Below are 276,277 nucleotides of genomic sequence, written 5' to 3'. Positions count from 1 at the left end.
AACGGTTCGAATATACCAACCAATCAGAGCAAAGAACGCACTACAGTTTCGATCTCGTTGAACGTATACCAAACTTGTACTAAGGGCCAGGTTAATGAGAGCGCCATTTAAGAACGTGCTACAATTAACAACTCGTATTTAGGGTGCAGCCAGGTTAATGAGAATGCTATTTAAGAACGTGCTACAATTAACATATCAAATAACCCTGTTGATGTTTAGACAAAGCATTAAATAATGTGTATTATTCGAATTGAATAAATTTAAAGAAAAGCAACAAATGTGATGTATTGTTATATACCAACTATACAATTATAAATAAGGTACCTAACTAATATTAACAAAACTAAATCATCATATACGACGCTTAGCAAAAATGATATGATATTTGCAGGGAGAGAGGAGAGACATTTAATGATTATTTAAACTATTCCTTAGTAATGATTTTGTTCCGAAAACAATTGCCTAGTGGAGTTAGTTGTAACCTAAGAAAAGTAAAGAAAAAAGTTCTTTCAAAAACACTTTGAGCACTGTATAACCTAATATTTAAAATGTATGACAGTATCACAAACAGTAGGTAGGTTATTGTTGGTTATTACTCATGAAGTCTTACTCATAAAACCAAAATGGTCTTAAAATACAATAACACCAAATTCCATTAATTATACTTAAGTTATAAATAGGTATTGACTAATTATACCTTTGTAATTAGAATTACTGAACAGTGAAATCATCGTCGTGTTAATCAACTCATTAACGAAAACTTTTCCTTTTTTATGGTATAAGCAGATAAACGAGCAGACTGATCACTGATGATCACATCATTGACAGAACTAAAATAAATACTACTGCTAACTACAACAAACATTACAAAGTAAATTCGTAATGTTCAAGAGAATGAAACATTTTGTCAAATAAATGTAAACTCTCGGATCTCTCATTCTAATTTTACATATTTCATTCACAAAAATATTTCTAGGTATAAAAATTAAATAGGCAAATATGATACAAACAATATAAGTATAAGTCGGTAAACGAGCAGACGGTTCGCCTGATGGTAAGCAATCGTCGCAGCCCATGGACACCCAAAATACCAGAGGCGTTACAAAGTGCTTTGTCGGCCTTTTGGGTGTTTGGAATTTAAAGGGTGGTTTGAGAATCGCGGTTTGGGAAGATTGGGGAGGGGAGTAATTGGGCCTCCGGTAACTTCATTCACACGACGAAACACAACGCAAGCGTTGGTATCTCTCCGATGAAGCTACCCCATGCGTGCCGAAGCATGTTTCCCCCACATTAAAATCATCTTATGATTTTTCTCCCCACGTTTAATTGATAGCAGGTTTGTGAATTGCACATTGGCCTTGAAGATGCTGCTACTAACTAATTATTACTTATTAACTTACACCATGCAAATTACTGTTTATAGATACTTTATGGCATTAAAATTAATATGTAAGTACTGGTTCTATACTGGTGCATAATCAAGTGTGTCTACAAAGTCAATAATTGCATTGATTAGTTTCTCCGTATCTGATCTATAATGTCCACAGCTAGCCCACGTTTGTAGCAACTATATACTTAAGTGTAATTGGTAGTTTTAGCACATAAATGCTTCTAATAATTATTGTATATGCGGAAATATTATTGGTGAAGTTGGATTTATTTTCAGTGCAATATAATAAGGAAAATATATGATTTTATAATTGAAATGTTTATGTTGAATTCATGTTGTAATTTTAATGAAATAGAGGATAAATGGGAACTGATAGGTTGAAAGCTGAAAAGGAAAATGTCTAACAAATACTTTTTTGGTCAAGAAAATGAGGATATTTCGTCTAATTCACGAACAGACAGGTGACATAACAAACCCTTTGAAACAGAAACATCTTAAAAACTCTACAAAAGTTACCCTAACTCGGTAACTCCAAAAACCAGGATGAAATAATCGCCCGCAGCGCCACCTACAAAGTAACGTCACGTCTTAAATATTTGAGCAAAACTGACAGCTCTTTGATATAACATTACAAAGCGTGCTTTTATGACATTTGACGCATCTTTGTTGTTCAAAGCAAGGGCTAGGAGCGAATTCAGTTATTTGCCGAGACGTCTGCTCGTCAGGACGGCTGACAACGTTGTGGCGGTTTTGTTCTCTATTTGAAATCCGTCGGCCGCCCGCGGCCAATCGGCTTTGAGAACGGTTGTACTGTTTCTGTGGCTTTCTTTTGAAATTCAATGTTACTTTTGACAACGGACATGTAGTTTAGTTCATGTGTCTCTTGTTCTTTTGTTTTGTTCATTTATTTGGATCTGAAAAGGATGTAATGTTTTAGTACGTCATTGTAAATTTTGAGTTCACAAAAGAAACTTAAGATACTCAATAACAATACTACACATACATACAGCTTTTTTTCTGCAAAAAAAAAATTTGCCTCTGTACTCAGAATTATTTAATTATTACTTAACATATTCCTTAGCAATTGTTTTCCCTTAAACCCGCTATGTAGTCCGCAGCTCCGAATCAGGGATCAGCTCTACTAAGTCCCCTCTGTGGTGGTCTGTATACTAAAAGCTACCTACACCATTTCTCTAAAAACCGATAGAATAATAAACCATAAGATAATAAACCGAAGAGAAAAAAAGAAGTATGTAAGAATCGTAGCAATTAGCGTTCCATAGTCACTGTCTACCGCTACGGGAGACAGGCGTGAAGTTATGTATGTATGTACGACATGCCTATCAAAATGTAAGAAGAAGTGCTTCAAAAAGCCTCGTAGATGTCGCTAGTAGTTATTGCATGCTGTGATATGTTCGAGTGTGTGTGTAATTACGCGTTGTCATGGCAACGCGTCCGTCTGTCACACAAGCACCATCCGCCAAGCTATGGAACTCCATTTTGTGAGAGAGTGACCATGGATTCTCATTGGGATTGGAATCTGCGTGGATGAAAATCTTATAATATTGCAACGAACGAACTAACGAAAAAACCTTTTTTTTTTAATAATAATAAAATGCTTTATTTGTTTTTTAACAAGATTAAACATCAAATAAACCCACCAAACTGTTAAGACAGTTTGACGGCGGGTTCGCAGATTGCATACTACAATTCTATTTATTGTGAACTTTCGTGAACATAAATGAACGAATGGAATGAAAATAGGTTTTGATATGAAATTAAAAATGAAGGTCTCGGGTTCGATTCCCGGGTCGGGCGAAGTATTACTGGGCATGTTTCGGTTTTTCAAAATTTTCTCAGTAGTAGCACGGAGTCTAGAAACGTGCCCGGTATATGGCAATAGGCTCACCACCTACTACATGGGACTTACAACATAAATTGTGAAAAGTGGGTGTTCACATGGGGTTTACATGCACATAATGTGCACCTCTGCCTACCTCTTCGGGGATTAAAGGCGTGACGATATGTATGTATGTATGTATTAAAAATGAAATGTTATTTCAAGTAATTCTATTAGTAAATCAATAAAACTTACAGCCGAAAATTAAACGAAACTTTGGATTCGAGAACCGGAATAGACCCCCAGCTTCGTATGGGTGCAATGGATATATTATGCATGTATTGTACATATTATAAACCTTCCTCTTGAATCACTCTATCTTTTTTAAAAAACCACATCGAAACCCGTTGCGTAGTTTTAAAGATTTATATACAAAATAAAAAACATACAAAGGGCCATAGGAACAGAAAAAGCGACTTTGTTTTATACTATTTAGTGACGCCAAACTGCATCGAAACGGGCGTATGGATCGGCAAAAAATTTGGAACAGGAGTAGATTTAGGGGTTTCTTTCGAATTAGGAGAGTTAAAAAGGAAGGAAAACAGCATTATTTTTATTTATATATGTGAGTAATGTATTATTTATTATGATGCCAATTTTCTAAACTCAGTAACATTACAAGTATTTGTGATTAATTAAGCATTATAAACAATTTATTCCTAACTTTCCTTGTTTTTGTTATTTTTTCCTAAACAAGAAAACGTCGTGGGTGCGTTTAAACACATACAAGTTTACAAACACATCACACCTGAGTGTGTTTCGGGTCTGAACCCGAAACAACATTTTGACACACACGAAAAGTTGTTCCATGCGGGAATCGAACCCGCTACACGTTGTACAGCCACGCCACTAATTTATAATTATAAAATAAAATAATACTAGTTACATTTAACGTAAAATACATTTGTCCTATGGCTATCCCCATACTACATGGCCACCACATCACCCCGTCGTGTCCACGCACGGTCCGACAAAAGTACTCGAGTCTCGACGTAAAGCCGGCCACTCACCGCTGGATTTAATCATTGGCCGTCACTCCACGCCGCGACGCGACGACTTGTCGCACCGTCCATAGGACTCGTCAACTGATGTCAACTACAGGTTTATTAGCTTTTAAAACTTGATTGCGATGTTACATGTCACTGTTTTTGTTGAAGAAGGGTAGGTAGTGGTGTGTAGAGGTAATAGTATGATATTTGTTGCTTCATAATATTTTTGCTTAACGTCACGCCTTTAATCCCCAAAGGGGTAGGCAGAGATGCACATTATGGCACGTAATGCCAATGTACACCCACATTTCATAATTTATGTTGTAAGTCCTATGTAATAGATGGTGAGCCTATAATATCATATTAAAACGTGGGCAATTATTGGCAACGTGTTTGTAGTACGGGACTGCATGTTGAAAAATAGAGAAAATCGTGGTTAGTAAAGTGTCACGCATTATGTTAAAGGGAAATCCAGTTATTACATCTCCTTTTTGTATTAGCTTCATGGTGCTTACAATATGTAATGTGCTTACCATGAGGAGGACTAGTGTAATCTTTCTGCCAATAGAAGTAGGATAATATAAAAAAATGTTGGTACCTGAAATTTACCTTACAAAAATAATATGTTTCATACGAATTTCTCGCTAATTACTTATGTACCTACTGAATTACAATTTTCCTGTAAATAGCTACAAACTATGCGCTAGCAAATTACCCCAATAACACGTTATACGTAGACGGCACAGAAAGGGAATTATCCCACGACTATTGTGGAGAGTAACATTACTTGGGTTTTTCTATCTTGTTCTCCTAGTTACTTTTCACTGGCTATTTTATGATATAGGAGGTGAGCTTACACACAGATATAATGATGTAAAGTAGTCATTTTGAGACCGTTTTTCTTAGGAATTTTCGATAAATCCCAAAAATTCCAAATCGTAAGTAAATAAGGAACTATTCGTCAGACCCGGAAATCGAACCCAAGATTTTTCTGAGTCAGCGCGTCGCGTTCCGCGTGCTACTCAAAGAGCCATCAGACCACCACTACCTAGCGGTTTACTGGGGCTCCGGCTCGAAAAGCAAGAGTAGGAACGGGGTGGTTTTTGGTCAGTAAAAGTCTGACACTCCCTCTCGCCTTGCCTAAGGCGGGAGAAGTCATTGGATGATTTTTTCCCCCTCAAAAAAAGACTTTACTGGGCAGTGGCTTGCATGCATAGTATTTAGGTAGGTACCTACTATTACTTAGTAATCCTTTGTTTACAAATAAATTAGTATTACCTAACCATTTTATTAGTAACAATGAATAATTATAATTAATGATCGAAACCCCACAATTACTAATTATGTAAATTAGTTTTATTGAAACCGTCGACTAATTGAAGCATAATAATATGCTATTATATTTAATTCAAGTGACGTTATCACAACACGACTCTCAGTACATTATTGACAAAGAAATCGTGTTGCATTGAGCTGGGGCCTTAGTCTGCTATTACAATTGTGTTCGAATGGTCGATCACTGAGCAGTGCAAGAGCAACGGAGCTATGTAGGTTGTATAGCTCCATCCCTCTTGCACTGTTGGTTGGTCCTGGTCACCGATCCCTACAGACCTTGCACTGGGTGAATCAAAGGCCTACCAGAATATATGTACTGCATTACACACAATATTCGATAAATTTCCTCTTACGTATAATAAAATTGTTGAGGACTGTTGTTTGTGGTTTTTCGCACTGACATGACCTTAAATCCTTGAAGAAAAACGCTTACCTACTCCTTTTTTAAAGGTCGGCGACGTATTTATGTTTTCTTGGATATTGTGAGACACTCACATCATCAGATAAAAAAAAACTCGTCAGTCTTTAAATATCCCATTTCTGGGAAAAGGCCTCTTCTAACATGGAGAATGAATTAGCAATTAATCACCCCGCATGCTCAAGACGGATTAGCGATTTCAAACTTATAATTTGATATTAATTTAAGAAGTCCAGTTTCCCCAGTTGTTTCCAGTGTTTTCCTTCACAGTCAGTGCGTTGTCTAAATACTCTTCGAACGTAAATATTAACTCGGAAGGTTATATCAGTATTTGCCTGGTTTCGGAGTCACACCCTCGTGGGTGAAGAGCGGACTCCTAAACCTTAACTTTTTCAGCAGTAGGACATTTACAGGCTAATAAAATTATGATAGTCATACAAGGACACATTGTTTGCCAGAGTCTGCGTTTTCTGAAAATTATAGCCAGTATCCTTAGTATGAGTTTACTTTACGTTTCGCGCGTTCGGCGCTCTGATTGGCCGGCTCCAATAAACCAACCAATCAGAGCTCCAGACGCGCTCTCGTTTCGGTTACTTTAAACGTAAAGCAAACTCATAATAAGGCTCCCGTTTCGATTAATTTACTGTACTGATGGGTGTCTTCAAAGCTGGAGAGAATTGGTTGCTTATGGACACACGTACTAAAGTACTAGGTCGCATTGTCGCTTACCATCAGGTGGGAAAAAAACACCGGTTATGAGTACTCTACACCTGATGTCTGCAAATACCTATCTCTTCAATAAGGTGTGGAGCGGAAGTCTCATGCGTCACGTCTGCTAGAGAACAAGGCAGACAGCATGTCCGATGCGCGTGCGCTCTGACTCACGCACAAATTACATGAGTCATTGAACGCGCCAAGCAAAGAGAAGCAAAGAGTAGCAAAATAAGGAGAACGGAATTTTGTTTTGTCATTTTTCTTTTCTTTTAACACATTGAACGCCGTGGTGGTCACCGGTGACAGACGTTAGCGGAGGATTTGCCTTCAACAGTTTTCTATTGGCAGTCAAAGACTTAATGATGTCTTTTGCATCATTTTGTTGCAGGATAAGATAAATAACATCATCCACATCATCAGCCGGAAGGCGTTCACTGTTGAACAAAGGCCTCTCCTTTGGTCTTCCACGTAGAACGACAAGTTGCCACCTGCATCCACTGGCTCCCCGCCACTCTGACGATGTCGTCGGTCCACCTAGTAGGAAGTTCTGCTAACGATACGCCTTCCGATCCATGGTTGCCTCTCGATCACCTTCCTAGCCCAGCAGCCATCAGTCCTTCGAGTGACGTGGCCTACCTATTGCCACTTCAGCCTGCATAATTACAGATTCTGTAACTCTTGTTCTTTGGCGAATTCCAATATTTCGGAATAACACCCCGAGCATGGCTCTCTCTGTCGTTCGCTGGGTGATTCTGAGTCTCTTTACAAGATCAGAAGTTAGGAACCATGTCTCGGTACCGTATGTCAACACTGGCAACACACTAACAAATGAATGAGCTTAGTTAAATCGTGCCGATATTCATTATTTCTGTGTTTTCTTGGTGGGTCTCATCTGTATATCCTGGTCCTGCCTGGATAAATGTGGAGGGTTTAATGACAGTCCAGTCTAAGTCTAAGTAATATTAAACAAAGGCTTAGATTTTCGATTAATTTAATATACCTGAATTAATCGCTACTTTAACTTTAACTGTGGTTAAACAGCAAATCCTGTTATTCCCCAAAGTAAGGAAAACCCGATATAAACGTGTAAGTACCCACGGTATCATACTATACAAGTACATATTTCTTGCCAATCATGTGCCTATTATTATAAAGTACTAGTAATACAAATTTCCTAGTAAAATTGAATATTGAAATACCTACTATATACATAGGTGAATGAACCAGAAGACTAAAAGGAATCAAAACTCGAGAGAAACGAGACAATCCTTCGTTTCTCTCGAGTTTCGATTATTTGAATTTTCTATGGCAACCTCATTTTAGGGTGGTAAAAGAACATAGACATATCACCCATGGACACCACACACCAAAACAAGTACCTAACAAATGCGTTACCTGGGGATGAGCCCAGTAGGGCTGATGTCCGGCTGACCTGGACCTGCGGGCTACCTAGCGGGTTTATACCGGGGCTCCGACTCGAAAAGCAGTAGGAACGAGATGATTAAAGATCATATCGTAAGTAGTAAGTAGTAGTAAGTAAGAGTATGGCACTCCCTCTCGCAAGGCGGGAGAAGCAATGGGATGATTTTCCCCCTTAAAAATGTTTAAATAGACTCGAAATTTATAATAAAGTATAAATAGATACATATGTCTGTATGTATGTGTATTTTATCTGGAAAAATAATTCCCAGCCCAAATCTGTTTCTAGATTGATACCACTTGAGTGTCTTCAAAGCTAGCCTGAAATTGAATAGGTTGGCATACACGATCGCTTACCACCAGGGAATCAATGGCCAATGACTGGCCTATTAAGTACCTATAAAAAGGCTAATGACCATTATGGTCATTCTTTCCGACAAACATTCAAAGTGGGGTGGGACCGCAATTAAAATATGAGTAATTGGTTTTAAACCACAATATTATATACCTATTGGCAGAATGTGTTTGTCAATTAGTCTACTGCCTCGAGTATTATGATATCTAGTCTGTGGCCACAGACCTTAGTAAACATTTAAATTAAATAACAGAACACAGTTCAGAGCTACAGTGCGCGGGCGACGGACGTGCTTTATTTTTAAATTGTTTGTGTAAAATTGTACTCGCGTAAATATGAAAATTACGGTAAGAACTTGTAATTATTTAACTTATTGTGGCTATCCTTTTGTACCTACCTACCTAATAATTGTAGCTAAATATTTAGCAACAACAGTACGTTTTGTTTATTCATTACATTTGAATTTAATTAACTCTTGTAGATATAAATTGTGAATAAAATAGTAAATTTTTATGAATAGAAATGTTTTTAAACCGCGACTATTTTATATTTGTTTTCAACTACTCATCCTTATAGATACGAATCAATTAGATAGGTAGGTACCGGTTATACTATTTGTTTTATACAAATAACTATTTATGTTATGGCACACAGGTTACACTTCTGATATCGAAGCTTTCTTTAATGTGTTTCTATCTACCTATACCTTTATCTAGCCATAAATATACCGACTTACCTAACTGTTCTATGAAATAATATTACAAACAACTTGACAGATTACTTGGAATGTAAATATTTATTCTTTACTTCATGTTATCGTAAAAATTGCAAGTATTTTATTAATATTGTGCGCATTATGTGGTAGTATGGGTCATTGCTCGTGGTCTCATGATGTTCTGATGTAGTGGTTTGATAACAAACAGGTTTGTCTGTACGTCCGACAAATTCAAGGAAGTCTGCTTTATTTAAATGTCGGCTATTTGAGTACATCTGTTTTGTTAAAGATCTATATTAATACTAGAAGCTGAAGTTATTTTTGATTGAACGTGCTTGCTCATCTTCGTAAATATTGCATCGATTTAGAAAAACCTTTTCGTTGTTTTATAGGTAGTCAACTAGCAAACCCCGCGAACTCCGTTTCGCCACCAATGATTTTCCCTGCTTTTCTCTTGATATATGTATTTCCCGAAATTCTTTTGCTTACAAAACCGTGGAAATCGGTTCGTGCTTTCTGGAGTTATGACGTCAGAAAGGAAAACCCGACTTATTTTTATCAAATCTCTAACTCCCCTTTGCCCTGGGTGAGGCGAGATAGTGCCTGACTCCTACTGGCTAAAAACTCTTTCTTCGATTCGATGTTACGGTTGTCAGCAGTCCCAGTCAAATCTGCAGTTGGCGCGGTGGCTGGGTAACTGGCTGCCGCGCAACGTGTAGCGGGTTCGATTTCCGCACGGAGCAACTCTTTGTGTGATCCAAAAATTGTTGTTTCGGATCTGGGTGTCATGTGTATGTGAAATTGTATGTTTGTAAACGCACCTACGACACAGGAGAAAATCATAGTGTGGGGCAACGTTTTATAAAAAAAAATCTAGTAGAGTGGGGTGATAACGGAATAAATTCGAAATTTCAATATTTGGGTACATATGCTTAGGTACTTTTACCAACCTGAAAATAGCTCTCTGGTCCTACGACCTAGTACCTACGTACTTAATACTCCTATTTCCAATTCCAGTTACTTCTGGTGGCAGTGTGTCTGGCGGTCAGTCTAGTGTCAGCTGTCAGCATAAAGTCTGACAGACGACACGTGCTCATCAACAAGCCCAAGATAGATGAGTTTGGGTCTCGAGCTAAGAGGTCTCCGTGGCCTTGGGCGAGGCCTGGGGGCGGCGTCAAAGGTGGAGTCAAAGGTTACAATCCTGCTGATGGTAAGATTTCTATTACTGTTCGTTTTTTCTATGGAACACACCTGATGGTAAGCAATCGCCGCCGCCCATGGAAACTTGAAACACCAGAGGCGTTACAAGTGCGTTGCCAGCCTTTTGGGGATTAGGAATTTAAGGGTTGTTGGGGAATCGGGGATTGGGAAGATTGGGAAGGGGGGAATTGGGTCTTCGGTAACCTTACTCACACAACGAAACACAATAGATATAGATTATAGAATATCCTATAGACCAAAGCTCTTCGTGTGAGAATAGGCCTTTAATCGGCAGTGAGCCTTTACAGGCTATTTATTGATGATGATGATACCAATAGGTAGATGACCTAATAAAGGCCGCAAAGAGCTGCTGGATGCAGGCTGCTTCTTAACCGGCCGATCTGAAAGTCATTGGAGTGTGCTAGAGGGCAGCATGTGAACAAATGTGTAAAGTCTCAATACAGTTACAAAGCGGTTTTAGGCGAGTGAATCATCTGCTCGTCCTACTATTTTCATTTGTAGCTGAATCACCAGTATAAATTGCAAATGTTATCCACATTACAAAATAATGTATTCGTCATTTCGTTAGAAAACATATCTGGTCAGTTTCAGTAAACTTATGATTAACTAGCTACTTCCGCGCGGTTTCACCCGCTCTGCTCAACTCCTATTGGTCATAGCGTGATGTTTTATAGCCTATAGCCTTCCTCGATAAATGCACTATCCAATACACAAGAAGAATTATTCCATTCGGACCAGAAGTTCCGGAGATTAGCGCGTTCAAACAAACAAACGATCAAACAAACTCTTCAGTTTTATAATATTAGTATAGATTCATTCCGATTTTTTATTACAGCGCCACCTAGCGAGCTGGAAATGAAAGTGCGTAAGGGTGAATACGTCTGCGGCAATAGGATATGCAAATTGGAGCCGGGAGTCGAACCAGTTGGGTGTAACGGCATCTGTCAATATGCTATCGCTAAATAAAGTCATTTAAGATAACCATTTGTTTGTATTTTAGTATAAGTTATCCTTAAAATAGTTGTAGCGCATCGAGATGGTAATAATGGATTTATATTGTTATTTCCAGTAGAAAGGCGATTAATAATCACAGCTTTTCAGGAATCATTCTATATTTTTACACAGCACCAAATAATCCGCCTCATCGATGCGAATAATCGTTTCCCGCCCTCATTTCAAACCCTCCCCCGAAAAATACATTACAGACCGTTATTTTTCTAGTTAGCATAGTACATCCCCTGTTTGGCAAAGGTCTCTATTACTACCTATGAATCTGTTTAATACATATTATATAATTGTTTTTTTTTTTGGTCACACATTATATGGCTCGACTTTCTTGAACCCCTCCCGAAACTAAAACCTGGCTACGCCTATGCTGCCCGCGACAGACGATAGCGCCAGAGTTGGGGGGAGCCAGTGGATGCAGGTGGCGGCTTGTCGTTCTACGTGGAGGACTAAGGGGAGGCCTTTGTTCAACAATGAACGTCTCTCGGCTGATGATGATGGATAAATACCAAATGAAATAAAAGCCCAAAATGTTAACAAATTCATTTATTCTGAATCTCTTTCTTCTTCCACGTCTCCTCCCATTTCTTCTGCGACAGTTTGAACGTTTCCACGTCCAGTTTGTTAGCGACCAGGCGACCGTACTGCGTACTGTTCAGAAGGTTGCTCTTATCCGACAATTCTGTCATTATTTTCACCTTCTGCTCTAGAGAAGCTACTTGGAATACTTGCTCGAATGCTCGCGACCCGTACTGGGATAGTACTAGCTTTTGGTAGTAACCCTGTAAGGAAGAAATATAAGATTTACAATCAGAAAAAAATTATAATAGGCTAGCCGTTTTAATTCAGATAACGGACGAAGTAAAATGAGAATAAAATGAATACTTGAATGGTATGAAACTCTGACAGTCCGATCCTACCGGATTAAACCGATTAACCGTTTTTTTACTCTATTACAATAAGACCTACAGTCCTATAACATACTTTAAGCCTCCAAGAGAGTTACTTTCATACCACATCCAAACGAAAAACAACCTTACTTCATTACCAATAAGAGCTAGAATCCTTTAACATACCTTCAGCCTCCATACAAGCTTGTCCCGTGCTTTCACTCCCACAAACTGACCCTTACACGACGTCAAACAAAAACCAACCTTATACCAAACACTATACAACTTATAATCGCTTGCCTCGTACTTTCACTCTTACAAACTATCCTTTGCAGAATACGTATATCACGTAGCACCGTTTGGCATCTTCTTTAAACACCACTTTCAAACAACAAACACTCTTACTCCATAACAATAAGACCTATAATCCTGTAACATACCTTCAGCCTTCATATAAGCTTGTCCCATCACTCCCAAAGACTGTCCCTTAAACGATGTCAAACAAAAACCATCCTTACACCAATTACAATAATACCTATAATCCTATAAAATACCTTCAACCTCCTTGGCGTCTCATTTTAACACCACTTTCAAACGACAAACACCCTTACTGCACAACAATAAGACCTACAATCCTGTAACATACCTTCAGTCTCCATATAAGTTTGTCCCGTGCCTTGACTCCTACAAACTGACCCTTACATAATGTCAAACCAAAACCATCCTTACACTAATTACAATAAAACCTATAATCCTGTAACATACCTTCAGCCTCCATATAAGTTTGTCCCGTGCCTTGGCTCCCACGAACTGTCCCTTACACAATGTATAACAAAAACCATCCTTACAATAATCACAATAAGACCTATAATCCTACAACATACCTCAGGCATCCAGATGAGTTTATCGAGTGCCTTGATACCTACAAACTGTCTTTTGCATTAGCGTATGTCACGTAGCACTTGTTAGCGTCACATTTTAACACCACTTTCAAACGACAGACACCCTAACTCCATAATAATAAAACCTATAATCCTGTAACATACCTTCAGCCTCCATATAAGTTTGTCCCTTGCCTTGACTCCAACGAACTGTCCCTTACAGAATGCGTCCGCGACGTGGCAGCCCTTGGCGTCACACAGTATCACCAGTAGTTGGTCGCCCGTCAGCTCTAGCAGACCTGATACTGCCTTTGCTGGACGCTGGAAGAAGGAGAAATGTATTAAGGAAATATGTATTTTAAAGTAGCCTGATAGCAGATCGTTTTAAATCATTATATTACATTAATCATGACGTTCAGTGTTCTTTGGATCAAAAACATGCAAGACCCATACCCCACCCCTTTATTAAGTGAAATTTCAATATTATAAACAAAATACACAGTTTTGTTTATTTTCTAAACGATAAACTTTCATCATTATTATGACCACCTATTTTGACCACCAAGGGATGGGATTTTCAAAATCCTTTTTGAATGAGTGTCTACTCAACAAAGTGAATATACAATCCGAATTTCATGTTTGAAGTCCGTCAATCAGTCAGCCAGTAACTCTGTCACTTAGTCAGCTAGTTAGACAGTCAGTCAGATAGTTTGTCAGTCAACAGAAACAATTACCATCGACTTTTTTGGCGACAAAAAAGCGTGAAATACTGACACATTAACCAAATATTTACCTAAAACTGTATGGTACCTAAATAGTACTTATAGAGTGCTACACACCTGGAAGTCCAGCACAGCCTGCAGTATGACGGAGCCGTGTACGTGGATGAAGTAGTCCTGGTGCAGCGCGGCCAGGTCCACGCGGGCCCGCGGCAGCAGGCGGAGACAGAGGACTGGGAAGTACTTCTGGTGCTCCGCGGAGGAACAGTTCAGGGCTGCTTCTAGACTCTGGAAATAAGTTGATGGCGTCAATAAATTACCAACACTAATAAATAAAATTAGAGTGTGTTTGTAATATTGAAACAACCGCTTTTTACTACATGCATATGAATAATACACACACGAGACAACTAAAATAATATTTTTTTACAATTTTGTCTGTCTGTCTGTTTGTTCCGGCTAATCTCTGAAATGGCTGGACCGATTTTGACAGGTCTTTGACTGGCAGGTAGCTAATGTTCTAAGGAGTAACTAAGGCTACATCTATTTAAAAAAAAAAATGTTTCGTAGGTTAGACACAAAGCCCGTAATCTACACGAGCCGTGCGCATTAGCTAGTAAAATGAAGTATCCGGATGAAAATTGCGACCAGCCACAAACGAATGGGCTTACAGAAAAAGAAGAGAATAATTAATGTATGTCTATGTATGTTCTGTTTGATATTACACGCAGAGCACGAGCCAGAGTATTGAATATCACATAGCATAGGCTAATTTAAATATGTGTCACACGGGAGTGAAGCTGCTGGTAGAAGTAAATAAACAAAGAATTATATTTACATTGATATACTGAGAATTATATGTACATTGATATACTGCGCCTGCTTGGCCTTGAGTCGGAGGCACGCCTTGGCCAGTGCGACCAGTACGCCCGTGTTCCCGCACGCCAGGAGCGCGCCCATACGGTCCGACAGCTCGTCGAACATCGGCTCGAACTGCAAGTAATAACAAATGTAACATTAATAAAATTATTACAATAAATATTCAACCCTACTTTTGCCGTGGGTATAGTGCCGTCTATTTGTGGCGGCCTTTCTTTAAGGGGGGAACATCATCCAATGACTTCGCTGATGGATTTGTAGTGTACTGTAATGCAGATATTTCAATTTTTGACATCCATTTATTAGTGTTGCTAGTTGATAGCAATATTTCTTTTTTCTTTCTTTTAAGAAACATTGTCTCACACTAGGAAAATCTCCTGTGTCATGGGTGCGTTTACAAACATACAATTTCACATGCACATAACACCTAGATTCGAAACAACAATTTGTGGATCACACAGAGTTGCTCCGTGCGGGAATCGAACCCGCTAGACATAGCGCAGCAGCCAGTTGCCCACCCACTGTGCTAACCGTGCAGTCAAAAATGTCATCAGGATAATTTGATAATAGTTAAGTACAGTTGATATTATTGTGTCAGTGTCGTACCTCCTCCTTGACCTGGCAGTTGTCGACGAGCCGCTGCACGGTGTAGTTGAGCATGGGCATGGCGGCGAGCTGCCCGAGCCGGTTGATGAAGCAGCGCGCGTAGATCTGCGTGTACGTCTTCTTCTTCGACACGAACAGGGCCGCTTCTAGCATTCTGCAATACAAGAATTGAAGTAGGTAGTAGCTAGTTTTAAATAAATTAAGTAAAACTGAAGATTGCACTGTTGGATGCAGTGGCAAGGTAACTAGGTGCAGCACAATGTGTTGCGGATTGCAGCATGAAGCAGTTTGTGTGATCCACAAATTGTTGTTCTGGGTCTGAGTGTGACGTGTATGTGTGCATCCACAGAAATGACACAGCTAGTTTGACAAGAACCATTTTATATAAATGAAAGCTAAAATTGTAACAAAGGTATCTAAGAGTTTACTATACATATGATTAACAAAAGGACTAAGAAACAATTTGTTGAGCAAAATATTTATTAGATTTTTTTAAGTGGTTGTGTTACGTCTGAGTGTGATGTGGTTCTCAGTGTTTTCTGACTTACCTCACAGCAGGTTCAGATTCGAACACAGGCGGTAGGTTCGAAGTATCCACTGCTACTCCTTCACCATCCTTGACCTCCTTCTTGTCATCCGCACTATTATTCACCCAGTCCTCCGGAGCAAAGCTCTCATCTAACAGTTTACGTAGCAAGTCCTTCGTTACATTCTTATCAACATTCTTAATTGCGTACAACAGTACTTGAACTAACCCAGAAGTAATATTCTGGTACGGTAAGTCTTTAAACTGTGGCCACGAAGTCAGTCGGTGCACAAATTCTTTGACTATTTCCTTAAATTCATCTGTAACCGTCTTGTACATCATTTTCCCTGTATGCGGTGGTATGCCTTTACCGTCATCTATACTGTCTTTGAATATGTTAACTTTAGGCTTCTCTCCAGGCAGTAATGTGATGCCACTGAGACATTTAAGAACACTACGGAGTATATGATTTGCGTATTGGTCCCATACAAAATCTTCTAAGTTATTCAGAGCATATTTAGATATTTTAATAGTGAATTCGTAGCATTTTTTAATATGGTCCTCAGTGTATTTCTTTTCAACTTTCGGTTCTAGTTTTGCCTTTTTCTTCTTCGATGCTTCTTCGTCATCGGAGTCAGATGAATTGCCTTCACCGGTTTGCAAATGTTCTGTAGCTCGTTCACAGGCTACTCGTAGTAATGTCTCTACAACGTGGCTGGTGAAGTTATCAGAGCAGAGTCTACGTAGATCTGGTGACAGGACTTCCATGTACCGTTCTAGATCCTCTGGGGATGCGAAGGGTAGTAACAGCTCTACGACCCTGCAGCCGAGCTGGTTGCCAATCACATTCTGTTCTTCCCCTTTGGTGCGTTCCAGGACATTGTTTACTAGGGCAGCTGGAAAAAGAAATTATATTTTTTAAAATATGAAATATGAAGGCCTAATGAAGGTTTTTGTTATTTCTATAAGAATTGAGACTCTGTAAATAGTGCATTTAACTGGTATTGATTGACAAACCTAATACATATAAGCTCAGCAATTAAATGTAAAGTTAAACTCTCAAGTCTGCATTGCACCACATTTGTGTAAATGCAGAAAGTATTGTTAGATATGTATTACACAGTAAAATTTGTTAAATAATATTGTATTTTAACCAATAATTGTTCTCTTTTCATTGATTGGCAATAAAACATGGTAACTAGTACATGAAACAATGACAATTATTATTTAAAATATGTGTAGGTATAACTATGCCTCTAAAGATACTCACGGACTAAGACATTGATCAAAATAACAGTTTTAGCAGATCAGGAACAGTGTCTATTATTTATTAAGACTAGAGGATGTGAGTAAATATCTTAAACTAATACTTATATTAGGGTGTTGATTGATAATGACTTCTTTATGCCCAAATAACTTTTACATTTACAAATAACATGAACTAGTGAATGAACTTACTTCTCTCATCCTTGTCTTCAATCCCCTGTTTCATAGCATCTAAGATACCAACGAAATATTGATATAATTCTTCAGGAATCTTCGTTCCTCGCCCCATTTGGCCTTTTTTGGCATATTTTTTAGCGTTCGCGAGGAAGTTCTTACGCTTTTTACGCGGCCTCCGCTTATGGTCGTCGCGTTCATGATGATCATTAGTATTACTGACGTTTTCTTCACTCATTTTCAACAATTTTTGAGTACTACACGCTCATATTCCACAAACAAAACACAGCCACCACCACAGGTGGAATTTAATTTTGAGGTTATGTGTCATTGTCATGTGGACGTCAAAATAACATGCTCCTTTGACATCAACGTTCGGTTTCACGCAAAATCTTTCACTATAAATTGTATCGTTTCACCCTTCAATATTAATTTTATGCTGTACCAGAATAATCACACTACAACATAAAATATATTTTTTAAAATATGTCTACATATAATACTTTACAACATTGTTTAGTATGAGAGTTGAAGAGATTAATTTATCGGTTGAATGGTTGGAAATGCGACTGCTGAGCAAGGAGTCTCAGTGTATTGTCTCTGTCGTATGTGTCTTTTTTATTTAAACAATAAGGTATTTAGCTTGAATCTAAAATAGAAAGAACAATCTCGTTCACAATAATAGTCGCATTTACATTACGCTGACCGCTTAGCGCCTGACAAAAATTTGCCCCTAAATGTGTCCTGCAGCTAAGTAAAATATTTTTACTAGGCGCCTAAACAAAATTAGCAAAATCTAAAACTAAAACAATAAAATTAATCAGTATTTTGAATTGAACTGGAGATATCTTGCTCGGTAATTGCGACTGTCAATGTTCCTGATTACCAACTTACTACGTTACGAAGTTCAAGAGCATCATTGTGAAAATAACCACAATCTATTTATATTCCATTCCTTACAACGCCGACATTGTTTCTCATAATCATAAACAATTTACATTGAAATCGACTAGATTCGATTGTTCTTTACACTCTACCAGCATATAAAACAGGTCCATTCTTTACTACCAGTGAATCAGTATCAATCCCATGTTGATAAGCTTCACTATGACGTAAAAAAAGCTCAAGAAAGAGAGGGCAATATTGTTTCTGTCTGGCCGCGGAGAAATGCGGTGCAACGGTGGGAATCCAAATGAACATGGACATGGAACTAGTTTGCCGCCGGCTAGCGGGCAAGCAACGCTCGATACTGAACGCCTGCGCGATAACAACTTAAATAATCGTCGGCAATATTGTGTTTATAAATAAAAGGTTTATTGAAAAAATAAATTTAAAAATATGACGAAAAAAGTGAACGGAACGTTGAAAAAAATGTTTTAATTTTCTACTTTTTTTTTTAAATTAATTTCGAACATTTCTGAAAAAAGTTTTTAGTTAATCAATCGAACTTTTTAGTTGCGAACTTTTTGGATGTTGACATTTTACGACACAGAAGCAGCGGTTGGGATTTTAAATAAGCTGTGGATTTAAGGTATAAATAATAATAATGTATAGTTATTTATGTTTAAAAAGTTGTGTGACTAGTTGTGGAGGCGTTGACCGAAGCACAACGCACTGTGACACGCGTTCCCTGTTATTTACTTGCTTACATTCTGGCGTAGCTCTAATTACACTTGCACGAAGATGCACGCCAGTGCACTGTTGAAATAATTTATGTTCTTTATTAAGCGAGCGGCTAAAATATGAAGGAGAAATTGTGTAACTTCATTATAAATTCTTATTAGAATTTAACACTTTATGGAATAATATTTTTAGTTGTGAATGTTAGTCATTACATTACTTAAACTCTGATTTGAGTTAAGCAACAAAAAATGTTTAAACAAAGAAGCGAAACGAAGATTGATATAGGTAGACATGTAGGTATAATTATTAAGCCCGAATCGAAAAAGACCAAACCTGATTTTAAAACCTCATCTCGCAAAGGCTGTATGAGGTCGGACCGTGCCTACAACAAAAAAAAAAAATCTGCATGTTTGAAATTCATTCCCCGCCAATTCTTGGAATGTCGCGCGATAATTTACAGGCGAGGTGTCAGGTTGATCGATTTTAAACTTTAGTTTATAGGCAGTTAAGTTTAATATCCTGTAAGGCTTTTATTTCATTATTCTTTGGACTTTGTGGAATAGCAATGAACTTGAAACTTAGTATTCTGTTAATGGTAAAAAGCCAGACAATACTAAAAATAAATACACCTAGACAATGCCAATGAATGTAATTAATAAAAATTACGTGAGTAATTAAGTGGATCATCCAACCAAATAATGCGTATGCGCATATCCTTCAACATTAATGTAAAACAATGTAACACAGTAGTAGTAGTAAACTTTAAAGATACTTACAAATAAATATATTATTTTCCCCACCCGAAAATCGAATCTTGTACCTTACAATCGATAATCGTATCTATTATCTCATCCGCCACTGACCTTCAAAGGTCAATGAACTACATAACTAAATATTCTAAATACTAGAAGTGGATTAGCATTATAGAATATTAATTTACTTATTGAAATCGTTACATTCCATGTATGGGAATAACTGTATCTGGGTAAAAGAGAAATTGAGTGTTTTAATATAAATATTCTATACGCTACAAAAAGAGGTAAGGTTCTTTCTTCCATAAAAATATTATCCACTAGTTTCTGCCAGCGGCTTCGCCCACATTCCTGTGGGATAAAAAGTTTAGTTCTAGCATCCAAATTAACTCATACCCTGTCTGTATACCAAATTTGATCAAAATCCTTTCTGTACTTTCAGCGTGATTGGCGTACAAACATACAAACAAACAAACTTTTACATTTATAATATTAGAGTAAAGTGTTGTTAGAAATTACCTATAAGTCCAGGATCCCTCACGAAGTAAATATATAATCATAGAAACTACGTATAACTCGGAAAAAGTCATTTGCCGTTGGTAAATTTCGAACCCGCAGCCACATGCTTGAGAAGCGGACGTCTTAAACAACTGGGCCACCACGACATATTTTAGGTCACACCTTAGACTATAAATAGGTCATATAATCTAATACTTAAAACACTTAACAGCTACCAATGACATCACCATAGACAAAAATTAAATTAACTAGTGTTAGCTATCCTACTTCATCTGCCTACGTTCAATTAGGTATGTGATAAAAAACGACATTAGCAAAAACTTACCTTGCTCGTCTAGTGTTAATAAGAGAATGTCCACTGACCACGAGATCCTGGTTTCAATCTAGTCTTAACTATTAGGATTTTTTGTAGTGATTGCAATTAATAGGTTCAATCATATGAAACTCATGAAACTTATAGCTGTAACTATAGCGTCAGTTTGTAGGTCTAAATATTTTTTTTATTTTCATACCCTGTTTATCCTTCTAAGTTTAAATACATACTTAGGTCAAGACCGATGTGAAATGTTTGTAAAAGATCACAAAGATATGGGGCTACGATACCGGCTGTGCGGAAATACGCAAGGAGCTACCGGGACTTGGCTCAAAGCAAAGCTAGGAACGGGGTGGTTTTTAGTTAGTAAGAGTAGTATTATGTAGTAAGAGTCTGAAACTCCCTCTCGCCTCACTTAAAGCGGGGGGAGTTATTGGATGATTTTGTGCTCTCAAAAAAGGACTGAACGAAACGGACTGAGTATATTCAGTTTTTTTTTTTACAAACATACAAGTTCACATGCACATGACACCCAGACCCGAAACAACAATTTGATGGATTTTCCCCATCTCTCCCGTAAATTCAAAACTGAAGGGACTCTTCAAATATTTCGAATTTGAATTTGCCTCAAAATGTCGGTACTGACTTCAGCAAGTTTTGAGATCTTCCTCCCCCTTTTGTCAGCAACTTAGAATTGTCGAGAGTTTTATGCCGATAAGTTCGAATTAACGAATCATATGGTTGCGTACAATTGATGTTTTCGTTCGAATTATCAAGTGTATAACAATGTATTGCTTTATTTCGAAATAATATACAGAGATTTTCTAGGGACCTCGTGATAACTTCGAATCATAGAGAGATTCGAATTATCGAAAGTTTGAATTACTTAACTAGGTGAAAATATTTCATCTAATAGCACTTTCCTGTCTCAGAACTGTCAATAAATAGAGAAAGAAAGAGAGTCGGAGTTTGGACTGCATAAAGAAACTTTAATAAAAACTACTGCCACTTCTCACTCACTTGGTAGGTTTCATCGTAAGTGAGACTGTAACTTTATATGGGACCGCGTGGTAACAGAGGAACTCGATACTTGAATCGAATCCTAACAATATTGTGGAACTAATCGATTTCCCGTGGCGGAGTATAGTGCGTTACTTTGATACAGTCTGTGGTACTTTGGTCTAATGGACGGTTGTGCAAATTGTTTTTAATACCTAACACCTACCTATTTATAAAAAAATATTGACTGCTTTAATTACGCACAACTCTGCGTCCTTCTTTTGAGAATACATTCATATGTTATAAGCTGGTAAACGAGCAGACGTATCACCTGATGGTAAGCAATCGCCGCCGCCCGTGGACAATCGGAACACCAGAGGTGTTATAACTAAGTGTGTTGCCGACCTTTTAGGGATTAGGAATTTAAGGGTTGTTGGGGTATCGGGGGTTGGAAAGATTGGGAAAGAGAGGTAATTGGGCTTCCGGTATCCTCACTCACACAACGAAACAACACAAGCTTTGTTTCACGTCGGTTTTCTGTGAGGCCGTGGTATCACTCCGGTCGAACCGGCCCAGTCGTACACAAGCATGGCTCTCCCACACTTGATGTTATTAGTGAAAAAGTAGTAAATTCTCCCCATGTAAAATAATTCACTCAACAATCAAAATTGTTACCTACTGACCTATGAGTATAAAACTGAACCTAACTCAATACCTAAATATCGCAAAACCGAATCACCGATACAATGAAACCTATCAGCCACACTACACTTACCTCGACTACATTGACCTATTTTCCACCTGATAATGGAACAGGTACCGTGGAGCTTTCCTCGTGTTATCAGAGGAAGGAGCCGTAAATCTGGGGCTGGGCTGGACCGCGGCCGTAATAGATAGCGCTGAGTAAGTGATACGCCCTGAACTAGTCGCCAGGGGTGTCACGCGGTATGGAAGGCTAGAGATGTAAATGATTATTATGTATTATTTTGGTGAATTCTTTTATTGAATGTAAAGTAAAGAATAAAACAAATCCGTGCCGATTTTTTGTATTCGGACCTTACTAGTACGATTAAATACGATCGCATAATTCCATATCCCAACTATGTACTTTTTTTTAAACTTTGCCTGACACTAGGATTTTCTCCTGTGTCGTGGGTGCGTTTTCAAATATAGAAGTTCATATATACATGACACCCAGACTCGTAACAACATTTTGTGATTCATACTAAACACGAAAGTGTTGCTCCGTGCGGTAATCGATCCCGCTACACATTGCACAGCAGCAAATTGTTCAGCCACCGCGTCAACCAGTCAACTACTAAAATACTGCTGTATATCCCTTTGTAAACCCTGTTATTATTGCTATATTTGAAATAGCCATCTGCAACCGTCTTCTTCTCAAGACGTAGACCCAAAATAAAAATGAAAAATAACGAATGCAGTGAATCATAAAAAAGAAACGTGAGGTTTTTTATTCACGACGAACGAAACTAAGCTGTGTCAGAACTAAGCTGTGTTATTCATAAGGCCCTAGAAATAATCCAGAGCTACCTGATATTATTATTTTGACAGCACGCTCAGTTCGATGATTGAACGACCTAAATTAGGTAATTAATCAACTCAAGATCAACCTCCTAATCCCAAATGAATTTCATGGAAAAGGAAAATCATTTGTAGGTCAACCGTAGACCAGAGAATGCTACCACAAAGATTGCTAATAAAAAAAAAAAAAACTAGCGCAGAAAATGTAAGAACACGGAACGTTTAGAATTGCTTTATAAAAAGTACAGAAATCGTGATGTTTCGAGAGAAAGTGTTGCTTTAGTATGCTGCTGACAACACAGTAAACTGTTCAGTCCAGTATTTAATGTCTTTTTGGGACCCTAAATGAGTAGGTAAAGATTCATGTCTTTTATCACTGACAAAGAAATCAGTAAATCTAAATTACATTCAATACTTTCTACTGATTATAAGGGCTGTGTCACGAAATTGCTCATGTCAAACTATTCAATCCCAGTGCTGAAATCAGTACGGTAGATGAGAGTTCAATCTTCTATAACTTTAGAAGATGATTAAGTATTTATACGGATCCTATTATGTAGCTTTTATATTAAACCGTTTCATACTCTTTCTATGCAAGGTGATGACAGTAGGACATACAAAATAATAATTAATATGTTTAACCTGATAACTCTACAATGTCAATAGTAAGGTTTATTGAAGCTGCTCGTAAGAAACCAATCACACTTGTATAAACATTTTACATGTTTTACCACAAGTTTACAAGTGTGACATCAAATAACAGTGAATTTCCATATTTCCCGTTACACCAGCGCAGCCCTGCGCCGGCGCACGTGTGACGAAACTGACCCACGCGACCGCAGCTCTACCGTGTCGCGTGTAATTAGGCGCTCCCCTAATTATACGGATTAAGGACGATGTGGGAAGTGGGATCTTAGTCTACTGTTTGGGGAATTATGCTTGTCAACTTTCAAATGAGATCATCCTGTATTTGTAAAAGTACCTACCTACCTAAGAGTGGGGGAGCGATACTTCGGTACGAATGGGGCGGCTCGACAGAAGTGATACTACGGCATCGCAGAAAATCGACGTGAAACAACGCTTGCTTTGTGTTTGGTTACCTGATGCTCAATTACCCGCCTTCCCAATCTTCCCCATCCCCGGAGTCCCAACAATCATTAAATTCTAAACCCCCAAAGAGCCGGCAACACACGTGTAACGCCCCTAGTGTTTCGGATGTCTATAGGCGGTGGCAATTGCTCCGTGTGCTCGTTTACAGACTTATATCATAATTAAGATGTTAGTAATACTTACTGCGGGAATTTATGTAGAAATAATTTATTGAAATACGGTTCAGCGGTATAAATGTAAATGGTACAGGTTTACATTGTCATGTAGGGCAAGTGACCCGGTTGTGGCCATCGACCCCTTTGTGGCCACTTGGGCCTTCAAATATTTATAACTAAGGCATGGACAAATAAATTACCCTGTGATGTACAGTATTTAAAATACTGAATATTGGAGACACTGATACCGTTGGCAGCTTTGATGTGTCAAACTTCACTTCGATGCAACAAGTCATTCTTTTTAGTTGAGGGTGAAATTGTTAAGTTCTTAACAAAAAGGCTAAGGCGAGCGGGTGAGGATTTGGTTTTTATTTTTTTAATCTTAGCTTATTGTTTGGATGTTTATGTTAATACTACATGAAGAATATATTGTCTAAGTGCAACTAAAGTTATTTTGTCGCCATATGTTTCTGAAGTGGGATTATTAGAAGGTGGCCACTAATGGAGACAAAATTATGAATTTCTCCATCTTTGGCCACACGGCTGGCCAAAACTTTTGTACATAAACGCCCCACTTCTAGTCATTTATCGTAATTTATTTATTATTTTTCCTTGGCTTTACATATCAACAAATACATATTTTTCATTTTCAGAGATGCAATAAATTGCCTTCACACAAGGGGACGTCAGTTTACTTTGCAGCTTTTACCAACGTCATATAAATGTTTATCTCTTTATTTGTAAGTTAAATTCAAGTGAAGTAATAATATTTCATATTTTCCAGACAAAATGAAAACCATTGTTTCTAAAATGTCAAATTTAATTAATAAATTTTGATTACTTTTATTGTATTTTTTGATGGCCAGAACTGGCACACGACCGTGGCCAGAAATGGCACGAATCTGGCCAGAAATGGCACAAACTCCCTTTTTTTTTTCTTTTTTATACAGTTATTTTTCTATTGGACGTTCTTTAAAAAAAGGATTTTCTTAGGCAAGATTAATACATGTTAAGTGACTTTTTACAAGAAATATGTTCGTGATAACAAAAACTATAAGTTAAGAAAGCCTCAAAGTCGACAAAATTCTTAAAGTGGCCACAACCGGGTCACTTACGATACCTATAGATACTAAATACAATACTAATTCAAACAGTTTCCTTTGTTTTGTTATAAAAAGGGATTCGATACAGCTAAACTAAGATCTTACGATATTTTACAGATCAAAGCATTTGCTCCATTCTGCTATACTCATAAACCGATCCAATGTTTCATTTTACATCCTTTGAAGAATATGTTTCAAGTATTTTTATCTTGTTGCGCTACTAGTACTTACTAGGTTGAGGCACTGGCCTCTGGAATAAGTGGCTATTAAGTACATTTCTAAAATGAGTACCGTGCACCACACTTTTAATGTCGGTTTAGTTTTTCGGTTTGGACAAAATAATAAAATGTTTAACTTGACTTGAATTAAGGGCCCTTGTCCTCTACATGGGGCAGAGGGCGACCACAGAAGTTCTCCATCGCGACGTGTCTTGAGCTTCACCTCGCTCCATGTCATTCAGCGGACCTGACCAGATGCCAGATCTAGCTTGGGCGGCCACCTTTTCTTTTCCCTTGAGGATTTCATTCGAGAACTTGTTTGGGTATATGGCCAGAATTCCGAAATACCTATTGACTACTGTAATAAAATTGTCCTTCATAGCCTGACCATTATTGATTGTAAAACTTTTGCATCGTTAAGGCTCAGTAATAATTAAAACTGTTGAAGACCTCCCTGTGTATATGACAATGTAGAACCTAAATAGAATATCAATGAGTCTAGGCTCTCCATATTTTCTAGACAAGCACTAACATAGACAAATTAGGCACCAAGCTACCAAAAGTAGATGGAACTTGCATACCTATTGTTGAATGCATATTATTATAAAATTGCATATGAAACACATTTAATTTGACACAACAATACTTTTAGTATAAGTTTTACGTTGAACGAAAACGAAACGAGGTTGTCTCTCATTGGTTGAATCATTCGCGTCGGCCAATCAGAGCGCCGACCGCACTATTAAAATTAAAAATTTCTCTGTACTTAGTTAATTGTGCCCGGCATACGGCAAATAGGCTTCATATGTGAGATGCAGGATATTTATGACGTCATCCGTTGATTTGCTCGTCGATAGTCTATGTGTGACTTCTGTCATCTGTCACTTGTCAGGTGTCGCCACAGGCCTATCATTCCTTACTAGATATACCTTTAGGACTTATAATAAACTTCTTTACCTATTGTATTTGGGACTAAAAGGCGTGATTTAATAATATTCATTAACACACTTTCGTATACCTCTTCGCAAACAAACAGATGTAACGTTTAACATTCAACTTTTGATTTCAAAGTCAAAACACAGATTAGTGAACGGCGAGAGTGTTAATATAAATCAGTGTGGCACAGCAGACCATCAGCGCGGCAGTTAGCGCCGCCATTTTTGTTTAATTGCCACTAATGCTAACACTCTGTTCGTCTGTTCACTCGTTTACTAGCGCACTGATTTATGTCTTTATTTTCGTTGGTACGCACTGGGAATGTTTAACGCGGCGGGTAATTTCGTTAATAACATTTTAGGTTAGAGAATAGTGATAATCACAGTCTCACAGAAAACTGACTTCAAATAATACTTGCGTAGCGTTTTGTGTCAATTTCTAAATCATCAAATTACCCCCAAATATCTGGTATTTCGGATGTCCATGGGCGACGCCAATAGGGATGATGTACGAGCATTAAAAATCCTATATTCAGTCCGTCAGTTAGGTAATCAAAAAATATCTATATATAAAAATATTTGATATTTCAAATCAATAATAATTATATATTCAAAAGTATTTGTTCCCGTACCATATAAAAAAACACTTGACTAATGTTTTACAATCATCCACAAGACAGACATTAAAATAAAAATTAGTCATCTACCCAATTGCTTACCATCGTCAGGTGATCCGTCTACTCGTTCACCGGCTCCTTTAATATTCATAAGTGGAATAAGAATTCAGCATAACGGAAAAGTGGCGCCAGTCTTTTAACTATAGCCAAACAACCCAATCTTGCATTGAGAAGCGAAATAATCAATTAAAAGACGGCATAATCAATTGATTGTTCCGAAACGAACCACAATTTAAAACAGTTTAATGAAACCGCGACGATTTGACTTCCTAGTGCGTTCACAAAGCATTCCTTACGGACAAACATTTAGATAATATTTTCTTTTGTGTTGTTATTTTTGGTACACTTATATTGATGGGGAGCTGTTATAGAGCTGAAACAGGTTGGCTTTACTTTACAGTAGTCGGTGGACTTCAGTGGTTCGTGGTAGTGTCGATAGGTGTAATACAGAGTGCAGTGATGAATAAAATCGTGAAAAGTGATCGTTTGGGGAATTTGATGGTAATTGGTAATATATGGATTGTTTTTCATTTTATTTCTACTCGATTAGGTATATTAAATGTGTTCTTTTCTGTGTTTGTTATTTTACTTGGGTCTTTGGTTCTCCAAAGACCCAAGTACTTGCTTCTGCAAGAGGGTGTTACTCTCAACATTACATCTATTATCTACACTGGGGAGCATAGAAACGGAGTCACTAGCATTGTTTTTCATTTTATAGAACCCTCTAAAATAACTAAAAATCACGGTTTACTCACGTACATTGAAGTAGAAAAGGTCTACTAGTTTCGAGTCACAGATGGACTCTTCATCATGATAAAGCGTGTACAGATGCGGCGACGTCGCGCAGCCTTAATGTATGCATGTCTCACGATAGTTAATATTAAAAAAAAACCTATAAAAATCTTAAAAAAATATTCGATTTACAAAAAAATACTCTCATTTCGAAGGTTATTAAATTACCATTCATAAGACATACGTTACCAATTAATGAAATTCTTATATCAGAAAATAGTTCATTATCAAGAAATGAAAAAGGTTAAGTGGTGTCACGCTAGTGGCTTCGTTTCTTTGCTTCCAAATGCATTTTTTTACGTATCTAACTTGATTTAAATACTTAAAACTCATTAATTCATTCATTCACTAACAAATAAGCAAGAATCCCCCTTTTCAAAGAACTCCCTCAAAAACACTATTTTTAAAGGCTTTCAAAGCCAAATCTTGCTATGTAATAAAAATCAATTCTTCAAACGCGATAAAAGCATTATGATCTAAAGAAAACAAACAGCCGCTTACTTCAAAATCTTCCTTATATCCAGTGTAAATACAATTTATAACTAACGTAAGCGATATTGGTACTTATCTACATGCAAATAATATTGAAGATCGCATGCCGATGTGTTTATGAAATATTCTGATAATAGTTTTATGGCCATCAGGTTGAGAGGATCGATATAGATTGACTGATCCGGAGCTAATATTTTGGGAGGTGTATGTATGGAGGTTAAGTGAAACAAGTATGTACCATTCGTATGCATTGGCGTTCCATTGGAGACAAGCCTATAAGAGACAGGCGTATGTATGTCTGTAGAGTACGACTGCAGAGTTGACGAGGTGGGCAAACGGCTGCCGCGCAACGTGTAGCCGACTCGCTTACCGCACGGAGCAACTTTTTGTGTGATCCAAAAATTGTTGTTTCGGGTCTGGGTGTCATGTGTAAGTAAACTTGTATGTTTGTAAACGCACCCACGACACAGGAGAAAATCTACTAATGTGGGACAACGTATTCTTTAAAAAAATGGAGTATTTGTTTATGGATATTATTTAGTAGATATTTTATTTATTGCTCACTTATATTGAGTTCCCTTTTTTTTGAGGGGGGAAACCTTTAGGTTCTACATTTTGTGTCATGATAACATCAAAGTCAAATCAGTATTCAGAGCCATAATGATTTTTTTTAAGGGGGAAAATCATCCAATGACTTCTCCCGCCTTGGGCGAGGCGAGAGGGAGTGTCAGACTCTTACTGACTAAAAACCACCCCGTTCCTTCTCCTGCTTTCCGAGCCGGAGCCCCGGTAAACCCGCTAAGTAGTCCGCAACTCCGGATCAGATAATGAGTTACCTAATACCCAAAAATAATTTAGATTAACATGATCCTAATTCTAGCAACCCTGTGTATTTAAGTCCCGCTTTCCCTTCAGCTAAGTACATTGTCAAACTGTGTTTGACAAACCAGCTAGGCCATGATCACGTTTATAAAATAAACTACATACATACACTCCTAGGTACATTTAGTTCTATTTATTTTAGAACTACGAGTGAATCGATCTTCAACATTTACTTTATAAGCCACACCTCCAGTAAATGTGGAGATACCGTCCACTCCTTACTATTATTGACGCGCGAACTCCTCGGCTCATTGCCAGCAAAGATATTGCAATCACGTAAACTGTGCATCTCGTTGGAACCTACTCTGCACCTGCAGCTGATTGTGTAACTACAAACAATTTAGTTAGACTACGCAAATGATGTGTTTACTGCCTTGCTCCATATCGATGGTTAAAAGGAAATAGGGTATAAGCGACATTTTGGTCAAAAATGAGTTTATTATGCCATCCTACGTAAAATTTTCCGCACTTTCGAATGCGCTTACTCTCATGGCTCTGGATACAATGTCATTTTGGCGTTTATACCCTAGCAAACAAAAACATTTTCCTAGTATTCTTTTGTCGATATTTAACCTTCATCAACACCAACAGCCTATAAGTGGCCACTGATGACCAAAAAATACCATGCTGAAAACCGTATTTGTTGTGGATTTCGGCTCAGTCAAACATGAGATTATCGCGCATAAACATTGGATTCATACATACAGATCAAATTAGAACCTCTTTTTTTGAAGTCGATTAAAAATATTTGAGTAACTAGAAATAACTCACAGCAATTAAATAGGTACTTTAGAGAAATGCTTCATATAAAAACTGGCTTCTACAGATTTATTACACAGTATGTTAACTAACAGAGGGCGTTCCTTTAAACTTGTTAAACTATTTCATTAATAGATTAAAATAAAAATATTAGCATAGAAAAATAAGCAATAAATTGCAACGATGCCTTCCTTTAACTACGCGAGCACAGATTGTTTCTTTTACGTATCGCTTTAAAAATTTTGGTGAATATTTTAATATTTAAAAAAAATAAATTATTTTGTTTTTGAATGGTAATATTTTTTTTTACCATGTATGGATGCTATACTATTGCGGGTTTACAGGAACGAACGCCCTTTGTTAGTTAACATACTGTATGTATAGATAATACAAAAATACAAATAGGTAGGTGTACAGTATGTACTAACCAAGTGTTACCTCTTATAATAATATACAGTCAATACCTTACAAAAATATCTAAGAAGAACTGAAGAATCCTATCAGAGTTGCAGGTCGGTTCCGTTTCATCAGTAGGGGGCGCCACGCTCGAACAGTCCCCAGATGAGCTTTCACCACAACCAGTGAATCGTGACGTAATAACTAATAGAGAATCCGATTACAAAAGGGAATCGTGCGCAACTCGGGACTCGAAGAAAGGTCTTTGATCTCTTATTATGAAAAGAATGTAAAAATTTACACCAACCAGATTTTTTTGCTGTGATATCTACTTTGTGTAGATTTTCAGCTTTATTATTCTATTATTGGGGCATAGGGCGGCCAACGAACTGATGTATCACCTGACAATCAGCAATCGGCGTCGCGCGTGGACACCCAGTTTACCAATGGAGTTATAAATGTGTTGCCGACCTTTTAGAGATTCAAGGATTTGTAGACGACACAATTTCAACTTTCTCAACAATCATCCCTCACTACACTTTACACCCTATTTAGAAAGTGTCAAGGTAGATTATCCATTGTCTTGTAACACTCACTTAGTGCTCATTTCACATGGTTGTTCACTATCTAGACAGGGTTCACACACTACACGTATCATGTCAAGTTTCCAAGAACTTTCTCAGCGTGTGATTGTGTTACTGCAGTTATTGTGTATGTAACTTGTGTCTGTCTGTCTGTTTGTTTGTTTTCAAACACTATCACTATCATCATCTTCAGCTCGTAATTGATCCACTGCAGCTCAGTTGCTATGTAAAGATCTTAACAGCCTGTGACTCTTGTGAGAGTCAAATGTTAGACCACCGGTATTCACTACATAAGAGGAGTTTGCCAAAGACATTAAGTCTCGAGTAAATGGATTGCTTGTGGGTAGGCGTGCCCCATCGTAGGACGCATGTTGATGCGATGGAACACGATTGCCCACAAGCTTATAATTAGGCGAGATAGTAGCCAAACGCCAATTTAGCCCTAAATACTTAATACTTGGCCGGCGTCAGAGGGCGCTGATGCCTGATCTCTGTTTTACAATTGTATATTTGTTAAAAGGGGGTAAATTGAATTCAAAGGGTGAATAGACACAGGAATGGGGTGAATAGATGTTAGAATATTTTCCCAACATTTATTCACCCCTCTTCTGTATCTATTCACTCCTCGAATTCTATTCACCCCGTTTTACGGTAGGTAATACTTGGTCATCGCCACACGGGGCAGATTATTATTACTTTCCTATAAAAACAAAAAAAAACAACATCGACTAAAAACGCATCTTAAGTCCAAGATAAAAACGAAAGGTCAGTCACCAAGCAGCCCTGAACACACACAACTATTTAAACAATCTTATCTCCAGTGACGTCACAGGTGTGATACTTCTGTTCCAGTGCTGCAGTATGCGCGAGAGTCTCCGTCGACTGGCGTCAGATGACGGCATGGAGCGACGCGGGCGCATCGCCGGCAGCCGGCGCGTGCGCGTCGAGCTCATGTTAGCAGAGCACATCACTGTTGATGTTGATGTAAGTAAACTTATTTGTTAAGGGAAATTGTATTTTAGTTTTTTAATGATAGGGTACTAAATACTTTAATCATGTTTTGCGTTGAAGAGCTTTCCAGAATATTTTTGGAAGGAAGATTCTGTTTATCATCTGAACACATTGAAGAGGTTTTAAAACTTAATCTTTTTCTTCGGAATTCTATTAGCTCATGCTGTATAGTTTGTGCAAATGCGACTGATTTCTGCTTGAAACCTTGCTTGATTGCTTAAGCCCCCTTTTTTGTGGGGAAAATCATCCAATGACTTCTCCCGCCTTGGGCGAGGTGAGACGGAGTGTGAGATTCTTACTGACTAAAAACCACTCCGTTCCTACTCCTGCCCTTAGACACGGAACCCCGGTAAACCCGCTAGGTAGTCCGCAGCTTCGGATCTGCTTAAACCTCTGCTTGCAAGTTTTTGTTAAATTTTCATGCTGTCATTTGCTATTATTATAGTTACTTAGGTATACATATAATATTTTTCTATCTTTCTCAATTCTCTTAGAAAACTAAATCAAATCCATAAGGTATTATCTCAGGCAATCTCAATCCTCGCTCGCGTCTTGAATCCTCATCATTCAATTAAGGTCGGGCTCACCAATTACCCATCACTCAGTCACACAGGTGACCTTGCGTATACATCTATTACCACCCGACTCTGCTCGTGTCAAACTGAATTAGAGATTAGGGATTTAAAAGAGACAAGATTTAGGGGGCTTTTCCACCAGACATGTGCTATACTACGTGTGTGGATGCGTTTGGCTGCCACCAATGATATTCATTGGTACACTGTATAGCTTAACACTGGCAGCAACGAACTCAGCTAAGTTATTATATAGAAAGATGCGTGCAATGGCTGGCTTCCCTACTATCGATACATCGCATAACTACTCGAGCTGCGCATCTTCCTCGCACAGCTACATAGCTTAGTATCAGTGGTAACGGCTACATAGTTTCACAGCTTAGCTATTACATCTTTGTAGCATTGCTACATAGTACATCTCCGGGAGAAAAGAACCTTTAGGATTTGTCTCTTCTTTTGTTTGTTTTTGTGCCGGTAGAGGCGCCGGCACAAACGGAGGCGTCGTTTAACGTCTTTTCTTTTAATGTTAAGTCAATATGTATGTATGTATATTATGTAATTAAAAGTAAAACATGTGGTAGGTTGAATAAGAAAGGTGAGTGTGAATTCTTGATTAAGTATGTTTTCCAAGTCGAAAAATTTGAAGCAGATTAGTAGAAAATCAAATTAAACCCTAAGCCGTTGCTTCATAGCAACCTTTCCAACGGCCTAATTAGGCTCGTAATTTTAAGGAGGCATATTAATGCACGTTATGTCGTCACTTGCTTTTCATCATTTGCTCTGTTAACACCAAAATTATATATCTCCGTTGTTTGAGTATTTGTACAGTTCTTTTATTCCTGCAAGACCTCATATTCCTCTACATGGTCCATTCGAACCGGATATATGAAGATCAGCGGTTAAAATTGAAGAAAGGAATAATTAAGGATCGTCAATTAGCCGGCGTGACTTGCAGGTTTTTTGCAGGACAATTAGTTGGACTGAACTCAAGCAATTTAATTGCGGTGTATTGCATTTATTCTATTAATATCATCACCCAACACTCAGGTAATATAAATAAAACTAAATCGTTAAGAAATATCACAGGTTAGTGTATTTATTAGTATTATATTACATTAGTGCATTGTGTTAGATTGAAAATCATTTGGTACTTTGTTACATTGTGATTAGTATTTATGTAACAGTAAAAGTTTTAATTTATATTTATTATAGTATAGTTAGCTTATTTGCTACATCATTTAAACTTTATTTATACAAAACTGTAACTAATTCACATAGTTATTTTTAATGTTAGCAGGTACCTAGACATAATTATTCGTATTGTTTTTGAGTGTTAGATATTAATGCAAGTCATTGTTTGTTCAATTAACTTAATGTTATATCGAGTTAGTTTCAATAGTGTTTATTAATTTATTTGCTTCGTTAATTGGTTTGTAGAAAAGGTTTATAACATAACATTGTAGGTAACTGAACATATTGCATCATTAACTATAACTTAAAGTTATCGAACGTTAAATCATAGTTAGTTTAATTGATGCTACATTGTGTTTGTTGTTGGCTTAGTATTGTTAACTGTACAAATTATAAAGCCTTTAGACGCGTCTTAGGTACATATTGTTCATATTTAAATAGTATTCCTGTATCAATTCCAGGTTGAATACACTTGTCTCCCAGTATGTCCGAGGAAAGGGAATTAGTCAAGAAGCGAGGAAGCTTTAAAGGTCGATTGACTGCTTTCGTTACCTTTCTGGATTCACTCAAGGACAGAACCCTAACCAATTGTGACATGGCTGAGCTGCAGTTGCGCATAGGCAAGATGGAGTCGTTGTATGAGCAGTATGATGAGGTACAGTTACGTCTGGAATGCCTTGTCGAGGACATTAAATTACAATTTTCCGAACGTTCTGATTTTGAGTCTCTTTATTATAAATCCTTGTCCAGGGCACAGAATATTATCAGTGACTATAATAAAGATAATGAGTCGATGGAAAGTTGTAAGGGTAGTCACACTAATGTGCATAAGCCAGTTAAGTTGCCAACAATCCAGTTACCTAAGTTCAGCGGTTTATATACGAATTGGCTAGAATTCCGTGACACCTTTAGTAGTCTCGTTCATTGCAATGATAGCATTGACGAAATTAATAAATTTCACTACTTGAGAGCATCTCTTGAAGGGTCAGCTGCGGTAGTTATCAATTCTATTGAGTTTTCTTCGAGTAATTATTCTGTGGCATGGCAGTTGTTATGTGATCGGTTTGATAACAAAAGATTACTCATACAAAATCATGTGTCTGCGTTATTTAATATTGAAAGCATCATAAAGGAGTCTTCTGTTGCATTAAAATCTCTAATTGATTTAATAAATAAAGACTTGCGAGCATTAGAGTCGTTAGGTGAGCCTGTTAAGCAGTGGGACACGTTATTGATTTATATTATGACTCGCAAGCTTGATCAAAAGACCTATCGCGAGTGGGAAGAGTGCAAAGGTAGGATAGATAAGGACAGCCCTATAACGTTTGAAGATTTCATGAAATTCCTGCGTAATCGAGCTGACCTTATTGAGACCTTAGAATTATCACGCAATAATTGTTCCCAAACATCTAATAAATCATGTCCTAAGATAAAATCTATGGTAGCTACACAGTCTCTTAATCACAGTATAAATCACGACGAAATGTCTCGCAAAGTGTGTCCTAATTGTAACAGAGATCATTCGCTAAATAATTGTCCACAGTTTCTCGCACTCAGCAATGACGCTCGATTCAAACTACTGCCCACCTTTAAGATTTGTTTTAACTGCTTTCGGTCCGGTCATTATGCCAATAAATGTAAAAAACCAGGTTGTAAACTATGCAAGCGCAGGCATAATACACTAGTTCACACCGATAATAAATGCACTGAGGTGAATACAATTAACGGTAATTCAAATAACTCGTCACCATCTTCGTCTGTACCGTCTGCTTCCACGGACACGAGTAACGTAGCGTTGTCAGCAAACATTGCATCATCCCGTGATCATAAGCAGCGTGATGTGTTGTTGTCCACCGCACAGGTCAAACTGCGGGACAACAATGGCGTAGTGCACGTCGCTCGCGCAGTTCTCGATAGCGGCAGCACATCGTCATTCATCACAGACCGGTTATGCAGACAATTGAAGTTAGTAACAACGCAAGTAAACAAATGTATACTTGGTATAAATAATGTTACGTCGCGCGCAGGTAAATTGTGTCGTGTAAGGATAACACCGATGGACGATAGTATTACTTTCGATCTTAATTGTTTTGTTTTGCCATACATTACAAGTAATGTTCCGTGCCGCGAAGTTAATTACTCGACATTAAATATTCCGCTAAATATAACTTTAGCAGATCCTACATTTTGCAAGCCCGCTGAGGTAGATATTCTCATCGGTGCTGATCTCTTTTGGGATTTGTTAGGATCACAAAGAATAAAACTAGGTACCGGAAAACCAGTTTTGTATGAAACTAGTTTAGGGTGGATAGTTTCCGGTCCAATTAGTCAGAATTCTATTTCATTGTTGTGTAGTGATTTAAAATGTAATTTTTCTAAAACTGTTTCTGACAATAATACTGACTTGGAAAATCTTAGATCAGATTTGACAAGGTTTTGGCAATTGGAGGAGGTGAATGCGAAATATACTGCGACTTATATGCCGGAAGAGAAATTATGTGAGGATCATTTTGTCAAAAATACGACGCGGATGCCTGATGGTCGTTTTTGTGTTCGTATCCCTCTCAAGAAAGATTCTTCAGTGTTAGGTGATTCTTACAAGAAAGCTACACATTGTTTACAGTCATTAGAGCGTAGGTTAAAGGTTAAGCCTGATTTTAGTAAAATGTATCACGAGTTTATGTTAGAATATGAGACCCTCGGTCATATGAGTCTTATTAATGATTCAACTTTGGGCCTTGGTTATTTCATTCCGCATCACGGTATCCTGCGCGAGTCAAGTAGCACGACCAAACTTCGCGTTGTATTTAACGCGAGTTGTCCTACGTCGACGGGAGTGTCCTTCAACGATTTACAGATGGTCGGGCCCACTGTACAGGACGACCTATTGTCTATACTTCTTCGGTTTAGATGCCACAAGTATGTTTTATCGGCAGACGTGGAGAAGATGTATAGGCAAGTTAGTGTACATCCGTCGGATAGACACTTGCAGCGGATAGTTTGGCGTGACAATGTTGCTGACCCTATTAAAGTATTCGAACTTAACACCGTCACGTATGGTACGGCTAGTGCTCCGTTTCTTGCCACGCGTTGTCTTAGGCAAATAGGACTCGAATGCAGTGATTCTAAAATATGTGAAGTCATCTCACACGACTTCTATGTCGATGATTTGCTAACCGGCTGTGATGATTTAGATACAGCTAAATTTATTCGTTCCCAAGTGACCAAAGAGTTGGCATCGGCATGTATGCCACTGCGAAAGTGGAAGTCGAATGAACCGCAACTAGTTTCAGACACTGTTTCTCATTCATTTGACTTAAATATTGGATCGAATGAGCCTGACAAACTACTCGGTCTTAGTTGGTATGTCAGATCAGATGAATTAGGGTTCCCCATAAAATTGAGTCAGCCATCAGCTGGGTCTACTAAACGCGATTTGTTGTCCGTGATTGCGCGAATCTTTGACCCTTTAGGTCTATTGGGCCCTATTGTTGTCTCCATGAAAATGCTTTTACAAAAAATGTGGTTAGATAAATTGTCATGGGATCAACCCTTGCCTAGTGAAATTAGCAAACGTTGGAATGATATACTGAAGTCATTACCTCTTTTAAATCATTTGCGTATTCCTCGTATTGTAGTTTGCAATTTACATACGGAGGTAGAACTCCACATTTTCACAGATGCATCTGAGTCTGCATACGGTGCTTGCGCTTACATTCGCAGTGTTAATGATAAGGGTGAGTATCTTGTTCGTTTGTTGATAGCTAAAAGTCGTGTAGCTCCCATAAAGCCCACAACAATTCCTCGGCTTGAGTTGTGTGGTGCAGTAGTCGGTTCTCGTCTTTGTGAAAAGGTGGTAAGGTCACTCCGGTTGACTATCAGTCGAGTCTACTGTTGGACTGACTCGACCATCGTGTTGGGCTGGTTACAGATGTTGCCTGCCAAACTTCAGCCGTTTGTGCGAAATCGCGTCGCTGAAGTTTTGGATAAGACCGGTACCTGTACTTGGAGGCACGTCCCAACCGATCAAAACCCCGCAGACCTAATATCTCGTGGTGTGGATATTAGTGTTCTGCGGCATTTGGATCTATGGTGGTCAGGACCAGATTTTTTACGACTAGATCGGTCTGAGTGGCCGACTCAAGTCAAATGTTCAGAGACGTTACCGGAGACTCGACCTAATCTATCGTTAAATGCAGTAATATTAGAATCTAAAGGTGAGGCATTAATTGAATTTAACCGGTTTTCCAATTATTCACGGCTTATACGCTCTGTAGCTTATGTGTTAAGATTTATCAAATCATGTCAGAAGCAGTATCCTAAAACTAATTATTTGACACAGGATGAGTTGGAAGATGCACTCACTGTTGTCATTCGTAGGTGTCAGTACGAATCATTTCCCGAGTATGAACTACTTTTAAATAAAAGAGCTTACCTCAGAAGAGCGTCCTTTTAAAATTTAATGTTTATTTAGATGACAAAAATATAATGCGAGTAGGAGGACGTCTCGATAATTCTGAATTTTTATATAATAAAAAACATCCTTGTTTATTACAGTCCACTCATCAATTTACTAAATTATTATTTTATTTTGAGCATAAAAGGCTTATGCACGCTGGCCCACAATTATTATTAGCTTCGATAAGGGAATCTTATTGGCCGATAGGGGGCCGCAACTTGGCGAAGGCTTGTTATCATAAGTGCGTTCTGTGTCGGCGCATGAAGGGTAAGGTGGTCGCACCTATTATGGGTAACTTACCGCAAGAACGGCTTCGTCCAGGTTATCCCTTCGAGAGTACGGGCGTTGATTACGCCGGCCCTATCTTGTGTGCCAGTCGTCAAGGCCGTGGATGCAGGCTGGTAAAGGTGTACATTGCCATTTTTATATGTTTTACTACTAAAGCCATTCATTTGGAACTTGTTGGCGACTTAACTAGTAAAAGTTACTTACTGGCTTTGCATCGATTTATTGCTCGTAGAGGAAAACCCGTTGATATCTTTTCCGACAACGGTACCTCATTTGTCGGTGCATACAACGAACTATCCAAGTTTTTAAAATCGACTAGTTCGTCATTGAGTGAGGATGCAGCGAAAGATGGAATCAGATTCCATTTTATACCCGCGTATACCCCACATTTCGGAGGACTCTGGGAGGCAGGTGTAAAGTCAACAAAGTACCACCTTAATCGAGTGTTGGGAAATTGTAATTTGACATTTGAAGAGCTTTACACCGCATTAACTAAAATTGAAGCCGTCCTGAATTCTCGTCCACTGACGCCGTTATCTTCCGATCCTGCCGATTACAGTCCGCTCACGCCAGGACATTTTCTTGTTGGGCGACCTCTCACTTCCTTAAGGCAACCTGACTTCAGCGATTGCTCTGCCAACCGCCTATCTCGCTTTCAACGCATTGAGCAGCTGCGTCAGCATTTCTGGCATAGATGGAGCAAAGAGTACATTGCAGAATTACAGCTGCGGACCAAGTGGCGTTCCTCGAAGGATGCATTACGGGTGAACACATTGGTCGTGATAAAGGAAGATAACCTTCCTCCTTTGAAGTGGAGCTTGGGACGGATTGTGGCTGTCTACCCAGGGAAAGATGGCATCGCTCGAGTAGCTGACATAAAGACATCCACCGGAGTTGTTCGACGCGCATTTAACAGGATCTGCCCGCTGCCGGTGTCTTCGGATTAATTTGGTTGAAACCGTTGCTTTCAACGCCCGGGGGCATGTTGAAGCGCCTAGCCGTTGCTTCATAGCAACCTTTCCAACGGCCTAATTAGGCTCGTAATTTTAAGGAAGCATATTAATGCACGTTATGTCGTCACTTGCTTTTCATCATTTGCTCTGTTAACACCAAAATTATATATCTCCGTTGTTTGAGTATTTGTACAGTTCTTTTATTCCTGCAAGACCTCATATTCCTCAGGCGTGCAACGGACAAGCTAGGAGGCGGACGTGCGGCTGGTTGGCTTAGATCCAGGTATTACTAGGGTAAATATCTGAATCTGATTCATCTGTGTTTGGTTTACATGGCATCCTGATTACAATGCCTATTTTATAAAATTTACTTTACAGTTTTAAAACTTCAATCTATGTTTCGTGTGAAGCTTTTTGGTTATACATTCGTGTAGAAAAATGACAAGAATGAAGTCGGTATATACAATGAGTTATGCATGATTGTAAGCAAAATCCTGATACATCTGTGCCTGATTCGTATGGTCAAAACCGCATATGAATTTTAAAATAAATTATTGATTCTGCTATACATTATTTTACTATTCTTATTTTTAAATTAACTTAGCTATAAAGGTTATAGCTATAATTAAATATTTTTTTTTTGGGAATGTAATTAATATGAGTCTGAAATTGCTAATCCGCCCTGAGCAAGCGTGGTGATGAATGCTCGTGACTTCTCTGTGCGAAAGTACTCGAAATTAGCATTCCATCTAAAAAGAAATTAAAAGAACCTGAAATTAAAATAATTACAGAGCTCATTTACATACAATTTTCAATTGTTCAACAGATTCATCTGTAACAATTTCTGATTCATCTGGGCAGAAAATATTCGAACTTCGATATCTCGAAAACTATTTTTTAAAAACAAGTCCCTTATTCGAATATACGTTATTTGGTATACCTATTTTCATATGAACACGTGTTACAGATCTTAAAGTGGAATTAAATTTTGGCCATATGAATCAGTCGAAGAATCGAATTTCGAAGAACTACCCGAAAGCTAGGCTTGCTAGCCTAGCAACAATGAGTAATTTGAAATTAAGATTAAGTAGGTAAATTAAAGCTGCGGGCTACCTAGCCAGTTTACCGGGGCTCCAGCTATAAAAGCAGGAGTAGGAACAGGGTGGTTTTTAGTCAGTAAGAGTCTGAAACTCCCTCTCGTCTCGCCCTGGCGAGAGAAGTCATTCGATGATGTTCCCCTTAAAAAAGTGTAACAAAACATTGCAAAATGTCCTACTCTGCACGTACTTTTTGGGACTGCTATTAGGATAGCCTCTTGCCGGTGCCAATAGTGAGCCATGTAATTGATATGACTATCTTCTTCTTCTTCCAGCGCAAAGCCCGTGGCTCCGACCTGCTGGACAAGATCTGCGACTCCCTGGACCTGGTGGAGAGAGACTACTTCGGACTGCTGTACACGCAGCGAGGGGACCCCAGGGTCTGGGTAGACCTCAACAGGAGACTGTCTAAGACTTTCAGAAGTCAGTAGTTTTCATGTTTTTGGGAAGATTCTTAATTAGCTGTAATGTCAATATTGAAATAGCAGAATTGGAGAGAGATAGAGAGAAAGAGAGAGAGAGAGAGAGAGAGAGAGGGGGGGAGAGGAGAGAGAGAGAGATAAGAGACAGAGAGAGAGAGAGAGAGATAAAGAGAGAGAGAGAGATAGATAGAGAGATAGAGCGAGAGATAGAGCGAGAGATAGAGAGAGAGAAAGAGAGAGAAAGAAAGAAAGAGAGAAAGAGATAGAGAGAAAGATAGAGAGATCGAACTTCTTCTAATACCACTGGTCATGATTTTTTGATAAGACGATTCTCTAAGGCAGTTCATCCATATTTTCCAGACGAACCTTGGGACGTACGGCTTGCAGTGAAGTTCTACCCGCCGGAGCCCAGCGAGCTGAAGGATGACGCCACCAGGTACCAGATAGCGCTGGCCGTCAGACGAGACCTCATGGAAGGTAGGCCACTCATTCTATAACTAGGGATTTTACACCTGCCCATTACAGCTACCCAACATTTATACACGACTAGCTACTTCCGCGTGGTTTCACCTGCTCTGCTTGGCTGCTATTGGTCATAGCGTGATGTTTTATAGCCTATAGCCTTCCCCGACAAATGCACTATCCAACACAAAAAGAATTATTCAAATCGGACCAGTAGTTTTGGAGATTAGCGCGTTCAAACAAACAAACAAACAAACAAACAAACTCTTCAGCTTTATAATATTAGTATAGATGTAACAAAAAGGGGTTAAACATATCAAGTGCACAGTTTCTAGACAACATAACAAACGATACGGGGAGGTTTTTTTAAACTCACGTTTTCATGGAACGAACGAAATTATGATTTTTTTCAATACATAAAATTCCAGAAACCGAACATCAAAATTAGGTAGATACAGGTACTAAGCGATCAGATTTACAGAAGAAATGTTTCGTAATTAGCAAGTGACCCCTGTAGTTTTGTGATACGTTTGTATGATGACTTAAAATCAAGAACCATGCGACACCAAGTATAGTCTTCAGTGCTTCTTGATATATATTTCTTCTTACTTCTTTTTCTTCTTAAAAAACGTTGCCCCTCATTAGGATTTTCTTCTGTATAGTGGGTGCGTTTACAAGTTCACATACACAGTTGCTCCGTGCGGGAATCGAACCCGCTACCCGTTGCGTGGCAGCCAGTTGCCCAGCCACCGCACCAACCGTGCTGTCAATATATGGGTATTTTGTTACACACTGTATATAAATGTTTCCCCTAAAACTTGCAGGTCGCCTAACATGCTCGCAGATCACCTACGCGCTGCTGTCCTCGTACGTGCTGCAGGCGGAGCTGGGCGACTACGAGGAGTGCCACGACATCACCACCGCGCTGCACCAGCACAGCGCCGTGCCCGTCAGCGCCATCACGCCTGAACTGGAGGCTAACATCGACGAGCTGTATCGGAAACATAGGTGAATATATAATATTAAAGTCAATCATCATCATCATTATCAGCCCGTGAGAGGCCAGTGCTGAACTATGGGTCTTCTGTAACAAGATAGGGATTTGCCAAATTCTCTAAGCTTGGTAAGCGGATTGGAGATCGCAGTTTAAAAGGATCAGGTTTGGTATCAGCGCACCTATAAGTTTTTAAACTGACATGGTCACTAACACTATTATTAGAACTTATGACGGGATATTTACCATGTTTATTTATTTTGGTGAGTTTCCGATATTTCGGCACTGTTGCAACCGCCATGATCACGGATTAACTGGAGTAAATGCGGGTGGGTGTTTACGAGCAGACAAATCGGTCTACCCGCTTTCTTGTTCGTTTTTTGCTGACACCGGTAATACCACTACCATTGTCACTTGTAACTCGGCTTAACTCTCGACACACAAAACTCACTGTGTCCGCTCGCGAACTTTCTTCTTTCTTGGCAGTTTTGCGGGTTTTACATAGTTGGACCACTGGATTCCAAGCCCTCGACAGTTGAAACCCATCCTCCCGGTTGAAGTTTTTGTACTTGGTTATCTCAATCGCTTCTCTTACCAGTCTAGGTATATAGTGGCGTTCTGTCGAGATAACTTGTGGGTTATGCAACTCAATCCAGTGGTTTGATCCAGCCTCCAAGATGTGTTGAGCTATAGCGGATTTTTGTGCGTCGTTGTTTTTCACCGCTCTAATATGCTCATCAACACCCAACTGCATTTTACTCCAGTTAATCCGTGATCATGGCGCTTGCAACAGTGTTGAAATATCGGAAACTCACCAAAATTAATAAACATGGTAAATATCCCGTCATAAGTTCTAATAATAGTATCAGCGCACCTGTTCAATACAAGCCCCTTAGTTGGCTCTTACGACACTTACAGCAAGTAATGGCGTGCTGACAAATGTACCATATTCTCCTTTGCCTATAACACATTGCAGTTAGTTAATTTTAGTCTTTTCTTTTTCTTCTCTTCTAATAATATCTTCTGATAAATTTCGTTGCTGGATCCAAGACAGTCATTCATGTCCCTGGGCCGCGCTGAACTTGCAAATACCGGTTTGTGGCGAGAGGATGTGGCGATTTTTAAGGAATCAGAACTGATTATGAGTACCACACCATTAAATTAAATTTCTTTCATATCTTTCCCAGAGGACAGACCCCAGCAGAGGCGGAGCTGAACTACCTGGAGACTGCGAAGCGGCTGACGCTGTACGGCGCGGAGCTGCACACCGCGCTCGACTGCCAGGACGTCGCCATCGCACTCGCCGTGTGCCATAACGGAGTCGCTGTCTATAGGGACGGGTGAGATAGCTATATATCATGTTTTAACACCACTGAATAACCTGTGAGAGAGCACTGCGCTACTATGGTCTTTCCAAACAAAAGAGGGGTCTGGACCAGAATCTCCAACCTTGGCAAGCGAAATTTGAGATCGTAATTTAGAAGGATTAAGCTTAGTCGTAGCCTTCGTCGACCCTTACAACACCCGCGGGAAGAGTAAGGGTAATAAAAACATGTTTGAATCTACCGTCAGGCCATCACCACACAGCCTAAGTAATCTGACTTAATATGAGTGCTATCCGATATCTCTTGGCCCCTACCAAATAATAAAAGACTTAAAACTCTGGCTTCTGTTTACCATCATTGAACTTAAATACTACTTGATTAAAGACCTCCCGAATAAGTTTAAAAAGTCTCCGGCATTTTAAAATTTGTTGATGTCAAACCTTACGTTTCATCTCCAGCCTCCCAATGAACAAGTTTCCCTGGGCGAAGATCACGAAGATCTGCTACAACAAGCGGCTGTTCACGCTGCGGCTGCGGGCTGGTGAGTTCGAGGAGTTCGAGACCATCCTCAGCTTCAAGCTGGCGTCCACCTCCGCCTGCAAGAAGCTGTGGCGCTGCAGCGTCGAGCATCATATGTTCTTCAGGTAATTACGGGAACCTAATGCTTTTGTTAATAGAAATCAGAATATTTTTTTGGTGTCAACAAAATTGTAAGGGTTATGAACAGGTTACTTCTTTTTAAACTAAAATGGTCACTAACACTATAATTAAAACTTGAGAATATGCCGATATTTTCCATGTTTATTTATGTCTATGAGTTTCCGATATTTCGGCACTGTTGCAAGCGCCATGATCACGGATGAACTGTGAAAAATTTAAAGAATTTTGTTTTTTGGAACTTGAAATATCGAGACATGGTATTCAATTTAGTCACATTTCAATAACTTATCATGAACTAAGTAGTATTTCTGACTCACAGAGAGATAGAACGTTGTTTTTCTGTGAAATAAGGGGCAGGGATGTACATTAAAATGAGTTCATTTAATCAGCGACATGTAACTCACGTAAATTCATTATCAGTACTTAAATTAATTACTCCAAATACTACATTAATAATAATATTCCTAGCTTGAAGTCTATCTGAGAATATGGCAAGTCGATCATAGTTAAACTAGGCACTAAAACAGTGGCGTAGCGTGAGTGTCGGCCGCCCGGGGCGGAAGACAATTTTGCCGCCCCCTTATTTAGGTATTTTAATTTAATGTATACTACACATTACATACATTCATAATAGAAAACACGCAGACCTGTGTCTTAGTAGGGTTAAACTGGAACAAATTAAGTTCACCCCAATCTGAGATTCTCCGCAAAGAAGTCTCGATTTCAGACACAAGTCTGTTTCAGTTCTCGTTGACGTTTTCCCGAGAAATGTTAGCGCGGCCGGTATAATAGGCATCACCTGTACTGTCATCCGCATAACAATGAATGCTGCTGATTTGCAACATATCATTGATATGGAGGAGGAACAAGGTAGGTGATAGCACGCAGCCTTGAGCTGAGCTTGACCTGCGTTTACAGACAGAGAGTCGGAGCATTCCCCGTCGACAACGACCTTAATGCTTCTGTCTGCAAGGAAGCAGTAGACCCATTCGCACAATTTCTCGGGAAGACAGCTTCGAAAGAAGCGCTTTATGCCAAACCCGGTCGAAGGCTTTTGCCATGTCCAAGCTAACTACCAACGCTTCCCCCTTAGATTCGATCGCCTGTGCCCAACGGTGTGTCAGGTAAACCAGAAGATCCCCAGCCCATCGACCTTTACGAAAACCGTATTGCTGGTCACTGAGTAGCTGGTGATCCTCTAGGTACCGCAAGAGCTGGCAGTTAATAATGGATTCCATTATTTTCGAGAAGAGGAAGTTATGGCTATCGGTCTGTAGTTGGACGGATTTGTTCTATCGCCTTTTTAGGGTTCCGTAGCCAAATGGCAAAAAACGGAACCCTTATAGATTCGTCATGTCTGTCTGTCTGTCTGTCCGTCCGTCCGTCCGTCCGTCCGTATGTCACAGCCATTTATTTCCGAAACTGTTGGGCCTACATAGTTGAAACTTTGAAGGTTGATGTATTTCGGTAACCGCTATTTGAATTTTGAATAAAAATTAATAAATTTAAAAATTAAAAGGGGGCACTCCATACATGGAACTGATTAAAAAAAAAAATTTCAGCTAACATATCCATAACGGGTGTCTATGGATAGGTCTTTAAAAAAAGACATTAAGGTTCTTAAAACTATTTTTCGTCAAAATTAACCGTTTGAAAGTTAGACGCTTCTAAAGAGGAAAAATTAGTGTCTCCCCCCCTCTAACTTTTAAAATAAAAGAAGGAGAAAACAAAAATAAATATATGCTGTAGATTTCAATAGAAACTAACAACGAAAATTGGTTGGAACCAGATATCATTATTAGTTTTTAAGAAATAAAACATTTTCAAAAACCGCAAATATAACTTTGTCGTTCATACAAACACTATGTAAAACCAAGTTATTTTACAACTTTTATATTATGTCATCTACTTGCTGTTACGGAATCCTTCATGGGCGAGTCCGACTCGCACTTGGCCGGTTTTTGTTTAGGGATCGGATGGACCAAGACCGTTTTCCATGATTTCGGGACTACGCCTAACGAGTAAGCTTATTTTATTCGGTCCAAATGTGTACAGTCGACTCTATTTAAAGGTTCCCTCTCGGGGCAGGACCACTCGTTAAAGGTTCCATCCCCACTATCACTACTTTCTCCGATCTCTAGTTGCGAAAAAAATATAAAATGGTTGAAATATTTACAAAATATTTTTATTATTTATTGTTTAAAATTTGCCGCCCCCTAAAAAGTGCCGCCCGGGGCGGGCCGCCCCTGCCGCCCCCACTACGCTACGCCACTGCACTAAAATAAGTAAACAATTAATAATTACTTTCTGATTCTTTTAACAACCAATTTATAAATTTCCAGACGAGAATACCCGGTAGTAGTGGAGCGTATACCCGGGTTTGCCCGGCTGGGCTCGCGACGTCTCTCCTGCAGACGTACACTGCGGCAGATGAGAGCCGAATCCGACAACACGCCCACCGCTGCCTGACATCACACGCACCGTGCCATTGGAGCTACACCGAGCACTGTTTTATGAACTCACACTTTAAACCCTGAGAGGGTAGGAAGGGCACTCATGGCTGTTGTCACCAACGATCTTTTAACTAAAAGTTACTTTATTAATTATTATGTTATCGACTTACTCACGTAACTGTTTGACGAGGAACTCGACTAGTTTCAAGCCATGCTAGAGGCTCATATTCATGAACAGCATTCCGCGACACACGACGTGGCGATTGTCGCGCTGCTACTAGCGACTTAACTCTAGCATGGCTTGAAACTAGTCGAGTTCCTCGTCAAACAATTACATGAGTAAGCCGTTAACATAATAATTAATTTAGTGTGTCTGACGAAAGTTACAATAAAAGTTACTTATCGTGACGTAGCACCTAACGTAACTTGTACGTAGGTGATGTACGGAGGTCCCATTTAGTGTTTTTGTTCCGTTCTGTCATCGAATCCATGGCCTTGTTATGTGGAAGCAACATTTTGTGAAGACTTATGAATAGGTATTATGATTAATATACTGTTTAGTGTACGAAATAAATGTAATGTTATGTATTAATGGATTAAATGGTTAAGTGTGGGAGAGTTATGCTTCAACACGAATAAGCCGACTCGAACGGAGTGATACCACAGCCTCACAGAAACCGACGTGAAACAACGCTTGCGTTGTGTTTAGTTGTGTGAGTGAGGTTACTGGAGGCCCAATTACTCCCCTTCCCAATCTTTCAAATCCCCGATTCCCCAACAACCCTTAAATTCCTAACCCCCAAAAGGCCGGCAACCCACGCCTCTGGTGTTACTAGTGCAAGAGGGAAGGAGCTATACAACCTACATAGCTCCGTCCCTCTTGCACTGCTCAATGATCGACCATTCTGACAGTATTGTAATAGCAGACTAAGGCCCCAGGTGATCCGGCTGCTCGTTCACGGGCTTATACGACAATAATACTGTACTACTGTATCATATTTACCTTTTTAATTTTTATACCTAGACATATTTTTGTGAAATAAATAAAACTTGAAAGAGAGATCCGAGAGTTTAAAATTATTTTATAAAATGTTTCATTTCCCTGAGCGAATTTTGTTACGAAGTTTGCAGTAGTTTTTATTTTACTTCTGTCAACACAAACCTATGATTTCTACGAAATAACAAATCTATATTAGAATACCTAAGTACATACTGCCTGTAATATCAACAGCATTGTGGTATCGCCCGCTAATTAGACTCGCCCACTTGCTTTACATTTCTGCACACATGATTCAGTCGCAACCACAAATGGTATGCGAAAATTCACATAGGTAACGTTAACTTTAAATGATACCTAGTACCTAATAAATCAATAACACAATTATAATCTTCATAGGTATCACTTAAACTTCTTAAATTCATTAAATCAAAACCTATTCAGTAGTTTTTGAGATTTGTTCGATACGACAGACAGAGACGTGGCAATTGGGAGTTCTTTAACTGATCAACCATATATTAAACTAGCGACCCGCCCCAGCTTCTACTGGGTGCAATGGTGATACATTATGCATGTATTATACATATAAACGTTCCTCTTGAATCACTTTATCTATTAAAAAATCCGCAAAATCCGTTGCGTAGTTTTAAAGATTTATGCATCCAAAGGACAGAGGGACCGAAAAAGCGAGTTTGTTTTATACTACCTTTATATAGTGATAATTCAACCAAGAAGTTAAATATCCTTATTTACTTATAACAAAACAAATATATGCCTAACTTAATAATACAATAAATAAGTAGGCATGTACATATATATGTAATGGCTCAGTGGATGAGCAAACAACTCTAACGTTCCGAGCCCTAAGTTGTATCCCGGCATAGAACCAATATTTGTAAAGTCAATGGTTCGCAGTAAAAAATATTTTTTAAAGATTCCGTTTCTAATGGCTATTATTATTGGTTAAAAACATCACATCATGTCATGTCATGTGTACTCGTATGTAAACTTGTATGTCTGTAAACGCACCCACGACGCAGGAGAAAATCCTAATGTGGGGCAACGTTTTTTTAAAAAATTAAAAAGCAGGAGTAGGAATGGGTTGGTTTTTAGTCAGAAAAAGTCTGACACTCCGTCTCGCCTTACTTAAGGCAGAACAAGTCATTTGATGATTTTCTCCCCTCCAAATATAATAATAGGTAATTAGGCACGCAAAAACATAAAAAAAATTAAATGTACATAGTATGTATATTAATATTTTTCTTATGTCTATATAAACAATGATGTAAGACTCTGCTCTAAATTATAAAAACAACTATCTAAATTATTCAATTAACATTCAATTTTATTCTTAAGCACTATAAGGTTTAAAATTGACTAAATAGTCTCTACTCATGACTATAAATACTCTAAACTTTAATTACTCAGTTGGTTTATACGTCAGTTTTCGAAAATAATATTTTTATATTATTTTTTTAAATTTTCCATTAATTTTATTTGCGACAGTGTTTGTACATCTTAGGTCTTACGCAGGTAGCTGTAGTCTAGATCATAACACTTGTCATAATAATGTGACATGCACACATTCTGTGGTCTTAAATTATATGTTTTTTTTTTAATCGTACTTGTTTAGTACATAAATAGTACATAGTACAAAAAGCAGTAGCCCACCAGTAACGGGAGAAATCCAAGCTACGCCGGTCAGGGCTCAAGAGAGAGGTATTTCCGGACAATACGCGCTGTGTCCAGAAGTACTGCCTTCTGCATCAGGCTCTTGATCCAACCGTCTAACTTTAGCCTACTCAGATGTTAAATATAATAAATTATAATGATTATTGAAGTCATACATTAGTTCAGTCAGAAGATTATTAAATTATATAAAATTAATGAATAGAATGTCAAAAATGTTCCTGCTTTTTAAATATATCATTTACTGAGTAAAAACCATTAATGTTTTAATTACTACGTAATGTATTGTATAAATAAATAGTTCTTTTATTTTAAATGTTTTTTTTTTCAGTACATCATGCCGTTTAATGAATTTCAATGTTATCCTTTTAGCAATACAGATAAAATTTTATTAAACAATTTCTTGTAAGGAAATTAATAAATATTATTTTACAGATGGTTCATTTAAATCTCTAGGTCAACCAGATTACATAATATTTTTTTCGACGCCTTAACTTAGTTTTATTTCTTTTTAATTTCTTCTCAATTTTAATTTGTGCCCAATCCCTGATTCCCCAACAACTCTTAAATTCACAACCCTCAAAAGTAACGTCTGTTGTAATGCGGTAACCCCTCTGGTGTTTCGGGTGATCCGTCTGATTGCTTACCAGCTTATACCACAAAAAAAAAACAAATATATCGAACCGAATATCGATAGTATTTTACACTAATATCCATACTTAAACTCTTAAAAGAAAGCCAATTTTGATGTGTTTTAGTACAGATTTACCTCCCTTCCCAATCCCCGAATCCTCAACAACCCTTTAATTCCTAACCCCCAAAAGACCGGCAACGCATTTGTAACGCCGCTGGTGTTTCATGCATCAATGGGCGGCGTTGATTGCTTACCATCAAGTGATCTGTCTGCTCGTTTGCCGGCTTATACCATAAAAAACAGATATATCGTAACTTCTAGATGCCAGCTACAAAGATTAGTCTCTCAGGTATACCTATTTGTAAGTATTCATAAGTCATTGTTTTTACTTCTGTCATAACTTCACCTGAAAAAATATTCGTAACACTATGTGTAACCACATGACAATACTTACATAAGAAATTAATTAAATATTTTGCATAAGAATACACGCAGTATTACATTGTATTGGATGGTCAAAATATTTGATGAGGCTCGTTAAATAGCAGAAATGATAATTTATGTAATATGAGGAACATTGACAATTGGCAATGCGTAGAGATGTAGCTTCGTTGTGCATTTTCTATCGTCTCTACACTATCACAGGGAGTGGCCAATGACCAATGGTATCAGGTCTCCTGGCAGATCCATATAATAGCCTTAGTACAAGTTGGCTTTACGTTTATCGAAATCGAAACGACAGCGTTGTTTTACCATTTGTGTTATAAGTCCCATGTAATAGGGGATGAGCCTATTGCCATGTACTGGGCACAATTCTAGACTCCGTGTTACTACTGAGAAATTTGCGAAAAACCGGAAATCGCCCAGTAATTCTTTGACCGACCCGGGAATCGTACCCGAGACCTCTTGTCCGGCAGTCGCACTTGTGACAACTCGACAAACGAGGCAGTAATCATTTTCCTCAATATTCCAAAAAAATCTACATGACTCGGTTGACAAAATTTTCGAAACCGCAAGGACATAGAGACCAGGTTGCGAAGAATCAATACATTTTATGTCATGGTCTATAATTAGTACTTTATATCATCTCGTCAGTACATATGTTGAGTAATAAGCAATACATATTAAATACTAAGTCCTTAGGTATTTATATTGTCTATAATAAACAGATTCCAGCATATTAAGTACTGAACAATATTTTTGAAAGGGGGAAAATCATCGGCCGATTTTTCTTTTGGTGGGTGAGGTGGGAAGGAGTGTCAGACTATCGGCAACCCGCTAGGCCGTCCGCAGCTCTAGAACATTAAGTAGATAACACTAAATTGTATTTAGTAAATTACTTAACTTTGTTATAAAACTTTTACTCGCTGCTTTACCTTCGTATGTGAGTCACAAAACATGGTACCCTAATTACATGGGAATCATAACTACTCAAAAGGCATATAACAGACTGATGATAAAATGTTTAAAATTAATTTAGGATAAATAGAATGTTTTGTTTTTAATGAACGTTGCCCCACGCTAGGTTTTCGTCCTGTGTTGTGGATGCGTTTACAGCAAACATACAAGTTCACATGCACATGACACCCAGACCCGAAACAATTTATGTATCATTTTTTTTATTTATTTATTCATATAGAGAGGTATTTATCATATAGAGAGGTGCTCCGTGCGGAATACGAACCCGCTACTCTCTGCACGGCAGCCAGTTGCCCAGCCAACACACCAACCGTGCAGTCATAGGCAGTTGTCCCACCAACGGCGAGTGAACGACTAACTATCGGCTATTTTCTCGCTCAAGAAACGTACAATAAATATACTTTCCGTGTAAACAAAAGAGATGCATATACAAATAGTTGATCGCTGACTGTTCACACTGCCGGCGAGTGCTCGCTTCACTTGTTTGTTTTTGTTTTCACTCGTTTTCACTCGTTTCTAGTTCTAGCTCTACTCGTTACTCGTTCATCGTTGCCGGTGGGACAACTGCCTTAAAGTGTAGTTTAATTTGCCTCATAGTAGGTAGGTACCCATTATGGCAGGTACTTAATACATATAAGATATGTACTTAATACGTATGCATCTCTCGTTGGGAGTCTGTCATCAGCGCCAGCGCCACTGATCTACCTATACCATGCAATTATATCGGATTCACGTGAAATACCACACGATTATCATGTGCTATGAATTCTAATTATGTTATTAATCACACTGCCTGTTATAGCTATTACAATTCTTAGACACGGGCAGCGGAGAACCGGTAAGAGATATCGAAGCTCCGGCTCGAAGCAGGAGTAGGAACGGTGTGTTTTTTAGTCAGTAAGTTTGACGCTGTCTTTCGCCTCACCCAGGGCGGGAGAAGCCATTTGATGATTTTTCCCTCATCAAAAACAGCACTGTATTAAAGGACGCAAGGTGCAAACGAGCAATCGTCACCTGATGATAAGCAAATAGAGCAGCTCATGGACACCCAAGGTAATAAAAAATTGAGGAGTAACAAGTGGCTTTTAGCTATTGGGAATTTGGGGATTGCACGTCCATATTAGAAAATGAAAAGTCAAGCTTTACTTAGTTAACTTAGAAGTGGAAATCCTTAGCTATACATTAAGAACATTACCCCTTCCCAAAATTTTCAATCCCCGATTCCTTACCCCCAAAAGGCGTGTTTCGGGTGTCCATTGGCGGCGGCTTACCATCAGGTGATCCATCTGCTCGTTTACCGGCTTATACCACTATTAAGAACATTATAATGTTTACAAGCAAGTAGTCCAGTAGTCATACACCGGAATTTTCTCACAGTCCTGGCACGTCATAAAAATACCGAAAATTGTCACAAATATATAAACCAGTTCAGTCCAGTAATCACCTGAGTCACAGCCGTGCTTAGCATGTCAAATACCTGGTTTTTACTATAATACAAAACTTGATTCTTTAAAGGAATAAGCTGTACCTAGCTTACTCTTGTTTTTTCCTCGAAATTCTGCATTAAGGATTAGTTACCTATTTCCAGATATCCTTGTTACATTGTCTCTAAATTGACAAATAATGTTTAATGTAATATAAGGTTCGGGTTGTGGAACGACCTGCTGAGGTTTTCCCAGTAGTATGAGTAAGATTTTCATAACGGTTGCTATTGTTCATACGAGTACCTGCCAGGTGGTTTCGGACTAGCGGTTAGTTAATTACCTACTATGTATGCTTGATATTCACAGTCTTGAGGACAAGAGATGGAAAAAGTTGATTCAAGTTTCAAAACACATTTAAAAATTTGATCTCAAATGATGTCGAACCGAAAGTTGACACGTGTAGCAGCCAGCCGCCCAACTGCGCAAACCATGCAGTCAAACATCAGTATTCATGAAAACTGAACAAATTATCAACCATTATTACGTTAGTACATATTTATTTACAACCCAATATATTATCGGATATAATTGCACATCTCAAACTGGATATTCAAGCGAATACATAAATAATACCTAGACTAGACATAATATATCCTAGAGGTATTCTCTCAGATATTTATTACATACCTAACCTAAGTGTATATGTAGATGTTTAAGGTAATTGCGATAATTGAATGAAGTCATGACTAATATGTTGGGATGGGATAATCTATATATTAATACGTGATGCAAAAACTTTGGACCACTTTTTACGATAATTGCGCGGACGTAGGAGCATAAAATTTGGTACACTTATAGTTTATGTGTAGGAGAAGTGCATAGCGCTAATATTTTTCAAAAATAATGCTTATAAAGTACATTAAATCAATAAATAAAACATTACACACACATGCATAGTATCTGATCGTATTTGACAAAACGTCACAATCGATAGACATTGCGATGATATTCTCACGTCTCATATGAAAAGAGTTTTATAAAAGAGTTTGAATTAAATAAAAATTATCCTTCAACGTACGTTAAGTGGTATTGTAAATTAAATCATATATGGTCGAATTTCGGCCACTAGGCGACCACTAGTTTCATATAATTATTTATTTATTTATAGTTTAATAGATGTGAGATGAATACATATAAACTATTTATAAATCGTCCAAGTTATGGTTTGCTCAACGTGCAAGTCGGCTGACTTGAAAGAACTTGGTGAAATGGAAATCCGAAGTTAATATTTTGAACTATGACATGCACGACCCGAAAGTATTAAGCCGAAGGTCGACAGCCGGAATTTGGAAAACTAATCCCGAAAGCTGAATACCGAAAATGCAAAATCGACTCGAGTGATACCACGGCCTCACAGAAAACCGACGTGAAACAGCGCTTGCGTTGTGTTTCGTTGTGTGAGTGAGGTTACCGGAGGCCCAATTTCCTCCTTCCCAATCTTCCCAATACTCGATTCCCCAACAACCCTTAAATTCCTAACCCCAAAAGGCCGGCAACGCACTTGTAACGCCTCTGGTGTTTCAAGTGTCCATGGGCGGCGGCGAGTACTTACCATACGTCAGTCGGATTACCGGTGTGTTCTATAAAAAAATGTCGGTTATTTTCCAAGTTTCTTCACAAACAAAATGTTTCTTAGAACACAACTTCCGACTTCTCCACAATGTCGCCTAGTTATGTTAATTATTTCACAATTGCTCGCTATCAAGGGCTTCTAGTGGTCGTCGCTATAAATACAAGCTGCCATAATTAAACACATGATATTGACCTTGTGAATAAATGAACTAAACATGACACAGTTTTTCAAAAGAAGTTGTTTCGATTACTTATTTTTCAAAGAATTAATTATATTGGCGAACCGAAAAGGGAAAGTACCTTTGAATAAAATGTAAAGTACTTTTAACTACCGTATTCGAAGGCATTTAATGATTACTCAAGCTGTTTCTTAGTAGCTAAAGTTTCATTAACAATTATAGTCCTTGATCCTTTAGTACAAGTTTGTAAGTACATTTAACGAGATCAAAACGAGAGCGCGTTCAGTACTCTCATTGGTAGGTTAATTAACACTAGCCAATCAGAGTAAATAAAATTTGTACTAAAGGTAATGTTCCGATAACAATAACTGAATCAAGTACCTAACCATTATGGCTTTCCGGCGCGATGGCCCTTTGAGCCATCAGACTACCACAGACGGGGCCCAATTGGGTTGATGCCTAATCCGGAGCTGCGGACTACCTAGCGGGTTTACCGGGGTTTCGCCTCGAAAAGCAGGAGTAGGAAAGGGGTGGTTTTTAGTCAGTATGAGTCTGACAGTACCTCTCACCTCGCCCTGGCGAGAGAAGTAATTGTATGATTTTCCTCCTTAAAAAAATCATTATGACTTTGAGTACTGATTTGACTTTGATGTTACCATGACACAAAATGTAGAACCTAAAGGTTACAGGGACAAATTATGTGAAACAGTTACAAAATATCGCAAAGAGAAGATGATGGATAGATTGTTTGACGAGTGATAAAGGGCTCCGTGATCTGATAGTAACATTAACGTTATCGGACGATGCATGCAGCCGACACCCAATGTTTACGTGTAGATTGCAAATGTAATTATTGAGTCCCACTTTATTTACCTTAACACATTCTACTGGGAAAATGTATGACGGAGAGAAATCTATATCTACAGTAGATCTTTTTTTAGGGGTGAAAATCATCCAGTGACTTCTCTCGCCTTGGGCGAGCCGGGAGGGAGTGTCAGACTCTTACTGACTAAAAACCGCCCCGTTCCTGCTCCTGATTTTCAAGCCGGAGCCCCGGTAAGCCCGCTAGGTAGTCCGCAGCTCCGGATTAGGTATCAGCCCTACTGAGCCCCATCTGTGGTGGTCTGTTGACTTTTAGAGGCGCATGCGGAACGCGACGCGCCGTACGCACAGACCTGACGTCCGGAATGTCTCTCGCGACGGATAGGGAATGAGAAGTTTCGTTCACTTACACGCCCTGCGTCCTCCTTAGCTAGCATGAAGAAGGAGATGGCATTCCAGTACCACTCGCTCCACACCATGGCTTGAACCAAAGATTTACCCCGCATTACGGTAGTGAAAAAAATTACATCTCTTAGTACCAATTTTTGCGTATGATGATGAAAACTGAATTAATCCGGTTTCTTTCATTTACATACGAATAATAAAAGAATATAAATTCGATCACTCGTTAAATAAATGTTCAGAATACATTATCCGGCTAATATAATAAAGAAATTTCTGACAATACATCGAGAATATTTACGATGTGTCAACAAAAAAGATGGTATATGTATAATGATAATACACAAAAGGAGCTATTTTTCTTCAAGGACGAAGTAAAACAATGAAACTGTACTTAGAACATTTAATGATTATAGTTCAGTTACAAATATTTTTTTACATTGTAATTATAGCAAACTAAGTAAATTTTTAGTTGATCGAAAAATAAATAACGTATTTCGTCAAATCGATGAAAAGTATTTGAATGATTTATTTTACTGTAAAAATTAATTAATTTATGTTTAACCTAAAAAACTACTACATGTATAGTGCCACCGGTTGATTCCTTTTATTGTGAGGTTCGTTGATGAAAATTATACATTTGCATCAATTTTTTTAATCACATTAGTTAATCGCAAGACTTTATTTTGAAAGAGCCTCTTTAATAAGCAGTATCATATACTTATGAGTAAATACGTTGTTATATTATATACGGAACCCTTCCAACACGACTATGGTGTACAGTTAGCATATTGTTTCATAATTCCTACATTACATTGCGTACTATAACTAATCAAGTACCAAACACTAAGTCAATAAGGATAACGTGTTTAAAAAAATATCTAAAACGCCGACATTTAATTCCCTGCTGTATAAACATAGCGGTGACTATTGTCACTCGAAATTAATACTTACATAATATATACTAATATATATAGTCTGTATGTTCGTCTTCTTGTTAAAAGTACAACATTCATACGTACCTTTTTTTTAAGGTAGAAAATCATCCAATGACTTCTCTCATCTTGGGCGAGGCGGGAGGGAGTGTCCGACTCTTACTGACTAAAAACCACCCCGTTCCAATTCCTGCTTTTCGAACCGGAGCCCCGGTAAACCCGCTAGGTACTCAGCAGCTCCGGATACATAGGTATCTAAGTACATAAATATTAATGGAAATTCTTTAGAAATGAAGCAAACAAAACAAAATTCGTTAGTTTGTTCAAAAATAGCAATTATGCCAATATCTTTCGAGTAAGTATCTGCCACGAGTTTAAGGTAAGCGTCCACAGGCCCGCATCGCACGCATCGTACGCATTCGTTTGACGTCATCAGTACGCATCGCATGTAGGCATTGCTGATGATGCGGTCTGTACGATGCGGATCAGTAGACGCAGTTGTATGAGTTTCTATACAAGACAAACTAAAATCCGTTGCGTGCGATACGTACGATGCGGACCTGTAGACGCGTACCTTTAATAAGAGGTAGTGTTATGTTTAAAGATTACAATAGTAAATATAAATCATGGATTATGAGTATTTGTTTTTACATAAAACAATCTAACCTACTATGACTTTGTTATGAATGAAAGAGCTATATCTTTGTTCTCAACTGCCTCACTGTCTCTGATCCTTCGTGCATATTTGTGCGGAGTAGAGTCAATGTTTATTTAACTTCTCAAACTAAATTAAATGGTCCGGGGTACGAAATTTCTTCACTATTGTATACTTCAAACACAACACTACCTCCCATTACGTTAGAAGTCATGGCAGATAGATTTAGATCACCTTATATAAAGTCTTAGATAGTTACCTATTTATATAAATATCATCTCATAATGTTTATCCTAGAATAAAACGAAAAACATTGTCTATTATTACCTATCTATAACATTGAACAAAAACCTGTCTTGATTGAGAACATGGAAAAATTAGTTCGCAAATCTCATAAATAAGATCATCTACTCTGACTTTATCGATTTCAATGACAATTTAAAATTAAAAATGTAAATATATAAAATATCTACACTAATCTCATCTTACTAATTATATGTATTATAAATATGAATGTGTGTGTGTATATTTGCTACTCAATCACGTCAAAATGGCTGAAGAGAGAGGGGACACAGGTAAGTTACGGTCTAGAATAACGCACAGAGCTCTTTTTATCCCTCAGGACCGCGGGCAAAACCGTTGGCAGATTTGAATGAAAGTCACGTTGGTACTTTGTCGTTGGTAGGTTTCCGCATTCTCTTGAGAAGATTTTCTCTCTTTCAAGTGAAGCGTATATCTCGAAAACTCCGGACCACCCCGTAATGTTTTATGAGACTAGCCAATATATAAATATTTTGTGAAAAGGAAATTATTAGAATAATTAATATGTAAAATTTTTAAAATTAAATATAGAATATTTAATTTTTTTAGCCAAAACCGCGGGTCAATACTAGTTAAACATTTTTTTATAATACAGAGGTAATATGCAACAAATATGTTTCTTGTTTGTGTTGAGATACTTAACATATAATATATAAAGCCGCGGAAGATATATGCGTAGTGTTGTATCTTCCGGCCAGTACCTCGGGAGCGCGCACCGGTCGCTCTAGTGACCACTCACACGTACCACATACAATTATCGTAAGTACACCTTTTTTACGCAAACTTTTTTTAACTTAAAAATTTTTTTCGGTAATTTTTTTATTGAGGAAAAAAATCATTTTTTGTGATAGCCAAGTTATACAAACGGTATAGTGGGGTGGTGTAATAGAAATTGAGGGGTGAATAGAGATAGAAAAAAGGTGAAGAAATATAAGGAAATTCTTCATAGTATATATTCACCCCGTTTTACCTAAGTAGTTTATTTCGGTTTTATTTCGTCAATAGAAAAAAAAAACTAATTTTCTTCTTAACATCTTTAATATTCCTCATATTCTAGAAGCTATCTGTTTCTGTACAAGTATTTTTATATATTTTAACGTGTCCAGATAAAATAAACGTCTTTATCTGAACGAATAATAGTGCGAATTGTTATATAAATGTTGATAACAATACAATGCTGCGAATTACGTCATATTTCGATATTAAAATATTATTACTTGTCGTCGTATTGTTTTTAACTAATAAAAATATACAATAGTAACGAAAGGGCAACTTAAGTGTTTGTAATAGTTTTTATTGCGATAATATTTTATAGAATATCTAATTCGATGCAGTAATAAAAAAAATATCGGTACGACAAAATTTAATCGAATCGTTTCATAAAAACAAACTGTATAACTGTATTTTTTCGAAAATGTTAGTTTTTTAAAAATACAAGTCAAGATTTAAAAAAAATATTGTATTGAATAGTTTTTCAAAAATACAAGTCAAGTTTAAAAAAAACCGGCCAAGTGCGAGTCGGACTCGCACATGAAGGGTTCCGTAGCAGCAAGTAGATGACATAATATAAAAAAAACTTGTAAAATGTCTTGGTTTTACATAGTGTTTGTATGAACGACAAAGTTATATTTGCGGTTTTTGAAAATGTTTTATTTCTTAAAAACTAATAATGGTATCTCGTTCAAACCAATTTTCGTTGTTAGTTTCTATTGAAATCTACAACATATATTTTTTTCAGTTTTCTCACTCTCTTATTTTAAAAGTTAGAGGGGGGGGACACTCATTTTTCCACTTTGGAAGCGTCTAACTTTCAAACGATTGATTTTGACGAAAAGTGGTTTTACAAACCTTAATGTATTTTTTAAAGACCTATCCATAGACATCCATCACGGATATGTTAGATGAAAAAAAAAATTTTTTGAATCAGTTCTATGTATGGAGTGCCCCCCTTTAATTTTTAAATTTATTCATTTTTATTCAAAATTCGAATAGCGGTTACCGGATTACATCAACCTACAAAGTTTCAACTATGTAGGCCCAACAGTTTCGGAAATAAACGGCTGTGACATACGGACGGACGGACGGACGGACGGACAGACAGACATGACGAATCTATAAGGGTTCCGTTTTTTGCCATTTGGCTACGGAACCCTAAAAAGTGTCTCTAAAATGTTTGTTTTTCAAAAATACAAGTAAAGTTTCAAAAAAAATGTTGTCTCGAAAATGTTAGTTTTTTCAAAAATACAAGTCAAGTTTAAGATAAATATTATACATACAAAAGTTTAAACTTTAATTTGTTTTCTAACTATATATTTTTTTAAGTATACACTTATGCTTTTTAAAATGATAGATAAAATAATAGGCTATTATTTTATACAAGTTAGCTCCCCTATTATTTTATCTTATTAATCTTAACATTATAAAATAGATAGCACTGTCTGGTCTATAAAAAACGATCTGAGACTATCCTTACCTAATGCAGTATTTATAGGTTTCAATAATATTCTATTTATTTTATTTATTTAGCTAAATATAGAGTGAAGTACATCGGTGTAAACTACTTTATTTATTACTTTATAATTGCAATTGAGAACTAAAATAAGTACTTCCTGTTAATAATTATTATTTCTGGACAGTTATACAGTATTCTGTGTCTGGTCAGTTATAACTGCACGATTAGCGCGGTGGCTGGACAACTGGCAGTCGTACAATGTGTAGTTCCCGCACGGAGCAACACTTTGTGTAATCTACAAATTGTTGTTTCGGGTCTGGTTGTCATGTGTATGTGAAATTGTATGTTTGTGAACGCACCCACGGGACGGCACAGGAGAACATGCTAGAATAGGACAACGACAATTTTGAAAAAAATAAATAAAAATAAGTACTGGATATACCAGTGGTTGTGGTGGCCCCGAGATTTACAAATACCGCTTCTCATGCATGAAGGAGGGTTCGAAACTTACCAACGGCAAGTACCAATGTGACATTTTCTGAGTTATATTGTATTTTCTAAAGATTATTTAGACTGAAAAACGGCGAAGGAAAACAATATTTCTAATTAAAATCTGAAGTCTAAAATCGCCAACCTGCATTGAGCAAGCGTGGTGATTATGCTCAAACCGCGAGGGGTCGTCGTCGCCGACCACGTACTGAGGACACGGTGGTAATCAGCCCACAGGGTACACCACCACCATATCCTCCGAGCGGTCCCCGCAGGTACCTCCAGAAACTCCTATGTCCGGTAACCACCTGTGTCAGGCGGTAGGTGAGGACACCGTAGCATCTCTCAAGCCACTCCTCAAAGAGGTGACTTATGGGCTACTACTCAAACGTCACTTAATTTTAGAACGCTCTCAAGAATAGTTCTGTCACTACAAATTCTTTATAAAAGACAGAGATAGAACGATATTTAAGTATAACTGAAAAACGAGTAGTGTTTCAGTATTCGGGCGTTACCGCTGTAATGACCCATACAAGGATTAATAAGTGCGATATTTTATTAAGTATGTAAAAAATAATCGGTTAACAGATATAATACATGCGTCAATGAATAAATTGATAACGGTAAAACCTTCAATATATTTACATAATAGCAAGACATTAATTGCTTCATTTGTAAATACGGTAAAGGTCTCAGCACACATATGGGATCGGAAAGGGATCGTAACCATAACGCCTTTTGCCTCGCTGTCAACCAGGCGTCAACCTACCGTATGCACGTAACGAAAGCGTATCAGTAAATAAATAAAAATAAGTACAGCGCCTGTACGTCAACTCGGCTACGGCTAAGCGACACCGCGCTTACGCCTCGCCGTCCCGTCGCGGGAGGGGAAAGGGGAAAGGGTGGACGAAGAGATGTGAGCTCGGGTACGGAGAGACGTAAGCGCGGGGACGGAGAAACGTAAGCGCGGGGACGATGAGCCGTAAGCGCGGGAATTCAAGTTCGGAGCCTGTTCCGAGGCGAGGCGATTACGTTATTATTCCGATTAGTGTGCGTTGCAGTAGGGAGTCTAATACAAACCATTCTGAACGGCTCGAGGCGATACGGTGACGATCCCTTTCCGATCCCATATGTGTGCTGAGACCTTTAATCGGTAATGTAAACATTATCGGTATGTTCGTTCATTTCGGTGGTTGTTTACATAAGCGCGGGATTTTTGACTGATAAATGATTATATAGTTAATATTTGTTTTCCTTATTGACGTTCTGCAGCATATTATTATTTTAGCATATTAATCAGATTATCGCGCTTATTAACAAAAACGAACAGCTTGTTATCAGCAGTCTGTAGCAGTTAATTGTGGGACTATATGCTTGCTGTATATTAGCCGCGTTTTCTCCACGTTGGACCACGTTGGAAGATCGCAATTTCAGTTTCAGAAAATAATCCTCACTGGTCTATAAAAATAAAATAAATTAATAATTTTCATTTGGTGTAAAAAGCCAGATTAAAAAGTCAATCTTATTACTTAAAATAAAGTATAATGTATATAGAACCTGAACTAGGTACAAGCCTTTGTTTTAGGTTTAGAATGTGCTGACATAATTAAAACATAATAATATTGCTTCATCATCATCAGTCGGAAGACGTCCACTGTTGAACAAAGGCCTCCCCCTTAGTCCTCATTAATATTGCCGATGAAACTTAATGATAAGCGTCCACAGGCCCGCATCGTACGTATCGCACGCATCGGACAGATCGCATCGCACAAACGGATTGACTGCGTCCACTGTGCGGTGGCGTTTGGATTGCCGACGCGAGTATTAGAGCAATTGGATTACCGATGTCTTTTTTGGCATCGGCATTCAGTATGGCGTCATCGGTACGCATCGCATGTAAGCATTGCCGATGAGCGTCCGTACGATGCGGATCTGTGGACGCAGTTGTATGAGTTTCTATAGAAGACAAACTAAAATTCATTGCGTGCGATGCGTCCGATGCGTTTGATGCGGGCCTGTGGACGCTTACCTTAAAACGAATGTCTATGTCAATATGTAGAATCGTAACTGCACATCATTACTAGTGCAGAAAAATAACACATTAATGAAATAAAAACAAAACAATTTCTTACACCTCACTTCATGGTAAATGAAACATAAAACAATTACTCGCTGAAATATCGAAACGATATGAATATGTTTCATTGATTAGCAATTAACTTTCTGAATTACTCATTAATTACCCACAGCACAGTTTCAGTTAAAGATAACACCAGTTAACTCTTAACTTTATAGTCGTTATGTGCAGTTTTAATTGTTAGTGAAATATTCATTAAAGTTACGTTTTTATTTTGGTGATTATATTTTTGTATAAGGAAAATGGATGCAACGGTGTCGAGCAATGAAGGGCTGAATTTATTTGAAGAGGTTTATTAGCTTCTTTATAATTTATTCGTCTATCTGCGTAAATAAAAGTAAATATACCCACACATATTTGATAGCTCAACATTTGGCCACTATCTCGCCTAGTGGCTCAAAGCAGGAGAAGAAACGGGTCGGTATTTAGTAAATCTGACAATCCTTGGCCTCACCCAGGTGGGAGAAGCCATTGGATGATTTTCCCCCCTGAAAAAAAAGCCCAATAATGTAATCAAGGAATAGCATCCTTTAGAAGTTAAGCTATGTCGCAAATGATGTACAAAATTACCTACTGGTACGGATACAATCTCTTTGTGTTCTTAATCGGAAACCCCTATTTATCGAGAAAGGCCATAAAACATCACACATAATTGTAAAACTTGTTTAAGTCAGTCAAACTGCCAATTAGAAAACTGTTGAAGGCAAATCCTCCGCTAACGTCGGTCACCGGTGACCACCACGGCGTTCAATGAGTTATTTACCTGAATAATACCGCAGGTATCCCAGCTACCCTCGAACATGGGTTACCTGGCTTCCTTCCTGACGACGCTGTGGCTGACTTCCGCGGCTGCACAGTTCGGTGGCATCAAGGACTTAACTAAGGATTTGACGAAGGGAATACAGAATGAGGTGCAGGCCGCTGTGGATCCTCTCGGGAAGACCATCGCGTTCGTCGGTTCTAGTCAATGTAAGTTTCATCATCTTTAACAATCCCTTAGAGTCCACTGCTGGACAATGGGCCTTCTCATTAAACAAGGATTTTGCCGTAACATCCACAATCCTAAAATTTTAATGTTTTTTTTTCATCTGATAGGCCAGTGGTCTGTCTCATCACCAAGGTAAGCAATCGACGCCGCCGATGGATACCCGAAACACCAGAGGCGTTACACGTGCATTGCTGGCCTTTGGGAGTTAGGAATTTCAGGATTGTTAAAGGATTCGGGACTGGGGATGATGTATGATTACTTGCGCAACGTAAGCAGTTACTAAAATGTCGAATGTTCCCAGGTTCGAATGTAAAGAAGCTGATTGGAGTGACATATGAAAACTATGCGGACTCCGGACCAGATCTAAGCAAGCTCACTCTAGTCTTCATTACAAGGTAAAAATTATGCAATTTTATATAGACATGTTTTTACCTTATACTCATATTATATTTTTAAATCATTATCAACAATGAGAGAGAGAGAGAACGCTTGAGAGTCCACTATTGGACTATGATCTTCCATTTCAAAATAGGGGTTTTATGGCACGATTAAATGGGTCACTTATCAGACGATCTATCTTTCCAGGGCCAAAACAGTCACCTACAACTTAACCCTGGCTCCTGAAGAGATCCCCCAGGAGCGCTGGTTCAACCCTGCGCTGCCCTTCAGGATCTTCCTGCACGGTTTCACGGACGACCCTTCCAAGTCCAGCTACCAGACCATTAGCTCGGCCTTCCTTGAAGAAGGTAAGTTTTGGAGACTCTTTTGAGGGCGAAAAATATTTCAATAACTTCTCCCGCCTTAGGCGAAGCGAGAGGCAATGTCAGCCTCTTACTGCCTAAAAACCACTCCGTTCCTAGTCCTGCTATTTGGGCCAGAACCCTGGTAACTCATGAGGCAGTCCACGGAGACCTAAGAGAAGCACTTGGCTGTATCAAGTCTAAGAGCCGGTGTCCACTCCCGGCCTGACACGCCGCGGCAACTCTGCTTGAAGCCAAGCCATAACCGCTGTACAAATTACTACCTTATTTTAACTAGTTTAGCAATCATAATACCTCGACACAAAGTGACACATGTATCTGGGTACAAGAAGGAAAAATACATGATCAATATGTTATGGACGTATCCTAAAGTTTATCTTATCATACAATGTACCTAATATTTACACTTTACAGATGACGTGAACATCTTGGCTCTGGACGCCAGTTCCTTGATCCGCTGGTTCTACCTGCGGTCTACTGTCATGGTGCAGTTCATAGGAGAGAGGCTGGGCTCCGTATTGGCCGCGTTAGTACCTGGTGAGTTAGTTTTTCATAATAAAAACGTAAGAAAGAACAAAATAAGTTCATAAGTACATTGAGGCTGTGACATACTCGCAGCAACCAGTTCTGATGACAAAGGTCTTTAGAACTTAGCTTAACAGATGCATCTTGTTAGTGTTCATAGAAGCAAAAAATATATATTTACTGAGACCCGAATTCAATAGTAGAGGTGACGCTAGATTCAAAAGTCATTTTGCCATTGAAAATTTTATAAGTCATAGTTCTCCCCTCTTTTTACTACATAACATAAGTTCTTTCCGTCTTGCAACTGAGCCTTACTATGTATTAACCTAATCATAGAAATAACTGTCAGATGAGATATTGTAATGACTTGTAATACGTATTTACCTGTAACATAATTATTGTGAGCACGCAATCGGAGCACGTGGGAGAAACTGGCGTTGTTTTATATCTGTTGTGGCGTCATGTCACATTGATTGAAGATAATCATTAGTCATTCCGAACGAGTCTGCCTAGAGCATTGTTATTGCTTGGAGAATACTGTTCGGTGATAAATAAGAAGATATTAAATAGTATACCTTATAAGTCGTGTAAGAAGGTATTTAATTCCTACAAATATCTTCGCGAATAAAGAATTCATAGTCTGTGTCATCTCACAATTTCTTCCGTGAAGTAGTATTCCGAAGAGCCCGTTCTTAAACCAACACAACAGAAATCAAACTCGAAGACCCGTTGTCCATTTATATTAGTATTAGTTTCTTACTCGACAAATGTGACAGCTTACCTCATCATCAGTATTATTCCCTTACAGCTGGTCTGGAAGCCTCAAAGATCCACCTCATAGGCCACAGTCTGGGTAGCCACATCGCAGGGTTTACCGCCAAGACGTTCTACAACCAGACCGGGCAGCGTGTTGGCAGGATATCTTCGCTTGATCCCGCTGGACCTTGCTTCTCCAACCTGGATATAGACCTGAGGCTTTCCAAGGAAGACGCAGACTTTGTGGACGTCATACACACTGATGCTGGAGTATATGGATTAAATGAGGCGATTGGTAAGTTGGAAATTACTTTAGGTCTTTTCGCTACTACAGATTCTCGAGACTTCTACAAACTTAGCAAAACATTGGTTAAATTATACCCTCCTCCTCCCTAGGTCACGTGGATTTCTACCCGAACGGTGGCTCTGAACAGCCGAACTGCCTGTTCCAAACATGCAGCCACAGCCGAGCGTGGCTATTGTACGCCGAGTCTGTGCTGGAACCAGACTCCTTCGTCGGAGCGCAGTGCTCCAGCTGGAAGCAGTTCATGAAAGGAAACTGCGATTATAATGACACCAGGTAATCATCATTAACAGCCTGAGGGTGGGAGTTCACTGCGGGACCATGCGCTTCCACTACAAAAGAGGCGGTTGCTAGTGAGAAAGATATACTATTCTACTCTAGCGTGGTGTGGGGGTCCACACCAGCACACCTATCCCTATAAACCACTGCCTATCTTTGTGCTCTCTTGAAACTCTTCTTACCTGGGAACTTTTAAGAAGACCCTTGGACGCACAAGAAATCATGATAAAGAAAATCCTCGTATACTCTCTTAAAAATTAACTTAATCTTATTTTCTTCTTCTCCAGCATCATGGGTTACCACTGCCCCACGGACACCCGCGGCAAGTACGACCTCCAGACCTCCGACGAGTCTCCCTTCGGCCTCAAAGAAGCAGGCCTCAAATACGTCAACAATGCCGGCATCGTCAGGAACATTAGATACTTCATCACGAAGAAATAACCTAGCTTAATAACATCTAGACTAGATTCATGACTGATTTTATGCACTAGACATCTATCGAACCATTTTATACTCTGTTCCAAGAGTCGTAGTGTTGTTAATTGCAGAAAATAGGTCATAGTGTTTTAGATATATTAATTTGCCAAAGCCACTGCGTGTTGCATTAAATTGTGATGGATTTAGAATAATAGAATAGAATTAAATGACATTTAGAAAGCTTCAAAGTGATAATTAAGATTTAATATATTGTTTATAAGCCATCCTTATGCTCGAACATAATATTAATTTAAGTTTAATATTCCAGAACGATGCTATTGTATCTAGATTTTACACAGTCATCAACATCATCATCACAGATAACTTAGTCTGATCTATTTAATTGTATAAGTAGTATCACCCTTGCTCATTGGTTGTGTTGACAAACAATATTGTTTATTCATTGGACATCGTTGCATTTAAACAAGACATATAAAATCAGTATGTACTTTATATACTATAAGGTACAAGTAAAAGCTTAAGCAATAATCAAATTATGTTTAGAATTTCCCAAGATATAAACCATTAAGACATTTCCATATAACTACAACCACTCATGGTTTACAGTCATTTTTATAAACCAAAAAAAAATACTAGTTTAAGGATAAAAAAATTCTTAAATTCATTTTCTCATTGTAAAACTGCTGTTCTTGATATACATTATTTTAGCTGTTTACTATTTAGTCGCTATACGTGTGAATCTGTAAGTGGCTCAATGTTATTATCATTCTGGTAAATTTGTATAAAGGTAAGCGGCCACACGCCTGCATCGCACACATCGGACGAATCGCATCAAAACGGATTTTTTCAGACTGCATCCACGGCAGTTTTCGGATTGCTGACGCGAGTATTAGCGATCGGATTGCCGATGCCACGGCATACCGTATGACGTCATCGGTACGTCTAAAATCCGTTGCGTGCGATGCGTCCGATGTGTGCGATGCGGGCCAGTAGACGCTTACCTTAATGTAGCTGTTGTTTACAAATAAATAAATACTTTTTCCAAAATTATCATATAGTTTAATATACCCTATTTTTTGAGGGGGAAAATCATCCAATGACTTTTTCTGCCTTGGGAGTGTCAGACTCTTACTGACTAAAAACCACTCCATTCCTTCTCCTGCTTTTCGAGCCGGAGCCCGGTAAACCCGCTAGGTAGTCCGCAGCTCCTGATCAGGCATCAGCCCTACTGGGCCCCATCTGTGGAGTTTAATATACCTAACTTTCCAGTTTTCATTAAAACTATATTCTAATCATAAATTACACATCACTATCTACAGAGCGTATTGCAAGCAATGTTAAGATTGTTGGCAATGGATCTGTTATAAGAACGACCAAAGAAGATGGATTGGCTGATCAGGCAGTTGTCATTCCTAACCCCCAAAAGGCCGACAGTGCACTTAGAACGCCCCTGGTGTTTTAAGAGTCCATGGGCGGCGCGATTGCTCACTGTCAGGTGATTTGTCTGCTCGTTTACCGGCTAATTCTATAAAAAATCTCTGTGAGGCTTTAGAAGTAGAAGCATGTCCAATGCCTAGACATGCATTCACTTCAAACTGTAGGAAAGATATTGACAAGTGTACACCTCATCAGATTTGAACCTAACATTAGCCATTCCACTGACACCCAAGATTTGTGCTGTCTCCTGCTAATAGTAGTATGATAAGACTTTCTTTGGTAACAATAAAATTTACTTCCAAGATTTTTTAATTTTTTAATGGAATAATCCGTCAAACGAGTTAGCGGATCACTTGATGGTAAGCAGTCGCCAGAAGTGCATTGCAAGCCTTTTGGGGATTTGGAATTTAAGGGTTGGTGGGGAATCGGGGTTTGGAATACTGGGATAGGGGGTAATTGGATCTCCCTAATTGGCGAAAACAGATAAAGAATATTAACGATGCATTGTCAGAAAATATTGTTATGTAACACAACAGAAGCTTAGGTATGTTTAATACATCAAGGATGAAATAAAACAATATATTCAATACCTATTTGTTTTTTATCTTTTTGGGTTGCATACGTAATTTTATAGTCTCTCACGATATTTTTCATTAATAATAAGAATTGTATCTGCCCGATTTTGCATTGTTAAGTAGCAAATTAGATTGGGGCCGAAATGAGATCCTGTTTTTCTCGTGTTTACAAAAAAATCTGTAAGTTTAAAAACTTCTCGAAGAAATGCACAATATGCTAATGAGACAGTTAACAGTTTTATCGATATTTTATGTCAAATACGGTACTTTTCTAAAAATATTGCACGAAATGCCAATTTATATTGACATCAAATAGCACACTTATTTCAAAAATTAACTAAATCGAAAATTGTTTCGTGGGACATACATATCTGAAAAACTAGTCAAGTTCTTCGCCAAATAGTTACGTGAGTAAGCCGAAAAACATAATAATTCAATCGAAACGTAACTATATCGTCCAATGGTCGATAGGCTTGTATTATCAGGTTCGTATATTTTTATACATTAGTATCTACAATTTAATATGGATTTATTTGTGTTAGTGTTTTACAATAGTCATAGTAGCTTTAAGCTTTTAAGGCAATATTATTTAAAAATAAAATCGCTGCTGTATAAATATAGCGGTTCGGTAGCGATTGTCATAAATATGTATATAAGTCCATTTATTTGTGTTCCACTCTTGTCCCTATGAACATATGTACATATTTTAATTATTTTTGACAATGCATGGAAAGTACGAATCCACGAGAAAAAATGTTTTAACATAAAATCCATTCATCCTTTAAGCCTTAATAACTTTAATAAAAAATTGGTTAAGGAAAACTTTGCCAACTTAAAGTCATTAACCCCTGTGGGTGCTATAGATAGAACTTAAATAATAGAAAACCAGTCAAACATTTTTATAATGCAGAGGTAATATGCAACAAATATGTTTCTTGTTTGTGTTGAGATACTTAACATATAATATATAAAGCCGCGGAAGATATATGCTAGTGTTGTATCTTCCGGCCAGTACCTCGGGAGCGCGCACCGGTCGCTCTAGTGACCACTCACACATACAAGTATGTACAAATTCATATACGCAAAAATTTTTTGACTAAAACTTAGTGAGTGAAATTAAAAATAAAATACTTAATACCTTAGCCGCGTTTTCTCCACGTTCGACAGGCGCTTTGAAGATCGCAGTTTAGTTAAAGGTGAATGTTCCGATCGCCAGAAACGAAAGAAGAAAACGGAATTTATTTGAAGAGGTCTATTTTTATTTGCTTATTTATTTATTCGTCTATCAACGTGAATAAAAATAAATAATACTAATACAATAATTATACATGATAATTATGTGGCCGATCGCGGAATAAAGTGCGACTACTACGTACCACACGTTTAATAAAGAGAGGAAAGAAGAAGAAATTACTCCATTTAATCCCTCTTCCATTAGATTAGTTTCCGATTATTGCAACTTCGTGGTGTTTTGGAGACAGCCGCAAGGAATCCTAACTCAACAATGTAATCAAGGAATAGCATAGATCGCAAATTATGTAAAAAAATACGATTCTTCTATGTTCTTAAACGAAAAAGCCCACGAAACCACACGAGAGTAATTAATTGTAAAATTAGTTTAATCAGGTATCCCAGCTATCCTCGAACAATGGGTTACCTGGCTTCCTTCCTGACGACGCTGTGGCTGACTTCCACGGCTGCACAGCTTGGCTTCATCCAGGACTTAACCAAGGAGGTCACGAAGAGAATACAGAATGAGGTGCAGGCCGTTGTGGATCCTCTCGAAAAGACTGTCGCCTACATCGGCTCTAGTCATTGTAAGTTTTATCATCTTTAAAAAACCTTAGAGGGCACTGCTAGACTAAGGGCCTTCTCTTCAAAAGAGGGCTTTGCCCATAATATCCGTGCTTTTAAGCATTTTTTTTTCATGATATAGACCTCGTAGACACCTGATGGTAACCAATCGGCCCCGCCCATGAATACCGTAAACACCAGAGGCGTTACAAGTACGTTGTTGGCCTTTCGCGGTTCCTTAGAAATTTTAGGAATGTAACTTACGCAGCCAAATGCCGAATGTTCCCAGGTAAACATGTAAAGAAGCTGTTGGGAGTGACATATGATAACTACGCGTACTCCGGACCAGATCTAAGCAAGCTCACTTTGGTCTTCACCACCAGGTAAAGATATCTTTAAATCATTATCATCCACTGTTGGTCTATGGCCCTCCATTACAAAATAAGGAGTTGTCGGGGGAATCTCGTCCACCAAAATTATGGCACGATTAAATGGGATCACTTATCAGACTATCTATCTTTCCAGGGCCAAAACAGTCACCTACAACTTAACCCTGGCTCCTGAAGAGATCCCCAAAGAGCGCTGGTTCAACCCTGCGCTGCCCTTCAGGATCTTCCTGCACGGTTTCACAGACGACCCTTCCAAGTCCAGCTACCAGACCATTAGCTCGGCCTTCCTTAAACAAGGTAAGTTTTGGAGAAACAAAATTACAGGTTGTTGTAGGTTAGGTAGATCAATGTGGTATGGACGTACCCAATAGTGTATCTTGTCATACAATATAATATTCACATTTTGCAGATGACGTGAACATATTGGCTCTGGACGCCAGTTCCTTGATCCGCTGGTTCTACCTGCGGTCTACCGTCATGGTGCAGTTCATAGGAGAGAGGCTCGGATCCGTACTGGCCGCGTTAGTGCCTGGTGAGTTACTTTTCCATAATTCACAAAAAATACAGAAAGAATATCATTAATAAGTTCATTATCAAAAACAACGTCTCAAGTCCCAGTGTACCCGTTGCCAATTTGAGTTTTTTACTCTACAAATGGGACAGCTTACCTCATCATCAGCGCTATTCTCTTACAGCTGGTCTGGAAGCCTCAAAGATCCACCTCATAGGCCACAGTCTGGGCAGCCACATCGCAGGGTTTACCGCCAAGACGTTCTACAACCAGACCGGGCAGCGTGTTGGCAGGATATCTTCGCTTGATCCCGCCGGACCTTGCTTCTCCAACCTGGAGGTAGACCTGAGGCTTTCCAAGGAAGACGCGAACTTTGTGGACGTCATACATACTGATGCTGGAGTATTTGGATTAAATGAGGCGATTGGTAAGTTGATAATGAGTTTTGGCCTTTTCGCTAACTACAGATTCGCAGACTTCTGTCTACGAGCTTGTTAAATTGGGAATCGGAGCCACAATAAATAGGTCGTGGACAATGATTACATCTGCACAACACTGTATCACCACCAGCCACCAAAAAAACGGAACTGTTCCAAGCCTTCTGAGTTTAATTCTACAAAATAATTTGGCTTTAACATTGCACCTCACAAACTTAGCAAAAGACTGGTTCAATTATACCCTCCTCCCCAGGTCATGTGGATTTCTACCCGAACGGTGGCTCTGAACAGCCGAACTGCCTGTTCCCAACATGCAGCCACAGCCGAGCGTGGCTATTGTATGCCGAATCTGTACTGCTGCCGGAGTCCTTCGTCGGGGCGCAGTGCTTAAGCTGGAAGCAGTTTATGAAAGGAAACTGCGATTTCAAAGATACCAGGTAATCATCCTTGACACCTTGATGATTATGATCATCATCAACAGCCTGTGGGTTAGAGCCCACTGCGGGACCATCGGCTTACGCTACAAAAGAGAGGCTTGCCATAACTTCGACGCTTGGTAAGCAGCGTTGGAGCGCGCCAGTTAAAGAATCAAGTATATCAGGGAACGCTGCTATCCGGTCTCAGGTAAATTATGTAGTAGTTTAGTCGAGTCTCATGAAGCCCGTGGCCGAACTGGGCAAGTGGAGACGATATATGATTCTAATCTGGCACCCTCACACCAGCACACCTATCTCAATAAACCACTGCCTATCTTTGTGCTCTCTTGGAAATCCTCTTACCTGGGTACTTTTAAGAAGACCTTTAGACCCACAAGAAACGATGATAAAGAAAACCCTCATATACCCTCTCAATATTTAACTAAATCTGATTTTCTTTCCAGCGTCATGGGTTACTACTGCCCCACGGACTCCCGCGGCAAGTACGACCTCCAGACCTCGGACGAGTCTCCCTTCGGCCTCAAAGAAGCAGGCCTCACCTACGCCAATAACGCCAGCATCATCAAGAACATTCAAAACCTAGTCATGGCCTGGACTGGCCTGGACCTACCTTCATATCATCCAGACCAGATTCATGACTGACTTTATGCACTAGACATCTATCAAACCAATTTATACTCTGTTCCAAGAGTCGTAGTGTTGTTAATTGCAGAAAATAGGTCATAGTGTCTTGTTTTTTTTTTTGTAGTTTTGCCCAAGTCACAACTGCGTGTGAAATTGTGCGCCATCACACATTAGTATCAGTGCCATAACATCCAGAAAATGTCAGAATGATAATTAAGATTTAATATATTGTTTATAAGCCATCCTTATGCTCAAATTTATTATTAATTTAACTTTAATATTCCAGAACGATGCTATTGTACATTTTACGTATGTACTACTATTGGGTCTGAAATAAAGAAATTATATTTTATTTTATTTATTTACACCGTTTTATATTAAGCAAAATATAATTAAACATTCTTGTTATTATTTAATCAAGTCATCGAGATATAACAACATTATAATTTATTTGTAAGTCTGTTTAAAATAACTTCTAAGACCACTCACACATTTAAATAGGACATCAATAAAATTAAATCTTCAATTTTGATAAGAAGTTATTATTAGTTACATATTAGCGGTACTTGCATAGACAAACGTCAGAGTTGACCTCTTACCTTCTCCTCCTCTTCCTCTTATCGGGTCCTGGGGTCCGAATCTGCTATGCAATACTGTCAGAATGGTCGATCATTGAGCAGTGCAAGAGGGACAGCTATACAACCTACATAGCTCCGTCCCTCCCGCACCAAAAAATGTTCGACGATTCTGACACAATTGTAATAGCAGACTAAGGCCCCTGTCATTGTATACGAGATTACCACTGTCTATGCCACTTCTTTCAATGGAGTGTCAGTGGTTGACCATTGGAAAGTCATAATGACGCCATTATATTAGTAGACTACCAAACTCGTGAAAATCAACAATTTTGAAATCAATGATCGACTATTCTGACACTATTGTAATAGCAGACTAAGGCCCCTGGTCGGGCATCATTTATATACTGACAACAAAAGAATACTAATACAATCACTTGGTAAATAAATGTTTACATTATCCAGCTAATAAAATAAAGAAATTTCTAAAAACAGATCGAGAATGTTCACGATGTATTGTCAGAAAAGATATTATATAACACAAAAGCTATTTTTAATAAAACAATGAAACTGTACACGCGTACAATATTTTGTGATTTTATTTCAGTTGCAAATAAATTATTATAATTTATTTTAGCTTTTTGGGTTGCGTACCTACGTAATGTTGTAGTCGGGTTATAAGCTAAGGATGTTATCCATTAAAATAAAAATTGTATCTGCCTGTTTTTGTATTCCTAAGTAGCAAATAAAATAAATAAAAACAAACTTAAAGCGTCGAAGAAGTTGTCCTCATCGGAGTCGTGAACTGTGAATGGCAATGCTTAAATTTTGACCAAGGCAGAAGCCAGCTTAAAAATTTGGAAATAGGTACTAACCATGAGACATGAGAGATAAATCAATGAGTCTAAATCAAAAATTAAGTACATATGTCGTCAGATCGAAAGATGAAATAAAAATGATTATTTTTGAATATTTTGTCAAAATAATTTATGTTTGACCTAGACAACTGACCAATACATCTACAATTTAATGAGGTTTTTTTTTAATTAGTGTTTTACAGTAGTTGCACTAGTTAGTCGCAAATTTTAATTTGAAAAAGCCTCTTTAATAAGCAGTAACGTAATTCCTAGGTATAAATGTGTTGTTAAATTATATACGGAACCGTTCCAACACGAGTATTGTGTACAGTTAGCAAGTTGTTTCATTACTCGTACAATACATTGCGTACTATAACTAATCAAGTACCAAACACTATGTCAATAAGGACAACTTTGTTAAAAAAGAACTAAATTTTACGCCGACATTAAATCCCTGCTGTATAAACATAGCGGTGGCTATTGTCACCCGAAATTAATGTGTCATACCTATATATAACATGTATTAAAAAGTTATATATGATATAACTTTATAATATTATATATAATATATCTCGTCGTCTTCTTGTTAACGTGGAAATATCGTCTCAACAGGACCGACCCCCGTTTTTAGGGGGTGAACTGTTGTAGCGACACAAGACAAATGACAGATGTCAGAAATCGTACATAGACAATCGAAGTAACCAATCAACGGATGACGTCATAAATCCTACATCTCACGTATGAAGTTTAAATGCGTATGAACATGGAAAGAATATTCCAACGAACAATAGTTGGGCAGAAAACCCGCCAGGAACGGTCACCTCGCCGGGTCGGTGGATCCTCGTTTCTTAAGGAATTATTGTTGTTATATCACATCACACATCAACAGCCTACAAATATGACCACTGCTGACCAAAGGTCTTTTATTGTACGGAGAAGGTTTGAATGATCGGAAACCTGAGGACTCATGATGTTTTCCACCACCGTTTGTCAGTGATGTCTAAATAATGCTAGAAAGTATAAGTAGGAAAAAGTCACATTGGTACCTTGCCTTTGGGAGGTCTTGAATCCCTCATGCCTGATCTCCCTCCGAGCCACCACGACATGTTTTATGGGACTCACCAATGGAAAGATTTTGTGAAGAGAAAGGGTATAGGAAAAATAAAATAAATGTAATAGCCAAAACCGCGAGTTAATACCAGTCATTTTTTTTAATAAAACTGAGGTTATATGCGAAAAGTATGTTTTTTGTTTGTGTTCACTTAACATATAATATATAAAGCCGCGGAAGATATATGCGTAGTGTTGTATCTTCCGGCCAGTACCTCGGGAGCGCGCACCGGTCGCTCTAGTGACCACTCACACACACCACATACAAGCATCGTAAGTACACATCTTTATACGCGTATAAGTGTAAAAAATAGTGAGTGAAATTTAAAATAAAATACAATACCTTAGCCGCGTTTTCTTCACGTTCGACAGGCGCTTTGAAGATCGCAGTTTGCTATAAAACTTGATATTATAATATCAGAAAATAATCCTCCCTGGTCTATGCCAATATGTAGTCCATTAAAGTAAGCGTCCTGCATCGCACGCATCGGACGCATCGCACACTTCGGACGCATCGCACACATCGGACGCATCGCACACTTCGGATGCATCGCAGGCAACGGATTTTAGTTTCTCTTATATAGAAACTCATACAACTGCGTCCACTGATCCGCACCGTACGGACCGCTCATCGGCAATGCCTACATGCGATCCGTACCGATGACGTCATACGGAATGCCGATTCCAAAAATCCAAGTAAAAGTAGGATCGGCAATCCAATTGCTGATACTCGCGTCGGCAATCCGAACGCTTTTTTTTAAGGGAGGAAAATCATCGAATGGCTTCTCCAGCCTTGGGCGAGACGTAAGGGAGTCTCTCAGACTCTTACTGACTAAAAATCACCACGTTCCTACACCTGCTTTTCGAGCCGGAGCTGTAGATACAGAGAAGGCAGTCTAAAAAATTAATCCGTTTGATGCCTTTCGTCAGCTACGTATAATGCGGGTTTGTGGACGTTTACCTTTAGACAGCTTTTACTCACACTTGTTTAATTACCTGAATTAGTGTTACATTGTTCTCACATAATTGAACCAAAGAAACAATGTAACCAATGATTGAATTGTGCACCTGATTGAAAAAGAGTAACCTGTGGAGTTTCTTGCTCGTTCTTCTCCATAGGAATCTACACTGTGGAACGAGCAAATAGCTTCACTAGAGGACTGACCGACTGACAGACATTTTGTTTTCTTTATACTATAATATTTGCGCTGATGTTCAACAGTGCCTTCCCGGTCTATTTGAAATAAATAATTTTGACTTTGACTTTGAATAAATACTGCAGGTATCCCAGCTATCCTCGAGCATGGGTCACCTGGCTTTCTTCCTGATGACGCTATGGCTGACTTCCGCGGCTGCACATCGCAGCCTCATCAACAGCTTAGCCAGGGAGGTGGCGAAGGAAGTACAGAAAGAGGGGCAGGCCGCTGCGGATCCCGTTGGGAAGACTGTCGCCTTCATCGGCTCAAGTCAATGTAAGTTTCGTCACCTTGAACAATCCCTTAGAGTCCACTGCTAACCTTTTCATTATCATCTCAAAGAGGTCTTACGTGACATACGAATTCATAAAATTTTAATTGTTTTTTATGGGATAGACCTGGATCACCCGATAGTAAGCAATCGGCGCCGCCCATGAACACTCACAACACCAGAGGCGTTACAAGTACGTTGCCGGCCTTTGGGGGTTAGGAATTTCAGGATTGTTGGGGATTCGGGATGATGTGATCACTTACTAAAATACCAGATGTTCCCAGGTAAAAATGTAAAGAAGCTGTTGGGAGTGACATATGATAACTACGCGTACTCCGGACCAGATCTAAGCAAGCTCACTCTGGTCTTCACCACCAGGTAAAGATAACTTTAATTCATTATCATCATCAACAGTGAGAGAGAGAGCCCGTGAGAGTCCGCTATTGGACGATGGCCTTCCATTTCAAAATACGGGGAAATCTCGTCCACGAAAATTATGGCACGATTAAATGGGATCACTTATCAGACTATCTATCTTTCCAGAGCCAAAACAGTCACCTACAACTTAACCCTGGCTCCTGAAGAGATCCCCCAGGAGCGCTGGTTCAACCCTGCGCTGCCCTTCAGGATCTTCCTGCACGGTTTCACAGACGACCCTTCCAAATTCATCTATCAGAACATCAGCGAGGCCTTCCTTAAACAAGGTGAGTTTTGGAGACCTAGGAGAAGCACTTAGCTGTATCAAGTCTAAGAGCTCACTCCCGGCATGCCACGCCGCCGCAACATTGCTCGAATCCAAGTCATAACCGCTGTACAAATTACTACCTTATTTTAACTAGTTTAGCAATCATAATACCTCGACACAAAGTGACACATATGTCTGGGAACATAAAGAAGGTTTTTTTTGTCAAAAAATCATCCAATGACTTCTCCCGCCCTAGACCAGGCGAGAGGAAGTGCCAGAGTCTTACTGACTTAAAAACCACCCCATTCCTACTCCGGTAAACCCGCTAGGTAGTCCGCAGCTCCGGATCAGGCATTAGCCCTACTGCCACCGGCCACATCTGTAGTGATCTGATGGCTCTTTGAGGCGCGCGCGGAACGCGGAGCGCCATCGGCACGGGTCTGGTTCTGGTCGGGCGGCGAGCCACCCTTGTTCGCCGTCCGCAGACCCGCACGGGTACATAAAGGTTGAACTGCTGATCAATATGTTATGGACGTATCCTGTAGTTTATCTTGTAATACAATGTAATATACAATTTATTATATTCAACGACTAATCTTTGCAGGAGACGTGAATATTTTGGCTCTGGACGCCAGCTCGTTGATCGGTGGGCTCTACCTGCGGTCTACCGTAATGGTGCAGTTCATAGGAGAGAGGCTCGGATCCGTACTGGCCGCGTTAGTGCCTGGTGAGTTACTTCCATAATTCATAATAAATACAAAAAGAACATCATTAATAAGTTCATTTTCAAAAACACAACGTCTCAAGTCCCAGTGTACCCGTTGCACATATTTGTTCTCGACAAATGGGACAGTTTACCTCATCATCAGCGCTATTCTCTTACAGCTGGTCTGGATCCCTCAAATATTTATCTCATAGGCCACAGTCTGGGCAGCCACATCGCAGGATTTACCGCCAAGACGTTCTACAAACAGACTGGATATCGTATTGCCAGAATATCTGGGCTTGATCCCGCCGGACCTTGCTTCTCAAACCTGGATTCAGACCTAAGGCTGTCCAAGGAAGACGCGGACTTTGTGGACGTCATACATACTGATGCTGGAGTATATGGATTAAATGAGGCGATTGGTAAGTTGGAAATGACTTTTGGTTTTTTCGCTACTACAGATTCCCGAGACTTCTTTCATTTTCATGATTTGAGAATTTGTTCAATTGGGAATCAGACCCACAATAAATAGGTGAATGATTATATCTGCATAACACTGTATCACCACCAGCCACAAAACAAACGGATACTACACTAACGAACTGCTGTTTGGAACAGCAGTTCGTTAGTCTAGTAGTTAGTCTTCTGAGTTTCATTATACTTAGAAAATTATTGGTTAAATTATACCCTCTTCTTCCTCAGGTCACGTGGATTTCTACCCGAACGGTGGCTCTGAACAGCCGAACTGTCTGATCCAAACATGCAGCCACAGCAGAGTGCCGCTGTTGTTCGCTGAGTCTGTGCTGGATGCGAATGCCTTCGTCGGAGCGCAGTGCTCAAGCTGGAAGCAGTTCATGAAAGGAAACTGTGATTTCAAAGATACCAGGTAATCATCATTGACATCATCATCATCCACAGCCCGAAGGTGAGAGTCCACTGCATGAACATGGGCTTCCGCTACAAAAGAGTGGTTTGCCATAACATCTGCACTTAAACAGCGCTGGCGAAGCCAGTTTCAAAGAATCAGATGTATGAAACCCATGGCAGAACTGGGCTAGTGAAAAAATATGTATGATTCTACTCTGGCACCACCACACCACCTCCACTGCCTATCTTTGTGGTCTCTTAAAAATCTTCTCACCTGGGGACTTTTGAGAAGAACTTTAGACGCACAAGAAAGCCCTGATATACTCTCCGATTTTCTTTCCAGAATCATGGGTTACCACTGTCCCACGGACGCCCGCGGAAGGTATTACCTCCAGACCTCCGACGAGTCTCCATTCGGTCGCAAAGAAGCAGGCCTCAAATACGTCAACAATGACGGCATCGTCAGGAACATTCAATACTTAGTCACGAAGAAATGACCTAGCTTTATAACATCTAGACTAGATTCATGACTGATTTTATGCACTAGACATCTATCAAATTATACTCTGTTCCAAAAGTGGTAGTGTTGTTATTTAATTTGCCAAAGCCACAACTGCGTGTTGCATTGTGTGTCATCATGCATTTGTACCAGTGTCATTACATCCAGAAAGTTGATTAAAAGTGATCATCATCATCATTATATACGCCACAAGACGCCCACTGAAGCAACCTGCATCCAGCGGCTCCCTGTGACTAATCAAGTCATCTGTCCACCTTGTGGGTGGACGTCCTACGGCGCTTCTCGGTATGTGGTCTCCAAATGAGAACCTTTCTGCCCCAATGGCCGTTGGTTCGCCATGCTATGTTCCCTGATCTCTGCCACTTCAGTTTGCTAATCCGCTAGGCCATGTCGGCGACTTGTTCGTTTGCAGATCTCCTAATTTTTTATTCGATCAATTGATTCGTTGATTGAAAATACAGCGGCAGCCAGTTGCCCAGCCGCCGCACCAACTGTGCAACTATATGTGTTACCTATATAGATAACTTATAAATTACAGAAAGTACATCCGTGTAGAAACAAAAATAACGAAATCTGCGACAATTCTTTATTATTTTTAAATAATTATACAAATCATTTATTGGCAAGACACGGCAATACATTTATTCTTTATAATCTAATTAACCTTAATTTACGATACGCATTACACTACACCCGTTTATTAAATGCTTCTTTACACATTTCTAATTAATATTACCTATAGTATATCATATAATTTCACATATTATTATGTACATATTATTCAGTAGTCAACTGCCATAAATACCACTTAAAAAGGGACAAGAAACTCTCAGCATTAAAGTCACCTAACTTTATAGGTATCAAACTGCGATTGGACTGGGCATCAGATACACAAGGTCCATGATTGTGGGCCCATTCGATACTGCAGGCAGAGAATACTACTAAGTCCCTGACTATATTGTTTATGGCAAACGAGCAGATGGATCACCTGATGGTAAGCAATTAATGCTGACCATGGACCTTCGTAATACTACAGCATTTACATGACATTTGAGGAATTTGGGACAATAATAAAATCCGATGTCCAGTTCGACACACTGTCAGGGATTCCTGGTGAACACTGAGAAGACATCCATGAAGAACCGCAGGACTCCCGGGCTCTTGACAAACCTCGTGCCGCCGTCGCCCAGCCCGTAGGGGGGCTCCTCCGCCGTGCTCAGGTAGTAGGTGCCTCGCGTGCCGGGACGACTGGCCAGACCCATCGGGCTGAGGAGAAATAGTAATGTTAGTTAGATAATGAACTGAAATATGAGCTATTAATGTACAACTGATGCCACTAATGTACCACTGGTGCCAACAATTCATTTGTCAATAATACCTTTGATATTGTCTCCAAAATGCATATTAGCATAATTTTAACAGGAATTGCAATAGCAAACACCCAAATAAAGACAATTGCGTTCAATTTTCTTTACCGCCTCCATATTTTAAGTCCCTTTATATCGCTAAAACCTTCTCCTCAGTCCAAAAATACTATACTGAAACCTCATCAAAATCGGTTCAACCAAAGCGAGATAATCGCGCACAAACATACATATAAGTCAAAATGACAACCTCCTTTGTTTAAGTCGATTAATAAAAGATAGAGACCTAACGAGCAGACGGATCACCTAATAGCAAACCATCAGGATCGCCAAGTGAGCTCGAGTGCGTTACCTGCCTTCAAAAAAGAAGTAGCCACCTAGCCCTTTCATCATGTCATCCTCACCTCAAATCTGTGTAATTACACCGTTGGTTCTGAAAAGCGTCCCAGTCTGGACATGCGACTCCGAGGAAGGCGTCTGGCTTGGTGACGGACTCCGCGAAGAGCAGCCAGGCGCGGCTGTGGCTGCAGGAGTCCAGCAGGTGCGTCGGCGGGCAGCTGGGCTGCTTGGAGCCACCGTTCGGGAAGTAGTCTACGTGACCTGGTGGATGGGAATTTTAGAAGTTTATTTTTAGAAGTTCCTCTATTTGTGGGTCCTTTGACCTTGTATTGTTCAGGAAAACACTCTTTAGAATTGGTGGAATCTCAGTAGATAGTATACAACAGGTCAGGTTACATAGAGTCTTAAAGAGTTAAAATGCTGAGTCTATCAACGGGCACGGTCATAATTTCAAGTCAAGGCTTGAGTTTTAAACTCGGTTATGTCACACCCGTCACGATCACGACTTTCTGGATGTGGTACGAGTTATAAGACAGCAAAGTCTGTCTGTTTTCTGATCCTCCCGAAAGAATTTAATTAATATCATTAGTACTTGCAACAGGATCGATCGACCGGTCGATTGCGACCATTAGTCCAGTCGATCGATCGTGGCAAGGCAAAAAATATAAATAAATAGTCAATACTGCGCAACGTAATTAGTAACTACTACACTAAGTGGCAGATCGCACAGCGTTTCGTTAGTAAACAGTAGATCTTATGTCTAATCAAGTTGGCCACCCCTGCTCTAGTTCATCCGTGCTCATGGCGCTTGCAACAATGCCGAAATATCAAAGTATAAAATATCTCAAAGAAATTAATAAACGTGGTAAATATCCCGTTGAGTTATAATGATATTGTTAGTGACTACGTCACGTCAGTTTAAAAAAGAATTTAATTTATTACAAGACTCACCGACTCGCTCAGCGATCCCATACACTCCAGCGTCAGTGTGTATGACGTCCACAAACCGAGCATCTTTCTTATTGAGCCGCAACGTGAGGTCCACGTTGGAGAAGCACGGCCCGGCCGGGTCCAACCCGGTTATCCGGCCCACCCGGTGCTTGGTCAGATTCTTGAACGTCTTCCCCGCAAACCCGGATATGTGGCTGCCAAGACTGTGGCCGATTAAATGAATGTTGGATCGACGGAGGCCCGCTGAAAAATATTTTAAAATGTTAAATGGTACAATAGATATTACAATTGTTAATTTTTTTTAAAAGTAGTGCTAATTCACGAATGAACGAAGTCCAAAACCATATTTTTTCTAAATGTAATTTACTATAATCTGTTATATATTATTTTACATTTAATGGGTCGACGTTCGGCCGCTATCTCGCCTGATGGTAAGTGATGATGCGGCCTACGAAAGATTTAATATAATACAGTTAATTTACTATGCAAGTCGAATAAAAGCGTGTCACCTTTAACGAATGAAGCCAGCAGCTTCCCGAGCTGTTCTCCAACGAGCTGCACCATGGTGGTGGCGCGCAGGTACTGCCAGCCCAGCAGCGAGCTCGCGTCCAGCGCCAGGATGTTCACGTCACCTGCAATCCGTGGTTATTAGTCATAGTAAACTCTCGTATATTAATGGAGAAAAGTTCTATTAGTTTCGAGTCACAGGGGGACTATGGTTTAGGGGTGGTTGGTGATAACGGCCACATATAACAATTAGAAGAGAGTTATCAATTAGTAGACATCTTCTAATTTCGAATAATTGGAGCCTAATAATTCCAATAATCTACCTCATAAACATTTCTAGTTCTATATTCCCTTATAATTCCTTCTTCTATATTAATAAATAATACCTGCATCCAGGAACGCTTTGCTGAGTTTGGTGAAGCCATCCTGTGAGGGATCGTCGAAGAAGCCATGGAGGTAGATCTTCAGCGGCTTGCTGGGGTCAAACCACTCCGACTGCAGGATCAGGCGCGCTGCGTCTCTTAGCTTATACTTGATATCTACTGATCTGGAAACATTTAATATGGTATGGATGGATGTAAGTAAATATGGATCTGTTAGGTACTACATATAGTGCAGTGTAAAGGATAGATTTATAAAGCAACATAATGTATTTCACAGCAGGGGCGTAGGTAGCGCCGTATCTACCGTATTAATTATACGTAACCCTGGGGCAAAGCCAAGTCAATCCAAAGCGAAACATAAAGACTTCCCAATTTTTCATTTCATTTCAGAAATTACAAAAGTCCAAACAATCAATTCCTTCTTTTTTCGCGTAAAGCATGCGTTCAAAAGTTGGCAGCTATTTTAGGAAAATTAACATCGTTGTAAAGGCTCACCTGGTGGTGAAGACCAGACTGAGGCCATTTAGGTCTGGCTCCATTCGGTTTCGGAAGGTAGCATAGTCCACTCCCAGCAGCTTCTTCACTTCACTGCCTGAGAACAGGGTGGCGTGGGTGAGTAGGAGACTAGATATTTTTTATAGTATTACATACTATGATCCTTACATATATAGCTTCTACCATCTCTTGCTTCGATGAACTAGGTTGTATCTCTAAGTATGCGATTTCTTTATTTTACCCGACTATAGGAAAGGTATTAATTAAACGACGATGTCACGCAGCCTACTCTTTGAAATAGGTAGCGGGACGTTTCTTTCGCTATTCTCGATTAATGTACGTGAGTAAACTGTGATATTTTAGTTACTTTAGTATGACTCACGATTATTCCGTCTTGGTAAACGACGAAACCTCTTTAAATTTTAGATAAATAGTAAAAACCCACTCACACTGACTAAAACCGATAGCAAACAGGGCCTTCTCTATGGGTTCTGCGATAGTGGCGATGTCGTTCGTGATGCCTTTCCTCAGCTTACCAAGCAGCGGTTCCATCATGGCCGGTACCACCGCTGCAGCATGCGCGGTGGACAGCCACACTGCTGCCACGAGGAGTAGACGCGACATTGTCGTTTACACCTGGAAATGAAGATACCTGATACCTGTTTAGGTATATACTATGTATTTAAGTGTGGGAGACAGTCATGCTTCGGCACGAATGGCACCACCGGAGTGAAACCACAGCCTCACAAAAAACCGACGTGAAACACTTTCGTGAGACATACTAAATTAATTATGTTATCGGCTTACTCACGCATTTCTTTGACGAGGAACTCGACTAGTTTCAAGCCATGCTAGAGGCTCATGTTACAGTAGCAGCGCGACAATCGCCGCGTCGTGTGTCGCAGAGTGCTGCTCATGAATATGAGTCTCTAATCTCTAATATTATAAAGCTGAAGAGTTTGTTTGTTTGATTGTTTGTTTGTTTGTTTGTTTGAACGCGCTAATCTCCAGAACTACTGGTCCGATTTGAATAATTCTTTTTGTGTTGAATAGTGCATTTATCGAGGAAGGCTATAGGCTATAAAACATCACGCTATGACCAATAGGAGCAGCTCAAGCAGAGCGGGTGAAACCGCGCAGAAGTAGCTAGTGTTTAAATAAAATAAATTAGTTGTGGAAAAATAAGGTCAATAATCTTTTTAAAGTTTATAAATATGGTTTGGATGGAGAACTGGTTGACCTGTCGGTACCATGGTATCCGTGGTATCCGTGTTTACTAAACACGTTAGATACCATTGCCGGTGAGTGCGGTGACCGGGTGGGAATTTCGGAAATCGATAAACCTAATAATAACTACTTAGCCCGACCCATAAATTACACCCAAAGGGTTTCCCTTTTTTGGCAGTGGTACCTAAGCACACGATTCACGAGACTTAAAAATAAATAACAAAATCATAAAATTGTGCAAAAGCTTTTATTTGTTTTAAATAAATGATAAATAGGTAGTAACTAAAAATATATATGAATGGGTACCTATCTAGTTGGTGGGCCCAAAATTAACGGCCAGTAGAATTGTCATTTTCACTGTTTTACAAGCGATCCTCAAGCCTGCTAAGCTTAAGAAATAGTGCTAAAATATCCTCCTCGCCTGCTTCTAGAGTAGGCATTTGTTCCACAGTGGGCTTCCATCGACCGACTATTATTACGAAATAAAGTTAGTAAATCTTTTTTCAGTTGTCTAAAATTACTCAGTATAGTAGCACGGAGTCTAGAATTGTGCCCAGTATATGGCAATAGGCTTACTCCCTATCACATGGGACTTATAACACAAATGGTGAAAAATGGGTGTACATTGTATAGCGGCATTGCGTGCCGTAATGTGCACCTCAGCTTACGCCTTCGGGGATAAAAGGCGTGACGTTGCAAGAAAGTAAATATATAGGTACCTTCTTTGTAATCGTCGATATTTTTCTATACTGTAGATGCAGTGCACACTAATGTTTAAAAAACACTAAGGACACCAGGAAATCACATCAACATCACTTCTATCTACCTGATCCACGCACTGAGCTCACACAAACTGGACTCAATCCGCCGTGTACGAATATAATATACATATTTAACGAAGATGGAAAATCCTATACATATAATAAACTGATACACTTTTCCCAATACTTAATTCTTCTATAAAAAGTCCTATGCTATGCACTTATAACAATAACTGTTCAAGAACACAATCCTAAGTAGGTGTTTCCTACTTATTATGTAATTTTATAGCCCCATTAGATGGCTATCACAATGTTTCTACACACTTAAACCATTGAGATTAGCTCACATTACTGCAGTTTATAAACACAGTATTAGAAATTGAAGGACAAGAGTTTTTAATAACTGTAATCTCATCCCATTTCAAATACCTAATGTATAATACTTACTATGATCTGCTATTTACGAGTATTTGAGAATGACATAGGCCTCAATAGTGAATTAGTTTAGCAAAACTTGTTTGTTACATTTTATAATTATTATTACTATATTATGTTGTGATATAAAGGAACTAGAAAAGCCGGTTCATTTTTTTATATGGAAGCCCATGTTTATGTATATATTAAACACGTAATTTGTGTTTTTTTTTGTCCCTATGTATCAAACTAGTTGTTGTACCTATGTCATAATTGGACCTCAGTGATGTTAATCGACCAGCTCCTCAATCCCACAAGTAGGTTCCTGCAGTACGTAAAAAGTAATATTTATTATGATACAGGAAGCAAAGAAAAGTTTGACCTGTGAGTACCATAGTCACCGGGTAATGCCTGTAACAAAATACCAGGAATAGAGTGACATATTTTAAAATACTCGCACTCTTGCTAGTTTGGTGCTAAGCCTGAGGGACCTAACAGGCCTTTGGCAGAATCGTACAAAAATAATCTAGCCAATGGTCATAAATGTCACAATTCATAGGTCACTATATAAATCAAGCCGGTTTTGATTGAATTCGCTTCCTCGTTACTCAAATACTTATCGCCATACCAATCAGAAGACGTTTGAAGTGAATGTAAGGACAACCTTAATTAGATGCCTTGTGACTTAGGTAATTATAATACTATAGTGAATATATTTATGACGTACCTATTCAAAATAGTCAGTATATTGTATATAACAATATTCGCTCCTACGTCAAACAACATGCTGTAAAATACTTGTTTTGGGTAAAATTAATTAATTTATAGAACTTGTTACTTTACTCGATAAGTGTTAGTCATTTAATGTTTGCTGGTTAAAGGAATAAAAATAATAATTTACTTTATTATATCTTCTTGTTGAGTATTCATTTACAATTTGTTATTATCGTGTTAAAAAAGAATAAGCCAGCTATTTCAAAAACAGTTTAAAACAGTCTACATAACCTATCTAGGTCTGTATAAACAGAAATTAATAGAAATTTGTAAAGACCTCACTGATTCATTATGCTAATGTTGATGATATATACTGCAAATATCCTGAAATTCAAAATATATGAAATAAGGAATGAAATAAAAATCCGATATAAAACAAAGCATTGTTTATTTGTAATACCTAACTCTCCTCGATACCGCTTACGGAGCAGGGCCACTCGATACAAAAATAAACATCTACAATAAATATAATATAACCTGAACTCGCCGCCGTTGTTATGAGACAGACAGACAACCAACAAAATTTAAAATAAGACATTAGGACCGTTTATTTATCAATTATTATAACTGAAATTAGACGATATACAGATACTATTGAATGTGTATGTAAAGTTAAAAAGGTATGTATTTGGAAATGTAATAAAACAATGTCTGTCTCAAAACATCAGCCGCGGTCAGAGCCATAAATTAACACAAGAAGAATATCAAGTGCAGGACAAGAAACAAACATCGATAAAACAACTACACAGTATGAAACCCTCAGTTTCCTCACTCTATCGGTATTTGTTCCTCACGCTTCACTCGCAATACCAACGTGAATCAGACAGGTAATAGACAAACATTAGTTACTCAATAATTTCATTTAATCCATCATTTGACAGCATCCGCGAACTAAATACAATAAAATGTCAAATTTATAAAAAAACGGATAATTAATTGTTACATTTACTTGAAACTCATCACCGGACAGATGATTTTAGTAAAACAGGTAAATATAGCAATTTGTTATCATGATATATAAAATCTGATTTTAAATCAGTGTTTAAAACTTAACTCTAATATAAAATAATGTTTACGTCTAGCGTGTATGAAATATATTAATATTATAGTATAGTAATAATAATAAATTGTACAATATCAGTATCATTCCAACTTATTTAGCGGTCGCGTGCACTCTGCGAGCTTCGTAATGGACGAGTTTTGTGCGATTGCAAACTATTTCAACTGTACATAACAAGGACTTAGGTGTCATAATTGCTTAACAAAAGATGTTTCAATATATTCATACATGCGATAGATAGTGTCGTAAGCTCGGAAAGTGCGTCGCGACCGTATAGAAATAATCTTAAGACAAAAATAAAGAAACAAACACTCTGTGTCATGATGTAGCGTTTACTCCTAGATAAAGTTTGTGAACTATGGAATGTCCGTCGTTACCGCCACACTGAACTGTCGAATGCAACAAATGCTCGCCTGGCCCTAATCTCTAACATTGACCGACTAAGCTTAGTTTACACTCCCGGGAGACGCACTGGCACGCGCCTCAATCTTTACAAGATAACGAAACAAACAAACATTATATCTGTGTTATATATTATAATATCTACGCAGCTAGGTGCCAGTGTGCCTCCCGTCCGTCAAGCCAAAGCTGCCAAACTAATATTACATATAAAACGGAGGCCGCCGCCGGCCACATACAAACGTACGTAAACACTAGACCCTAAGTAGTAGCACCTAATGGTGAAATATATCGCTCGCTGCACTACGCGCGCAGTCACCTACGTAGATCTTAAAGCCGTAAAAGCTTTTCATAAGATATTTTCTCCATAACCACTCTAAAACAATCTTTATTGCAATCACACACGACACAAATTCGCTATATCACTTGATGATTATAAATAAGCCGTAAAAGCTTTTCATAAGATATTTTCTCCATAATTATAACAGTAGCTACCGCGTGCCTAGTGCAGCGAGCGCGTAGATATAATATAGTCCATAGCAACACGTCAATAATATATCTTTTTTAATAACATATACTTCTGTAGTTCCCGATAGTGTTGCGACAGTTTATCGATATCGATGTATCGGTAAACCGTGGCAAGTGTATCGATAGATAACCAATTAGTCCCGCACTACATTGTATACCGACACTTCCAATAGAAGGGAGGAGAAAATTAATAAATTTGTATTTTACATATCTAAAAACGGTGGTCTAACTCGTGTGACAATATTTTAAAGCTATTCCGTTATAGAAAATTAGCTCGTGTCTCAACCTGGCTGGATGCTACAAGTTATATAATAATTTGATGCTTTATATTGTGATTTAAATGTTTAAGGCTAAGTCTAGCATGATTGTAATTTAGAAAATCTACGAGAGGTAATATATCCACGATTACAACAGCTTTCATTGGCAGTGATAGTTGCTCGTCCAACTATATCGAAGCTAAATAGACAAATGATTTGAGCAATACGCTTGCGCTTACACACGTTTGAAAATATCCAGCCAGATCTGTCAAACACAAGGCATTAAATGATTTTTTTCATATAGTAATACAAAACACTTTTATATTTTTTTACTATGGCAACATTTATATCTCTACGAAGCCCTATGCCGTCCGGATTTTATGGATGCCTTAGCCTAAGCTTAATGATAAAAAAGAAAAATGCTGCAATACTTATCGATAATATTTTACAATATAAAATTGCATTTTCCAGGGCGAGGGCGAGTCGGTCGAATACCGTATACCTACGTGACAAGAGTAACTTGACGATTTGCAAGTTGTCGCAACTTTGTTCGGGCCATTGTGATGTAACAAACTCGATATACCGAGATATCGATACTTTAAACATTCCTTATACACAATAATGTATATCGACACAATGTCCACTAGACCCTCCCTTCGCCCGAATATCGTAAAGTGCACGACGTGACAACATCAAATATTAAATATAATTAACAGTTTATTAATTAATCAATATAAATGTTTGTATTTAAATAACTTAGTGATTAATATTCGCATTGTTATCGCTTACAACTAGGGTATGTACCTAGATATACATACAGGCCGGGTTCGAGGCCCGGGTCTCGAGGTGGACGTTGCAACGTGTTGCTGTAGCTTAGGGTTGCGTGCTCTGTTGCTGGATCTCGATCTTCTCGACTGTCATGTCTGGGTTCATCGCTGTGGCCTCCTGCAAATTTGAAAATAGAATTTGTCATAATATGTTTTTTGAGCATCCCATGTGGAGTGGAATCCAATTCCGATCGATCGACATTGATATTGTGAAAATTCCGTACTCTTAAGTTACAACACTAACGCCTACTGTATACGTATTGAATGAACTAAATGGTATTGAGTTTTGCTTTATTCCTCACTCTGAACACCATTTTAGCAGCTGCGATTGTGGTTGTATAGTTCAGACATAGAATAATTTAATTATTGAGACTTTAATGGATTAAAATTGTATTGGCATTGACATTAGTTTCAAAAGTACGCACTCAGATCATTCATTAGCTTTACCTTGAAACATTGTTTACTTAATTTACTTACAAAAGAACCTCATGGTTTCAAGAGTAAGCACTCATATCATTCATTAGTTTTACTTTGATTTCTTAATTTACTTACAAAAGAACCTGACGCCTACAAAATGAGATTTTATGTGTATCTGCGTATCGTATGTTACCTGTATAGCCTCTGCGAGTGCTCGGTCGTGGTCGATGGGGTCCCCGTCCGACTGGATGGTGATCTTCTGCTCCACACGCGTCTCGATCACGCCGTTACGCTCCGTCTTGTACTGAAATGTTACGTAACGTGTTACAGAGTCATTAGAGTATTACCTCTTACAACTAGAATTAATTAAATAATTTTAATTGAGAAGATAAAAATGCACATGTTATAATCGAACTTAAGATCTTTGTACACTCAGCTGTCACGCTAGCGACCATTCGACCAAACCGAAGCGACAACTCTCATCTTCAATCCTCAAATCCCCCTAATCCCATAAAGGCCGGTCACGCACCCCCTAACCCCACAAAGGCCCACCACACTTGTACTGCCTCTGGTGCTGTGGATATTCACGGGCAGGACAGATTGCTAACCATCAAGTAAGTCTGCTCGTATTATATACCCACCCTAAAAAATACTGTTCGAATGTAAATAAGTATACATACGGTGATAGTCTCGACGGTGCGCGTCTTGGAGCTGATGGTCTGCGAGGAGACGACCTCGCCGTCGGCCAGCACCTCCTCCGTCTCCGTCACCTCCACCGGCTCCGTCACCACCGGACCCGTACTCGTCTGTCGTACAAGCGATATTCAGCTTTATATTTTGTGGTAAATAGAGTTTGAAATGCGTTGCTTTGCTATTTATTGTTGACATTTAAGTCTTTGACTGCCAATAGAAAACTGTTAAAGGCAAATCCTTCGCTAAAGTCGGTCACCGGTGACCACCGCAGCGTTCAATGTGTTAATGATTTTTTCAGCAGTCTCGGGTGTTTAAAGTTTTGATTAATATGAATAACATGGGAGTCGCAAAGAGGTTATTTTATTAGAAGTAAGTTTGTTTGTCTTAACAACATAAACAGTCTTCTTGAATTCTAAAATACAATACACAGAGAATAAGAGCTAGTAGGTAATAACAATAAAACTACATAGGATGTCTATATAGAAGCGTGACGACTCACCCTAGTGGTAGCACCGTGCACCATGCTGCCGAATGGCGCGTTCCCCATCACGGTGCTCGTCGTCGTCGTCTTGTATGAGCCCGGCTCCTGTACCACCACACAAGGTTATATACACATGGCACTTACGCTATATAGTATAAAGTCCCCGTCACGAGAAGCTATAAATTTTGTAAACAAGTGTTCAGGAGTTCACAACGTAAAAGTAAAAAGTGATAACGAAACAATAACAAAATTAACAATAACAACCAGATCCGCGATATATGCAAAGCAATGAAAGAAACTCGTAAGCATTCGAAACTCGAATGACTGTTTATTTCAAAATGACGTCCCGATAGTTTACAATCCCTGCGACGGACGCGTTCCGGTACCAAGAAACACAAACGATAGCGCTTTGCGTCGTTAAAATATAATTTGACTAAATTAAATAGGTTGTTACTTTCATATAACCCGTCTATATTTCATGTCGATTGAATATGTTCAAGTTATTATTATCTCGCAGTATAAAATGTTTACTTAGTAAAAGATGTTTGTTTACATAATTTATAGCTTCTCGTGACGGTTACTTTAGTATATGATACATAATCATATTACATAAATTACATAATCTTGATATTATGATGAGTAGTTGGATATAAAAAGTATTATTCTTCTTTTAAATAAGAAGTAATACAAAATTAATAAAATAACAATAAATAAATAAAAATACAAAATAGGTCTGGAATATAAATAATAATAAAACCTGTACTATACCTTGTGTGTAATAATAATACAAAAAAATATATAATAAAAGATGCATCGGACAATCACAAAACGTTAAACAATGCAACATGCACACACACTCATGCTAAACATTCAAATTATTGGAACAAACATACATATTTTTAAAAGGGAATCAAAATTCTTAAATTGTCTATAAACACAACACACATACGACTATCGTCTACTCTACCCTGGAAAGTACATAAATAAATATATAACAAGTTAGTTACACTTCAATAGTAATCAGTAAACAGTATAGTGCTGTATTATTTACTTGTACAATTTGTATAGTGAACTATCGGTGCCCACCCCCAACACTGCGTGTAGAGCTGGAATTTGTAATTAATTGCCAATTCTGATAATAAAGACCTGTTACAATTTATATTAATTAATTCTAATATCGCTCAAAAACCTTTTAATTTTAAAATACTATCTTTTTAAGTATTTATACGATGACAATTGACAATAAAGCGCTTCAGCGTACTTGTGTAACTGTGCGATAAAACCGCTGTCAGCGCTTCACACTCACCGTGACGTAGTAATGTCCTTCACCGGCTCCTTCGTCAAAGTCGATGGGAGTGCCCGAGTCACCACTGCTCAGCGAGGACTCGGACCCGCGCCTAGTTAGCTGCTCGACGACCGCCAGCGTTCGTGGTGTACATGGTATTGGCCACACAACAGCCAGTGAGTTATTACATGATCGTGTCAACCAATGTTGGTGAATTACCACAGAATGGTGTTTGCCAAATGTTGGCGAAGTTATCACATTGTTGGTGTTATGTTTAGAGTGGGAGTCAGTGGTGTTACCACATAATGTGAGGATTGAATAGTTTAGTAATGTCATGCCGGTTTAGAGTTTGTTTAGATGCATTACCAGGTCATGTCCGTTCGATGTAGGTATGGGATTGGGGAAAAAGAAAAAAATGTAATTAGAACAAAGTTCAACATGCAATCAAAATAAGATGACAGCTTTTTAACATTACACTTATTAATTCTCTCATAATTTTTTTATATAATTATCTTTATTGCTTTAACTCGTTTATAATCCGCCTACTTGGTGCCAAGCGGCGATAACATCATGCTTCCACGCGTGATATTTCTTTTACTTTCGAAGCATTGCTAAGCGCTGTCAAAGCGTTCGCCAGTTTCAAGCGTTTAAAAAAAACAGCACTTTCGCGTGTCAAAAAGGCTGCCATGGTAAAGCGAAATAAAAAAAAAACATCAAATGAAAAATTAAGTGGAGAAATCATAGAAACAAAACTCAAAGTAATCATGAAACAAAACTCCAGTAACATGCTAATGACTGAATTATTAAAACAATGAGAATGCCTTCCAGAGTAAGTATGTCATGACGGTACCTGGTCGCCAGTAGTCACCATGGTTTTGACCTCCTGCGTGACCACGCGCTGCTCCTGCCGGGTGGCGGACGAGGTGAGCGTGTGCGCCACCGTCTTCTCCTCCATCTGCTGCGTCTTGGCCTTGGTATCTAGATCGTGGTGGGTGGTGGCGGTCCGCGTGGTGACCGCGCGCGCCGTCACGTACGGGCTCTTGCCGGGACCCTCCATCGGCTCAAGGCTTTCCGCCTAGTTAGGGTTAGACTAGCATGCATTTACTATGTACACAGAAATCTAACATTGATACTACGTAAGCCGTGAATTGGAAAAACGATAAGAAAAAAAAATTAGGCCACACGCTGTACAAAATAATTAAAAAAGAAAACGACATGAAAAATAAAACAGGGTGGCGTCTTGAGTGCCGGTTATTGGAAATTTAGAATGAGAATGAAACGCACCTTGTTGGTATGTGTGGAGAAGGTGACCTCGCCGGTGCCGAGGTTCTCCACCTCCTGTTCCACATTGTGTGTGACGCCCTCGTCATTTTTCGTCAGGAGCTGTTTGGTGGTGGTCTTCACCACGACGGGAGGGGTCGGCGTCTTCTTAGAGCGCTGTGAAACCGGGATCTTGGAGGATAGAGGAGTGGATGACGACACGTAGCCCTGGTGCCGTATGTGCTCGCTCGTCGTGTACTCAGTGAACGTCTTGGGTTCGTCTCCTCTCAGCGGACTCTCGTCCTTGCCGAAAGTGGAGAACTTGTGCGTGTTCACGGTCTGTATGTCGATGTTGGCCGGCAAGTCTTGTGTTTCTTTCTCTATCGTGTAGTTTCCACTCTTGTCTTCGAAGTGTGAGGGATCAATTTGCGAGTAGTGGAGAATGAGTTGTCCGGTGACGGGGTCTCTGACGGCCGTGCTGGGGTCTATATCGCCAGTGTCGGGGTCGATATCTCCGTACTCCGTTTTAATCCTGCCCGTGACAGGGTCGATCTTGCCAGACAACGTCATGGTTTGTGTGACAGTTGTGCGCGCGCCCTTCAACCTCGGGTCATCGGGGTCGACGTCGATAGTTTCTCCAGTGATTGGATCAATGATCTGGTACAAATACACTGTTTTCGTCGTGATGATTCTTCCAGTCGTTTCATCGATGGTGCACTCCTTGGGATCGACTTCCTTGACTCTTCCCTTGTCGTCTTTCTGTGTGATGATATAGATCTTGATGATGATCAACCTGCCCGTCTGGGGATCGATTTTACCAAGTTTGGTGTAAATCTCGCCAGTACTGGGATCGACTTGTGATGCAGAGTATAGCGGTTGGTTGTTTTCGTCAACTTCTCCAGTTGCGGTGTAGATCTGTCCATTGACTGGGTCGACTTTGATGAGTGACTTGTCAACATCTTGCGTTCTGACGATAACGCCAGTCTTGGGATCGAGACGACCGTAAATTGTGATGATGTAACCGGTGACAGGGTCGACTTGGCCGGCTGTGTAAATGACTTCGCCAGATACTGGGTCTTTGGGTCCAGCGATCCAAATCTGGTTGGTCTTAGGATCAACTTTAACGTTCTTGGGATCGTTGGATACAATTTGTTTGCCAGACACGGGATCAATCTTGTTCTTTATGATTCTCAAGCAAATCATTCTGGCGACGTCCTTATCCGGCTTTCCAGATTTAGGATTGATCTGCCCAGTCTTCAGTAAGAACTGACCAGTGACTGGGTCAACCTTAAGTTCCCTGCTTTCAAACTTGCCTGTCTTAGGATCATTGTACGTAACAGTACCCTTGACAAGGTCGATTTGTCCGAATTTGGTGTCAATTTTGTTATTGTCAGGATTGATTTGACCTGTGCTGCTTTCTACTAGTGAATGTTTGGGTTCGATGAGTCCCTTCTTGGTGTCGAGTTTTCCAACAAATGTGGTCACTTCAACCACTGGGTCGATATGAGTACCGACAACAATAACCTGTCCAAGGTTAGGATCAGGTCTGCCTGTCTTCGGGTCTACGACACCTTTGATAGTAATGAGGCCATTATTCTCATCAATGTGGACAGCTTTAGCGTCTGAGGTATTTGTAACAAATATGACTCCATTTGAGGGATCGACGACACCGTATTTCGTGGAAATGTGACCAGTTTCAGCGTCAACTTTACCTTTCGTGTGCTCGACTGTGCCCTTATCAATGTCTACTTTACCTGTCTTAGGATCAATGGGTCCAGTAATTGTCGTGATTTCGACTACTGGATCTTCTTGTTTAGCAACACTGAGGATCATGCCTAGATTAGGATCGAGTTTACCTGTTTTGGGATCAATTGCACCTGAGTTGATGAAGATTTGACCAGTTTCAGTTAATACGTAGCCTTCACGGGTCTGCTTCTGACCAGCAGGATCAGTTATAACAATGTTACCAGTGTTAGAATCAATTACACCGTACTTAGTTTCGATCAATCCATTGGGATCAAGAATTCCAGTTAGATGTTCCACTTCAGCAGTATGAAGATCAGGCTTCTTAGTCTTAGGATCGAGTTTTGTGAAGACAACCATGATCTTAACGATCTTCCTCTTGGGTGGTTCTGGAGGTGCTGAAGTCGGCTTGACAGGTGATTTAGCTGTCGGTGTGAGTGGTGATGATTTCTGAGCGTAGCTGGTAATGGGTGATGATGTACGGACGGGAGATTGCAGCGGTGTCTGTACTGGTGTGGGGGTCGGGGTCTTTACAGGCGACGGGACCTGCCTGGCGGGGGACACGCTAGCTCTCTGTGTTATTGGCGCTACTTTAGACAACACATTTTGCTTATCAACAATGCTCAACTGCTGCGCGTACGAGGGCTCTACTTTGCCAGTCTTGGGGTCTACTACGGCGGTAGTTATTATCAAGTTTCCTGTCTTAGGATCAATTTCAGCCTGTTTCAGCTCTTGTTTGCCAGTTATTGGGTCTTTGTAGAGGATTTGTCCAGATCTTGGATCGATAATTCCAAAATCTGTGTGAATCTTGCCGTCTTCGGCGCTGACGTAGCCCTTAGCAGCTTCAATGTTACCTGCATTAGCGTCCACCGACTTGGTGTAAGGATCGTATTTACTGGTGATGATAACCAGACGCACCTCACCCTTGGAAGTTGGTTTCGTGAAGGGCACGACCGGTTTGTTGACAATGCTGTATTGTTGCACCAATGAAGGATCAACTCTTCCAGTTTGGGGATCGACTACATTGCTTGAAATAACCATGTGTCCGGTTTCAGGGTGTACCTGAGCACGCTTGACTTCTTGTCTGCCAGTCTTAGGGTCAGTAACGACGATCTCTCCAGTCGCAGGGTCAATGATTCCAACAGCTGTACGAATCCTTCCGTCGGCTCCAAGCACACCACTGATAGTGTCGACATGACCCTGGCTAGGATCAATCTTCTTACTCCTCGGGTCGTATTTCGTGGTAATAATGACGAGATGAATCTCTCTTTCGACAGGTTTCGTCTCTTTCTCGACAATCGTAAATTGTTGAGCGAGCGAAGAGTCTGGTTTTCCGGTCTTCGGGTCTACGACACCAGAGGTTATCAGAAGATTGCCTGTTTTGAAACCTACGCCAGGATCAGCCACGGCTTGTTTCGTCTCATGTTTGCCTGTCTTAGGATCAACATGTTCGATCTTTCCTGTCTTCGGATCAATTATGCCATAGTTGGTGTGAATTCTACCATCAGCGGCAACAATACCTCTTGAGGTCTCAATGTGACCGTTAGGGTTGTCGAGCTTCTTATTCTTAAGATCATATTTCGAAGTAATGATGACCAACTGAACTTCCCTGCCAGGAACTGGCGTGAAGGTGTCTTTAGGTTTGTCAACAACGCTTATCTGTTGTCCTAAGTTGGGATCAACTTGACCAGTTTGAGGGTCAACCACTCCTGAAGTCAAAAGGAGATTACCAGTCTTGGGATCAATGGTGGCCACTTTAGTCTCACGTTTTCCAGTGATTGGATCTTTAACGATGATATCGCCAGTAGTTGGGTCCACTTCACCGAATTCGGTATGCACTTTGCCATCAGCGCCGATCTTTCCGGGCACTGAGTCTACATGAGCGTTGGTGAGGTCTAGTTTCTTATTCTTAGGATCGTATTTAGTTGTCACAATAACCAGGTTAACGTATCTCTCTTTAGGAGCATCTTTGTCTACAATTGAGAACTGCTGCGCAAGGCTCGAATCGGTCTTTCCTGTTTTGGGGTCGACCACTCCAGAAGCTAAAATCAAATGTCCTGACTGTGGATCAGCGATGGCTTGTTTAGTCTCTGGTTTACCGGTCTTAGGATCAACATGCTCAATCTTTCCAGTCTTCGGGTCAATGACACCGAAATTGGTATGTACTCTTCCATCAGCGGCGATGATACCTCGTGATGTCTCGACATGACCATTGGGATTGTCGAGTTTCTTAGTTTTCGGATCGTATTTGCTGGTGATCACAACTAGCTGTACTTCCTTACCAGGCACAGCAGCGAAACTGTCTTTCGGTTTGTCTACAACGCTGATCTGTTGTCCTAGCGTAGGATCAACATGTCCTGATACAGGATCAACCACTGATGACGTAAGGAGAAGATTGCCAGTTTTGGGGTCCACTGTAGCTTTCTTAACCTCCTGCTTGCCTGTAACTGGGTCAGTCACTACGATATCTCCAGTGCTCGGGTCAACAATACCAAACGCTGTGTGCACTTTATCATCTGCACCTACCTTTCCAGGTACACTATCGACATGCGCATTAGTGAGGTCTAATTTCTTGTTCTTAAGGTCGTATTTAGATGTGACAATAACGAGGTTGACATATCGTTCAGGTGCCACTCTATCTTTGTCAACGATGGCGAACTGCTGAGCTAAGGAAGAGTCAACTTTTCCTGTCTTCGGGTCTACAACTCCAGAAGAAACGATCAAATGACCAGTCTTAGGATCAGCAACTGCTTGTTTGAGTTCTTGCTTGCCGGTTTTAGGGTCGACGTATTCCATTTTGCCAGATTTCGGGTCAATCACGCCGAAGTTCGAGTGAACTTTGCCGTCAGCGGCAACGACACCTCGTGACGTCTCAATATGTCCGTTAGGACTGTCCAACTTCTTGTATTTCGAGTCATATTTGCTAGTAATCACTACGAGCTGTACTTCCTTTCCAGCTACTGATGGGAATGTGTCCTTGGGTTTATCTACGACTGTGATTTGTTGTCCTAATGTAGGGTCAACCTTACCAGTCTGAGGATCAACAACAACTGATGTAAGGAGTAAATTGCCAGTCTTAGGATCAACGGCGGCCTTCTTTACTTCTTGCTTGCCTGTGATTGGGTCAGTGATAGTTATTTCACCGGTGGCCGGATCGACTACACCGAAGTCAGTGTGGACTGTGTCATTATTGTCGTATTTACCTGGGTAGCTGTCGACATGCGCATTGGTGATGTCCAATTTCTTGTGTTTAGGATCATATTTAGATGTGACGATTACTAAATTGGCATATCTTTCGGGGATGCCTTTAGGGGCATCCCTGTCGACCACTGTCAATTGTTGTGCTAGAGACGAGTCAGTCTTGCCCGTCTTAGGGTCAATGACTCCAGATGTAAGTATGAAGCTTCCAGTCTTAGGATCAACTGTGGCTTGTTTGGAATCACGTTTACCTGTTTTGGGGTCAGTGAAGTAAACTTTGCCATTATTGGGATCCAGTACTCCGAAGTTTGAGTGGACCTTGGCATCTTTGTCGCTGATGATAGCTCGAGAAGTTTCAATGAATCCGTTGGGATTATCTAACTTCTTGCCCTTAGAATCATATTTGCCTGTGATGGCAACAACCTGGACTTCTTTTCCAGAGCAATTAGCAAAGGTATCGATAGGTTTGTCGACAACGCTGTACTGTTGTCCCAGCGTAGTGTCCAACTGTCCAGTTCTTGGGTCTACAACTCCGGACAATAACAGAATGTTTCCAGTCTTGGGATCGACTGTTGCATGTTTGGTCTCTTGCTTGCCAGTCTTAGAATCAGTGACAACAATTTCTCCAGTTCTTGGATCGATGGTACCATATTCTGTGTAGATTTTACCATCGGTTCCACTCAGAACTCCCTTGACTGAGTCTACATGAGCGAATGTGGGCTCTAATTTCTTTGTCTTAAGATCGTATTTGCTAGTAACAACCACTAGTCTGACTTCGCGGTTTGCTTTGGTCGCATCCTTTTCTACAATGCTGAACTGCTGGCCAAGCGAGGAGTCGACCTTGCCAGATTTTGGATCCACAACAGCTGTAGTAATCAAAATGTTTCCAGTTTTCTGGTCAACGTAAGCTTGTTTAGGTTCTTCTTTGCCAGATTTGGGATCAATATAATTAATCTTGCCTGTTCTTGGGTCGATAACACCGTAATTTGAGGCAACATTACCGTCTGGACCAACAACGGCTCTAGAAACGTCTACATGTCCATGCGACGCATCGAGTTTCTTGTTCTTACCGTCGTACTTGCCAGTGATAACAACTAAGTCGACTTCACGGCCAGGTTTAGCTCCAACTTTGTCAGCGGATTTTTCTACGAAGCAGTACTGTTGAGCCAACGTTGGATCAATCTTACCTGTCTTAGGGTCAATAACCCCAGAGGTGAAAAGTATGTGTCCTGATTTGTCCACATGCCCATTCTTGACCTCTTGCTTGCCTGTAGCAGGGTCTGTGTAGGTGACTTGTCCAGATTTCGTATTGATAAGTTCTTTATCTGTTTGAATTTTGCCATTGGCTTTGTTCAGCGTGCCTTTGGTGACCAAGATGGTGCCATTTGCATCATCTAGTTTCTTAGACTTAGGGTTGTAGCGACCAGTGATGATGACCACTTGGATTTCGTTGTCTGGTTTAGCTGCAACCACAGGTAAGGCTGCAGGCGCTTCATGGTGCGATCTTTCAGAGTCGAGTAAAGCTAGAGTGGGATCTATTAAGTTCTTAGCTTGCTCCTTCAGAGCTGCCGACTGCACGTAATCCAGTCCTGGCGTCTTAAGCTTGCTTGGATCTTCTGGTGTTTTGCGCTTCTCTGCGCTTTCAGCAACCTTCTTATCTTCGCCAGGAGCGTAGTTGAAAGCGAGGCCAGCTTTTCTGGTCGTGGGGCTTTGGCTGTCATCTAAAGCCCGTTGCTTCTCATCAGATATTGGCTCCTTCTCGTAACTGAAGGCACCTTGGATAAATGGTTTGGTGCGTGTGGGGCTCTTCTCAGTGTCAGTGTATTCGTACGGTTTAGTGAACGAAGGTTTGTCGTCGCCCTTCGTGGGGCTCTTGTCAAGTGAACTATCGAGGTTAGAACTGTCATTGGACGTATCAAGCGCGGCCACTTTAATCTTCGGGTCTTTGACCTTATCTTTCGTTTTCGGTGATTTTTCTTTTGGAGACTTATCTTTGGGTGATTTTTCTTCTTTAGGCGACTTATCCTTTCTACCACCGAACAGTCCGAATCCTCCGGTCTTTGGGAAAAGGGAGGGGTGAAACAAAAAATAAAAATTAACAAAAGTATAACAGTGCTCGTTGTACAACTGACTTACACAGCCGCGAATAAAATAGGAAACATTGCATATGCAACATGCACGCATGTCTAATTGCTGGGCTAACATTCATATTTACATTGAAATTGTATGATACACTAATATCTACTATTGTCGACATCACAGAGTTGATAAAATGCTTTGAGTCTACCATTCTTGCTTGTATGAACATTGAGATAATATTGCGGTATTGATGCTGTACACACAACACTCACCTTGGACTTCTTAGGAGTGGTGTCGACGTTGTTTGTGATGCCGGGATCACTGGTCGTGTCTGTACCTGGAACGAGCACACCACACGTTTAGTTATATCGTCGGCTTGATTAATATTAGACTAGTAGTTTGAGATTGTTTACGTTTCTGGGAAAAATGAGGAGAGAAACCAAGTGTATACAAATACAACATTCCAGAAAGCATACTGACGACCAGACAGTAATTACACAAAAATGTTGTTTACAAACATTGGCGAAGTTTTTACTAACTAGACGTTTTCCAATATGCTTGTTTGAGATTATCGCATGTCCAAAACAAAAACATGTTCCAGTTAAGAGTTAAAGAATACAATTATGATGATGAGACTCACCATTTTCAGCAGGTTTCCTTTGCTCCAAGACTTTCTTCTCATCCTTCTTGTCTGGAGGCGCTGTGGGCATCACCTTCACCGCGCCTGGAGGTGGCTTCTACAAACACATGGAGAAACATTTTAAATTAACTATATACTATAGTTTTATATGACTTTTGGGTTCTTATATGTACAATTTGAATAGATAAAGTAAGCTTCTGTATTGTAAGCGGTATTTATAATATACAATAAATGAGAATGCATGATAGAAGTAATGAAATAAAGATAGTGAACGCAAGAGTATAAATAGATAAAAATAGGTAGAGTATAAAGTAAAGGATTGAAGAAACTACTAAAGTAATCAGATTACTGTTAAGGAATGTGTGAAAGGCGGGATACAGTTAGGTTTTATCCTCAAAAAACATGATTGTATGAATTTTACATATACAATTATTAAAATTGAGAAACATCTATGCCTATAAATCTGTCTAATAAGCTCCGTCAAAGTTATGAGGCAAATTGTATGTATTGTATTTTAAAACTACAGTTATTTGCACGAATTTGCGTTCGAATTTAGATAATTAACAACAGCGACAGGAGAGCTGATACATAAAGCCAATTTTATCGTTTTGAATTTACAAATAACTGGTTGAAAATATAAAATACTATTAGCAAAACTACGACGATATACAATTTGTAAAATAATTTCCAATTTTCAAGCTACTGAAGCGAGTATTAGGTCATTCGTATACAAAGCGTATCTTTACAAAGAGCGTAGAACAAGAACAAAATGGGCACGTATATCTTAAAATGCGACATTACACTTTGCTCTGAGCAATACGCTAGCGATACGCCTGCAATACGCTTGCAATACGCCTGCAATAATCCGGCAATACACTTAAATTACGCTTTGTATACGAACAAGCTCAAAGTGGGAAGGGCAGAAAGACGGGGCAGTGAATGTTGCAGGTGGGAGTCGGTAGAAGATGGTGGGAGATGGTGGGAGTGGGTGTGTGTGTAGCACCTTGTCGTGTTTGTCGGCGAGGTACTCCCCCTCGAGCGAGGACGCGGACGAGGCGCTGGCCGTGCCGCCCGAGCGCCGCCGCAGCTGTCCGGCCGCGTGTACACTCACCCGTTAGTACGTGCACATGTTGCCAGATGTGTGCCTATTGCCCTACGTTACTTTGTAGGCGCTGCTAATACGCGAATTTGTTAAATTTATTACCAAAAACGCGCCCTGAGTTAATGTGATTTTTATTTAAAATCTATTAAAGCACGATCTAATTCAGTGCAGCCATTCTCTAGCTACACATTTTAAGAAATATTTTATTTATATCCCTATGTTTAGATCTAGACTAATTAGGTATATATTAGGTAATAGATCAAAGGCAAAAGTAAATTTAAAACATACTAGGTTCTAAGGGTATCAAAAGCCATATTTTGCCTCTTGAACAAAAATAAGACCTAATTTCAAGCTACAAATCTGGCAACATGAATTACAATGAAACATGAGATTAGTAGAGAGATGAAAACGAAGAAACACTAGGTATGGCATTAGTATCGAGTCGAGTGTTTATAATATATATTGTTAGTAGTCGTACGTTGACCGGGCGTAATTCACTAATAAACTGACTGACCGTAATATTCGCTGTAATGAGAGTGCGGAAACTGTGTCAAATGATTCTTATAGGCCAGGGATGGCGAACCTTTATACATACATACCATTTTTATAAACATTTTTTATATTGGCCATAAATGATCAAGAAAATAATATTGACCTTTTATACTATAAACTATTGGTACCATGAACGCTTCAAACGATAAACAGGTACAACAAACCCGTAGTTATTATTTAAACTTTATTGTTTTGATATAAAGTCGAAAATCCATTGGAAATTTACAGATTGAGGTAGGTTTACCTTCCTGGACACTGGTCATTGAACACCTATGACATTCCAAGTGCCTTGCCTTCTTTATATGAGATCAGGAATGTGTCCAAAGTATTACGTTGCATGCCAAAGGTTGTCCATCCCTGTTATAGTGTATAGAGCTTAATTTACGAGACGTAAATGACGCCAGGTCGTGCTATTTTAGTATATTTTCTATTATGGTATGATATCACCATGCCTTCTATATGTTGGGTCGGTCTAAATACAAGTTTTATGTTTATGTCGCCGCCAACTAACTTACTAAGCCATTCAATTGAACGCCTAGCCTGTTTAATGAATTATATCGGAGTAAAGTATCCGTAACTCTTAATTTTTGTATGGATCGAACATTAGAGCAACGCGGACCCTCGGTACGAGATCCGCGTTGCTCTATGGGATCGGAGTTAGCCTAACCTACCATTCTGGTAGCAACATACATTTAAATGATCCTACAACTGAAGGGCTGAACGAGAATTTCAGCCATTCAACCAAACAGCTAGTATTTCAGGCCGATAGTTAAATGCCTTATTACGCTAGTTGGCTGCGACATGTAAATATAATCATGTAGTTTGTCTGATAGCACATACATACATAACAATACTTGTAAAAACTAGACGAATCTTACTTATTAACGTTGTAAGTCAGTTGGAGGTTATTTAAAATAAACATTATCTACGTCCCATCTAGTTATGATGACTAATATTGAAGTTTACTCTGTAAACTCACCTGTGGTTTTATTAGCACTATTTAAATGTCTATGTATGTTAGTCATAGTGTTATTTTGTATGTAGCGTAATCGTAAATGTGGTTATTGATATTTCACTTTCAAACTATGATCTAATTTAGATTTTACACATTACGATCTGAAAATCTTTAGTTAATATGTACTGAAGAGTTTATTTATTTATTTGTTTGACTGATCTAATCTCCGGTACTACTAGTCCGAATTGAATAATTATTTTTGTGTTGAATAGATCATTTATTGAGAAAATCTATAGGCCATAAAATATCACGCCACGATCAAGAGAAACCGTGCAGTAGTGGCGTGTCTTGATCGTATCGTCACGCCTTTTATCCCCGATGGGGTAGACAGAGGTGCACATTACAACAATGTACACCCACTTTTCACAATCTATGTTGTAAGTCCCATGTAGGGTGGCAAGCCCGTTGAGCGCGTCTAGATTAAAGTTACTATGTTATAAGTTAGTTTTCTAAGTGGTGACTTAAGCGTACATAGGTAATTGAATTTTATAGTAGTTACACATAATATTATTCATGCTAAGAGACGTTGAGATCATCGCAAGATTCGTCGTATTTCGCAACCTTCATGTAGTATGTGCTATCAGACTGTTAATCACAATAGTTTTTGTTAAACACTAAATGTATGAAGTTACATTAACATTAAAATGTTAACATAACCTTTTATTTTTGAGATGCGTTCAGTTTCCTATATATTTGTGGAAAAGTTATTTAAAAAGTACAAAAAATATGTATAAAGTCTGGAGATTAATGCACTTTTGAAGACTAAACATCGAACCGAATGCATCTCTAGGGTTGCCAAACATCTGGTTTTGATGCAATCTTTGATTCTCGGTACATCTACTTCATTTTCTAATCAAATTAATGTTTATGGTTTCCTCTGTTGCGGATTTTTTTTAATAAACAAATGATATGATTACTCAAAAAGAGCAAACATAAAGAGAAAATCGTGTTACGTTTTAATTATGCACATTTGCACACACAACTGAAACAGTTTCAGATACATTTATTATACATCACAAATCAAGGAAGATTTTTTGTTTTTCTCGATTGGGCGTTTTAATAGCCCGAGTTACATTCTGTTGCAAAATAATTTCCACACACAAAAATAAACTGTTTGTCAACCCTATTGTTTTACAAACATGCTGTATAGTATACAAATGTGGTTAACATCAATGTGTGTGTGTGTTTGGGGTGCTAGTGTAGGTGCGTTACCTTGTCTTTGATGGTGGGTCGCGGCGCTGGCTGCGGCGGCATGGTGTGGCGCTTGGCCGCGTCCGGTGGCATCGAATCATCCTTCTCCCCGGCTGCCAACGCTGTGGACAAATTGTGGAAGGTTAGTATCATCTATTAACTCTCTGATCGATCATTTCAATAACCTATTTATCTGTAGATTTACTTACTATAAATACAATTTTGACACATTTTGTATGGAGCTTATGTCAAATTTGAATCTCCAGTAAGTAAATCTACAGATAGATAGGTTATTGAAATTGGCCATATGTCAGGTTGGTTTTGTAAACACAAATCTTAACTTATACACAAACAATAAACTTGATCAGACCTCTTCCTCTTCAGACCAAAGAACAACAATGTATGGATCACGCTACAGCCGCCTAGCTCTTACTCATTTATATTATAAGAATCAATAAAATTTTCATAGAAAGTTCTTTCATCTCATTCACTTGAAATTATTACGCAAATTAAATTCTAGGAGCTACACGCTTCTTGCAACATCAAATAATATAAGTTATAGTTCCTGCATCTTATTGTTTATTGGTACACTTCCCCAGGATGCAATTGTTTGGCTCGCCATGTTTATCACAACCAATCAGCTGAATGAAATACATTCACTGATTAATGGGATCGTACTGAGAATTAATAATTGTGTTTGTGCGTGGAGAGTAACCTACATTTGTGTATTTTAAAGTTTAAGTCGACATCAACACAACTTCAATCTGATCTGACAACAGAATACATAAGATATTTTACACACACTCATCAACATCAAATACATACAATCATCAAACACATACCAAAACCGAAAACGATACACAAATGGAACTCCAAAAAGAGTAATAAAAATACCACAAAACCTTATAAAATTATGACAAATTATCAACTATTTACTAATACTATTTACATACACACTGTGAAACGTCACGCCTAAATACAGAGTATGACGCTATCCGAGTCCTAGAATGCCTAGACACCTAGACAGTCTAGTGTTTACATAGCCGGACTATAAAACTGCCAATTTAGGTTACTGTAACGGACTTTAAACCTATTTATTATAGGCTAGTGTACTTCATTTAATAGGTCTATGTCCTAGGACGGAAATAGGCCGATGATGTTGTTTTACTATAGTTAAAATCTTTAGGGAGTCTGTCATGGTATTAATTAGTGAGGTGAGAACTTTACTTATTATTTCATTCATCATAATCAGGATTTTTCCATCCACTGATAATGATAGGCAACCTCGTTGGCACGCCATTGAGCTTGATCTTCAGTTCCTTAATTTGTCAGTCATACGACTAATGCACCATGTTTATTGGCAAGCTTATTGCAATACGCCGGATGCAATCAGAAACGGACAAATTAAGTTGCAATAAATTATGATTTTATGGGAGTTCATATTTAAGATGAGAGTAATTATTTCACGGTAGTTATTGAATTAAATGAAACTGTCACAGGTATATACAGGTATATATAAAATATGTAAATATCAGTTTATTTTAAACTTAAGGACCTGTTTCACAATGTCTGGATAGCCTGTATGTATCAGATAACTTGGAATTAAGAACGTAATTTGTATAACTATCTGTCACTTAAGTTTATCGGGCACATATATGAAGGTGGTGAAACAGGCTCTAACAGTGGGACAACACTACAACAGGGTATATAGACAGACTTCTACCAAGGCTTTAAGAGAAGAATCCCTAACAATATAAATAATTACCTACACAGAAGCTCCCTACCACCTAGACAACAAGGCGCTGATTAATAAACAACCAGAAAGTTTAAGCGTTTACCTCAGTATATAAATATGTAGTGCGAGTGTGAATACTTTAAGTAGAGACGTTGTAGTAGGAGTGGGTGCGCAATAAATCCTCCATGTTTACACATTACGCGTGGCAACCGCTCCGGTAATAACAATCACGAATACCGCACATACGTTATGTGTTAGCTAATTGAAACATTGGAACTTTGTACTTCAAAGGGAGTTGCGATTTTTTTATCGCTGAATTTTTGACAGTAAGGGCTATTTGAGAGGCCTACGTCCAGCGATAGACGTCATCGGAGAGGTTTATTTCCAGCAGTGGACAGAAACTATGATGATGACGTTAAATATTAATGTTTTTGTATCGGAGGAGTATGAGTAAGGTTTACGATAAAATAATCTTGTATATAATTCTAATTAAATAACTTCACGGGGTCAGTCGCTGAAGTTTTGTTTTATCCGCTGTGATTTTTTGATACGAATATTATTAAAAAATATTACCTCTAAGTACACAGTGTTTTACTAATAAAATTATTTTTCTTGTAGTAAAAAATTAAATGGTAAAACGAAGCTCAGTCAAATTTTTCAGAAAAAAAAATATCTGACCAAATTATCACTTTACCGCAACAATTCAAACCGTAAAAACCAGACTCCAACTACTCCAATCCATCAGAGCCACTAAACACTCCCATCATAACAAAACCACACACAAAAAATCACTGCACACATTTCTAACTCCTAAATCACTAACCACTAGTAAACCCACCAGAAGTGCAAGTGTTACTCCAGCAATCCCCGAACACCATGTTTCGCTGTACCGCCCCGAGTGGCCGAGAGTACTGGTCTGTTTACACGCCGCGTCTGACCGCGCCTCTGTATTAATAACTACTACTTCATACTCCGTACTATGATCTGCTGTGGATGCTGCGTCAGTTTTATGTGGAAGAGTGCCATGCAGAACATTGTGGTAGCCAAATTGCAATTATTATCTATAATTCTTCGGATTATGCACAGAACCTTGCACCACAATCATTTTCTCTTGTATCGTGGGTGCGTTTACAAACATACAAGTTCACATACACATGACATCCAGACCCGAAACAAGAGTTGCTCCGTGGCGGAAATCGAACCCGCTACACGTTGCGCACCAACCGTGCAGTTAAAATTGTACTTTAGTTCTTCGAATTATGGGCAGAAATGTGAAACTTCTAATTCTTTACTAAATTAACTAAGTTCGAAGCTTCACCGGTAGTACGATAAATATCATGAATGAGTATAAATCTCTACAAGAGTTGTAACTGCATAAAAATTTATTCAGTAACTTTAGCTAAGTTAAGAGTAAGTTGATAACGAACAGACAACATGACACTACAAGACACCTAATTTCACAAATTATATTTATTAATCTGGCAGCTTACAAACACACACAAAATTCAAATCCTAGAACCACAATCATCATTATGGTAGGGTAAAAAAACTGATGATAACTTCATGTTTCCATACTCAATGCTGCGTGCAATGTTTAGTACTGAATTACTGATATGTTTGGCTCGAACCCAACACGCATCACTCAAGCTGTTATTCATCATAACTAAACAGTTCGGAAATATGTACATCTGTTAGCCGGTGGGATATTACTAGGCCCAAATTGTAGATTCAATTTTTTTTTTTTTTTTAAGTTAATGTAAAAATTATTTATACACACAAAAATCCACTTTAACTACGTTACTAGTAAATAATTAGTTTTAACAGATGACAAATCACTGCCACATCGCAAGTTAGTCAGATCACGTGGCTGCTCATGAATACGAGTCCCCAGTGTGGTTTGAAACTAGTCGAGTTATCGCGACAAACGTAAATCGTAAAATTTAATTAATTAACTAGTTTCACAGCACCCGTAGATGATTAAATAAAATAGATTAATAAAACTTTTACTGAACAATATTATCTGCCTAGTAAATAACATATAAAAATACCTAACTCTATCCTATCTCAATAAATCAGCACTTACGACATATTTACTAAATCTCTTATATTGAAAATATACTGTAAAACTGATGTTAGTGAGACGGACTCATGATGGATTGTTATGTTATTTTTACATTCAAAATATGCTATAACAAGATCTATCATAATACAGAATAGCCTGCTATAACATCAGGTATATAAATAAATGCGTTGAATAACTAACAGTGGCCTATTTCTATTGATTTCTGAACGTTGTATGATTCACTGCTTCCCTTTATAAAGCTAGTTGTAATAAAAATAGTATAGAATCAGTTTGGCGCCAATGGGTAATTTTATTTCATGGTATTGTGAAATTAGGGTATGTGTAGCAGGTGTGATATTTATTGTATTATGTTAATATATTTTTTTTATTTATAGACACTGACCCATTTATATATCCCATGAATCACCATCTCTAATGATTTAGTAATAAAAATAATGATTTTGATCATCACATACGGTGCTTAGGAGCTGTAAAGTCTATTCATAATCATATAGTTGAATAACCACTGGGTTAAGTAACCATTATATGATTCTGATGACTATATTCCGAAAACAATAGCTAAGATTAAAATCGTTACTAAGGAATATACATTAAATGTCTTTGAGTACGACAGTAAACAGTTTAAAGCATATTAAGGTTTTCCTTTATTTAACACTGGCCAAAAAGTCAGCTTGCTAATGCTATACTAACATACTATAACACCTCTAAAAAAAGAGATTGGTTGACTATTGTCACATACTTTACTTTAGAGAAGTCTTACATCACATTTTTAACAATTACTTCCAAGATCATCTCCAGAAAAGCTACTTTAATAATTCCAAGTTTAAAGTTAAACATCAATGACCACCTAGTACATAGTGTCATCCGCTGCATCAGTTTGGCAGAGTGACAGTTTATGAGTCAACTATGCCACGGCGGGACGTCACACAAGGTCACACCACAATTTGTCACCATTGCACCCCGGCACAAGTACATTGACGCTTGTTTAATTCACGCTATTGTTTTGGCCGTGACTCGTAATATGTTTTATACAATAGGCTTGATATAGATATTTTACGAATTCACTTAAACCTTTCCCTATAATACTTCATAGATGAAAATAAGACGGGTTTCCTTCCTGACGCTATAACTCCAGAAAGCACGAACAGATTTCCATGGTTTTGCATTCGTTGGAAAGGTCTCGGGCTCCTTGAGGTTTATAGCAAAGAAGTTCAGGAAAGATTGGAAAATTATTGGTGGCGAAACGACCACGATTGCTAGTACTTCATAGATTGGTGAAAACTGCATAAAATTGATTCAGCCGTTTTTCAGTTATTCGCGAAAAGGTGGCAACGATTTTTAAGTGTTAGCAATTTCTTTAGTTCTATTTTATAGTAAAGCCAAGATGTTCGCGGTGATGTCCAACAATATAAAAGTTGACGTCAACGCGAGTCATAAAACGCATCACTACAATTTTCAGGCGCTTACACACCGCACACCGACTCGAGAGAGATTTCACTTCAGTCTCGGTAAAATGAAGTAACATTTAAATATAGTCATTATCAAATCTCAGTACCTAGTCATGTTGGCAGTGTTTCTTTTGTCAACAATGTTCAATTATTTCTTTGAACTGATGACGTTATTATTTCGGGGGATTATGAAGACATTGGCTACGGGTTGACGGATGAGTAATTAATTTTAGGTGAAGTAATTAGACTATTTTCTCAACTGTGTTGTGGGGGTTGTTGTAGTAAGAGCGTAATTCTTTTTAAAACTGGAGTGAGATAACGTTTGCGTTATGTTTCGTCATTTGAGCGAGGATACCGGGCACCCTACTTTTTCCTCTTCCATCCACAATTTCTAAATTCCCAATCTCAAAAAGACCAGTTGTAACTCCACTAGTGCTATAGGCTTGCAGGTGTTGCAGGTTTGGAGGTTTGATTGCTTAACATCAGATTACTCGTTAGCTAGTTTGCCTCCTACTAAGAATTATCGTTTCTTATGATCAAGGTTCTTTCGTTTTTTTTTTTTTAATTTTTGTGTTTTTTTTTTTTTGATGCAGATGTGTTCAAATGATTAGATAGTAAAGTAAAGGGTCTGACCGTCCATGCTGCGCGAGGACAGCTTCCTGTTGGAGAGCGTGCGCGCGAAGTGCGGCGGCGCGCGCTGCGGGGCGGCGTTCCGCGACTCGTACTGCGTGCGCCCGCTGTACCGGAACCGGGACCCCAGCCGCGGGAACAAGGAGCTCTTCGGCGCCGGCTCCGGGGACATCAGTCTGAGGGAAGGCGTAACTTGTTGTAATACACGACAATATTGCAGAACTATTGATTGAGATGCAGAGCAAAGCTATTGATACTTTTGATAGTCTATTCTGAATCTAAATATCGTTCTGATCGTAATATTTAGTTACGGCTTACTTTTGTATTTTGCTACAGAGAGGCTTGCCTAAATTGGAACAGCATTAAATACAACAATAAGGATTATTTCATTCTTAAAATAAAGACGAAATATCGATCGATCTTAAGTGAATTGACTTCTGTAACTTCAGTTAGCTGTACGATGATTTCCGTGTCGTTTCGTCACGCAATGCTGCTAATGACTATAAACCCTTACCATGGTATGAAACTAGTCGAGTTACCTCCAACAAAATGTGTCACATAACCCAAATAAGATTTTAAATGAAATAATTTATTATAACATCCAAGGCAAGCCTACACTTACCTGAAGAATGTATGATGTTCAACACAAGTCTTCCAGAGTTTCTTGGCGGCGCGGTGGTTGGCGAGCTTGAACCCGACCGTGGACTCGAACTGCTCGAACTCGCCCGGCCGCAGCTTCACGTAGAAGTTGTGACGTTTGTAGCTGATCTTCAGGATCTTTGGCCACGCGAACCGGTTGATACGTAGTCTGGAAAGAGGTTAGTTTTCAATGTATACTCTACAAACTAAACTAAACTGAACTATGGACTATTACAATTCATAAACTTAATACAATGTTCACTTCTTACGATACGATCGAAATTAACCGATGTAGACTCAAACTGCCGCACTCAGAAACATTAAATGGTTACTTAAACTATTCCTTAGTAACGATTTTGTTTCGAAAACAATTGCTAAGGGCTGGTAAGTAACCTTTAAATGTCGCGGAGTACGGCAGTAAATCTTTAAATGAAGATTGATTTCTGTAAAAATCCAGATAGTTCCAGAGTTTATTGAGTGTGGCTATTATTGAACATGGACTCACTTCTCCCGATGTACGAGCAGGCCCGAGGAGCAGACTCCGAGCGTGATGTCGACATTCTCCGAGTCCTTGGCGGGGTGCAGGTCCACGCCGTACATCGCCAGCTTCTTCGCGTTCTCCAGGTAGTTCAGCTCCGCTTCCGCTGGCGTCTGACCTCTGTGAACAGTTGGGTAATTATAAAAACTGTTTATGGATAGAAAGTTTATAAGAAATATTATGCTTTACTTTTTTATTGTGTACAATGTTGGCGTAAACGGCGTAGCGTTGGAAAGACACGCTTTGTAAACTAGTACTTTAACAATTCGCTTAGACTTTAAATGAAAACTGCAATAAAACTCTATAACAGACGTTATATTGCCTTATTCTCCATGATTACTGACTGACTTTACTATACTTTTCTATCTTTTTAATGGGATAGTTCGGTAAGCGATCAAACGGCTAACTTGAAAGTAAGTAAAAGACGCCCATGGACATCCGCAACACCAGAGGAGTTGCACGTTATACATTGACAACCTTTTGGCAATTTAGAAAAAGGGGAATGCTGGAAAGGACCATTACAGTACTACTTAGCTTATAAAGCCATACCTATGCGTCTTATGCAGCTCGATGACTTTCTCCTCGAGGTCGGGCGTGGCGGCGGAGGCGGGGACGAGCTTGAGCTGCTTGCAGAGCGCGGCGCCCGACTCCGACGCCTCGTAGTCGCCCAGCTCCGACTGCAGCAGGTAGCTCGCCAGCAGCGCGTGCGTCACTGACGAACATGGGAGCCGACCTGGGTGGAGGAGGTAGTGAGGATTAATACTCCATTGTAGTTATCAGGACAAACTTATGAAGTAACTAAGTAAGATAACTTTATTTATCTCCGACTAGGTAGGATAAATCTATACTAATATTATAATTATAATAATATTATAAAGCTGAAGAGTTTGTTTGTTTGTTTGTTTGAACGCGCTAATCTCCAAAACTACTGGTCCGATTTGAATAATTATTTTAGTGATGGATTTTTTCGAGGAAGGCTATAGGCTATAAAACATCACGCTATGACCAGTAGGTGCCAAGTAGAGCGGGTGAAACCGCGCGGAAGTAGCTAGTTTATCTTAAAGTCCCACAAAAGTGAAATAGACAAAAATAATCTTTACTCTATCACTATCAGAATGCTTCAATTAATAGGAAGCTTTCCTAAAATATCAATAAACAGATTATTTTATTGCTAATCGATAACTATCAACCCAACTTTTTTTTTTTTTAAACTCAACTGACCTTCAAGCAAGTCTTTCCTGACAGCCAGCACAAGTTGGTACCGCGTGAGTTCTTCCTGCAGCTGTGCTGGCTCCGGCGGGTAGAACTTCACTGAGAACCGCACGGACCACGGTTCGTCTGGAAACACAAAAGAACAATAAATGATTTGTAGAGTTACAAATGATTAAGCATCTTTTTTTTTTGTTAATGTGGGGCAACCCACATTAGGATTTTCTCCTGTGTCGTGGGTGCGTATACAAACATACAATTTCACATGCACATGACACCCAGACCCGAACCAACAATTTGTGGATCACACAAAAGAGTTGCTCCGTGCGGGAATCGAACCCGCTACCCGTTGCACGGCAGCCAGTTGCCCAGCCACCGCGCCAACCGTGCAGTCACATTTTAGCATTTGGCAAAGGGAAATAGGATACCGGATTTTAGGCGTTACTTTACAGTAACATTTTTTTAACTAAATCTTTCAGATCATAAAACCCATTCAATAAACTGGTTATTAAGCTAAGACAATACAATAGAGTATCAAACCTAACTACGTAAGTAAAGTATACTAACATTTGAGCATCTTGGAGAGCCTCTTCTCGAGGTCGACCCAGACGCGCGGGTCCCCGCGGTCCTCGTACAGCAGCCCGAAGTAGTCCTTCTCCACCAGGTTCAGTTTGTCGCACACCTTGCCCAGCAACTCCTGCCCTCGGATCTTTCTCTGGAACAGGACATTTTCATTTAACTATACAGGTTAATGAGGAGAGTGTGGTAAAATAAGAAAATAACCCAAAGGGAATTAAAAATCCTTCACGCCAAAGAAGTGCTCCTCTTCTGGCAAAAATGATTGTATTTCCATATTTATGGAATAGGTGGCAAAAGAGCAGACGAGTCACCTGATGGTAAGCGATCAGCGTCGCCCACACCCACAACCCCAGAGGAGTCACAGGTGCATTCAAAAAGGTGTACGCTCTTTTCTTGAAGCTTTGAAGGTCGTATCGGTTCCTTCAGAAATCCTAGTGATATAGAAAGGATCCTTACAGAGAGTCACAAAGTTTTCCTTTAGCCAGACATACATAGACATAGATATGTATGTAATTTGGTATCGAACCACTTTATAATAAGACACTACATAGTACGTCCTCATCAATACATGTGATGAATATTCTAACAGACTCATTACATCCACGCGTGCTTTCCCACACCGTACTGAACATGGGACCAATTCGTTTTATTGTACATATTTTACAGGAAAAATTAAATGAAGATATTATCATTGGTATATGGCATGTTATATCTTTTGGTCGTTTGGGCAGCCTGCAGCGGCTGATCACAATATCATAATTATCACGAAATTTTTCTGTTTCTAAATGACTGAGAGACTACCCGCACGGTCAAAACTACTAGGTGACAGTTCCCAATGCATCGTAAGAAAACTGATTTGTAGATAGGTAACTGACATCGTCTTAAACAAGTTAATAATTAAGTGCGTAACTTACATCGACGTCAAGTTCCATGATGGAGCCATCGAGGAGTTCCACCTTGACCTTGACGACGTTGCCTGAGGGGCGGCGCCGCGGCGAGGCCTCCTTGGCCTTCCCCTTCGCATCCTCCTTCGCCACTCCCTCCGGCATCTTGCCGCTCGACCTTCAGAACCTGGAACGAAACAACGCTTTTATTAGTCGTCAGGAAGATTTTATTGCGGTAATTGTATTTATAGTAGGTAATAAAAAACAATTATCGATTGGGTATTTGGACTCGGGGTCCCATAAATTGTGACCAGACACCGAGAGATAGGCAGGAAAATCCTAACCTAACTGTGATTCCTATATTACCAGCCAAATCTGGGAATATGTAATGAGAAATCTCCCTTAAGGTCTTTAGGAAAATGTTCAACCATTACTTTTGCCGAATCAAACAATAAAATACTAATGTACATTGTCACAACTAGACCTTGACAACTAAAATGTACTACAGAACAGACGGCCGACATCTACAAATAAAACTTATTTTCGTAATATAAACAACAATAAAATAATTGAGTCGTGTTGTCATAGCGCGGGGCCGGTAAAACAGAGGTCGTATCATTGGCACTGAGACTGCCCACGCAGTTACGATGTACTACGAATCGGAACTACTAAAGTCAATATACCTAGCGAACTTGTATTATATGGACAAATATTTATCTAACATATTAAGAACACTTGTTTACGTTAATAGCTAAATTCTACTATACAACAGACAGGTTTATTCCCGCAAAGTGATATTTTAAATTAAACTATCTCTAATTGTAGCAGCGCAATAATCGCCGCGCTGTGTGTCGTGGAATGCTGCTCATGAATACGAGCCTCTAGCATGGCTTGAAACTAGTCGAGTTCCTCGTCAAACAGTTACGTGAGTAAGCCAATAACACAATAATTAATTTAGGATGTCTCACGAAAGTTAATCCCTTACTTATCTCCCCTTAAAAAACTTAATCTCACTCCTTCGAACCACTAAGATCCATGACCATCTACTACAATCCTTGCATATTTCTTTTGCCTATGGTTCCTCACACACTTTTGCCTATCATTCTTCACAGTTTCAAGCATCTAGTCAAATACACCCACGCCCAATTGCACACAAGTACATCAAAACTACATTTTAGTATGTTCGTGTCATAAGCCTTTTTAAGCCAAATTCCTTGCACAATTCTCCTAAATAACTCAACCGACGCATATGTAATCCGATGCACCGCTGAATTAGAATTTTACGAGTTCCTCTTTAGAAGCGAAGCGTTAAAACTTATCGGATGGAGTTTATGTAGGAACTGCGCTAATAAACGGGCAAATAGCGCATCGAGTAGGAAAACCAATGAAACTGTTAATGGCTATACATTAAACTGTGTCTGGTGTGTTTGGCATGTGTGTGTGCCGCCCTAAAATGTGGTAGGTAAACCTATATCTGTAATATTAAGTTTACAAATGACTACTTAAGCAGTTTGTATTGAATTACTCTATCAAAGCGATAACCTGTAATATTAAAGCTCTATTTTCCACATTACTATACTTATTCCTTTAGAAAAGAATCGTACAGTATATGGATTTTATGCGCACTATTACACGTTAGATTGGTTATGTAAACTGGGACATAAACCACAATATATGGTTGTAGATGACTACATCCTTATTAACAAGAAACTAAATTCTATCCCTATAATACCAGCTTTTTTCTAGCTTGGCACTAAGGACTTCTTTAGTGGGCCAAATTGCAAAGAACTCCTTCGACTAAGTTATTGCAGAAGGAACATTGAACTATACTGTTTATCTTTAGATGCAATGAGTAATGCAAGTGGAATCATCTTCGACCTTCCAGCGACACACGTAGGTTGCATAAGGAGACCCGAGCGATACAATGGCGTGGTGCGTCCGCGCACGCCGTGGGAACTCGCTGTTGACTATTTTGTACGATCATTGGAACTATACTATAAATATTTACTTACATTTTGTAAATACTACTAATAACTTTTGAGACAAACTCAGCTCAGTTTTCCTTTTGATCAGGGTATAAGCATACAGTATTAACAAATCAGGTCACAAGACGACCCCTGCCGAAGATAGACTTCCCCAATAACTTTCAGATCGCCCAGTGAAAGCAATCTGCATTTCTCCAAACTATTGTCAGTAATTTTTCAGCATTGATCGTTACACGGCATGGCAAAGCCCCTCCTTCCACTGGACTCTTCGTTGAGCTTTCAGTGCAATCAATCCTTTTCATAGGCATTAAGTTCTTCCAGTTATCTCCATCTGGGTCTGCCGCGACGTCTATTAACGTTAGTCGTGTCTATTGAGTGGTCAGTAAATTACATGTGAATAAATAACTGAAAACCCCTAATAAATTCCTTTACTTGCTTTACGTTTTGAGCTGACACAAGCATTTAGAAACTAATTAATCTCCTACATGTCACCCCTACACTAAAATGTATACAAACAGACTATAATCCAATCTAGTCCCAAATCCACTAAGGTCGACAGTTCAGCCAGCATTTATCCCTAATGGAGATGGTATTACCAGCGTAATGGAACACGGTTCCAATCTCCAGCGATAACTAAATTATCTAGGCGTGAGTTAGCTAGCTAGCTTAAATGAATTACGGCCAGCCCTTGTGCCGGCCACGTCGTTTAATGACGATGTTAGATGCATAATGGTATACACGTCAAGCTTATTAGTTAGCAGGAGTGACGTCGTCTGGAAATTAAGGCTTTGAATAATAAAGGTTGATGAAATGCTAATATAAAAAGTGAAGATATTTATAATCCCATATTCAAAATATTCAAGCAACTAACTAAACTCTCTAGTTGTTGCGCAACTCATCTTCACCACCACCCCTTTCATCATCATCATCATATCAGTCACAAAACGTCTACTGCTGAGCCTCTCCTGATTACCTTCTAGAATAACCGCACGGACAATAGGAAACGACCATCATTCATCTTCATTCAGCTACCCATCCATCAAAGTCATCTATCTAAACTTTACACTACGACTGGTTTATGACAAATAAAATAGCAAAGCAAACAGACAGTCTTGCTTTTACAACTAACTACCCAGTACGCATCTCCAACATACCTAGTTTTCCTCATGCCTCAAGTGGCTCCATCTAGTCAGTCTCGTTACAATTATAGCATGTTATTATACAATTACACCGAGCCTGTTGGTCTGCGATTATCTGCTGAGCAGTTTGATTGGAGTCCTTTATTGCTGTGCTGTCGCGCCGGGCACAGCAATTATTGTCAAGTCGTGGGCCATATGCCGGAATTTATCACGATTGTATCTAAGCTAGTTGGCTGGTACTAAAGTGAATATGAAACTAGATTTTGTCTAAACATAATCGTATGATGTCATCTTGTAGTATTTATTATTATTCTATGCGAATAAATGACTTCATTTTGGTATGCGACGTTGCAAACCTTATTATAAAACTTTGTAACAAATAAGAATTTATAATCCTCTATAGAAGACAATATCTCTAAAAATACTTTGCAATAAACTAAAAATCCCAAAAGGAAATCTTATGCAGTGCTACAAATCAGAGTTTATCCGTATTTATCCTCACAATCTCTCGTATCTTGTATCAAAAATGTTCTATTTTCCTTTTCGGGGCCTCATGCTGGTAGCGTCTGGTCTCCTAATTCTTACAATTGAGTTTACACGGCCGCGCCGCACCGAACGAATGGCAACCGGAGATGAAGTATATTGGAATTCTGTACTTGGGAACATATTGCAAAGAAAAAGGCAATATGATAACCCTAATATTTCAACGAAAATGTATTCGCAAAAATGAGTTATTTTGGCTTTACCTTCCTTAGAAAAAGCAGTCACAACATTATGACACATAAAACTAATAAGCAGAAAATTTCAAAAGGCCATTTGTTGAACAAACGGCTTCCTAATACCAGAAGTAATTAACTAGCATCGAAGCATAGTGCCGTTGTTACACTGCCAGATTTGACGCCTGTACATCTTTATTCGCAGAAAATTTAGCATTAACGGCCGGTACCCTGCAATTTGTTTAATGTTCGGATACACGCTCGGCAGAGATTTTGTTGGAGCATGCTGGCGGAGTGCCAAACGTGAGTCAGTAAGGCAGGGAGCATACGGTCAGGTTTAGTGGGGGATTATGTACTTAGGAACTTATTTAGGAAACGTTTTTATGGAAATCTTGTTAGCACTTACTGTGTTTTCTGATTGTTCATTTACAGGTTTAATTTCCAAAACTTAAAATAAGTTATTACGATTTTTACTTTCAGTCAATAATAATGGTAACTCTATCTACACAGATGAAACAAGAAATATTTGTTTATAATGTGGTAGGTACATAAATAATAGATTTAAAATAGTAGTGCTAGTCACTACATAAATAATAGATCAATGTTAGTATAACAAGGAACAAAATATTGTAGATAGTAAGTCTACATAAGATGACGTAACTCTCGAATGCAATTCGATTGATAAGAAACCACTAGTGTAGTCTGCCCCTAAGGAATATAATACTTGTATTCTCACCGATTTGTTTGTATACGATAAGTTTATTGGACAGTATCGATTTATTGAGTAAATATCGATATATCATATTGTATTTACGGTGTATTTGATTCACTACGGTGCAACGTTCGTAGTATTTCTATTTTTAAAGTGAATCCACTCGTTATGGTAGTGTGAAAGTAGTAGGTATGAGTGAATAATCGATTGAGGAAAAAGATTTCTATTCAAGAGTGTTTAAATTAATAAGTACTCTAAATATAGTAATGTATAAAGTACCTACATCTCCGATTCGTCTCTATGCCTAGGAACCCGATATTTTATAAAATACCAAGACTTAAACAGGACACATACAAGTTCGTGGCACTACCTACGCAAGTACACATTATGGCACCCACGAGAGAGCAGGCGCCTATTCGAGGAGCTTATAAACTTATAATTGACAGGGCTGCACGTCTCGCCTGAAGGCTGGAGGCTGGAGGCTGGAGTTAAAGCTACAAACTGACAAACTCGGTGCCGCGCCGCCTACCGTCTGCTAATTGAACTAAAACGAACCAACTGTACTCTTGGGCCTGTGCTGGAAACTTTCCTTCATATTTTTTTTTTAAATTTGATCCCGGTTTTTTTTTCGTTGTAGAATTTATAGTGGCTGTTCCAACTGTAATATATGTTTTTTGTTAATTTCTTGCATACTTCGGTAATGTACACCAAGTTTATGCAACGAAAGATTTTTATTACAAAAGAGAACAGTTGGAGCGTGCTATGAAAACATATTTGATATCTTTAAAAGAATAACTGTATCTAATATTTTCTAGATGATTTATGTTTTCGACATACATAATATTCTTAGGTTAACGACTTTTAATCAAACGCATAAATCATGTCAAATAAAGCCATGCGATACTACAGTTAGAAACTAGTTACAATTCTGTTTACAATTTCAAAGGCCTTTAGATAAGGAAAACCGTTTAAATTGCTAATAAATTGAATTCACAAGGATAAGTGGAGCATTATGCTTGCATAATGTATAGTTTGCATAAGTCAATAGCATCGACATACATACGACGTGAAATATATTCACGAATAAGCTTACATAGTTGCATCCTCCAATAGTTAGTTGATCGGTTGAGAACGTCACTGGTAATTTGGCATACAATGAAATCCCGTATTATGAATTCTAATAATAAAAAAAGGCAATTGGCAATATCTATACTAATATTATAAAGCTGAAGAGTTTGTTTGTTTGATTGTTTGTTTGTTTGTTTGAACGCGCTAATCTCAGGAACTACTGGTCCGATTTGAATAATTATTTTTGTGTTGAATAGCGCATTTATCGAGGAAGGTTATAGGCTATAAATCATCACGCTACGATCAATAGGAACCGAGCAGAGCGGGTGAAACCGCGCGGAAGTAGCTAGTTACATATACCCGTTGTATATCGGAACGCAGATCTATGCGAGACACAATGTGTTTTCTATTGTGTCTCATATAGCAGTATATAGTATATAGTCTGCCAGCAGATAAAACGTTAATCCCATGTACTTTTTAATATGACCCTAAAACAAGACATCCACTTACACCAAAAAAATTACCATCAAGGAAACATCACTAATGAACATAGGTAGGTAATTAATAAACATAAATAGCATGATCATCATCGGCAATAACCTTCATAGGCTCAAACACTTTAAACAAACCAATGACAGACCCTGACCGGGCACAATGACGTGACATCATGGCGCCTACAGTAGTCAGTATGACAGAAACTTTAAATGGCCCTACGTGAGTCAGTGTATTAACATAATATCATTCTGTACTGAGGTCAATTGGCCTAGGAACAGGAGTCCAATGTATTGGAATGTTTATTAGTACTCTCTGTCCACAGGTGGACGGTCAATTAAGTTATGATGATTTGATGAATGAATAAAATTTAAGATTTCAATCCTATCTGGACTACAAGATTCCAGTAAGTAGTTTGAAGCTGACGACGACTAACTAGCGTACACAAAGACATTTAATGATTACTTAAACTATTCCTTCATCACAATTTTGTTCCGAAAACGACTGCTTAGGACTGGGTTAAGCAACCATAAGCAGATTCTGAGTACGGCAGTATAATTATTAAACAGGTTTCACCGTAATATTATTTTGTTACAGCTACGTCGTAATTCCTAAAACCAACCCTTTTAATTCCCATAAAAAAACAACAACAATACTCGTAAAATACGGTACCTAATGCAGTTTTATTTAAAGCGAGCTTTGAATCAACAACAAATCAAGTCAACAATTAACGCCAACTCCGGTAATCAGAAGAGAAACAGCTGTCAATGGAAAACAAACGTTCTAATGAACAATAGAAGCCACAGACTCCAATCTAGATCTCTCCATTGAGAGTAACTCAGTAACTGAACAAGAATCTCATTTACCCTTCCTAGATTAAACTAGACTTGGTGGCGCTTCACCTAATTAAAGTGACAATAGTACGGGAGACTTGCCGTCTGCGCCGCGGCAACTCCGGCCCAGGCTAGGAAACCTTGTTAGATCAACTTGTCGATACGGCTTATTGGAAACTTGGTCAATTAAACTAGGTACTGGATGAATAACTTGGCTTAAGTTTGTGCTTGGCTAAAGAGTTTTTGCATTGTACACATCTTAGAACTACAAAAAAATGCTTTATCGTGAGAAAAAGTTAAAAGAAATCATATCTTAATAACAATGCAGTTGTATACAGAGCAGTACAGAGAGTACAGGCGTCATGTAGTACAAGATTACAAGTTACTTCCTCACGCAGTAACTCAAATGTACTTAGTTAAGTACCAAAACCAGACGCCGGGGGCAACGACCTCAACAACTGCGTAGACCTACTTACTTTGTAAAACGCGCGAATATTCATTGTTACCTTCTATGACAGGCTAAATTATTTCCTACACTCTGTATACTCAACTCATTGAATTTATGAACGTAAATGTTTTCTTAAGAACATAAACATGACAAGAGATCAAGGATTTTATGAGCCAGTGTTCTAATATGGGAGGGCTCTCCCAAAGAAGAAGAAAGTAATTAAAACTCATTGGTTTATTGATGACCACCTATGGATCGTTTGATGTGAAGAGACGCAATGACGACTGGTTCTCCCACATAGTTAAGATCTGAAGACTTAACATGAATGAGTATTTAAAGAGATAGGTATCAATACCAAAATAAGATTGAGTAAGTAAAAATTTTAATACTGTCGTTCATATTAGAGCACCATATTAGCATACCTGCCTGTTTTGATTGAGGACATCCTTCCACAATCATGAAACGAAAATAATCTTGCTAAGTTGACAAAGAAAATAGAGCAAGTCCATAAAACAAGAGAGTAGTAATAAACATCGCAGGAGCCAGACAAATAAGAACATAACTCAGCCAATTTATTCGATACAGACTCAATCGTAAGCGATTACAATCTAGGCAAGAAGAATAAGTAACACATGCTGGCTGGAGACACATTTATACAGAAGAATGGTGTTGAGAGAAAGGCTGAAGAAGCCATTATGATTGGCAATGATATTCTTAAAACATTGAAGGTCTATAAAATTTAAGGTAATCGATGTAAAACTAAATATTCCACAAGACACAAACAACCAAGAAACGACAGTATATTCACGAGGAAATAGCGAATTGGATAAATGAGATTGGAAAGAGGATATATTAATCAAGGAACTCCATTCACGTACAAATCTCAGTGCTCTGGGGTAGGTCTGAGAGGCGCCGCGATGGCCGCATGGCGTCATCCACTTAGCTGTTTTATTAGTTAATTTAGTCAGCCCGTCGCCTATTTGTGTCTACGCCTGTGTATATTGAGATTGGCAACTTGGTCGTGCTCAATGGCAGGAATTTTAAACGTTTTATTTGTGGCATTGAGAAACAGGACCAACCAAGCTATATTTTGTCTTGAGTTTAAGTAAAAATAGATTTCAACGTTCATAAACGCCTAAGGAACTGTTAAATTTACTTAAAGCAAATGAGCCATAACATTTAAGGAATGTAGTGTTACTACCTTTCCAAAAATATTAGCACTTTTACTTTTCTCAACACTAAATATTTAACTGAACATAGACACAGACAAAAGCCCTGTCTTCACTTATTTCGTGAGCAATAAAACTAGTTGCTGTACAGTGCTGAGCTTTAGTCATGAGTCAGAGGTTACACAACTTTCTGTATTGAACTTGAACCATCACGCTAAGGGCAAGGGCAAAGATACCAAGTACTATTATCTTTCTTTCCACAGTTAGAACCCATGGCAATACGATTATTTATAGGCTTATAAATAAATGTGTTTACATTAACAGTAATGTACTGAATCATCGGACGCATGTGCTATCGTACTCGTAACTCGTAATGCTACTACAAAAATACTGGACCGACAATTTTATTGTTGTGATTCAACATTGATTTATCGTTGGGTAATATTGCTATTTATAGAGAAACGTCTGTAATAATTCCAGTGTTCTGGCTCTAATACCATAATCTTTATTGGAACATAAAGTTAAAGCCTTAGAGAACAAAATGAAACCTAAATTAAAACTCTAGAATTTGATACTAAACTTAACAGATTTATAACATTTGAACATGTGGAAACAAAACCAAAAATAGCGAACAACACATCACCACTTAATAGTAAAGTTCCAGCAGATATTGTATACGGAGCGTGTATCGTACGCCACATAAATAACAACCGATGGTTACGCACGGTTACGACTCGCCATAATTTACGATTACTTTGAACATTAGGAAGGGAACAATCTGTTCGTTAAATGCTGATTCTCAAAGAAGAAGGGTTTGAACTGAAATATGACCCAAAATATTTAGATATAAAGGACCATAATCCCATAATCCACAAAAGAGACAAACCTCCAAACAAAATAAAATTTAATACAAATCCACTCGTTTCAAATCTAACATCAACAAATACATATATGCAATCTTGCTAGAATTCCCAAACAGAAAATAACTAAACCTTAGAATTTATTCAAAAGATCCTCGCATGAAGGTCTCATACAGAAAACACGGCGGCGCCAGACAGGCAAAACTTCCAAGTTTAGTTCCACTCAATAATATTCCGTTTCCATGGCTATACTCGCAGTTAGCATATCTTTGGTTCCATCTCCGTCCTATTTCAAATGAAAGAACTAATATTTCAGTTCCGGACGATCCATATCTGAGCATCGGAGGAAACATCTGCAAATTGGAATGTGAACTGGAGCTATTGGAAATATCTTTTTAATTTACTTTTAGATGGCTTTTACGACTTCGTATCTATGATTAGATTGGAAAATTGCTCGTTTGATATTTTAAATACTGGAATATGTTGATAGCAATATTAGTATCTAAACATATTTCCAACAACATATCTCCTGTAATCCCCTAACTCATCACATTTCGTCCGGATCGATGCACACCTACAGGCAGACGGTCGCAAATCCATTATTCACGCGTCCAACGCGGTAGGTACTAGGTAGACGCGTCGACAGACGCTTGACGCCTCTCCGTAAACAGAGGGTGCGGATAGAGATATGAGTACGAGCGAATTGTTTGTTTATGCAGATTCCGATGTAAAAACAAAACACTGGGAAAAATGTATTCGTTTCTCACAAGTAATGCCGTGTTTTGGATGCCTTTTATGACAATCGATATTTCCTCACCAAAGTTATGAATCATATAAGAATTCGGTTTGTAAATAAATATTAAGACCCTCATAGCAAGGATGAAACAAAGAGAAGGATCTATTTTAGCAACTTTAAGAATCCACGAGCACGTGCTTGGAACTTTCCCTAATAGATAGGGAACGACATTAACCCACAATAGGACAATCAAGGCTTCACAGAGGGGAGACAGCTAATGACCTAACAATTGGTGCCCTCAAGCGAAAACCAACTATGGCAATATGCCAGAGACCAAATATTTGAGTAGAAACACAATCTTATCGTCATGTCGACGCCAAAAATCCTGATTGTTAGAAATAAAACTTTATATCAGTTCCCAGGAACTTTCTCACGAAACCGACCGAATTTATTTAAATGCGGCCATGGCAGACAGTTCCTCAGAACACATAAAACGCATCAAAGCATTGATTTCAGGGAACAAAGTTGGAATTTAAAACGAAAGTTTATTCGATTGGTGGGTACCCCTACAAGTTTAGGGGAGTTATAACATTGCCATGGAATTGTGGACTTGTGGCTGCACGCAATCGGAATAGAGGTATTAGGAATGTTGGCAATGGCGTTGTTTGAGATAAACGTTGGTTTTATTGTTTATTCGGTTTCCATTGTGGGGTCATGGACACAATAAAAGTTCCTACACACAAAAATATCATAGCTGTACAAAGGATACATTGAATCCAAAAGTCAATAGTTATTTAATACTATGATACCTAAGCCAAGATAATTCGCTGTCCACTGGTATAAAAATTCTATCGGCAGTTTTGAAGTATATATATTCAGTACAAGCAAATATTTGTTTAATATATAAGGATTACTTGGAGTAGCAACAAATAAATATGAATTGTCACACGAACAAACATTAGTATGCACATGAGCTACAATGCTGCATCGGAATAGCTTCTAAACAGTTGTAAACAATGTAACGAGTGTTTGTGCGACTGTGACTATGAACAAATTGAAATTTCATTGATATTCTTATATTATGTTCAGACGTGACATTTTAGTTTACTAGCAGATGCAATAAGCAGTTGCTAAAACCGGTGTATTATGAATATTGAAGCTTATATTTATGACTATTAAAATGCTTTTAGATTGTCGCCAACACACGTATAGTTGTAAAACTAAGCATCTAATGTTAGTGGAATTCCAGCACGCTATGGGCAGTCACACTTGGGGCATGTGACATAACACCATAATACAATTAACGCATAAGTTTAATATCGCGAGTGCGGCCGGCCATGGCCACGCCACCCAAATAATTCACTTAATATGATATATGCGACCTACATGCGGCTATTAATTAACAGCACCGACCAGGGCTGGCGAGACACACTTTTTTATTGGACTTTTATAAATGGGTTATTAGATATGATAACCCCATTGCGAGACAAAAAAAGTAATTAATATTTTCTAAAATACAATTTGCCCAAATTATGAATACAATTAGTAAAATAAAATAACCTGAAACACAATGCCCTTCTAAATTATAATAACCATTTAATTAGACTAACTAGTCTATCTCCATTAGGTAGATCAACGATGACGATAACCAAGGTATCCTTTCGTTATCATATCTATTTTAGGACAGGAAAACTATGAATGCCAACCGCAGTTTAATAACCCAGTTTTCCTCGACAGCAAACATGGTTATGACCTAACCACGAAGGCGTGGCTCGCAATCGTGACATTTATGTTTTGGGATCGCCCGTTTACCCTGCGAGGTTACTCCGTATTGTAGGCAGGGCTCAGCTGGGCCAGTACAATATCAACAGTAAAAGTATACAGGATTTTGTGAACACTGACCCAATTTCGCTGGAGGGAAATTGGAAAAGGAATAAATAAAGGATGAAAGGCATTTGAAGAGAACGATACACATCGAATGAATACTGCAATTCTTGAATAAAGGACAATTCCATATATTGCATACTACAAAAGGGTTGCTTTAAAAAAGAAAGTAGGGATAGGATCAAGTTCTTAATGTACCAACAACCCTACACAATAATACAAACATTGAGCTGGAGTCCAGACAATTACTGAGAATATCTGGCACGGTTACTCGATCAATTCATAGAATCGTATGCTCGTATGTTTTAATTATCAGCCTGGAGTCGCCAGTTTCTGTTTACAATTCTACATAGCTGTCCACTGCGACAGTAACGTACTTTATGAGGCATGGAATACGGAGCGCCTGTTTATTAGCCAAGATATCTATTAGATGGGAGCACTTAAGAAAGTCCAGTTATCACACGAAGATGGGTATACCTACGTAAAATAATGCCAAGGATAGTCAGACACCCAAAACTTTGACAACTTGTCAAAGTCTAACCAACTTGAGCGGATCCTATGGTGTAGATATCAGTCTTTCCATTTAAAATACCGACGTTTAATCGAATCTGGTCAATACTCAACGCTGTCCCGAACTCCAAAAAGGGCAGGCAGAAACAGAGATCACTTATTAGTCTAAATCCTAAAGGTATTCCAACCAGTAAAAAATTTCCAGGTCATTTACCTCACAAAACAAATAACTTCAACTGACATTTACCTAAACCTCTTTAACCCTTCGTATGTTTGGAACGTGGATCCACGCGAGACACAATGTGTTTTCTATTGTTGTCTTATATACGGCACACGAGAGGTTAATCAATGTAAGACTTCAGTAGGACATGGCCAAGGACATTTGAATACGAATTATGTATCATACAATTGCTTGCTAATTCACTTTTAAAACAAAAATAATGATGTCATTGAGGCAGTTCTCAGGACAATATAATGTGATCATGGAGTCATTATTATTTAGCGTGAGAATAACTAAGTTGCTGTAATGTTGTTACACTGAGCGAGTGACAAATTGTCGACACATGTTTTACATTGTAGTCCGGAAACTGTGTTAGAAAACTATGTCATACATAACTTAGCCGAAAATAGGACTTCTTTCTATATTATTAAGTGACAAGAACTTGAACGCATTAAGAGCCATTATCTATGGCATCATCATCAGCCGAGAGACGTCCACTGCTGAACAAAGGCCTCCCCTTTAGTCCTCCACGTAGAACGACAAGCCGCCACCTGCATCCACTGGCTCCCTAGTCTTAATATATCTATCTCTAGATTACTAGATGTAACATCAATAGAATGCATCAAGCATCATTTCTTATAACAAAACCTACAGAATGACTCGTTAACTAGGAGTGGTCTAACCGAAACCACTACTTGTGAAAATAAACGCACTTCTTAGATAGTAAACATGTAACATGAGAACAAACTTGATCCTTTATCAAAACAGTATCGATCGTAAGTGTGGAGGAGAGAGCCAGAGACAGTAGCCGTAAGCTGGGCCTACGCACGTGTGGGTGTTATTATTGTCGGGTGGAAATAACCAACACGAATGTAAAGGTTCCAGCATTTGATATTATATTATGGACATATTCTCTTAAGGGTTCTTTTGGTATCTTTACTAATTTAGAACAAGGCAAAAGTCATATCTTGGTACTGGGATAAACTTACAAGACTTTTTTGGAGATAGGGTTCAATTTTAATTTTATTATGGTGTCATCTTTTTATGCATGTTAAAGACTCGAAACTCTCAGGATAAATACCTTAGTTGACAAACCTATCATTATTCATACATCAAACTATGGCATAATTAATAGATTCCAACAAGGCATACAATAAAATTCCCTACCATTTATCAACAATAAACAATTTTAGACGCTCCAAGCGTTTCATTAAGCCGCATTCACACGCAGCGAGCAGCGGGCAAGTGACAAAGAATATTCGCGCTATCGCACTCGCATCGTGCACACGTTTGCATGACAATGTACGTACTTGATTAAAATACTCAAACAATGCACTCGCGTGTTTATTGTACAAGTACACTGGACTTCCACTAAATGCGCCTTTTTTTAAAACGGGCGTTTTTATAATGGGAGAAATATAAGTAATGCTGTGTAAGGTAATGGCGGACTACTGATTAGTTTTAAATGGCCAGTTTTATAGCATTGCACTTGTAACCTAGTTTTCCTTGGCGAAGTTGAAATTTGAATAAAGATATTGAAGTATGAAATAAACTGGTGGAGGAGTGTATTCATATTTATATTAAGAGCAACGTGAAACTAAAGCTAATATAGCAGTCAAATAATTTTTAGTTAGCAGTTAATATTTAACACGCCAGTAAAATTCATAAGTTTAATTATCCAGGCATTTTAGACGAAAGAGCTGTAGAAATATTCCGGTCACGACGAGGCAAATAAAACCTGACCCAGTTCTTAATTCGCGCGAAATAAATAGGATTTAACGAGTCTCAGACATAGAGAAAAAGGTATTAAATCGATCTAAACTGTTTGATGTTAGTTACTTCGACCACATTACTGATGAAGACCGACATGACATATAAACATAAATGTACTAAAATTTCTTCATAAGAATCGGTATGAACATCAAATTATAACATGCCCATATTAGCGTTGGTACGTGAACGAATCATATCCAAGGTACCTATGTATGTGCTATTATCAAGGTACACGGCAGGGCCTACACAGTTAGGCGTGACGTCACGGGGTCAACGGCCGCCCGCACAGCAATTACGAGTCTCAGACATAGAGAAAAAGGTATTAAATCGATCTAAACTGTTTGATGTTAGTTACTTCGACCACATTACTGATGAAGACCGACATGACATATAAACATAAATGTACTAAAATTTCTTCATAAGAATCGGTATGAACATCAAATTATAACATGCCCATATTAGCGTTGGTACGTGAACGAATCATATCCAAGGTACCTATGTATGTGCTATTATCAAGGTACACGGCAGGGCCTACACAGTTAGGCGTGACGTCACGGGGTCAACGGCCGCCTGCACAGCAATTACGTTGCAGGAACGGGTTGTATGGTAGAAAAACTATGAGCCGTAGTGTTATTAAGTGGCAGAAAGTGGCTGTTGAGCGAGTGGTGGTACTTGCCACCTGAACCAATTTAGTAGGCGGAGTGGTGGAGCTTACTGTGCACGAAGAGTGATGCTGTGCTACAGATAAATAAATCACGTCTTTTCATTTATACTTTCCCAGACATTAAAGACCCTTTCACAAAATTCTGCATCACTAAACAGTCCAAACAGAAGCTAAATCTTTCAAACAAATTATGAAACCTTTACAAATACCTCAACATAAATAAACATGCTAAAAAGCCCCCATGTTTACACAAAACACATACACAAGCATACAATTAAGTACGACGGCATATTTTACACACATACAATTAAACAGAGACGGACAGACAGTGAAATATTACAATCAATGCACGTTGCAGACGACGGGTTAAAATACGAGCTCGTCCCGAAAGTCACTGGACCGGTTCTTGGGTTAAGGGTAGACCTACATTGTAACTGGGATGAGAGCATTTGGAACCGATCCGTAGATACAATCCCGAGACGAATTAGGACATAATACATAAGTTCGCCTTTTCATTGTATTGAGTACATTTAAGATTAAAAAAATACTGGTTGTACAAAGTAAGGTCTCTTCTCTCTTAAGAACGAGTCATGGTTGACATGAAATTGTTGCAAACATCATAATGTTATATCAAATAAATAGAAAAAACTAAGCTTATGTTCTGTGCAGCATCTCACTAAGATATTATCACAGACAACACGAACTGAATGACCCAATAACTCTAAAGACAAAACATTTCCGTGATTTGTACAGCTGTGCCTTAAATCTAAAAGATTACCAAAATAAAGTCGGTTAAAAAAATAAAGATGAACGTACAAACAGAGTCGATATAGTGTACACACGCAAGACAAGCTTTCTTTGTTATGTTAAATCTGTTGATGGCTACTCGAATACCCCAATGTGAAATGCATCAACGAAAGTTATTTATTTTCTTTTTGAGATAATAATTAACTTTCTTTCTATCACTCATAACGTACTGTTTAGTCAATTAACTTGAAGCAATTTCTTTATGTGATCTACAGAGTTTATGATGGTTTAACTTTAACTTATAGGAATTGCATGTGCTTGTTTGATAACAAATAGAAAGATCTTCTCATATGGCTCAAATTCCTGCACCTTTTACGGTCCTACTCAAAACCACTCATCATCAATGTTTGTCCGTTCATTAAATATGGTGATGTGTGTGTGTGTGTGTGTGTGTGTGTCAGTTTCCCCGCATTACCACACAATGCTAAACAATGGATCCTTCCACGTCGCGCGTTCATTGTTCATCTGTCAAACGCTTTAGCTTTCATCGACGTGTCCGAATGTCATTGGCATTTTTTTACCAACTTGTAATTGGAGATTGAGAGAAAAAATCCTTTGAAAAAGTATTCATGATTTTCTATATGCTCTAAAATAAGCAAAAAGCTATCCGTATACTAGTTTTTTTACAAGAAGAAATAGATAATAGATTACGTGTCAAAGATCAATCTTATTCATCGAAAATACGAAATACGAAATTCAATATCTGTGGTCCTTTGAGCCGGTTCTACATATTGATGGCATTATATTTAGACCAAACGGCCATGAGTCATTCCTCTTGAAAACTATCAATATTCAAGAGGCCTCATATCTGCACAATGTAGCATGCAAAAGGCATAATAGTGCAATAAATAAATACTAGCGATACTCAGTGGCATTGTTATCGCACCCGTGTCCATTCACACAGTCATATACAAACAAATCATTGGCAAATGAGAATTAATCACGCATACGCATACACTAACGCATTCGTACGAACGAACAAATCGATCAAACAGAGCCTACAAGTTTCTAAGAGTCGCGTGCTTCATTATTTGTAGAAATATAGATAGATATGTTGACACAAGTGTTCCAACTAGCTTGTTCGATAACTTGTTCTGTTTTATTTGTTGAAGAAAGTATCTTTACAATCTTATTTTTTAAGTATTTGAAGCACTAAACATGCACTTAAGTGTTGACAGAATATGAAAAGCGGAAGATGGCGTATTTACATATGAGAACATCGAAATTTTAAACCGACTAAGTTGGAAAATTGATGTGATCTTGGTAAGGCCTTTAGCCGGTATTGATAGGTTCGCTAAAATAATTAATTTACCTACATACCTGGTAACTAATAATCGTAAAGAATGTAAAATGAAAGGTTTGTATTAGATAGGACATTACCCAAATACGAAAATAGCTCCGATAAGGATGATAAAATCATTTTTTCACTTAAACCAAACCAAGTACTAGGCCACAAGGTAAACTATTTGGAAGTCCCACAATAGTCGTGCCTTCACGCTTGAGTAAATCGGCCGTAGGCAGTGTATCCGATAACCGAATCCGACTACAACGTTACTTCATTCTCATTGTTTATTGTACAATAGGTACTTTTTGTCAAAGGAATCTACCTAAAGGATCATCTTAGTAAAGTTCATTAGTAATAAGAATTTTCGTAATGTAATATGCTATAAATTAAAGTTCGTGTGTCCCTAGCCTACATACAAGTCCCTTGGCCCCAGAACAGTGACAAATACGAAGGCAACCTCGTCGGTCAATTGTGCCCGTACCACATGAACTCACATTTAATTAAAATACCATTCTTTATTTATCATCACTGGACGAAGCTATGAATATAAACCCCCCTGTATAATTACAAAATTTACCTTTTAGAAAGAGAAAAACAAACCACTATCCCTTTCTGTTGACAAAACTGCAACAGAGCGTGAAGTTTTCGTGTGGGTCAACGAATTTGTAGTACAAAACGGGGGCAACGTGTAGCAATATATTAACCTGTCATCAACGAAATAATGTGGAATACCTGTCCAAGTAGCACAGACATGCTTTTGAAAACAAGACAATGCAGGATACAAGTGAAAAAAGCAATTAATCACCCACTGCAGAAATCGGTCCAAAATTTATACACCTGAATGTATTTGGCAGCAACGCTTGTCCAATTTACTAAAATCACACACACCTTTGGGAAAATGTACAATTTGAATCCACTCCAACTAACTTTAGCAAAATGATAGTGTAACAGGCACATTTAGGAAGAACTCTCCTCATAACATTAAATTAAACCGATTGTAAAACAAAGCCCGCGCTTTAATCCTGACTCCAATAAAGTGGATTAACTTTTCACATAACGAGATTACCACTGCCCCAGTTTTAACTGAGCACTGGGTTTTAGGACTATTTTCTTATTGCTAACTCAGGAACAAGACGATCTTACTAAAGCAAATGTATTTTTAGAATATCAGTCTTGGTATGTAGAAAATTTGCGTGTCGTAAATAGCCCATGATTTAAAGTCAAATCAACAGCAATAACACAAAAGCCGGTTTACTCTACAAATTAGTAGGAAAAGGGAAAAAGGAAAAAACTCATTTTAAACTGTAGTAGGGGTTCTGGCAGCGCGCCAGCTTTCTGAATCAATTACCACGAGTTCAGTGGCACTTTATCATTCGTATACCTGTTGTACTCATACTCACGTAATCTCTATATTAAAAGTACGTAGGAGTTCAACAGCTTTAGTGTGAATATTCATACAAAGACAGAATTGATTTCATTGTATTCATAGTGTGTATGAAAGGCAAAAACCAATGATATAGCACTGGGCGCTGATACACAATGACTATCATTTCACCGGGGCCATACACTCACGTAAATGAAAAGTCAATTTATTTGCCGTGCTTTTAAGCTATTAGCTTTCGCCGAATCCCCCTGCCCTGTAATTGTTTATAATTTACACGCAAAATGTACCTGTACACTTTAATAATACTCTCCAATCAACGAATTTTACAAAAAGAAATGTCGATGGCCTTTTACTTTTTATGATTAATGTTACATTTTCTAAACATTTTTCTAAGAGAGCCACCACGATAAGATGTGGTAGTCATCCTCCCACAATCTCTACAAACTTTTCCAATCTCCTGGACATTGAAACTTTGCAGCGCCAGCCTGCCTTTGTTGTTGACAAAGGAAAACATCCTCCGTTATCTTCCTATCCCCGTGGGTAAGACATTCAATGCTGGTACAATGTTCAACTTACTCCAGACTGTATTCAATCCTCTATCACTGTTCAAGCACACTTAAGTCACATTAGAGATTTCCAGGCATTGTTCGCGCGTCTTACAACTTCACCAACCCGCACTACAAAACTTTATAAGACAGTGTAAACTTTTGAATCTGAGATTTACTTCTTCACTGTTGAATATTATACTCCGACTCATAAATGTGCGGCGTGCAATGTTCCCGATCACACACACGAGCTACACGTTAGTTAGTGGATGCAGTTTCGCGGCACCTGCCTACTGTCAAATATCGATCGTGCGTGCGTCCGGGTTTCGGCGCTGTGATACGGGTTATGTCCGGTCGACAGCCTCCGGGTCACGAGCCTCGCCTGGACCAGCAGCCGGCAGCGTCATTAAATCAAGCCATGGAATCACGCTAATTAAAACTGATACGTTTCCAGAGCTCCACGTTACATTTTCGCTTTTGTTTCGACGTCCATTTGTGAACGTTTTGGGCTATCATTGTGCCTTCATTTGTAAAAGTTGGATCCAGATGTGGGAGGGATTAATTGGGTCCGAATGGTTACTTTAACAATGGAAACGTCATTTACGCTTCGTATTGAATTGTTACATCTTATTTGGTATTTGGTCGAGTCTACATTCAACCTTTAAAATTGAATTCTCGACACATAATTTTAAACTATACAAATATCATATAATGTCAGGCCATCACTAAATATGAGTGAGGGTGGAGTACAAGCATTACCCAGGGAATTGCAAATAAAAATTCCGCGGCACGACGCATCAAGGGGTGGCAAAGGTCGCCATTTTAATAAAACAGGGAGGCACAGAGTAAACACGGTGAGAGGTGGTGCTGGTCTGGTGGATACAAATTACGAGACCAAATTGAAATTCTGAACCAACTTTGAACTTTTAGGGTCTTTAATAGGAAGAGGCCCAGTGTTATCTATATAGGTTGTCAATTTCAGCTCGATTTAATAAGGGTTCGCTAGGTAATATTTATTAAGAGAAGGCCCCAAAAAATAAATTTGCCTGGAAAATTATATAACTCCTATAATATCAAAGAACTTGTGAATAGACGAGATCAAAACACCGTTATTCACACCCACAGTCGTCATAACATCATTTATTTCAGACACGCCCGGTACAATGGCGGAACTCCTAAATTTGTGGAAGATCAAAATTACCTGTCACATTTCCTGTTGACCTGGTAAATTTATTACGGTACAGGACGATTTCAGCTTTACTCGGGAGCAAGTAACATATTTTGCGGGCAAAGTATAGCTTCGTATTGCGAAATGTTTGGGCAACACCTTAAAATGCTAAATATTTGTTTTGCTTGTAGAGTTTTTCTGTTTGGGGCGAGTATACATATAAAGATATAGTATTTTTATTCGTGTAAAAATTGTTATGCAAGTGCCAAGTACGTAGATTATATTTAATGATGTGCTCGACGTGGTGGCATCGTGAAAAGCACTGAGAGCTAACGCGGGAGAATGCTGATGACATGTAAATGAATAAAAGTGTCGGAGATGTAACGCCTCATTATGCTTTGTGGAGGCAAAGCTGCGGTGGAAACGGTAACAAATTAAAACATTGGATTTTCCTGTGAAAAATCTAACCTAGAAACAAAAAGTACCGTTTCGTTGATACTGATTAAGCAGAAAATCTTTAAACAAAGTTAAAAATCATCACTTAATTTTTCAGTCGACATAAAAAATTACATGAATTGTAATAACTATTTTAGAAACCCTACAATATCACAACAAACCGTCCCCTACAAAGATGACAACACGCAATTCCCAACAAAACAGCCTAATTCAAAATTACGTCACTTAGCGTGACATCCAATAGTCACTGGTATTATGGTGAAATGAAAGACTCAACCCTCCCGTAGAGAGGGGTGAACAGCTATACAACCTTCCCTAAACCGTCCCTGACTGTTATAAAATTGTGATGGACGTGCACGGACGAGATTATGCGGTTCTATTTTGGTTATAACGCCAAAACGATGTTTCCAACACTTTTAGCCTTAAAAGCGATGCCAGCGCCATTTAGTAGGGAAACAGAATTAGCAACACAAACATTTTATTTATTTGTTAACATAATATTGAAAATAGAGAGCTAATTTGTCAACGACATGCTGTCTACGACTGAATTAAAGACAAAGATGTGATGGTTTTACGAACAAATCTCAAGAATTCGGGGTCGACATTCCGATTCCGTCAAAACAAAAGTCGTGATCGTTTACCTAATGGGGCTATGTTACGCACGATCGATCTAACTTACTCGGGAGACTGATCAACTAGAGTAGGCAAACTACTTTTTGGGGCAAATCTTAATGAATCTACGTGATATTTGTTCCGGTAAATCCCAAAAAACGTCATTGGAGACACAAAAAAAAATTGACAAAAAATAGTAGCTAAGGAAACGTATTTTCTATTTGTTGAAGACAATTTTGGGTGGTGTATTGTGGCAGTTTTCATATTGAATTTGTGTCTTTCATAGAGCCTTTACAAGTTTACATATCACAATAAACAAAGCAAGGGTGAGGCTCGCAACAAAGAAACTTTATACGTATTTCTTCAAAACCCCCAATAAAAACACAGCAAGTCACGCATTTGAAATACTATTTACACGAAAATGGGACGTAAGGAACAGCATACAGAGTTAAAATTAAATCAGCAATTTGTACGCCATGTAAATTGTACACCATGGTGGTCACAAATCAAGCTATACAAACCAGTTTATTGTGGTCTCGCTTTGTGTGGGGTTTCCGCAAATTCAACGGTCAGTTTATATTGGTTTTGTATAGCTTGTTGTGTAGTCGTGGGTACGTTTGCCTGCAATTTTCATGACGAGAGCATTTCCTATTGGAAAGGGGCCCGTTTATGGTGGTTTCACGTCACCAACTTTATGTGATTGTCATAGATATAAATGACGTCATAAACGTAATGTAGTACAATAATCGTAATTTCCGGCGATTTATGATACCCCCAGTGACAGTTTCTGATTGGATATATATTTGATTATTTATTTGATATATAAAATAGATTTATTTTATATCTTTATAAAATCTCATAAATTTTCTATTTTCCTTGCAGTGTTTTATGTACCCGTTTGCTATTATCTATGCAGTACCAATTCATTTACGTTAATCTATGTACGAAAATAATAGTATGAGTAATAAACTTATGTTCATGTAAAACCTTACAAAAGGTGTCACAGACTTAATTAATTAAATATAATTCCCAGAATACATAAGCACATAGCAGTAACTGGTCACGGCATTCCACAATAACATTAAAAATAATTTACTGTTTCTGTGGCATTAAAATAATTAAAGTTTAACTACAAATACAACCTACTTCGAAACTCCATAAAAATAAAAATTGTCCTATTTTTCGTAAAGAGAGTCTCATTATCCCCTATCCTTCTTGTTCTAACTTCAAACCTTAGCGTCTATTTTACGAGCTTGCCTAGCCTAGGTCTCAGACCAGTTTACACATCCGACATGTGTCACCGATCTCATCAACTAGTTACCTGCCTAACAGTGTGGCGTCATGATGAGATCACCATCTACACGCTAGCCAGGCTACAGCATCACTTTACCTGAAACAAACATAATAAAGTCATTAGCTAGGTGATTGCGAATTTTAATGAGTAATGAGTATTTAGCACGCGATTGTAATTAAGAAAATCGATATTTGCTTAATTGAAGGAAATTGGTGAAGACTTTGATGATGATAAAGTCTATGAGCATCATGAAATAGTAAACAATTTCTGAGACACAACCAAATTGCAAATTGTCTATAGATTAAAGTGGTCTCAACGTCATAATCATCTACGTAATTCAAATTAATTTAAGGAGTTAGTCACATACGTACATTTAAAATAAAACTTAGGATGGGTATTTTAAAAACAATTCCTATGAACGACAATCAAAAACCTAGTACGACCCTTCAACACATCCCTCGCCTCAACATGCTTCAAGAAAACAGCCAAATAATGAACTATCACAAGAAGGTAATACTCAAAACAGTCCACGAAGGCACGAAGGCAATGTTTACTCCATAACTCTACCCATTTCCGACCACAACGTGCTTTCTCGGAACGTTCACTAAGCGACGGGTCCCCAGAGAACCGTACGAGTATCGAGTAAACATTGCGAGGGTGTTGTCGGTGCCAAGTCGAGGGGGGCACGAGCTGCAAACAGTTTCACACAACAAGACCTTTACTGATCAAGTAATTGCTTTCCACTCAATCGTACAATCACTAAAATCAGAAGCTATTGTAGAAAGAGACAATAAAATTCTGTTCTAAAAAAAACCTTGATGAAGAAAGCAGAAAAATAGTGGCTATGATAAAAGCTAAAACAAGCTCAAAATGGACGCTATTTTTACTGATAGAAGCTGAACATTAGAACTGTCTAAATTGGAACCGAAATCAATAGTAAAGCTGCGATTATTCTCAGTCTACTATTTTGAGCAGTCAGAACTTGACTATACACATGTTGCCTGTCGTATCCCCTTCTACTTCAATATTAATCAGTTCAATTCCGACACGTGCTGCTTTCACAGGCATTTCACCAAGCCGTCTCGAGAACATGTAAACACAGACGGTCAACAAACAGACCGACAGATATCGCTGAGACATATTGACGTGAGTTTGTGTTAGTTTAAGGAATTAAGGTGATGATATTTGTGGAAACATGGTTCCTAAAGTTTTATTTGTGGTCTATAGTTTCTTATCTGGTTGATGTGACGGTATTACAGTTTTCTATTGCAAATTTCTACAAGATACATTGTAATCCTTGCTTAAAAGAAGTACCTGTCTGACAAAAATACCTTAAAATTCTCTAGATTCTTATATGATCTTTAATAAATTGATCCTAATCTTTCATCTCCAATCAAAACAAGTTGCCATGAGGGATGATACCCTTTTGAAGGGATCTTTATAGTAATCTCAAAGATCCCAGTCTCCCCAAGAACGTAAAAATCATAGCGTAAACAACGCTAAGTGTCTTGGACATCGGTACATTAATCAAGAGGGAGATAACATCGTTAGCGCGATCACGCAGACTCTAATTGGGGTCAACAGTCTAGTATCGATGTGGTGACTCATCACCGCTATACACTGGGGGGTTAAAGGGTTCAAATGTCTTCAAGGACTCTTTGATACTTAAATCATAAAGATGATAATGCTAATGTTCCCTAAATAAAATTATGGTCCCTATATACTATCAGAGATTCTGAACCATTCATTAAGCTATTCTCAGTTGTATTGTCATTCATTAGGAGATAGATTGCAAATTCAAATACATTATTAATTCTGTGACCTTCAGGTCAATTGACAGTGGCAAAGGCAGCACTATTGAATTCCATTAAGTAACGTCAGTTTCGTTGAGTAGTGGTTAAAAATGTTCAAATAGTACCTGTCTATCAAACGCCACCATAAATCTTTGCGATAGACAGCCGAGCCTTTCTCAGCTTTCATAAATGTTCCCAGTAACAACTATCTGCAGCAGAAATCCTACTTACTAGTATCTCCTTGGTATTAATTGAATCTTAATGCACCTGTGCGCTTGATAAGATAAGCAATGGACATATCATACATTTAATGTTGCTTTTATATAAATATTGTTTAGTTAATTGATGTAATTGAAAGATGATAAACAGGAGCTACTAAAGCCTTTCAGAGTCACTTCTGCCTCAAAACACAGTCCTTTACCGAACTAACTTTTAAGATGACTAACAACCATAAAATAATCAACCGGATTATTGCAGTACATTTTCCTCTGATAGCGTGGTACCATTTACCATAACAATAGTTCGACCTTCGCTGCATTGTGGCGGTGACGAATGCACGTGAAGTCATCTTTTAGCATTGTGTACCAATTGGTCCTTTATGCCAGTTTGGATATTGTCAGACCCGTATGGACCTGGCTAGACCGCTAGAGGTCAAACTCTATTACAATAATTGAATTACATTCGACTAGTACCTATAGAAGCTAAAAAGTAATCGTCTCTAGGTCTGGGTGTGTGAAAATAGACGAAAACTAATGTTATAAAACGATGGCGGATTTGGAATGAGAATTGGAAGGAAATGGACACTCGGTAGGTAGATAAAGCTAGATCAATAGGGTCGAATGGAAGAAAACAAATATGCAGGAACAATTAGAAACACACAATATATGTGTGACAATAATGCGAAATATTTTCACCGGATCAATATGAGTATTGTCGTCGACAAAGAATGTGATAGACAATCGCCCGACTAGCAGCGAACACGCAACAAAGCTGAAATAATCGGCATTCTTGCCAAAATTCCGCACTACACAATCAGTCGAGTTGGTATCCAAAATAAATTCGAAAACAAAACTTTCATTCTGTTTTGCGTCTTTGGCTAATACTGACTACAGACGATTTTCCGGTTCAGGGTTTCAGGGTCTGAAATTGTGTCAGGTTTATGGTAATGAAGATATAATATAACTAGAAAAAAATGGATCGTAAAAATACGCGCAATGAAAGTATGTTTTGTAGTATCCGTATATGAGCTAATACAAACAGACTAAGTCAAAAAAAAACAAACACAATTGACGTAGTATGTCATCGTAAGTATTAGTAAATAATCTTACTACCGCTATTACTCATAATATAGTAAATAGTTTTTCTTTGAATATTTTTCTCTCACAATACACACACTGGCGGTAAGCTCATGCCTGACCGGTTTTCCTTTCAGCGGTGACGCGACCAACGGCTATAAACTTTGAAACTGTTGGACCGTAAACACTGTGATTTAGGGTAGTTGCTATTACATGAAAAACTTTGACTGATTAAAATCTTTACAGCACTGCAGTACAAGAGTTGCGTTAGTAAAGAACCGACCAACAATATTTTTACTGGTTGACGACAAAAAGTAAAACCTATTTCAAAAATTGCTTGTCAATCATTTCTAGACAGAATCGTGATTGAGAAGCATTCCAATGAAGACGATAATGAACAACCCAACGAATGCTTCTCCTAATTAGCACTGGAGCACTAATCATTAAGAAACACAAGCTACACGATGACTGTACCTGATAACGTACGCAAGCAGTGACCAAACGTTTTAACTTTAAAATGAGTTGACTGGTTGAACATATTCAAATGGAAACCATCAATGAAGGTGACATCACTTGAGAAACTAGTGAATTCGCTTAAGACAAATTTTCTTCTACAAAAACCATGGTGTTTTATATTATTCGTATTGCTAGAACTGCGTTAATATTATCTTCTAGTGGTGATGTAAACATGTGTCTGATAGCTTGTGCTTGACAGGTATCATTAAATACTGTACTACCATTCTTAGCTACGATTAGACGTGGTTGTTTATATATTATCATGTCATTTCCTCTCCTTAATAGCCTCTAGCTTTTGACTCAGTCATGCACTACAAGCAAAGAGAATTTTGGTCTTTAGGACCATAACGTAAGTAAAAGGACCACTTTTACAAACATCGCGTGACAGAAAGTCTGCATTTTTATTATTTTTACGAGGAAACGTGCATTTACTTTACGATATTTACAAACGTTTCGAAACTGTTACGTTACGTCGTTTCTTTAACGTTTTTTACAATAACAACTATCACCTTCCATTCTGCATAAACGATGGAACGAATCGTGCAAAAAACATGAAAGTTATAACACGGACAGACAGACTGTCTAATTGTGTGCTTGGAGAAAGGGTGTCCAAATAACTGGCCTAGTATGTGAGCCAAGAATAAGAGTTCGGGACAATCGTTTACATAGCACAAGAGTTTGGCAGATCATTGGGGACTATAGTGAACGGATCACAAGATATATTTGCTCTTGTAAGCTTATCAGTACATCAATCTACGCTAAACTGTCAATTTCTGTCAGAGTTGCATCTTATAATTTACCAATAAAGTCGAGAATCTATTAACAAAACGAGGAAGCTGTATTGATCAAGTATCCACACATCTTAGTTACGAGTTTGTTGTTTCAATGAAATCTCGATGAATGGGTATCGGTATTCATTCATCAGGCCTACGTTTATACGACACAAATACTTCTTGAATACAATAGAGGCTGTTACAATTGAAAGTGTGTTTCACGACAGCCAACCTTTGATTAAATTGTTTTCACCAGGATTGACTACGAGCAAAAAGTATTAATTTTGAAGTATCAAAATAAAGGTAGTAACCTTTGGTATGGTATTAAGGATGCACTTTAGATTTCACAGTAAATCAAATTATGATTAAACATAATACCAATTATATCACTGACACATAATCCCTTTGTCGGAACTCTCCATGGCAACCGCACGCCGCTCCTAATCTCCCAGTATTTCGGTGTACGTAATCGTTTATAAAAGAGTTTCATAATCAACTGACGTCATTTCCCTGCTGGTCACTGTATTTATATCTGCCCTGCGGCCATTACTGTGCCTGTGGTATGCGTGCCATCTGCCACGGATTGTTTGTAGGGCATAAAGCCACTTTACATTCAATGGTGGACGTACATCAGTTGTGGGCATAGCATGAAATGGAAAGCTAATTGGGATTGGTACTATCTGGAACAGTCTAATAGACATTTGTGGGTGATTCTAAATCAGAGTGTATTGAATTTCAGAAGGGAGATTCTTAAAATGGTGTTTCTTCTTTAACCTTTTAAGGAATATGGGATAAAGGTCCACATCAAAAGGGTTACTTGGGGTAATATGGCTTCTCCCATTCTTTGAATCTATAATAGTCTATGACAATCCTATGTGTATGGTCTTTACGTTAATCCCTATGTCCACATTAAAAAGTTATCAGACCTTATCGACAAATTCCACAACGTTTCAACGAAAGTCGGAGATAAGATAATGGCACTCCCATTATTATTGGGTCACTATAGTCACTAAATAAGCAAACATGGCCACTGCACCAATAATTTAGGAACTATATTAAAAAACAATCACACACGACTACATCAAGCTATACAAAACCAGTATAAACTGACCATCAATGTGCGGAAAGATCTTAAAAAGCGAGACCATGATAAATTGGTTTTGTATAGCTCTATGTGTAAATCCTTTGTACAAACAAGTATCTAATGGTCCTTTGGTACATACATACAATTTGTGCGAAATATAAAAAAATAAATAAATCCGTGTGTTTTCGTGACAAACGTACATAAGACGAAATAGCATTTATGAATTATCCTTAATCGTCCGTAGTGGCGACTGCACGTAGGATCATTATGCAGGAATGCCAACATTCGCGTGTGTACAGGAAATGACGTTGTGAGGACGTGGCGTGATGATATTTTGTAATATTTTGCACGATATGTATAACTGACATGTACATTATTTTGTATATTAGATTAAATCGTTTATTATTGTGTCCGTTTTCATGTAAGCCTAATATTTCTAATATTTAACGAGTAAAATCTAAATAAGAACTAATATAGCTATTACAGGAGACAAATCATCTTGTATTCTACTAATACATATACTGAACTAATTATTATGTAAGAATTGACCAGAAACACTATTATGGTGTAACCAAGGACGACTCATTGTTGCAGTTTAAGGAGGGGGCCCCTTATGGGACGGACAACTAAATACGTACAAACGAAAACCATAACATCGCACCATATTTGTTATATGTCTGGAATTAATATAGCATTTGTTTACCTATATTACCAATGATAAATGTGATTTAGAAAAGGTGGCACATACTAATTATTAATATTATATACCAGCAATTAATTCTAGGTACAAATATAAACACACATAAGAACAAGAGTGAATATTTAGTAAGAAACGTTTATAAATACAAGATACATCATTAAAATATTAGGGCGCATCGCTACCACAGAACTATTATGTCATCTTTATACGTATAAGTTAATTTTTTGTCCCTTTCTAATAGGGGGCGATATTATCCCCAAACACCAGGCAAACGAAACCATGAAAACCATACTAATCCAAGAAAAAAGAACTATACATTTGTCCTGTAGTAGTAAGTAACTTAACCATAATATATTTTAGTTTAGAAATTATTTATTTATAACTACATGTAATAATTTCCTCTGCTACTTAGGTACCTACCAATAACATTAGTCAGTGTAAACTATAAAATAAATTAACTGTACATTATAAATACTGTTGTCGGCTTACATCACCGTTTATATTTAACTACGCGGTTAAACTTACTCATTTTATTGTTATTTTCGGTGCTGTAAACAAACCACGAAGGTCGGTACTATGCTAACTGCTAAATGCTTCATTATTGTTATTAATAATATAATTAACACTGGGTTATTGGTTGCAGTTGCAGTCGTTATTTCTATATAGTTACTGTTACATTAGTTAAGTTCTATGTATTGTATAGGTAATTAGGTACGTAGATATTGAACATTGAAATAAATTGTTGTGTTATTGATGTTTTGTTGTAATTTTTACTGCATAGTTGGTGCGGTGGCTAGGCAGGGTGTAGCTGGATCGATTCCCGCATGGAGCAACTCTTTGTGTGATCCATGGTGTTGTTTCGGGACTGGGTGTTATGAGTACGTGAACTAGTATGTTTAGAAACGCAGCCACGACACAGGAGAAAATCCTAGTGTGGGGTAAAGTATCACCTTTCTTCATCATCATCGTCATTTCTAACCAATGTGCCGCTCAAATAGACCAGTGGTACATCACTCAGCCAATAAAACCACCCAATAATAATCGTACAACATGCTATTACCATATTATGATTGGCCACCCAGACCAGAGCTAAAGGAACAACTGTCCTCAAAATATTTCGGTGTGTGCAACCGTACTAACTCTATAAACATATTCAAAAAGCGTATTTTTTTACTTTACAAAGCACCACCGCCGTGCCGGTCTCGTGCTCACACCACATTGACAGGCACAGATATTCAAAGTTACCACAACAATGGGTAATTCATATTTCATATGAACACTGGAACACTGGCTTATCGGCGCCGCGACGCACGGTGCGTGGAATATGAACCACGATATGATTTTATTCCACTGTCTGTCTGTCAGGAAGAATTGATTGTGAGTGAACAACTAGTGTGCGATAACCAGCGTGATTACAGCACTCATTGTCATTTTATTATAGTAAATTGTTATTTAAAAGAATGGGGTTTAACATTATGTTAATTTTTATAAAGTAAACCCATGCCAATTCACATAATCACTACATAGAATAAAACAAAGTCGTTTTTTCTGTCTCTACGCAACGGACTTGGATGCGGTTTTTTTAATATATAGAGTGATTCAAAAGGAAAGTTTATATGCATAATACATGCAAAATATATCACCATTGCACCCATAGGAAGTTGGGGCCAATCGCTAATGCTAAATAAATAATAAATTAATAACTGTAAAGGCACTATTTATAGATAGTATCCAATCTTTCCTCCATCACTAAAAATCATGTTCACATAACCCAATACATAGTTACCATTCCGAGTGCAGCTAGAACTAGCAGCTAATTAAAGTGCCGTCAACTTATACGTTATATTAAACCTCCTTATATGGTGGAACATTCACATTATACTGTCCACGAGTCCACATGTACCGAGCGCAAAAAATATGCGAGATTCTTTTTAAAACTTGCCATTCAAAATGTAATGCGACCAAGTTGGAAACAAGTTTGGCAACTTTAGGAGCACCATGTTGCCTTAGCTGCTTCTTTCTGATAATAATTTAGTATTCGAAAGAGTTTAGGATAATAATAATGAACGTCTGTTGTTGCTAAAGGAATATTGATTTATCGTATGTGCTTTCGAAGCTAAGGACCAACGATGACGTCAGCATCTATTAAAGCTAATCCTCAACAGCCTGTTGGAAATCGGTCGGGTAATAGGATAGTGACCAAAACGATGACATCACGCCATTTAATATACGGGGCACGGGTTGGGACCGGTTCACTTTTTTATAGTCTACCATCAACGTTCGCGAGTAATGGGACGGAAAGGATGAATTTCTGAGTTAAAATTTGGCTTAGACCACGCTGACATAAATCGTCATAATAAGAGATAGGTACTTGATCATTAAAATTAAATCAAAGAACTCCAGAGAGCCAAGTCAAGTACCATCCAATTAAATAAATGAGAGAACAGAAATATACTTCTTTTAATAACGACCGTAATAAATTCATTTCTGTCATTGTTTATGACTTTTACCGAGTTTGTTCGCGACAAAATTATGGTTATAAATAATAATACATCTTATCTACTTATTTAGCATTGATTTTTATCAGTAGACAATACACGCACAGCTACAAAAAATAATAAAGTTAATTAGAAATATCTAGCACATAACTTCGAAATCTTTGATAGAACTTGCAAGTCATTTAAACTTGTAACTGCGATCAGAAAACTGTTGATGTAAATCTAATACGAATTCTTTCATGGCGTTTATCGTGAACTGAAGTGACAGAAAGGATAAATTCAGAACAAATTGCAAAAAACATGAACACTTTTATGTTGGTTTTGGATACATATTCCACTAACAGGACCACGTGCAAGATATTAATGTCAAAAAAGAAGACCCATCCAAAACAGGGGGATCAGTCCACACAAAATACTTGAATGCTCGTATAGTGACCGGTGCCCGAGACATTTGTAAAGACAGTTCACATGACATGATCGTATAAGGCAGGACCGGTTCTGCAGAGCTCACCACGGCACCGTTGCAATCATGGCGCTACGTTACCTACATACTAGAGCCAGAGTACGAACTGCGATGAATGAGACTGCTAGGAGTAGAGTATATGAAGAGCATTTTGTTTTAGAAAACATGGCGGATCATATCGCTCCAGAAAACCATGACATACTTTAGAACACTAATGACTGATAAGTTTTTCTTAAAAGTTAAATGTCCAATTTGTCAATTTTGGCATAAAACAGTAAAAGCCAACTCGGTCTTTTTAAAGTCCAGAAAATACAAAGATATATAGCAAAACTACTTAAAATAAAAATACAGAGATTATGTCTTAAAATAAATTAAAACCAAGAGATGACAAAGCTCATAATAATTTTATCCATCCCATCGATCAATATCTATAAACTTTCTGAAGGTAAAAAGCCTACGCAGCTTTGTAATCTAGTCTGAAAGCTCCCTAACCTGAAGCTATCTAGTTATCTGGCAAGCCAATCTCTAACGGTGCAGCTTTTAACGCGAACGCTAAATTGCCGATATTAGAAAGTCTAGAATGAATGAAAAAATTGATTTACGATTTACTCGATAGATAATTTTATATCAATTCTATCAAAACTTGATAAATGATAACCTTCCAGTTGGACTAAAGTGCTCGGGAGATTTAGTAGATACACATTTAGTTCCCCGAAGAGATATAATTCGGTATGCGACTCCGAAAGATCCGATTCAACGGATAAAATTACAGGTCGGGAATTTTAGTGCATTCGTGCACCGAATTTTAAGCGAAGATATTTTTGCACTGACTCCATATCAAGATCAAACCATAAATACAAAACGGATCTTCAAACTTGTTCTCTCCAGAACAATGATATTGTATCTCCAATCAATCGAAATGAATCGATCACAACAAATGCTAGATGATTATGACATAATTAACATAGAGGAGGCAGTTCGTTGACTCGCGGCGATATCACGCCCGCATCCGGCGAGAACCGGTAGAGTCCTTACATGGAGATACAGCAGACACTATAACTATGTACCGCTAATAATGTACGATACAAGATGAATCGTCCTTTGGAATGGAAGGAAGACTTGGGATAATAGACTATACACTAGAAATACCTACTAATAATAAAAACCAATTATCTAACTTCAAACCACATGACACGTACGTCAAAAGAGGTTAATACAAAACAAACATTCGACTTGCTTTATATTTTATCAGACAGACTGACAGTCATGTAATTTACTATCTGACAAACAATGTCAAGGCGACACAGCACTTTTATCGCCATGCCCTAAGTGCATTCTACGAGTGTGTCGTGAGCGACTGCGAGACCGGAGTCTGTCCCCGTAAAACTGAGTGCACATGTACTGGTGTAGTAATGCTGGTAACACGCTGTCGGAAGCCATGGCAGTCGTAAATAACAGAACACTGACGAGGGCTTTGCATGTTAAATAACTTAATACAAAGCTGCTGATAACTTGACAGAGAAATTACTGTTATGTAGGCAAAAAGTATTGTAAGTTATTTGTACAAGCATGATATTTTAAAAGCAATATTTTACAAAACAAAGGCTAGTAGGTACTGAGCATAATTTTCTTGATATAGCTAACGAATCCAGGATCTTTAAAGATATTTAGGACCATTACGTACAGATGCAAATCCTTCAACACATGTTGTGTTTGTGCAAAGAAAATAAAAGCAAACTGCAGTAAACGCAAGCATAAGAAACCAAACACGAATGACCATTACGCGGGAACCACAACATGCACCAGCTAATGATGGTGACAGCACGTTGCAGCGGTGATCTCACAGCATGAGGTAACCGCCAGGAAACGTGAGCTCGCTGCAGAAACAATCACTTTTTAATCGCAAAAACTATTTATCTTTCATATTGAAAATGTCCTTAGAAAAATAAACCCAATTGCAATTAGTTACAATGCTAGGAATTCAAAGGATTTATTTTAAGACACCAGAAGTAATATTTCGGCTCACGAAACCTGCAATCAACCCTACCTCTCAAAGCCAAAAGCCACTCCAAAAATACTCGTCTTAAAATAAACCCTCTTTACTTTCCAAACAAGATTTGAATAAATAATACCAATAGAAGTTCAAGTTCATATATTATTCGCCAGATTTCGGGGCGTCTATGACCTCAATGATATTCGTGCAGAAATATTCACAAAATAAAAGGCACAGACATATAGACAGCCTTATTTTTAACCTTACATTATAAAAGATGACGCAAGCAAAGGCTTCGGTCATAAATGTGGTAATGTTTTAAATATAGAGAATGATAATATTGTTTTACAAGGTGAATATTTTATGTTATATTTTGTTTATTAGTATATATCATCAGGTCAAATGATTGGTTGAAAACACGGTGTTTGTTTCAAGAACAACAAATATTCTAAGCTGCAACAGCGGATGTTCTGATAAAGCAGCAATTCTTTATTTTGGCACTTTACAAGCTATTTGGAAACAACAGGAAATTGAACATGATATTTTATTGCACCACTTCACAAAAGTTAATTAAAGTTCTTGAGATATTTTAAAGGCGAAGAAGGAAATATACTAAAATATTCACGCGAAATGCGAACGGAAGCATTTGATTTATTTGTAGTGCACTATCACGATTATTCAGTAGTTATATTATTTTGTTAATTAATAGATTTTTTCTTGGAACGTTAATAAAGATTCCCGCCTGATGAACACATCGGTGATATTGGAGGCAACTAAATTGCAGTTCGCCACTGCTAACCGTAGCGTGTCTACTTGGGGTCTAAATCTAAACGTGAAAAAAGATTAATGTAACAATAACGTTAGATTCGTGAGGGATTACAAAGTTCAACACGCGAACACGAATTGCACATGCGGTTCACAACCTGCCAGGTTTCAAACGACATTTTTACGGTGTAATAAATAGTGAAAACCAAAAACATCTTTCGCACACACAATTGTACAGATCGAGTAAACAACCGTTGTCATGGAAACGGTACCATGGATTATGAGATGACTTGGCAAACGTCGTAAGCTGTAATCTAGCCGGGCTAGACCGGCGCCCACGCAGCTAAACGACCCGGCCCGCGCGTGGGCGAGTAATTGTTAGGGATGATAGATTCGGCCCATTGAATGGGTGTCACTCATGATCAAATACTATATTTGCTAACTGCGAAGGTCAACATTTAAGTGGATGTATCCGTTTATTTAGGTCGTGCTGATGTTTCAAATATATTCTTGATAGAGTTAGTGAAATAGAGAGCCCTTCTTTAGAAACGTTGTAACCATTTCAAGTTTTCTTTGTCCAGATTTATGGTCAAATTACTGGTAATTCGCACGACAGTTATTCGACCCAGAAACCTACACTGACATTTCCTGAACCGGGCAACCCTACGCAGTACACGCGTACGACTACATAACTCGTCTCATTGTCCGTCAGTTCGGGCACGGAACACCTTAGTTTGTTTCAATTCGCCCGACAGCTCAGGATGCTCAAGTTAACAAATCTGACAGCCGCTACAAGACAACCACGCAACTGTCAGGATGATATGATGCGAGGAAACAAGGGAACAATTATTTACCCAGAACTACATTAAACAATACTATGCAAATGGGAAGGAAATAGAATGTAGCATGCAGAATGTTTGGACGCTTTTCCGAATCTTTTCATCAGATACTGTTTTGATCTCCAGCACGAGATTCAACTGCGCAAATTGTGATAACACACTTTGGACGTATAATGATTCTAGCGATTACCACAAAAACCTAACCAACAACATTTCGAGCGTCCAATTTGGCCCACATGTCTAAATATAGAAGTCCAATAAATAACCAGCACAGATTGCATTATACTTGCTAAGCCCGTCTAGTGTCTGCACAAGGGAACCCTTTGCAGGCTTGTCAATACACAGTTAATCAACTTCCATTTACAAGAGCATTCGCAAGCTTAACTATATTCAATTAACTGGAACCGACGGGCTAACAGTGCCTAAGGAGGAAACGTCTCTCCATTATGACAGCCATGTATGTGGCCACTTAATAGCTGAGCATCGAGAATTTGTTATGAGCGCTCAATCTGTACTGCGCCGTACAACACACTGACAGACTAACGGTAGTCAATTAAGGGCTCTGCTTTGAAGAAGCTATTTACAAAATTGATAGGAACTCGCTCGATGATAGATTTTACTCAACATTTCTTTATGACACACGCTTTTTCTTTGACGCCCAAAGTGGCAGCTTTTAACCAAAATAAAATAAAGCGAAGCGAATCTCATTTTATTACAAGTTCTAAATAAATAAGGATGTTTGAGCGCGACAAATGTAGCCTCAGATGTATGATTAAATAAAAGATCGCGCAGCCACAACTTCGCAATTTCAGAACATCGCAAAAACTGACGCATCCTTTTTGGGTCACGCAAATATTTACCGACTGGTTTCCAACACTTTATTTATTATTCCTACAATTTTATTTGATGCAGAGTGCATTAATAAAATACTTCAGTTTTTGCTGTCACAGGATACATTTCTGGACGGAGTCCAAATGCATTCGAGGAACAAAATTAATTCAGTCACTTAAAAAGCTAGTGTTATCCATGAGTCGCGACTTGTGACGTCACCTTATGGTGTAATCTTTGAGGAGCCGAGTCGTGGACGTGGGATGATATTAATAGGATTGTGTCAGGGACTCCCAGGGAACACGACGTGCTCATATAAAACGCATCTGTTCCGAAACATGTCCCAATTACTTTAATTTTATTAATGACGCTCGTTCAGCGGAACTATAAAATACTATTTAAACTTTCACATGAAATAGTAACAAACGCGCCGTGAAATGAGATTAAATAATATTGACATGTTATAGGAATGTGTGGCTGTGTGAAAATAAGCACCAGGCGTCTGACATCCGCTATTTTCAGTCGCGCAATGTTTATCAAAACAAACCGTTTGAGAATTTGTATGTTTATAATTTGTAGTACACATTTTCACAACTGCTACTATGTCATGTATGACTGACTGGGTGTAATGTGGGCCAAATGTGTGTCACGTATTACGAGTGTAATAACCGAGCTGCTAATTACCCGCTTGCATTGTTACGTTACAGGCTATTCAAGATTAGCATAAAGCCACTAAAACTACCAAAAATGTCATAATATTATGGTAAGTATGTACACAATCTGTTTGAACACAAACAATAACAAAGCGTTAGTTCCCCAGCATCAATTAAGCTGAATCTGTGTACATGTGTAACCTTATCTGTCAGCAAATAGATGAGAAGAACCGTAGCTGAGATAAGACACAGCTGATGGGGCAATGTGATACTGACTCAACTAGATAATAGATAACGTGGCCTAGTAACCGTTGTTTTAACGTAGACGGAACAAGGGTCGAGATTGGCTAACTGGAGATTATCTGTTACAAGGATTTTGGGCAGCAGTTTCAATGATATGAAGATACTATGATTAAGTGTGGAAGAGTCATGCTTCGGCACGAATGGGTCGGCTAGACCGGAGTGATACCACGCTCTCACAGGAAACCGACGTGAAACAACGCGTGCGTTGTGTGAATAAGGTTACCGGAGACCCAATTACCCCCCTTCTCAATCGCCAATTCCACAACAACCCATACATTTCTAACCCCCGAAAGGCCGGCAACGCAAATGTAACGCCCATGGTGTTTTGGAAATCCATGGGCGGCGGCGATTGCTTACCATCAGGTGATCCGTCTGCTCGCTTAGAAGATCTAATAAGACGGTTTCGTCCTCTACTGTGTTACAAATTAGAATCTAACTACTCTGATTCTTTCGTATTACATGTACCATCTGTGTTTATTTACACAGTTCGAACGGAATTACATCTGAAGTGCAGTGCACTATCGCATTAAATAGACAATAGATGATCATCGATAACATTCCACATTTGTGATAACAAACACATTACTATTACTATATTATTATTCATTTCAACAAAGTAATAATATCTTAATAATGTACTAAACAACTTATGTCACGTATTTTTAGAAAAAATATTTATCTTCGTTCGAAACTATCTTTGACAAGTCGAGAAATAGCCTTGAACGGCAACATAGCAACTCATGTTATTACAATTTTCGTTATTTTACTTAGAAAAACTAAATAGAGTTGAAAAAAAAAACAGTTTTTGATATCCTGAAGAATATTTTACTAATACCAAATCGATACAATGACAAGCGCATAACGTAATATTATATTTAAATTTTAAAAAGATGACCAATTTACACCAAACACTATCTACCTACATAAAATATTTGGTTTCTCATATTTATAAAACAAAGTAAGTCTACATAATTGACGGCGATAATGATATCTTCAGTGTAAACAATGTCAAATGAGTCACAGCATGAAATAACTTCGCGCCTGTGTGGGTAGTTATGATAACACACACACATGTGCACTGATACAAGACTACTATTTGTTATAATGTGATGGCTTCTGTGAATACAAATCATCGCTTTTGATTCTCGAAATATATAAGCGACGATTTAAGCTTCAAAGATTTAACGCCATACTCAGAGACATTTAATGGTTACTTAATCCTCCTTAGCAATTGTTTTCGATACAAAAATTTTACTAAGGAATAGTTTAAATAATCATTAAACGTCTCTGAGTGCGGCAGTTAGTGACAATGATAGTTATAAGGTCCTGCAATTTTTCTTTATAAACACCAGCCTAAATGGCCCAGCCAAAAACTAGCTAAACACTAATAGAAAGCGAAGACAGTCTCGTTTAACTAAAGAGAATACCTCGAGAGAATTCGTTAGCATATTGTATATTATATTCTGATTTATGTCCACGTTTACATAACTCAACCCGGCCACTGCATACATTATCACTTGACACGAACCATTTATCAAACACTGCCAGCCCTGACCAGAACTAACTACTATATTTACGTTAAAGATTATTGAGTAACACTATTATAATCCGAGATAAAAAACAGTCTAATCGCGGGAATGCTTATTTATACACTGACTTAGATATTATCAGAGTTTCTAACTAGCAGACAGAACGTCTATTAATGCAGATATTATAACCGAATAGTCAGCGAATTGTTACGAGTCTCTTAAGAGACACATTAACCCAAGTTACCGACATTGTTATGGCCAAACCATGTAAGTTGAGTCCATCCACGTGTTACAATCCTACACGTACCGTGTTACAAGACCTCATAGGGACTATAAAATACGGTTACAGCTTATGGGGAGGTCCCAATGTCGTCACATAAATGGTTGCCTTAATTTTTGACGCATTTTGAGGGGATGTTTTAGGGAATTTCGTATGAATTTGTTCTTTATAAGCATCTACGTATGAGAATTACGAATTCCTTTTTGGCTCAAACTCTAAATGAATTGCAATTATTCCTTCAGACATTTCAGGGTATTTTTTATCAACGTATAAAAAGAAATATCGTGACATAGATTTTACTACGAAGTCCCCATGGCAACTTTTGTTTAGTACAATGATCTCGGTTAAGAGGCTGCGGTTAGCGGTTAGAAATTGTCGTAATAAAGACTTCTGTGGTCACCTTGGTTGCACACAATAGCGAAAGCAAGGGGAAGGAAGTCGACCTCTTCATACCAACTCCTATCTTTCAAAAGGTTTTATAAAACGTACGAAAAGGGGCGAAAGTAGTGTAAGAGAATTTACTGAATGGATCCCTATGTCGTTCTTTACGCCCAAATTACGAAACCTCTTGGGGGAATTTAACCATAATCAACGAGAAAGCTCGTTCACGCCATTGTGGATTTTGACAACACCAAAATGGCACTTTCTGGACAAAATGCAAATCCACTTAAACTGAATGAGTTGAGAAACAGACTGTTCTCACGGTAAATGCACAAAGGATGGCCCCCAAGTTGGAGTGACCCTCAAAAACACAACACTAGCAATTTTGCTCGTCAACTACAATCCCATTCATAAGTATGTGTTTGGTGCCATGACGGCACAGCGCAATCAACACAACCATGACTATAATTCAGTAATTGTTAAGATTTTATCGGAACAGAAATAAGTATGAGCCATAGCGTTAATTGGGGCAATTGTTAAGTCAGCAATCCAATGTTTTAGATGACACGTGAATTATTTGAGGACAAATGGCTACGTGCGCGAAATATTGGGATTAATTGTCACTAGTAGCCTTCAAGGACTTCGCAGAAATAGAGATTAATGAACAAAGTAAGGATGCACATAATAGTATTGGAAAAATATAATCCTGCTAAACTTATCTATATATTTAAGTCCATGATGATTAATTAGCTTTCTGACATGCATCGGTTAATTATTAACAGATACATAAAGTCATACCTTTATCCCGAGAGGGTAGACAGAAACTACAGCAACTGCGATTTTAACACGTTTCTTTAGGTTGTCCCACATTCAGGCATCTCATCATACCAGGTCACAATTAACCTAAACAATCCATATAATTAAGTATTCCCCGAGGAATTAAATCACATAGACTAAGTAGAAGCTCAACAAGCAACCGATAACTTCCCGTAATTGCCTACTTAAGATCCGCGGTAGAGCCAACCGGGACTCGCGTACATCGTGGCACCGTCGGCGCATCTAAATGACATGTTTAAAAAGCGAGTACATGCGGAGTCAACCAACCACTAGGAATATTATCGTAAGGAACTTTATGTAGAGTAGCTTCGTTATAACTTGAAAGGCAGAATATAGATAAAGTAAGTCCCACATGACTTGAAACTGCAAAATATGATATCTAGAAAGTTCCACTTGTAACCTAATTTACCATCATCTATGTTAAGCATAAGATCCATTGAGAAATCGTCTATTCTTACTAAGTAATTAACTATACCTGCTAAGTATCAGAAATGAATTGGAATCGGTGTTAGGCTGTTAACTTATCGAGTAAGCAACTGTTACATAGTTGCATTGAAGCAACCCAGTTATAAGTTCACAATTTCACATCCGATTCCAATAGTTACAAAGCCGGCGAAGCTATCACTTCCACATTCCCACCTAACTATTTTTATCTCTTCCTACTACGCAAACTGCATTAGCTGCCATTAACAAAATAAACAATACAGCTCACATACGAGCGGCGTCGTATAAACAAGCTGTTAATTAATATAGTATTCTAAGCATTGGCCGAAACGGAAGTTTTGTTTTAAGAAGCGCTAATGGTGTTCGCTGATGGATTATTACGAAACAATGGCGAATAAATATACAATGTAGTGTTATTAAGTGATGCATTGCGAAACTAAATGGACTCGTCTTATTAATGGCGTTTCAAAAAAGAAATAGATTAGAACATTTTTTGACTAAAAACTTGGTATGTTGTGTTTGGAGTTCGAAGCACAATTGTAAAATTAAGTTTACTGCAATAAAATTGCACAACGCCTGCTTTCGTGGTGAGAATGTTTGGGTATGAGCACGTATACTCAGCAAATACATGTTCCAAGTGTTTCCGATTGTGAAAGTGTTGCACAATTATGATGCAGGTGTGCCAGGCTATATCCAGCCACAGGCACCATAATTCCCGGCACAAATAATCGAAAATTGTTTTAAAGGCGCGTCCACAGAGTCACAAATACTTCGTAGCTTGTTGGCCGTATTATTTACAGTATGGTCTCATAGCGAGCGTTTCCTGATATCGTGCAACATGATATTGTGTCCAATTTATCCGACACGTTAAATACTTGTGGCCGAAATTACGGCTCGCCATTGCCATTGTCATTGAACTGACCTACACAGTAATTTCAGCAATTACTTTAGTAAGTACTAAGACAACATATTTTCCTTAAAAAAGACAATCACAATAAGTTTTGTTGCTAAAAAACTTACGTCATTCCGTAACCTGTAAGTCAAGTGGTTTTGTTTTTATGATACCGACATATAGGTATTTTATACACAGCTTATACATTTTTAAAATAACTTCATTGATGGAAGTTTCGGGACATATTTTGGGAGATATTTGCAGAAGTGAGGAAGAGTTAAGAGATGTGAAACTAGGCCCGTTTCAGCGCTCCTTTAGCAAAGCTATATGCTCATCAAAGAACTGATTCCTATAGCTTAAAACGAGCGAGAACCCAAGTATGGACGTTCTAGTATTTCATGAACAAGCCTTCACAGTCCTACAGGCTACCATAATCAAAACAAGCGCGATAGAATAGCCCTTGTATAAATCATGACAAGATGGCTGATGTATTAAATTAAATCACGGTCCTAATGACGCCACTTGCACCGGAACCGATGATCTAATTTACTCGGAAGAATATAAAGGTCACATGTATATTATGCATCTGATATTACTCATGTACATAATCTATTTATATTTAAACTGATATCATTGCTTTATTTCTATTTATGGTCATGATATTATATGTATATGTACATGTTTTTTTTGTGATAAATTATTATTCACTTATCTACTCTGAACTGCGAGGCTGCTCAGCGTAGTAGGTGACTAACTGGGTACAGTACCTACACTACACTCTATCACTTTAACAAATGTTATAAAATCTGAATGTTCCTCTGTTCGCCGTGATAACGATTTTTTATGGAGTTTTCGGTACAGAGACAATACTCAATACAGGCTTTAACTACAAACCGGAGCTGCGGACAACGTAACAGGTTATCGGGGCTCCGACTCAAAGTACGAGAAGGAACGAGGTGGTTTTTAGTCAGTAAGAGTCATTCCCTCTAGCCTCACCCAAGGCGAGAGAAGACGTTGGATGATATTCTCCCTCAAAAAAAATGGCTTTAATTATAATATTAAAAATTGTCGTCTACTCTTCCACATCGCCTAAGAAAGCTTTATTATCGATTCCAACATCGACCCAAAGAAATAAAAAAGCAATAAGAAAATCGAGAAGACATACGCAGCATCAATACTACCTACATATAATAAAAATATACGATTCCTAGACAGAATAAAACGAAAACTACATACTACATGACACATATAAAAGTGTAGCGAAATATTTTAGCGAACGTGACTCGCGCCAGTTCTCTCGTGGTCACAAATGGAGCATTTTATATTGGACAATCACAAAAACTGTTGACGTGATGTCATCAGGAAGCCGCAGCCACAGGCTTATCATGATGATGTCACCGCCTAAAGGTCGAGGTCATAGTGAACTTGATTTTATATTTTTTTTTTCTAAGTTTGATAACTTAGAAGGGTTATTGACTTGACTGATAAGGGTGTAAAGGTCTGTGCTTACATAGTCAGATTAGAAATGTTATCGTATTCAATAAGAATTTGTAAAAAAAAACTTGTTTGATTTTTATTTATCGAAAATGTTTTACTTTACTGGGTAATGCAAATATTTTCTTAACGTATTTGTATTTATTCTATCTTTTTTTTAATCGGCGCCAAGATAAAACAGGGGTTCTCAGTTTGACCTGTATGTGTGAATGTTCGTGCGCGATTATCTAACGATTGGCCGAACCGATTTTGATGCGGTTTTCAGAAAAGTGTTTGTTAAAGTTAGGAGCATATTTTAATAGTCTTTTTTTTAAACATATTTTACTAAAAATTATTTCTAAAAAAAAAAAAATTTATGAATCTTAAATCTCAAGCAATTTGTGGTTTATAAACAACTTAGTACCTACTAAAGATAAAGAACTATTCATATCAGTAAAGATAGTTAATAATCTTAATATTTGATGACAATATTAAAAATAATGACTGATATATCGCAAATATGTGAAAAGATCACCTTTGTAAATGACAATGTCATTACTTTATACATATTCAGTTTTATTGTAATATTTGTTGGGTCGATGTTTTGCCACTATCTTGCCTGATGGAAAGCAATGATGTGGTTAGAAAAAAACGAGTAGACATAAGGTACTTTATCTGCATAAAAATGTATTAAAGACAAAATATATTTATGTGATGTTACTGATCATTAAATACATACCTACCTACCTAGTTGACTTTCATCAATTGAGCGACTAACAGGCTTTCTTGAATGGTCATATTAGACAAGTAACTACACCATAAACAGTTTAAAAATCACATTTTATACAAGAACTAAACAGTATTCTTTGACTTGTACAGGAAATACCAAGTATCAAATCAGTTTTGAGTTTTAACAATGAATACTTATGTACATGAAAATGAAAATAACTAACAATGTATATAGACTAGTCTTTGTGGTATAATGTAAACAAAAATATACAAAGACATTGTGCAATAATACAATGGGTACTTAGTCCTTAGTTGTACAGCTAATAAAAGTATTACATGCATATAATGATTGCTATTTAGGTATTTCCAGAATAAAATAAATACCTAAATAGTAAATTCTAGTTATCATGAGACATATGAAATTTACTAAAAATCACAGTTTAACTAGTAGAGTTTTTCTCCATTAATAATTTGCGAGTAAACCATCATATTTAGTTAGACTTTCTACATATTTCTATTCTATACATAAATAAAATAGGTTAGCAAAGTTATACTCCATTTCAAATATGCCTATTTAATATTGAAATTAATATGTTACATTACATGTTTCAGTGGGTCACCAATTATTTGCATGATTTTCCCTTGTGATAAGCATAATTTATTAAAAATTGGTTTAGCTGTAACTTTTAACTACAATAGGTTTCATTATCCTCATAACTAGCAAACAATAACACATTAAATATAATATTTCATTATACATATATTATATTAATTACCTAATATACCTATGTTGCTTTTAAACCAAATATAATTATTTTACTAATTGAAATCACCGTATCATATACATAGTTTATTACAGATTGAGTTATAATTGCTATTCCAATTTAATGAAAATAGACGAGTATTTCTAGTTGAAAACCTATTGTTAATTTATTACTTTTACAAATCATAAGACAGTGATATTCATTCACTATGATATCAACAGTAATGTGATTTCTTTTTAATAGTTATTTTAATTAAAAATTAAGATGTAGGCAATAAGTTATCGTCATAGTAAAGTGTACTTTATTTTAATACAAACCCATATGATATGGATCATCAAATTGTAAAAATGTTCCTATTTGTTAGCGGATAGGCTTGTCGGGTTAATAACACTAATATTTCCTTACCAATTAGAGTGATTAGCAGTATTTCTGCTAATGAACTTATTACGAATTAGCTACAATCATATTAGATTCTTATAAGCATACTGGTACAGAACCAATTAAGTTTTGCAAGTATCTGTAGAGTAATATGACTTTCTTGCAGCATTATTTTAGCCACTACAATGTGAGTTAAATTATTTAATACTCTACTATAAGTAGTTTACGAGCCAGCAAGTGCTTCTAACACATATGTAGCCTCCCTGAACATTACCTAAGAGTCTAAAACTGCTTTTAATTATCCATAAAAGTGCAGCGAAGTAGAAACGTGCCAAAGTTGTAAACAGTGTACGTCTCTCGACCTGCCTAGTGGCCAAAAGTGGGACAACCGGCACCGCGCCCAGGTACCCCGCCCGCTCACCGCAAACACATTCCAATAAGAAAACTAACTTTTTTTCTACACAAACATTTTACAAAAACAATATTAACTTAATAGACATCTTTTTTACTCCCTTCTCCGTACCTGAACAACTTCGCAACATCGTCAAAGCCACAGGAAATGCAAAAACAAGCCGTTACAACCTCCGTCTGTTCATAAGCCGACAGAATACGGTATTACAGATAACTTATTTTCAATGAGAATTGCATAAAAATTACCTGTTGATCAACAAGATCCCATTAAACACTGCACCGGCGACTCCAGAGACCTGTAGATTTTGCACTCGATGATTTTTCGGCACGTAAACACAACGGTCTCACAAAAGGGAGAACTGGTAAAAACACAACCACGAATCCACCTTTAGACGCACTGTATCACAATACACCTTATATGTCCGGTGCGGTGATGAGTTTATTATGTGAATAATACGCACTCGGGCTGTCTACAACAATTTTCATTCATCGCAAGGTGAAATCATTCGAGACGAGTGGCAGTTGGTGAAGAAACTACGAGCGCGGGCGGCAGGGAGCGCGCGCGTCATCCGCCATATTGGAGGATTACGTCATTTTGTCGTTACTTTTTTTTCAGTATGAGTAAGCTTCGAAAACTAGTTTTTCAACCAAGTAACGGATTATTTCAACATTTATTATCTGCTCTTGCAAGTGTATCCGAACAGACCGTTCATTTAGTTCACAATGTATCATTCGGTCATTTGATTTAGTTCATTCAATTAAAGTGTTGCCAAATATAAACTAAAGCCCAGAGTCAGGGAAAAACATAAGAAAATAAATATAATTTTTCACCTAACAGTCAGAAAGAAATTTAAATCCGTAGATTTACTACGAATATACGACTTTTTGCATAAAACACTTATTGTGATAAACTAAGAATGGACTTGGAAATTAAACACGGACTAGCTCTATTTATTAACTTGTACTTTTGCTCGTAATGTACGATCATTGCCATCATCATCAACATCCGGAGGACTTCGAAGTTATATCTAACCATAGGAAGATAAAGGCCGCTTGCTCGTGCTCGTACATACTTATTGTTAATTAAAGGTTTAAGGCTGGTAACATTGACAGAGTAATGTCAAAATTGATAAGATTGTAGGTCTATTTGTCATCATTTGTGTTTATTAGAAAAATAAAATTCGACATTAATTTATTAAACCTTAGCCTTGCCTTAACAATATTACGATTTAAGTGAAGTGATCGTTTATAATAGAGATATTAAAATGCAGGGTAAGTATTGCCTTCTGAAATCCTATAATTTCTGTGTGCCTTTGTTTTCGTTTTTCTTGGTTTTTCTGAAGTAATTAGTCATACTTTCATTATTTATATTACAGACACAAGACCAGAATTATATGAAGAAGTAAAGCTTTACAGAAATGCCAGGGAACGTGAAAAGTAAGTATTATTCGCTTCTGGTATAGGCAAACAGACATTTAAAGCATTATGATCAATTTTGTTGAGTGTTAAAGTTAATTTGATTAAACAATAATTAACATTAAAGATTTATAAAACGCACAAATAGCAATAGAAAGTACGTGAATAAGTTATTGTGGTTCACTTTCTTATTATCAAATACCAAAAAATTTAATCTAATAACAAGTTATTGAATAACCAGAAATGGAATCATACGATCAGCTACATTTATGTGCTATACTTATAGTTAAAAAGCATGTCACTTCCATCTTATATCATTAAGGATGATGACATCCAGTTTCATATAAAATCTGTCTGAGATGTTTCTACCATACTATTGTCCCATTTCCAGGCATGACAACATGGCAGAGTTGTACGCAGTGGTCAGTACCCTCCAGCACCTAGAGAAGGCGTACATGAGGGACTGTGTGCGCGCGCAGGAGTATACGGCAGCGTGCAGCCGCTTGCTGGTCCAGTACAGGGTCGCCTTCAAACAAGTGCAGGCTGACGAGTTCCCCAATATCGAAGCTTTTGTTGCTAAGTACAGAGTGAGTTGGATATTGTATTGTCTTTTTCAAGTTAGAATTTGACTAAAAATCATGGGTTGCTCATGTGCATTAGTTAATGGTAAATAGCTCTACTAGTTTCGAGTCAGAGCCTCTTTTCTTCATGAGACATGGCAAAGTCAGTACTACGCGACTAGTCAACAGTCCCTCTGTGATTCGAAATTAGTAGAGTTTTTCTCCATTCAATAGTTATTATAAAAGTTAGAATTCAGTTGTATTAAGATATTTGATTCAAGAATGTTTTTATTATACTTAGTTTTCATTAGGCAACAGTCTAGTAAGTTTCATGTACAATAAAAAATAAATGAAAATAGTTCAAGTATTTACATAAGTAATATAGTTAAGAAGACTTGTGCTATAGGAAGTACAGGAGGATAATATAAGTACAATTAGATTTTTTTAGAAATATTTGCTTTAAATATAGTCTTATTTTCAATAAAACATTTGTATATTCCAGTTGGACTGCCCGGCGGCTCTGGAGAGGATAAGGGAGAACAAGCCCAACCTCATCAAGGATGACAAGGGCAACACTAACAAATACATCGCTGAGATTGTTTCGGTGAGTAAGGAAATACAGTTTATTCACACTGTTGTGAAATATTACAGGCAAAACAAATAAATGGCTGTGACATACGGACGGACAGACAGACATGACGAATCTATAAGGGTTCCGTTTTTTGCCATTTGGCTACGGAACCCTAAAAACTAAATAAATAATTAACGCAGTGCAAAAAGGCCAAGGCTCAGCTAAAATGCTGGAGTCTGAGCAGGATAGCTTGAGTTACGGCAGTGATTTTATGCTGAGCAGCCATATTAATCTGTATTTTTAATCATCTATCTATCAATATGTAATCAACCTACTAAACTTATTAATTAAATCTAATTGTTTAGCAAATATCTATTTTTTGTTATTGGTTGTTATAAATATCTGGTTTTTACTTCCTCAAGAGATTCATAGCCCATCTTAAATTGGACATAAGTCTCTTGCATCTTGTAACATCACTAAGAATCGGAATATCTTCCTCAGCTGTTCATAACCCTGATGGACAAGCTGCGGCTGGAGTTCCGCGCGATGGACATGATCCAGCCGGAGCTGCGCGACCTGCGCGACACCATGGACCGGCTCATCATGCTGCCCGAGGACTTCGAGGGGAAGATCAAGGTATACTCATGTTGCTTGAGGTGCAGCTTACACCAAGACGCGACGCTGAACTGAGACTTTAATAGAATGGCTCAATATACAGTTTTTTTTTTACATAAAAATATACATAATATTTCATTTGATGCGTCTCACTGTGGAGAACAGTGCAGCACGAAATCATTAGCCTCTTCCAGTATCATAATATCGTGCAGTAAAAATTTTATAGGAAACCAATCTTCATTCAATATATCTGGATAAATCCCGGGTTTTAACAGAACAGCTTATGTCAAAAATAAATTTTAAACCAATGATTTTGATTGAGATTGGTTGTTGTGATTTATTTCTACTGTAAATAAACCTGTACAAATATTATATTAAGTTTTATAAATAAAATATCTTTCTACACCGCTGCTTCCTTCCCTGCAGGTACAAGAGTGGGTGGACAAGCTGTCAGAAATGTCAGCATCGGACGAGCTGTCGGAGAGCCAGGTGCGGCAGCTGCTGTTCGACCTGGAGACTTCGTACGGAGCCTTCAACAAGTTCCTGCACAAGGACTGAGGGGGGTCACCGGTTGGTATAGCTGTGATACCTTAAGATTTCAGTTTGTTTAAAGTAAATTTTAGAAATGTAATATTTTATTTTTTGTGCATTCAAAAAATCATATCTAAGAACTTAATGTTACAATGTTATAGACTCAAAAGATTAGTATTAATTGTGTTTTTTGCTATTACGCAAGTGTCGGTTATCATGTTAATTCATATTTGAATGATTTGTCAAAAAGTCAAAATTATTAATTGCAAATAGACCAAGAAGGCACTTTTTAATGTCGTTCCTATCAATTTGTCATCTCATAAATTCCCTCTGCACCTACAAATCTAATTTTGTTATTTTTTATTCCAGATGTGACCAGCTCAAACATGTTGTGTAATCACCAGTAGCTTGTTTATGTGAATATTATCAAATTGTTAAGTATTTACTCTAAATTAAAATTACTGTTGTCTCAAACGTAATGTTACATTATTTGCTCTGCATATCAAGCTCATAGCTTCGTTTAAATTAATGAAAAATTTAATAAATTGTATTATTTAACGTGATATACGAATATAGCCCTTAATGTCAATGATTAAGGTTCTTATTTGCACTATTAAAACCTTCACAAGTTCTGTTAAAGTCGATCTGGTTTTTTAAATTGTTTTAATATTTGTTATTGTATTGTATATCATAAAGAATCACATTTCGTTAACACAACCATTGAAAATGTTCATTAAAAATATTAATTCGAAATATGTGTAAATTTAAAAAATAATATTGTTTATTTTATAATAAATACTGTATGTGTAAATTAAATACAGTGCAGTGTATCATTCCATAACATTAGCTCAGTTTGAGCCCTTTTCGAACTAGTCACAACAAAAATAGACGTTTTTATGTACACTTCTGCTTACTCCTTCAGGATAAGAAGGCTTTAAAATATAGCCATTATGTTTAATATGTATTGAGCGACGTTTTAACTAAATATTTCAAACTCATACGATTTATTGTAGACATTGTAATGTCAATGTACTGTTAAGTGAATTTACTACGAATAAATTTTATATTCCACACACAAGATTTCATATTTCTTTTTTCTAATATTGATGTTAATATAATAACCATCGTAAGACATACTAAATTAACTAAAACAACGGTTTACTCACGTCAATATACTGAGAAAAGCTCTTCTAGTTTCGAGTCATAGGCTGCGCGACGTGGTTGCGTCTGGACACGTTGCTCATGATGTAGAGTTCCTCTGTGACTCGAAACTAGTGAGTAAACCGTGGTTTTTAGTTAATGATATTGATATGCTTAAATAATTGCAAACTACATTATTGTTTGATTGACTGCATCGAAAGCACCTGTTAGTATACATACATATACCTACTACATAGTAATTATCTAGTTCTCTACCTACCGTTTATTTTTATTAACGTGGCGAAATGTTGTACAGATGGTTATACAAAATCAAGTCAGAATGACAGAAGTAGCCACAAGCCAGAAACATTCAATTAAAGTTCAAGTTATAAAATTAATTAGCATGAACTATTAATTTTAGATAGTACAAATTTTATATACTTTACTCCTAAAGAAATGCGATAATCAATTTTATCTGCAAGGTAATAAATGTTATTTTTCTTTGTGGCATTTGTCTTTAGGTTAGTCTTTGATTTAGTGACTATAGTCAGTATTTTCCAACAAAGAAAAATTAACTACCTATCTACAAGAAATATAAAATACATGAAAATAGAGTTGAAAACCGAATGACACTAGATTTATAGTAATGAGTTGCCTGTGCAGATTTAGCGTGCCATTGGTCATAATCATAGCTGTAATAAGTTATTTAGAGGTGAGTAACCATTGGTATCGGGAACTCCAAATACTATATTCTGTGGGTCAGTGTTGATATATAGGAGATAGATAGGTATCTGCCTGGTAAGTTTCAAAGTCTTATTTCTGTCTTCAGGCTCAAATCTGCCTCTTATACATGAAAGTTTTGCTGTCGCTTTAAAATATGATGGTAAATCATTGGTATTGTATAATAAAAACAGAAAGGGTCCCAATATCGACCCTTGAGGAACGCCAATTTTTATCTTAGTGCCTTGTGAGTTAATACCGCTAACATTAACCTTTAGTTGACCCTTTTTTGTATTGGAGATAGACCATTTATTAAGGAATGCCATAGGATACAATCAATAGGAGACGACTAGTGAGAAAATAGCGTCGTTTTCACCCATTTTATCACCCCTAGTGCACAAACAATGTGTTCCAAAAAATGGATAAGAAATACTACCTGGTCTCCGAGGCTTACAACATGGCGAAGAACCTGTTCAACCAGGGCCGAGCCAATTACATCAGTTTGAAGAGCAAGTCTCTAAGAACCATCGACACCTTCCTCGACCTGGTCTACATCATGAACGATGAGATGTCCAAGGAGCTGAGGAGTGCGGTTCTCAAGTTCTACAAAGTGAAATACCTACATGATTTCACCAATTATATTATTAGCATGGAAGAGGTAAGAACGTAGGTATACATTTAGTGCTGTAACTGTCCTCTTTGTTTGGAAGTTCATTATCATCATCAGCCGGAGGACTTCCTTTATTGAACAAAGGCCTCCCTCTTAATCCTCCACGTAGAACGACCAGCCGCCACTTGCATCCTGTTTTAGAATTGGAGAAGTTAAAATATTTAATAAAAATTTTTTCCACATGATTATACGTAGCGTAGCGTAGTTTGCCCACCACTTTAGGGTTGCTTAAATCAAGTATCTAGTCTTGGCAGCATAGCACACTCATTTAAATCTACTCATACCTTCAGATGATAGAAGTAATAGAGCACTGCCTGATAGACCCGATGGAGAAGTTGGATCAGATCAGGACGCAGTTCCAAGACGTCATCAAGAACTTCCAGGATGTGAGGAACTTCGACTCTGTGAACAAGTGCCACAAGGAGCTGCCGGACGAGGTCGCTGCTGCGCACTGCTTACTGCATCAGGCCGTACTGTGAGTATGACATGGTTATTGGTAAGACGGTTAAGACCTTTGAAAGTTCGTCAAATTACTTAAGTAGGTACTCACTTATGTAAGATAGATGAATAAAATTTATTTTTAGTCGTGGTTGTCCCACTGCAGGGATAAGGCCTTGGACCTACCTACAAGAATTGACCACAGAAAGCTCTGCACAGAGAGAAGTGAAAGGAGGGTAGGGAGGCCCTTGCGTTGCAGATACATTAATAACTCTAAAATATAAAGTACTGATTTTTTCCTCAGCTTTAACGAAACGATGCAAGAAAGTTTAGTGACAATTGTGGAAATCAAGACGAGACAACATGCTCAAGACATGAATACGTCTTTGTACAACGTCCAAACGTGCATCAACAACTTCGTACCGAAGTTCTTCGAGCAACTAATGCTTGATGCTTACACTGAAAGATGCGGCTACCTCCGAGTAGTCAACGCATCCATAGCAGACCTAATAAAAGATAAATGGAGAGGCAACGAGACCGTATTCCCGGAGAAATGGAGCCCCCTAGTGCGGTTATTAAAAGAAAAGTGAGCTATTTTGTTTTATTTTTAGAACTAGTTAATGCCCAGTCTTAAAACTTATATTAAATACAACAAATATTAATTTTGTTACAGAACAAAGCAACCCGTCAGTGCTTTAGAAGAACCGTTACATTTGACTCTTTTTGCAGCGAATCTATCATCTCAAGATATTGTCAGAACTTTATATAAATAAACAATTTAAAAGTTAGTAATTACTGTTAATAGTTTTCTGAAATATACCTTATTTCATACAAATCTAATGTTTTATTATTGCCGTTATGCTTATCACAAACCAATAAATCACGTTTTGCTCGCGTGAGTTTTAGTTTTCTTTATGCACTGGGATGTGACGATAACAAGCCATGTCATTGTTTTTACTGATAATGTATAGTTTATTAAGTGATAATTGCTGAGTGTGTTCTGACTGTAAGTAGGCTGTATAACACAGTTGTGTTGCGCTTACGTCGCTGTCAAGAACAAAAGAGTAAAACGAAACTTTTGCTCTCTGTCAAACGTCAAACAGAAGTAGAATGTGTCAAAAAAACGCGCGTACGTTGTTTGTTTGTTGTTTCATCATGTTTTTGTGATTTTGATCGAAAGTTAGCATAAAACGCCCATAAAATGACTAAATTAGTTCGCGAATTGCTCCAAAATGGGCGTTCGTATGATGAAACCGATCGGATGCCGGACAGAATAACTATAAATAACCTGGATATTTTTATGTATGTGGTGGCTATTATGGGTCATTTTGTGGACCTGGGTCTAGATATTAACATAGCTGTGAGGTATTCTATAGCTCTGAAGATGACGGAGTTCGGCTGGACGCTGGCGTTTATCCTTGTGCCTGCGTTTGTCAACACTGCTGTTTCCATAAGGATGTAAGTGGCTTTGTTTACACACATTAAAAATACCTAAAAGAAACAACTTGACTAACATAGAATAAAGCTCTAAAACTTAAATTAGAAATGGTTCAACGTATAGCAACTTCTACATTTAGAATCAAAACTGTCTCAAAAGTTTTTGGGAAATACAGAAAATGTTGGATATAGTCCAAGTAGTTGATACTGAATGTGTTTTTTATAACTTTAATGTTGTTTGTCTAGGTTTGAATCACATTTATATTTAGTATGCAAAACTATCAATTATTTATTTATGTGAATTTTCCTTATTATGCATAAAATCCATTTCTACCACTATGATAATATAAATTTAGACAAACAAACCATGTTGTTGTAATAAAATGAATTAATAGGCTGAAGAACATATTTATATTGTAAATGAGCCGGGAGACTATTGCCATTTTTCCATACACTAGGCAATGAGGCACAATTACAAACTTATTAAGAATTTTCAAAAAAGTATCATTTGAACTTGAAGCGCCATGATCACAGATGAACTGATTCATCCATAATCCGGTGCTTGCAACAGTGGCAAAATATCGGAAACTCAGTAATAGGTAACACTGAATATTTAATAAATTCATTATTTATTTAATTAATGAACATAGTAAATGTCCCATTGCAAGTTCGAATGATATTATTAAAGACCATGACTTATTAAAAACCCTCAAAAAAGTACTTATTTGTTTATTAGATGTTTAAATGAAATTGAACATTTATCATGAAATACGTACCCAAAGTGCATTAATTTATCAAAACCTTTTAATTTTCCAGGTACTGTCTGGACAAGCAACAGGACTCTCTATCGAATGAGTTCACAAAACGCAAGTGGCTCCGTATCTTCATACTAGTGTTGCAGCTGGCGCCTATACTGCGGTTTGCTGATGCTCTCATGTAAGATAATAATATGGTCAATCTTGATACTGGTATTCTGCAATAAAACTGTATTTTGTTGGGAGTCCTTAGACCTATACAGGGTATAAATGGAACTCTCTTGAAAAACACTACAAAACTTTTATGTATTTATAATTTTATTCATTTTATTTTCTTGTTATTCATGCAACATCAGCCTTAAGCATTTGATTACAACTATTATTACATAAAATAAACATTGAGTTCCTTAACCTTTTGAAAATGAAACTAGTTTTTTTGCCATCACCTGAATGAATATTTTCGAAAAATAAAAACACAGATTAGTAAATGTAGAGAGTGCTCAATATTTTTCAATTAGTATAATTTAATGCCAGTGTTGTATAAAACAGACAATGGTTACTGTATAATTTATATTATTCATATTATTTTTATATATTTTAACTACTTATTGAATATAATTTTTTAATCAATATTCTCAATTTCCATCCATAGTTATGCAATTAAGTCTCGTCGTGCGGAACGCAAACAGGACACAGCTACGCAGCGGAAGTACTACAGTCTGATGCTGAAGGAGGATTCTGATGCTGCCCTACTTCGAATCTTCGAGTGCTTCCTGGAAGCGGCGCCGCAGCAGGTCTTGCAGACCAGTTTGTTGTTGCGAGCTAACCCGGATTTCACTGGTGAGTAATAATCGATTATGTACAGAGATGTTTATAAAAATTGCCTTGTTAGTCAGGTGGTCGCAAATGCGACTATCCGGTATGAGGTCTCGGGTTCGATTCCCGGGTCGAGCAAATACTCCCGGCATATTTCGGTTTCTCAAAAATTACTCGGTGTAAACACGGAGTCTGGAATTGTGTCCAGTAAGTATTTGGCAACAGTCTCACCCCCTATTACATGGGAATTATAATGCAAATGATGAAAAGTGGGTCTACATTGTACAGTGGCGTTACGTGCCGTAATGTGCACCTGTGCCTATCCCTTCGAGGATAAACGGCGTGACGATACAACGACGACGATATTTATAAAAACATTATACCTAAAACTATTATCTAGGCTTCACTTTAATGTCAAAGATACCCTTTGATCTTTTTTAAATATATGTTTGTTAAAGTGCATTTAAAAATAGTCTGCAACACCAGAATGATATTGTGTTTACCGAAAACAAATTCAATTTTAGTTGAAATTTAAACTGCAATACCCAAATCACTATACAGCATCCGTTCTTACATCCTTACTGCCTGCATGACATCATTTCCCATTTACAGATTATTTAATACTAGCGACCCGCCCCAGCTTCGCATGGGTGCAATGGTGATATATTATACCTGTATTATACATAAAAACCTTCCTCATGAGTTACTCTATCTATTAAAAAAAACCGCATCAAAATCCGTTGCATAGTTTTAAAGATTTAAGCGTTCATAGGGACATACAACATGACAGAAAAAGCGACTTTGTTTTATACTATGTAGTGATTTTGTTTATTCTATAAATAAATACAAATCCTTTGTATTTCAGTTCACCAGGTCCTGTCAATAGCGTCGTCTATCGTGGGCATGGGCTGGTGTCTCGCAGCGTACCAACGCGCCGTGCGCTTCTACCAGCAGGACAAATACAACATGAGCTGGACCGGCACTGCGTTGCAGACTATCTGGCACTTCCTTGTTACCTGTAAGTATTTACTTTTAAAGTCCCATTTTTTGCAATAAGATCTATTGTATCTTGAGGTTTGCCTATTTGTTCTTATATGATGATCATAAAACTTGGAGCCTAACTCACAATAATTTATATTAATAATTTATATTGTGAGTTAGCCTCTGTATGCCTACAGGTGGTGGAGATTTAATCTAAAATTCGATATTTCTATTCCAGTGAGCCGAATAATCTCAATATCAGTGATCGCGTACCTGTTCCCCCATTGGACAGTCCTAGCGTGCACCATTCACATCTTCATCACAGCCACGCTCATACAACTCTTCGACCGTTCTCCGTTCTGCTCACACAACCGCCTCGCCGATGTCGCCTTCTCTTTCGCACTTGGAGCAGTATACATCTTCACATACATCCTTCCAGTAGAAGGAAAGACAAGATATAGGTATACTATCTACTATAGTATATGTTTTATACAGAATCTCGCTTGTGGAGCCATCTGGTACATGTTTGTGACCAATGAAATGAGGAACTCGATATATTTCTTCCCAGTTTTAGCATTTACTGTGGTACCCTACGTTGTAGGGCTAGTTATAATGGTAATTTACTACAGGTTCTTCCACCCTGAAATTAGTAAACGAGGATTCAGTGTGACGTTCGTTAGTGACCGAGTCATAACTAGTAGTTAGCGTTTAAAAACTGAAGTATTCATTGAGATTGTTTTGTTACTGAGTTACATATCAGTATGTAGATTAGAAAACATGTTAACTAAACTATGTGTCACAATAGTTATTATATAAATATGGGAACATGTTTTAAACGGGTTTAGGTGCTACTCACCGTAAAAGTAAAGCTCAATTTAACACTGCCTGTGGTGCTCCATTTGTTACTTCATCTGTGGTCAAAACATGATCTGAACAATTTTTTTCTTTTATATTTGTACTTGTACATTGTTCCTGTGCTTGTTCTTAGTTACCATTTGAATTGAGATATATTGTGCTGTTATTTAATTGGCGAACAATAATTGTAGTAAATAAGCATTATGATAATTATAATTTGTACCTTGATGGCTATATCATTAGGGTTAAATTTCGCTTGCAGTAGCCAAAAATAGTATTACTATTTTTTGTTGAATTATATGGTAATCTAGATCCTATTTTTGCAATAGTGCTATGGTATTGTGACCGATGCAAACTTTCAAATAAGTGCAGGGGGAGTAATTTCTTCTTTATTAAATAAATAAATACATAATATCAGTAGGCATGATAAGACTGCGTAGTCATAAGTATTGTAGGTGCATTTTATTTTTCTGTTAATATTATAAGAACCTTTTTTTACACTAGTAAATTTTGTATTACTGATATTTTTGTACTTAATATTTTCGAATCTTTTTAAAAATTATCTGTGAATCTCAAATGATACTCGCCAAATTTTTAATAAATAATTTTACATAATAATTCTTGTTTTATTTTTAGATTTTGAATTGTCTATACTAAAATATTATTTTTTTTATAAACTAGGGATGGAAGTAAAACTATAAAAGAACAATTAAATACATTTATTTATCACCAAATAAATGGCGCGCGTTCTCTAAGTATTCTTAAACCGAATCTGTTCCATTCACTCTGGTTGATCCACAACTCTATAGCGGATTCCAAACACGACATCACTGCCGCCCCCTTCCACACGGTGCTGGCTGGATCTATGTCTTTGGGAGAAGTCACTATTTCCAACTGTTCAGTCTTGTATGTGTATGGAATCTGCAAAGCTAATCTGTTCTGCAGCCACAAGTTCAAGCCGTGGACTTTAACACCACCACCAACTATCAGGATGTTGCTGTACATCTTCCGTTTTAACTCCTCATTGGGACAGCGGTCTATACTCTGCAGTATTGCAGCATCAAGCGCCAGGACCTGCCCAGGTGCTATCGAAACTGCATCGCCTGGACCCCCTTCAAGAGTGTCCACCACTATATCCTCATCTGCATTAGCTGCAGGCTGAGCTTCACTGGTAGCTTCAAACTGCTGGCTCTCATTGGCTGAAGGGTCCACAGTTTCCCTCTTCCTACCAGTTTCTCTTAAAAACTCGGCATCAAATGGATCTTCAGGGTCACTTGGCTGTCTGTTCTGTATCTTGGTGGATTTAGAGCCAGTGATCTTCAGTAAATCTGTGTAGAACATTGATAATGGGGATATTATGCACTCATCACCAACTTGCAGTGTGTATTTGTTCACTACATCACCAGGATGGTCTACTAGAAATGACTTCTCCTGAGGCCCACACACATCCAGGTTCACATGACAGAAGTTCTCATATAAATTCCTCATGAGTATCACATCCCTAGGAATGTTCTCATTCCAATTCTTGTAGGGGAATGCACTCTTGTGGAACATCCATGATAGAGCTTGGCAGACATCTCCTGCTCCATAGTCCATCCTCAATCTGGTTGTCTTATGTGAGATCCCATCCTCAACACAAGATATGGCAGTTTTCTGGTCTCCAATGTCCACTACACATGCTGAGCCTATACCAGCCCCAAATGTGGCTCCTACACTCTCTTGTACAAAGAAACAATGTCCAAAACCTAAATCCTTCAATAGCAACAACATTAAATACTTTAAATGGCTCCTGGAGTACAAATCAGGTATTAACAATACACATCTGTACTTTACTAGTTCTATTAGTGGTATGCCTAGCTTATACTCTATGATGGAACTCCATATAGTGTACAGGTCATTGAGGACTGAAGAGATAGAGCCACCCACTTCTGAATGTATGTTGAAATCACCTCTACGGTAAGGAAAATGGATGTTATATGGTAGTTCTGGGTCTATGTCGAGTACCAAGTCGCCAATCACGATGTCACACTGTACTTGCGGCCACGGATCCCCATCGTTAACGCATTCTGGCAGAGAGCGACGGTTGAAAGCTGCGATTTGTTGCGGTGGCGTCGCGTACCTTCGTGCTCCGTTCGACTGCACACAGGACTGCAACGTGTGCGAGATTTGCAGACGACATTCTTCTAGTTCCTCGATTAATTCCTTCGTTTTTGGCACACTTGGAGGGATAAATGAATCACGGTATATCTTACCCCCGGGCCGACGTTTTCTCGCTATACAATGCAGTTGTTTCACTGGTAAGAGGTCAGAGGCTCTTCCTATACGCACATATAGTGATCCAGGGTGGATAACAATTATCCTGTTTGACGGAAATTGCTGGAAATGCTCCGGACCCGGCTCAAAAGATGGCATACTCATTTGTATAGGTTTAATTACTTGTTTTATGTATTATAGTAGATATAACTTTTGCGCTCCTATAATATTTTATTTTCGGCACATACATGTGTCTTCACCATTCACTAATATTTTTTCTTGAAACCTTTCAACAAAATAACACATCTGTAAACATAACCTCTAGGCTTGGCCAAAGAAGGCTTGACAAGTTTGACAACTGCTTTGACTTTTACAAGACTCGTGAGATGCTTTTTCTGGATACCTTTTTCGGCTAATATGTATATTATGAAAATAATTTTAGAAATACTACAACCGCAGTGAAAACTGAAATAATGTTTTGTTGCCTCCAGTATATTTTTAAAAATAAATCGCTTCTAATTTATTTCAACTTTCACATTACAAAAAGTGTATCCGAACCAAAAGAACGAATGATAAACTGACCGCTGTCAAATTGTTGTCGAAAATTACTGTCAAATTGTCACAAATGTCATCCGCTGTCTATCGTCGTGTCACGATATCAGAGAAAATAAACACTTTTCCCGAATTTTTTACAGTAAAATAATAAAAATCATTCGCGAAAATGGTGTCTAGGAGTTTAACTGAAGTGTTTGTGTTGATGCGTAACAACGCTATACACAGCCGGCACATATTTGCGGACCAGGCAAGTACTGTCTTGTTATTGATTTATGTTTTGTCCATTACTTTTGAATATTATATGATGCAATTACGACCGTTTAGCAGTTAATTAAAGCGTGATAATATAGTACAGTTTTTGTGTATGGCAGTTACTTGTCAATCTACAGTAAACTACCTACAGTCCAATAAACTAAAGCGTTTATAAAACTGAGAATGTGTCGTCATTCGATCTTATAAGGCTTAAAAAAGTCTTTTTGTATAGTAAACAAATACATATCTAAGGATACAAGCTAATAAACATGTCTATCTTATGTTCTACAGCCGGTTTTGGTAGTTTAAACCTTAATTAAATTGGTGTATAACACAAAATTATTTTATCATGATAATTACACAATTTAACTTGTTTGTTGATCATGTTTTAGCGTCCAAACACGGGACAGGTATGAATGCTTGTAAATGTTGTAGTCACAATGTAGAGCCTTTAAGAAAACCACTTATTTTTATATCTGTTTAAAGAGGAATGCTGAATTTTTCTTTGCATTGTACAATCGTCATTTTTAGAGTCACTTGCATGTTATTTTAAATTTAATGTGCTTTTTAGATAGTGTCAAAATCTGTTTTTTATATATTTGATAACTTACCATAATTTAATTTATGTTACACACATTAACATACCAATTATTAATATTTGGTTGAATGCGGCATCAATTTAAATTTGCCTCATAATAATATGTTGCTGTCATCCCCTAAATAATGTTCCAGCTATTTTCTAATTATTTGTCAACAATTCATGTTCAAAGTTACACAGTAATATTCAGCATGGAGTTTGACTCTGTTATCAGTTTAATGACAAAAATGTCACCTATATCAATATTTTGTACATTAGAAGAAAAAATGCATGTTCTAATCATTTAAACCGTACTATGTATACTAACAACATACATTTGCCATCCACAGCACAATGACTCGGAGAGGGTTCGGCTCATGCGGAGTAACTCCCATGACCTGGAGTCCGGGCTGGAGATGAGGACGGACTCCCACGCACCTCCGCCTTGGACCGATGCGTTGGAGGAAGCACACTATGTTATCACTAGGTTTGTAATAATATTACTCGTTTGCATTATATAATTGAATTATCATGATTATTGTGCAAACGGAGGCTTGATTATCCTACTCCCCAATCCCTGAATTCCCAACAATCTTGTAAACAACTAAATTTCAAAAGATTGGCTGTTTGTCCTTTCTCCACATCGTAACAGAGCGAATCCATGACATGATTTTTGTGTGAAGTTAGTTGTAACAGTTAGTTGAAGGTTGAAGCTTGCATGGATCATCCCGCAATTTTCAAGATAGAAAACCTAAATATTATCTGTCTTCAACCCCTTAAAATACCGCGTAGGAAGTCGCGGGCGGAAAGCTAGTGTCTTATTAAGCAGCATTCAAGAGTTTAATATTTATTTTGTACCTTCCTTATCAGTACCTATTAATTTAGTAATATTGTTAATAGTTTAATCTCTCGTTGTGATCTGAATAGGTAAGAGTGTTAGATGTTATCTATCACCATTAGTCATCACTACAAGCATATCATGGCTATAATCTTTAACGCCACAAATCCATGAGGTGTTGTGGAGTTTTTCTTCTACATGGTAGAGACTAACTATCGAGCATTGTGTCCTTCGTCACCGATTGCCTCAAATAGACGATGTTTTAAACATGCTGCTGCTGTCCAATGTGTATTGGATTTGATTACCAAGCTAAACAAAATTTTGGCATGGTCTCAAATAGTTGTTCTGGCCTGTGGATCTTGGTGTGATATTTTTTACTGCACTTGTAAGTGTGGGAGAGCCATGCTACGGCACGAATGGGCCGGCTCGACCGGAGTGATACCACGACCGCACCGAAAACCCACATGAAACAACGCTTGCGTTGTGTGAGTAAGGTTACCGGAGGCCCAATTCCCCCTTCCCAATCTTTCCAATACTCGATTCCCCAACAACCCTTAAATTTCTAACCCCCAAAAGGCCGGCAACGCACTTGTAACGCCTCTGGTGTTTCAAGTGTCCATGGGCGGCAGAGATTGCTTACCATCAGGTGATACGCCTATATATACGCCGTTAAACGGCGCGTTCCATAAAAAAAAAACCTAATAACATTGGAGATAAATTCTATTGTGAGGCACAATATTTTGTTTATAAAAGGTCTTTGAACGTAGGAAATGCCCAGGAGAAATGTAGCCCCTAATACAATTATTATAAAGCTTTTATTGTTCTTATCCAGGTTAAGAACAAAACTATCAGAGCTGCAGTCTCGGCACGAGAAGCAGATCCGACGTCCGTCGCTGGACGACACGACGGAGCAACAGCACATACAGCGCCTCACCGCCGAGATCGGCCGACACTTCACACATGCGCACACACACCTCACCGCTATCAAGGCGCAGATACGACACGGTACGTGTATTGTTAATACAATTTTGGTAATATACAAATAATAAAAACTGGGACATAGTATTATCACGCAGTTCCTATCAATGTCTGTGTGCTTTAGGATTCAGTTGGCCATGTTCAGTTGATGACATCGACGCTTACTAAATAAAATAAAATTAAAATTTTCTACACGCCTCCATTTTTTTTATTAAGTTTTTGTTAGCTGAAGTCCTCCATGTACTAAATAAATAAATAAAATATTTCAGGTAACCCTACAGAGCAGAAGTTAGCGACGAACGTAGTGCTAGCACTGGTCACCATACTCCAGGACCTGAGCGTCACCTTCCGTACAGCGCAGTCGACGTACCTGAAATCCCTCACCTCGCGAGAAGAACGCTCCAACGCCTACTTCGAACTCCCGAACTTCGAGGAACTGAGCCTCGACGACAATGAGCTCCTCCCAGGTTTGTCCAACAACCAAACAGACTTACTATTCTCACTCCCTAGCACTTCTGGCACTCAGAAATTTGACGATAACGATGACTTCTCAAGACCAGCTCTCAACCAAAAGCAACTCTTGCTAATGCAAGAAGAAAACACAAGAGATGTGGCGGAGAGAGAAGAAGAAGTGAATAAAATAGTTCGTTCTATAGTGGACTTGAATGATATATTCAAAGACTTGGCACATATGGTCCATGAGCAAGGCACGGTGCTGGATAGGATAGACTATAATATAGAGCAGACGCAGGTCCAGGTTCATGAAGGGTACAAACAGCTGCAGAAGGCGGAGAGGTACCAGCGGTCCAATAGGAAGATGCACTGCATCCTTATACTAGGAGTCACCATCATAGTGTTAGTAATCCTCCTCATCATTGTCAAGAGTTAGTTTTGGAGGTGACAGCAGAAACTGCCTTATTTTACGTAGTCGATACGAGCCGAACGGCCGGACCGTGGATTCTTTATCGCTTTACCTTCGGAGTTAGGTCGGAGTTATTATTTATTCAGTTCAATGGTCTACAGTAACTGATGGTGGGTAATGTACAGCGAGCTAAAAGGAGATGATTGGCTAATATCGACTTTATAGTATTCTCACACATCACCTGTGGTTTGGACTGAAAAAATTACGAAGAAAATGCTCTATGGAGTCGACGTTAATTGATTATCTCTTTATTTTCAGACTCCTGTGTATTTAAAGTGTTAATACATTACCTACTAAAGAAATCTACAGCCCTTTAATGAATGATTTGCAAACATTTATTCTTAGTTAACAAATTACATGTACAACTTAAAATATTGTAGCAAAGACATCACCGGGCTTCCTCCTCTGTCATAATATTAAGATATATTATAAAAAAAAAATAGTATTTGAAAATCAATACATGACTAAAAACTCAATAGAACCATTTTGGAACTTCATCAAATACAAATAATATTAATAATGATCCCATAGTAATTATATCCCACTGTTTACCTAAAATGTTATTAAAGTGTTAAATCTCGTTAAAGTTGTTGAATGAAGGAATCCGATTGTTATCTAAATTATTTTAGTAAATTATTGTCTGTATATAAACGAGCGACCATATTGTGTAAGGAATTATGGAACAAGATACTTAGATTGAGCATTCTTTTGGGGCCTAATTAATAGGTAGATGACGCTAAAGTTATTTGCCAAGTCATCTTAAAAGGTACCTGGTTATTGAATAATTTTAAAATTGGTTTTAACATTCCATTAGGTTTATACGCAATAAATTGTACAACCAATAAAAAAGATCAAAATAGAAAAATATTTTTCAAAATAAAGTTAGTAGTAATGTTGCAGGTTTTCGGTAAAATTCGACCATATTACTATTACTTATATAAACCACAATAACACAATCCCATGTGGGTAGGCAGACATATACAGGAATTTTGCTATTGCAAGTATTATACATCCCCCTATAACATGGGACTCATAACATAACTGGTAAAAACCAACTGTTAAAAAATGTTAAAGCCAAGGATACACTAGAGGACAATGAATGTCCCACGGTGGGACATTAATCCCACGACATGTCATGATTTTGCCTGACATAATATTTGGCTACATAGCGCGACATAATAATTATCTGGCTACACTGGTCATAGGATAGCCGAGCGATGTCTCGCGATATTGCCAGACATGTGTAGCGAAGTCCGGCAACATCCCGCTACTTCACCCGACTTCACTGTCGACACTTATCGCAGGACAGATTTTAGACGTCTAGTGTATCCTTGGCTTAAATTGGATTAAAAAATAATATATGTATATTCACTTGTTCAGCCAAAATGAGGTCTAATGCTAATACCATATTTGGTCGTTTACCCACACACAACTTTACTATATTATATTTTACTTAAATAAATAACTTTGTAATTTTGGTCCCAAAGAGTGTCTCGATCAAACGATAAGTTGTGTAAACGATGCACACGTTCTAGTCTTTAGGTATGTACATTGTAAGATATGTAAGTATTAGTTAAGGAGTATTTATTTCAACTAAACTATGTATGAGTGTTACTTTGTACCTGAGCAGGAAATGAAATTATGGGACAATTTTGTAGTAAACTTAATATGTAGTATAAAATATTGTTTCCTAGATATTGCTTTCAATATGTAGAAGGCTAACAGACCATAGTTCCCTTAGTACGAGTTTGCTTTAAGTTTAAAGTAATTGAAACGAGAACGCGTTCGGCGCTTTGTTTGGTTGGTTCATTCGAGCCGGTAAAGCAAACTTATACTAAAGGTACAGACTGATCAAAAGGTTGGTAATAAACGTTTGAATGATATTTTGTATGATTGCGAAGGGGTGTTACCTACCGTGCTTTGTATCCAAATTATATAAAGCTGTTTGCGTATGTATGAAAACGACTGATTGCAAAAAAATATACCTACAGTATGTAATTGAAGCCTTTTCAAAAATGCTGACGCTTGCACATCTACCTGCCCATATGTCAATAGATTTTCAACTTTATTACAAATTTATGAAGTTGCAAAATGTATTACAGCATTATAACAGTTTGGTATAGCTTTATGTGCAGGCTTTGTACTTTAAATCACTTATTTTTACATTATTCTGCTCAGGCAACATTGTCGTTGTTGTTACTGTGTGATAGTGAGTGTGTGCCAATGTTCGAGTAAAGGAATGTCAAAAGTGTAATTTATTTGTTGATACTAAACAATTTGTCACCAAAACTATTAAATTATTTGCAAAATATTACATTACCTAATACTAAGTTGTTTTTTGTTTCATTTACGCATTGAGTAATGGAAATAATTGTTCGAATTCTTGTAACTTTTATATAATTTGCTTTATTGTCACAGCTTCAGAATTTTTCGAATCAAAATTGTAAATTTTATCAAAATTAAGATGAAGATCTTATACATATTTAACTTAAATTAATCAACTGTTATATACACTTGTATATGTATAATAAATAACTATAGTAGTAATAAATGAAGTGTAAAATAAATGCAATAAAATAAAGAAGGCCGCCGCAATGGCGCCAATGTTGTTAAAGAACATTCTAGATGGTTCCCTAATGATAACTTTTGTATTGTACCTAATGTATTTATTTACAAAGTTGTGTAAATATTGTTTACTTACCTATAAATGACATCAAAGTGATAATATATTACAGAATATTCCAACTATGTTTTGTTTTATCATTGTATTATTCGAAAGACTGCTCTATCTAGGGTCTTTGTAGGTATCCAGTATCTATAGTGCATTGTTCATAATAATATTATAGTTACCTATATTATTGTGTTAAATAAAATACTAACCGTTACTGGATGCATGTATGGCGTATTGGTTTGTGTTGCAACGTAGCGCTGGTTCGAATCCCGCACTAATAATCCAATATAACTGACTTGGCAGTCGTGCTTACGATCATTTAACTAGCGAGACCGCCATTGATTTTCTCTTTATTTCTATTTTACTCTAGTATGGGTAGTTATTACCTATAGTTTACATGACGGGTATCACGTAGTCAAGTTGGGGGGACAATGGACTTAATTCCAGACCTTATCCTTATCTGAAGTGCGTCTTGTCTTCTGAATGACCAGTGCACCTGATCACGTAGGTAAGGTGGTGAGCGTGGGAACCTGCCTATTATTATTATTACCAATAATTCCAGACAATGAATAAATCCAGCCTTTGCCTCTTATCTTATCAGTAAGTATGTAGGTTGGTATGTGTCTATTGTTTACCCAATGACCAAATACGGCGAACCGGAAAAATACCGTTACCTATTTACTTTTCACACAAAAATATGCGTGTTATACCTATATTTATAAATAGGTCTTAATACTTTAATGTTTGCTAACATACTTGAACGCAATATAGTTTATTATACGCCCTTAAAATAAGTGTATAGCAAATAGCACTTCGACGACTTCCCGTGATACCAACTTCAACAACACTAATTCAAAGTTAACAATGGAGCATTCAACTGTACGAGTGCTGAACCATTCTGCTTACCACATTTCAGTTTAAAAGATAGTACTGATGTCACTAGGTACATACTTCGTTTTCAGAGCCGCTCCCGCTGCTCGGCTCCTATTGATAGTAGCTTGATGTTTTATAGCCTTCCTCAATAAATGGCCTGTGTAACACAAAAAGCATTATTCAATTTCAACCAGTAGGTACGTAGTTCTTTTTTATGGAATAGGTGTCAAACGAGTCACCTGATGAGTTCCGGAGTTCAAATGTTTATCTTTGCTTTATACTTATTAGTTCAGCAAGATCTGAAATCACATAAACAACCCTTACCTACCTACCAGGGCACCGCGCAATCTATCATAGATTCACAGTGAAGAGGACTCGCAATGCATTCGATTCGATCGACCCACGCGATGCTTTTATTAGATCCGAGGTCGTAGGACAATAATTAGAGATACTGCAAGCATGCGCGTTACATGTGGACTCCCACACTCCGTGCTGCCCCATATTCTAAGTGACCTAGTTCGACGTCCGTTAGTATTTGTCTTTCAATTACTTCAGACTATGGACGACGGTATCAGTATTGTAACTGGCTAATGTTGTTCGGCTGGCTAAGGTTGTGACTATGTTTGAAAAGGTAATTTTGACCAAGCAACATTAAACGAATAAAATGGTTTTCTTTGCTAAAGGTGTAGGCAAAGATACACTAAATGTAACCGTCCGTCTTATTAGTATAAGTTTTAAATTCAAATCTATAACGTTCACACTTGCTTGTCCTAAAACATTTCGTCAGTCCCATGAATTCGCGCGTAAAACAAACTTTCAATGATTTTTTTTACAAAATAAAGGCTTTATAAAAACTCGCCCGACTAGTTCGCGAGGTCATTATAACGCGTCCTTCGTCTGACCCTGGGTATAGTACAAGGCGGCTTGTTACAACGTTCTAGATATACGTTTATTATAGAACTTCTCAATTGTCTAGAGGTCATATGAGACCCTAGGTTTGCTGAGGTCATTCTTGTATAATTGGCTATAGTTGCACTAGCCAGCACCATTTTCAAAGGCATTACTTATAATTGTTTATAGAGATCTCTAATAATTATTTGGTGCATATGGCAAAACTTCGCAAGTACGAACAAAATAAATTCGTTACGAGGAGAAGGAAAGCAAACAAGTCGTCAATTGCACTAAAGAATTATAATTGTCAGTGATCTCATTTTACAGACACAACTCCATCAGCTGAGCTATTGAGCTGACGAGTTCTACCAACTGGGAACATTAACTGGCTAACACAATAACTTGTACACATTCAGAGTCTGATTCAGTGGAAATTAACAGCAAGTTCTTGGTGAAACATTAAATCCATACATTAGATATTGTACCTTAACAACTAGTATATAGGTTTTACAATATAATTTTGATATTATGCATTCAGGTAATACTATCACAGTCATTAACACCTATAATTTACTATCTACACATAGCCAAGTTTAGTCAAAATGTGAAATTATAACAAGCCATAAGAAAATAGAATCCACATAAGAAGATGAATGGTAAAAGAACTCGTCAGCACAATCTCTTTACAATCATGCAAACATTCAACTCACAACACAAAATACAACGCAAAATCAAAAATATGTATTTCTTTAATGATGACAAACAGAACACAAGTCCACTATGAGTCTCTGTGCTTATTGTAAAATTCATCTACATATTTCTTATACGCTGGTTGGTTTGGCCACAGGTATGATGCTTGTTGGTTTAGCGGACTGTGCGTGTTTGGCTCGGCTAGGAGACTCTGGATGGACAGCAGCACGGTGCGGACATCATACAATGCCGTCCACTTGTCCTTCAAGATATCTAAACATATTAAACCGCAGGTATCTACATTGGGGTGAAAGCAGGGAGTGATGAACTTCACCATGGGTGGGGCGTACGGGTACGAGTTTGGGAACTCTAATGATAGTTTGTACTTGTGGCCCGCATACACTGTATCCTGAGGCCCATTTATTGTGCCGATCCATTTGAACAGGTTCTCACTCTCTGGGAACGCAGATATACCTTTGTCAGCGCAGCGCATCAACTCCATTAATTCCTTTTGCAGTCTGCCAACAAAGAGAAACAATCATTAGTTTAGTATAGGGACAATGGACAACTCTGAAGCCTACACTGAACGATAACAACACCACTGTTATGAATGAATTAGCGTGATTTCAACAGTTCAACGCATTTTAATTGTGGATATGGCAAAACTCGAGTTCTGCCAGGTTGTGCATGATGTGTATCGAGGTCAAAACACGGTCAGAAGGTTCTTTTTTGTGAAGATACACGTCACTGACCACAGCAGACAATTTTATTAAGCCAACGTCAACTTAGTACCTAAAGTGAAATCGTTAGGTCTCCAACGGCTTGTAACGTTCACAGCTTCATTTTTGAAATTGTAACGTAGTATTCAAATAATCTGCACCTACTATGTGTGCATCGTAACAATACAAGAAATTAGATTTACACGAGTAACAAAGCAATTTCAATGTCGTGTTACTTACCGTTTGCTCACAGCATGATTATCTTTTAGTTTTATCGTATCTTCATTTTGTTTCGCTGGATTTGACGATGATGCGTAGTGTGGGTTAATATTTTGAGCCATAGTATGTGGAGCAAACAAAATCAGATGCCTCCAATTCCACCGAATTTCTGTTAGACGAAGACAACTTCCTGTTTAATTTTAAAAAGCTCAATTTTTATTGGATACTTCACACACATTTGACAGCGATACGTAATGGCGGCAATCTACGTAGAAATCAGCGCCATCTAGACCAATAAAATCATTATTGAATAGCACAGATTCACAATAGCAGTTTACACAGTTCATTCAAAACTTGTAGTCTTTAGTCTATGAGTCTATGATTGTATGAATTGATTTGTTTTTATTTTTATTCCAGTCTTCATTTCATTTTTTATTCAACAAAAAATGAAATTGATTTGAACTTTTTAGTTGTTTTTCCATACGAGTCAAAGCTGTTTTATTATTCATAGCAATACTCACATAATAAGCAGCATATTCAATGATATAATTAATTATTATCCTACCCTACGATTTAACGGCCATGTAGTATTTTTACCGACTTTAAAAACGAAGGAGGATCTCATTTCAATGGATTTAAGGTGTAGGGAGGTGTCAATAAAATATAGAAGTTGCAGCGAGTTTTCTGTTCATGTTCATGAAGTAAATCTTTGAATCATGTACCTAATAGAAATGATGAAATTAATTAAATGGATTGATTTTCAATACCACTTAACTTGTTTAAGGCTTTTAGCTAAATTACAAGCGTGGTTTGAAAATCATAACCAAATAAAATAAAATAAAAACTTATTTAATAACTTTTCTTTGTTAGGAAGATTTTTGTTTTGCTATCTAACCATCTTCAACGCTGTAAAATAACTCGTACAGAAAAGTTTGATTAAATATGATCGCCGTAAATAAACTTATATAGGTATCTAAGAGTAGTGCTGTATATACTTATTAATAATTATGTTTTCACTTACAATTAGTTTGGATAAGAAATAAAAAAACGTAGATCAATAATTATGTATTAATTATCTAATTCGAATACCTACTTCTGAGTGTAAATAGTGCGTTCCAAAGTTCCAAATAATGAAGTAGTCGCTTTGTCAGATTTACTTTCACTTTCTTAAATCATTTGAGCGTGAAATTAAAAATCAGTGACGGGATTATTTAACAGAAAAGGAAAAGTGGAGCTTACCAAGAAATCTATTTAAGATGCTGATACCGGTAATTATGCTTAGTTTAACTTAACGTTTTGTTACTTATCAGTGTGACTTGAGAAAGCTTTGTTTTTATCTGAATAAAAAATGGCGTTTAAAGTAAGTACTAATATAATATATCCTTACTGTTTGTTTTCGTATTTTATACAATATTTTCTTAACGGGTATTAAAAACATTATTAAAATCTAAAATCACACTTTTTTTTTTAAATTTAAAATTAACCATAGTGTTCATTGATGTAAGTATATAGTAGTATAGTTCATCAATACATTCTTTTCAATCTTTTTTCCAGTGTGTCCAACTTGAGAATTTTACCACTAAGTTGGCTAACTAATTAGTTAGCCCTAATCTAACTTACTGTTTTTGACAAATTGCCAGAAAATGATAATTAATTTTACTATGTTATCGGTTTACTCACGTAGTGTTTTGACGATTAACTCGACTAGGAGCATTTCGCGACACACGACGCGGCGATTGTCACGATGCTACTCATGAATATGAGCCTCTTGCATGGCTTGAAACTAGTCGAGTTAATCGTCAAAACACTACGTGAGTAAGCCGATAACATAATAATTAATTTAGTATGTCTCACGAAAGTTACAATAAAATTAATTTTACGTTGAAAAATTGTCGTTACTTCATTTTAAAGGTTATTTAATAATACCAATCGGAATCGTTTCTCAGCAATATTAATCCAATCAATTAGGTACTCAATAAAAGATAATTTGAATATTTTACGCATTTGAAATAAATATTATGGTAATATATTATTGAAGGTTGGCAACACTGGACGTTTATCCCCACCCCTTCATTCATTCACTGAATTCAATTCACTCACTCGCAGTTGAAGAGATGCGTCACTGTCAGTAATTGTGTGACGTCAGTCGAACTCGGTCATATATACGCTTGTGTCGTAAACATTGTGGAAGAAAATACAATATTTTCTTACAATCGTGGTGTTAATTTCAAAGTGTGATACATATTTTGAAGTAGTGCTATTAAAAAAATCAAAATGCCTTGCGTAGTAATATTCGGAAAGCATTTTACCACGGACGTAGATTGCACGGATGTGTTATCGTTGAAACGTGAGATTTCGCAAAAACATGGTGTTCCAGTAGAAGACTTATTGGCTACGCTTAATGGAAGGCTCGTGTCTGATGATTACGACATCTCGGGCAGCAACGATGTGGTCCGGTTGTCTACTAAACTTGTTGGAGGAAAAGGTGGGTTCGGATCTATGTTACGTGCCATTGGTGCACAAATAGAAAAGACCACGAACCGTGAAGCTTGCAGAGACCTGTCCGGCCGTCGCTTGCGTGACATTAACGAGGAAAAAAGGCTTAGAAAATGGCTCGAAGGCCAAGAAGAAAGGGAAAAAGAAGCTGCTGAGCGAAAACAGAAAAAGCTTGAAAGGCTTGTTGCAGAACCTAAAATTGAAGTGAACTTAAACGCCTCATATGAGAAGGAGCGTCAGGATCTACCAGAGCGTGTGAGTTCTGCTGTGGAGGCTGGGTGGCAGGCAGCAGGATCCTCAAACACTTTGAAACGGAAGTCAGATAGTGACAAGGCTAAACCAAAGAAAGCTAAGCTTTGGATTGATGCAGAGTTGTCTGACTGCTCATCTCTGAGTGAGGATGAAGAGGAGGATGAGAAGACATCAAGTCCTGGTCAGCAGGTGTCCACAGACAGTGGGAATGAGTCTGACAAGGCATCAACAAATAGTAAATAACAGAATGTGTGCAAGTGACTGTATTTTGTTCAATATGTTATAATTTTACTCTAATTTCACATAAAAATGTGTTTTTCTTGTGTGAAAGTAATTTTGTAATTATACTGTAAATGTTATCTTAGTTAAGTGTGTATTTTAGTTTGTAAACATAACATAAAATTACAGTACATGATTTTAAATTATGGATCTTGGAATCACATAAAAACCTGTGTAAGTTAGTAATGTTCAGGAGTATTGTGTAATTTCCATTACTACAATGTTTGAGACCTATTTTTTTGTAAAAGCTGTCTTTTGTTTACTTCATCATTATATCAGCCAAAAGACGTCCACTGCTGAACATAGTTAGGCCTCCTCCAATTACTTCCAGATAGGCTGGTTGGAAGCAACCTGCATCCAGTGGATCCTGGCGGTTTTTGTTTACTTGACCAGTTTAAATTGTAAAAAATGGGTTTGATTGAATCAAAACCATTTTTGGAACCTAAATTAGTATTGTTGTATAGAAAAACATTGTAATATTACAACTTACTGTTCATAATTATGTCTGTTTTGTTATTTTGTGTAAATTCTTAAGATTAGGTTAATTTTATTTGTAAAACTATGTATAAAAATACTTTTTGTAAATATATTCATAGCTTACATAATACATTTTTTATTTCTGAAATAATATACCCTAAGTTAGGAAATCCCTGATATCAGTTCATAACATTCATAAAGATAGATTACACCTAATTAACAATTAACTTCATTGAACTAAGTGTTGGTATTTACAATATTACCATGGTTTATTAATTAATTACCTCCGTTTTATCATTAGGCACAAGTAATATTTATTACTCTGATTAGTTAGTTAATATACTTCATGTTTTGATCATTTTTAAGTAAATATTTTTAAAAGAATACTTCCAGCAAAGTAGTCTAAACATCTTTAGTAATATCCTTCAATAATCTTTCCATGATTATTCTTATCAGTCCTTTACATAAATACTTAACTAATGAGGACTTAACGAATTAAGGAGTACATAATTGTCATATTTTTTAATGATTTATCTCATTGGATAGATATTTAAGTAGAAATAAGTAAGAGTTCATAGAAATAAAACAACACAGGAAACTTTTATCGTAAATACAAAATATATGCGTAGAAATATATAACAATAGTAAAATTACGACTAAAAATAATACAATGAAACAATGGGCGGGCTTATCGCTAATAGCATTTTTTTCCTGGAAAATAGGATAGGTAGTAGATAATAGATAACGAAAATTACAATACTAAGAATTTTGTTTAAGTGGTGCCAAAATTCTGGTGCTAAGTTATTTAACAAGTATAATTCTTATTTACGAGGGTTTCTTTTCTCGTCGCTAGTACATCAGATATTGTTACCAGTTTAATCAGATTTTTTCGAAAATTTAAAATCTTTCAATCAATGATCCATGTATTACCAGTATTGGCGCGGTATTATAAAACATCCATTAATTGGGAATTTACAAGTTTATCTAATTTGCACCTATCATATTTCCTTCTCCTGGGAGCAAAAAGCAGGATATTTTGGATATTAAAGTTATGTAACTTGCAGAGGAGTTTCTGGACCGCGATGTTGCTGCTCTGCGTGCTGGTGCTGGCGGCTGCGAGGCCCCAGGACTTCGATGATGATGACGATGACCACCACAGCCACGAGGGAGCTGACGAGAGGAAAGGTAAACGCCACCGATCGTCAAGTATTCACGTTGATTATAACTACAACTTCGATGAGTCCTACAGATCTATGTAGTTCATTTGATATTTTATAACAACATTTTTACTCCTCACAATATTCTTAGGTGCAGTTGTCAAACTGCTCTTTGCTATACTTATTTTTGTAGGCGCTTTTATCATCATCAACTGCAATTGTGATTTAACTTACACTTAGGTGATATGATGAATGGTGAATGATAAGAAACATATTTTTCTACTTGATGCACAAAAACGTGTTGAAGTTGTACACCATCAAATCGCTACCTGGTTGTTAGGTAGACAATGGGACAATACCTACCTATTTACATACCTAGATACTTGCTGATAAGATTAAGTTCGGAATTTATGCCCATTGTATGGAATTATTGGTAATAATAATAATAGTCAATTTCCCACGCTCCCTACCGTCCTTATCACGTTCTCGACAAAATACGTGCAATCGTGCATGTGTTATTTTGATACAAGTTGCAGATTTTGCCATTCATATCATTGTAGTTATGACGTAGCTACATGTAAGATATCCTATAAGATAGATGAACACACACACAACGTCACGCCTTTTATCCCCGAAGGGGTAGGCAGAGGTGCACATTACGGCACGTAATGCCGCTATACAATGTACACCCACTTTTCACCATTTTGTGTTAAAGTCCCATGTAATAGGGGGTGAGCCTATTGCCATATCCTGGACACAATTCCAGACTCCGTGCTACCACTGAGAAATTTTTCGAAAATCCGAAAAAAGCCCAGTAATACTTTGCCCGACCCGGGAATCGAACCCGAGACCCCTTGTTCGGCAGTCGCACTTGCGACCACTCGACCAACGAGGCAGTCAAGATAGATGAACTAACAATAATTACTTCTTGTTTCACAGACGACCCAGCTCGAGTTCAAATCAAGGTGTACAGAGGACCTACAAAGCATGATGGGTACGCACCATGGGGATTCTGGGTTAAACAGCCCTCAGACGACGAATAATGACAGCGTATTTACCAATGTAAAAGCACGTAATACATAGCGTAGTATATAGCAACTTCATATCACAACCATGTTTGTTATTTTTGTTAAAAGCGCCATGATCATACATGAACTGTGTTCCTTGTTTTTGTGAGAGTGCAGATCAGAAAGTGGTTATTAAACATGGTAAATATTTCGTTTTTATGTTGTAATGGTATATATTAGGTTAAATAGTTAAGTATATATTTCATTAGGTGTAAGTTGTCTACAGAGAAAGGATCAAATTCTTTACTACATCATAAACTAATAATAACTTGTTGTTAGCCGTTAGCCCATTCTACCTACTAGTAATTAGTTTAAACTACGGATATTTGATAAGGAAATAGTTTTTTTAGAAAACCAAAGATTAAATTGTAATTTGTGTTATTGTTTCATTGTTTTTTATTTGTAATTAATAAGTTTAAACGATAAGTTTCGAACTGGATCGAAATGTTTAATGAATGTATAGTATTCTATAACCGATGCTATAACCAATTGACAAAGTGCAGCAGTATTTAGACAACAGAGAGTAAAGTCACGTAGTTTCCTAAGAAAAAGAGGATCCTTCGACCAGACGAGGTGATCGTGTCTGGTGGACTTTCTGTCCAGCTATTGTTTGTTGACATTTTCTATCCATGTTTATTAGCATGTGTGATGTAGGATTTATGACGTCATCTGTTGATTTGCTCGTCAATCGTCAGTGTGCGAATTTTGTCACTCGTCATGTGTCGCCAGAAGTGTATTGGAAGCTAAATAAGCATGTAATAAGCATGTAGTAGTACATAGTAATTACTTTACCCTCATTGGACATAGTTTACCTACGCATATACGAGTTAATATTATTAATGGTTCCCAGTAATGACAGTGTTACACAATTTAGTGTGTTGCACCCAAAGATTGTATTTCAGCTAAGCATGTTTTCATAACATTACATTGAAAACATAGGAGGAGCGGTAAAATGTTGCACTCGAAGAATTTATTATTCAGTGGTTACTATTAGGCATTCGTTATTGAGTAGCTAGAGGTACTGGGATGTCGTCTCCTCCTTTTGCGAAGCGGTTATGCTAGCTAAGGAGGAGGCGGGGCGCGTGAGGGAACGAACTACCACCTCCTCACATCCCAGCCGTTGCGAAGGACACCACGGCCACCGTAAGCACGGGCCTGCGGACGGCGACCACGGGTAGCGTATGTAGGGTTCTGCGCGCGCCTCAAAGAGCCATCAGACCACCACTCACCGGCTCTAGTAGGAACGGGGTGGTTTTTAGTCAGTAAATGAGAGTAAGATGATTTATGGCACTCAAAAAAAAGCTACTATGGGGCATTGACATGTATGACATACTACGGCCAGTTAAAGTGAAAAAATCAAGATTGATTCAGTACAGATCTATCTCATTCGTTTTATACTCTGCTGTTTTCTTAGGAATACGAAAATGTTCACGATATAATATCTATATTATAGATCTCTGGTCGTTATTGTGTCGCTACTTTACCCTTGAACCACTTACAAACCCATCGCCTAAATAAAACAATGATTAACGAAACTTCATCATATTATTATAGTAATGCAATGAAATTCTTGACACTTGTACCTAAACTCTATACATATAAAACCGTAGAAGTGTTAATTCTGTAGATACATTAAAAATATAAAAAAAATTGTAGAATGTTACTAGACAGATACCAAACCCAAACATGTGTTTAAAACATTAAATTTCTCTCTGTCTGTATGTTCACGCAAAAACTACCGGTCCGATTCAGATGAAACTTGGCATAATAATTATACTTTAATATCCTTGCGGTTCGATCGATTACAGTACCAAAGGCAATATAAGATAGTCGAATGTTAGGTTACCCGCAGCGGACATGTGCGAGTATGGGTGCAGGTGTGGGTGTGGGTACAGGTACGGGTACGGCTACAGCTACGGTTACGGCTATAAGTACGGCTAGGGTACCCAAATGCTACCAGAAGTCATTATTCCACGCGACCGAAGTCGCGGGCAAAAGCTAGTGAGTAATATTTGTATAGTACCGTCCTCGATGCTTATCGAACTCAGTAGAATATTAACTTCTGAATATTGTCAAACAACAACATGTATGTCGTGAATGTCAACATACTTTCGTTATTGTCTAGCTAAAACATTTTCATGGGAAATGAGTAATCATTATTGTCTGTGTTTGAGTCGATGTCAGTGCGGGCGGCAAGTATCTTATGGGCGCGGTCTCGTAGGTAGACATACAGTTATTATAAATGTTAGTTTCAGTATCTAATTACTTATACATACATAATGGTTGATTCTTTACATGGCCCTTTTTAATTACATATAGTTTTGATGTCGCTGTGTTTTGCTCACTGTTCTACAAAGCCAATTCAGGGCTTGTAGAACAGTGAGTATTTATACAAGATACCTACTGAAATTAAGTCAATAGAAGTTATACAAAATCAAAACGTGACTTAGAATGTGATTAAGATTAAATATGTACTGTAAAATGGGGTGAATAGAATTCGAGGTGTGAATAAATGTTCTAACATCTATTCACCCCACTCCTGTGTCTCTTCACCCTTTGAATTCTATTTACCACGTATTAACGTAAACTAAACTTCTACACTTATAAAGTAGCTTATTGTTTCATTTACTAAACTACCCAGTACTAGTTTTATTTTAACCCTATGACTGCCTTTCCCGCATATACACGTCACATATTTCTTCTATCGCTCGTGTCGTATTGCTGCGACAGAGAATATGTATGATTTTTTGTATGTATGTATGTATACGTATGTATGTAGAAAGCAAGCCGTATGTGCCCTCACTAAGTCTTTATATTTAGAATGGGTCCCGACTGCTTAAATTTTACGATTACTTTCTTGTTTTAGGGTTTTTTCATTTTAATATTATAAAGAAACGCAGTCGGGTTTTTTAGTTTTTTAAATTACTTTTTTTTTCGTTTTATCCATACGATTGCACCTCCTTATTTTTCGATTTCGATTTGTAGCCGCACGCTATAGCGTAGCTTAGGAAATTGATATTTAACTGGGCGCTTAAAAAGTTAAACCCTTACCTGACTGTATTAGCAAGTGGTAAATAAAGATACTAGTGTTGTTATCTACAAAGCGTGTTGTAGCAGCATTTTAGCGCGTGAGTTCAGTGGCTATTAGACATCGCTGTGTATCAGTCGTGTTCGCCATGTGACCAGCGGATAGTGAGCCAGTGCCAGCCCCTGATCAGTGACCAGTGACCACCATGTTCGGGCTGATCATCAGGATAGTTGGCAAGAAGGTCCTGGTAATCTTCAGACAATTTGGTAAGATATTTACCTATAGATAAACAATGAGATTGTGTGACTTGAGTGATAGGAGTGAGTCAGTTTATGGTGGGAAAGCTAAGTTTAGTTAGAGCTTTTTCGTTATTTTGTATGTGATGTGGAAAACAATAAAGACTGATGGAGCTATTTTTGATGGAGTTTTAAACAGTGAAATATTTTTAATGTTTAAGAAAGATGGGTTTTACTACTGATGCTAAAATTGTAGGCCTTCTATTTCTGATAGCCTGGTTGATAGACCAAGTCAACTGATGCGTCATCCGTGCATCCTATAGAAAGCTACATTAATAATATTATTTTAAGTTAATGCTATTATTATAGCCTCTGGAGATGGTTAAAAAGAAGGAAACTAAGGCTTAGTTTTTCCTTTGAGCCGGGAGAGGAAAGTTAGTATTACGAGTACTATGACTTCTCGCATTATCTATCTGTGATGTAATAAAATCAGTCATTGACATCCCACTTTAAGTAGTAATTACCTGATAACACTCTTTACTCTACCATCCCAGAGGTATACAAGTTCAATACTAATGCAATTTTATGACTAACTAAAGTTAAGTATGGTTAATCATCAAAGTTCAGGCGAAAGCATATCAACCTACACTTATTTCATAATGTTCTTAAACGATTATCGACTTTACCAGAATAGGATAAAGATGAAAATGTATTAAAGTGACCATCTTGAGGCACATTCACTTATGAATGTCATTATTGCAAATATGTCCAATGTCCATTAACTATTTAAGTGCAACTAAATTCACTACTACTACTGAAGTAAAGTGAAGTGTTTGATTCATTATATCAATATGAATGATTGCGTAAAATAGTAAAATCATTGCGTAAAATTGTGATTGATGAAAGTCTACTAAGATTAGTGTTAGGATAATTTCTATCCAGAGAATTCGAATTTACATGTAAGTCAAACAAGACCTTGATTTTCATGTACATATATAAAAATGAATTGCTATTCGTTCGACAACTACAACTACAACAGACAGAGAGCACTACAATAGAATTAAAGGGCAGGTTTTTTAATTCTCCCACCTTGGGTGAGGCGGGAGGGAGTGTCAGACTCTAACAGACTAAACACCACCCCGTTCCTACTTCTGCTTTGAGCCGGAGCCACGGTAACCTGTTACGTTGTCCGCAGCTCCGGATAAAAGGGCAGACTTGCGACCGAATTACCAATAAGGACGTTAAATAATTTTGTGTTCTAACAATCGTGAAACATTGGCAATGGACGATCGAAATATAATATCTGGTTGCATGGTATCACATTATGTTTTAAAATTTATAACGACGTCGGGTAGCAAAGTCTCAAGTTGAATTTCCGTGTCAAACAAAAACTATCTTCTATTTCACTTTATATATTTTGGACTGTGACTACTTCGTACTTTACAACTACAATTACTAAAACAATTCGCGAAAGCAATATTGTCTTCTCAATTTTCAATATATTTAGTTACGATCTCTGTTGCACGCGAGAAATTTTGGATTGTCGTGTTTGGCAGAGAAAAATGCAGTGTTTGGCCAAACTCAATGGAGGTATGAACCACACAACCTGGTTGTAGTGTTTAGTAGAATTGTAAAAGATAAAAATACCAACTTGTTACTTGTGTCAAACAAGTGACTAGTCTCCGTACAAGTTTATCTAAAACACACCTAGGTACGTGAAACATATAGCTATGTATGACGAATACTTGGAACTCCCAACATGTACAATGTTTCCTGTTTAGTAAGACTATAACGGGCCTCTTATTTATTTTACTAACAAATTCGCCTTAATTTTACAAAGATAACAGGGTGCTTTATCATGTTTTTAGTAATGTTGGTTGTTATAAATTATTATGGTGCTTTCCTACCAGAAATGTGCTATGCTACGTCGCTGTGGATACGTTGGGCTACCACCAATCATATGCATTGGTACACAAAGCATAGCATTGGAGGAAACGCACTCAGCTACGCTATGTTTTTTATACGGAAAGATGGGTGTTACGAATGGCTTCTCTACTACCGATACATTGCATACTCGAGCTGCGCACGTTCCTTGCACAGCTACATTGCTTAGTATCAGTGGAAACGGTCACATAGTTTCACAGCTTAGCTATTATATCTTCGTAGCTTAGCTACATCGCACATCTCTGATGGAAGAGCACCGTTAACCATTTAAGAGGCTTCATTGATTAGTTGTGGCATCATTTTCGGATGAGATCAGAGGCTGATTAAACCTACAGAGCGTCCTAAGCAAGCATGCCATAGGTGTCCCTAATTTTTTGGGCATGTGCTTCTTGTTGCGCCATTCTGTCAACTACCGGACACCCTAGGTTATTGCCTAGTTTGCTTCAGGTATAATATGACTCTGGGTGATGTCCTGCCTTAAAATTATGGGACTATAAATTGGGTAACACTAGGTACTAGGTAAACCAAGAATGGAGAAAAATGAACATGATTCTAAAAGGAACACTTATTTATCTACTGGATATAAATGTTAGGATAAAATATTATGTATGATCCGGAGTTGCGGACTACCCAGCGGGTTTACCGGGGTTCCGGCTCCAAGGTCAGGAGTAGGAAAGGGATGGTTTTTAGTCAGTAGGAGTCTGACTCTCCCTCTTATTTTCGCCTAAGGCGGGAGAAGTTATTGGATGATTTTACTCCCTTAAAAACAACCTCACACAGAAGCTGACACTTAAAATGTTTATAGGCACTATACATGAAAGAGTTAAGAGACGCTCACATTTTGTTTATGCATCAAGGTTGGGCTGTGATATACCAAGTGACGTATTACCTGAGTAATTGATGACGTCATGCTGACGTGACTACTCGAGATAACAATGGCTGCTATTTGGTATACCGGTGAAATGTGTGACATTGTCCTTTGTTTACGTGGAAACGTAAACCCATGTTGCTGTGCTGTGTGAGGCCGAAACTGCAGAGCGACATCTATTGTCGTCGTTACAATTAATGTGCGTGATGTTATTGCAGCTGGCTTTCTTCAGGAATATCTGCAGCATCATGATTCCCGACCTGCATCGTTGACTTACTTTGTGGGCCTAGTTTCATCCCATATTGTTGTCAATTTTGTCATTTCGTTATCTTTTATTATAGTCTTTCATTCATCATACAAAGGCATTTATTCATAATAGCTTATACTCGTAGTACTTATGATGAAGTGACTTCTCTAAGGCATTTGATTGAGTGAAGTTCGTTGTATAACTTAGGACAACTTAGCTGGACATGGCGACAACAGCAAGACATCTGGTCCACTTGCTTAGAAAGACGATTGTATGAAAGAGAAACGGCATCTATCCGAGTAGACGAATTAATGTTTAGTCATTTCCACCCAAGTCGGGGGTACCTCAAGGTAGCATTATCTCACCTCTCATGTTTAACAGTTTATAATATGTTCCCGAATATGTTTCAGGTCGTTCAAAGATACTCCTAATATTGCTGCCTTTAGTGTGGGGGCTGGTAGCTTTCGGGCCCGCCATCTGGTGGCTGGCGATGGAAACTAGCAGATACCTCCTGCTGCCATCCGCGCCCACTCAGTTGCTGGAGCATTATCGAAGGAATAGAAGCTTGCACTATTACTTGGATGGCATGTAAGTGTAGTAGTAATATTTGGCACTAGTAGGTAATGTACTGCTTCCTAGACCAGGGGATAACTAGTTAACTTGATCCGTAGATAAAAAATGGAATGGCAATGTCACCCTTGTAGTAACACCATGCAACTTCGTAGCTTTAGTGTGCCTCCACCTAATTCCTAATTGCTCTATCTACATCCCCGCAAATTGTGAATGTGTGGAATTTAAAAATTGTTGGGGAATCGGGAATTGGAAGTTGAGAAGGGGGGTGATTAAGCCGGCATCAGGTAATCTTACTCACACAACGAAACACAACGCAAGCGTTGTTTCACGCTGATTTTTTATGAGGACGTGGTATCACTTGTGGGCGGCGCTGATCGCTAACCATCAGGTGACTCGTCTGCTCGTTTGCAAGCAATTCCAAAAAAAAAACTCACTACGGTTGAGCCGGCCCATTCGTGCCGAAGCATGGCTCTCCCACACTTATTATATGGTTCTCATTACTCATATATTTTTTTAAAGCTGCTCCTATGTAACTGTTCCAGCCAGACCCTCATCGAGCCATCATTGCTTCCCTGCACGAGCCCCGATGAGATGGCGGTGCTGGTGCTGGTGGCCAGCGCCCCCATCCGCTTCGAGCACCGGCAGGCTGTGCGCAAGACCTGGGGCGCACATCTACCCACATACTTCGTGCTCGGTCTGCAGGGAGACGACATTGATGAGCAGCTGGTAGTTACTCGTATAGTTTTTGCTTGAATTTGCTTAAATTACAATTAGATACATTGCATCCAGTTTTGTGCTTGTCTCGTTGGTCGTTGGTTGGGGTTTCTAGTTTTACTTAGGATAAATGTGCTAGATCGAAGTTGAGGACAAATTATATTCTTGAGTTTTCGACAGTTCTCAATCACAAGAGTTCTGAAAATGGCCAGGTGTATAATGCAGTAGTTTTTAAGTATATCTGTTAAAACTGTAAAGAAAGATAAAAGTGTGACTTCAATTCCAGGTAGACAATTACGTAGAAGGGAAGCAGTACAGTGACCTGATAGTTTTTGACTTCCAAGACCATTACCAGAACCTGACGCTGAAGACAGCGCTGATGATGAAGTGGAGCCTGCACCGATGTCCTCAAACTCAGTTCTTGTTTAAGACTGATGATGACGTCATGGTAAACCCTTGGACACTCCGTAAAGTGTTGAAGGAGAATGAAGATGCACCGCTACTAGGTAACACTAGTGTAGTAGAGTATTTGATGTAGGTACTTGTAAAGCAAAGGCCTGATATTTTCAGATATATGAAAAGTGTAGATCTATTTATATAAACCTTAGCTTTAGAATAACATCACTTATATTTTTTATGAGATAATAAACTGGTAATCTAGCTGACGGGTTACATGGTGGTAAGCAATCGGTGCCGCCCCTAGACCTGAAACACCAGAGGCGTTACAAGTTTATTTCAGGAGTTGTAGTCACAAAGAAAATTTTGATCTCATGTAAATATTTTGACCGACAGAAATTTTACCCCGAAACTGAAACTCAACAGTCACGACCACGAGTTGCACTTAAAACTATCTATCTATACTTAGACTACAACTTCTATTTCATGTGATTAAAGATTACTATACTTCTTTAAACTTATTATTATCTTGTGTCTTCCTGATTCTGTGCAGGCTACAACAAGCGGGACTCGTACCTGCACCGCGACGAGTACAAGAAGTGGTTCACTCCTCGGTGGATGATGCGGGAGGACCACGTGTCGCAGTACCTCAGCGGCACTGCGTACCTTATCAGCGGTGAGACCTTCAGTTATTATTTGACTGCACGATTGGCGCGGTGGCTGGGCAACTGGCTGCCGTGCAACGTGTAGCGCACGGAGCAATTCTTTGTGTGTTCAACAAATTGTTGTTTCGTGTCTGGGTGTCATGTGTATGTGAACTTGTATGTTTGTAAACGCACCCACGACACAGGAGAAAATCCTAGTGTAGGGCAACGATTTAAAAAAAAAACAAAAAAGGATTTGCCAACTTGTATAATGGAATCTGGCCATATCCGCAAACTGTGATCCTCAAAGTGATGTCGCCTACTAAGATTGGGGCTTGGGGGTTATAGTAAACATCTCCTTAAATGAGAGGTATTTTTTCGGCAGCAGTGTTTATTATTTATTTCTTTATATTCTTTTTTTGTTTCACTCTGATTAGTAAGAGATGAATTTTAGAAACACATTTGATACTTTGGCTAACAGATTGAACAAAGTTCCTACATATTCCCTGCAAGCAAATATGTCTTATAGATTTTTGCTTCGAAATTGACATGGCACCAAAGAAATAATACGACACGATACCGACGTCCACAACAAAAATAGTACTATAATGTGAATCTTGTCATTTTCAGGGGACTTCATATCAAAACTGTTGAAGAAAGCCTATGAGGTGCCGATGGTGAACCTGGAGGACGTATACTTCACTTACCTGGTGGCACACCGGCGGCTGGGGCTGCGGCTGGTGCACGAGCGCCGGCTGAGTCCATACAAACCCTGGTTGAAGGTCACCTGCATCTACTGGGACTTGGCTTCCGTGCACAGCATGGAACCTGACGAGATGGTCACCGCGTGGACCAAAATAGAACAATATGGGAAGATGGATAACCACAGCAATCTTTGTTGGTTTTTTAACACGTATTTAAGGGACTTCAGTGAATTCGCGTTGTATTGAGGATATTTTCACGATTTGTGGTGGATTTTGATGCCATTGATTTTTGATGGAATAGTGATCACAGTGATAGGAAATATTTCCTAACAAAATCCATTTGTAAATTGTTGAATCGAATATAAATAGTCTATATTCGTGCGAGATTCTGTGTTTAAACAAATGGGGTTTTGTAAGGCTGATTTATTGCCTAGTCTAACTATCTAGACTAAGAAATAAAATTGGAGTGTCTGTTTGTAATAGTGAAACAACCCGTTTTTTACTACATGCATATGAATATACGTACGATAGTAATATGACAAATGCGAAAGTTTGTATGTTTGTTTGCTTGTTTGTTACTCAATCACGTCAAACTCTTACTGAATAAAAACCACCCCGTTTAGATTACGATTAGATTATGACCAAGATTATTCCAATAACACATATGTTTTTTATCTCACGGGAACCCGGGTGAAGCCGCGGGGAGAAACTAGTTTAATATATTGAGATAAGTTATTATGTAATGTTCTATGTACCTGATATTTTGTAAATATAATTAAGTAAAGTCTACTTGTGGTTTATAAATAAATGTTTTTGAGCTTTCCATTTGTGTTATTTACTTGTAATGTACATAGACTTAATAAGTTCCTCGTTATAGGTTTCACAGTCTACTTATTTGGTCGAAAAAATGGGGGTTAACTGGAACGTTTTTCAGATTTCAGTTTCATCACTTTGGTACATAGGGGTACCTACAAAATCGATACATCTAATGCTGTCACTTTTGCATACAAAATATAAAGCAATTAAAAATGCAATAATGTAAAGGTATCGCAGTGAGACCTATCAGCTAGCTCCCAAAAAAGATCTTAGTCAAAATATGCAATTATCTTATTTCCACAATATAAAACAAAACATTTTTTTTTAATACAACTGACAGATAATAGACAATTAATAGACCTTTCCTTGGGTGGCTCTTCCCATCAACATTTATATTACTTTTTTTTTGTGTTTGGAAAATCATCCAATGACTTCTCTCGTCTTGGGCGAGGCGAGAGGGAGTATTAGACTCTTAATGACAAAAACCACTTCGTTCCTACTCCTGCTTTTCGAACCGGAGCCCCGGTAAACCCGTTAGGTAGTCCGCAGCTCCGGATCAGAACATTATTTCTATTACTTAAACCTATCACTTTGTTCCTAGAACATTCTAGAGTGTTCTAGTACTAGTCTAGAATGACTGGTAACTATGTCCTATCAGTGCCAGATGTACGCACTGGTCAGTAATGCAGGTGTGTGCGATAAGACTGCCGTCAGACGATAGTTACTCATGTCGTTTTTTAATGCATTCATACAACGCAGGGCCGGATTTGAAAGCTGCCGAAATTTTGTTGTTTTTTTTACTATTTGTTCTTACGCTGTGTATGGGGTGCTAGTTAACTGAAAAGCGTGAATCGTGATAGCATGTTATCATTACATCCTTTAGTTATAAGAACGCTGAGAAAGCTAAAAGTATTATTACCACTGTTAGAATATTTCGAAACCTTTTACTAAGATCATTTACTAGAATTTCAATAATCCTTTCTCCAAAACGACAACTATACTTCAAATCTCGAACACTGGAGTAGTATAGGTGGAACCTTTTACTTACTTACGGAGAAATTGATTGACCACTACATGAAAAACTAAACTATATGAAGCAGTGTTTCAAAGTATGTATTTCATTTTCGTGAATTAGTAAACATTCCTTAATCGATTTAGTTCTAAAATCACTACAATAGGCTTTTAAGAAATTCACAACATAATGTAAATGGTGAAAAGTGAGTGTAATATTATCTACGTGCATCTTTGTCTACTACCTATAATAAATGGCGTGACGTCATGTTCGATTCTAAATTCAAATTGAAATATTAGTGTATTGTAACAGCTTGGATCCGTCCCTGTGTCGTTAAACAAAGAATCAAAGGCTTCATTGAAGTGGAACGTTGTATAAAACCGTCGGGTGCCAGCTATCTGCACCGACTGCACCATGGACATCAAACTCACTGCCGTGCTCCTCCTCGCCCTCACCCTCACGCTCCACGACCCCGTCAGCGCTGGTAAGTACAACATCCAACTTTAACATAAAGAGACAAAGTCTAATTTCTATTGGCAATTTGGATAAATGGAATGTATAAGGGAAAATGAACTTTATCCCGTTAGTATAGATATAATTGTTGTCTACATGCTAACCGAAACCAGATAATTAAAGTTCGGCTAAGTAAATGCAAGCAAAATTGAACTTTATATAATTAGAATTAATAACGTAATTATCTTGTCTCGGTCATCATTAGCATGTTGTAAAGCCACGTATAATCAACGTGGTGATGGTGAAGATTTTACACATTAAACTTATTATCAGTAGCGGTGGAAAATGATCTTTAAGATCTGTTGTAAACGGCTGGATTTTGCCTAAACCCAGATGGTAGATTGAATGGTAGTCCGTTAAATTGAAAATTTATTATTAAAGTTATGAAGATTCCAAATACTCCAATGGTTGGAAAGCGTGCCTAAAGTACTTATGTAATAAAATTTACTCGCTGCGCATTACAATCGAGTGAAATTGCTTGATTTAATCATTTTGATTGGTTAGTCTGAGTACCTAGTAGCTATGTGCCGTAAAATTCATGAACATCGATATAAATGATCTTGTTTGAATAAGAGCTTAGGGCATAATAATTATTCCGGAACTACGGACAACGTAAAAGGTTACCGGGGCTCCGGCTCAAAGCAGGAGAAGGAACGGGGTGGTTTTTAGTCAGTAAGAGTCTGACACTCTCTCCCGCCTCACCAAAAACAAAACGACATAATAATTATCCAGCACAGGATACCAAAGTAATAAGAAACGAGTACTAATACATCAGCAACATTTTAGACGCCTTCGACCGTCCGTTAGTGGGTCTAAACGAAGTTGGGAAAGAAGATTCTAGATACAGATGTGTTCCTGGTCGTACCATCCTTAAAGTCAGAGAGAAGGAGCAGCAGGTAGACCTGAACTCTGACGCATCCGACGAGTACAGGCGGACTCGGAGCAGGCGGTCGCACATGTCGGTCGCGGCGGAGGATGAAACTTGCTTCATGTGTGTTTGTGCGTCCGACGGCCAGAACGAGCACTGCATTGCTAGACCCGCAGACACCCTCAACGAGTGCCTCTTGATAAAAGATATCATGGATAAGTTCGAGTCTGGTATTCCGTTCAAACACTCCAGAAACTTGCCCTACAGAATCAGACGAGGTTTGTGGAGACGGTGCAGCTAGCTATGCAACGGTTGAGGTGTAGTGTACCGCCGCCGTGTTTGTTAGGTAGGACACATCGTCACGTCATATCACATACGCAGTCACTAAATTGTGCATGTCTTAGGTCTGTCTGTTTCGAAACGTTACATTTTGAAAGTACAATGTCGCATTTCATCGCAGATTATTTGTGGCACAACGACGAGATCCCATACTCGGCTAAAGCGAAGTGCTTCCGCGGCCACTCGTACTACAGCAACAGTGTCACCGCCAACAATACTGACGTGGACGTGAACAGCGACGTCGAGTCACTCCTGGACTATGCCAACGAGGACACTTGCTACTACTGCGTCTGCTCGGTGGACGGCGAGGCTGTCGGCTGTATACACAGAGACATGTCTTTCTGCAACTTCTTTAGAGTCATCAGATCCAAAAAGCACATCAGAGACAGATACACCTCCCTCCTCGGCCAGGACAGGCCCACTTACTTCAGACAACTGTCGTGGAGGATGAGGAGGACCATGGATAACGGCATCTTCGATTTGATTCATACTGGTAGGATGTTGGTCTCGCTGGTGTTCGTTTGCCACTTCTTGTTTCTTTGTTTTCAGGTTCTTCCAAATATTTTGTTGCTTTGGAAACATTGTCGATAGTATTATGTTCACCAGTGTGTGTATCGTGTGTCGCGGTGTGTTGTGCTCAGTGATTTTCATGACTATAATTTGGTTTATATGAATTATCGTAATTTTAAACTTTTAATTTAAATGTTAAATGAAATATTTTGTAAACGGTGGTTACGATTTTTACTATGAATAAGAAAATGATTAGCTGAATGCAAAAACGAATGATGGAATGTCAGAGTGATGATGCAGCACATTCTATTGGCAGTGTTGTAGTGTGTTGTTAGAAATGTCGCCTTCTGCAAGCCAAGTGATGCCTGTTTAATCCATGTCTAAAATACGATTTGAATGTCTAATTCCGAATAATGAAATAAAGATTGGTGCTTGCAGGAGGCGACTCATTGTGCTGCAGCCATCCTGATGGTCACCGAAGACAGATCCACAATGAGGTGCGGAACAAACTGAGGACTTTGAAGAGGAGGATCCCGAAGGAGAACCTACTGGGAGGAACCATGCGGGAAGACTACGTGGACTTCATAGTCAATAACGACTAACAACCAGGAACACTTGAGGAAGACCAGATTGTTGATGATTGAAGTGGGGTTTGATATGCATGAATGTTTATTTAACGTGTGGGTGGGTTATAACAACGAACTGCTGAATAAAACGAATTACACTATCAAGAAGAAAAAGATAAAATAAACCAACTCATATGATCACTCATAAGATATGATGATGAACATAAATTACAATAAATTGGAAGAACGAAGCAATTTGATACTGGAGAACATAGGAATCTGGACAAAGACATTGGAAAATAAACTCTATCTACTGAAGATAACGGTGATAATTGAAGTGACAGTGTTCCGATATGTGGAGTGAATGTAATAATTTATACTTTTATAAAACAACGACAATGTTTCATTAAATAATATATACTACGACAATTACAATTTCAATGGTTTCCAAAATGCCCTCATTCTGTTTCTCTCACCACTTTGAAGAATTATTTGCACCCTGTTCATATTTTCGTTCACTTATAATGTTCTATTGGAAAGTTATGCACAGTATATTTGCACAGTTTCACCCGTTTTATAGCTAGCTGCACCATGCACACGATTTTTGTTTTATTGTGTTTTTTTATAGTTAAGAATATAAAGCTTTATACTTTAGAGTAAGTAAATGTATATTTATACAACTGTAGAAACCTCAGTAGGAATACATGCCTTCGTAAGTGTAGCAAAATAAAGGCCGCGGCTTTCCTCGGATGGACTACAGACTTTGTGACTAATAAGTAAGTAAAGACCCAAGTTAGTTAGTTAGCTGTCTGCCAATAAAAGTCCCGTCAAAATTCGTCCAGCCATTTCAGAGATTAACTTGGACAAACAAACAGATAGACGGACAAAAATTGTAAATATTATTTTGGTGTATGTATATTCATTGTTACAAACAGATACTCCAATTTTATTGAATAGTCTAGATATCCAAATATTTACAGAAAATGGGAACTACATTCATTAGAGTCACAGTTTAATACTTTGAACATGAATAAGGAAACAGAACAACTTCACTCAACAAATTAATAAGTTTCTCAACTATACGTAGTTGATGACGTTGTTGACTACATATTTCCAAAAGGCGCAACATTTTTTTATGTATTGAATCAATCAACGCCAAGTTTTATTGTAGACTGTCACACGTCACACAAACGTATCACACTATCACAATTCACAGTAACATAATAAATTATGAAAGTTCGTTCGTTTGGATGTTTGTCCGTCAATTAAGCTGAAATTACTGAACGGATTTGGATGAAATTTGGTATACAGACAGGGTATGAGCTGACTTGGGTGATATGATGCTTTTTATCAAAGCCGCTGGCAAAAGTTACTATTACTATATGTATGGACTAATTCGGAATATTTATTTAGTAATGTCACTTAGTATGCTGGGGAGGCCTATGGTCAGCAGTGGACGTCTTGTGACTAATATGATGATGATGACAAATTAATATACAAAAATCATCACCTTATAAAAGGCTTAAGGTCGTATCAAAGCCACCTCAACTACAACTCAAGGGGACCGCGCGCTGGCCACCCGTCGTCAACTTTTTGTACTGACGTTATGAAATATATCATACGACATAGGATTTAAAGTTCAAATTTAAATGACAAGTTAATTGCTGGGTTTTATTGAAGTTTGATGATTGCATAGTCAGTAAATAAAATGTGATATTTCAGTAAACCAGGAGTCACAGATGTGTGTGCCTTTTGTATCCGAGTATTCAGACTGCAATGATGGTAAGTTGTCATTGGTTAATTCTCCTACTACTATCATTCTACCTTAGCAACGACACGCCTTTTATCCCCGAAGGGGATTACATGGGATAACCTATTACATGGGAGTTATAATACAAATGGTGAATAGTGCGTGTACATTGTACAGTGGCATTATGTGTCGTGATGTGCACCTCTGTCTACCCTTTCGGGGATAAAAAACGAATGAGTCTTCTATTTTTAATAAAAAAAATTGTTAATACAAGATCTTCTATTATCCTGCAACCTAAAATGGGTTATAACCCAAAACTCTCAAGGTTCAATTTAGAAAACTGCCTGACAGAAGTAATACCAATTTATGCACTTTTTTAGATAATTTATGCTCGGGGTGCAGCAAATGTACCTGCACTAGTGAGGGAGAGTGGTCGTGCCGCGATGTGAGGGAGTGCCCTCAGTACTCCCCTGAAGACGCGCTGCAGGAGTTTGGTGTGAACAGAGTTAATGGTGAATTTGATCCGAATACAAATGATGCTGAAGGAATATTTGACAGCGCCCTGGACATGCTGGAGTATGGTAAGCTTATTTTTTTTTATGGAATAGGAGGCAAACGCCCAACGAGTCACCTGATGGTAAGCAATCGCAGCCCATGGACACCCGCAACACCAGAGGAGTGACAGGTGCGTGGCCGGCCTTTTTTTAAAACGAGTATGCTCTTTTCTTGTAGGTCGTATCGGTTATTAAAGACTTATCGCCGTACTCCGAGTCATTTAACGATTACTTAGTCTTTAGCAACTGTCAATACAAAATCGTTTCTAAGGAATAGTTTAAGTAATCATTACATGTCTCTGAGTGCGGCTGTTAGGTCGTTTTTAACAACCTCTCCAAAGTTTTAAGGAACTCCTAAAGTTACGGGTGATGACGTTTTGATTTTTACCAACCTACAAGGTGTTACTTTTACAAGTAAGGGGTTAGTTTTGGTGGTAAGGATGTCACGCTAAGGGAACCTTTAGTTAAGAGATCGTTTAGGGGTGTTTGGCCAAAATGGCTACTAGAGAATCAAATATGAATGAGAGCAGTACCGGTTGGTTAGTTTATTAGAGGTGGCTAATCAGACCACCGAACTACACCCATAATGGGAAATGATCATTCTAAAGACTATCTTACTGAATACGCATATAAAATTTGGTAAAAATCGGTAAAGCCGTTTCGGAAGAGTACGGTTACAGACACGGAAATTTTATATATTTGATATTATATTAATCGTCTTTAGAACGTTTCTAATCATGATTATTATTACCCAGTCAATGAAGGAACTCTTAATTCTAATAGTTCAAATGATGTATTGGGTGTTGCTTTCGACAGAGATGAGCAAGAAAAACAAGAAGATTATTAAGACGTCCAGCAACCCGCAGGTGCCCGCGCCGCAGCCACAGCAGGACAATGATGTGCTGTTAGGTAACACACGTGGTTCTATTTGGAACACGATTGAATACTTACTCACACTTTTTATTCTTACCACTACCATACACTCAGAGTTATTTAATGGTTACTTAACCCAGTCCTTTAGCAATTGCTTTCGAGACAAAATCGTTACTAAGGAATAGTTAAGTAATCTCTGAATCTCTGAGTACTGATCTTGATTGATGATGACTTTCTTTTAAAATCATTTTTAATGCAGAACTTGCTAAATGTTCATTATAATGTCCAAGTTTGCACTCTTCTTTAGTTTGAGATCTGACACAGCCTGTAGGTTCCTACCAACACGTCTATCTAAGCTAAATAATTCTTCTTCCAGGTTATTTGGTAGCTATACCACGGCAAGAGTACTAAGTCGCACACTATTTTTTAATACAGCACCATTGCACGTTACTAATTTAGTTTTATTTATTTTTGTTTGTTTTTAAACCAATCATTGGTAAGTTGCTTTGTGTTTTACCAAGCCCACATGCACATACGTATATTAATTGATTTTTGTTACTTATTACAGATCAATTGCATTCCATGACTCTGAATGATTTCGTCGATAGTTTAAGTCGATCTAAAAGGTCGGTCAGCATGGCCAAGGGCCACAAAAAGCGATCAGTCGATAAGGAAATGGAGAAATATAATCATAACGGGAACCTAAGTCACACAAGTAACAATAGTATCCATTTCTACAATACAATTGATGAATTAAATGAAGGTATAGTTCATCAAGCAAACAATCCTATAAATGTATAAATTGAATGATAAATTAACATGCTTGATATTATTTCAGATACTTTAAAAAACAGCAATCTAACAGGCACTGTACTAGCTAAGAAAGTAGATATGGTAGCGCCTCTCACAAGGCGATCGGATTCCTTCCTGGGTAACGGTAGCAAGGCACTCCATATAGAATACAGCCAACCCCATACATACCACCCAATAACTAACAATAAAATCGAAGCTGAACAAGAAAGTAAATTTGACTCTAGTCACGAAAACCTTAAAACAGTTCTCGGTAACTACAGTCAGGACACAAAAAATAAAGTCGTATCCAAGATTGTCGTCAACGAACTGAAGAAAGGCAGTGAAATCATTGGGGACGCCACCGCTCCCGTGATGTCAAACATCACTTTTACTCCAGAAAATGACACATTGACAGCAATGGCCTTCATTGCCGGCAATCTTTTGAATAAACTGTGGAACATGGAAAAAGATGCTTCTGCGTCGTCAATGGAAACTGATAAATTAAAACAAGAAAAAATAGCTGACCTTCTTGACCTTTTCAAGGAACCCCTAAATCTGAGACAAGAAACATTCCTTAAAAATGCACTGGAACATTTATCTAGTGCTATAGATAAACAAAAGAATGTTAAAAACATTTCCATTTGTGAGACTTTCCAAAATATTGACCATACGGTTGATGTAACTGATGATGAGAAACCAAAAATGAGTACAGTAAGTGTGCCATGCGCAGATACAGATAAGAAAAATAAAGGGACTGGAGATAAAACGAAGAAGGCTACGGTCAAAGCTATAACTAAAATACACAATGTTTTAGATTTGATCAGAAGATTTGAGCGTGTTCAAAGCAATTTAAGTGAACTTAAACACGGTCCAAAACTAGATTTTACACATTTTAATCATACAAGGAATGATAAACCGTATCCGAAAACTACATTAACGAATGATGAAACTCATTCTTTAAATGTATTCGGAAATCTGTTAGAAAAAATAACAAAACTTATATTGCCAAAACGAAATAACAAGAAAATTAAAAGTGCCATAACTAGTCAAAATATATTATCAGGAAACGACCACTTGAAGAAAAAGTTTAAGAAAATGTACAACATTGATTTGACTAACATGACGGTGACCGCCAAAGATAAGATCATTTTAGATTACTTAACTCATGTTGAAAGAAACCCAGATTGTTTGCTAAATAATAATAATGATGATGAACTTGAAAATATATCCACCATTGAAGGAAATATTTTTCTCAAGTTAACTGAATTTTTCAAATTAAAGACATTTAATGATTTGTTGAAGATGTTGGAACCCGATCGTACCACCCTCACCCGTGGAAATGGAACAAATCGAACTATATTTGAAACTACTACTGCATTAGGGGAAAATAAACTGTCTACAAATTTAAAAAGTGGAGATCCTAATAAATTTAATTCGACAAAGGAAAAACTTAAAGCACATTTCAAAACTATAATTGAGGATTTGATCGAATTACAAGGAACTAAAGGATTAAATTTAAAAGGTCATATCAATATAGCAGATGCTTTACCTTGTATTTACAATATTTTAAAACTTAACAGAGAAGATACCGTCACTAAAAAAGAAAAAATAATAGAAGACCCAGTAAAAAAAGTAGCCGATATATTTAACGAAATAAAGAAAGAAATGAAACTGGCACAAAACCGTAGAACATTCGATAATACTATAACGGAAAGGCCTAAGTCTGCCATTGTGTGGGAACGATTGGTTAACAACTTAAATAACAAAACAAATACCCGTAGGACATTAAATGCTAAAACTCCGAAATCATACGAACAGATAAAGAAAATGATGGAGCTTGTTGAAGGTGGCAGCTCTACGTACAAGCAATACGCATTGCTTGTGAAAGTTCCGCCTTCAGGGAAACTGATATTACTTAAAGCCTTGGAGCAAGACGTCCAGGCCACTATCCATGTATTCAACGACATTTTACTATCGCTTCCAGATTTAATAAAATTGCCAAAACAAAAGTTTGCTGAGCTGGAAGAATTTGTAGACAATACGGTAAAAGGATTTAAATTAAGCGAAAAGATCAATGAAAAAATTAATTCAGAGGAAAAGGATGAAGAGACAAAGTATTTCAGTAATGACGTTCAATCGGTAATGTTTAATGCAATAAAGAATAAATTGAAAGGGAAACAAGTGCTTGCTAACGAGAACTTGCGAAGTGAGGAGGGTGGTCAGTTGAGAGTCAGCAGGGCACAGATCATAGCCCAGCTGATACGAAACCGAGTGAACCAATACATGAACGACAGGGAACACCAGAGAGGTGCCACTGATGACATTAATTATGTAATTGCTCGGAGGATAATTTACTACTTGGATATCGGAGATTACAAACTCGCAAATGATTTGTTTAAAATGCTCTTTTATCAGAATGAAAACAAACTAGGGCAATTTTCTTCCGATCTTTTTGTGAACGACAAGCATTTTGGTGAGTTTTATTGTGATCTATTTTGGCTGTTAAGTATTCTAGTTCACAATGAATGGTTTGATTAAAACAATCTTATTTTTTCAGTATCATCGACGCTAAAATACAGTGATATTCCACTGCGTCGGATGGCACAGCCCCGAAAGGAATCGAACCCGAGCTTAATGTTTGAGGACGCGAGTAAAATGAAGGGCAAGTACAAGGATTGGATCAACCAGGACCACCTGATCAAACAGCTGCTGAACATAAAGAGCATGAGAATGTAGAACTTGATATTTTCTATACTTTTATATTTTTTAATAAATCTTTTGTACATACATTTGTGTTTTGATTTGATTTCATAGACATAAAACAAAGTTAAGGTAATTAGAAATTAAGGACTTTTACCACCGTACTCACAGTCATTTAATGGTTACTTAACCAAGTCCTTAGCAATTGTTTTCAGCACAAAATCGTTACTAATGAATAGTTTAAGTAATAATTCAATGACTTTGAGTGCGGCAGTTAAAGTTAGTTTCCAATGAATTGAACATATAGAAACATAAACATCTCAGGAAGAACAAAACAAATCATTGTACTTTATTAGTGATTGTACTTAACATGGCAATGATCACAGATGGATTGTTAATGTCTCTGCTTGAATCAATGATGGCTTGAATTGCTGATGGTGGCTGGTGGTAGTGGGGGTGGCGGTGGTGGCTTGTGACTGGTCCTCAAAGTTGATGACTTGGCTGTAGTAGTGCTTGATTTGGTTGTCGTAGTTTTTGGAGACACGTTTCCATTCTGCCACTTCGTTTTAGGTGTTGTGGTTCTCCTCCTCATGCGTTCTGGGAACAATCATAGTTTTCTATACCTATTGAACTCTTTAAATCAAAATACCTATGCAGAACCATATCTTAAGTACATGTATGATCATAGTCGTGTTTTTTTCTATCCCAATCTCCAAAAGGCCAGCAATATAGGTAATTGTAAGTCATCGGTGTTGCGGGTGTCCTTGTGCGGTGCCATTTGCTTACCATCAGGCGACCGGACATAAAACCGTATGGTACCTATTTCAGGATATCTTAGTGCAAGAGTATTTTTATACCATGTGTTGCAGCCATCCTTTTCTTCTTCCATTCGTCGGCAAAACGTGTGGCGTTCTTCTTTATTTTCGGATTGACCTTATGTCTTAAATATCCCGGTATAATATTCTTGATCCGTGTCTGGAATCCATACAAAAGGGATCTTTTACTTCTCGAAGTTACATCTAAATTCTTCTGCCATTTCTTCATAGCTTCCTCATACTCGTTATACCTTTTCTCTGATATTTCGTCCAATTTTTTCTTCGCCAGTTGTTTTACTATTTCCGACTTAGGAACTTTCCTGTGGAGAAGTTCAGCGATATCTTTCTTTGAAGTCTCCAGTAAACTGCGGATGTGTGTAATGAATGAACGATTTTTCTTTTTCTTTGAATCAGTTGTGTTTTTCACTGGATTACTGGTTTCGTCTTCTACTTGTGGATTTATTGTTTCTGATGAATTAGTTTTCAGTGAGTAGTATTTTATTATCAATTGCATTTTGTCGTGAATAGCAGTCAAGCCATCGTTTATTTTGTCTATTACGTCATCGTTTACTTTATCCAATGACGGCAGCATACGTCTGCTGTGAGAAAAATCTATTAAACTTATAGCGTCATTTATTTTGCTAATATCTGAAGTCAAAGCAAAGTGTAGTAGTTTCATTCTAAATAGGCTCGCAAAAGGAGTGCTGCTCATGATATTTGCTGACATGTCCTGCCACTTGGAGCCAATCACTTGTAAATCATTAGTTAGGTTATAATTGGGGTCGCGCACGCGTACTCCGGCTACAGCTAGTTCATCTACGTAGAAGGAGTTAATAATGCGTTTCATTATCCTCCTCGAGGTGGGAGACAGAGGAGACAAAGCATTAAACTTCGGCGACTCTTTCTCAACTAACTCTAAGATTTTAATCAAGCAGTCTTTGAATGAAATGTAAGCGCAATGTCCAACATTCTGGTTCATCTGTCGCCTGAAGTGTTTCGTTCTCTTTACAATCTTCTTTATTTTCTTCGGTTTAGTGTCCTGCCACTGGTTCTTGTAAACGTATCGTTTCATCGAGTGCAGCAGATAGTTCAGGTCATCAGGTACAGCTACACTCTTTTGCCGCTGTATTGCCGTTATGTCTCGAATTACTTCAAAAATGTCACCTTTCAGTTTCAGCGTATACTTGTCGTATGCCTCAGTATTTGATCTTCTTGACACTATACCTACACCAGTGCCCATGGCTAAGTTGTATATAGAGAAATATGTGTTGCCTGTACTGTTATCAACATCTTCTGGTAGTGGGACATCAGTTTTAATGAATTTCGCTAGATTGTCTTTGATTCTCTTTAAATTTTCTAATTCTTTTACTTTGTCAAATATGATTTTATTGAATGGTACTAGCACAGTTTCTTTAAGATCAGTGGGTAGAGGTTCTCCTGTATGATTATTTCTAGTGTCATTAGTAGTGTTTACAATAATAGTAACTACTGGCACTAAGCTGGGAGCTGTCATTTTGTTTTGCTCATTGACATCTCTTTTCATAATGTTGAGTGTGTTGTAATCTACAACATCATTCATGTTTTCAAAGGCTTTAGTTTCTATGTCTTTATTCAAAGCAGCATAATCTGAAAAAAAATCATGGTTAATTTGTAAAATTATTATTTATTGATGTTCCACTTGCGGATATTGGATCATTAAGCATACCTTCAGTTGTATTCGACTTGGCTCCCAGTTTCTCAGCCGCAGACAGTAAATCGATAACAATTTTAGTAGTTTCAGTGACGGGAGGTTCAGTTGCAGCCTCATTGTCTTGCATCATGTTTATCATGTACGCAAAGTTATCAACATTGGTATTACTAGTGCCATTATCTTCTTCGAAAATTATATAATCTACGCTAAAGCTATGGTTACTGAGTGTATTATCCAATGGCTTTCTCCGGCTGTAAGATTTGGTGTCTACAGCGATGCTTCGAAGCACCTCGTCGAATTCTAGATAGTCTGTGTCAGTGTTAATTGTTTTTGATTCTGTTGCTGTAGTGGTTGTGGGTGCTTCAGTCGTTGGGTTGGTTTCTGAAAGTGTGGCGTCATTTTTGATTAGTTGTTGGTTAAGTAATTTTAACTTATAAATATTACTTATGACAAAATTAATGTTACTTTAACAAGGTTGTCGTTTAAATTAATTATCCCACTTGTATAACTCTCATAAAATGCTAATCGAATGATTGTGAATTAAATTTTTTTTTTTTTTTTTTTACATTTAATGGGTCGACGTTTGACCGCTATCTCACCTGATGGTAAGTGATGATGCGGCCTACGGTGGAGCACGTCTGCCCATAAGCAACCTATTCACTCGGGCCTTGAAGACACCCAGGTTATACCCATCAGGAAACACAGACTCCGGCAAGGAGTTCCACTCCCTAGCAGTTCGCACAAGGAAGCTTGAAGCGAAGCGCTTCGTGCGAGTTGGTGGGATATCTACCATGAAGCGGTGACGCCTCGCCGATTGTCTTGTGGTTCGATGATGAAAAGGACTAGGGGGAATCAAGTTGTGCAATTCCCCCGCACACTCTCCGAAATGTATCCGGTAAAAAACGGAAAGGCTTGCGACCTTGCGCCTGTGTTCAAGGCTTTGAAGCCGGGCCTCCACAAGCGCATCATCGTTGATGAGCTTCTTGGCACGCCTTTCAATGTGTTCGAGCGCATCTAGCTGGCATTTAGCCGAGCCGTCCCAAAGGTGAGAACAGTACTCCATACATGACCGAACCTGCGCTTGGTACAGGCTCAGCAGTTGTTTCGGTGTGAAGTACCGTCTCACCTTCGAGAGGATACCCAACTTCCTACCAGCCAGATGCGCCTTCGACTCTATATAAGAGCCGAAGTTTAGCGTTGGCGATAGAGTTACACCAAGAAGCTCTAGATGATCCGATATTGGATACATTTCGGAAAGTAGGAGCCAGCGGAAATTGACTCCGTTTGGCAGAGAATAGACACGCCTGGGTTTTGGTAGCGTTGAACTTGACCAAGTTGGCGTCACCCCAATCGGAGACCGCCTTCAAGGACGAGTTCAACCGTTCGACCATGGATTCTCTTAGAGACTGGATCTGTGTTCCGCTAGTCCGCGCATCGGACACATACCTTTCAACAACTGTGCTGTCATCTGCATACCCAAAGATACCGGGCTTAAGCAGGTCGTTGATGTGCAGCAAAAAGAGCGTTGCTGAAAGTACTGACCCCTGAGGGACTCCGGCGTTGATACCAAATTGGTCAGACGAGCAGCCATCGATGACTACTCGAATTGACCGATCCCTCAGGAAGTCTGCAATCCATCTGCACAGATCAGCGGGAAGTCCATATGCAGGAAGCTTGCCGATAAGGCTGTCGTGCCAAACCCTGTCAAAGGCCTTCGATATATCGAGAGAGACCGCTATTGCCTCCCCGTGCTTCTCGATGGCCTATTAATTGTCAAATGGGAATTTAAAACAAAATATATCAAGACTTATCCAAAATATTTGTATGTAAGTCGTAGAAAGATACACGTATGATGTGGTAGATTACCAGTTATAGCAGCAGGCGTTTCATCAGGTTCAACATTTATCTCAGTTATAGTGGATTCAGTGGAAGGTGTCTCCGAGCTGCTGATCACTTGACCGATCGGCTGCACGCCGTAGAACCAGTCGGCGATCTGTTTCAGGCTGAGAGTGGTGGTGGCAGTCGTGAACTCCTCCGAGTCATTTACTACAGACCTCTTCACTTTCTTGGAATGTGCACCTGCAATGTAGTGGAAGAAGATTTTATAACAGTCGCTGTATAATGACACAATCAAGTATTATCCGTGTTTAGTCTAAAATTGGTCAGAAAAATTAACGTTGTCAGATGATGTTGATAAGTTTTAGTTATGAGAAGCTTACACCTAGGAAAAATATTAAAGATTATATGTATAATCCAATGGCGATACAGTAAAACAGTAGAATCCTTTTTCTGTCTCATTTATTCGTTATTGAGTCTTGATTAGAAACACCACCATCTAGTATGATCCAACTATCCTTCTTTAGCTTTCATCCTATGTGTGTTCCTGGTAAAACAAGTTGGTCTACATACTAGCAATTATTTATTTATTTATTTACTCTTCATGCACATTAATGTGTACATAGGTGGGCTTAATGCCGTAGGCATTTTCTACCAGCCAAACCTTTAGGTGGTGCAATGAAAAATCAGTGGTAGGTGCATTGAGCAAGTAAGTACGGAAAAGCTCAGATGGAAAAAAATAGAATATACTTACTTATACAAATATATACCAATATATATTTAAATAACATGGAAAAATAATAAACCTACATAATAACATTACATATACTATTTACATATACTTAATATATACATACTACCTATATCATGATGAAGACTCTGACAACCTCTTCAGAAGAAGCTCCCGAACTCTCTGCTTGAACGTCAAGCGAGTAGACAGCATCCTGACATCGGTGGGGAGCGCGTTCCACAGCAAGATGGATTGGATAAAAAAAGAAGAATGAAGGAATTTAGTGTGGTGTGTAGGACATTGAAGGAGACGGTTATTGGAAGAGCGTAGATATTTGCTGTGGTTGGCGCAAGTGTACTGAAAAAGAGAGGAAAGATAGCTAGGCGTAGAAGCTGAGTTGAGGAAGGAGAAAAGTGTGGTAAGCGCCCTTTGCTCCCTGCGCTGGCTAGTAATTACTAGATGCAATTACTAGAAACTTACTCTCAATCAAGGATCCCATGACGAGCCCGAGGACCCGGTGGTCGATCTTCAGAGGTGGCTGCTTGGAGTGGCACGGCGCTGCGACGGTGCACTGCCAGCGCCCGTCTGCGTTACACGCGCAGGTCTTGCAGCCCAGGCATATGTTGTCTGGAAAGTCAAAGTCAAAGTCAAAGTCAAAATTATTTATTTCAATTAGACCAGGAAGGCACTTTTGAACGTCAAAGCAAATATAATAATATTAATAACGTCAGTCTGTCGGTCAGTCCTCTAGTGAAGCTTTTTGCTCGTTCCAAAGTGTAGATTCCTATGGAGAAGAACGAGCAAGAAACTCCATAGGTTACTCTTTTCCAATCAGATTCACAATACAATTCATGGTTACATTGTTTCGATTGCTTCAACTATGTGAGAACAATGTAAAACTTATATTTATTCAAATTGATAGAAAAAGAAAATAACCCTGAGGACAACAAACTTAATGCAGTCTGGAGCTGACCAGTCCCAGTTGACAGCAAGAATAGTATGGCAATAAAACAAAAGAATGTATAGAGAGGTTGTTATTCCTACGTGTGAATTATGATTAGTACAACTATGTAATATGTGTACGGGGAGCGGAATGTCCAGGAAGACAGACAATGAACCAACAATGAATGTACCAACGTATTTAATTTAATAGTGACGTGGTGATAACTATCGGGAGACATACGAACTTAATTGAAATTATACTGCTCGTGAATAAGAGTCCCAATGTGTCTTGAAACTGGTAGAGATTTTCTCAATTAATTCACGCCAGTAAACCGTTAATCTCAAGTAATTTAAAAGAGTGATAGTTGATATCTGCTTGATATTTTTATAATCGAAAGACAGAATATAAAGTACGGTACCAGTTTCAACTACTTTTACTAAGTTAAAATAATATGAAGAGGAAGCCGACATTGATTGTCACATGGGTTAGTTAGTTTCAGCAGTCATTTGTGATCGAGCGTGGGCGAAACATTGCGTAGGTATAACCTATCTTTCGTCACCGATCAATATGTATATGTACATTGATTCAAGTTATCTAATATGATTTCTGTCACAGCTAATGCCGGCCTCAGTTACGTTGGGAAATTTTCCGTTCATACGATAGCCTAAATTCTTTCGGATTCCAATGTATTCGTCATTGTTTGTACACAGGCCCAAACCTCGCCGACTCATCAGCAACATCCGTGGATAGTTGTAATGTTTTTAAAACATTTCAACTGTTTGTTGGTAGTTTTCGTCAAAGACAACATCCAGAGGAAATGCCGAGCTACATACCTACATAGGTACCCAAACATGTGAAATTGGTAACAAAGAGAGAGCCTAGAGTGAGTTTGTTTTACATTAACGTGATCGACATGTTTATGACGTTTGGCGCTCCAATTAGCTGTTATCTATTTACTATTTAGTTAACCAACCAATCAGAGGTTAAAAAAACTCGCACTAGGCTCTTTGAAAAACCCTTTGAACAGATTTTAATTAGGAACAGGAACCTACCGAAACTATACCTATCTGCCTATCTTTCGACACTGATCAATATCCGTATTGATTCCAGTTATCTAATATGATTTCTGTCACAGCTAATGCCGGTCGCAGCTATGTTGGGAAATTTTCCGTTGATACGATAGCCTAAATTCCTTCGGATTCCAATTGATTCGTCATTGTTTGTACACACGCCCAAACCTCGTCGACTCATCGGCAACATCCGCGGATAGTTGTAATGTTTTTAAAACATTTCAACTGTTTGTTGGTAGTTTTCGTCAAAGACAACATCCAGAGGAAATGCCGAGCTACATACCTACATAGGTACCCAAACATGTGAAATTGGTAACAAAGAGAGAGCCTAGAGTGAGTTTGTTTTACATTAACGTGATCGACATGTTTATGACGTTTGGCGCTCCAATTAGCTGTTATCTATTTACTATTTAGTTAACCAACCAATCAGAGGTTAAAAAAACTCGCACTAGGCTCTTTGAAAAACCCTTTGAACAGATTTTTTTTTTTTAGTAAATTTCAATATTAAAATATTTTGTTGAATAAGTTTGTGAGCTCGGATTATATTTAGGGAATCTATAGCTTTTTCCCGCTAAGTGACCTATAACAATACAAGCAAGAGCTTAGTTTCGCGGCTTTGTCATGCTAAGGACTTTTAGTTAAGAGGTGATGGGTGAAAACGGCCATGTAACTATTATTTCATTGACTGATCACAGTTTCGTACTTTTATTCATTCGATGATCTAGTCAGTTGAGTGGTTGAATGATGTAAAACAAATCGCCTGTCAATGAATATATTGTGATTTTACCTTTATTGCAGTTGGTGTACCGGGACACGTACGGTATGCACTCCATGTTGTTGGACAGTCCTGCAACTGGAAATGTTATTGGCTATTCGTAATTCTGTTATAATCCTGACAGTTTTCGATTCCACGCAATCAGGGTAGTAATCAGAGGTGGACTAAGAATATAGATAAGTATAAATAGGCTTTAGACAAGAGACATATAAAAAAACTAATAAAAAGAGAATTTATATTATCTGTACCTATGTCTAATGCTTAGGGTCACATTATAAATCAACTTGTTTTTAAAATAGGATAAACTTAAAAATATTTTAATAAAATAGGTTTTTATTTTGAAATCCAGAGAAATAAGAAACATTTATTTGAAAATCGCATCAATATCGGTCTAGCCAATCACGAGATAATTGCGCACAAACACACTTACATACAGGTCAAATAAACTCAGTACCTTTATCAACCAACTCAAACACGAGGTCATCAACCTCTCTCCTCAACTTGGGGTTGCTGGCAGTAGCTGTCTCGTCATCATCCTTGGGCAGCACACCATCAGCCTCCGCGTAGTAAGCACAGCGAGACTGGTCCAGGTTCATGCACTCCGTCTCATAGCAGAGCTTACAGTCTTCTGCCGTTTGGAAGGCATTTCTTGCATAGTAGAATTTTGAACAGCATGATATTGGTACTGCAAAGAATGAAGGTTTGTGAGGCTGTTGTACTAAGATAGGATAGGTCGGGAAACGACGGATCAACTTATGGTTAGCAATCACCGCTGTTTATGGAGCCCTGCGGGAAAGGTGCGTTACCAGCGTTTTGGGGACTAGGGATTGAGGATTGGACTTCGAAACACAACGCAAGCGTTGTCTCACGTTGGTTGGCTGGGAAACTGTATGGTTTAAATAGATAGTCACTTTTTTTTGAGAGGGCAGTATCATCCAATGACTTCTCCCGCCTTGGGCGAGGCGAAATAGAGTGTCAGACTCTTACTGACTAAAAACCACCCTGTTCTTACTCCTGCTTTTCGAGCTAGAGCCCCGGTAAACTGGATAGGTAGTCCGCTCTGGATCAGGTTAGCCCCACTGGGCCCCATGTGTGGTGGTCTGACGACCTCAGCGCCATCGAGGGATATTGTGTGGTGATGTTAAATAATTTTAATAGAGAGCAAAGAAAAATTGTTATAATATTGTATAAATAATTCTCTATCTTGAACTATTTAACAAATAGTCGTGTGATAGTTGAGTAGAAGTATGGGAACGATGCGATGTTTGTATGTTTTATCTCTATATATATTAAAACTTCATAGAAATGGAACGCAAATGTGAAGTTGGAATTAAAAACATGTTAGTTGTAAAAATTCTTCGCCCGACTCCCACGCACAAAGGCATTGCGATGTGGAAAGTGTTAAACAAAACATTTCAGACTTGTGTGAAACTGTGCGGTTGTGTGACCGACTGCAAGTTACACACACTGGGCGAAGTTATCAACAATAACATGAAATTCAGCGACTTGGCAACGCCTACACTTGCCATGTTAAGATTTTCATAGTTTTGCTACAGAAGCGTTATAAGTTTACAGCTACTACTATTACTATTCAGGATAATATTATTAGGAAAGCATTATTAGCAAGCACAAGCAAAAGTTGTTTTCTTTTTAGTTAACCAACTATTGAGTTAATACTTTTTCTTCATGTAGGATAAGATTTCGATCATTGATGTTAAAACAAAATACAAACAAGTTACTATCGACTTCAGCAACTAAACATGAGGGAAACAGCGATATCGGAAAGCCATAAATACATTTTCGAATGAACAAACATAATCTGACGTCATTTCATGTAAAATAACTATAATAAAATATAGAAAAGCCACAGAGCCGAACTTAAAGAAGCGAATTTAAATAAAGACCACAAAAAAATTAAACAAAAATGCGTTTTATAAAGGGAAGTAAACATGGATGTGTAAAGAAACTACGGATTACTATGTCCCGTAGTTTACAGTGTGTATTTCAGACGATGTTGTTGATATATCGTAACATCTGTGTGTAAACAAGTGTGACGTGTGACGTGGCTTACCGGATAGAGGCAGGAGGAAGAGAACACACGCCCATGTCAGCATCGCCGTCAACAATGATTGCCGCCGTGTCGTAACATTACTTACTGTTTTTTTAATACTATTGTTCTCACGTCGGGGACGGACTCGGGGATGCCAGTGTATAACTTTTTCGCTGTTATATACGTGTAGTAACATGTTTTGGTTATTGATATTAGGAGTAGTTTTGAGATTTTGTGTGGTGGATGTGGATTAGAGATTTAAAATTAAAAAGTTATCACAAATTTGTCCAGAGGTACTAAGTGACTCACTCGCTCAATCATAGGAAGTTTTCTTTTCCTATTAAGAAGGATCACAAAAGAAAATTCAGATTGACATTAAATCAATAAAACTTTAGATAATAAATCTTTATCTACACATAATTTAGAGTTAGACATTTCATGCCAATATGTTATAAGAAAATAAACGGAAAGCTGTATAATTAGACATTTCATTTGCAAATCCGTCCCTGTGCAAAAATCGCGAAATTCTCTCTACTGTTTACAAACACGCGCCGTGCGTTTACGTTGTCGCTGTAACCACTCCTGCGCATATTCGGACTGGCGGCGGCGACGATGCTGCTGGCGCTGCTGCTGCATCTCCTCATCTTCCACCTGCTGACTGCTAGAGGTGAGCATCATCACCAACTAACAGAACATTATAATTAGTTATGGATGGGACAAACTTTTTGGTGACCCAATTTTTGGCCAATTGAGTATTAATGAGTGAATTGAGATTTCGGAATGTTTTATGTGTGATGAGACAACGCTGTCATGGATTGTTTATTTATTGTCATAAAAATATATTTCTGTACTTAGGCTATATACTACAGCGTATGGTTTAAAAGAAAACAGTCGTGAGTAAATAGTGTAAATGTTTTCAGTGCAGTAATGTATATCTGTGTGAAAATATCCGCTGTAGTTTCAGGCTGTTTGATAACAAGTGCTACCTTTTGATAAGTAACTGAGCTTTGTATCGTGACCATGTGAGGAGGTTTCACGTGTCGGCACATACTGTAGTTACAGTTTTGGTAACATACCATTGTTGCACAGCGATAGACAGAAACTTTACTTTTTACAAGAAGATGGGTCGCCTGGTGGTAAGCAATTAGCGTCGCTCATCGATATTCGAAATACCAGAGGAGTTATATGTGCAATGGCCGACTTTTGGGGGATTTGAGGATTGGACATTTGGGAATTGGCGAGATCTAGGTGCAATTTTAATCTATAATTATTTATATTATACTAATATACTATGGTCAATTAGACTAATTATAATAAGAACTCTGTGTTGTGGTGGCCAGGGTCCATTATTACTTAAACTGACTGTACCTCTAGATTTTATTTGTAGGTTAACAAATAATTTATTTGTAGCTTTAGTAGCTACAAATAAATTATTTGTAATGCATTGCATTTGCAATTGTTTTCGTGATACATGTAACAAATCTTACTTCTCGTCAATTTCAGGCGTAAGTTAATAAATGGGATATCAGTTTTTGTTTATTTTTGTTTCTCATACCGTTTTGAAAGAAGATATTGATAGTCAATTTTATTCCCAACTTGGGTTTATTTTAAAGTTTTCCTAATACTTATTCATTATCCGATTTTATCACAACTGTAAAACGTAAATACGGTATTTATTTAATAATAATAATATAATATATGTTACATAAACATTTAACAGGATCAACATATTTCACTATAATAGCATGTTAAAGTTATTTTCCTTAAATATGTTCTCATACCTGGCACCTATCTTAAAACATGGCCACCCTTCAAAGTAATTATTGAAAAATATATTCCACAACAATAACATCCTGCATTTGTTCAACATGAGATAAGCAGTACTTTGTTATTTATTTACCGAAGTACTTATGTAGGATACTTATTAATCGAACCCGCTACCGTCATTCAGTGCACTGTTTATTTTCACAAAATATCTGAAACAATAACATCACACGGTAATTGCAGGAGACTGTAAACATTTGTCGGATCCAAGATATTTGAATACTCGTGTAAAATATTATGTAATTGAGATATGTTTCAGTAAACAGACCATTAGTAACGGCGACGGTATTGGGAACGGGAAACAAAAGGTTCTTGGATTCTTTCATTATTTGCATTTATTTTCTCGTGTGAAAGCCATGTTTGAGTGCGAATGCCGGTTCAACTGGAGTGATATAACGGTCTCTCAGAAAATTGGCGTGAAATAACGCTTGCGTTATGTTTGTGAAATTACCGGAAGTTCGATTCTTTCTCCCAATCTATAAAATCCCTAAAAAATTGTTGCGGTTGATCAAAAGTCTCAACTTCCATCAACAACAGTTATTACGGAGCCAATTCCTATCAACTGTATAACATCAGGTTCAAAAATCTTATATTTAAATGAACTAGGACATAAACATGGTAGATCTACTTTGGCACACATTAGTGTCTATACAACGTGTAACAAAAAGGGGGTATACATATCAATTGCACGGCTTCTAGATAACATAACAAACGATACGGTAAGGGTTTTTTAAACTCATGTTTTCATGGTACCAAGTTATGAACTTTTCAAATCGCGCCGCCACGTGATTCAAAATTAGGTAGACAGGTACTAGGCGATCAGATTGACAGAAGAAATGTTTCGTAATACTCGCGAGTGACCCCTGTAGTGTTGTGACATGTTTGTATGATTTAAAATCAAGAACCATGCGATACCAAGTATTTGGATAAAAAAAAATTTTAATCGTATTTTAAGCTGAAACTTCGTGTAGAGACTCTATTCAACCTGTATTCATCAGTCCTTCTTGATGTATATGGGTATTTTGTTACACGTTGTATAAAATTTAACTTTCAGCGGTAGTACGTCAAACTGTTCTTAAAACTACCATACATTTATCATGATAGCAATAAATAACATAGTACATAATTTAATGCCTCCAATGACCCCACCTTCAACCAGCACAGTCCTATCCTATTAATCCACACCAGATGACCCGGCTCCCGTTGCAGATGTGCCGGCGCGCAAGGACACCAACTTCGTGGTGCGGCACATAGACTCCTGCCCCAATGTCGGCTACTACTTCAAGCGGGAGACGCTGCCCAACTCCCTGGGCCCTGGACTCTGCTACCTGTGCTTCTGCCAGGGAGACCACACTGCCATCTGCTGGAAGAGAGAGAATAGAAGATGTGATAAGCTAAGCTTCCGTCATCGGGAGATTGGGAGTGTGTAAGTATTACTAGGTAACAAGATGTTATGCTTAAAGGGGGGGGGGGTATCAGCGATAAGGGACAGAGTTACATGTTACCAATATGTTCATGGTTAGAAGAACATTTTGGGACTCAGCGTAATAATAAAAAAACATCTATGCATGTGAAAACTGTGCTGCATAAACTTTCAGTTGTTTTTAACCAATTCGAAAAAGGAATCTGTTCCACGTTTAAGTGTGAAAGTTACAGTTGAATATAATTATATTTACGAAGCACATTATTACTTATAGTTAATATTATACTATTTTTATACAGAGACTCAAGGAAAAGACGCAGCCCTGGGTTCGCTGACTTCTTCTTTCGAGAAGCATCTAGAGATTGTAAGTAGTTATAACATAGTTAAGGCAATAGACGTATCATAATATTAATTTAAAGTTAAAGTTCCATCTTCCACCAACAGCAATATGGCTCCCCTAAAGGTGTGGTAAGTAATGTGAGAATGTTTGGAGCCTGAAGGAAGCATAGGATACCGTACATATACTTTTAATTATAAAATAAATTATAGTCTCAAAAAGCTTTTTATTTCATGCAAGAGTAACAATAAATAAAAAGATATGAAGATAAAAAAAGTAAAATTAAAAGATAAAAAAAGTATTTTTTGTGCGTGAACTGAATGTGTGCGACGATCTTTCAAAAGCGTTTGATTGCATCGACCACGACAATGAGACACTATTGGTGCTCTTAGATCATGTTTTCATTAATTGATCCCATAGTCCCATTATTGATGACGTTATAATGTTGTTGTAATTTACATATATAAGGTATATATGTATATAACTAGCCTATAGTTTTGCAAAGACTTTGTTTGCTAGGATAAATGTCTCAGGAGTTTTTTTTAATCTTTCATCTTGTTCAATAAAATTACAGCTTTCTGAAGGTAAAATAATGTTTTGAAATTGGTCCTATTGTTTGTGTGAAAATATTACAGATCTATATTACAAGTTTAAATAATTTCACATTTTAGTAACTACATAATATTTTTCAGTTCTTCCCTATACGAATCTACATTTTGGAAGATGTACCTAGCTTTACTAACGGACAAACAGATGAACAATTTATTTTGAAGCTTCAAAAATACCTATTTCGTGATTAAAAAGGTATTAATGATTAAATGTATTATTTTACAGTTTTCAACAAAAACTCGCAACCGGAATGCAAGCCGTTCGAGTCCAGTTTTAGTGAGGACTGTCCACCAGGTTTGTGTATTATATATATAATTATTGAATATCGACTTTATAGTTTAATTTTATAAAATAAAGGCCTCGTCAGATCTATACGATCGTGATTTAATCAAGAAGTGTCAAATGAATTTTCATATGAATTTCACCATTAAAATTATGAGAATTACTGAAGAACATTTGAGAATACAATTAATAAAGACGATAGTTAAATTAAAATACTTTTTCGCAATTCCACGCCTTTTATCCTCGAAGGGGTAGGCAGAGGTGCACACTACGGCACGTAATTTATATTATATTAAAATACAATATGAATAAATAACCACGAAAGAAGTCGATGAAAGAATAGTGAGTTATTGTATTCAAACGAATGTTCGTAGCACAGTGCTACGCCGTAGCGCGGCTCGTAGCCATGAATTACTACGAGTGTAATTCCTGAACCTATTTATGTATATGGAGTGGTACTAAGGTGTAAGAACTGAGTTAAATTGATCTATTTTATTGTCGATTTGGTGTGTATACTCTACTCTATGATTATGTTCCAGTGGACTGGTGCATCGGGTGTACCGTGTGTGACTGCAATGCTGATGGGAAGTGGGACTGCCACGTCCTGAGCTTCTGCCATGATGGTAAGGTGATAGGATTTAGGTTATGGATCATTGTATAGTCAAGTTAATGCACGTTAACTAAGCATTTACGTTATGCTTTAATTAATTAATCATAAAGATGCAATCTCTTGTAATACACCACATCACAAATCAACTTTAGTTAATTTATGAAATAATATGTCGTTTCAGAGAAAAAGCAAACAAAGGGTAAAAAAGGTGCGAAAAACAGTACCGCTAAAAGTCCTGTACGGACAACAAAAGCGTCACCAACAAAGATAGCTGTGAAGCCGAAACCTAAACCTAAACCAGTGAAAAAGAGTAAACCACCAGTCAAAGCAAAGAACAAGCCACCAGCAGTGATGAGACGCGGCGGCAACAAGACGCAACCACAACGACGTATCATTCGGAAGCCTTTACCACGCAGAATGAAACTAACCCCAACACCAATGAAAGGCAGAACACCAATCAGATATAGAAAAATTTCACCAGGAAAATCAGCGACAACACAGAAGATCATCAAGAAAAACGTAGTGACACATAAACCAATAGAAATCAAAACAACTAAACTAAATCTAGAAATGGTATTGGCGCAAAAACTAATGCAGAAAGTCATGGGGAAACTAAGGAAGTCAGTATCTGCTGAGTTGAGGAACATGTCCGCCATAGCGTTAGATTTGGCTACACGGGCACAAATGGAGAATTACAAGAAGGCGGCTCTTAAGAAGAAAGGGAAACCAAATCAGGCGAAAAATAAACAACCAAAGAAGAACCCAGTCAAGAAGCCGACGTACAAGCCTCCAGGCAAGCCGTCCAAAACCACTCGGAACTATATCAGAAACAAACGAGAACTGAGCACTGCAGCCATTTCTGTGATACCCATTAATTCTACCAAAGGTATGTACACTTCAGTAGATTTATATTGATATTGAAATGTATTCCTTATTATTGTTTTTTATTTTATGGAATAGGGAGTCAGCTGGCAGACGGATCAAATGACGGTAAGCCGTTAGCGCCCCCCATGGACACCCGCAATATCAAAGGAGTCACAGGTGCGTTGCCAGACATTTAAAAAGTAATACGCTCTTTTCTGGAAAGTTTGAACGTCGTATCGGTTCAGAAATACTGCCGACGACAGATCGTTCCTTATTTATTTTATTTTCTTAGTTATTTACTTCTGTAGTACCTAAATCACAGAAAATTACTGTAATTATTTTTTTTATTATGTTTCAGAGTATTATTTAGAGCTACCAAATATCACAGTGGCACTTCCTATGACACGAATGCCGAGTAACTTGGCGGTACCTGATAATTATAATATCTCACACATTGTTGGAGGCAGTACACTTCCTGAAAATGAATATTATAAATATTCCGTCGGCAATGATGAACATAAACCGAAAGGCAATGCACCACTATGGGACACCGGGACCACGCACGTTAATATTACGGAAACTGTATTCGACCTCATTGGTGCACCGCTGACTTCTTACGCATCTACTGAGAAAGGTTTCATAATGAGCAATAACACAAGAATGATAACAAACTTTACAGAATTGGACCCTGAAATGAATGACTTGAAACATACAAAATGGTCACATTTGAAAATACTGAAGGAGAAGAAAATTAACATTCTAAAATCCGATAAACATAAGAGTATCGTGAAACTAATCGCACACAATGGCCGGAATAGGAAGATCAACAACCGGAAATATAACATAGTTAAGGTCGTTCATCGTACCTCTTGTACTTACAAAAGCTGCCTGAGTAAGAATACTACCAACTCAACAGCTCACAAGAACTCAACTCCTAAGAACAATACTGCCGGAGATTTACAAAATCTGCTCAAAAAAATAATGAATGACTTTAACAGAACTCACGTAAACACCACAGAGTCAAATAGAAAGAAAAAGAAGAAACTCAGCGTTCTAAGATATTTGAAGAAAATCTTCAACAAAATATTTAAACGACAGAAATCGGACCGACTGAGTAAACACCACCTTGTAGAGACATTGTGTGAAAACTTCGGTCCGTGCAGAGTGAGCAGGAGGGACAGGTTTAAACTGAACGTTAAACTTGGAGAGCTGGATCGGGAAACTACGAGAATTCTAAAATCTGTCAAAATTATTAAGGGTTTGTTAAAAATGGTTGAATTACCGAAAAGTTCAGATACAGATGTTTCGAAACAAGACAACTTGAATGATGACATCATAAAACTAAATAACATACTGAAAGGAAACTTCTCATTCAATTTGACAGACACTCAGACTACACAAGTAGAATATATAAAGAAAAACACAGAGGAGTTTATAACATCTGTTCGCAAATTCGCAAAGTTACTAAATGAGATAATATCAATACTGAATAAAGAAGATAATAAAGTTCACAAGAAATTTGATTTAGTTTTGACACATAAAAGTAATCCGAAACACAACCCATTTCAAAGCCTAAGAAGTCTTCTTATAAAATATAATTTAGTTCAAAATTCGTTCATGAAACAGATGTACGAGCAGTTGAATAACTTTGAGAGTAACATTCATAAGAAGCCGAAGGTGAGTGCAGTCACGGGTGTCAATAATAGCGTAGAGATAGAAAACTTTTCAAGAAATATCATTCAAAATCTCAGGAAGCTGAAGCGCCTGGCTCAAACCGTGAGCTCTAGTGGGAGGATCAAGAGGGAACTCTCGAGAGATGATGACGCTATAGAGTATCTGTTGATGCTGATGGAGTATTTGATCAAGCAGAATCATCCGTTGGACGCTGCACCAGGTAAATACGCACTTGTAACTCCTTTATGTTATAACTATAATTTGTTCAGAACCAAAGAAACCTTTGGTGTATACATTCTGTAATATTTTGTATAACTGTATTTCAAATAAGCAATAAAATGTACAATATTATTTTATTTTCAGCAAACGATGGCATAGATTTATTAATAGAAGCAATAAAAAATGCACCAGATATAAAACCTATCAAGAAGAAAGTGCTAGAGTACACACCCGCTACTTACTTTGAAACCACAACATATCCTACTACTGTACCTATAATGACAGAGAATACCTTTAATGACGACGACAATCCTTCTGATAGTGAAAAATCTTCCAGTGAAGATAACGCTAAAATGAAATTAGAAGAAGCCGAAGTAAAATTAGACGAAAACAAGGAATTCGTTGACATGGTCGCGGAAGACGATAAATATCCAGAAGAAAATAATCATTACGACCGTCGTGCTGGAAACATGAAAATGGACGAAGTCACTGAAATGTCTTATTTTAACAGACTTGAGCAAAATATTGCAGAACCAGAAAATTTAATAGGAACAACTACACCTATGCCAATGGAGATGGATAATAGCGAAAAACAGGACAGTCAAGATGACGTCAATATGGAAAAGACACTTGCTATAGAGCAAAATAATTTAGATAAATCCGTTATAGCTGAATCTAGAGCCAGAGCTAGAGCTAGAGCTAGAACTGGAGTCGGAGTTGGAGGTGAAGCTGACACTGCTGGGGCTGAAATTGATGTTGAAACAGCAGCTGAAGCTGCAGTTGCTGCTCAAGCTGGACGTGGAGGTAGAGTTGTAGCTGCATCTGATGCTAGAGCTGCCGATATCAGTGATACACACGAAAAGAAATTTGAAGTGCTGGCAGGAGACATGGATGAAGAACCTCATTTTTCAACTGCAGCTCCAATCCCAGAAACTGAGCCACCAATAACTGTGACCACTGAATTGTATACAACTCAAACTGTAAGATCCAGAACAAAAATGAGGCATCTAAACTTAGAGTCGTATGACAGCGAGAGTCTTGATAAGAAATCAAAACTGGAATGGATTGAGGAAAATTTTGGAAGAGATATTCCAAAAGATACGACCAATTTTGATGAAAGTCTTAATGCAACCACAACAGTATATAAAACTGTGACACCCCCAACATCAACAGAAACACAAGTTACTGATAAGTCAGACGCCAGTAATTTAACTAAAGAAGTGGCTGAGGAAACAGATAAGACCAAGAAGAAGACAGAAAAGCTGAATGCTGAGGATGTAATGTTGAGGAAGCAGATGGATTTATTGAACTCACTAGACTACGGCACTGAGAAAGGAGAAGTATTTGAATCAGACTCGAAGGATCCTAACGCGGATGACAGATACTCAGGCGACACGTTTCCATCGTATTTCATTTAGATATAGATAGTGTTACTGGTTAACTGTAGAACATGATTTGTGAGTGAATGGAGATCTATCATTTTATGTTTATTGGTAGTGAATTTATATTTATGTGAACTTGGGATTTTGAATGAGAGAGTGAGAATGATCTTTGAAGTTTTTGCAATAATGATTGTTGATTATATTTTAGCATGTTTCCAACTCATTACATACTTTGAACTAAGTAGAAAATATTTTATTTGACTTAGTGATGAATGAGTTTGGATTATAGGAACTTCTTGCAAATGTACGAATGCCTGAATTGCAATTTTGATGCTGCCATTTGTATAGTTCGTTCATGTTCTACAGTTAAGCAGTGTTTAAGTTATAATAACTTGTATTAACGCCATATGAATAGCAATTTGTTATAATTGTACATACATTACGATTACTCGACGTTACCTCTAGTTCAATAAATTATTAACATTGTTTTAGAATCTTTTCATTTCTATCAATAGCCATTTTTATTTACAGTTTCAGACTGGGTTCAATTCCCGCACGAAATAGTTTGGGTCTGGAGGTTGATATATTAGTATTATTTTATTTGTAAACGCACTGGTATCAACGGTGTTATAACCAAGAGCTGCGACTACATCTCTAGCTATCTCCACACTTGAGAGGCGAATTGGAGATTGCAGTTTAAAACGTTTATCCAAGAGCACTCTTTCATAGTCTGCTCTTACGACACCCTCGAGAACAGTTAATGTAGTGATAAATAAAACTGTAATAACATAGAATATTACAATTTTATATAAGCAAATAATTGAGTTCGTCTGTGGCCGTCGCTCGCCGGTCAGGTTATGTCGCAACCGTTCCGGTCTGCTGGCCGCCGTGCTCGGCCCGACCTTCCGTTTTCGCTGCATCTAATTGTTCCACAGTTACCGGCTTATCTCCTATACTAGCTGAAAGGTTGCTGGTACTGATAGTTTTTATTATATTTCGCAAAAATTGTGAAGAAAATAGAACGATACTGGAAATAAAAAGTGAAGAAAAACTATTATTACTTTTGTTAATATCACGCGATATCCAATAAGTAGGTGTGCATTAGAAAATTAATGATTATTAAAAATAATTACTAGTAGACTGAGCATACTGCTCTGATTTCGAACATTTTGAATTACGATCTTTAAACCACTTGTCAAAGCCAAGCCAGGCAGTTGTCAAGATGTTAATTCCCTCTTATGTAGCGGAGGCCCTTAGTTCACATTCTTCTCCATAGAAAAACAAACACTCCAGAGCAAATATGCTTTAAAATTTAATGATTGTGGGCTACACTATAAATTATTCAAAATTCAATTTCTTTGAGTTGACAGACCGGGCGTGTACGACGTTAAAGTATATGTACCTCATATTGTAGGTATCATGTTATGTCATTTTTCAATTTACTTCTTGTGTTACAAACTGAGCTATTAATCTAGATTTCGACGTTTCATCACCTGCTGCAGATTTCTAATCAATACGCGAGGTGGCCTCACAGCCCACAGCATCAAGAATAACGTTTCAAAATAACAGGCTTGTGACATTTATTAAAAACATAATCTGGTAATTGTAGAGATTAGTGCAAGGTGAATGTGTGTTACATTTGTCAAAGTCAAGGCATTTGTATAAATATAACCATTAAATAACAGATGTCGGCAATGAAGCCAGTTATTTGTAGTGTATAGAAGAAAGAACAAAATCTACTTTTAAAATGTTTAAGGATTTTGGCTTCAACCTTGCTTCTTGGTAGAAGAGTTACTTCGTGTCCTATTAAAAACGATTAAAGATGTATAGTTAAGCTGTTACCATCCATTCAGCCTTCCATCCTCGTGGTGTTCAGTCTACTTAACCTCCGAGCGATCACGACGGTACAAATTTGTAAGGCATCATTAGATTACTTAATGTCCCGATCATGGTGTGCCTCAGGGCATCATTTTAGGGCCTATGCAATTTGCAAAATGTGGAAGTCGTGATGAAAGACATATTTGAGCCGCGTATACGAACGTGTTGGGTCTTAGGTCTGTAGGAATTATCTCGTTCGCGGCTTGTGGTCGCCATTATATCTACAGTGTGGTTGAATATTTTGTTACTGAGATCTGAGAATATGCTCGTGTTTTGTGAGAAACTAATATTGTGCAAGTGATCTGTTGGTATAGAGTTTCGAATTTTGCGAACAAGGTTGGTGTTGTAGAGTAGTTGGTATTGTTATACTTTGCAGAATACTTTGTTCATAGTCTTATATGAGACTAGTATCATTTAATAATGGTTGTTGTACTTTTGGGATATGTTAGTGAAATCCTCATAATTGATAGCGACAATAGCGATATGTGATTGAATTATCTAATATGTGTGGTGTGTTTAAGGGTTAACATTTGAAGTATAATCACAATCTGAACAAGCAAGTATAGCTACTAGCTTCTATAATTTTCAATCAGGACAACAGCAATATAATACTTTTTATAATACAGCTTTAGATATTAATTTGTTTAATGGAAAACCAACAGTTATTGTAAAACATGGCAAACAAATAGTGGCAGAATAACGTCAGGAAGCCAATTATATTTTAGCAGTACTTATAAATTTAGAAGCAAATTATTTGTAAAATTATTTCCAAGGTACAATAAAAGTAATGTAGGTCACACCCATTAGCTGGAGCTCACAAAACTAGACTTTGGTAGAGTTAAACTGTATATGTATGTTATCAGTGCACATTATCGCAACCGGCCTTGTTGGGCGGCTTATGTAATGACATGTGCTCGGCTGGTATATACTTGATGCATTATATTGTAGATCATTTATGAAGGATGGTACAGTTTATCTGACTATTTAAAAAATCGGTCTCTGTATCTTGCTATCAGAGACGCCTATGTGTAATCACAGCGGAAGACGTCTACCTATATGGTGGATAGACAATCTAGTAAAATCGCAGATTATGCTCAATGCTTCCAATCGACAGATCTAAAATATTTTGAGAAACGGCTATATTCAACAGTTCCCAGACATTCTTGTGGTTGATATGGAGACAATAGTACAAGAGCATGCTCCGATAAGAGAAATAAATGACTACAATTCTTCTCCTCATTTACAGATTTATAGAAAAAATATTAACAAACAAAATACATCGTCATTACTAAAGATCATCTTCTCAACATACATACAAGTTGAAACATTGTTATAAGACCACTATCTGTGTATAGTGTCGCAATATAAAATTCGATATTTCCCGTGAGCACGCGCCGGCGTTAATTCGCAACATCTGCCTAGATACCATCGCACCTCACACAGGACTCGCCGCGCACATTGCCACATACTTCCTACACATTACTTACTATATAATTGTTTACATCCTGCATTAACTTCAATATAATGTGCAGGCATTATTGTTATCAAATATCTTGCTTATAGCTTGTGAGATTATCGGAATCATCGTTTTATTTAGGGTTGCTTACGTGAAAAATATTGCTAGGTTGATTTTGAGTTGATCTTATTTACACACATAGTACTAAAGGTAGTTTATGATCAACTAGCTACTTCCGCGCGGTTTCACCCGCTCTGCTCGATTCCTATTAACCTGTAGTTCCTGAGATTAGCGCGTTCAAACAAACAAACAAACAATCAAACAAACTCTTCAGCTTTATAATATTAGTATAGATTAGTATTGTTTTGTGAGTGGGGTAAATCATCCAATGACTTCTCCCGTCTTGGGCGAGGCGAGAAGGAGTGTCAGACTCTAACTGATTAATAACCACCCCCTTTCCTACTCTTGCTTTTCGAGCCGGAACCTCATGATGAAGGTATGACTACCTATATATCATTGTCATTATCAGGCACAAGACATGAAGGTCAGGCGCTAGGGAGTTTGGTATATCTCTGATTCCCACTCTAGGTGACCCAGAGATCGCAGGAAGATCAAATTGAATTTAACGAGACATGTCAAAACGTCTTATTTTTATTGCTATCTTTTTTTTATTTGATTTTATTGTCTTCCATAGCAATTTGAGTGTGGTTTACGAAACGGATAACTTGTTAGCACTCGTTTGCTGTGAAATCTTTACAAACGCCTGTTTAATGTCTATAAACATTGTTCTGTGCCAATCCGTTGACTTTTCACATTAAGATTCTAAAAAATCTGTGTTTCATAGCAAACTTGTGCGACAGATATTTCTTCATAGTAACAGACAGCTTTAAGGTCTTAAGTAACTACAGTTACCCATGGACAAAATCAGAGGACTTACAAGTGTTCGATCTGATCACGCTTTTGGGGAGAGAAGGATCAGGAATTTGGTAATAAATATAGTTAAGCGGTTTTTCCAACAGGTTTAGGAGACTCTATCTCGATTTCACTCGTAAGATTCGATTAGAAGTCGTTTAATAAATAGAAAATATATTAAATCAACATTGCGAGCTGGTGTTACAAATGTGTTACATCAGCGAGTCTTCCCGTGCACAATAGGCGGCACAGTCCAGTGGCTAGCCTTCGTCAGTACCGACCGATGTTAGAACATATTTAGCATGCGTTACTTTACAATGAAAATACTGTTTTTTTAAACGACAGTGGCAAGAAAGCGCTTTGCCCACTTGATGGTCAGTGGTCACCATGGTCTATGAATGCTTGCTTCCAGTAGTTTGTTTTTGAGATAAAGAACATTTGAGTCAATATTTGCTTAGTATTTTATTTAAACAGCAATGAATGAAGTAATTGGTTGGTATTGTACTGTTGCGAGGTACGAAAGTTTGTAATTATGAGGCACTCAAATATTATAAACCTTGAAGTAGTCACTAACAAAACACATTGCAATGAAAATCAAAATATTTGAGAACGCGCATCGCGTATAGGTTATGAAATCCGTTTAATACCGTGTTGCCATCAACAAAAATATTACGATGCTGCCTACTTAGATGTTAAGTAGCATTTAATATTACATAAATATGACTACGTCGCATAACGCAGCGGAGTCTCATAATATTTTCCGGTTTAACAAATTACATGAACAATATTTCGCCCCCCGCCACAGCGCGAGCGACCTTTCGCGCGCTGCAACTGACATTTCACCGCGTTTTGGCGGCAAACGCGCGCGTCAGTCTACATTCAGCCTAGTTTTGTTAGTAAAAATATTTATTGTTATCTGTGCAGCAGTTGTGATTTAATATTTTACGTCAAAATTAATTTAGTTTATTTAGTGTTTTGTTGCAAATAAAATGGACAATAAGTGACAATTTATAGTGTTGGCAATTTAGTGTGTTTAGAAATTATATTTCGCCGGCAATATTCAGGTAATTTAATTTTTTTACGATTGCAATATTTGACCTTATCATTTAAAGTTTCTCTGATATTTCAAGATGTAGGAAGATTGTTCATTTGTTCCGTTACAAAATATTTTTTGAGTTTGGTTCGTTAGTTTATTACGACATTTCAAAAAACATAATATGAAGTGTTGCAAGAATTAAAAATGAAATTGCGTAAATGAAAATTTAATTTTAAAAAACATAAGAAGGCCGTACTTTGTCGCTTATGACTACGTCGTTAATATTGGTTTTATATTAATTATTATAAGACTTTGTTTATCTGTTATATAAAAATAAGTCGGGTTTTCCTTCCTGACGCTATAACTCCAAAACGCACGAACCGATTTTTTTGCATTCGTTGGAAAGGTCTTGGGCTCCGTGAGGTTTATAGCAAAGAAAATGCAGGGAAAATCAGTAGCGAATAATAAAAAATATTTTATTCATCAAAACAGAAATATTGGATATCAATGGAAACAGCATTTATGTAGTTAAGTACCAACCATTAACCCAAACCGTACACTAAGCAGCCCAATTTCAAACAACTCCACCAAGGAGGTTTATCTAAGTACTTGGTCAATAAATAAGCAAGTACACTTGAGTATTTCGTACCCAACATAATTAGCGAGGCGGTACCAACATTATTTATGTTTTATAAACTACAAGTACGTGTGGCAATGGCATATTGGCTTTAAATCTTGCGATAGATCACCAGATCTGTGGGTGGTAGACCTACCTTATTGAAGGTCTTGAGATATTATGTGATTGTAGTTTGTTTTCAGGACTCCAAATTACGAAAATTTAAAAGTTATTATTTAAAAAAAAAAAACTTTGCTTCATATAAGGATTTTCACGTAAACCCGAAATAACAATTTGTAGATGAAACAAAAAGTTGCTCCGTACGGGAATCGAACCCGCTACACGTTGCACGGTAGTTGATTGCCCAGCAACTGTACCAACCGTACAGTCAAAGTCAAAGTGGTATTTCGGGTGCCCATGGTCGGAGCCCATTGCTTATCATCAAGTGATCCGTATGCTCGTTTACCGGCTTATACCATACAGTTCCGATAGATCTTTCTATTACAATAATTGCTATTAGTTACCTGGGGGCCTACTCAGGTTCTCGAATGCGAAGTTTCGTTTAATTTTCGGCCGTAGGTTTTATTGATTTACTAAAAAATACTTAATATAACGTTTTTTTTAAATTCCATATCAAAACCTATTTAATTATCTTCATTTTATTAATTCATTCTTGTTCACGAAAGTTCGCAATAAATAGAATTGTAGTATGCAATCTGCGAAGTTTCGGACGAAATTTCGTTTTTCGTTGAATTAGAGTAAGCCCCCAGGCCTCTCGTAGTAAGGAAAACAAATAATGACGACAAACCTGTGATTGCGCTGGGGCAACACCCATTAGGCATGCGCTTAGATATCTCCGATTATCTTCTATCTCCCATTTATCTGGCTACTGTCTGTTGAGTAGCCAAGAGAGAGTAACTTACCAAAATCAATTTGGTGATAGCATTAGACAATAGTCTGCGAGGTCACTGACCGACAACCAATAGTCTTGTTACTGTTCTATGAACCGTGATATAGATAGATAGGAGCCATTGTAATCATAAGTAATGTAACGAAAGTTTTTGTTCGTCTGTTGCGCTTTCACCTTGTAACTGCTGAACCGAATTTGATCTGGACACAGGTAGATAGGACGCTATTAGGAGGCGTTTAGCAATTGGAAGTTTTTTTTTTAAGAAGACTTCTTGTGAATTAAATTAGACCCTAATGATGTCTATCGATGCAAGCTGTACAAGTTTTAGCCTGGTTAAGCAAATGATTATTATTTCCTGGCAGATATTACTTATTCCACTTTTTTTCTAAAAATAGAACATGAAGTTCTGAATATAAAAAATACAAAAGTGAAATCTGATAAAATGCTTAAATAACAGAATTTCCCTCCTTTTATTGTTCTTAAATAACTAAATAGTTACTTCCGTGCGGATTCACCCACTCTACTCCCATTGGTCGTAACTGACATGACTGATAAAACACGCATAGTGTATAATCTTCCTCGATGAAAGGATTATACAACTCAAAAATAATTTTAAAGATTTAGATTAAGATTAAATCAAACTGTAGCTCCACAGTTTAGCGCATCCATCCATAAACAAAGAAATAAACTCTTCAGTTTTAACCTGCAATCTCCAACCAGCCCACCAAGCGTTGAGATTATAGCTCGCCACTCGGGCTCCGGCTCAAAGCAGGAGAAGGAAAGGGGTGGTCTCTATAACTCCTCAAAAAAGAGATTATACAGCTTCCTTATCCAGCAGTGGATTGTTACGGCCTGTTGCTACTGATGATGAGACCTTTGATTGGTCAATACAGTAACAAACTGATTGAAGTATTTGGTTATTTTGTGGTAACATGACGTGCTGTCATCGGACCATCGTCACGATGATTTCGATAATCATTTCACGAAGTTTAGCGTTAGTCTGGTGATTCTGGGTCATTTGTCGTAACCCCGCGACACTTTGTTGCTTCGCTTTTTTCTTTGTTTTAAGAATATTTGATTTCTGTTGAATTTGGACTTATTTTTGAGGTATTCCTCCAAGCGCAACTGTTTTGAAGCGCACCTATTTTATTCCTCCAAGCGCACCAACCTGTTAGTAGCGCTTCGAGGAACTATTAAAAATATTTTTTTTCATATTTCATTCTCTTCCCTACTTTTAAACATGGGTGCGCTTCGAGGAATAAAAAGGTGCGCTTCAAAACAGTTGCGCTTGGAGGAATACCTCTTATTATTTTTATGGTCTCTCTCTACTTATAATATAGTAAACCACCGCGGTTTTGTCAGTACAGTGTGACTAAACACACCCTTCTTCCTTGATATCCTGATTGAGCTGAAATCTTTGTTTTTAGGTAAAGTTATTTCTAACACACCTTTAAGTTAAAATCACCTGGAAATTACACAGACACAAAATTACATAAATATTATTTATGTATATTGTAATGCTTTATTGGGTGACAATAATAATTGTTTTCTCCATTAGCAATGAACAAACATAATATGTTTATAATAACTATTGTGAGACATACTGAATTATACCTACCCAATTACTATTTCTTATCGGATAATTAATACATGACAGAAAATATTGTATTAATTTCAGTTGATTAGGTATTAGTTTTTCTAGAAATAGGTACATAATCATTTAAAATGGATTTTCCGATTAATTTAGTTTCGATGTAAGTATTAATTTTCCATTCCCGGTGATAGTTATATAAGTGTGTATTTGTTGAAAATAATAATCAGAATAAATACAACAGCAGCCGGAGACCGTGAGATCTAAAGATAAAAGTGGAAGATTGGTATTTATTGAAGAATTATTTCAAGATGTTTGCAGTAAAGCTGGTGATCATTTATCTCTCAATTGTCCATCTCACTGCTTCTTATCACGGACCAGTCAAAAATTGTGCTTGTCCAGCGGTCTATAGGCCTGTGTGTGGCTCGGATGGCGTGACCTACGGAAACCGGATGTGCATGGAGTGCACTCCAGGGGTCCATGTGGTTGCATACGGACCGTGTAAAGGAGACGAGTGAAGATATAAGGGATTCCCATAATATTATGTATTATTAAAGTCCCATAAATAATTAATAAAATTGTTTTGACTTTTTATTATATGTCAATAAAAATTAAAACTACGTTTAAAAAAAACCGACTTTTTTGTGGTAACATGACGTGCTGTCATCGGATCATCGTCACGATGATTTCGATAATCATTTCACGAAGTTTGGCGTTAGTCTGGTGATTCTGGGTCATTTGTCGTAACCCCGCGACACTTTATTGCTTCGCTTTTTTTCTGTTTCTGTTGAATTTGGATTTATTTTTGAGGTATTCCTCCAAGCGCAACTGTTTTGAAGCGCATCTATATTATTCCTCCAAGCGCACCTGTTAGTAGCGCTTCGAGGAACTATTAAAATTTTTTTTTTTATATTTCATTCTCTTCCCTATTTTTGAACATAGCTTTGAGGAATAAAAATAATTAATAGTTTCTCGAAGTGCTACTAACAGGTGCGCTTGGAGGAATAATATAGATGCGCTTGGATAGGTGCGCTTCAAAACAGTTGCGCTTGGAGGAATACCTCTTATTTTTATGGTCTTGTGGCTCTGTACTTATAATAAGTATTGTAAGCCACCGCGGCCTTGTCAGTATCTGACAGTGTGACTAAAGACTTTTTTTTTCTTTATATCCTGATTGAGCTGAAATCTTTGTTTTTAGGTAAAGTTCTAATACACCTTTAAGTTAAAATCACTTCGAAATTACACAGACACAAACTTACATAATTATTATTTATGTAAATTGTAATGATTTATTGGGTGACAATTTGTTTTCTTCGTTAGCAATGAACAACCATAATATGTTTATAATAACTATTGTGAGACATACTGAATTAAGTAACAAATCCCTCCAGAGCCGAAGAGTCCCTCTGTGACTCGAAAATAGTAGGTAGAGTTTTTCCCAATTAATGTACGTGAGCGATTTTAGAGAACCGTGATATTTTTAGTAACTATAATTGAATTAAAAAAATTTAAATTTATAAAATATACCTACCCAATTACTATTTCTTATCGGATAATTAATACATGACAGAAAATATTGTATTAATTTCAGTTGATTAGGTATTTGTTTTTCTAGAAATAGGTACATAATAATTTAAATGGATTTTCCGATTAATTTAGTTTCGATGTAAGTATTAATTTTCCATTCCCGGTGATAGTTATATAAGTGTGTATTTGTTGAAAATAATAATCAGAATAAATACAACAGCAGCCGGAGACCGTGAGATCTAAAGTTAAAGGTGGAAGATTGGTATTTATTGAAGAATTATTTCAAGATGTTTGCAGTAAAGCTGGTGATCATTTATCTCTCAATTGTCAATCTCACTGCTTCTGGTCACGTACCAGTCAAACATTGTGCTTGTGCATTGGTCTATAGGCCAGTGTGTGGCTCGGATGGCGTGACCTACAGAAACCAGATGTGTATGCAGTGCACTCCAGGGGTCTATGTGGTTGCATACGGACCGTGTGAAGGAGACGAGTGACGATGAGTATAAGGGATTTCCATAATATAATATATGTATTATTAAAGTCCCATAAATAATTAATAAAATTGTTTTGACTTTTTATTATATTCTATTTTTTTAAACGTTGCCCCACATTAGGATTTTCTCCTGTGTCGTGGGTGCGTTTACAAACATACAAATTCACATACACATCACACCCAGACCCGAAACAACAATCTGTGGATCACACAAAGAGTTGTTCCGTGCGGGAATCGAACCCGCGACACGTTGCACGGCAGCCAGTTGCCCAGCCACCGCGCCAACCGTGCAGTCATTCTAATTAATAGACTTAAAATGTGACAAGTCTGACCGTACTCATACTACATACTACTCCAGATAATTTGACAAAGCGAGCTGTGTAAAGTAGTAGGCATTGTTTTATTATATGTCAATAAAAATCAAAACTACGTTTTAAAAATACCGACTTACTAAAATTAAAAACCCTAAACTAAAAATCTTAAACATAAAAAAAACAAAAAATAACTATCATTGTACTGCCTGTGTCTACCCACTGCTAACAAAATTATATTACAACCTAAACAGACACATATTATTATACAATGTAGGTAGTATCGGTAAGTTATATTTTATTTTATATCCGCGACACACGACGCGGCGATCAGTAGCAGCGCGACAATCGCCGCGTCGTGTGTCGCGGAATGCTGCTCATGAATATGAGCCTCTAGCATGGCTTGAAACTAGTCGAGTTCCTCGTCAAATCAATACGTGAGTAAGCCGATAACATAATAATTAAGTTATATTTTGTTATGAGGTTGTGGCACCACCACCAAATATTGTAACCACGTACATTTTAAATGAAATATTTTGTTACTTTAAAGTACCTACCTACTTATTACAAAGAAATCCACCTCTACATTCACTATCACCGATATACCAGAAGGGGTAGGCAGAGGTGCACATTATGGCACGTAATACCACTATGTACACCCACTTTTCACAATTTATGTTGTAAGTCCCATGTAATAGGTGGTGAGCCTATTGCCATATACTGGGCACAATTCCAGACTTCGGGCTACTACTGAGATTTTTTTCGAAAAACCGAAAACCATGCTTCGCCCGATCCGGGAATTGAACCCGAGACCCCTTGCCCGGCAGTCGCACTTGCAACCACTTGGCCAACGAGGCAGTTGTACCGTTGTACCATTCATACACAAATCAATTAAACATGTCTGTATGTTACACGATGCACTTGATCGAGCCGTTACTTCCACTGACTATACCTACTACGTAGCTAACTATTATTTCCTTGAATCGATTCTCTTTAGATTTCTATGTCGCAACGTTCCAACTGATTTCTGTCCGCCATTGTGCAGTTTCTTGTGCTTGCTTTGTGCACTGTGTTTGTTTGTGCACACTCGAAATATTTGCATTTTGCTGTCGTTTCGCACGGTTGCTGTGTGTTTCTAAATGTTTGTTTGTTTTCTTAGTGATTTCTTGTTTGGAGTGCAATTTTGTAATGTCGTTTGTATGTTTATATAGTATTTTGATTATAGTTGTAACTAAATAAAGTAATATATATATAACATTATGTTTATTGGCCCTAAAAGAAGAAAATGGTTGTGTAAAGAAATAAATTCGGAGGTTGGACCTCATATATTGTAAACGCACCTCTACATCTTTATAGCTTTTATGTAATAAATAAATGTACAAAATCTCTCGATTGATTTCGATCTCGATGGCCAATGCAGCCTTTATGTAATCCGAAGTTGCTGGACTGTTGTTGGACTACCTAGCGGGTTTACCGGAGCTCCGGTTCGAAAAGCAGGAGTAGGAACGGGGTGGTTTTTAGTCAGTAAGAGTCTGACACTCCCTCTCGCCTCACCTAAGGCGAGAGAAGTCATTGGATGATTTTCCCCCCTCAAAAAAAAGGCGAGTCGGGCGCACGGACTTTTTGCTATCCGTCATAATATGGGCTTGAGCTTAAAAGTCTATTCAATCTTTTAAACTCTTTCCGTACAGCCGACTCGCTAGTTACGTCCACGGTTTGCACGCCTACAAACTTGGCTCCACACTAGATCTGATTACTTTTTGATAGTACGAGCTATATGGTCTCGTCTTGGCAACATTTAGCATGAAATGTTTTTGTGGGTATATCCTACAAAAACATTTCCCCAAACACATGAACTAAAAACGTTCCATATAGATGCGAGAGCCAGACAAACAAACACATTCTCACATTTATAACACTAGTAAGTTTGCATGATGTTTTTAAGCACAGTTATTAGTGTTATTACCATTATTATAAACACCATAATCATCTCGACAGTCAGCCATTTGTCATCGGCTGTGTTGGATTAAGTTTACAATGCGAGCAATCCGCTCACCATGATGATTGGGCCTTATTGGGATCATGGCCGCTCTGCATGTACTTTGTGTACTCCGTTATAAAATGGTAACTACTCGGGTTATTGCAGGAATTCAGTAATTGTACCATTGAATTGTACAATAATTATAGTAACTGATATTTTTTTGACCACAAAAAAATATGGATTCAAATTGTTCCTCGCTGATTTAATAGTATAAAGAGTCATCTATACGTACTGTTGAAATAGCCTGTGTGGAATTAGAGCGGTTTATTGTTTTAAGTGTGTATAGACCACCTACTGGTTTGTATGACTGTTTTGAAACAGTATTAGATGAAGTACTAAATAAACTCAGTAGTTCAAATAAATTCATCATTACTTGTGGCGATTTTAATGTAAATTTGTTAGAAAATTCTAGTTTAAGTACAAAAATTGTAAGTTTATTTGCCTCATTTAACCTCACGAACCTGTTTCTGGAGCCCACTAGGATAACTCCTACTAGTGCCACTTGCCTAGATAATATTTATACTGACATTGTACCAACTAATAAACAAATAATATCATTGCTTGATTCAGATCATTGTGGACAATTAATTTCAATAACAAATAAAGTAAATAAAGTGTCGAAACCACATATTATTGTTAACCCAAAGACTGAAAGACGCATTGAAACTTTCAAATCTAAACTCACTGACAAAATACCTTTATTATTAAGGAATAAAAATTCTAATAACTTGTGTGATGATTTTTTTAACATTTACCATACCGAGTTTAAGTCCACCTTCACACCTAAAACCATACCAGCTCATGGCAATGCGTCTTTCAATCAATGGGCAACTACTGGCATCTATAAGAGTAGGAAACGCCTATATGAACTTTATAACGAGAGAACATATATTAATACAACTGAATTTAGTGAATATGTAAAGAAATATTCTAAATTATTTAAAAAAGTTTGCTCAATTGCAAAATCGTTATACTTGAGCTCTAAAATAAAAAACAGTGACAATGTAATTAAAGCGACCTGGAGTATTATTAACAGTGAAACAGGGAGGTCTAAAGAGAAGAGTAGTGAATTTAGTCTTATAATTGATAATAATGTAATTAAATCGGATGCAGAAGTCGCAGCTGCATTTGAAAACTTCTTTTCGGACGTTCCTGTATCCACTACTAAGTCTTTGAACTCATCTCCCACAGTTGCAGAATCTTTACTAAAAGAAAATGTTGCAGCTTGCAATTTAGGCTTCTCTTTCGAACACATAGATTATACAGATATTGTCAAAACGTTCCATACCTTGAACAAGAAAAAGACTGCAGATCTGTGGGGTAATTCTGTGTACATTACCGGCTCTGTAATAGATATTGTAGCACCCGTATTAGCTCTAATCTTTAATAACTGTGTCGATCGTGGTGTGTTTCCTGATCTCATGAAGAATAGTAAAATAACTCCGTTATTTAAATCGGGTAGTACTTCTGACCCCACTAACTTTAGACCTATTTCAGTACTACCTACATTCAGTAAAATTTTTGAAAAAATTATTCTATATCAGTTGCAAAGATTCTTTAATAGAAATAAATTATTACATGGAAACCAGTTTGGTTTTACAAGGGGTCGTTCAACAACTGATGCCGGTGTTGAACTTCTTAATAACATTTATGATGCATGGGAGGACTCGGCCGACGCATTGGGTATTTTTTGTGACTTATCCAAGGCGTTCGATTGTGTCTCTCATGAAACACTGATCAGGAAGCTATCCCATTATGGAATACGGGGCAGCTCTCTGGATCTTCTTATTTCATACTTGAGTGATAGGATTCAGAGAGTCGACATTAACGGAAAAGTTTCCTCCGGGTCTATTGTTAGGATGGGTGTTCCGCAGGGGTCAATTCTCGGCCCGTTTCTCTTTCTTATTTATATTAATGATTTACCTTACCTTGTGAAGGATAACCATGGGATAGTACTGTTTGCTGATGATACATCTTTATTGTTTAAACTCAAACGTGGACAATTAGTCAGTGATCATGTAAATAGTGCTCTCTCAAAAATAGTACGCTGGTTTAGTGCCAATAATTTATTACTTAATGAATCAAAAACTAAATGCATTAAATTCACAACACCAAATGTTAGACATGTGAAAACCAGCGTGCTAATCAAGGGCGAGGAGTTGGACCCTGTAGATTCAACTGTCTTTTTAGGTATAACTCTGGACGCTAAGCTACAGTGGGCTCCACACGTAGATAAGTTGTCGAAAAGACTCAGCTCTGCAGCATATGCCGTTAAAAAAATTAGAAATTTGACCGATGTAAATACAGCGCGATTAGTATACTTTAGTTATTTTCATAGTATCATGTCATATGGTATCCTCCTGTGGGGAAATGCTGCTGACATTCAGTCTGTCTTTGTGCTGCAGAAAAGAGCCATTCGATCAATTTATCATCTTAGTCCGAGGCACTCTCTTAGGGAACTATTTAAAGAAATTAATATATTGACTGTTCCTTCTCAATACATTTATGAAAATGTAGTGTATGCTCACAAAAACATTAATTTATTCAAAAAGTATTGTGATATACATAATATAAACACTAGAAGTAAAAACAAATATATTGTTCCCACTACTAGACTTAAGAAAATAAGTGGTTCGTTCAGATGTCAATGCATACGCTTTTACAATAAAATTCCCAGCGATATTCAAAGTTTGAGCCTGAATAAATTTAAAAATGTCATTAAAGAAAAACTGTATAGTAAAGCTTTTTATAAAATTAAAGACTACTTAGATGATAGTCAGGCTTGGGAGTGAGCCGCTATAATGTCCACACAGGTCATGTTGACATGTTTGTAACACAAGTTACATTTTTATACAATTTGACATGATATACATTAATATCATTCGATATTTTTTTGTTTTCACATATTATTTTTAAAATTGTTAGTTTGAGGACCGTGCGAGAGTTTGCCTAGTCATTTCACTTTTAGTTAATTATATTCTGACAGTGTGAGCATTTGTGTGGCCTACCCAAATGTTCTTTTGGTAGGTATTGTTCGTCGGATCATTCAGCAACAGCCGTCAGCTGAGCTCATTGTAAACTGACACATGCGTGCTGCCATCTGAACAGGTCCGCTCAAACTGCTGTGGTTCTTTCCTCAAAAGACCACTACAGAATAAACTTGCACGGTTCTCCGACATCTTTAATTGATTTTGTCTGGACTTTAAAAGAGACTATGACCTCTGAGTTTGTTTCGGCATTTCTTCTCAGAGTAGTCAGATAGGAAATGCCGGCCTCATCTAGCTATTTGAAATATTGACGTGTAAAAGTGTTATTTTATAATCTATTTACAGAAATAAATATCATTTATCATTTATCATTTATCACTTGAAATGTTTAACTTACGAGTATGAACTTGTGTGATCTACTAATAGTTGTTTCGGGTCTGGGTATCATGTGTATGTGAACTTGTATGTTTGTAAACGCTCTCACGACACAGGAAGACATCCTAGTAAGGGGCAAAATTTATTAAACAAAAACAAAAAAAAAATACTGAATTGGAATTAAGGAGTAATTCAAAGCGAAAAGATTTCCCATTTACTATAATATATATAAGAAGAATAAATTAAACCATGATAGTCATTATCCCGGAGCTACTTACTGCCTAGCGGATTACCGGGGCTCCGGTTTGAAAAGCAGAAGAAAAAACATCGTGGTTTTTGTCAGTAAGACTCTGACACTCCCTCTCACCTCGCCCATGGCGGGAAATCATTAGATGATTATCCTCCATAAAAAAAATGATAGTTATTATAAGTTACGTGGTTAATTTAATTATCATTGTGGTCAGATAAACCACAATGGCTCAGTCATCTCGTGGCCCTGTGTTAGACGAGATTCGATTGTAAAGGTCAAGGCAGCTTTCGAAATGTACGTCTAAGTCAACAAATGACAATATTGGTGATCATGGAGGTCACTGTACTCGGGAATCAATAACTTGATGATGAGTAAATGGAGAAGACAAATGCCTCTCAATGATTGAAAATACAGCTTCGTTGGCCGAGTGGTTGCAAGTACGAGTGTTGGGCAAGGGGTCTAAGGTTCGATTCCCGGGTTGGGCAAAGTATTGATGGGATTTTTTCGGTTTTTCGAAAATTTCTCAGTAGTAACACGGAGTCTGGAAATGTGCCCGGTATATGGCAAAACCTTACGGTATATGGCTTACCACCTATTCTACATGGGACTTACAATATAATCTCTACCCTTAGTATGAGCTTACTTTATGAGCACATTCGACGCTCTGATTGGTTGGTTTATTCAAGCCGGCCAATCAGAGCGCTGAACGCGCTTTCGTTTCGATTGCTTTAAACGTAGAACACACTCGTACTAAGGGTACGAATGTGCTACCTTTTGGCTACTTTACGGAACCAAAAACCGAGCCAAAAAATATTAATCAGCTGAATACACCTCACCCTACAATTGAATTCATCACAAATAGCACAGCATGCATTTTACCAATGCTAACCTTAAACTATGATAGCACACATGCATAGGTCAAGACCACATAAACCAGTTTCAGTAATAAACATTAACAAAAACCTCAAATTATACTCAATATTTACTTTTACATTCAACAAATAAATTCAAGGCGGTCTCTTAACTCACGTACACACTGCACATCAAACTATACATAGCCAGTTTATCTTGGACTCAGTTTGTATGATGTTGCCGTACTTTCAAGGGTCAGGTTATAATGGTTTTGTGTAACTGTGTGTTGCATGCAAATATAACATATTATGATTATTTGAGATATTCAATTATTTCGACCATGGGTTCGAATGTTAGTGAGGTAACTATTTGTTTCGTAATTTTATTATGTTATCTTGTTATTTATGTTGTATATTGTATGTATTTCTGCCTAAGGCTTATTGATTACTGCTTTGTTGTGTTGTGTTGTGAATTTGGTGTTGATTTACATAATAATACACATATAGGTACAATTATTAAGTTGTTTTATAGTATGGAATGCAGAGATATTTCTGACGCTTTTTTATGTTAATGGGTTAGTCCATGGCATCTCCTCTTTCTACTTGCTTCATGGGTTAGCCAATTACGACCCATTAACCACAATTCCGGACTATATAGTTACCTATTGAATTTAAATAACCAAAAATAATATTTTTCCGATTCAGATGTATGTTGCCGTCCTTGTTCGGCTGACACACACACACACACACACACACACACTCAATTAATAATTATGATTAAAGGAAAAAATATAATATTCATTTAACAAAAAAGAAGTAAGTTATAATAAACTAAATTTGGGCAATACATATAAATGAGTAAATATAAACTAGGTAAACGGTTGCTTACATAAAGTGTCGAGTGTTGCACACAGTGGGGCACATATCTAGTCTAGTTCATGCATTTTGGGTTCTATGTATTGTGAAATTAAATAAATTTGCACTCAGTGCGGTAAATTACAGCAAGTTACGATATATTTTGGCCTAAAACTTTTTATACGTTTGTAAATTTTTTTTTTTATAGTATTATAATTCAGACCCTGTTCTATCGAAAAAGCCCGAATAATACATTACCCGAACTTATAATCGATCCCGATTCGACCACTGAGTCAGTCAAATTGTGTTCAGTACAACCCAGAACAGAAAAGTAGCTAAAGCTGTTGGTGTAAAACTATGCATACCTAAACAAAATGGCTTCCTTTTAGAAATCACAACAGCAACAATTAAAATATTTCAATCAACATTCATAGCAACGTCTATAAACATGTAAATTGATCTGGGGGCACGGTAGTGCCCCCGCCAAGACGAGCCAAGCGAAGCGCAAGCGCAAGGGCACTACCTACCTTTTCTCGAAGCGCTTCGTCGTATTTTTGAACCTTCATAACTTGAATTTGGGTTATACCAGATAAACAAAATTTTCAGGATATAATGTCAGTGGTAGACTTAATAAACCTCTAAAGTTTCAATTGCATAGCTCTTATACTTTAGATTTTATTGATATCTAAAATACCCCGATTTCGTCACTCACTCACTCACTCACTCACTGATGATCAACAAAATTCTTAAGGTACTTCCTGAAGTCCTAGAAAACTGAAATTTGGTATGTAAGCTAGTATTAGTACCTAAACAACAAAAAAATCCTAAAACTCGGAACTTTTACCCCCCAACCCCTTAAACTAGGGGGTGAAAGTTTGTTCGAGACTTCCGCAACTTTTGACGCTAGAGGTCTGAATGCGGCCGCGGAGGGGTAAAAATCTGAAATAGGGAAACTTAATTCCCTATTTCCTGCTTGAGATCTGAAAATTATACACAAGTACATAGAACACAAACTTTTCATCAAATCAAAACATTATCCTACCCATAAGTACTTAGATATGAATAATATTACTACACTTCACTTCGGTAAGTGTTTATTAATCAACCTATACTTTTGAACATAAGCATCGTAAGTATAGTATGCGCCAACGCCCGCCACCTGCCCCCTCGTCCCCGCGCAGTAGCTAAAAATAATAGGCCCGTCAGCGAGCGCGGCACCCGAACGCGGGCAGACGCGCGAGGGCAGACGTCGTTGACGGTTGTCTCGTTGAATGAAAAGTTTTCGGAATATTTCGGTGATTTAAAAGTTTGCTATCGCGGAGAAAAAAACCATTCGCCTAATATTTAATTGTTAGTAGTTTAGTAGGTAAAGGTTTAGATACTAGTGTTTTAATTTTCATTGATAAAAAGTATTAGGATTACGTTTCCAATTTTCTTATAAATTTAGTAGTTTAGTAGGTGAATTTGTCGCTCATTTTATCTTTCTATCATAAGCAACCTACAAAAAGAAATGAAATCCCACAAAAACATTTCATGTTAAATGTTGCCAAGACGAGACCATATAGCTCGCACTGTCAAAAAGTAATCAGATCCCGTGTAGAGCCAAGTTTCTAACCCTGTACTTTTGAACTGGCGAGTTGGCCGCACGGAAAGAGTTTAGAAGATTGAATAGATTTTTAACCTCAAGCCCATATGACGAATAGCAAAAAGTCCGTGCGGCCGACTCGCCAGTTCAAAAGTATAGGGTTAGAAACTTGGCTCTACACGGGATCTGATTACTTTTTGACAGTGCGAGCTATATGGTCTCGTCTTGGCAACATTTAACATGAAATGTTTTTGTGGGATTCATTTTACGTAAAACTACAATATCGAGCAGTCCGCCAATGGTTGCCATTGGTTGCCAACGGTTGGCAATGGTTGGCGGTGAGCGGCGACCAAAGAATGGGTGTTGCAATCGATGTCCTTACTCCGGTACCGTGGGAACTGGTTGATATCGATAATTATTTGTATAGGTAGGAGTGCTGTGATGAAGGGCCCTGGTCGCCATAGATTAGGCGCTGAATGAATTAAACGGACAGACTAGATGTACAATATGTTAGGACATATGTATCTACATAATCTATACTAATATTCATTGTTTGTTTGAACGAACGCGCTAATCTGCGGAACTACTTGTCCGATTTGAAAAATTCTTTTTGTGTTGAATAGTGCATTTATTGAGGAAGGTTATAGGCTATAAATCATCACGCCACGATCAATAGGAACTAAGCAGTGTGGGTGAAACCGCGCGGAAGTAGCTAGTTGTACATAAGTAATGAACTTTTGGTTTACACAGAGTTGTAGATAGCAGTGGTACTTACCTACTTTAAACTAGTTATGTTATGAGTCGCGTTAAATAGGGGTGAGCCTGTTGTCATACACAGGGCCAAACTTCTTGTTACTACTGAAAATTTTTAAAGAACTCCATAATTTCGATAACTTTGACCGAAATCGCGACCATTTATATGCTCAGCAGTTATTTGGGGCTATTCACAGCTTTCCCAGAGTTTCGTATTTATTGACCAAGATTAAAAAAAGAAATACAATAGATAATAAAAACCATACTCATAGTTCACTCACTCTGGTTCACGTTTGCGTTCGAGGTCTGAGCTCTCACGCGTCTGACCCACTCCTGCGCAAGGTTTACGAGAATGCAACGACAAAACAAACAAATAACAGCGTTTTACCTGAAATAAAACGCTTATTAAATACTTACCTTATTTGAAGCTTACTATTTGAGATAGGCCCTACCTGATTTCCGGCTACATATGTCCTTCTCCTTCACTCTTATACGTCTGTCTCGCTCGCACTATCCCCACCAGGCAGGTCCGAGCTCGGTTGGACGGTCGAGGACGTTCTCAAATCATTGAGTCGAAAATACCAGGCAGAAATTATTTGTAAGCTTCAAATAAGGTAAGTATTTAATAAGCGTTTTATTTCAGGTAAAACGCTGTTATTAAATTCTTGACCGTTATTTGAAGCTTACTATTTGAGACGTGTTTGTTATCGCCTGGTGGTGGGGACGCCAATGTGAAAGAAAAGCCATTTGAGAGATAGTGTGATATTACATAAAAATCAGCTTTAGTATGTGTAAGAAATAAATAACACTTTATATTATGGGATCATACTTTATTTTCTTTACAAACAATCACTAACAAATCTTTACTAACAACATTCCTCTGTTACAAATAATCAATCAATAATCAATGAAAATAATTGGTATTGATAATAATAATAGACTTTAATCAGCTGGATTAAACATTCTGGTAATGCTATTGCTAGCAGAGGCTGGCACTATCTCTCGTCTGTAGAAACGTGTAAAGGTATCTTTAGACTTCCAATTTCCTCTGGACAAAATCTCATCCAGAGGAAAGTTATCAGACCAATTTTTTGAGGATACAGCTGAACGTAAACTTCCCGGTGTAACAGGTATGCCAGCCTCTGTTAGCACGGTTTTAACCCATCCCGCAATCACAGTGCGAGAGGCCGCCTTTGCTTTTCCTCTAATATTGATAAATAAGTTGGGACAGTTAACTGAATCTCGTCTGTCTTTAAGGAGATCAATTAATTTTCTGACCCAAAATACTGGATCCAGAGTTTTACAAGTAGTATTAGGTAGTAACCTCCAACCGGATTGCCTATGAGTGTCACTATCGGTTTTAGAGCCAAACATTGGTTTTAAAATAATATTACTGCCGTCATCGACACAATGATCTGAGTCCACTAGCAGCAATGTCAGGTCATGAACTCGTCTGCCTGAGCACAGGAGGAGGAGTGTTGCTGTATGACGAGAAGCAGCGAAAGGGTTATTTTCATCTACAGTGTTTGAGCTTAAGAAGGAGGTCAGGGTATCTATATTCCAGACTGGAGGCTTATGGGTGACCGGTTTCTTTAAAGCTATTGACTTTAAGACGTGTTTCACCAATGTATGTGAACTAATTTGTCCAGCATCTTCTGCATTGCACAGAGTAGCTACCACTGATTTGTGAAGCAAAATAGTGTTATAAGACAACTTGTTGATAAGATATAGGTCTGCTAGATATCGAGCAACCATGGGCCCTGTAGGGTGAAAGGGGTCCAAATTATACTTTTTTGACCAAGATACCCATCGATCCCATGCGACCTTGTAGGTTTTTAGGGTCGAAGTACGCCACGAAGATCTGAGTAATCGTATTTGATCCTCATTCCAACCCGTTAGACTTTCCGCCCACCCCCACACTTCCAGACCTCGAGCGCCATCTCTTGGACCTTGGGGGGTGGCAGGCCGGTCGTGGTGTCTATTAGATACTCCTTGAGATTGATGATCGACCACGGAGATGCTACTGCTCGGGCTTTGAGATCGGCCCGCCAGAAAACTCGACTCCACCGGGGGACGATTAACAGGTACAGCCCGATCGCCGAGTTGAGATGGGCCAGCACCTTGGGTATCATATATGGTGGTGGAAACACCCACGCAAGGTGATAGTTCCACTGCCGGGAAAAGGCATTGTGGAATATCGCTTGGGTGTCTGTCAAATCCAGCGACACGTAGTTGGCTACTACGTTGGCCCGACTGGACGCAAATAGATCTATTACCGGAGTGCCAAACTTGTGAAATATCTTCGCCGTGCAAGCAGGTAGAAGATGCCATTCTGGTACTCGTTTGTGTCTGGACAGGTGATCCGCATGTCCATTGTAAATGCCGGGTATATAATTGACTGTCAGGTTTATCTGATGAAGGACTAGTAGGCTGAACACTCTCCGCGTTACATCCATCAGAGGAGGCGATCTTGTGCCGCCTTCGTTCCGCAAGTAGGCCACAACTGTTCGATTGTCGCACTGGAACAGAACAGTGGACATGCACAGTAGAGGACCGTGGGTTTCGAACACCTTTAAGATCGCCAACATCTCTTTGATATTGCAATGTAGATGCTGCTCTTGAGCAGTCCACAAACCTGACACTGCGTAACCGTCCACCTGGGCTCCCCAGGCTAGATCGGAAGCGTCTGTGGTCACGAAATGTGTTGGTGGTGGGAGATGGATTGCAGATGCCTGGTGACAGTTGTGAAGCCACCACCGAAGCTCTTCTAGAACATCGTCTGGTAAGCGGATCGCCTTCCTGACTGGATTCTTTAGAGATGCATTTAGGAGGCTGAGCAGAGAGCGGTGATGTAGTCTGCCCTGTGGCACAGCAAAACTCGCAAAGTTTAGAAGGCCCACTAGGCTTTGTAATTCTTGCAGACAGGCCTTGCCCAAGTTCAGCATTGCAGAGACCTTGTGGATAAGATCTTTGGTCTTGTCTTGCGGAAGAGATTTTTCGTTGTCCCAGGGATTCCAGTGAATTCCCAGGTACACAAGACTCTTTTGCGGGGATACAACGGATTTCTTTAGGTTTACCTGCCACCCTAGATATTCTAGACGGTTCAGAAGTATGTGAACATGAGATTGCAGAGTGTCCTTGTCCTGGTGAGCTACCAGGAAGTCGTCTAAATATACAATTATGCGCAGATTCTGCTCTCGCAATGTCTGAGCTACCCAGTTGCTTAGAGAAGCAAACACTTTTGGTGCTGTACTGAGGCCGAAGGGTAGGCAGGTCATTTCTAAAAGTTCCCCTTGATAAATGAGGCGCAAAAATCTTCTGTGTGCCGGATATATCGGTAAATGGAAGTAGGCCTGCGATAGGTCTACTTTGCAAAGCCAGTCGCCTGGTTGGAGAAAGTCTGGTACACGAAATACATTTATTAGGCTGAAGGGTTCCGTTATTACATAGTCGTTTAAAGCTCTTAAGTTGAAAATTGGGCGATCGGATCCAACGCTCTTTGGCACCAGAAACATTGTTGACAGGAAGCTCGGGGAACGCGGCACTGCTTCTAATACCCCCTGATCTTTCATCTGACTGATGAGTGCAGACATCGATTTGGACTCCTTTGTGATGTAAGGTCCTTTCCTCAGATTTGGCAGCATTAGAGGTGGTTTTAGAAGAAAGGGTATGCGGTACCCTGTTATTATGCGCAATAGAAAGTTTGGAGCTCCCATTTCCTCCCATCGGTCGTAAAATAGTGCCAGTTGACCCGCCCTGAATTGTATCGAGTCAGTACTTACGGTTTTTGTTCCCAGAGTTGTAGTCAGACGAGACTCCGGGGCGTTTACGGTTTCCTTTGCCTTGATTCTGCTGTTTGTAGTTTTGGTGGCCACCTCGTGAGCGAAAGGAACCTCTATTGTTACTTGTAGGTGCCGTGCGACGGTCACTTTGATTATTCTGTCGCTGAGGACGATCATGATAGCAGTCCTGCGAGGACTGGCGATATTGATAATGTGGATGAGGCACAAAGGTGCAGCATCCATGGCTGGTACCCTGCGAGGGTCCATGATAAAGAGCCGACCCCTGCGGGGGGTGGCGAGCAGCTTTATTCGGTCCTGCTTGAGAAGCAGAGCCACTTGTAGGTTTGGTTAAAGGAACGAATGCCTTCTTAACTCCACCCATTTTTTCAAGGGCAGCGGTAAACGACTCATTCTCAAATAAATGGCGATCAGATGGTGGGATCTTGCGTAACGTTGCCTTTATTAAAGGATCACGGACGTGATTAGTTATTCCATCTCGGCGCATTTGTAAAATTTCAGCCCTGTGTCCACAGATAAGCTGCAACAAATCTGAAGACACTTTTTGGAAATCACCATTAGAGAAAACCTCCGTGATCTTATCCTGCAAGCTATTAAAATTTAAATCCTGTTCTGCATGAGCCCAGGATAGTAGTTCTGTCAAGGTAGATGATAAGGCCTGCCTCTGTTTCAGCGCACAAAAAGTGAGAGCGGCGTAGGCTTTGTCAGCGTAGGCCAAATGGCGCAACTGATCATATGCACGAATTTCCTCGTTAGCCTCCAGGTCAACAAAACCAGGCGTATGGCAATATGATTTTTGTACTTCAGAATACCTGACCTCACTCCATTCACTTTTATTAAAATATTGTACATCCTGAAGGGCTTTCAATAAATTATCGGGTGCCTTGGGAACCGCAGGTTCTTTCAGTTTTGTTTCAATATCGAAATTGAACGGCAGTTGAACCCGAGTAGGCTCACCTGCGTACGCGTCAATACTATCATTGTATAAGATTCCGCTCACATTGTCATCAATCAACGCGTCATTGTCTACAACTGAAGCGGGCTCCGCACTACCACATGGCACTGATGATGATAAAGTAATTTGATTTCGTAACGCACTTACCTCTCGGAATAACTTTTGCATCTGCCGATTGTCTTTCCGTGATTTGCGACTGTGTTTGCCCCCCCTTCTTTTGTGGTGACGGCCACGTTTCTTCTTTCGGTCGGAGGAGCTCGCGGAATCCGTGGAATCTGACGAAGAAGGGCTGCTACTAGATGATGAACTCCTACTCACTGACCGTGTACGTTTCCGTGAATTGGACAGAACCGCTTTGGATACACGATCCTGTGCACAGTCATGTCGTGGCTCCTCAACACTTGCGTTGGCACATTCACTATTGTTATTTGATTCGTTCATCCTAAAAGTAAAACACTTTTTTTTTTTTTTTTTTTAAGGTTAGGTATCTGTAAAACACAAAAGATTCACAACTAAGACACAGTACAATTATGACACTTTATACTGAGACTAGGAGAAAGGACAATAGGTAAATGTTTCTAAAATAAAGAGAAGCAAGGAAAAATAACGCTAAAATACGTTACATACCTGCGTAATAATTTGAACAAAGTATAATATAAACGTTATATAAATTCGAATTTAAACACGAACGGTAACACCGTTAAAAAATTTTATTAACTTACGCGTAGGTGATACTTCTTTTTACGGTGAAGACAACCGTACTCGCCGGAAAACAAGACGCCAATGATTTGAGAACGTCCTCGACCGTCCAACCGAGCTCGGACCTGCCTGGTGGGGATAGTGCGAGCGAGACAGACGTATAAGAGTGAAGGAGAAGGACATATGTAGCCGGAAATCAGGTAGGGCCTATCTCAAATAGTAAGCTTCAAATAACGGTCAAGAATTTAATAATATCAATAACGACCGGTATGTTGTTCCGATTTTTACTTTTAAAGGTTTTGCTTTTTGTTGTAAATATCGTTTATGTTTCGTAATGTACGAGTTTTTGTGGAGAAAATCTCGTGAACCTTGTATGAATGCCCTTTGAAATATTTAATTTCGTTGTTCGCATTGGAGCAAGAAATAGATCGAGTATATATATTGCAAGTTATATTATTATTTATTGGTAAGGTATATAGAGAGGTAAGTTGTTTAGTAGTCAGGTATGTTATGAATACCTTAAATAAATCTATGACGAGAACAGTTCTTAAAAAACCTTAAACTTCATATTTTTTTTAAGAATTCTCATATACTTAGTAATATAAAGTCAAAGAGTTTGTTTGTTTGACTACTCTGGCGAAACTGTGATCAATAGCAATAGAATAATATTGCATACGTATAGGCATAAACATAGCATAATAGGTATACATATATACAGAGTAGGCCCTTCACTTTGCGTTCTTATATGTACCCAACGAATATAAGGCTCTTAGAAGGGACGACCTAATTTACAGCATTGATTAATGAACAGTGATTAATGATTCTCAATACAATATAAGTTAATTGAATATACAGTTGGTTAGCTACCTATGTGTTCATTGATCGCTTACCACATCACCGAGAGATGCCTCTGATTGTTTATCTTCTGCTAGCGATTCCGGCATGGCTTCACCCGCTGTGCTCGACCCCTATTGCTATTTTATACCATTTTTATGGTATACCACGCTCAATAACCACGCTCGATAAATGGACTATCCAACACAAAACGGATTATTCCAATCCGCCAGTATTTCCGAAGATTAGCGCGTTCAAACAAGATAAGATTGATATAGATATATACCTAGGTAGATAAAGTAAGGGTTGTCCGTTGTATTGTTATAAAGTTCCTCTTGATTTTATATCTTTACCTGCCCCTAGTAGGCCATGATGTCTTTAACACATTAACCGCCACGTCGGACACTAGTGACCGATGTTTAGTGGAGGATTCACCTTTAACAGTTTTCTTTTGGCTTTTCTTAATGATTTAAAGAACATTTTAGTATTTTTTACCAGTTAAGATGCCTCTAATAAGTTTATTTCTGACTCCACCAACACAAATCTATTTCTAAGTAGCGTGAAATAAACTTAGATATTATAATGAAATGATTATACATGCATTATTTTATACTATCATAAAATTAGCAAACTTCAATTCATAAAAACTAAAAAATATTCTTTATATTAGCACTACGCTGACCGAGTGACACCGTTATCTGTATTACAATAAAGTTCATTATCATATAGCATATAATTGTGACGTTATGTGTATTGCACTAGACACCAGCTACTGCTCATAGTTGCCAAAATGTTGAGTCATATTATGACGTAATGTGCTAACATGATACTTTGGTTGTCATAGCAACCGCCCCCTGTGGATAAATTGTAATTAATCATTCTTCGCTAAACATAAACGAAATCGATCTATTGAATAGAAGAGGCAATGAAGCTTGACATAAGTTTTGACATAATTTCTCTAATGTCAATGTCAATATCATATGTAATAATCTCACATACTACATTCTGTTTACCATTAGCCTTATTACAAGAAAAAGCAATTGTATACCCACGACAAATATATATTTCTCTTATATATAAGTATCGTCACGTCTTTTATCCTCGAAGCGGTAGGCAGAGGTTGCACATTAGGGTATCTAATACCACTGTACAATGTACACACACTTTTCACTATTTGTGTTATAAGTCCCATGTAAAGAGGGGTGAGCCTTTTGCCATATACTGGGCACAATTCCAGACTCCTTGCTACTACTGAGAAATTTTCGAAAAAAGAAAAATAATACCGAGCATTACTTTGCCCGACCCGGGAATCGAACCCGAGACACCTTGTCTTGCACTTGTGACCACCTGACTAGCGAAGCAGTTGTATTTAAGCAAGATATGGAAGAAGGTTAATATGTATTGATATAATTGCATTTACAAGGTCGTATAAATAAACACATTAAATGCAATCAGTGGCTAATTTTAACAACAAATTTTAAAATAATATAACACGGTATCTAACTAATGTATAGTAATAGAGATTACTCTATTGACTGACATTGCGATTTATACTGACTAAAATTGAGTATCACATTTATTATTTGTGCCTCTACTTCTTTATTTAACACCAAGATGTTGTTGTAAGGCGCGTGCGCATCAGCTGTGACTGTTACATAACGACACACAATTCAAACAGTTATGTTATTTCTATATATGACATGAACAATCTTTATATATATTATAGTTTTTTATAGTTGGTTGCCAACTGCACTGAGTTTCTAATGTGAAATACCATGCCTAAAATACCATGTGTTGACCTCACAATGGTGCTCTGTATGACATAATTACTAATAAGGGAAATAATGACATGTGGGATGTGTATTCGGCTATCGTTGTGCCGATAGTCGTGTTGGTCAATGGATTAATACCCAACAGCCTCAACAACCACCTTAGTAGGCTGGCGTTGGGCAGATGGATCAAGGGTGAAGAGAAGGCAGTTCTCTTGAAAATGGCACGCATTGTGAGGTTTTTGTCTCTGTTAAATAATTTCAGTACAAATATCATAATTTTAGGTGTACGGTAACAGACTCTATCTCCTTTTGCATAGGATCCAAAATACCACATACAAATCTTTACCTTCACCATTAAGTAAAGAAAAATACGTGATCTTAAATTACGTGTTAAGTAAGAAATAATGAGAAAAACTGTCATGTCTGCCGTATTTCAGCGTGAGTAATGTTGTGTGACCCCACACATGTAAGGGTCACAGCTAAACATGAGAATAAGGTGTCTGGACAACCTTTGATCTTTTGAGGAAGCATATTGAAGTAATAACTACGTAGTTACGGACTACTAACTTCTGCCTGCGGCTTTGTCTGCATTCTGGTGGAAGAAAAAGTAGCCTGTAGGTATGTGTCATTTCAGACCATAACTAGACCTCTGTTAGTTTCATTCCGATTCTTTCAGTCGTTTTGACGCGATTGAGTAACAAACATACACACAAACTTACAAACTTTCGCATTCATAATGATAGTAAGTTTATCTTCTATTGTATAAGTTGCCGTTGAGTTCGAGTTAGCAAAACATGTCTTGTTTATAGCAATACCATCTTCGAAGTTGGTAAAGATAGAACTTAATTGTGATTCTTATATAATTTCTTGGTTGTCTCTCTGGTTGTCACAGATAGCTGTATAATCGTAGATGAGTAGGTACACACCTGAAAATTGTAACACTAGATGTTTAATAAGTTGTATGTTTTGTTACAGATGGCTAAACAAGAATGTATCACCGCGGGAGGAAGAAAATGAGGCAATTTATCATCAGCACCCTCCTCGTGCTGAGCTGTCCAGCATTCTCCCACGCCAAGTCCATCGTCTCCACGCAGACACCCACCAAGTATGGAGAGGACAACCTCGACAACAGCATTATCGACTTCGACGAGGAGTACTCACTCAAGTACAATAAGAAGTATGGAATGATACCATGGAACTCTAACGAAAACTTCAACAAAGAATCACATAGATATACCATAATTAAGGACTTTGATAAGAAAGTAGATAGTAATAGGAATAGAACTGAAACCAAATTAGACATAACGTCTACCACAGATTATAGTGTCATACCATTAGAACTGTTAAGTACAACTGAGAATGTTTTCGGAAGTTTATTCGAGAGTACAATCGAACCAGACTTGACGGTGATACCGCTGTCTACCACGAGGAAGGCGCCCAAAGTAATCATAGAAGAAACGGTAACCTTACCGAGCTCTACGCCGGAGACAGACACATCAACGTATTACAGTGACGATGAAACAACCACAGCCACTGATAGTCCTGTCACAGAGAGATACACAATCAAACAAGCAGACTCTGAAACTACAACAGTAACATACGATACTACCACGGACGTCACTGAGCTGAGCACTTATTTCCCTGCCACGAATGCTACTGAAGCACACTTAGAAACATCAACAGTAACCGTGGCCAACACAACCAAAGCAGCAAATCTAAGCAGACTTGACTTCGGTTCTGACGAAGATTCAGACGTGCCCATCTTCACAGAACTAGACACAGAAGTACAGGAAGAAGTACCAGAAGATTATTATGATGCTAAGGACGTGGTTCCAACGACTGTGCCGAAGACTGATGCGCTGTCCGTGATATTTGGGCTCGCAGGCAGTGTGGTTGAGAGTGTAGTGGAGAGTGTCGCTGAGAGAGTGGTGCCCAAGGGTATAGTGGACTTGTTCAGGAGGATGCAGAGGCAGAGTGAGATGTTGGAGGCAGAGAGGCTCAGGAGTCGGGAGGAAAACGGTGGAATTGGTGAGTACTAAACTTTATTGAACATTGGTTTTACACTACTTTAAATTTAATCAGGGAGATTTAGAAAGTGTTGTTTAACTTGATTTTGATCGCTTTGGGATATCGGTATAAAATTTAGCTTTTGACGGCCCATTTTTAGTACAAAATGTAAAGATAAAAATATTCACATTAGATTACACATTCACACCGAAACATTTGTTCCAACAATAGTGACCAACGCTCAAGCAGTTGACACTCTTTCGTGCAAGCGTATGTCGTTGGGAACATTAGAACAATTTTGTTTTGTGAAATTGTGATCATTAAGTTCATGGCGTGTTTACGGCTTGCAATGCCTTCATGGTTTCCCTTGCCCATTTGATCACCGAGATAGATATCCATTGCGTCATGTATATCTGTCTGATCTTGAAACTCGAGTACATAAGCAGCAATATAGATCTGTATCATCCGTGGGTACGTTCCACTTTTTAGTTGGGACTCTTGTTGATTTATCTTTGTCATAAAATGGGTACTTATAGTCTGTATGTGTCTTAAGACCTTTGGTGGACAGATTGCTTAAATCGCCTTGTATCTCATTATTGTTGGCTAGAGCACCGTCACTACACTACTACTGTACTATCTATCTATCTACTATACTCCTTGCTGTGGTGAGCTAGTGACCAAATACTGGCTTGTAAATAAAATATGTCTGTCTCTTTGAAGCTGGACAAGATGTCTATAGCAATATGCAAATAAATTTTCTTTTCATTCGCCAAGCAATAAGTTTTATTACGTCCATAAACTTAGTATTGATGGGAACACTAAGTTTTATTGGACAAAGTCTACATATAGTCGCACACTTTCAAAACTATTGATTGCTTGCGGTCTATGCTCACTCAGACTAATAATAACTTTTCCGTGTATAATTTTAGTATTGAATTGAAATGTAGAGCGACCGCTGATATTTTGAAATTCGTCTGTACCTACATGTTTACAGAAATAACTAGAATTTTATACAGTACAGTGTATTAGCAGATTGAGAGGCGAATATAAGGTAGATATAATGCCGGAGTCGCGGTTAGGACAAACTAGTCGCATTTGCATAGGGCAGGTGAAGGAACGGGGTGGTATTTAGTCAGTAAGAGTCTATTGTCTCACCAAGCGCGGGAGGAGCCATTTGATGATTTTATATCCTCACAAACGAGGGATACCTATATTAACTGCATGGAAGGCGCGTTGGCTGGGCAATTGGCTGTCGCATAACGTGTAGCGGGTTCGATTCCCGCATGGAGAAAGTCTTTGTGTGATCTACAAATTGTTGTTTTGGGCCTCGGTATCATGTGTGTGTGAACTTATATGTTTGTAAGCGCACTCACGAAATAGGAGAAAACCATAGTACGTGACAAAGTTAAAAAAAAACTTTTATCCCATAAAGTTAATATATTACACTTTTACAAGGACGTTAAGGTTCCGAAAATAGTGCATTGCGATTACAAATGGAACAAAAACTTGCCTTTATACTTTAAATGAGCGTGTAATGGTTACAACATTCCATTTTGCGCCGAAAAGTGTCGAAAATATTCCCTTGAAAACCAGTTTTGTTATAATAAGTAGACGTGTCGAAATATTTTGACGGTGCGAAGGGAAATATGGTATTATTTATTGTGGTTTTATTCCTTTTCCATGGCATTTAGTTCCGAAGATATTTAGTAGAGTTGCAACAGATGAACTAAGATCAAGGACTTAGTTTTATTAAATGATTCTCATCTTTATTCAAAATCCATAATCGATTGAATTATTTAATTGATTTTGAATAACATAAATAAATAAATGACATAAGAGTCAAGGTCGATATTAATAGGCCAGATTCCTACTAGTCAAATTCAATACGGCAGTTTTTTCGAAACGTCAGAAACGATATTTTCTATGAATTTTCTATGAAATAATGGGTTATGACGTCATCAGAATTTTATGTCAAATAGCAAACATTTTCCTAGAAAATGTGGTTATTTTTTTAAATTTTATTGTAGTGAAAAGTTTAATTTATTTTTGACTGACGAAACTTCCCAATTGGATATTTTACAATAGGTATAGTATGACATAAGTTTATGCTCTCGTTTCCCCGAACGGTAAAAAATAACTTCCGTACTCGAGTACAATATTGTTTGGAATATTCATTTAATACGTTTAAGAATGTGGTTTTGCAATGTCTTATAAAAGTGAAACATTCAGTTATATAGCTCTTGTATTAATATCAACTACCTCATTGTTCTGTGTTGGTAGTGCGGATGCTGAGTACATGGTTCAAGGCTCAGTCGCAAGGTTGAGTTCAGATTATTATACTTTAAATACGATATAATGTATTAACATTTATATTAAAAACAATTTAATGGTTGAATTATAAAATTGAACTTTCCATTACTTAGTTTATTAGAAGCTGGAGAAGAAAGAAAAGAATCATCCCTCCCCTCTTTAACACACATTAAAATCGTCCTTAGCAAAAACTTAGGAAAAAAACTAACTAATAAACAAATCCTAATCTTCTTTCTTAGGTCAGTTTGGCCGTGGTATCCTGAAGACCATCTCCTCAGGCATCAGCAAGCCGCTCAGTCAGCTGATGGCCGGAGCCAGGGACATTGGTTCCCTGGACAACGACCGAGGGTTCGTGGCGAGCTTGGCGTCAGGAGTCACCAGCGTGGCCAATGTAGCCAACTCCCTCGCAGACACCTTCAAAGATCGGGTGCAGGCTATTTATCCAGGTATGTGTTTTTGGATTAGAACATTAATTAACGTTTACCGTCGTGCGGTGACTGCAGAATATATTAGTCATCACTCCTAGGGTCTACACAAGGACTGCAGCAGCATTCTCTGATAAACCTGAACCTTTTAAACTCAAACGAATGAACGCAAACCGCTAGGCAATGAAACTCCTTGCCGGTGACTGTTTCCTGCAAAATACAACTTGGGTGTTTTGAAGTCCCGAAAGAACAAGTTGGTCATAGGTAGGCGCGCTCCATCGTTGGTCACATCACCGCTCACCACCAGGCGAGATGATGGCCAAATGCCATCCTATTAAGTATATAAAAAACTCTGACCTTTAACTCACCTGCTAAGTATGTGAAATGACCATTGGAGATGGTACATTATGGAGATGGAGGATTACATTTGGAGGCCCATAATCCACTTTTAGACCATAGTCCAAATACACTAGCTGATCTTCCAGGTAATAGTTACTTTACCTTATTTCCAAGACTATTCACACCCGGTCTGTCCTCTCAGGAACGGTATGGTGCGGAGACGGGCGGTCGGCCACGGCTCGCTCCAGCGACCTGGGGCTGTTCTTCTTCACCGACACGTGCTGCCGCCAGCACGATGCCTGCAAGCTGTACATCAAGGCTGGAGAGACCAAATATGGACTCACGAATACTGGACTGTTTACCAGGTAAGGAATTGTTTGGTGGTTTTGTGAAAGGAACTTTGTGTTTAAAGAGGTAGGAGTTGTTTTTGAATGGTACTATTAGCATGTGAATGCACGTGGGTCTGTTGTAAGCCGAAAGAAAATTTATTTTTAAACGATGGATATGCTTTTTATTAACAGTTTATTACGGGTTTTACTATTTATGTTTTAAAATGTATGTCAAACTAAGACCATGAATTAGTTCGGGTTTTGCGAAAAGTGAAGGACTTTTCCAAGTAACTGTATTCTCTATTAACAATAATATAAATAATCATTAAAAAAATCTTCCATTTTCGACAATGGGTGCCTCTAGTTGCGGCTCGTAGTGAACTCGCAGGCTGGTGTTACGCTCGTTATCAGAATCAGTAACTATGAATTTGAACACAAATCCCTTGCATGATTCAGAACACACCTACCAGGTCCTTCATCTAACTAATAGCTTTATTAATATTTCCTTGGCAAACAGTAACAATTTCATTTACCTCAATATTTACTCGATACAATAGAACATGACGATTACTATAAAGAGGCAATCATCAACAATCATCAGTAATCATTACGTAAGCTAAAAATATCAACGTTTGTGCCTCGAACCTCTCACGACAGCCGCTGATGGCTGATGTGCTATTGTTGACAAACTTGTCGTTAATGTTACGTCATCAACTTTGTAGTCAAAAAGATCTGGTGGCACGGTAATGCCTCCGCCAAGTCGAGTGAAAAGCAAACACTGCCGTACCATTCTTTATTGGAACTACTAATAACTTACTATAAATATAGCTGACACTATAATTCGACTACTTATATCAAAACTTATGTCAAGCCTTTAGACTAGCGTTTAAATGCCATTCGTTGTCTGGAGCCGTTTGTAATTAACATTCAAAAAGATAAACTCGAAAATTCTCCACCATTCTTGTTTGACGAGAAAGAATCGTTAAATGACTTCTTTCGTATAGGGCGAGGTAGGGTCAGACTCTCACTGACTAAAAACCACCCCTTTCTTACGTTTACTCTACGTTCTTCAAGCCGGAGCCCCCCGGAATTTTTCTCGGGGCTGCGAACTACCTTTTTTTTTTTTTTTTTTTTTTTGTTGACGGTGGGAAACCTTCAAAAGGCGCCTAGCTTTTTGGGGAAAAAACTAGGGAGTGTGGGATTTTTACCGCACTAAAACCTCCCCGGTGGCCACCATCTGCACCTAAAGGAGGCACCGGGCCCTCTTAGTAGACCAACCCCGGAGCCCCCGTGGTGCAACGCCCGTAAGGCACTTCTCTATGGAGACCTATTTGTCATCCTTATCCCTCTCTGTGCAATATAGTGCACGGCGACACGTGACCACTGTGCCGCCATCTTCCTTGAGGTCATTGAGTGGGCGCCTAGATTCCCCACTCTATGCGCCCATGACCCCAAAGGTTTACCTGCCAATATAATATAGACAAGGTATCGACATGTTAGGCGCCGCGGCGGTTGCCACCTCGACGCCTTCTACGGGTGGGATCCCTCTCACGATCCCGCTCGGCCGCCTCCTTTTGGGACATTACAGTCTCACAAAAGGAGGCCACCTCTCTCCAGTTTTCTGCCTCTGTCAGCATAGCTGTAATTACTGCTGGCAGAGACAGGTCTCGCCCGATCCTGGCAACTAGGACCCGCCGCTCAGATTCCCATGCTGTGCACTCCTCAAGCGTGTGCTGTGCCGTATCAAAGTTACATCCGCAATGATGGCAATTTGCCAACTACCTAGTGAGTTAGTTAAATAGAAAAATTCTCTACTAAATTTGGGATCTCACCCGAGACCTTGTACCGCCTTGTTGCGCTTGCGTCGTGATTAAGACAGTAGAAACTATACAACTAAGTTAGTTAAAATTCATCTTTATCTCATTGATATAGAGATGTAATTATTATGAAAAGAGTGGTACTTAGTTTGCTTGATTGAAAATTGGAACTGTTGTTTTTTTGTTTTCGTTGCATTCTATTGTTGTAAAATCTTTGGTTTTATTGCTCGCGAACTTAATTATTGGGTAAATAGGCTGTACAAGTTATTTATAATGCAAAAGATTAGATAGCATCTAAATTTATATTATACCGTTCCGATTTGACTGACTGAAGTATGAATCCCATTTCGTTTTTCTCAAAAAAATAATAATTCACAAAATACTCGTACAAGAAAATATTATGTCTAAACCACTTGTAGGCTCCTATTCTGTTTTTATTTATTTATTTGTACATGTTATTGTACACCATAAAACAAGAATAACAATTGCGGAAGATAATATGTGTACAATAGGCGGTCTTTACTAAATATATTTATTATACATTAGTTAGTTTTTCTTTACTTATTTCATTTGAATTATTGCTTAACCAAACATGACAGGACAACAATAACGACATCACCATTTGTATCCTCACAAAAACTCCGTTTGTATACATTACAAAAACATGACAAAGTAATTGTCATAAATAATACAAGTACACTATTAATAACTGCCAGCGTTTTATTGTTAAATTTTGTAATTAATAAGAGGCTTAGCGCCATTGCAGTACTGCGGGCAACCAAGTAAGAACAGTTGAGCAAACCACTGATTGTGTTGAAGTTACTGCAACTCTCATTGTCAAAAGAGACAAGAGAAAAACTTTTAACAATGAAGAGTAGCTCTAAGTACTCTTTTCGTAGTATCAAATTCATTGATAACACTTGAGATAGTGATTTTGTACTGAATTGCCACGGGGAAGCTATACTTCGGCTCAAATGAACCGCCTCGACCGGAGTGATACTTTGGCCTCACAGGAATTCGGCGTGAAACAACGCGTACGCAAACGCTTTCGTTGTGTCAGTGAGGTTATTGGAGGCCCATTTCCCAAAAGCCTCAGGTGCTGTGTGTCACTAAGGGTGGTGCTGATTATTGGTCTATTCTTAGTCTATTAGAAATAAATAATTTTAACTTTGACTTTGACATTTAGCAGTCGCACGAAATATTCGTGATAGCTTTCATAACATGCGGTCAAGCCACTTGTCTGATGGGGGCATTATGGCAATCCTGCTTCTTAGAGAGAAGTCTTTGTGCAGCTATCGACTTTTTGTGTGTGTGTGTGTTGATTAGCCTTACAAACTCCGTATCCAATTAAGTGATAACATAAATGCTATCTAGGCATTCGTTGAGAAATAAGAAGCAAACATGTCTATATATTTGGCAACCATTGACCTTACCCGAATGGTTCGATGTTTGCTAAATACTCGTACGATAACTGTTTAAGAAATAGCCATAAAATAACAAATAGTTACAAGCGAAATGTTTGCAACAAGTATCTTACATATACAGGTACATAACTAGTGACTAGCTGGTATGATGATAGAATCTATGTAGAATGCAGTATTGGGACTATTATCCACAGGCTAAAGTATTAGTACTCTGTAAACATGCATATCTGCAGCTAGCTTCATTGACAGACAGACTGACGGACAATTCAATTTGACGTTTCAAAAGTACCTAATTATGGATTAATTGTACCTAATAGTCTTTGACTTTGACTTGGCATACATATCTCGTATGTTATAAATACCTAAATGGATCCAAAATAATTACGTTTCCTACAATAATGGGAATTCAAATCTCCTATCAAGGTCAACCACTCATGCGGATATATAGAAAAACTGTAACCGCCATTAAGTGTATTCTGAAATGGAAGCTTTTTAGCTGACGATGATAATTATAATGCTGTAGTCCCTGTAGTCTTTAGATTTCAACCAATTGCACCAATACAAACCAGATCTGGTTTAATGGTGCAAAATATATTAAATTTTATGGAAATATAACAAATTAATAAATAAAAAAACAAATGTGCGTATACCGTCGTCGGTATAGGAAGTCTCGGTTACCGGGTCATACCGAACGTGTTCACGCTCTACTTGCTCTTGCGCATGGTTCAAGGTCACTATTGGAGCGCGTGCACTATTGGCGGGCGTTGGGTGCTCGCTGCTCGCGTGTGCACCGTGCGCGTGCGCGTGTGAAAGAGGCGTGCGCGCAGCTCATGAGGGAACTTTCTGTAATGTGGTTTATAGACGCGTACTTCTACGTTATAATTTAGGATAGCTTGTTTAAAGAGAACTTCTTTATTTGGATAGTAAGCTATTGCTGCTGCACTGCTATTTGTACGCGAATCGTATTCAAAATATTAGTCTCTTTTGCAACACGTAATTTTTTTGTTAATTAAAATCAACTGACTTCTGGACAATCACAGCTAATGTGATAAGATTTAACAAATGTGTAAGCAATTTAAAGATATTGGTCCTAAGTTACAATATGATTTACAGTGTATTTCTGACGCTGTAGAATATCTTAGAACAAGGCGCTTAAACGTAAAAAGTAAATGGAATAAATCAACACTACTTAGCTTCTAGAAACTTCCTAGTACTTACAAATCATGTGCAAATGACGGACACTGCTAACATGGGCTTCCTACGTAAAAATACTTGCCAATTTACCAATACATACATAATGCACTTTATGTTAAGTGCATAAGGACGATATTACCGTGTTTATGTGGCGCATAAGTTGGCATGCAATGTTCTGGCTGAGTGGGCGAAGTTGCCCAACAGTGATGTCGACAAAAATGATTGTGTGGAGTAGATAGATCGATTGATTAGGCCGTGGAAGTGTCTGGAAATCTAGAAAAAATCTAATATATTCAACGAATAGACAGAGGAAATGGTTAGAGTCAATGTTGTAGCTAACTGACAAAAGATCTTATGTATTCAACTTAGGACTATTGATCTAGATGTTCAAATTAAGACACGACTTAAAATTCATGGTGAAAATCTGTTATGGAGCCCATATAAAAAAAGTTTAGCTCTTCATCCACGAAGGGGTAGATTTAGGGGTTACTAATTGAATGTGATCATAAGTCATCATCATCATTATTATATCAGCCACAGGACAGGACGTCCATTGCTGAACATAGGCCTCCTCCAATGACTTCCAGATAGGTCGGTTCGAAGCGACCTGCATCCAGCGGCTCCCTGCGACCTTAATCAGGTCGACCATAAAGTCATATTATTTACAAATTGTATAAGAAACTGGTACTCTTGTGAATGAATATTCTCTCAACAATAATGTAGGCTATCTAAGAATGTAGTATGGTCACATAGGAACACTCTGACGATAGGTCTATCGCATTGCACAAGTAGGCACGAAACAAGATACCAGTAGTGAGCAACAGCTGGTCCTGCCAGGAATGTCATCATTACAACACGTGTTTGTCGTGGAAGTGGAATACCTTCCTGCAACCTGTAAGGTTAAGAAATAATATGGTAAAACACATGCTGATAACTGTGGAGTTTATTGGTTATTTTCACTTAATCACTATGGAAAATAGTTTAGAAAAGGGAATGAAATTATTTTCAGAGCTGCAGACTACCTAGCGGGTTTACCGAGGCGCTGGCTCGAAAAGCAGGTGTAGGAATGGGATGGTTTTTAGTCAGTAAGAGTCTGAGTTCTTCTCGCTTCGCTCTAGGCGAAGAAGTAATTGGATGATTTTCCCGTTAAAAAAACTACATTAACTTTGACTCTGTACCTAAATTAGATCCTCATGTTTTAAACGTAACATCGCACCTTTACGACAAGTTTCTCCAATTATGACTTCCACATATTAACCTATTACAATAGAGCTGCCACAAATGTTATACCTCAGATGATTTTACTTCTAATTTATACCAACTGAAAACCTCGTATTTAGCTGTCGCATTGCGGGAGCTAGACCAACCTGATAGGAAATTTTTACTAAAAAAAAAATATAGAAAAAATCATAGAATGAAAGTATTTTGAAAGGTATAATAACAGTAAGTATTGTGGGACATACTTTCTATAATTGAAAATAACGGTTGACTCGCGTAAACAAACTGTACGTGAGAAAACCGTTACTTTTCAATTATTAAAGTATATATATGAAGTCGAAGTTACTCTTATATAACAACAAGCTTCTACCAGCAGCTTCGGCTGCGTTTACGTGGGATAAAAAGCAGCAATTTTTTTTAAACGTTGCCTCATATTACGATTTTCTCCTGTATCGTGGAACGTTTACAAACTTACAAGTTCACATACACATCACACCCAGACCCGGAACGACAATTTTTGGATCACACAAAGAGTTGTTCCGTGCGGGAATCAAACCCGCCCGCCTGGCCACCGGTTACCCAGCCACCGCACTAACGTGCAGTCATTTGTTGCAGACCAAGATACTATCCTTGTTCCAAATTTCATCCCGATCTCTTCATCTGTTTTGACGTGATTTAGTAACAAATATACACATACATTTTGGCATTTATTATATGAGTTTTTTTTATGAAATAAGCCGGTAAACAAACAGGCGGATCACTTGATGGTAAACAATCGCCGCCGTGGTATCAAACTTCGGTTGAGCCGGCCCATTGGTGCCGAAGCATGGCTCTCCCACACTGAGTAAGACTAGTAAGATAAGTTGAAGGTGTGAAGAGGCATTAAGTCCTACAACGAGGTTGCGTAATGTTGTGTAACGCGGCGCGGCGTCGCGTGTAGGAAGTTGGATAATAGTTAATTGTCAACAGTTGTTGTATTGTTGTATCTTAACTGGTAACTGTGAGGTTTTTGGGAGGCTTTTCCACCAGAGATGTGCTATGCTACGTTGCTGTGGATGCATTTGGTTTCTACCAACCTTATTCATTGGTGCACATAGCTTAGGACTGGTGGAAACTGACTCAGTTAAGTTAGGTTGCGATGCGAGCTATAGATGTGTGCTATGGGTGTGTGTTATGGATGTGTGCTATGGATGTGTGCTATTTAAGGCTTCCCTATTATCGATACATCGCATACTCGAGCTGCGTATCTTACTTGCACAGCTACATAGCTTAGTATTGGAAACGGTCATATAGTTTCACAGCTTACTTAATACAACTTCATTTCATAGCTATATAGCACATTTGTGTTATTATACGGCGTTTAGTTACGATACTTGTACTGCTTAACCTTCGTTGAAGTTTCTATAAGAAGACTGTCGCTCTCTGATCTTAAAGTTATTTTGGTTGTAGTATGGGATTTAGTACTTTGATCGATCTTTAGTTTCGTTCGCATCTGACATTGCATTTTTAGATTCAAATACCACTTGTATATAGTTCCTGTGATGCTTGCGAATGGTTAATCAGAGATACAATTATATATTTTTCATGTGATCTATCCTATTTAGTTTATAGGCAGCGCATTTTTGACAATTTCAATTATGCGATGTATCGATAGTACATCTGTATCGGACATCCATAGCATGCATCTTTGTATGTAAACAATATATTTTTTGCAGAGTGCAAAACGCGGTAGACAGTGCATAGTGCAAAGTTATGTGTACCATTTAATATGATCAGTTGAAGCCAAACGCATCTACAGCAACGTAACAAAGCACATTTCAGGTAGAAAAGCAGCCTAATAATCGTATCTTATCGATTGTCCCAAAAAACATGTTGCTTATATTTTTATGTCATCCCGTAACAGCCTCCCACATGTTTCATCTTAAGTAATAACTAAGTTTTTATTGAGGAAATCTATGTACATTGTACAGTATAGGTACTGCCACTAGTTATGTTACATTAAGTTACGTGGGATTCTATTTAATGCCCTGTTATTGTATTGTCAGTTGTAACTTGTAATTGTTATTGTTATAACATTACGTATTCGAGTACGTTATTATATCATTGCAAACTAATCTTATGTTATGATTAAATTATTAATTTTAAAGATTGAATTATTAATTTAATTAATAGTTTTTCTTGATACACTGCTCAACCGATAGTGTATGATATCTTTCCCTGAGTAGGTGAAAAAGTGTTTTCGATATCAAAAAATGTAATGCCACTGTACAATGTACACCCACTTTTCATCATTAATTGTGTTGTACTCGTAAGTCCCATATAATAGGGTGTGAGTAATTACTTAACTAGTAGTCGAACAAGAAAACGGTACTAAACATCTGCATCATTAGATAATGGTTGCGCAAGAGTTCGGCGCGCGGAGAAAGTGCCGCCATGCTTGTTACTCGGATTATCTTCAAGCTTCAATTGGTGTAGATAGATAGGCATACAGCGGCATTGTGTTTTATAGTATCGTGGTCTTGTATCAATGTCAGTCACTTGTTTCGTATTTTGTTTTTGTTGCATTGGTAATTTGACTTTTTCAATTAATACTAAGCTTTGCACGTGATATTAATGAGAACACATGTTTTATTTTATTCTTTTATAATGCAATCTGACATCAGCGGGATAATTAAGCAGCAGTTTTGTCTAAAATGGTAATAAGTAACAGATAATTAATAAATACTTGAATACTTGAATAATTTGATGTATTTCACAGGAAATATAAAAATTGTTGCCGTACTTAAAGACAATAATCCTGTCGAGCCGGCCCATTTGTTCCTTAGTAAAGATTATGTTCCGAAAACAATTGTTAGGGACTGGGTTAAGTAACCCATTAAATAACTGTTAACTTAATTTGTTAAGCTGGGTATTTTGAGACGGGTGTTATAGTAATTTACTTCAAAAAAAAAGAACCAAGATACATTCATATCTATTTTCCTTATAAATTTGAAGTAAAAATTTACCAAGTTTTGAGTAAATCTAGGACATAGCCCTCCGGGCTTCCGCACTCCTCAATAACCTACATACAGCACATACTGCATTACATAAGCAACGAGTTATTTTAATTATATCACTTATAAATGTCACTCGTTCATGGCAACAATTTGACTTTGAAAACACCCTATTTCCGTCGCATTAAGGACGTTATTAGCAAATCAAGTTTTTTTATTTTTCGTTCAAGCCAAGTACCTTGTATTGTTATGTGATATAAATACTATGTGTGTGTGTAGGTACCTATGTATGTATGTGTGTGTGTGTGTGTGTTGTCGGAAGTTGTATAACAAACGGACATGTTCACAGTTGATTGTTTGGTTTATGAAAGCTTTGGTCAGTGGCTTTTGTATCTCTGTAATTAGTAATTTATATGTCTCTTCGTGGCAGTGCGTTTTTCCACGCTCTGTTTCCGGATACTTCATCAGCCTATATGTGGCCACTTCTGTCCAAAGTTTCTCTCACGAAGAAGGTTTTAAGCACATCACCACGCTTAATGCTAAAACCTTCTTCGTGTATTACGCATCACGCTTACTGCGGATTGGCGATTTAAAACTTATAATTAGAAATTATAACCCCAGGTTTCCGCACGATGTTTTCCTTTTCCGTTTGTCAGTGGTGTCTAAGTAATCTTAGAAAATACATGACATAACTCGGAAAAATCACATTGCCGTTGGTAGGTTTCGAACCCGCACTCTCATGCATGAGAAACGGGCGTCTTAAACCTCCGAATTTCTGGATAGTCGATACTGAGTACCGGGCAGCAAAACATTTAGCTATATAGTATATACGACAGTTATATGCTGGCCCTAGACATGTGTGCACTTATTTGTACACATAAATCTTCACACAGCGTGGCACGAACCAAATAGCATCCATCCATGACCCGGCATTACACGTACTGTCACGTTCTTACATACATTTGCCGTAAGATACCCGGCACCGGAAACCGGAGCGTGCGAAAAAAGAGAGAGGCCTTAAACTTTTATCTTTTGGTTAATGATCTTATTATTTTTAGTCAGAGGCTACTTCTCAGTGGTTAAACTTTTATAAATAGTGGCTATAATATCCTGTGCCACCATGTTGATATCCTCGTCCTCCGCCAGGTCTCACTGCAGCTGCGACGCGAAGTTCCGCGAGTGTCTCCGGCGCACCAACTCCCTGGTGTCAGCTCAGATCGGAGTCACCTACTTCAACATCCTCGGCCCGCAGTGCTTCAGGAACGCGCATCCCATCGTCAAGTGCGTGAGGAAGACCAGGTGAGATACTTCTTCTTCTTCTTCGTGAAAGTTTGTGAGATTGTGTGTATGTTTGTTACTCAATCACGTTAGAGTCTCTGAAGGAATCGAGATAAAATTTGAAACAGGGTTAGTTTGTGGTCTGGAATAACTCATATTATGCTACTTTTTATCCAACTGGAACGCGAGCGCAGCCGCTTATAGTACATAAAGTACTGGTGTTCTAAATTAGAGGTGTTTATCTCAACTCTGCAGATGACTTTTTGGACACATAAAACTTTTTACACTTTAGAAAATGTTCAATCAGATGCTGACATTCTTCAATAATGACCCTCTTACTCCACAGGATAACGGGACAGAAATGTGAAGAGTACGAGCTGGACTACACGAAGCCAAAAATGTGGCAGTGGTTCGACAACGAGACCTTCTGATCATGGTTTCGAGAAGACACGAAGTTACCACCTTCTCAGTAGACCGGAGAAGACCTGGCTTCTCAGTAGACCAGAGAAGACAGTCTTCCGTCTACTATGGACACGAGAATAACGTCAAAGATCTGATATCTTTCGTAAAAGATATTGTGTCATCTTTTGTGGAAAGATGACGTCCAGTTTTTGGTTACAGTTAGACGCATTTTTGCGCCACTACCTAGGACCGGTCTTGCCGAAAATAAATATAGGATTCTAACTTAACAAAAGGGTAATTTCATACAATAATAGTACAAATATTACTAAAAGATCTAACATGTATGGAAAACCTTTTTTAGCAGCAGAAGTTAAACGAAAGCATTGGTTTTAATTGGCAATATCCCTATTACCATGTGTTTTAGAGGATCAAACAGGAATCTCACAGACTACATAGTGTCTTGCCTAATTAAAACCTCGATAACAATTTTGTTAAGTGACGTAGATGAGTTGTGTGCATAAAAATTCTGGCGTGGTCAGAGCCGTATTTAACCTAAAGAGCGCCCAAGGCAAGCGCCTAATAAGCGCCCCTATTTTTTTTTGGCACCACTGTCATTCTATTGGCAATTGGGTACGTGCGTGCCGTGGCGCTCTTTTTTAACCTGGCGCCCTAGGCACTTGCTTGTCTTAAGGGTAATGCTGCCCTGATGCATGGTCCCATTGTTGAGATGCACACGTAGGTAATATTTGCAGCTAATGTAAATAGTACGGTTAAGTTTTAATATTTATTCCTTAAGAGACAATCTCCCATTCGTATCGAGAAAGATTTATACTCAATAAGATAGATTGTAAGCGTTTTTTTTAATATAATAGACAATAATAATCATGAAAGTACAACAATTTGTTTTATTTTATTTATAAGTTTCACATTAAACATACCTTTTATTCCCTGCAAGGTAAGGCTGAGGTTTGCATTTTTATTTTTTAACTAGCTTTTGCCCGCGACTTCGTTCGCGTGGAATAGTGACTTCCGGCAAATTTTTGGTTTTAACCACATAGTTCCCGATCTCGCGAAATCTCTTCAAAAATGAGATGTAGAAGATATTCCAGGGAACTCTTCAAAAATCACCATAATGAGCTCTGCGTTTAAATTTAATAGATGTATAC

The 276,277-nt window shown here is 38.0% G+C and overlaps 21 protein-coding genes across 34 annotated transcripts; 15 read left to right on the top strand and 6 right to left on the bottom strand.

The window, feature by feature from the left end:
- Positions 1-8,699: 8,699 nt before the first annotated feature.
- Positions 8,700-11,434, top strand: LOC118277402 (uncharacterized). Its single transcript, XM_035596177.2, has 3 exons — positions 8,700-8,867; positions 10,253-10,445; positions 11,292-11,434. The coding sequence occupies exons 1-3, from the start codon at positions 8,856-8,858 to the stop codon at positions 11,420-11,422; spliced, it is 336 nt and encodes a 111-aa protein (XP_035452070.1). The 5' UTR covers positions 8,700-8,855; the 3' UTR covers positions 11,423-11,434.
- A 558-nt stretch (positions 11,435-11,992) lies between these two features.
- Positions 11,993-17,724, bottom strand: LOC118277547 (nucleolar protein 9). Its single transcript, XM_035596393.2, has 7 exons — positions 17,421-17,724; positions 15,985-16,858; positions 15,437-15,590; positions 14,816-14,944; positions 14,072-14,239; positions 13,398-13,553; positions 11,993-12,243 (listed from the first exon to the last, which is right to left on the bottom strand). Exons 1-7 carry the CDS (start codon positions 17,638-17,640, stop codon positions 12,004-12,006), a joined length of 1,941 nt encoding a protein of 646 aa, XP_035452286.2. The 5' UTR covers positions 17,641-17,724; the 3' UTR covers positions 11,993-12,003.
- Positions 17,725-18,620: 896 nt separating this feature from the next.
- On the top strand, positions 18,621-48,202 carry LOC118277375 (protein 4.1 homolog). Of its 2 annotated transcripts, none has more exons than XM_035596140.2 (8): positions 18,621-18,933; positions 32,106-32,237; positions 41,100-41,247; positions 41,607-41,723; positions 42,533-42,716; positions 43,890-44,042; positions 44,486-44,671; positions 47,030-48,202. In XM_035596140.2, the coding sequence occupies exons 2-8, from the start codon at positions 32,115-32,117 to the stop codon at positions 47,154-47,156; spliced, it is 1,038 nt and encodes a 345-aa protein (XP_035452033.1). In that variant the 5' UTR covers positions 18,621-18,933; positions 32,106-32,114; the 3' UTR covers positions 47,157-48,202. The 2 variants fall into 2 exon arrangements, with proteins under 2 accessions (XP_035452033.1, XP_035452032.1); XM_035596139.2 differs by lacking the exon at positions 18,621-18,933 and adding an exon at positions 27,743-27,849.
- Positions 33,519-39,915, top strand: LOC118278760 (uncharacterized). The gene has a single exon (XM_050696112.1). It carries the CDS (start codon positions 38,516-38,518, stop codon positions 39,719-39,721), a length of 1,206 nt encoding a protein of 401 aa, XP_050552069.1. The 5' UTR covers positions 33,519-38,515; the 3' UTR covers positions 39,722-39,915.
- Positions 48,203-63,554: 15,352 nt separating the features above from the next.
- On the top strand, positions 63,555-68,428 carry LOC118277405 (pancreatic triacylglycerol lipase). The gene is made up of 8 exons (XM_050696139.1): positions 63,555-63,617; positions 64,107-64,296; positions 64,617-64,710; positions 64,901-65,061; positions 65,491-65,613; positions 66,410-66,652; positions 66,754-66,937; positions 67,228-68,428. The coding sequence occupies exons 1-8, from the start codon at positions 63,570-63,572 to the stop codon at positions 67,379-67,381; spliced, it is 1,197 nt and encodes a 398-aa protein (XP_050552096.1). The 5' UTR covers positions 63,555-63,569; the 3' UTR covers positions 67,382-68,428.
- Positions 68,429-70,384: 1,956 nt separating this feature from the next.
- Positions 70,385-73,867, top strand: LOC118277403 (pancreatic triacylglycerol lipase-like). The gene is made up of 8 exons (XM_050696140.1): positions 70,385-70,451; positions 71,017-71,207; positions 71,474-71,567; positions 71,710-71,870; positions 71,983-72,105; positions 72,269-72,511; positions 72,775-72,958; positions 73,402-73,867. The coding sequence occupies exons 2-8, from the start codon at positions 71,039-71,041 to the stop codon at positions 73,598-73,600; spliced, it is 1,173 nt and encodes a 390-aa protein (XP_050552097.1). The 5' UTR covers positions 70,385-70,451; positions 71,017-71,038; the 3' UTR covers positions 73,601-73,867.
- Positions 73,868-76,272: 2,405 nt separating this feature from the next.
- On the top strand, positions 76,273-80,392 carry LOC118277406 (pancreatic triacylglycerol lipase). Its single transcript, XM_035596184.2, has 8 exons — positions 76,273-76,397; positions 77,407-77,596; positions 77,876-77,969; positions 78,135-78,295; positions 78,881-79,003; positions 79,162-79,404; positions 79,685-79,868; positions 80,193-80,392. The coding sequence occupies exons 2-8, from the start codon at positions 77,428-77,430 to the stop codon at positions 80,344-80,346; spliced, it is 1,128 nt and encodes a 375-aa protein (XP_035452077.2). The 5' UTR covers positions 76,273-76,397; positions 77,407-77,427; the 3' UTR covers positions 80,347-80,392.
- Positions 80,393-80,941: 549 nt separating this feature from the next.
- LOC118277404 (pancreatic lipase-related protein 2) lies at positions 80,942-86,920 on the bottom strand. 4 transcript variants are annotated; one of them, XM_050696343.1, is made up of 8 exons: positions 86,844-86,920; positions 84,858-85,060; positions 84,409-84,505; positions 83,917-84,077; positions 83,533-83,655; positions 83,024-83,266; positions 82,138-82,333; positions 80,942-81,635 (listed from the first exon to the last, which is right to left on the bottom strand). In XM_050696343.1, the coding sequence occupies exons 2-8, from the start codon at positions 85,030-85,032 to the stop codon at positions 81,470-81,472; spliced, it is 1,161 nt and encodes a 386-aa protein (XP_050552300.1). In that variant the 5' UTR covers positions 85,033-85,060; positions 86,844-86,920; the 3' UTR covers positions 80,942-81,469. The 4 variants fall into 4 exon arrangements, with proteins under 4 accessions (XP_050552300.1, XP_050552299.1, XP_050552301.1 ...); XM_050696342.1 differs by lacking the exon at positions 86,844-86,920 and adding an exon at positions 86,355-86,798; XM_050696344.1 differs by lacking the exon at positions 86,844-86,920 and adding an exon at positions 86,355-86,798 and having other exon boundaries at positions 84,858-85,044.
- A 1,035-nt stretch (positions 86,921-87,955) lies between these two features.
- LOC118277426 (protein 4.1 homolog) lies at positions 87,956-162,033 on the bottom strand. 6 transcript variants are annotated; one of them, XM_035596207.2, is made up of 19 exons: positions 161,684-162,030; positions 116,087-116,243; positions 115,161-115,308; positions 114,606-114,722; positions 113,934-114,117; positions 113,352-113,504; positions 112,830-113,015; positions 112,211-112,383; positions 106,333-106,433; positions 103,455-103,538; positions 102,452-102,548; positions 102,084-102,148; positions 94,816-101,790; positions 94,382-94,606; positions 93,553-93,651; positions 92,265-92,351; positions 91,753-91,878; positions 91,266-91,376; positions 87,956-90,773 (listed from the first exon to the last, which is right to left on the bottom strand). In XM_035596207.2, the coding sequence occupies exons 2-19, from the start codon at positions 116,219-116,221 to the stop codon at positions 90,702-90,704; spliced, it is 9,138 nt and encodes a 3,045-aa protein (XP_035452100.2). In that variant the 5' UTR covers positions 116,222-116,243; positions 161,684-162,030; the 3' UTR covers positions 87,956-90,701. The 6 variants fall into 6 exon arrangements, with proteins under 6 accessions (XP_035452100.2, XP_035452102.2, XP_035452101.2 ...); XM_035596209.2 differs by lacking the exon at positions 93,553-93,651; XM_035596208.2 differs by lacking the exon at positions 103,455-103,538.
- A 506-nt stretch (positions 162,034-162,539) lies between these two features.
- On the top strand, positions 162,540-166,208 carry LOC118277587 (vacuolar protein sorting-associated protein 28 homolog). Its single transcript, XM_050696210.1, has 7 exons — positions 162,540-162,709; positions 162,814-162,874; positions 163,245-163,440; positions 163,916-164,017; positions 164,486-164,620; positions 165,026-165,169; positions 165,500-166,208. The coding sequence occupies exons 1-6, from the start codon at positions 162,703-162,705 to the stop codon at positions 165,155-165,157; spliced, it is 633 nt and encodes a 210-aa protein (XP_050552167.1). The 5' UTR covers positions 162,540-162,702; the 3' UTR covers positions 165,158-165,169; positions 165,500-166,208.
- Positions 166,209-166,771: 563 nt separating this feature from the next.
- On the top strand, positions 166,772-168,933 carry LOC118277589 (uncharacterized). The gene is made up of 5 exons (XM_035596461.2): positions 166,772-166,982; positions 167,385-167,648; positions 167,951-168,135; positions 168,403-168,684; positions 168,772-168,933. The coding sequence occupies exons 1-5, from the start codon at positions 166,917-166,919 to the stop codon at positions 168,869-168,871; spliced, it is 897 nt and encodes a 298-aa protein (XP_035452354.2). The 5' UTR covers positions 166,772-166,916; the 3' UTR covers positions 168,872-168,933.
- A 247-nt stretch (positions 168,934-169,180) lies between these two features.
- LOC118277588 (XK-related protein 6) lies at positions 169,181-172,896 on the top strand. Its single transcript, XM_035596460.2, has 5 exons — positions 169,181-169,556; positions 170,352-170,471; positions 170,943-171,130; positions 171,972-172,124; positions 172,326-172,896. Exons 1-5 carry the CDS (start codon positions 169,300-169,302, stop codon positions 172,790-172,792), a joined length of 1,185 nt encoding a protein of 394 aa, XP_035452353.2. The 5' UTR covers positions 169,181-169,299; the 3' UTR covers positions 172,793-172,896.
- Positions 172,897-173,646: 750 nt separating this feature from the next.
- Positions 173,647-175,554, bottom strand: LOC118277372 (actin-related protein 8). Its single transcript, XM_035596136.2, has one exon. It carries the CDS (start codon positions 175,358-175,360, stop codon positions 173,669-173,671), a length of 1,692 nt encoding a protein of 563 aa, XP_035452029.1. The 5' UTR covers positions 175,361-175,554; the 3' UTR covers positions 173,647-173,668.
- A 264-nt stretch (positions 175,555-175,818) lies between these two features.
- LOC118277374 (syntaxin-16) lies at positions 175,819-182,065 on the top strand. Of its 2 annotated transcripts, XM_035596137.2 has the most exons (5): positions 175,819-175,997; positions 176,395-176,412; positions 176,930-177,066; positions 178,250-178,422; positions 178,665-182,065. In XM_035596137.2, the coding sequence occupies exons 1-5, from the start codon at positions 175,917-175,919 to the stop codon at positions 179,282-179,284; spliced, it is 1,029 nt and encodes a 342-aa protein (XP_035452030.1). In that variant the 5' UTR covers positions 175,819-175,916; the 3' UTR covers positions 179,285-182,065. The 2 variants fall into 2 exon arrangements, with proteins under 2 accessions (XP_035452030.1, XP_035452031.1); XM_035596138.2 differs by lacking the exon at positions 176,395-176,412.
- A 1,968-nt stretch (positions 182,066-184,033) lies between these two features.
- LOC118277370 (ubiquitin-conjugating enzyme E2 C) lies at positions 184,034-185,661 on the bottom strand. The gene is made up of 2 exons (XM_035596134.2): positions 185,402-185,661; positions 184,034-184,960 (listed from the first exon to the last, which is right to left on the bottom strand). Exons 1-2 carry the CDS (start codon positions 185,500-185,502, stop codon positions 184,531-184,533), a joined length of 531 nt encoding a protein of 176 aa, XP_035452027.1. The 5' UTR covers positions 185,503-185,661; the 3' UTR covers positions 184,034-184,530.
- A 1,819-nt stretch (positions 185,662-187,480) lies between these two features.
- LOC118277369 (replication stress response regulator SDE2) lies at positions 187,481-189,012 on the top strand. Its single transcript, XM_035596133.2, has one exon. It carries the CDS (start codon positions 187,655-187,657, stop codon positions 188,369-188,371), a length of 717 nt encoding a protein of 238 aa, XP_035452026.2. The 5' UTR covers positions 187,481-187,654; the 3' UTR covers positions 188,372-189,012.
- A 5,204-nt stretch (positions 189,013-194,216) lies between these two features.
- Positions 194,217-201,285, top strand: LOC118277435 (beta-1,3-galactosyltransferase 5-like). The gene is made up of 6 exons (XM_035596221.2): positions 194,217-194,402; positions 197,842-198,019; positions 198,547-198,730; positions 199,005-199,224; positions 199,668-199,790; positions 200,389-201,285. Exons 1-6 carry the CDS (start codon positions 194,342-194,344, stop codon positions 200,706-200,708), a joined length of 1,086 nt encoding a protein of 361 aa, XP_035452114.2. The 5' UTR covers positions 194,217-194,341; the 3' UTR covers positions 200,709-201,285.
- Positions 201,286-202,617: 1,332 nt separating this feature from the next.
- Positions 202,618-211,813, top strand: LOC118277665 (uncharacterized). Of its 3 annotated transcripts, none has more exons than XM_050696212.1 (8): positions 202,618-202,774; positions 203,590-203,949; positions 206,809-206,868; positions 207,217-207,417; positions 208,207-208,299; positions 208,832-209,026; positions 209,102-211,528; positions 211,613-211,806. In XM_050696212.1, exons 1-8 carry the CDS (start codon positions 202,705-202,707, stop codon positions 211,789-211,791), a joined length of 3,585 nt encoding a protein of 1,194 aa, XP_050552169.1. In that variant the 5' UTR covers positions 202,618-202,704; the 3' UTR covers positions 211,792-211,806. The 3 variants fall into 3 exon arrangements, with proteins under 3 accessions (XP_050552169.1, XP_050552170.1, XP_050552168.1); XM_050696211.1 differs by lacking the exon at positions 203,590-203,949 and adding an exon at positions 204,132-204,503 and having other exon boundaries at positions 202,639-202,774; positions 211,613-211,813; XM_050696213.1 differs by lacking the exon at positions 203,590-203,949 and having other exon boundaries at positions 202,635-202,774; positions 211,613-211,812.
- Positions 211,814-212,073: 260 nt separating this feature from the next.
- Positions 212,074-221,796, bottom strand: LOC118277651 (uncharacterized). Its single transcript, XM_035596544.2, has 8 exons — positions 221,686-221,796; positions 220,069-220,299; positions 219,627-219,692; positions 217,307-217,453; positions 216,127-216,339; positions 214,276-214,641; positions 212,613-214,196; positions 212,074-212,352 (listed from the first exon to the last, which is right to left on the bottom strand). The coding sequence occupies exons 1-8, from the start codon at positions 221,726-221,728 to the stop codon at positions 212,168-212,170; spliced, it is 2,835 nt and encodes a 944-aa protein (XP_035452437.2). The 5' UTR covers positions 221,729-221,796; the 3' UTR covers positions 212,074-212,167.
- Positions 221,797-222,197: 401 nt separating this feature from the next.
- Positions 222,198-231,376, top strand: LOC118277495 (uncharacterized). Of its 2 annotated transcripts, none has more exons than XM_050696237.1 (9): positions 222,198-222,331; positions 224,698-224,914; positions 225,211-225,275; positions 226,083-226,151; positions 226,679-226,762; positions 226,931-227,635; positions 227,710-227,790; positions 227,972-229,507; positions 229,651-231,376. In XM_050696237.1, the coding sequence occupies exons 1-9, from the start codon at positions 222,277-222,279 to the stop codon at positions 230,922-230,924; spliced, it is 4,086 nt and encodes a 1,361-aa protein (XP_050552194.1). In that variant the 5' UTR covers positions 222,198-222,276; the 3' UTR covers positions 230,925-231,376. The 2 variants fall into 2 exon arrangements, with proteins under 2 accessions (XP_050552194.1, XP_050552193.1); XM_050696236.1 differs by having other exon boundaries at positions 222,222-222,331; positions 224,677-224,914.
- A 4,474-nt stretch (positions 231,377-235,850) lies between these two features.
- Positions 235,851-276,007, top strand: LOC118277507 (chondroitin proteoglycan 1). The gene is made up of 6 exons (XM_035596335.2): positions 235,851-236,198; positions 260,351-261,403; positions 263,932-264,138; positions 264,659-264,821; positions 274,578-274,730; positions 275,056-276,007. Exons 2-6 carry the CDS (start codon positions 260,365-260,367, stop codon positions 275,138-275,140), a joined length of 1,647 nt encoding a protein of 548 aa, XP_035452228.2. The 5' UTR covers positions 235,851-236,198; positions 260,351-260,364; the 3' UTR covers positions 275,141-276,007.
- Positions 276,008-276,277: the final 270 nt, after the last annotated feature.

The sequence above is a fragment of the Spodoptera frugiperda genome, chromosome 10 (assembly GCF_023101765.2).
Source record: "Spodoptera frugiperda isolate SF20-4 chromosome 10, AGI-APGP_CSIRO_Sfru_2.0, whole genome shotgun sequence".
NCBI lineage: Eukaryota > Metazoa > Arthropoda > Insecta > Lepidoptera > Noctuidae > Spodoptera > Spodoptera frugiperda.
This window is presented reverse-complemented; position numbering and strand designations above follow the sequence as displayed.

Coding starts and splice junctions, on each gene's coding strand:
- LOC118277426 (XM_035596207.2), bottom strand. CDS start 116,221: ATGCCGGAGGGAGTGGCGAAGGAGGATGCGAAGGGGAAGGCCAAGGAG. Junction 101,791..102,083: donor CCACTCCTAAGAAGTCCAAG/GTGAGTGTTGTG, acceptor CTTTTCCCAAAG/ACCGGAGGATTCGGACTGTT. Junction 94,607..94,815: donor TCTCCACACATACCAACAAG/GTGCGTTTCATT, acceptor AACCCTAACTAG/GCGGAAAGCCTTGAGCCGAT.
- LOC118277406 (XM_035596184.2), top strand. CDS start 77,428: ATGGGTCACCTGGCTTTCTTCCTGATGACGCTATGGCTGACTTCCGCG. Junction 77,970..78,134: donor ACTCTGGTCTTCACCACCAG/GTAAAGATAACT, acceptor CTATCTTTCCAG/AGCCAAAACAGTCACCTACA. Junction 78,296..78,880: donor CGAGGCCTTCCTTAAACAAG/GTGAGTTTTGGA, acceptor TAATCTTTGCAG/GAGACGTGAATATTTTGGCT.
- LOC118277651 (XM_035596544.2), bottom strand. CDS start 221,728: ATGCTGACATGGGCGTGTGTTCTCTTCCTCCTGCCTCTATCCG. Junction 217,454..219,626: donor GTACACCAACTGCAATAAAG/GTAAAATCACAA, acceptor TTGACTTTCCAG/ACAACATATGCCTGGGCTGC. Junction 212,353..212,612: donor AAGGATGGCTGCAACACATG/GTATAAAAATAC, acceptor GATTGTTCCCAG/AACGCATGAGGAGGAGAACC.
- LOC118277375 (XM_035596139.2), top strand. CDS start 27,808: ATGAATAAAATCGTGAAAAGTGATCGTTTGGGGAATTTGATG. Junction 32,238..41,099: donor ACATCACTGTTGATGTTGAT/GTAAGTAAACTT, acceptor TTCTTCTTCCAG/CGCAAAGCCCGTGGCTCCGA. Junction 41,724..42,532: donor CAGACGAGACCTCATGGAAG/GTAGGCCACTCA, acceptor TAAAACTTGCAG/GTCGCCTAACATGCTCGCAG.
- LOC118277507 (XM_035596335.2), top strand. CDS start 260,365: ATGTATCACCGCGGGAGGAAGAAAATGAGGCAATTTATCATCAGCACC. Junction 264,822..274,577: donor AATACTGGACTGTTTACCAG/GTAAGGAATTGT, acceptor GTCCTCCGCCAG/GTCTCACTGCAGCTGCGACG. Junction 274,731..275,055: donor AAGTGCGTGAGGAAGACCAG/GTGAGATACTTC, acceptor CTTACTCCACAG/GATAACGGGACAGAAATGTG.
- LOC118277404 (XM_050696343.1), bottom strand. CDS start 85,032: ATGTCGCGTCTACTCCTCGTGGCAGCAGTGTGGCTGTCCACCGCGCAT. Junction 84,506..84,857: donor TGCTATCGGTTTTAGTCAGT/GTGAGTGGGTTT, acceptor CCCTGTTCTCAG/GCAGTGAAGTGAAGAAGCTG. Junction 81,636..82,137: donor TGTAATTACACAGATTTGAG/GTGAGGATGACA, acceptor ATTTCTCCTCAG/CCCGATGGGTCTGGCCAGTC.
- LOC118277374 (XM_035596137.2), top strand. CDS start 175,917: ATGGTGTCTAGGAGTTTAACTGAAGTGTTTGTGTTGATGCGTAACAAC. Junction 177,067..178,249: donor GCACACTATGTTATCACTAG/GTTTGTAATAAT, acceptor GTTCTTATCCAG/GTTAAGAACAAAACTATCAG. Junction 178,423..178,664: donor CAAGGCGCAGATACGACACG/GTACGTGTATTG, acceptor AAAATATTTCAG/GTAACCCTACAGAGCAGAAG.
- LOC118277588 (XM_035596460.2), top strand. CDS start 169,300: ATGACTAAATTAGTTCGCGAATTGCTCCAAAATGGGCGTTCGTATGAT. Junction 170,472..170,942: donor CGGTTTGCTGATGCTCTCAT/GTAAGATAATAA, acceptor TTCCATCCATAG/TTATGCAATTAAGTCTCGTC. Junction 172,125..172,325: donor CTGGCACTTCCTTGTTACCT/GTAAGTATTTAC, acceptor TTTCTATTCCAG/TGAGCCGAATAATCTCAATA.
- LOC118277587 (XM_050696210.1), top strand. Junction 164,018..164,485: donor ACATCGCTGAGATTGTTTCG/GTGAGTAAGGAA, acceptor TATCTTCCTCAG/CTGTTCATAACCCTGATGGA. Junction 164,621..165,025: donor ACTTCGAGGGGAAGATCAAG/GTATACTCATGT, acceptor CCTTCCCTGCAG/GTACAAGAGTGGGTGGACAA.
- LOC118277495 (XM_050696236.1), top strand. CDS start 222,277: ATGCTGCTGGCGCTGCTGCTGCATCTCCTCATCTTCCACCTGCTGACT. Junction 227,636..227,709: donor ACCCATTAATTCTACCAAAG/GTATGTACACTT, acceptor TTTATGGAATAG/GGAGTCAGCTGGCAGACGGA. Junction 229,508..229,650: donor TCCGTTGGACGCTGCACCAG/GTAAATACGCAC, acceptor TTTTATTTTCAG/CAAACGATGGCATAGATTTA.
- LOC118277405 (XM_050696139.1), top strand. CDS start 63,570: ATGGATGCAACGGTGTCGAGCAATGAAGGGCTGAATTTATTTGAAGAG. Junction 64,297..64,616: donor GTTCGTCGGTTCTAGTCAAT/GTAAGTTTCATC, acceptor GAATGTTCCCAG/GTTCGAATGTAAAGAAGCTG. Junction 65,062..65,490: donor CTCGGCCTTCCTTGAAGAAG/GTAAGTTTTGGA, acceptor TACACTTTACAG/ATGACGTGAACATCTTGGCT.
- LOC118277370 (XM_035596134.2), bottom strand. CDS start 185,502: ATGGCTCAAAATATTAACCCACACTACGCATCATCGTCAAATCCAGCG. Junction 184,961..185,401: donor AATCATGCTGTGAGCAAACG/GTAAGTAACACG, acceptor CTTTGTTGGCAG/ACTGCAAAAGGAATTAATGG.
- LOC118277589 (XM_035596461.2), top strand. CDS start 166,917: ATGAGTTGCCTGTGCAGATTTAGCGTGCCATTGGTCATAATCATAGCT. Junction 166,983..167,384: donor CTGTAATAAGTTATTTAGAG/GTGAGTAACCAT, acceptor TATCACCCCTAG/TGCACAAACAATGTGTTCCA. Junction 167,649..167,950: donor ATATTATTAGCATGGAAGAG/GTAAGAACGTAG, acceptor TCATACCTTCAG/ATGATAGAAGTAATAGAGCA.
- LOC118277403 (XM_050696140.1), top strand. CDS start 71,039: ATGGGTTACCTGGCTTCCTTCCTGACGACGCTGTGGCTGACTTCCACG. Junction 71,208..71,473: donor CTACATCGGCTCTAGTCATT/GTAAGTTTTATC, acceptor GAATGTTCCCAG/GTAAACATGTAAAGAAGCTG. Junction 72,959..73,401: donor TGCGATTTCAAAGATACCAG/GTAATCATCCTT, acceptor TTTTCTTTCCAG/CGTCATGGGTTACTACTGCC.
- LOC118277665 (XM_050696211.1), top strand. CDS start 202,705: ATGGACATCAAACTCACTGCCGTGCTCCTCCTCGCCCTCACCCTCACG. Junction 202,775..204,131: donor CCACGACCCCGTCAGCGCTG/GTAAGTACAACA, acceptor ATTTCATCGCAG/ATTATTTGTGGCACAACGAC. Junction 204,504..206,808: donor CTTCGATTTGATTCATACTG/GTAGGATGTTGG, acceptor GTGATATTTCAG/TAAACCAGGAGTCACAGATG.
- LOC118277547 (XM_035596393.2), bottom strand. CDS start 17,640: ATGAGTGAAGAAAACGTCAGTAATACTAATGATCATCATGAACGCGAC. Junction 14,240..14,815: donor AGCAGGCGCAGTATATCAAT/GTACATATAATT, acceptor ACTTATTTCCAG/AGTCTAGAAGCAGCCCTGAA. Junction 12,244..13,397: donor AACTTATATGGAGGCTGAAG/GTATGTTACAGG, acceptor TCTTCCTTACAG/GGTTACTACCAAAAGCTAGT.
- LOC118277369 (XM_035596133.2), top strand. CDS start 187,655: ATGCCTTGCGTAGTAATATTCGGAAAGCATTTTACCACGGACGTAGAT.
- LOC118278760 (XM_050696112.1), top strand. CDS start 38,516: ATGCGAGTAGGAGGACGTCTCGATAATTCTGAATTTTTATATAATAAA.
- LOC118277402 (XM_035596177.2), top strand. Junction 10,446..11,291: donor AGGTTACAATCCTGCTGATG/GTAAGATTTCTA, acceptor TTTTTATTACAG/CGCCACCTAGCGAGCTGGAA.
- LOC118277435 (XM_035596221.2), top strand. CDS start 194,342: ATGTTCGGGCTGATCATCAGGATAGTTGGCAAGAAGGTCCTGGTAATC. Junction 194,403..197,841: donor GGTAATCTTCAGACAATTTG/GTAAGATATTTA, acceptor AATATGTTTCAG/GTCGTTCAAAGATACTCCTA. Junction 199,791..200,388: donor CACTGCGTACCTTATCAGCG/GTGAGACCTTCA, acceptor TGTCATTTTCAG/GGGACTTCATATCAAAACTG.
- LOC118277372 (XM_035596136.2), bottom strand. CDS start 175,360: ATGAGTATGCCATCTTTTGAGCCGGGTCCGGAGCATTTCCAGCAATTT.